This window comes from Lithobates pipiens, unplaced genomic scaffold (assembly GCF_037356315.1).
Source record: "Lithobates pipiens isolate NorthernLeopardFrog02 unplaced genomic scaffold, aLitPip1_a1.2 Scaffold_28, whole genome shotgun sequence".
Lineage (NCBI taxonomy): Eukaryota > Metazoa > Chordata > Amphibia > Anura > Ranidae > Lithobates > Lithobates pipiens.
The window spans coordinates 150229886-150518243 of NW_027507789.1; the positions used below are offsets into that span (position 1 = coordinate 150229886).

The 288358-nt window shown below is 46.0% G+C and overlaps 2 protein-coding genes across 3 annotated transcripts in view; both read left to right on the plus strand.

Moving 5' to 3' along the window:
* Window positions 1-85954: 85954 nt before the first annotated feature.
* On the plus strand, window positions 85955-213826 carry LOC143935662 (proton channel OTOP2-like). Of its 2 annotated transcripts, none has more exons than XM_077459693.1 (6): window positions 85955-86555; window positions 152021-152157; window positions 166090-166148; window positions 169356-169504; window positions 184263-185125; window positions 213121-213826. In XM_077459693.1, the coding sequence occupies exons 1-6, from the start codon at window positions 86225-86227 to the stop codon at window positions 213289-213291; spliced, it is 1710 nt and encodes a 569-aa protein (XP_077315819.1). In that variant the 5' UTR covers window positions 85955-86224; the 3' UTR covers window positions 213292-213826. The 2 variants fall into 2 exon arrangements, with proteins under 2 accessions (XP_077315819.1, XP_077315818.1); XM_077459692.1 differs by lacking the exon at window positions 85955-86555 and adding an exon at window positions 125397-126139.
* A 45629-nt stretch (window positions 213827-259455) lies between these two features.
* The window catches only part of LOC143935664 (proton channel OTOP2-like), a 112859-nt gene continuing 83956 nt past the window's right edge, over window positions 259456-288358 (plus strand). The window contains exon 1 of the mRNA XM_077459697.1: window positions 259456-259892. Coding sequence (XP_077315823.1) covers window positions 259565-259892 — 328 coding nt within the window. The 5' untranslated portion in view covers window positions 259456-259564. The remainder of the gene's footprint in view (window positions 259893-288358) is intronic.

Below are 288358 nucleotides of genomic sequence, written 5' to 3' on the forward strand. Positions count from 1 at the left end.
TGTTAGGCAGAATTTATATGGCATTATGCCTCTTGACCTAAAGAGTTGTTGTTTAACACCACAAAAATGCTGGTCAACATACAATAACACTATGTAATTGTATAACTATTGATTGAATACATAGTGTTATTGTAGAGTCAGAGTGCTGATTGAGCAGCATTTTTGTGGTGTGTTACTTTAATTGTAATGTAAAACATATCTGAGGAGGTAACATAGTTTTCAAGAAGGAGCGATATCCAACAAAAGCACTGCTGCTCTGAGTCTGAAGTCTGAACTGCTGCTCAACACTGTGTGTGCAAAAACACAAGTTCCCAAAAATAAAACGCAACTCTTTAGGGCATGAGACATGAAAATGCCATATAAATTCTGCCTAACACTTTGCAAAAGATTCATTCAGAAGGCATTGTGCTGTGTGGTAACCTTACTACTCAACCCCACATATTGCCTTCAAGTTCAGAATGCATCTTCTGCAAAGTGTTAGGCAGAATGTATATGGCATTATGCCTCTTGACCTAAAGAGTTGTTGTTTAACACCACAAAAATGCTGGTCAACATACAATAACACTATGTAATTGTAATCATTATTACTTACATAGTGTTATTGTAGAGTCGATTGAGAAGTATTTTTGTGGTGTGTAATTGTAATGTAAAACATACCTGAGGAGGTAACAGTTTTCAAGGAAGGAAGCAAAGAGGAACCACGCCCACCAAAAGCAGTGCTCAACACTGTGGCTGTCAGGGGAGGGCTGTCAGCCTTATGCCTGGGGGGCAAGTCCAGTCAAGTGGCCCATAGAGCCAGTGGTGGCAAAGTGATGGAACAGGGAAAACAGTCTAAGGTTTTACATGCAAACAAGTTTCTGTATGAACGCCTGAGATCTAAGGATGTGACCCCCCCCAATTAGTTACGGAGTACAAGTCCTAGCCTTCTAGCATGAACACCTGAGATCTAAGGATGTGACCCCCTTAGATCTCACGGATTCATGCTGTGACCTGTAATTCTTCACTAGTGGGGGGGAGGGTGACACATCCTGTGTGCTGAGGGGTTCATGCTGGTGACCTGTACTTCTTCACTAGTGGGGGGGGTGACACATTCTGTGTGCTGAGGGGTTCATGCTGGGACTTGTAGTCCTTCACTTTGGGGGTCACATCCTCAAAAGTGAAGGACTAAAACAAGTCCCAACATGAACCCCTGAGATTTAAGGATCCCACAGGTTCATGCTGTGACCTTTAGTCCTTCACTAGTTTGGGGGGGGGTGTGATCCTTCACTTTTGGGGTGTCACATGTGATGTGACCACCTCCTCTGCTGCCAACTCATGTTCCCATGACACACATGCTCCACATTACAAATATGTTCTATGGTAATTCATTCCCTGCTCCCGACCTCACCTTAGGCAGGTTGACTCTGTATAGGTGGTCCTGGCACAGTTAGTGACAGTTCCCTTCCATCAGGCAGGTGCCAAGGTGCATGCCAACGCACAGGAGAAGATGGAGGGAGGAGGTGGGTGGAGCCAAACATTAATAGGCGTGGAGGAGGCAGAAGATTCTCCTCGGCTCTAAATGCTGCGGCCTCAGCCTCGCTTTCCTCCTTTGGATCGTGACATTGCTGGTTGCTAGACGCCAGGCGATCCTAGCAACCAGTGCAGGTGATAGAGGCCAGTAGTGGAACAAATGGGTCTCGGCCGGCCGGGTCAATCTGTAAGTAAAGCTATGCCACACAGAAAGAGACACTGCTCGACATTTCCCTTGACAGAGAGTGCCTCCGCTCCCCATTTCCCTGAACAGAGAGAGACCCCACTCCATATTTCCCTACACAGAGAGAGACTGCTCCAAATTGTCTGCATAGAGAGACCACTCCTCAAGAAAACCACATGATTCCCGTATCAACATAGTAAAGCCTTGTACACACCACTAGTTTTTTTTTCTGCTCTACTCAGTGAGTTGAATGAAAAAAAAAAAACAGACAGCTCTGGTTGGAGCCGCTGCACTAATGATCCGTTGTTAGTACAGCAATCTCCCTTGCTGTTAATTTGTGTTATAACAGTTCACTCCAGTCAGTGCTTACAGCCAGCAATGATTGGAAAAAAAAGGCTGGCTTTATTGAAGTCAATTGATAGACCAACTTCAGTACAGCCAGCTTGTCCATACATGGATAGAAATTCAGTTGGTTTAGCAGAAATGGTGATCTGTCTATAGTGGCTTACGTCCATATGTCTCTGTGTTTATCATCTGTAAAGTTTGCCACTTGGGTGTAGAAATTCAATTTGAACTCCACCTTATTTCTATAGCCTCAGGCTATATAGCTCAGCCTCAGAGTATATAGCTCACACCACCCAAACACCAATCCTCCAGCCAGCGGCACGGGACTAACAACTCCCACCCCCTCGTGATGGCAGCATGTCGGAAACCTACCTGATCCAGGCCTGGGGCTGTGGTGTTCTCTCCTTCATTTGTGCAGACAGTGGCTCCGGTGTCCGCCTCCTCTCTGTTACGCTAAAGCACCAGGCATCCAATATGATCGACTGGCACTTTGGCCAATTGGGAAACCAATCTCATCACCTGCCTTCCAATTGGCGAGGAAGAACGTTAGCGTGAAAATAGCGAAAATTCACTCGCTGACGTCACACAATTGGGTGGGATCAGGGCGCACTCTATGTACCCCGAGTCCACCCTATTTTGAAACCTAATAGAGCCTCTGGCTCTAGTCAGTTGCTTTAAAAAAAATCCCCCCTATTGGAATCCATGCACTCAACATCCTGAAAGGGGTCGTGGGCATTGATGGATGGCGGCAGCAGGGATTTGGGGAGCGGTGCCTACAATACGTGGGTTGCCACATTTGTATTGTTGCCCCACACAGCAGATCAGGGGGTCAGCAACAAGTGGACCTTGTTGCTGCTTCCAGGAAAGGGTCACCAACTTGCTCAGCTGCAGTGTCTTCCCAGCAGGGAAAACGGAAATAATTCTTCCCTCTCAGGCTTCCTCCAACTCGTACTCACTGCCTCATGATCCCCTCTCATCTCCCTCGATGTTCTTTGCAGCCTCCTGGTGTTCTCTCCCCTCCCCCTGTGCATGCTGCGGGCTACAGCCAGTTCCCAGGCAATCCCAATTTTTCCACTGGTTCTCGGGACTACATGTCCCATGATCCTCTCCTGCTCTGTCTCCTCCCTCTCATTGGCTCTGGCCACGGCCAATGAGCAAAGGAAGAGAGCGGACGAAAGGCAGTGTCTGTGTGAAGAGGAGAGTGAGGGGGAGGAAATACCCCGCAGCTGAAGGCTATATCCCTTCACCTAGCCTGTCAGTGTCAGAGTCGCTGCCTTGTGGATCCTGTGGCAGCGGCGTCTGGTAGTATGTCCGCGTGGGGGCCAGACATGGACTATAAAGCTGCCACCTGATGGGGTTGTACTTGGCCAATTGCGGAACTGCACATGTGATGTTCACCACTGGCAGCACTTTGGCTTTTTTCCGGGGGAATCAGAGCAGCCCGGGGGGCAATTGCATCCCTGCCCCCTGGCCCAGCCCGCCCCTGGTGGCTGTGCAAAAATATGGCCAATACAACACTGAAGACAGCCATGAGCCATCTCAACATAAATACACTAATACAGCCCAACAAGAACACAACACAGTCATGAGTGAAAAAGGTTGGGGCCTGTGTTACTTCCTCCATTGCAATGCTATATTTTAGCATTGCAATGGAGGAAGGTTAGCATATCGACATGCTCTGAAGTTAGGCTTGCTCTTTTTTTAGTCACAATGTTGCCAGCAACTGAGAAAAGCCTTTCAGATGGGGTTGATGTTGCAGGCACAGACAAGTAACTCTTTGCCAGCATGGCCAAGATGGGAAACCTCTTTTCATTTTCCTTCCACCATTTCAGCGGATTTTCTTCCTTTAGAATAGCCTGCTCACTGAAATACATGGGCAACATCGATGTGAGGCACAACTGTCACCAGTGCAGACATGAAATTTTCTGAGAAGAGGCAAGTGTCTCTGTTGGACACTTTGCTCGGTTCTTCAGATTCAGATGACCACCACAGTAATGGCGAGGATGACATGACTGGTCACATCCAAGATCAAGAATCCCACAGTGAAATTGTGAGGAATAAGATACACACAGAGGCGGCTCTAGGCTTTGTGAGGCCTTAGGCAAAACCTAGACATGAGGCCCCACCGATGCCCTTGAACTGCGCAGCAGGCCTTCACAGATTGAGATCCTCGTGCAGTGGATGGGAAAAGTGACTTGTGTGGACGCAACGTCACTCCTCATTGGCCAGGCAGAATATCAGGTGTCTCAGGCCGCGTACACACGCGCGGACTGTTTGCCCAACCTTGTTCGTCAAACAGTTTCGGCAAACAGTCCGCTCAAAATTTGCATGAGCGGACTTGCCCACACACGAGCGGACTGTTTCAGCGAACTGTTTGCCAAACAGTTGGCTCAACTTTTGAAATGAACGGACTCGCCCACGTAAGGAAGAGGCAAATCCGCCCATTTCGAGCGCGTGTACAGGTAGGCGGGGCCCGCGAAGGAGACGTCGCGGGCTCCGCCGCCTGGAATGGGCTTAAAGGGGAACCCCAACGCCGAAAAAAATCGGCGTGGGGGTTCCCCCAAAGTCCACACCAGACCCTTGTCCGAGCACGCTACCCGGCCGGCCAGGAAAGGGGGGCGAGCGCGCCCCCCCTCCTGAGCCGTACCAGGCCGCGTGCCCTCAACATGGGGGGTGCCTTGGGGAAGGGGGGGCCGCGCGGCCCCCCCACCCCAAAGCACCTTGTCCCCATGTTGATGAGGACAAGGGCTTCTTCCCGACAACCCTGGCCGTTGGTTGTCGGGGTCTGCGGGCGGGGGGCTTATCGGAATCCGGGAGCCCCCTTTAAGAAGGGGGCCCCCGGATACCGGCCCCCCACCCTATGTGAATGAGTATGGGGTACAATGTACCCCTACCCATTCACCTGTGAAATAAAGTACAAAGAAAAACACAACACAGGGAAAAAATATTTTATTGCACAGCTCCGGGGGTCTTCCGTCTTCGGGGGTCTTCTCGCCGGACTCCTCCGCTATCTGTGTGTAGCTCTTTTACTAGCGGAGGAGTCCAGGTTTCTTCCTCCCCGCCGCCGGCCTCTTCTCCCGACTTCGGGGGTCTTGTCCCCCTCTTCGGTTCTTCTGCCGGGCCACCGCGCCTTCTTGTATCTCTTTTGCAGGCGGTGGCCCGGTCTTCTGTCGCCGCTGCCTTCCGTTCTTCTGTCGCCGCCTTCGGTTCTTCTGCCGGGCCACCGCGCCTTCTTGTAGCTCTTTTACAGGCGGTGGCCCGGTCTTCTGTCGCCGCTGTCGTCGCCGCCGCCGCCGCCTTCCGTTCTTGTTCTTCTTCTTGTTCTTCTTCTTCTTCTCCTGGAGATGTTGACTCGACGAGCTCTCCGGCCGGAATGCCAGGGACACGCTCCGCTGCCACTTATATAGTGACAATGGGGCGGTGTCACATGGTATATGTCACATGGGTTGGTCACATGGTGACCCCGCCCCCTTACGATGTCATAGTCCCCATGTGACATCAACCCATGTGACCAACCCATGTGACATATACCATGTGACACCGCCCCATTGTCACTATATAAGTGACCGCACAGCGCGGCTCTGGCATTCCGGCCGGAGAGCTCGTCGAGTCAACATCTCCAGGAGAAGAAGAAGAAGAACAAGAAGAAGAACAAGAACGGAAGGCGGCGGCGGCGGCGACGACAGCGGCGACAGAAGACCGGGCCACCGCCTGTAAAAGAGCTACAAGAAGGCGCGGTGGCCCGGCAGAAGAACCGAAGGCGGCGACAGAAGAACGGAAGGCAGCGGCGACAGAAGACCGGGCCACCGCCTGCAAAAGAGCTACAAGAAGGCGCGGTGGCCCGGCAGAAGAACCGAAGAGGGGGACAAGACCCCCGAAGTCGGGAGAAGAGGCCGGCGGCGGGGAGGAAGAAAGCCGGACTCCTCCGCTAGTAAAAGAGCTACACACAGATAGCGGAGGAGTCCGGCGAGAAGACCCCCGAAGACGGAAGACCCCCGGAGCTGTGCAATAAAATATTTTTTCCCTGTGTTGTGTTTTTTTTTTGTACTTTATTTCACAGGTGAATGGGTAGGGGTACATTGTACCCCATACTCATTCACATAGGGTGGGGGGCCGGTATCCGGGGGCCCCCTTCTTAAAGGGGGCTCCCGGATTCCGATAAGCCCCCCGCCCGCAGACCCCGACAACCAACGGCCAGGGTTGTCGGGAAGAGGCCCTTGTCCTCATCAACATGGGGACAAGGTGCTTTGGGGTGGGGGGGCCGCGCGGACCCCCCTTCCCCAAGGCACCCCCCCATGTTGAGGGCACGCGGCCTGGTACGGCTCAGGAGGGGGGGCGCGCTCGCTCGCCCCCCTTTCCTGGCCGGCCGGGTAGCGTGCTCGGACAAGGGTCTGGTGTGGACTTTGGGGGAACCCCCACGCCGATTTTTTTCGGCGTTGGGGTTCCCCTTTAAGCCCATTCCAGGCGGCGGAGCCCGCGACGTATCCTTCGCGGGCCCCGCCTACCTGTACACGCGCTCGAAATGGGCGGACTTTCCGAGCGGGAACAGTTTGCTCATTTCGAAAGTAGCCTACACACGGGCGGACTGTTCGCTCAAACACAGTTTCAGCGGACAGTTTTTCGGAATTTCCGAAAGACTTTGTCCGTCCAACTGTCCGCTGAAACTGTCCGCTGAAAGCCCACACACGGGCGGACTGTCCGCCCAAACACTGTTCAGCGGACAAGGTTGGGCGAACAGTCCGCCCGTGTGTACGCGGCCTCAGGTTACGTGAGAAGTGAGTGTAACAGGGCTCTTAACGTTGCCTGCACACAGCGGCATTAAGATGTCCTGTCACCTCTAAAATAAAGTGCTGCAGATCAGATGTTTGGCACGTTTAACGCTTCCTGAGCACAACAGTTAAGGTCCCCTGTCAATGAAAACTGGGGTAATGTGTGTCACCTGGTAATTTTGGGTTCCCTATTCTGTGCTTCAACTCCAAGAACACCCTCAGCCCCTCTGACACACCTGGTTGATTGAGTCAGAACAGACACACGTAGCATATAGTACCTTTCACCTTACTGTAGGATATAGGAAATTACACACATGCTTAGTGGTAGACACTATTTGTACAAAAAGTGCAATTCACAAAGCAGAGTAGAACTGCCCTCAGGTAATAAATCTAACGTATTTATCGGGGTATAACACGCACCGGCGTATAACACGCACCCCAAGTTTAGGAGGGCATTTTAAGGAAAAAAGTTTTAGGAGGGAAGTTTAAGGGAAAAAAAACTTACATTTAAATGCCCGTCAATGCAGCCTTATCAGTGTGCATCTGCAGCCTTGTCCATCATTGCAGAATGATCAGTGTCATTTGCAGCTTGCCCCACGCTGTTTGCAGCCTTGCATAGTGTCATTTGCAGCTTGCCAGTGTCATTTCCAGCTCGCCCAGCACCGTTTGCAGCCTTCCATGTTTAAATATCCCGCCGCCGAGACAGACCGAGCGAGTGCCGCCGAAAAAGACAGAGCGGCACCGAAAAAGACCGAGCCGTCTGCTCGGCTCCGCTCGTAGTCCCGCCTCCCTGCTGTTTCTGGAGCGAGCGCTGCCGAAAAAGACCGAGCCGACTCTACTGTGTATTCGGCTTGGCTCGGCTCGCAGTCCCGCCCAGTATGGGCGGGACTGCGAGCCAAGCCGAGTACACAGTAGAGTCGGCTCGGTCTTTTTCGGCAGCGCTCGCAGAAACAGCAGGGAGGCGGGACTACGAGCGGAGCCGAACAGACGGTATAACACACACCCACGACTTTCCCACGATTTTAAGGGGGGAAAAGTGTGTGTTATACGCCGAAAAATACGGTATCTATAAAATCAGCTCTATATCAATAGCAAAAAAATCAATACAAGACTAGGTAAATCAATATTTATCAACACAACTGTAATCTGAATGGGTCTAAAGGAATAGCAGTTTCCTAGTGGTTTTTCGAGTGCACGCGAAAAAAATAGAGAAGGTGGGGTCCCCCTTTAATTGGCAACAACTGTTATAGTGACATCATACAGGGGAGGGCTGGCAGCCTGTCCAGTCAAGTGGCCCATTGAACCACTGAATCAGCTCATCCATGCCCACCTGGTTTTTCAATGCAACCTCACCAGTGCTGCCTCATCAGTGCCCATCAAATCAACCTCATCAGTGTCCATAAATGCAGCCACATCAGTGCCCATCAATGCAGCCTCATCAATGTCCCTAAATGCAGGCTCACCAGAGTTGTAGTTTCCTCTGCCCTGCTTGGGAACTTGAGCGTGGACTACAACTCCTGGAATGCAAAAGCGGCCGTCTGGGCCGCCGGGCCCAACTTCCTACATGAGGAAAAATAAAAAGGCAGCGGCCGTTTTCAACATAGGTTAGAGTGGCCTAGGCGACAATTGCCACTCTGCCCCCCCGGCCCAGCCCACCCCTGACGTGTCATACATCACACTTCCCGGTCTGTGTACATGAGGGTGGCTGAGTGGACGAAGGTCTACTAAGCTACTGCCGCCCTTCCCAGAGCCACCCACCATGACAGCACCGGGCCCGCAGGTGGGACAGTGGTGTCCGGTAAACATGATGAAGGGGGTTGCACATCGTGTCAGTGCTGGCAGTGATAGGCGGCTTACCAGCCACTTGTAACACTTCCAGATGAAAGGCGACAGTCAGCTTTACTAAAGTACACACACTCCCAGCTGCTATAGGGGCTGGAAGTGTGTAAAAAAAAAAAAAAAATAGAGCACTGTAAAAATCTGAATCCCCAGCAAGTAGCTGGGGATTAGGATTTTACTGCCCCCCTATCCTGGCGCCCTGAGGTGGCTGCTTAAGCTGCCATATGGTAGTGACGGTGTTCTGCCGTATAGTGTCCGGCCATCAAATAGTGTCCGCTCCGTACTGCGCATGCGCAGTACGGAGCAGACGAAGCTTCGGAAAATCTCTGAAGCTGAACGGCGCCGTGAGTGGAGGTGGTAGCCCCACCATCCAAGCGGACATAGGGTTGTGAATTTTAGAGGGCCCCTCGCGGGCGAGCTTTGCTCGCCACGCTTTGGGCTCGGCCTCGCTGCGCTCGGCTCTTTTTTATTCTGACTCTATGTCCACTTGGATAGTGGGGATAGAACCTGGACTCACGGCGCAGGCGTCGTTCATCCTCGGCAATTTTCGGAATCTGTGTTGCTGTGTACTGCACATGCGCAGTACGCAGCGGACACTATCCGATGGAGGACGTTATTTGACAAGACACCGGCCATAGCCCTGGGGCCACTACAGTTATAGGGCCTTTTTTATTCTCGGTTCACATCAGTGTGCTGTGCAACCTCACATGCGATTCACACCACACTGCAGTGCAAATCACATGTGAAGTCTGTGCTATGCGATTTCTGCCATACAGATAGTATGGCTGAATTTGCATCGCATTTGGACCAAGGTCATGCAGGACCCTTTTTTGGTCTGCACCAGAATCGGATCACATAGGTGTTCACACCCATATGATGCAATCCATGTCTGAATTGACAGTTTGCACAGCAATATGTGAACTGATGTGGGGGTGTCATTAAAGAGGAGTTCCTCTTAAAAAAAAAAAAATTTAAAGTCAGCAGCTACAAATACTGCAGCTGCTGACTTTTAATAAATCGGACACTTACCTGTCCCAGGGTCTAATGATGCGGGGGAACGAAGCCCCGCTCGTTCCCCCCTCCGCTCGGCAGCGCCGGAATTCTAACTGTGGGCACCCGGCTGTGGCTTCACAGCCGGGCACCCACTGTGCATGCGAGAGCGGCGCTGCGCGCCGTGATTGGCCGTGCAGTCATCTGGGACCTGTCACATGTCCCAGATGACTGACGGGAGGGGGCAGAGCTGAGCCCTTCCTGCACCGAGGGGAAGTGATGTCACCAGTCCAGGCACTGAAGAAGGCAGACTACAAGGGACCCCCTAGCAACAGGCATTGAGAGGGAAGTTAAAAAAAAAAATCAATATTTTTTTTTTGTTAGGAATTTTCATGAATTTTTATTTTTTTTTTCTGTGCAACACTTTAACTTTGTATTGACACTTCCAGTGGTTTGCATAAGGCAGTGTGAACCACCTGCGAGTTAGGTGCGATGTGGGAACCCACAGTGGATTCGCAGGGTTCTCGCATTGCACCAGTGTGAACGGAGCCTAAGTGTTGGTTCACACTGCAGTGATGTGGGAACCCTGCAAACCCACTGTGGGTTCCCTCATCGCATGTCTCCCGGCAGCAGTTTACACTGCCCTATGCAAACTGATGGGAGTGTCAATACAAAGTTAATGACATCCCCCAAATCAGTTTGCATAATCGCAGTGTGAACTACAAATTCGGACAGGAATCAGATCGCATGGATGTGAACACCCATGCATTCCGATTCTGCTGCAGATCAGAAAAGAGGTTTGGCTGAATTCATATGGTCCGAATGCCATATGAATTCAGCCAAACAATCTGTATGGCTGAAATCACATCGCACAGAGATCGCATGTGATTTGCACTGCAGTGTGGTACAAATCACATTCGATGTTGAACATCGCTGCAATGTGAACCAGCACTAAGTCCTAAATCTTCCTCTCTAATCGCTGGTGCATGTTGCAGATGTGAATAGGACCTGTGGGCAGTATCAGGGCCAAAGAATAACAGGGTGGGCAGTTCCTATAGAAGGCAGTAGATAATGGCCGACCGGCCCTCTTACCAGACCTGGGGATGCAGCAACAATGGTTCCTCCGATCAGGGGTAAGCTCATTCTGGGTTGCCTGCAGCGACTCCGCTGGGTAGTGTCCTAATCTGTATTCTGGAAATAACCTCATGCCTTTCTTCAGAAGGGACAGTGCTAGGCTGTGTGGATTTCTCTCTGGTGGTGCAGTGGGATTCTCTCTCTGATGGAGTCCTGGGTGCACTTCCTCAAAATTCTCCCGGGCTTCTGCTTTTCTCTCCCTCCTCTTCAGCTGGGCATGCTGGGGGGGGGGGGCTGCAGTTTCTTCCCTTAGTGTTGCTATGTCCAGCCCTTGGGACTACATTTCCCACAATCCTCCTCTCTGCTTCATTTTAGTGTTTTTTTTCCCCTGTCCAATAAGAAGGAGGGGGAAGAAACACTAGTACAGTGGTGAGGAGGAGGGGGAGGAGAGAGCCCGCAGCAGCTTCTCTCTCTCTGCACACAGACACAAACACTCCGATCTTCTGATCAACTCTGACAGGAGGAAGGAGGGGAATGGGCAGGAAGCAGAGAGAGAGAAAGAGAGAGCCTTCCAGTCTTTTAGCGGCGGCTCGAGCAGGAGGTGAAGGAGGTCAACCTGGACCGCTCCTGTCATTTGCCGCCGGGGAAAGCAAGTGGGATGGGGATCCATGGCACCCGCTTACACAGCTCAGGCAAAATCGGCGATGGCGAGGCCCCTGCGATCGCGAGGCCTAAGGCGATCGCCTAATTTGCCTAATTGGAGAGCCGCCTCTGCAGCTATGTAGGTGGATTATAGCGGTATGTACTGGGTACAGAGCACGCAGACAGCACGCACTATCTCCTGACACTACTGACTGCAAGCTCTATTTTTAAAGATGGACCACTAGTTATATAGGTGAGGTGAATATCACGGTGTATACTGCGGTCAGGGCACGCAGACAATAACCAGAAAACAGCAGAGTTAAAGGGGTATATACAGATGTATACTGTGCTGTGCTGGAAGCACACACAACTTCCAATAACTCCTGCAGATGACAATTGGGCTCAAATAGAGAACAGCTATGTAGGTGGATTATAACGGTATGTACTGGGTACAGAGCACGCAGACAGCACGCACTATCTCCTGACACTACTGACTGCAAGCTCTATTGTTAAAGCTAGATCACTAGCTATATAGGTGAGGTGAATATAGTGGTGTATACTGCGGTCAGGGCACAGACAATAACCACTACACAAGAGCAAGATAGGAAATCAGCCAAAAACAATTGGTGTGTAACTGTGTTGAAGGTACACAGAACACCCACTGCTTCAGATGCCAACACACTACACGAGGCCGCCTCAAAGGCGGCCTTATATAGTGTGGGGCGTGCACTAGACAGCCTGAGCTATGATTGGCCACAGGCAGGATGCCTGTGGCCAATCATGACTCTCCTCGCTGCTGGCGCTGCGATTGGCCAAGCATGCGGGGTCACAGTGCATGCTTGGCCAATCATGAGCCAGCAATGCACTGCGCCACCGCAGTGCATTGTGGTCCGCGCGCGCCACACGAATTTTGACGCGAACGGACCAAGAGTTCGGATTTCGCCGAACGGACGAACAGCCAATGTTCGAGTCGAACATGCGTTCGACTTGAACACGAAGCTCATCCCTTCCCAGGATCAACACTGGCCAACTTCCCCAATGCAAACAAGAAAATGACAACCCAAAACAGTAAGTTCCCCCTTCCGTAATGCTAAGATAAAGGCCCGAAAGCCGCATCCTTAGACCCAAATCTGCAACGAATATGGGCGAATATAAAAAACTCAAATCCATCCCTGAGTCCCACCTGTCCATGCACTTATTTGTAACATAACTTGGAGCTGGGCCTGGCAGCCCCCGTGAGCACCCCAATTCAGAACGACTGGGAGGCATAACTTCGTGGCTCATAGCTACCGCTGTCAACCAGTCGTGAAACCCAGCTATGAAAAATGTTCCGTAAACAATGTGCTCCTCTTACCGGCCACCTATGCGTGACCCCCGAATCCGGAACCCCTCCAGACGCCTGTCTGTAGCGGTTCGATCAGTTCGACCGCCTTACCCACCTTCTGACGGAATCCCGAAAATAACCTACAAACCCACACCATCCGCCCTACTTTATGACCGTTAAGAAAGGCTGTCCATCTCGCGTATCCGTAATGTCACCCACGAGAGCCGGCGAGAAGGCCGTGCGGAACAGGGCACGTTCATGCTCTGAGTTACAACTGTCGCTCAGCCACTAAAATGGGCTGTGTAGCATGTCAACGGAAAACCGGGCGCCTCGTAGTTTGAAAGAAACTCCAAGTCCGCCAATGCCGATCGATGGCGGCAGCCGAAATACCTCTCTCCAATCCCCTGATAATACAATAGCGACCCGCGCGGGTTACCTCTCGACCCTCGGAGGTGGTACCAACCCTGTACCGAAATACTGCACATTCCTGCCTCACCTTGAAGTAGCCCCCCACAAATTGTCCTATTAACGGATCAATGAATCCCCCCATGCCGTGATCCACAAGGCAATGTCCCACCCAAGTCATGACCGGTGTTGTTCCGCATCTGGTGCTAACTCCCGGCAACCAACCAGTTGAAAACGAGACCACACATTCACCACGGTGATACCCAACCTTGGTACATATACTGCATAAAGAAAGCAGTCCCTTGGAAACAGCCCAACACCCAATGTCTCACCCCACCGGGCCCCCGCATAGACTGTGCCGACAAGCAGATGCCACCCAGACCCCCCCCCAGGTTGTCACAACAGAGACACACCTGTAGGTACGGAAGGATTCCCACCACATTTACCTCGCTACCACAGTCTGAAACCGTTCCAGATGAACCAAGTTCCTCAAGATCCGAGCCTCCCCCCTCGCTGGGGGACAAGGGCAGCGCTGCCTTTCCCGAAAAACGGGCCCCCATAGCCCACGGGGCCCTCAGCCTACGTGACAATCCCCCTAGAATATACCGATGGGCCCAGACCACATTAGAGTATGCCCATAAAACGACTCCAGGATGTCCTGCCACCCCTGCAAGTCCCCCCTGGGCTCACTGTTGAGACATTCCCGAAATCCTGAGGGACCTCGACTAACTCAGAGTCTGCCGCCAGCCGGCGGCAAAAAACCTGCCCATGGAAATTCAAGCCAGCAAATTCTCATGTATATGTTTAATTATATATGTGTCTAACCCACAACGTTCGTAGCTGATGAACAACAACTCTCGCCTAGCAATGGTCCACGCCGTCAGCCTTAAACGTTCCCCACTTGTCCCTCGATAATCGCATTCCCTTCCCATTGACTCCACGTCCATGCCCTGAAAAAACCGTGGCAGACGTGAGGCCCTCCGTCTTACCCATTGTTAGCGGGACCCCTAAATGTTCCGCCATATGTCGCACGAACCCCAACGGGACGGCGCAAATGGTTTAACCCGGTTGGCAAATGCATCTGAAGTCCACCAGATATTGAATGACCTAGTCGATCGCAGTGATATCCTGCACCACCCGTTCCCAAAAACGGAACTGAACGTTGTGAAGAAAACTCATGGGAAGGAGCATCGCATGGGGGACAATGATCTACAAAGCACACCACCTGCCACGTACAGTCTGGCAGACGGAAACTGTCCGGATGAACTGGCAAAAGCCGGAAAGCTGATTCACTATCAGCGTCCGACCCCGTGATCCCCCACCCATCACCAGCCCGTGATACCGCTGCACCCCAACAAGTACCTGAAAAACCGCATGCTCCTCCTGAGCCATCAAAGCCTTAATCAACCCACACTCTGGATGGGAAAGGTGGTGAATCCCTCCCAACATATCGGGCTCATTTCCGGGAACCACAAGCAATGGATAAACCAACCGATCAGCAACCGGAACCGTCCTAAAGAAGGGAGGGGGGCACGTGGTAATGTGACCGCTCGCGAAACCCGATTCCCACACCTGAGCCGATTACCGGTCGGGTACTGCTGGAAAAAAGGAAGCGTCAAAACCATCCACCGTCATCGTCCCTCCACATCCGAACCACCTTCCAGCGCCCGGGAACCCCCCATGGCCAGCACACGCGTCCAAAGCAACAGCTCGCCCAGCATTTACTTGTTCGCGGTCGGTTGTCCCGAGGCTGTGGGACCTCAGTCCCCTGCCTGAAACTGATTAGGAGCCCGCTCCGCTGTCATAAGCTGCATGCACTGGCAACTATCCGAGTGATCCCATCGCAGTGTCTGTCAGACACCCAATCGTTGTCAAAAAGTAACTGTCCCGCAGCCCAGCCCTACCGCCATACGTCTGACGCTACAGGCTGCCAGGTATCAGAACTGCATCGAGCCGTGTCAGGGGGGGCCTCCTTCCCGCCCCCCCCACTTGCCTAGATGGCGAACGCCTGCAACCCAGCGTAAAGAAGGGGGGTGGGTAGAAGAAAGCAGCAGATCTCTGTGATCGTCGCACCCAGGTTGAATCTCCCTATCGGCAACAATGAGAAGATCTCCACCCATTCCCCTTTCCACATGTCCCGTTACCTCAGTCTTTAGATGGTCATCCCCTCTGGTATCCCCCCGAAGCCAGCTGTGTAGCCGCCGTGGCACGCTCCTTACGTGTGCGGTGCCTGGGATGTTCTGCATGGGGCCTATCACCGCCTGCCCCCTAACAAACTACCCACCACCGGGGGGCCCTGCTGTCCACCCCGATCTACCACTAGTTATAGAAAGAGAAAACCGAAAAGGAAGAATTGCACTCACCGGGCTGTCCAGGACTAGGCCCACCAGCCGCCACTCTGGAATCCACCGCTGCCGAATGTCCCTGGTCCTCGTCCCTCTCCGACCCGGACGGTTCTCCCTCCGATCAGTTGCCGTCCTCCTCCGTCCGAAAGGCCACTGGCTGCACCCCCCAGAGGGTCCTGCTCAGGATTCTGGGGTTCGGTGATGTCGCTCCCATCCTGCTCGCCGTCCAGTCACACCGACCCGCTAGGTGCCCGCATAGCTGGGCTCCCGGTCTCAGCAACAGCAGTTCGAACTCAGACCACGCTCCCCACCAACGCTGCGCTCCTCCTGTCCTCCCTCAGGTCGCGTGGGACAGCGGGCCTACCCTGCCGCCTGACCCACCACCCGTGCCGCTGTGCAGACCTGCTCCGTCAAAACTGGCCGCGTGCACCAGGTCTCTGCGACGAGTAATGGGGACAGGGGGGGGGGGGAACGTAACAGAGCCAAGAGTCGTGTTGGGCTCCCCCCCGCACTCCTGCAACTGCGTGCGTCTATCACCCCCCCTGAAACCCCAGGGCTTCTGTTCGCCGTGGGGGAGGGGGGGAGAGGTGTGATGTACTCTCTCCCGTTCCCATCTAGCCGCACTCGCTGGCACCGAGCCCTGGTGAGGTGGCAGGCTGAAATGCTCCGGCTGTAGCGACTGCCGAGCACGTGGAGTCCCTGCTGGCCACAGAGCCCCGTTGAAGTATCTGGCTGAGGTGCTCCAGCTGGAGAGCCAGCCGAGCACGTGGAGTCACAGGTCCCCCCCCCCCCGTCTGCCATTCGTCCCATCCTCCACATACCGCCCCCCCCCCCGCCCGTGCTTGCAGCCGTGACATACCTCTGTGCCACCGCTGCAGCCGCTCGTAGCTGTGCAGGAATGACTCCTCCGCAGCCCAACACAGCCGTCCATGGATCGAGGAGGAAGAGCGGTGAGGGTGTGTGGAATCTTTTCCTCCGCCGCTCACTACTGACGTCACTCTCCTTCCTGCCTAATAGTTTTCTAGCCTGAGCGCCTCCCCTGCTCCGGCCACTCCCCTTTTCTTAAAGGAGACAAATTATTTTTCCTTACTAGCATGACTGTGCTGTCCACACCTGTCATGCCATCCCTACGCTTATCCTTTTCTCTCCTTCTGCTCCGGGACTCTCTTTAATAGCTGCAGAGGTGTCAACAGCTTAGAAAAACCCAGAAGCACAGTAATGACCCAGGGGGTGGGTAGGGTATACAGGCTTAGTTAATATTGCTAATGGTTCTAGGAAGAGGTTATAAAATGTTACAATTAATATACAGTATTGCCCAAAATTGAGTACACCCCTCACATTTTTGTAAATATTTTATTATATCTTTTCATGTGACAACACAGAAGAAATGACACTTTGCTACAATGTAAGGTAGTGAGTGTACAGCTTGTATAACAGTGCAAATTTGCTGTCCCCTCAAAATAACTCAACACACAGTCATTAATGTCTAAACTGCTGGCAACAAACGTAAGAACACCCCTAAGTGAAAATGTCCAAATTTGGCCCAATTAGCCATTTTCCCTCCCTGGTATCATGTGACTCATTAGTATTACAAGGTCTCAGGTGTGAATGGGGAGCAGGTGTGTTAAATTTGGTGTTATCGCTCTCACTCTCTCATACTGGTCACTGAAAGTTCAACATGGCACCTCATGGCAAAGAACTTTCTGAGGATCTGAAAAAAAGAATTGTTTTTCTACATAAAGATGGCCTAGGCTATAAGAAGATTGCCAAGATTAGAGATGGCCTTGCGGTTCGTCCAGCGGTCGGTTCGTGGCGAATTTTGCTCGTTCGCAATTCGCCAAACCGGCGGACCTCTGGCACTGTTCACAGCGGCCATATTTGTTTACATTGTGAAGAACTTTGGCCCATGACACATCCATCATGGGGTACAGGACAGCCAATTGAGACATTTCAGCACATGGACAATTGGACATTCCCCCTACCTTATAAATAGACCTGATCTGGTGGCCATTTTACATTCTGTCTTTTGTCAGTGTAGGGAGAGGTTGCTGTGTGGAGCAGGGACAGACTGTAGAGACACAAATCTTTAACTATTAGGTCCACAAAAGCCCTTTTAAGGACTAGTATAGGTATACCGTATATAGGGTTCTGGTGCACTGCTGCTGACTGCTGTGCTGGTGATTGCTGAGTGCACCGCTGACCGATTCTGCAGCTGTCTTTTGTCAGTGTAGGGACAGGACGCTGTGTGGAGCAGGGACAGTCAGTTTAATCACTAGCTATTACTATTAGGTCCACAAAGGTCCTTTTAAGGACTGGTATAGGTGTACAGTATATAGGGTTGTACACATATAATATACTTTCTTTCAAATATAGAAAGTATATTATGGTGCACTGCTGACTGCTGTGCTGCTGATTGCTGCCCGATTCTGCAGCTGTCTTTTATCAGTGTAGGGACTGAGGGACAGTTTGGTGTTCTGAGCAGGGACAGTCTGCAAATCACTAGCTACTAGGTCCACAAAGGTCCTTTTATAGGTGTACAGTATATATGGTTGTACACGTATACTATACTTTCTTTCAAATATAGACAGCATATTATACTTGACTGCTGTGCTGCTGAGCTGATTGTTGCCCGATTCTTCAGCTGTCTTTTATCAGTGTAGGGATTGAGGGACAGTTTGGTGTTCTGAGCAGGGACAGTCTGCAAATCACTTGCTACTAGGTCCACAAAGGTCCTTTTATAGGTGTACTTCCGCTCCAGAGGATGTCGTATGACGAAAAGCGTAGGGAGTGGCCTAGAACACACACAGACTCAAGCGACAATACCTGTATTAACTGCGGTTTTAAAATTGTACCTTTGTGAGTAGTTTCTTCACTTTTTACAAATAAATATCGGATGTTTGTTTCATTATCACACTATGGCCGATTTTTCTTTCCATATTTATTGAGAACAATACATCCCTGAGGTGACAAGCAAACTATTTGGGACCGACTGAGAGCAGGATACCAGAATCAACAAATAGCTACACAGTGGCTAATACTCTGGAGACGCTTCTACCCCTGCAGGGGCAGGGAAGTCGGTGAGTGCGAATTCTGTCTATTGCAAAAAAAATCGCACCAGGTTTTTTACCCCCCAAGGATTATTTGCACCAAGCACCTTGCACTTTTGGACTATTTTTTTTTATACTTTTATATGCTGTAGCGCTGCTAATTATAGACACTATTTAGGAGATTAGCTTTTGTATCACCGCATTTTGTACATTTAGAACTCAATTGTGACATTTGTTTTTACATTTGTTTTTACATTTTTTAGTTCAGTATTGATTATTCACTTTTGTATTGATTATTCACTATTTTTGTTGTGCACCACGAGGTATATATTTTAGTACATGGTATAATTTAATAGTACCATTATTAAGGATTTGGGTAATTATATATTGCATTTTTTTTTCCATGCACTTAACTGGATCTCACCAAATTTGCACTTTGCACTTTAGTACACACCCATTTATTTATTTTTTCCTTTTTGTATTATTTCTTGGAATATAAGATATTTATTAGAGTAGAGCGCCCTTACTACCAACATTTGTATTTCACAGTATATAGGGTTGTACACGTATAATATACTTTCTTTCAAATATAGAAAGAATATTATAGTGCACTGCATGTAGTGCTGCTGACCGATTCTGCAGCTGTAGTTTCTCAGTGTAGGGAGGAACAGTTTGGTTTTTGGAGCCGGGACAGTCTGCAATTCGCTAGCTACTAGCTAGCTACTATTAGGTCCACAAAGGTCCTTTTAAGGACTGGTATAGGTGTACTATTTGGTGAGCGGTATATAGTGGTTTAATACACGTATAAAATACTTGCACATATAGAAAGCATAGTATAGTGCATTGCCACTGTGCAGCATTGTGACTGCTGAGTGGTTCAGCAGCGATACTACAAAGAGTGACAAACGCATTTAAAAAAAAAGTATTATAACTGGTGTGATAGACCAGTGGCCCCCAAAAACAACAGATTGAAGCGGGGGGTTATATACCTTCTTCCCCATACATACTGCACTTCTCTAGAGACTTTTGTCACAGGGTCATTTAAAAAATGACAGGCAGAGGAAGAGGCAGGCCCTTCCGCAGGGGTGGTGGGGTAGGGCAGGAGCAATAGACTTAAGCCAAAGTGGCAAATTGCAGAAGGTGCATGCGATTACGTCAAAGGGCGCACCAGACTTGGTTGAGTGGCTCACTCAGCCTTACTCTTTTGCACCCTCCTCATCCTCTCGATCGGCACCCTCTTCTTCACTCTCTGCTGTGTGCACCCCCACAGACACTACCACCAACACCAGCACCACCATATACCTTCCGCTTGAGTCACAGGAATTATTTTCCGATCCATCACAAGACATTGCCGATGTGCAGCCACTCTTGGCATTGGATCAGGAAGAGGAGGTAGCAACAACCGCCACTCAGCAGTCTGACGACAGTACCCAGATCAGCCCAAGGAGGAGGTTGGTCCCCGGTGTTGCTGCCTACTCTGAGATCTCTAACTATAGCGGTGGGGAAGAAGACGTCGATGATGACGTGTCTAGTGATGTCACGTGGGTGCCCACAAGAGAGGAAGAGGAGGGGACTTCAGAGGGAGAAATGGACCAGCAGATAGGGAGGAGAAGCAGGCAGAACTTAGATTGCACAGGAGGGACAAAGCAGACTGCTAATGTATCAGGAGCGAGGCATCAACCATGTATGGTCACATCTGGCGCTCCCAGGATGCCGGCACATGGCTCTGCAGTGTGGGCTTTTTTTAACGTGTCCGCTGCTGACAATCGTGTTGCCATCTGCAGCCTTTGCAGTCAACGCATAAGTCACGGTAAGCCCAACACTCACCTAGGGACGACCGCCTTAAGAAGGCACATGAGCTGCCATCACCGAGCCCAGTGGGAGCAACGAAACCCACAAAGCCACACTCCAGGCTCTCACCAACCAGCCTCGTCTTCTACTTCTCCTTCTCCTCTCTCCTCACAATTTTCCTCCACTTCACCTTCCATCATGCCATTCCTCACGTTTTTCTGGAAAAAGGCAGGCTTCCGTGTGCCAAATGTTCGAGTGTAAAAAAATTGATGCCGCCGGATAACCCTCTTGCCCAACAGTTGACGGCTGACTTGTCAGAACTGATACCCCGCCAACTACTGCCATATAAACTGGTAGACTCGGAGGCCTTTCGAAAATTTGTGGCCATTGGAACACCACAATGGAAGGTCCCAGGAAGGAAGTATTTCTCACAGAAGGGCATCCCAGAGCTATATGGCCATGTTCAGCGGCAAGTGAATGTATATCTGGCACACAGTGTCGGTGCCAAGATACAACTGACCACAGACACCTGGTCTAGCAAACACGGGCAGGGCAGGTATATCACTTTTACTGCCCACTGGGTGAACCTTCTGACAGCCGTCAAGCATGTAACCCGTGGCACCCATGTAGATTTGGTTTTACCGCCACGGATTGCATGCAGGCCTGCCTCTTCTTCTCCTCCTCCTACTCCATCCTCCTCCCTCTCCTTCTCGGCTGACTCCTCCTTTTCCGCTGCTAGCATCTCTTCCGCTGTGCCGCCCAAGCTCCCCAGAACCTATTCAACATGCCAGGTGAGACGTTGCCATGCTGTGCTGCGTCTGTTGTGCCTGGAAGCCAAGAGCCACACTGGCTCTGCACTCCTTTCAGCTTTGCGTTCACAGGCAGATCAGTGGCTAACACCGCTCAATTTGACAGTTGGTAAAGTGGTGTGTGACAACGGTGCCAATCTGCTTAGCGCTTTGAAACAGGGCAAAATTATGCACGTGCCATGTATGGCACATGTCTTAAACTTGGTCATGCAGCGATTCGGTGTCAAATACTCTGGGGTCCAGGACATCTTGCAGCAGGCAAGGAAAATCTCGTCCCAATTCAGAAGATCTTACACGGCCATGGCTCGCCTTGCGGACATTCAGCGACGACACAATCTGACGGTCAGACGTCTTATTTGCGATTGCCCAACGCGATGGAATTCAACCTTCTATATGCTTGATAGGCTGCTCCAGCAGAAATGTGCAGTTAACAACTACCTGTACGAACTCTGCGGCAGAACAGGTTCTGGGGAGCTTGTTTTTTTTCCACTGCGCCAGTGGCTGCTCATGCGCGACGCATGCAGACTTCTGCGGCCATTTGATGAGATCACCAAACTGGTCAGTCGCAGCCATGGCGCTATCCGTGACATCGTACCTTATGCCTTTTTTATGGAGCATGCATTGCGTCGTGTCATTGATCAAGCCGTGGAGGAGCAGGAAGATGAGGAAGTCGCAGGGGGGGGGCTACTCTATCTGAGACAAGTCAACAACAGGAGTCTGAAGAGGCGTCAGAGGAGGATGGTGCTGGGCAGATGAGGAGGAGCAAGAAAAGCATGCTTTAAACCTTTCTGGGATCCCTGTTGCTGTGCGTGGTAGGAGAGAGGAGAATGAGGAGGACGACATTATCCTGGATGATGAGCAGGAGCCAGGCCACCACACTGCTTCCAGGTTAGTGCAAATGGGGGCCTTCATGCTCCAGTGTTTTAACAGGGACCCCGTATAAAAAGCATAAAGGTCAAGGACCAGTACTGGGTGGCAACGTACTTAGACCCCCAATACAAACACAAAATTGTGGAAATGTTACCACCATCACAGAGGGCTGTCAGAATGGAGCACTTACAGACCTTGCTTCGACAACTGCTGCATTCTGCTTTTGCGTGCGCTGGTAGAGGAGGAATTCCCACTCCCAGAGAAAGAGTTGTGGCTACCAATTCAACAGCGCCTGCAAGAAGAGGGTGGTTTGAAGATGTGTTGGTGACTTCTGATATGAGGTCATTCTTTCAGCCAACTCATCGACAGGTGTCATACGGATCCGGCATCAGGGAACGCCTAGAACGACAGGTGTCCGACTACATCAGGTTAACGGCCGATGTGGACGCTCTGAGGAGTGATGAACCCCTGGATAGGGATGAACCGAACACCCCCCCGGTTAGGTTCGCACCAGAACTTTCGAACGGACCGAAAATTCATATGAACTTTAGAACCCCATTGAAGTCTATGGGACTCGAACGTTCAAAATAAAAAGTGCTAATTTTAATGGCTAATATGCAAGATACTGTCCTAAAAAGGGTTTGGGGACCTGGCTCCTGCCCCAGTGGACATGGGTCAATGCCTAAAATGTTTTTAAAAATGTCCGTTTTGGCGGGAGCACTGATTTTAATGACAATTAAAGTGAAAAAAAATGTGAAATAGTCCTTTAAATATCGTGCCTGGGGGGTGTCTATAGTATGCCTGTGAAGTTCCACGTGTTTCCAGTGTTTAGAACAGTCCCTGCACAAAATGACATTTAACGGAAAAAAAGTCATTTCAAACTGCTTGCGTTTTTAATGTAATAGCTGCTTCCGGCAATATGGATGAGAATCATTGAGAAAAATGGCATGGGTAGCCCCCTTGCCAATTACCAGCCCCTTTGGGTCTTGTACGGATATTAAGGGGAACCCCGTACCCATATTAAAAAAAGGAAAGACGTGGGGCCCCCAGGCCCTATATACTCAGAACAGCAGTATACAGGCGGTGCAAACAAGACAGGGACTGTGTAGATTTGTTGTGTTAAGTAGAATCTGTTTGTAATTTTGAACTGGTACATTTTTAAAGTTTAGCTAGTTTTTTTTCCATCTCACTTGCTGTTGTCTCCTTCCGTTTGCAAGTAGGAGACGTTTGTAAGTTGGATGTTTGAAAGTAGGGGCTTGCCCTATATGCTCTGCAGAAATGGCGGAACAAGGTGTTGGTGTTGCCACAACATTGTAAGCCCTCAAAGTGACTCTTGGTGGGCGCTGGAGCACCCTGCTGTGAACGATTATATCAAGAAATGTAATTACATGCCATTGTTGAACAGTGGTAGAAAAATTGACCTTTGGTGGTTGTGGTGCTGGTGCCACAACACTATAAGTCCTCACAGTTTCTCTGGTGGGCACAGGAACGGGCCCTGCTGTGAAATATTATATCAAGAATTGTAATTACATGCCCCTGTTTAACAGGGGCTGAAAAATTGGGCCTTAGGCACTGGTGCTGGTGCCACGACACTGCAACCTCTCCCATATACTCTAGTTGTAGTGCAGGAATGAGCCCTGCTGCAAAGCATTGCATCAAAAATTGTAATTAAACACCCCTGTTAAACAGGGGCTGAAAAATTGGGCTGGTGGCATCACCCAGAACCAAAAATGTTCTTCCAACATATCAGTGGAGGAGCAAGTGGATAGACAATCAACATAACAGGACAGTCACTCAGCATCAGCATAGGCAGTCTTGAAGGGATGTGATATTTCCCAAAAAATTATTCGGTTACATCAGCTTCAGGTGCTTGGCAGCTGTGGGTGATCCAAGACTGATTCATCTTTATGAAGGTCAGTCGATCAACTGAGTCGGTGGACAGGCACACCCTGTGATCGGTAACAAAGCCACCAGCAGCACTGAAGGTGCAATTGCATACTGTGCAAGCTCTGGCCAGTGATCCATCCTCAAGACCCAGTAAGCCAGAGGATTTTCGGTGGGAAAGGTGTCGAAGTCTGACCTTGCCCCTAGGTATTCCTACACCATGTAAATCAGACGCTGGCGATGGTTGCTGGAACCGATCATACCTTGGGGCTGCAGACTAAAAAATTGTCAAACGCATCGGTCAGACGGCCACCTTCTCCACCGCTCCTTCTGACCGATGCCTCAGCAACACATTGTCCAGGACCAGGAGTTTGTAACCTCCCAGTCTCTGGGAACGCATTGCACAGACCTTTCTGCAAGGCCTCCCGGAGATGTCTTATCCTCTGCTCCCTCTGCGATGGCAAGATAAGGTCGGCAACCTTACCCTTGTACCGTGGATCAAGGAGAGTGGCCAGCAAGTAATGGTCCCTTTCCTTGATCCGAAGAATACGAGGATCCTTCCGCAGGCTTTGCAGGATCAGGGAGGCCATGCAGCGTAGGTTAGCTGAGGCATTCGGTCTGGAGTCCTCTGGGTCACTAAGGACAACATGATCCGCAGCTACCTCCTCCCAGCCATGTACAAGTTCACGGGTTTCTTGGGACTGTAAATCATCCCTACAAGACTGCTGCTGCTGCTGATACTGAGTGCCAGCCTCCACCTCCATGCTGACACAATCATCCTCCTCCTCCTCCTCCTCTTCCTGTGTGATGGGTGGGACAGCAGGAACACTGTCTGGATAAAGGGGGCCTTGAGAGGCAAGGAAGTCCTCCTCTTCCTGCCTCTGTTCTGCCTCAAGTGCCCTGTCCATTATTCCACGCAGCGTATGCTCCAACAGGTGGACAAGAGGTACAGTGTCACTGATGCATGCACTGTCACTGCTCACCATCCTTGTGGTTTTCTCAAACGGTGACAGGACAGTGCATGCATCCCTGATCATGCCCCACTGGTGTGGTGAGAAAAAACCGAGCTCCCCTGACCCTGTCCTGGTGCCATAGTCGCACAGGTACTCATTGATGGCCCTCTGCTGCGTGTGCAGCCGCTGCAGCATGGCCAACGTTGATTTCCACCTGGTGGGCATGTCACATATAAGGCGGTTCTTGGGCAGGTTCAACTCCTTTTGGAGCTCAGCCAGCCGAGCACAGGCATTAAATGATCAGCGGAAATGCACACAGACTTTCCTGGCCTGCTTCAGGACATCCTGTAAGCCTGGGTACCTGCCCTAGAACCGCTGCACCACCAGGTTAAGGACGTGAGCCACACAGGGCACATGGGTCAGTTGTCCCTGTCGAAGGGCGGAGAGGAGGTTGGTGCCATTGTCGCAAACCACCATTTCTGGCTTAAGCTGGCGTGGCGTCAACCACCTCTTGGCCTGCCCTGCAGAGCTGACAAAATATCTGCCCCAGTGTGGCTCCTGTCCCGCAAACAAACCAGCACAAGCACGGCATGGCATCGTTTTGCCTGCGTACTTGCGTAGCCCCTTGAACGCCTACGGAGCACCGCTGGTCCTGAGGACAGAGCACTGGAAGAGGCCATGGAGGAAGAAGAAGAGGAGGGGGTGGAGGAGAGAGGTGTGTCACAACCAGTAGTAGCATTTTGGAGGCGTGGTGGCGGAACAACCTCCAACACTACTGCACCTTGTCCTGCATCCGTCCCAGCTGCCAGAAGAGTGACCCAATGGGCCATGAAAGATGAAAGACAGGTAACGTCCCTGTCCATGCCTGCTGGACCATGAGTCAGCGGTAATATGCACCTTACCGCTGACCGCCCTGTCCAGCGAGGCAAGGGCATTGCCTTCCACATGCCGTTAGAGAGCCGGAATCGCCTTCCGTGAGTGTTTGGGGACCTGCCACTGAGGAACCGCACATTGTACAAACTAGCGGAAGGGGACAGAGTCTATCAACTGAAAAGGCAGCAGTTGAAGTGCTAGCAATTTAGCCAAGCTAGCATTCAACCGCTGGGCATGTGGATGGCTGGGAGTGAACTTCTTTTGACGGTCCAGCAGCTGGGGCAGGGAAATTTGCCTGCTATAATCAGACGTGGGTGTACTGCTAACAGAGTGTACGGAAGCACTTGGTTGTGACACACCTAATTCTACACCTTCATTCCTCTCAGAGCAGGTTTCAGAGAGGACTGAAGGTCTAGTGGGGTTGGAGATCCCAGCTGATGAGGAGCAAGGAGAGGTCCGCTTTGTTCTTTGGTGTGGGTCTTTGAGGTACGCTTGCCAATGAACTGCATGACAGGTCAACATATGTCTGGTCAAGCATGTGGTGCCCAAGCGGCTGATGTTTTGGCCACGCGAGATACGCTTGAGACATATGTTGCAAATAGCAGCGGTGTGATCTGATGCACTCGTCTCAAAAAAGGCCCACACCAAAGAACTTTTCGAATAACGCGCAGAGGCAGCGCCCTGCACAGGCGGAGCTCTGCTGTGTGATTCAGTCGGTGTGCTGCCCCTAAGCTGGCCCCCGGAGGGCATCCTGCCTCGTTGGACATGTGCCTCCTCCTCCTCCTCTCTCCTACCAGGCACCCACGTGGAGTCAGTGCCCTCATCATCCCCTCCCTCTTCATCGCTGGAGCAAACCGGGCAGTATGCTGCAGCTTGTGGAACATGACTGCCAGATTGCTGTCCTTCTTGAGCATCCCCTCTCTCTGCGCTCACGCTACTGCCTTCCTCTAGCTGAGTATCATCATCAGAGCCTACAAAATACTGGGCATCCTCCTGGAGCATGTACCCAACACTGTGCTCAAAGAGTTCAGGATACTCCTCAGGAGGACGTGGTGGGTCTAGGGAAGGAGTCACTGATGATGACATTGAGAGGAGAGAAGACGATGCGTTGGCAGCTGCTTTGCTAGTACCCTGAGCCTGGGTGAGAGAGGATGAGGAGGATGAAGAGGGCTTGGTCATCCACTCTACCAAGTCGTTGGCATGTTGCGGCTCAACATGTCCAGCTGCCAAAAAGAAGGACAAGCGTGTCCCATGGCCACGTGCTAATGATGACGATGCACCGCGTCCACGACCAGCACTGTTGTCTCTAGACACAGAGCCTGCTTGCCCTCTTTTATCGGCTTGCGCCTGTCTGCCTCTCCTTGCTGGCCTTCCAGACATGGTAATGGCCTGAAGGGAGATGGGAAAACCAGCAATTGGGTAGTGTATATTGTGCTGGAGGCACACAACACCCACTAACTCCTGCAGATGGCAGATGGCTCAATTAGAGAACAGCTATATAGGTGGATATAATGGTGTATAGTGCGGTCAGGGCACGCAGACAACACGCACAATCTCCTACAACTGACTGCAAGCTCTATTACAGAAGAGCAATGTAGCTAGCTATATAGGTGGATATAATTTTGTATAGTGCGCTCAGGGCACGCAGACGACACACACAATCTCCTACAACTGACTGCAAGCTCTATTAGAGAAGAGCAATATAGCTAGCTATATAGGTGGATATAATGGTGTATAGTGCGCTCAGGGCAAGCAGGCAACACGCACAATCTCCTACAACTGACTGCAAGCTCTATTACAGAAGAGCAATATAGCTAGCTATATAGGTGCATATAATGGTGTAAAGTGCGGTCAGGGCATGCAGACAACACGCACAATCTCCTACAACTGACTGAAAGCTCTATTACAGAAGAGCAATATAGCTAGCTATATAGGTGGATATAATGGTGTATAGTGCGCTCAGGGCGCACAGACAACACGCACAAACTCCTGCAGATTGCTAACAGCTCAATTACAGAAGAGCAAGAACTCAAAATCGGCTGATAAAGAACGGTGTATACTGTGTTGAAGGTACACAGAGAACACCCACTAACTCTTACAGACGCCAACACACTACACAAGGCCACCACGCTGGCAGCCTTATATAGTGTGGGGCGTGTACTACACAGCCTGAGCTATCCTGCCTGTGGCCAATCATGGTTCTCCTCGCTGCCGGCGCTGTGATTGGCCAAGCATGCGGGGTCACAGTGCATGCTCGGCCAATCATGAGCCAGCAATGCCCTGCGATGGTGCAGTGCATTGTGGGCCGTGAGCGCCACACGAATTTGGCACGAACGGCCCATAACGTTCGGTATTCGCCGAACATGCGAACAGCCGATGTTCGGACACGAAGCTCATCCCTACCCATGGACTACTGGGTGGGCAGGCTTGACCTCTGGCCAGAGCTTGCCCAATTTGCAATGGAACTGTTGGCTTGCCCCTCCTCCAGTGTCCTGTCCGAAAGGATGTTCAGTGCAGCAGGGGGGATCGTGACTGATAAGCACACTCGCCTAGCTCACGACAGTGTTGACTACCTCACATTTATAAAAATGAATGAGGCATGGATCTCGGAGGAATTCAACACATGTGACCAGTAGACCATGTATATGCATAACTCTATAAACTATTTATTTAATCGAGCACACTGACCTTTTTCCTACATTTGGCTCACTTCCTTGTACAAAAAAAGCACACCGTACTATATGCCTGTACCCTCCTGTTTGAAGAGGTTGCGCGGTGTCATATTTTTGGGTCCAGCAGCGAGTTGCTGGTATCAGTGCTGCTGCCAGTGCTCTCTATATCGGTGCTGGTGTGGTCTCAGTGCTCTCTATCACGGTGCTGGTGTCAGTGCTCTCTATCACGGTGCTGGTGTGGTGTCAGTGCTCTCTATCTCGGTGCTGGTGTGGTCTCAGTGCTCTCTATCTTGGTGCTGGTATGGTCTTAGTGCTTTCTATCTCGGTGCCGGTGTGGTCTCAGTGCCCTCTATCTCAGTGCTGGTGTGGTGTCAGTGCTCTCTATCACTGTGCTGGTGTGGCCTCAGTGCTCTCTATGATGGTGCTGGTGTGGTCTCAGTGCCCTCTATCTCGGTGCTTGTGTGGTCTCAGTGCCCTCTATCTCGGTGCTGGTGTGGTCTCAGTGCCCTCTATCTCGGTGCTGGTGTCAGTGCTCAGTCTCTATCGCGGTGCTGGTGTCAGTGTTCTATCTCAGTGCTGGTGTCAGTGAGGGAGATAGCAGCGGAGAAGCCAATCAGCAGGCAGTGCTAGCACCATGGCTGAGGATCAGCACTGGACTGGCACCTCCGGACCACCGCAGTGGTGCCCTGCATAGGTGGGGTAAGGGCCGGGCAGAGGGAGGGGCTTAAGCACAGGTTGGCACACTGGCACAGGACTGCGCTGCCCTGACTGTGGCACTGATCATCTCCTGCACCCCCTTCATAGCCTGCCCTGACCTTGCATCTCCTCCATGGCCTTCATGCGCTCCTGAATTGTCAAAATTTCACAGATAAAAAAAGAATGCTTGTCGTTGTCGATCCCAGGTTCACTTAATACTTTTGTTATGTCAGTGTCCATGTTGTGGGACTATGTGTGCACAGCTAGTAAGTATTTTGTGGCTGAAAATATGACCTGGAGGTTTTTAAGGTTCGCCTGCCATTAAAAGTCAATGGGGTCCACCGCGAACTTTGCGGTTCGCAAACTTTTGGCCGCGTTCGCGAAACATCCCGTCGGAAGTTCGTCAATCACTAGCCAAGATTGCCTGAAACTGAGCTGCAGCACGGTGGCAAGGAGCATACAGCGGTTTATCAGGACAGGTTCCACTCAGAACAGGCCTTGCCATGGTCTACCGTCATATTCAGAGGTTGTCTTTGGGAAATAGACGTGCGAGTGCTGCCAGCATTGCTTCAGAGGTTGAAGGAGTGGGGGGTCAGCCTGTCAGTGCTCAGACCATATGCAGCAAACTGCATCAAATTTGTCTGCATGGCTGTCTTCCCAGAAGGAAGCCTTTTCTAAAGATGATGCACAAGAAAGCACAAGAAGTCTTCAGTTTGCTGAAGATAAGCAGACTAAGGATATGGATTACTGGAACCATGTCCTGTGGACTGATGAGACCAAGATAAACTTATTTGGTTCATATGGTGTCAAGCGTGTGTGGCGGCAACCAGGTGAGGAGTACAAAGACAAGTGTGCCTTGCCTACAGTCAAGCATGGTGGTGGGAGTGTCATGGTCTGGGGCTGCATGAGTGCTGCCAGCACTAGGGAGCTACAGGAACCATGAATGCCAACATGTACTGAGACATATTGAAAGTGGAAGTAAACCCACTTTTTTAACTTTTACCTACAGGAAAGCTTATAATAAGGCTTACCTGTAAGTAAAAAAAATATCTCCTAAACCTGTACGGTTTAGGAGATATTCCCCTCGGTATGCGCCGCTGACTGCAGGATTTAAATCTCCCGCGCGCATGCGCGGGAGTGACGATATCGCGGCTCCGGCCACTCACAGCGCCGGAGCCGCGATACCCGGAAGAGACGCCGAGGGAGCATGTCGGCTTCCTCGGCGTGGATCGGGCGAGATGTCGGGGCCTCGTTCTAAGGTAAGTATTTCATAATGAGCTAGTATGCGGTGCATACTAGCTCATTATGCCTTTTGCTTTGCAGGTTTTTAAAAAAAAAAAAAAAAAAATGCGGGTTTACTACCGCTTGAAGCAGAGCATGATCCCCTCCCCTCCTCTCAGAGACTGGATTGCAGGGCAGTATTCCAACATAACGGCCCCAAACACACCCTAAGGGCAACCACTGCCTTGCTAAAGAAGCTGAGGGTAAAGGTGATGGACTGGCCAAGCATGTCTCCAGACCTAAACCCTATTGAACATCTTTGGAGCATCCTCAAATGGAAGGTAGAGGAGCGCAAGGTCCCTAACATTCACCAGCTCAGTGATGTTGTCATGGAGGAGTGGAAGAGGACTCCAGTGGTAACCTGTGAAGCTCTGGTGAACTCCATGCCCAAGAGGGTTAAGGCAGTGCTGAAAAATAATGGCAGCCACCCAAAATATTGACACTTTGGGCCCAATTTGGACATTTTCACTTGGGGTGTACTTACTTTTGTTGCCAGCGGTTTAGACATTAATGTCTGCGTGTTGAGTTATTTTGAGGGGACAGAAAATTTACACTGTTATACAAGCTGTACACTCACTACTTTACATTGTAGCAAAGTGTCATTTCTTCAGTGTTGTCACATGAAAGAGGAAGTAAACCCTGATGAGTTTACTTCCTCGTTTATTCCCTGCAAAGGCAAAGCATAATAGACTACTATGCATCGCATAGTAGTCCATTATGTGTCACTTATCTGACACAGGATCCAGCGAAGTCACCGCTGTCTCCTGTAGTCCGGCGCATCCATCTTCTCGGTGGGGTCTCGCAGCTCCGCTGCTGTCTTTCGGCGAAGCCGCAATGACGTCACTCCCGCGCATGCGCACGGGAGCCAACACGCGTGGCAGCTCCGTCGTTGAAAATGCTCAGTGCTCCTACGCGCCGCTGTCTACGGCGCATGCGCCGTAGACAGCGGTGCCTGTCTTCGGGCAAATATCTCCTAAACCGTATAGGTTTAGGAGATATTTCTTGGACCTACAGGTAAGCCTTAATCTAGGCTTACCTGTAGGTCAAAGTGTGTTGTAAGGGTTTACAACCACTTGAAAAGATATAATAAAATATTTACAAAAATGTGAGGGGTGTACTCAGTTTTTTGAGATACAGCACATAGAAAATTGGCAAAGTGTGTGATGGCCCCAGCAGGGCTGGTGCATGGATTTTTTGACACCCTAGGCAAAACCTAATCTTTCCGCCCCCATTGGCTCCTCCTTTGACTGCACCCCCTTTGTCCTGCCCATATGACAGAAGGCACCACTATACAGGAAGCATTGGCTCTGCTTCCTCTAGTTCTGGCTCCAGTGCTGCGCTGCACCTCTAATTACACTACCGGTCAGCCTAAGACTGAGTTAGTTACACGCTGCAGCCTGCAGACATGGAGAGAGACCAGCGGCCGGCGCCCCTAGGCAGCAGTGCGCCCTAGGTGGCTGCCTAATTTGCCTAGTGGTAGCACCGGCCCTAAGCCCCAGCAACATTGGGCTTACCTTTATTTTGAGGTAAAGACAACTGCTCCTTCCCATACTGCTCAATAGGCCCACCTAACATTTTTTTTATAGAGATAGATACGCGCAGACAAAACACCCATTCTCCAGAGACATTACCAGAAGAGAAAGGCTAGGCCAACAAAGGGACACAATTCTTGCTTCTCCCCAGAGCTTGGTCCCCTATGGTATTCTTGGCTTTATCTACTCTATTTGTTCTAGCATGTGTAATGTTCTATGTGATCTAAAAAAAAAAGAAAAGAAAACTCATAAATAACAACCATCATTTTCCATACGTAGCTCACCCCCTAAGGAACCACTTAGTGCCTTTCTACAGATAGTAGGCCTCCGCCCTTACCACTCTCACACCCCCTCTATTGAATGAACAACAGCAGGTTAGGTAAACACTGTCTGTAGTGATAGTAAACTGGTTAAATGAAGCAGGGTAGTACAAACTGTGACCAACATCAGATAACATACTCCTACACAGAGCACTTCTATATCACAGTTGTGTGCAAGAAACATTACTTGTAGTCAGAGTCTTCATTCGGAAATACGATGACCCTAACTACCAAGGCCTGAGGTGTGCCTTGGCCTGGCTGGACAGTATGCCTAAAAGAGGGCAAACCCTGAATGAATATGTATGAAATGTAAATGAAATGATGAAAGTATGGGGGAACGGGTGGGTGTGAACCCAGAAATGAGCCGAAGAAAGCTCTGATGGAGGAGGAGGGATTTAAAGCCCTCAGACTCCTCCTACAAATTCAGGCTAGCCTGCGGCCAGCCTTCCAACTTGTAGTCAGAGTCTTCATTCGGAAATACGATGACTCTAACTACCAAGGCCTGAGGTGTGCCTTGGCCTGGCTGGACAGTATGCCTAAAAGAGGGCAAAAAGACACAAAGTAGGTGTGATGTGAAAGCTACAAAGAAGGCCAGCAACAACCGTTTAGTCCGGAAAATGCGAATGCCCGGCTGACTACAGAAAAGGAGGGTTACGTATGTAGCTGCTAACATGGAGGATCTCCAGCGCCCCATGAACCTGATGTAAAGAAAGGACCCCCTGCGGGACCCACAAAAATTGCCCAGGAACCCGATGAATAAACAGAAAAGGGGTTAGGATACCAGCCTGGTTTGGCAAGTAACCTGGATGTGAGAACAAACTGTTTGTAGTGAGAGGATGGAGAAAGCGCAGACCCAAGGAATGATGCAGAGAAGGCCAACTTACTTACCCGACACCAAGGCTAAGGTACAGAAATATGACCACAAACCCCTAGCTTACCCATCTATACCAATGAAGAGGAAGTTGTAAGTGGTAAGAGAGAAACTGCCTAGAGCACTAACTGGGAACTGCCAAGGGAAGGAGACAGGAAGTCTAAAACACCACGAAAACCTGGCTGGTAACTGGTAGCCGTGCCAAAGAGAACATCCCCGACTTCCCTCCCTTGACGGTTAGAGAGGGTGAGCCGCAAAAATGGACAGATTGACAGGAGTTTGTAGGTCCTGAAAACCGGACACCTGATAGATACTTCATGGAATTGGCAGATGAGGCCAAATTGCCGATGCAATACCCAGCGAAAGCCATAAACATGAACCTATCAGACCATCCCGCCTTGTGAGAAGCCCTCTGCAAATTCTGGATAAGAACCATGGCCAGAATGATTACCCGAGACCACACTGCCCCCAGTTCTACAAGCCACTGTGAGAAATTCCAACATCACCTGAAGGCGCACTGAGAAGAACAGGAGCCACAGCTGAAACCTCAGTGCAAGCCTAATCGGCTATGAACCCCACCATCCTGACTAACAAATAAGAGCACATAGAGAAACTGGAGCATGGCGAGAGTTCCCGGGAGGTGAACTGGCTGGCAAGCGGCAAGTGGTGGGTGTAGGGTGACGCTACAACTGAAAGTTGGACAGAAACGCTATGACAGAAAACTCTGACCGAAAATGCTGGACAAAAAATGCTTACGACCGAAACCTGGACAGAACGCAGGCTGCGATCAACATATAGACCAAAGCAAATTCACAAGAGACAGCAGCAACCCTGGCAGACCTGCTGTAATAATGATTGCTCTGGGTGGTCTGACATCCTCTGTCACAGCAGCAGAGATGTCAGTGACCGTTCATCCCCAGAGCACCGTCGGCCGCCCCTCCTGGTGGAGCCAGAGGAGAGGAGCAGGAGGGGACAGAACACTGACCCCCCACCAGGTGTGTGGCATGGATGTGGGGATAGATGCCGACCCCCCCCCCCCCCAGAATCGGCGGGAGGCCGCCAGAGGCAAGCAGAGTGCATAGGGAGAGAGGAGCTGTCGGGCAGAAAATCCCCCCCACACTGGGAGAAACGGCGGGTGCTCTGCACATGCGAGGGGAGAGGGGGAGCCGGCGACGGCCGATAACCTCCCCCTCCCCCCACCAAGAGAATCGGCTGGCGCTCCGCACATGCGAGGGGAGAGGGGGAGCCGGTGGCGGCCGATCACCTCCCCCTCTCCCCCACCAAGAGGATCGGCAGGCGCTCTGCACATGCGAGGGGAGAGGGGGAGCCGGGGGCCAGCCTAAGCCCCCCCTCTCCTGGCGGAACACCGGGAGAAACAGGCGGGTGGCCCCTTGTGGAGCCTGATCTATCCTGGACAGGGGAGCTGACGGCAGCCGAAACCCCCCCACCCCTCCTCTCCCGGCGGCCCTCTCATGGAGCCAGACCCCCCCAGGACAGGGGAGCTGGCGGGCAGCCAAACCCCCCCTTCTCCCGGCGGAACAGCAGGAGAAGCGGGCGGGCGGCCCCCACGTATAGCCAGACCCCCCCAGGACAGGGGAGCTGGAGGGCAGCCGAATCCCCCCCTCTCCCGACGGAACAGCGGGAGAAGCGGGCGGACAGCGCAGCCCCCTCGTGGAGCCAGATCAGTGCGGCAGAGAGAGCTGATGGGCGGCGAACCCCTCCTCCCGGCGGAACACTGGGAGAAGCGGGCGGGCGGCCCCTCGTGGAGCCAGATTCCCCCCCCCCACAGGGGAGCTGGCCAGCAGCCGAAACCTCCCCCTCTCCTGTCGGAACAGCGGGAGAAGCGGATGGACGGCGCGGCCCCCTCGTGGAGCCAAGCTGATGGTGGCTGAATCCCCCCCCACGTGAACAACAGGCAGGAGGCCCCCTCAGAACAGGGTGATGAGGAGGATGGGCAGACTCTCCAGTGGTGCCTCAGCGAGAAACCGGCTCACAGAAATTAGCCGACGAAGGCTCTGATGAAGGAGGAGGGATTTAAAGCCCTCAGACTCCTCCTACAAATTCAGGCTAGCCTGCGGTCAGCCTTCCAACAAATAACTGGGCCCAGATTTCTACCACTTGCCGACAGTGCTATAGCCGAAAGATGGCTATAGTGTGGTTATCCAGTTCTGATAGGGTGTCTATTGATGTCCTTCCACAACCCTGCATGCCCTTGGGGCACGCTTTGTGAGATAAAGGGGTAATCACAGCGGCCTATTACCATTTGTCCAGCCACAGTTTAGCACACGTAAACAAATGCCGGTTATGCAGTTTATTGGTGCAGCCTCATCCGTGTACATCAGTGAAGAGGAAGAATTACTTATTTGCAATTTTTTTTAACAGAATCGAAGAAAACGTTTTTTAAAACATATTGGTCTTTTTTAATTTGTTAAGCAAAAAATAAAAAAGCCCAGTGGTGATCAAATACCACCAAAAGAAAGCTCTATCTGTCTCAAAATTAACTTGGGTACAGTGTTGCATAACCACGCAACTGACATTCAAAGTGTGACAGCTGAAAATTTTTACCTTACCAGAAATCCCTGTTGCTAGGCAGTCTTCCTAATCTGCCTGTTCCTACTCCTCGGTGATCTTCGGTCTTCTCTCCTCCTCGCGTTGTCTTCTGGGTAATGGGGCGCGCTGTGTTCTGGGAACTGTGTGTTTCCTAAGCCCTTGTACACACGGTCGGAGAATCCGTCGGAATGTGTCCTATCGGACTGTGTTGTCGGATAATCCGACTGTGTGTGGTAAGCATCGGACTGGTTCCGTCGGAATATCCGTCGGCCCCAATTTTCCAACTTGTTGGAAATATTTTCCGACCAACTGGTTCGATCGGACATACTCCGATCATGTGTAGAGAATTTTGATCGGACCAAGTGCCACGCATGCTCAGATCAAATTCCTACATCAAAGCTATTGGCTACTAGCCTGAACGTAGTCCCATCGTAACTAAACTACGTCATCACGTTCTGAATGATCGGATTTTTCGACAACTTAGTCCGTGTGTATGCAACAGTTTCGGACAAGATCCGACGGACAAAATCCGACGGACAAAATCCGACGGATTTGGTTGTTGAAATCTCCGACCGTGTGTACAGGGGCTAACACAGCACGTCCCATTCACAAAATGATGTGCGACTCGCGCATGCGCAGTAGGAAACAGGCAGTGAAGCCGCAAGGCTCCACTGCCTGTTTCCCTTAGTGAAGATGGTGGCACTGAAATCCGAGAGCCGAGGGACGGGTCGGCCTCGGCGGCCAACATCGCGGGCGCCCTGGAATGGTAAGTGTCATTATTAAAAGTCAGCAGCTACTTTTTTTTTTTAGTTGCTGACTTTTAAAAACAAAATTTCCCCGCTGGAATACCCCTTTAAACTGAGTCACCTTGAGTAGTAATGTAAGGGTAGCCAGAAATATAAACCCCCTCAGGTCTGTGCTGCCTTAGGCTCTGGAGTGACTCTGCTAGGTCCAAGTCTGCCTGCAAGACTTCAGTGTTCAGGAGGATGGAAAATTGCTAAAGTCTATGAAAATGCTATGAAACAATGAAGGATAGTGTTCAAAAAAAGAGAGAACGTTTTTTATGCTGACATGGTCGAGGCCCTTTCATTGCTGCACTAACAATGAAGCTAAGTGGCTTACTTATACCCCCTCAGTGTAGGGACTTGATAAAGAGCTCCAGTAGGAACAGGGCTTAAAGCGGTAGTAAACCCACAGATTTTTTTTTTTTTAAACCTGTAAGGCAAAAGGCATAATGAGCTAGTATGCACCGCATACTTACCTTAGAACGAGGCGTCGGCAGGTGATCTTGGTCCATGCCGAGGTAGCTGACATTTTCCCTCGGCGTGTCTTCCGGGTATCGCGGCTCCGGCGCTGTGGGTGGCAGGAGCCACGATGTGGACGCAGTGCATGGCTGCGAAAGACTCCGGCAAGGTCCAGCGTGTGCCGGACCTTTCGGGCAGGAAATTTAGAGCGCATGCACCACTGAAGTCAGCGGCTGCATACAAGGGGAATATCTCCTAAACCGTACAGGTTTAGGAGATATTCTTTTTACCTACAGGTAAGCCTTATTATAGGCTTACTTGTAGGTCAAAGTCAAAAAGATTACTTTACTACTGCTTTAACAGTAATGAAAAGGTCAGCAACAAGTGCAGAGAGGAGTTAAGTGGTTCTGAGCTTTTAGGTTAATCCCTGAGCAGGTGGTATGGCACTTCTCATTGGTAAGCAGCATAAGCATGGCAGTGTCTAAGGGACTGGATGGCAAACTTTGTTTTGTGGTGCAGAGTGTTTGGTAGGTTGGCAACCCTATCACCAAGCCTGCTCTTCAGCTGTGGGTACCAACAGAAGAGGGGCCGCTTGTGGATTGGTGGCTTGAGCTCTAGTGAACCCACCTTTTATTGCTGTGTCTTTATCTTATTTTCCCCAAAGGGAATTCTTGTTCCAGACTCTAGCTATACATACAGTATCTCACAAAAGTGAGTACACCCTTCACATTTTTGTGAATGTTTTATTATATCTTTTCATGTGACAACACTGAAGAAATTACACTTTGCTACAATGTAAAGTAGTGAGTGTACAGCATGTATAACAGTGAACATTTGCTGTCCCCTCAAAATAACTCAACACACAGCCATTAATGTCTACAAATGTCAACAAAAGTGAGTACACCCCTAAGTGAAAATGTCCTAAGTGGGCCCAAAGTGTCAATATTTTGTGTGGCCACCATTTTCTCCAGCATTGCCTTAACCCTCTTGAGCATGGAGTTCACCAAAGCTTCACAGGTTGCCACTAGTGTCCTCTTCCACTCCTCCATGATGACAACACAGAGCTGGCGGATGTTAGAGACCTTGCGCTCCTCCCACCTTCCATTTGAGGATGCCCCACAGATGCTCAATAGGATTTAGGTCTGGAGACAGGCTTGGCCAGTCAATCACCTTTACCCTCATCTTCTTTAGCAATGAACTGCAGCTCCCTAGTGCCGGCAGCAGTCATGCAGCCCCAGACCATGACACACCCACCACCATGCTTCACTGTAGGAAAGACGCACTTGTCTTTCTACTCCTCACCTGGTTGCCGCCACACACGCTTGACACCATCTGAACCAAATAAGTTTATCTTGATCTCATCAGACCACAGAACATGGTTCCAGTAATCCATGTTCTTAGTCTGCTTGTCTTCAGCAAACAGTTTGCGGGCATTCTTGTGCATCATCTTTAGAAGAGTTTTCCTTCTGAGACGACAACCATTTCACCAAAAAAGTGCGAAAATGATAAAAATTACATGACACAGCTTGGGGACAAGTCCTTTATTAAAAAATAAAACTGGTGGCCTGGCGATGCACTAGAGCGGACGTGTGCTCTGTGAGCTCCGGGGCCGACACCGCTAAAATTGCCTAAAATCACCAAATAATACCTTATTTTCCTGCCTTGACGATGGGCCGGCGAACGGGCAAGTCTCTGCCCAAGAAAGGTGCCTCAACGGGGTCGATCAAGCGGTTCCTCTCCGTGGAACCGGACGATGCGGAGGAGCAGGATGACTTAGGCTGCAAGCCGCGTGGTGGAGTGGACCTCGCCTCCCGCGATGGGCCGGACCGGAGGTCGCGCTCGCCCGAGTCTTCTGCGGGCTCGGGCGATGAAGTGGATCAGTATCCTTCCGCCGGAGCGGCGTCGAAGGTGAGCGGCCTACCTACGACCTCTGACCTGGCCTCTATGCTGCTAAACCTCGAGCGGGTCATTAAGAAGGAGGTCTCCGCAGTCCGATCGGATCTATCTCAAGTGTTGTTACGAGTCGAAGAATCGGAACAACGTCTAGACCGACATGCGAACGCTATTCGGTCCTTGCAGGCGACTACACGTCAACTTGCCATTGCGCATCGAACGACCGTTTACAAGCTCGAAGACCAAGAGAATCGCAACAGACGTAATAACGTTCGGATGGCCTGTGGTAAGGCCCCGGGTCCGGGCGGCCTCACGGTGACTTATTATCGAGCGTACGCTGACATACTGTTCCCTTACTTGACCAATTACGCTAACGTGACCTCGACCGGCGGAGACCTTTGCCCGGAGACCACTCATGCCCACATCACTGTTCTACCCAAGGCGGGCAAAGACCCCAGTGACTGCGCGAGCTACCGTTCTATCTCGCTCTTGAATATTGACGCAAAGATTTATGCTAAAGCTATAGCGAACAGGCTGCTCCCCTTGATACCACAATGGATCTCGCGGGATCAGACGGGGTTCGCACTGCTGCGGCTACGAGAACCGGATGTGATTCGCACCGCACTGCAGTGCAAATCACATCCGATCTCTGTGCGATGCGAGTTCAGCCATACAGATAGTATGGCTGAATTCGCATCGCACCCGCCCCAAACTCGCACAGGACCCTTTTTTTGGTCCGCAGCAGAATCGGATCGCATGGGTGTTCACACCATGCGATCCGATTCCTGTCGAGTTTGCAGATCGCACTGCGATATGCAAACTGATCTGCGCGTGTCATTAACGTTTCACTGACACTCCCAACAGTTCGCATAGGGCAGTGTGAACTGCTGCCGGGAGGCATGCGATGCAGGAACCCGCCGCGGATTTGCGGCGTTCCCGCATCGCTGCAGTGTGAACCCAGCCTAAAGCATAGCCAGGCATGAAAAAAAAAATAAAACACTATCAGCCAAGATACAAAAAACACATTGGCAGGCATGATAAAAAAAAAAAAAAAACATTGGCAGGCATGAAAAAAAAAACACATTGGCACAGGCATGATTAAAAAAAAAAAAAACACATTGGCAGGCATTGAAAAAAAAAAAAATTGGCACAGGTATGATAAAAAAAAATAAAAAAATCACATTGGCACAGGCATGATAAAAAAAAAAAAAAAAAAAACACATGGCAGGCATGGAAAAAAAAAAAAAACATTATCAGCAAAGATGCATAAAAAAATAAACATATGAGGCAGGCAATAGTGTCACTTACCTTTCTAGTTGAAGGTTCTTTTATGACACTAAGAAGAGTTCTCCTCCAACTCCTCCCCCTTCGGTCACATGACCTGTCCTCTTCACATGACATCTTCTGCAAAGGTGAAAGGCCGCGGAGGTGGCCGAGGCCGAGGAGATGGCTGTGGTGAGCGGCGCTGGCACAAGGAGCAGTCCAGCCCGCAGCCCAGCGCAACTCAGTCTCTGGCAGAAATAAATGCGGCCGTCTCCGCGGAGTCGGCCGCGGAGCTTATGGCAGATTGTCACTGGACCAGCTTCCCAGTAATATGCGGCCCGGCGGTCCGCGGCCCACCGGGCAAATGCCCGGTGTGCCCTATGGCCAGTCCGGGCCTGGTATAAGGTGCACTTGCATAGTTCTAGTGAAGGTAGGTGATTTCCAGATCCAGCGTCACAGAGGAGCCATCGGGAAGTCCCTATGGAAGAGTCTACAAACGCTGCATGTCAGAGGGAAGCTGAAGCCTCGAGGGACCTGGGGAGGATGCTGGCTGCTGATGATGTTTGTGCTGTGTTATTTGGCCCTTTGTATTACCTTAAATACTTGGCGGATCCTGCCTAGTTCTGCCCTCCTTCCTGTAAACAGACCACAGTTTACCATGGCTGCTAAGCCCTGACACTGTGGTCAGTTTACGTGCCTGTCATCCACAGTTCTCCTCTGTCCTCCTCTCTCCCCCCCCCCCCCCTCCCTTCCATGCCTATCAGCTCCTGTCTGGGCCACCCCTTCCATTCCTGCTGCTATCATAGCTTGGTTATATTGCTCCAATTGCCTCTGTTAGATAATGTTATGTGCCCACTGTATGTGCTATATAGAAAAAAGCCAATTTCTACCTGATTTCAGAGCGCCACTAGGCGCTCACCTAAACGCCCACCTCTCTCCTCCTCTGTGGCGTCAGTGGAAGGTTCTCGGTCACTCCCACTGCAGCTGTCAGACTGGGAGACTAGAGAGTAGGGATGAGCTTTGAGTTTGAGTCGAACTCATGTTCGACTCGAACACTGCCTGTTCGCCTGTTCAGCGAACAGTGAACAATTTGGGCTGTTCGCGGCAAATTCGAAAAGCCGGAACACCCTATACAAGTCTATGGGAGAAATCTAAAGTGCTAATTTTAAAGACTAATGTGCAAGTTACTGTCCTAAAAAGTGTTTGGGGACCTGGGTCCTGCCCCAGGGGACATGGATCAATGCAAAAATACGTTTTAAAAATGTGAAGGGGCGCATGTTTCCCATGCTTATAACTGTCCAAGGTTGTGGGGATGAGGCCCTTGTCCCCATCAACATGGGGACATGGTGCTTTGAGGGGTCACAGACCCCCAAAGCATCCTCCCAATGCTGAGGGCATGTGGCCTGGTATGGTTCAGGAGGGGGGGCGCTCTCTCGTCCCCCCTCTTTTCCTGCGGCCTGCCAGGTTGCATGCTCGGATAAAGGGTCTGGTATGGATTTTTAGGGGGACCCCCACGTCAAATTTTTTTTAAATTTGACGCGGGGTTCCCAATAATATCCATACCAGACTTGAAGGGCCTGGTAATTGAATTTAGGGGAACCCCATGCTTTTTTTTTTTCTTTTATCAATGAATGAATTGTTGGCTCCGTAATGCAGAGAACACTGATTGACTGTTCTTTGTATTATGGGAGCCGACAATTCAAAGTGATTTTAAAAGACTTTTTTTCCTTGCGAAATGACACTTTGTGCATGGACAGTTCTAAGCACGGGAAACATGCGCCCCTTCACAGGAATACTATAGACACCCCCCAGGTACGAATTTTAAAGGAATATTACACTTTTATTGTTTCACTTTAATTATTATTAAAATCACTGCTCCTGAAAAAAATGCAGTTTTTAAAACTTTTTTTTGCATTGATCCATGTCCCCTGGGGCAGGACCCAGGTCCCCAAACACTTTTTAGGACAGTAACCTGCATATTAGCCTTTAAAATTAGCACTTTAGATTTTGAACGTTCGAGTCCCATAGACTTTAATAGGGTTCTAAAGTTCACACGAAGTCTGAAATCAGGTAGAAATCAACTTTTTTTTTTTTAATACAGCACATACAGTGGGCACATAACATTATCTAACATATGTGATTGGAGCAAAATAACCAAGAGGCTTTACAACCACTTTAAGCCAGATTGTAATGTCACATTCTGAACAAGCACCTTTCATTTGCAATCCTTGGCAAGCTGCAGCTGCTGTAATTTAGTACAAAGCCAATGCAATCTGGCTCTTGGATGCATTGCATACCCAAAAGTTGGGACCACAGCTAGTAAGCTTCTCTCAAAGGGTTAATCCCTAAAATGACCAAGCAGCTTGTCTCAAGAGGCCTAGCTAATCTAAAATCATTAGTCACTCCCATTCAGAATCTCTATCCACATAATATAGCAAAAGGAACACACCTTTTTTTTCTCTAAGGAACAAACAATAGGAATGTTTGACTAAGTTATTTCAAAGCCCTGAAATGTGCATAGCTCTCCCAGGTTTCCTGTAGTTACTTTGTAAATCATATATTATATATTTACACACACATATACACTCACTGGCCACTCTATTAGATACACCTTGCTATTACTGGGTTGGACCCCCTTTTACCTTTAGAACTGCCTTCATTCTGCATGGCAAAGATTCAGTAAGGTGTTGGAAACGTTCCTCAGAGATTTTGGTCCATAGTGACATGATAGCATCACGCAGTTGCTGCAGATTTGTCGGCTGCACATCGATGATGATGATGATCTTCCGTTCCACCACATCCCAAAGGTGCTCTATTGGATGAGATCTGATGACTGTGGAGGCCATATGAGTACAGTGACCTCATTGTCATGTTCAAGAAACCAGTGGTGAGATGATTTGAGCTTTGTGACATGGTGCATTATCCTGCTGGAAGGAGCCATCAGAAGATGGATACACTGTAGTCGTAAAGGGATAGACAATTTGAGTTACCGTTGCATTTCATCTTGAACCAGTCTGCCCATTTTCCTCTGACCTTTGACATCAACAAGGCCATTTCCTCCACACAACTTCTGCTCACTGGATATTTTCTCTTTTTCGGACTATTCTTTGTAAACCCTAGAGATGGTTGTGTGTGAAAACCTCATTAGATCAGCAGTTTTTTTAAAATACTTATAGCAGCCTGTCTGGCAACCATGCCACATTCAAAGTCACTTAAATCCTCTATATAGTAGCCCAGGAACATCAGCCAGCCTAGTGGATAAAAGCAAGCAGTCCTTTTATTGTTATTCTGAAACAAGTTAACTCTAAGCCCTTGTACACACGGTCGGATATTCCGACAGAAAATGTCCGATCGGACCGTGTTGTCGGATAATCCGACAGTGTGTGGGCTCCATCGGACTGTTTGATAGCCGGCTATAAAATTTTCCGACAACATGATCTTATGCGCGTCAGTTCCGATCGTGTGTAGCCTAGTCCGACGGACAAGGTGCCACGCATGATCAGAATAAATTCTGAGACGGAAGTGCTCGGTCAGGTAAAACTACCGCTCGTAATCGATATAGCACATTCGTCACGCTGCAATGTTAAAAATTCTTTAATGCAGCGCATTCTCTTTTTCTTTACAATGCTACAAGAATGAAGTTGTTTTGCTGCTCATATTCACACACACTTCTCCAAAACTTATTTCTTTATGGCTTTAAATTTTGTGGTTGGTTTTTTTAATCAAGATCTCCTTTTTTGACAGTTTGCTCATCTTCAGAATTTTTTTGGTATGTTTTGTGTGTCAACTTACCACAACACCATTATTATCTTTTTATTTTATTGTTTTCTTTTTTAAACTCGAGGAGGTTGTTTGGTGTTGGTGCCCCTTGTTATTAATTTGACTTTGTATTTTTGAAATGTACCTGCCTACTCACAAATAAACTGTCCTTTTTTAAGTAAAACACAAGTAACGCAAGTATTTCTTCAACCAAAAAAATCCTTTATTTAGGTGTCAAACAAATAAACAGGAAGGCAACGCTGGAGAAACTGGTCAATTTTGTGAAGCCTTTGGCCCCCAGGGCAGACATGAAATAATTTTAAAATGCAAAATTGGTGACCTGAGGAGTACATATCTTAGGGAGAGCAGTCTGGTCCAGAAGTCCAAGAGATCAGAGCAGATGCCATCTATGTCCCCAGGCTGTGGTCCTACAAGAGGCTGCCTCTTCTGTCAGACCAGACTGAACCCAGTCCATCACTCTCTGGTCTTCCTTGGGCACTTCCCTCCAGGCTTTCTTCCAGGCTGTGGCTCGGCTCTTGTAGTTGTGGCAGGAGGAGGAAGGCGATGGTCGACCTCCCGGCTGCCACTTGCCGCAGCCTCCCCCCGGCTGAGGTCTTCCTGTGTATGAAAATGGGACATAGTTTTAATTTTTTGGTCACCAATCACACAATTTTGTGCTCATGACTGTTGCAAATTGAGTGTTAACAAATAGAACAGACGATCATTCGGAGCCCAGCATTTTTCATTATTGTCCCAATCATTTTTGGTCACTACTGTCTATTGATATGTAAACCACTTTGTTAAATCACAACTTACTGATCAATAATAAAATCTAGTTAACATCATTAAATGTACGACAAGAAATATGTTCAACAATGCTATACCTGTCTCAAGCTGGGCCCCTCCACATGTTGCTGCCTGGGAGGCCCAGGTTGGACATTGGAAGCCTCAGCTGGGGGTGAAGGAAGCCTTGAAGGAAGACGGTAGAGTGGTGGCCTTGGTTCCCCCTGGTCTGCCAGAAAATGCAGCCTCTCGTAGTACACCATCCTGGGGACATAATTGGCATCTGGATCTCCTGATCTCAGGGAATCCTGGAACTTCTTGCGCTCCCTGAGATATATACTCCTCAGGGCAAGAATTTTGGCCTTCACATAGGTCATGTCTGCCGTGGGGACCATGATCTTCACCAAACCAAGCAGTTTCTCCAGTGCTGCCATCCTCTTTCTTAGGTCCTTATAAAAGGGGTTGTTCATCTGTCACAGGCAGGGCAGCTCCCTGAGCAGATCAATGAATAGCCCCATAAAATGTGATTCCTTGAAGGGATACATCTTGTCTGCAAGACACAACACAAGACAAACCCTAATAATAATGTCAGGCTAAACTCTCCTAATCTTGTCCCAACATAGGCCTATATAGAAGCAGTATAGGCTAGTGATGTACCAAGTTAAAACTGTACCTTCGTATGAACGATTGGCGCATCAGCTCCTTCACACCCTGCTCACAGATCGTACGTACGACACACGCATGTTGCGTTTTATATACAGTGCGCATGCATGAAACTCCGCCCGCCCCTGACGTTCTTTCTAGACTATTCCCCGCCCCTTCTCTTTCAGCGCAGTGGGGAGAGCACATGGTGGAGACACAGCAGGTGCGCACTAATAATTCCACTAACGAGGAGGAGGACGAAGGGAAGCCCGGAGCCTGAAACGTCCCGTTACCGGAGGAGAAGATTTAAGGCCTCAAATATGTCTTTTGCAGAGATGTTGGAGATGGTGGACATATTGAAGAGGAACGACTATGATGGGAAGTATGGACCTTACCCAAACCCAAATGTCAGAAAGGCCAAGATCATGACTAAAGTTGTGAAGAGTCTTCAGAAGAATGTTCTGCGGTCAGAACCCCAGGAGGAGGGATTACGACGGATGTAGTAGAGATAATCCAAGTATTTATTAATTATTATAAATCTCTCTATACATCCAATAGAGGGAGGGAGAAAATTGATGATTTTCTCCAGGAAATATCAACCCCGACCTTATCAACAGAGGCTAAAAGAGAGTTAGAAGCCCCAATTTCGCTGCAGGAAATCCATTGTGCTGTAGCTGGGATGTCCAATCGGAAATCCCCAGGTCCAGATGGGCTCCCCATAGAAATTTATAAAAAATATGGGGAGGTTCTGCTCCCGGAATTACTTAAAATTGGGAAAAATACGCCTTATTGCCAGTTGATCCTTTTGGCAACCAGACCTGTGTAGACATCCCCAAATTAAAAATAGTGGGAAAATTAAAGTATCTGGGCGTCTGGATTAACAGCTGGAGCCGCCTCCCTCTGTCAGTAGCTGGGTGCTGTAACCTAATAAAGATGATTTGGTTACCTCAGATATTATACTTCTTCCACAACTCCCCAGTTTGGATAGACCATAAATGGTTTAAACGAATAGAATCTTTGTTTAGAGACCTGTTATGGAAAAAGGGTCAGCCTAGGATCAGCTTACAAACCATGCAGTTACCATTAAAAGAGGGGGGAGTGGCGGTTCCACATCCTAGGACATATTTTCTTGATGAGGTCAACGCATAACTCTCTACTTGAGGTTCTGGAGGCAGAGTCATTCTTCCATAAGTGCCCGACGTTTAAATTGATTAAAAAAGTTTGGCAGACAGCGAAGCTTTTGAGACATAGGGGCAATACCAACAGAGGATTGGGGAGAAATCCTGCAAAGAGGAAGGTTGGTCTCAATCTCTCCCTCACAGAAGGTGTCGCACCTATTTCTGCTCCATAGGGTATACTACACTCCAGCAAAAATGTTTAGTTTTGGATGGAAACAAGATGATCATTGCCCTAGATGCGGAGCATCAGGGGATTTCATCCACATGCTTTGGAGATGCCCAAAGCTATTTAAGTATTGGATTGAAGTAGTAGACAGTATAAATAAAATCTGTAATGCTGCCCTGGAACCAACGGCTAAGATCTGCTTACTGGGAAGTGTGGAGAGGGGCAGAGCTCCGAAAGAAACTCTGGAGCCAGTTTTGAGATGCCTTTTCCAGGCAAGAAAAATGATTACACAGAAATGGCAGGCACATACCCCCCAGCTGCTGCAGAGTTGATACAGTCAATTTAGTAGTGGGAAATGAGAGAGTGATGTATACTCAACAGGGTAATTATGGGAAATTTATTAGAATGTGGAAATCCTGGCTAGATGAGGGGGGGGGGGGTATCCCCCTTAAGGGGGATTGGGACATATTTATATTTTTCCCTGTTTTTCTTTCTTTTTTGTTTCTTTTTTCTTTTCTTCTTTCCTTTTTTTTTCTCTTTTTCTTCCTTCTTTTGTAAATTTTTCTTTTTTCGTATAATTAGTGGATATAAGTACACTTATATGGTGCAGGGATGGGGGGAAGTTAAGAAGAGGGTGGGAGGGTTTGGGTGGCTGAGGAAATAGTATTGTTATCTGATATATTGTAACATTTATGTTGTGAAGAAAGTATTTTTCATAATTGCTATTTTTTTATACTGTAATTTCTGTTATTGCTATGTTCTTGGTGTTAAATTATTATATAAATGAACAAAAAAATTATTAAGATAAAAAAAAAAAAAGTTGTGAAGAGTCTTTCTGCTGGCTTTGGGGTACAACAATCCAAGGATCAACTGAGGAAGCGCTGGTCAGACCTGAAACTGAGGGAGCACGATCAGTACAGAATTGATCAAGCGAGTTCTTCAAAAAAGTAAGTAGTTGTCGTGTGTTCATATTATTATTATTGCTTGCATACTGCTCCATGTGCTTTGATTTAATGTAGTACAGTTTAAAATGGCCACAAAGGGGCACAGCATATCAATTACAGCATATTGCAATCATGGTAATTAGGGAATGAGAAAATAAATCCAATACATTAGCAAACATTAAATACATAGAGTGTGATGTTAAAGGAGAAAACTTACCTTAATATAGTCCTTCTGCAGGACCTGTATGATGGCAGAACAGGTCTCTGGAATAATGATCCCCAGAGCCTGGGGGGAGATGCCTGTCGAGAACTTGAGGTCCTGAAGACTTCTCCATGTCGCCAAGTAGCGCAACATGGCGATGAGCCTCTGCTCTGGAGTGATGGCTTGCCGCATGCAGGTATCCTGCCTGCTGATATAAGGGGACAGCAAAGCCAGCAGACGGTGAAAAACGGGGTCCGTCATCTGGAGATAATTCCTGAAATCATCAGGATTATTCTCCCGGATCTCATGAAGCAAAGGCATGGGCGAGAACTGGCCCCCCTGAGCAACCAATTCTTGGTCCACAAACTCCTCCTCGCCCTGTTCATGGACCGGGCTTGTGCCAAAGCTAAAAGCCCAACACCAAGCCCCTGCACAGCATGGACTCTACGACGAGTACGTACATGAAACATGGCTTAAAACGGTCGGCTGGTCAGAATGGACAACAGAAAGCACAGATAAACAGCAAGGCCTGAAAGAACAAACTGAAAATCAGAAACGAGTGGACAATAAGCACTGAAAATCAAAGTGTACTATATACAGTGCCTTGCAAAAGTGTGTGAGCTCAGTTCAGCCTTGTGTCTCAAAATGAAAAAATTCCAGCTTTTCTACCTTTATTTTGCAGAATCCAGTGCCGTCACATGACTTCAAATCTACTTCCTGCTGAGACTAAAATCAGCCAGTGGACGTGGTTACTGAAAGCTAGTGACATACAGTGGCGGAATTATGGGGTCGCCAAGATCGCCATGGCGACCGGGTCCCTTGCTGCAGGGGGCCCTTGAGGGCCCCCTGTACTCTTCGATAGGGGGGAAGCTGAGAGGAGCTCCCCGATCATCAACCGAACTGAAATCGGCACTGTGCAGGGAGCTCCTCACATTAGGCTAAAGTGAAAGCACAGTGTGTGCTCTTTGTCTCCCCCTACAGTGCAGTACCCGGCAGGAAAAGCGAAGGTAAATGTCTGACGTTTTTTTTTTATAAGACTAGCTACTGTATTTGTCTTTATATGTGTGTGCATGCGTTTGTGTGTGAGCATGCATGTGTGTGTGTTTGAGCATGCTTGTATGCGTGTGTGTGTGTGAGCATGCTTGCATGTGTGTGTGTGTGTGTGTGTGTGAGCATGCTTGTATGTGTGTGTGAGCATGCTTGTATGTGTGTGTGTGAGCATGCATGTATGTGTGCGTGTTTGAGCATGCTTGTATATGTGTGTGTGTGAGCATGCTTGTGTGTATGTGTGAGCATGCTTGTATGTGTGTGTGTGAGCATGCTTGTATGTATGTGTGCGTGTGCATGCATGTATGTGTGTGTGTGCGTGTGAACATGCATGTATGTGTGAGCATGCATGTATGTGTGAGCATGCATGTATGTGTGTGTGCGTGTGTGAGCATGCTTGTATGTGTGTGTGTGAGCATGCTTGTATGTGTGTTCATATATGTATGTGTATGTATACATGTGTGTGTGCATGTATGTGAGTGTGCATGTATGCATATGTATGTGAATGTGCATGCGTTTATCAGTGGCGGTGCATCCAAAAGGGCACACAGGTACCACCCCCTCTAGGACCAATGGATAGATTCATGCATAGAATAGCATGAATCTATCCATGGCCACTGCTGCCACCCCCATATTTAGGTGTCCGTTCCCTTTTGGGGTGCCGGGCACCTGAATTATAGCAGTCATAGGCTCTAATAGGCTTCAAAATAGGTCAACTGCGAGCACCATGCTTGACGCTCACAGTCCACCCAGGTGTGTTAGAAAAGTGAATTAATATTCACTTTCTTAACACTGAACCGCCTCTCCACCAATCAGGTGTGCGGGTCTGTTACCCGTCACCTGATTGGCTGAAAGGATAGGCGCAGCTATTGAATGCCTATCAGGAGGAGAGGACGGGAGATGAGGATGGCAGGAGATGCATGGAGGACCCCGCTCATGGCCGTTACCCGCTGCCCCACCAAGACAGGGTACGTGGCAAGCAGACAGCGAGCGGGCGGTGGGGATTCACAGTGGCAGCATTTGATGGGCACACCAACAGCATTTGATATGCACAGTGGTGCCATTTGATGTGCACAGTGGCACCATTTGATGGCCACAGTGGCGCCAATTGATGGCCACAGTGGCGCCATTTGATGGGCACAGTGGCAGAGCTTGATGGGCACAGTGGCAGAGCTTGATGGGCACACTGGCAGCATTTGATGGGCACACTGGTGGCGTTTGATGGCACAGCGGCAGAGTTTGATGGGCACAGTGGTGACATTTGATGGCACAGTGGTAGCGTTTGATTGTACAGTGGCTGCAATTGAGGGGCACAGTGGCTGTAATTTATGTTTTTTTCTGAATTTTTCCAGATGAAACTCTGAGCGGGCTTCACATGCCCACACTAAGGATGGAAGCTCACTTGATCCAGAGGGTACAGTGAGTACAAATAAACAAATGAAAAAAGAAAAAGTCTTTATATTCAGCATATGCCGATTTAGATTGCATAAGAAACCACAGGGGTGATTTTGAAAAGAAAAAAAAAAAAGGCTCCACTTTAAAGTGGACATCCACCCTAACACTTAAATTCTCCCCTGCAATCATTAATGTGAGCTCAGTTCAGCCTTGTGTCTCAAAATGAAAAAATTCCAGCTTTTCTACCTTTATTTTGCAGAATCCAGTGCCGTCACATGACTTCAAATCTACTTCTTTCTGAGACTAAAATCAGCTAGTGGGCGTGGTTACTGAAAGCTAGTGACATACAGTGGGGAATTATGGGGTCGCCAAGATCGCCATGGCGACCGGGCCCCTTGCTGCAGGGGGCCCTTGAGGGCCCCCTGTACTCTTCGATAGGGGGGAAGCTGAGAGGAGCTCCCCGATCATCAGCCGAACTGAAATCAGCACTGTGCAGGGAGCTCCTCACATTAGGCTAAAGTGAAAGCACAGTGTGTGCTCTTTGTCTCCCCCTACAGTGCAGTACCCGGCAGGAAAAGCGAAGGTAAATGTCTGACGTTTTTTTTTTATAAGACTAGCTACTGTATTTGTCTTTATATGTGTGTGCATGCGTTTGTGTGTGAGCATGCATGTGTGTGTGTGTGAGCATGCTTGTATGCGTGTGTGTGTGTGAGCATGCTTGCATGTGTGTGTGTGTGTGAGCATGCTTGTATGTGTGTGTGTGAGCATGCATGTATGTGTGCGTGTTTGAGCATGCTTGTATATGTGTGTGTGTGAGCATGCTTGTGTGTATGTGTGAGCATGCTTGTATGTGTGTGTGTGAGCATGCTTGTATGTATGTGTGCGTGTGAGCATGCATGTATGTGTGTGTGTGTGCATGCATGTATGTGTGTGTGTGCGTGTGAACATGCATGTATGTGTGAGCATGCATGTATGTGTGTGTGCGTGTGTGAGCATGCTTGTATGTGTGTGTGTGAGCATGCTTGTATGTGTGTTCATATATGTATGTGTATGTATACATGTGTGTGTGCATGTATGTGAGTGTGCATGTATGCATATGTATGTGAATGTGCATGCGTTTATCAGTGGCGGTGCATCCAAAGGGGCACACAGGACCAATGGATAGATTCATGCATAGAATAGCATGAATCTATCCATGGCCACTGCTGCCACCCCCATATTTAGGTGTCCGTTCCCTTTTGGGGTGCCGGGCACCTGAATTATAGCAGTCATAGGCTCTAATAGGCTTCAAAATAGGTCAACTGCGAGCACCATGCTTGGAGGAGCTCCCCGATCATCAGCCGAACTGAAATCAGCACTGTGCAGGGAGCTCCTCACATTAGGCTAAAGTGAAAGCACAGTGTGTGCTCTTTGTCTCCCCCTACAGTGCAGTACCCGGCAGGAAAAGCGAAGGTAAATGTCTGACGTTTTTTTTTATAAGACTAGCTACTGTATTTGTCTTTATATGTGTGTGCATGCATTTGTGTGTAAGCATGCATGTGTTTGTGAGCATGCTTGTATGCGTGTGTGTGTGAGCATGCTTGCATGTGTGTGTGAGCATGCATGTATGTGTGTGTGAGCATGCATGTATGTGTGTGTGTTTGAGCTAGACATGTGCAGAGTAAAATATTTTGTTTCGGAATTTTGTTTTCGTCCGAAAACTTAATTTATTTAGTTACTCCCGAAATTCGTTTTTATTTATTTCGTTTTTCGTTCAAAAATTGCATTCGTCCGAAAATCCACATGAATTACGGTCGAATCTGTCTTTGAAGGCTTATGGTGTCTGTCTGTCGAATGTATAAAGAAGATTCGATGGAGCTAGTATACAGCATACTTTAGAACCCTATTAAAGTCTATGGGGAAAAATTTTTACGTGGGGTTCCCCCTAAAAATCCATACCAGACCCTTTATCCGAGCACGCAACCTGGCAGGCCGCAGGAAAAGAGGGGGGGACGAGAGAGCGGCCCCCCTCCCTCCTGAACCGTACCAGGCCACATGCCCTCAACATTGGGAGGATGCTTTGGGGGTCTGTGACCCCTCAAAGCACCTTGTCCCCATGTTGATGAGGACAAGGGCCTCATCCCCACAACCCTGGCCGGTGGTTGTGGAGGTCTGCGGGCGGGGGGCTTATCAGAATCTGGAAGCCCCCTTTAACAAGGAGACCCCCAGATCCCGCCCCCCCCCCCTGTTTGAAATGGTAAGGGGGTACAAAAGTACCCCTACCATTTCACAAAGAAAGTGTAAAAAATGGTTAAATAAAACAAACACACTTTTGAAAAATTCCTTTATTAAAAATAAAAAAATAAAAAAAAGATTCCAGCGGCGGTAATCCACTCTTGCTATCCAGCGACGGACGGTCATCTCTCCAGCGATGGCTCATCTCATCCAGCGCAGCGAATACATCCTTCTTCTGTCTCCGTGGAAGAGACACTGCAGGCATTCCGGCGGCTGACGTTTCTTATATACGGAGGGCGGGGCCACCCGTCACCTGACCCCGCCCCCCTCTGACGCAAGGGGAAACCCGGGGTTTCCCGTGACGTATGGGTGACCCCGCCCCCTCTGATGTAATGGAAACCTGCCTGTGTTACATCAGAGGGGTGCGGGGTCACCCATACGTCACAGGGAACCCCGGGTTTCCCCTTGCGTCAGAGGGGGGCGGGGTCAGGTGACGGGTGGCCCCGCCCTCCGTATATAAGAAACGTCAGCCGCCGGAATGCCTGCAGTGTCTCCTCCACGGAGACAGAAGAAGGATGTATTCGCTGCGCTGGATGAGATGAGCCATCGCTGGAGAGATGACCGTCCGTCGCTGGATAGCAAGAGTGGATTACCGCCGCTGGAATCTTTTTTTTATTTTTTTATTTTTAATAAAGGAATTTTTCAAAAGTGTGTTTGTTTTATTTAACCATTTTTTACACTTTCTTTGTGAAATGGTAGGGGTACTTTTGTACCCCCTTACCATTTCAAACAGGGGGGGGGGCGGGATCTGGGGGTCCCCTTTGTTAAAGGGGGCTTCCATATTCTGATAAGCCCCCCGCCCGCAGACCTCCACAACCACCGGCCAGGGTTGTGGGGATGAGGCCCTTGTCCTCATCAACATGGGGACAAGGTGCTTTGAGGGGTCACAGACCCCCAAAGCATCCTCCCAATGTTGAGGGCATGTGGCCTGGTACGGTTCAGGAGGGAGGGGGGGCCGCTCTCTCGTCCCCCCCTCTTTTCCTGCGGCCTGCCAGGTTGCGTGCTCGGATAAAGGGTCTGGTATGGATTTTTAGGGGGAACCCCACGTCAATTTTTTTTTTATTTGACGCGGGGTTCCCCTTAATATCCATACCAGACCTGAAGGGTCTGGTTATGGATATTTAGGGGGAACCCCACGTCAAATTTTTTCTTAAATTTGAGGCAGGGTTCCCCTTAATATCCATACCAGACCTGAAGGGCCTGGTAATTGAATTTGGGGGACCCCACGCTTTTTTATTTATTTATTTTTTTATCAATGACTTTCAATGAGTGTTCTCTGTATTACGGAGCCGACAATTCATAATAGCTGCGAGTGATTTTAAAGGACTTTTTTTCCTGCATAAATGACACTTTGTGCAGGGACAGTTCTAAGCACGGGAAACATGCGCCCCTTCACAGACATACTATAGACAACCCCCCCCCCCCCTACGAAATTTAAAGGAATATTACACTTTTATTGTTTCACTTTAATCCTTATTAAAATAACTGCTACCGAAAAAACGGCCGTTTTTAAAACTTTTTTTTGCATTGATACATGTCCCCTGGGGCAGGACCCGGGTCCCCAAACACTTTTTAGGACAGTAACTTGCAGAATCTTTTCTCTCTGTCAAATCTTTATTCTCTGTTGAATATTTTCTCTATATAATCTTGGACTAATAGAGGTAAGGTTAGGCACATTCGACCACAGGTTCTATAGACACAGATTGTTATTGTCAGAGTCATGTCGAATCTCCTATTCTATATCGAACTGTTGTAACAATGAAAACGAAAATAAAGCATTTATTTATGTCGGATCTTTCGTTTTTCGGATTTTGTGCTTTCGTTATCGTTTGTCAAAACGAAAACGAAAATAGCTGAAATTCGGACGAAAATGCATTCGGACGAAAACGAATGCACATGTCTAGTTTGAGCATGCTTGTATGTGTGGGTTTGAGCATGCTTGTATATGTGTGTGTGTGTGAGCATGCTTGTGTGTATGTGTGAGCATGCTTGTATGTGTGTGTGTGAGCATGCTTGTATGTATGTGTGCGTGTGAGCATGCATGTATGTGTGTGTGTGTGCATACATGTATGTGTGTGTGTGCGTGTGAACATGCATGTATGTGTGAGCATGCATGTATGTGTGTGTGCGTGTGTGAGCATGCTTGTATGTGTGTGTGTGTGAGCATGCTTGTATGTGTGTTCATATATGTATGTGTATGTATGCATGTGTGTGTGCATGTATGTGAGTGTGCATGTATGCATATGTATGTATGTGAATGTGCATGTGTTTATCAGTGGCGGTGCATCCAAAAGGGCACACAGGTACAACGCCCTCTCTCCAGCCACCCCCTCTAGGACCAATGGATAGATTCATGCATAGCATAGCATGAATCTATCCATGGCCATCGCTGCCATCCCCATATTTAGGTGTCCGTTCCCTTTTGGGGTGCCGGGCGCCTGAATTATAGCAGCCATAGGCTCTAATAGGCTTCAAATTAGGTAAACTGCGAGCACCATGCTTGACGCTCACAGTCCACCCAGGTGTGTTAGAAAAGTGAATTAATATTCACTTTCTTAACACTTAAACGCCTCTCCACCAATCAGGTGTGCGGGTCTGTTACCCGTCACCTGATTGTCTGAAAGGATAGGCGCAGCTATTGAATGCCTATCAGGAGGAGAGGACGGGAGATGAGGATGGCAGGAGATGTATGGAGGACCCCGCTCATGGCCGTTACCCGCTGCCCCACCAAGACAGGGTAAGTGGCAGGCAGACAGCGAGCGGGCGGTGGGGATTCACAGTGGCAGCATTTGATGGGCACACCAACAGCATTTGATGTGCACAGTGGTGCCATTTGATGTGAACAGTGGCGCCATTTGATGGCCACAGTGGCGCCATGTGATGGGCACAGTGGCGCCGTTTGATGGGCACAGTGGCAGAGCTTGATGGGCACAGTGGCAGAGCTTAATGGGCACACTTGCAGCATTTGATGGGCACACTGGTGGCGTTTGATGGCACAGCGGCAGAGTTTGATGGGAACAGTGGTGACATTTGATGGCACAGTGGTGGCGTTTGATGGTACAGTGGCTGCAATTGAGGGGCACAGTGGCTGTAATTTATGTTTTTTTCTGAATCTTTCAGTTTGCTTGCGCCCCCCTAAAAATGTTGAGCACCAGCTGCCACTGGTTTATATGTGTGTGCATATGTGCATTTATATATATGTGTGTGTTTTTATATATGTGTGTGTGTGTGTGTGTGTGTGTGTTTACATGTATGTATGCACATTTTATGTAAAATGCAGTTTCTCCAAAAAGCGATCCATGCTCAGATCGCTTTTCAGAGCCATTTGACAGCTGGTAGAGAGGAAATATGTTGCCTACTGACCACCTGTTTTAGCCCCTTAAATGCATCATCACTATGCTGCAACTGCATGCAATGCACACAGTTGCAGGGGGGTTGGAGTGCAGCCCCATTCACCTAGGGGTGTACTTCAAGGGTGCCCTGACTGGAAAAAGATTGTGAAACACCGACATAGAGGAACTGATCTCTGCATTTTCCTCCTGCAGCTGCTGAATGCCTGTGGGTGGGAGAGGAGGAGAAGCGGGGGGAAATGGAAATGGAGAAATCGGTTCCTTTATATACGGCCACCCACTTGGGACCGGGCCCTGGTGTTCCACCATCGGGCTCGGAGAAAAGAGCCCTGTCCGGAGGTCGGGGGGGGGGGGGGGGGCCTCCATGGTTTCTTGCATCGGGGCCCTGAACATTTTAGTTACGCCACTGGTGACATAACTTCCTGAGAGGGGAGCTGTCCCTGTGTAGCCAATGGATTTATAAAGGATGGGAGGAGCTGATCATAGGTTCCAGCCCAGTGTTCTCTCATTGTACATCCTAATTCATGACAAAATGAAGAAATAATAAAGTCACATCCACACCGGACACTGGGGGCTGGGAGGTGCAGTGCACATTTACAGTATAGCTGTGCAGGGCTTTGATTGAAGACTAGCACAAGAGAAGGGAGCTGGACCCGGGGGGACTGTCAGTCTAGCTGGAAGTGCTCTGGGGTCTCAGCTCACAGTCTACAATGATCACAGTACAGAGGCAACCACACTAAGGTTTCCTCAGTGCAACTTGTCATGCAACTTTGGACACATAAATTTGCATGACAAATCACAGCCCATTGATTTCAATGGCACCCATTCCCATCTATGCGACTTTGAAAAGGTACTTGCAATGCTCTGATGCAATTTTGATCCAGAGAGTGTAAAGTTGGGTCAAAGCTGTACTCAAAGTTGCATCAAAGTCACACCCCAAAGTCGCCCTCTAGCCATAGGCTACGTTTCCACTAGTACGACTCCACTGGGAGATTAGGGTGCTCTGAATCACTCTGAAACAAAGTCGCATCAAAGTAGTGCAAGCACCTTTTCAAAGTCGCTGATTTTCAAAGGTGCATAGATGGGAAAGTTTTCCATTGAAATCAATGGGCTATGACTTATCATGTGACTTTGTGTCCAAAGTTACATGACAAGTCGCATTAGTGGAAACAGAGCCTTAAACTCATTACTTACATGTAGCTCCCTCAGCTGGGCGTGTGCCACACCATGTAAACAGTGCCATCACAGTGCCACACTATGTACACAATGCCATCACAGTGCCACACCATGCACACAGTGCCACACCACGTACACAGTGGCATCACAGTGCTACACCATGTACATAGTGCCATCACAGTGCCACACCATAAACATAGTGCCATCACAGTGCTACACCATGTATACAGTGCCATTGCAGTGCCACACCATGCACACAGTGCCATCACAGTGCCACACCATGCACACAGTGCCACACCATGCACACAGTGTCATCACAGTGCCACACCATGCACACAGTGCCATCACAGTGCCCCACACCATGCACACAATGCCACATGATGCACACAGTGCCATCAAAGTGCCACACCATGCACACAGTGTCATCACAGTGCCACACCATGCACACAATGCCATCACAGTGCCACACCATGTACACAGTACCATCACAGTGCTATACCATGCACACAGTGCCATCACAGTGCCACACCATGCACACAGTGCCACACCATGTACACAGTGCCATCACATTGCCACGCCATGCACACAGTGCCATCACAGTGCCACACCATGCACACAGTGCCATCACAGTGCCACACCATGCACACAGTGGCATCACAGTGCTACACCATGCACACAGTGCAATCACAGTGCAACACCATGCACACAGTGCCATCACATTGCCACACCATGCACACAGTGCCATCACAGTGCCACACCATGTACACAGTGGCATCACAGGGCTACACCATGTACATATTGCCATCACAGTGCCACACCATGCACACAGTGCCATCACAGTACTACACCATGTACACAGTGCCATCACAGTGCCACACCATGCACACAGTGCCATCACATTGCCACACCATGCACACAGTGCCATCACAGTGCCACACCATGTACACAGTGGCATCACAGGGCTACACCATGTACATATTGCCATCACAGTGCCACACCATGCACACAGTGCCATCACAGTGCTACACCATGTACACAGTGCCATCACAGTGCCACACCATGCACACAGTGCCACACCATGTACACAGTGCCATCACACTGCTACACCATGTACACAGTGCCATCACAGTGCCACACCTTGTACACAGTGGCATCACAGTGCTACACCATGCACACAGTGCAATCACAGTGCCACACCATGCACACAGTGCCATCACATTGCCACACCATGCACACAGTGCCATCACAGTGCCACACCATGTACACAGTGGCATCACAATGCTACACCATGTACACAGTGCCATCACAGTGCCACACCATGCACACAGTGCCATCACAGTGCTACACCATGTACACAGTGCCATCACAGTGCCACACCATTCACACAGTGCCATCACAGTGCCACACCATGCACACAGTGCCACACCATGTACACAGTGCCATCACAGTGCCACGCCATGCACACAGTGCCATCACAGTGCCACACCATGCACACAGTGTTGTCACGGTGCCACACCATGCACACAGTGTCATCACAGTGCCACACCATGCACACAGTATCATCACAGTGTCACACCTTGCACACAGTGCCATCACAGTGCCCCACACCATGCACATCATGCACACAATGCCACATGATGCACACAGTGCTATCAAAGTACCACACCATGCACACAGTGCCATCACAGTGCCACACCATGTACACAGTGCCATCACAGTTCCACACCATGCACCATCTGCCTGAAAAAAACTGACAGGCGGATCTGAATGGTCCGCACATGTGAAAGGGGCCTTACAGTTTCTAACAAACATAACATACTTCCAAAGCCTGCAAACCCCCCCCCCCCCCCCCCCTCAGGAGAAACTGCTATCCAAAACAAGGCTATGAAGACAGGAGGAGATCTGAGAAGGAGAGGAGGGGTGGGCTGGGCTGGGCAGGTCTAGGCAGGTCTGTCTAAGAACGACATGACAACCTTTTCAGTAAGACTCTTTTCACACTGAGACATTTTTCAGGCACCACAGCACTACAATTAGCGCCTGCATAGCACCTGAAAAAAGTCTCAGCTGCAAACCCAGTGTGAAAGCCCGAGTGCTTTCACACTGGGGAGCTGCGCTGGCAGGGCATCACAAAAAGTCCTGCCAGCAGCTTCTTTGCAGCGGTGGAGAAGCAGTGAATACACAGCTTCTGCCCATTTAAAACAATGGAGCAGTACCAACATACCACCGTTAAAGCGCCACTGCAGCTGTGTTTTGCGGGCGGATTTAACCACTAAAGCGACGGTAATGCGGTACTACAAATAGCGCCGCTTTGCCGCTGACGCCTGGGGTGGCTCAGTGTGAAAGGGGTCGAAGTGAATGACAGCTCAGCAAATTCAGATAAAGGCAGATAGCTTTATCGGTGAAGAACAGGAAGAAGCTGATTGTCTACCTTAGATAATACTTTTTTTTGTTTACAAACGTTTTATTGAGGTATATCAGGTAAGTACAAAGTGTAAAGGCACCGAGAGGTCAGCAAGTACATTCGTGAGACAGGGTAGCGGTATATAAGTACATCTCTTGTGTTACCTTTAAACAAAGTAAAGGAATAGACAGTGAAGAAAGTAATAAGATAGAAAAAACGAAATCCAGAAATGGAAATATATAGGAATGACATGACCTGCGTAGCCCAACAGTCCCCCTCTCAATAATGTCCCATACCAGCCCTTATATATCTATAATAATGAGACCACACCTTCTCTTTGGAGTAAAATGGCCACAACAGCCTTTTATTAAACATAACCAAAATATTTTTTACTCCCTCCAAAATATGTATATAAATATATAAATATATATCTACAACTGTAAACAAAACATTGAACAACTTTATCAACTCCAGTCTGGTGATCTCTGACGGTGACCCACTTTAATTCCAAAACACCAACCTCACTGCTTTACCTTTTTACCATACCAGGCCTCACGCTGTGACTACTCAGAGACAACCAATTCCTGCAGTGAAAAACCTCCCAGTATTCCGTCCACCGTTCGGGAATACACCTGAGGGGCCCATAATACCAATGAGCCCCCCACCCTTTTATATCACCTCTGTTTACCGCCACCGTCAAAGACCACCAGAAATCTCACGCTGCAGCCCCCCAAAGGGCCGACTTCACTATTGTGACGAACAGCCCACTGCACCTGAAAGAAAGAAAACAAAAACACAACGACAACACCAGCAATCAAACCAATAACTCACACCCAAACATGCTATCCAGTAGGGAGGGAGGGTGGGAAAGCTGCCTCCTCTGATGTCTTCCCCTCGAGACTGGTCCCGTTCCGGCTCCGCCCCCTTTAAATATGGCTCCTCCCCCTTGCCCAGTTCTCTTCCTCCACCTATCCTATGTTTTGGTGTCTCTAGGTACCCGGTCATGCCCGCCCCTCCATTACCCCTCCCCTTCAGTTCGTCTCATTCCGGGGCTCCCTTGACCTGCGTAGCCCAACAGTCCCCCTCTCAATAATGTCCCATACCAGCCCTTATATATCTATAATAATGAGACCACACCTTCTCTTTGGAGTAAAATGGCCACAACAGCCTTTTATTAAACATAACCAAAATATTTTTTACTCCCTCCAAAATATATATATAAATATATAAATATATAAATATATATCTACAACTGTAAACAAAACATTGAACAACTTTATCAACTCCAGTCTGGTGATCTCTGACGGTGACCCACTTTAATTCCAAAACACCAACCTCACTGCTTTACCTTTTTACCATACCAGGCCTCACGCTGTGACCGCTCAGAGACAACCAATTCCTGCAGTGAAAAACCTCCCAGTATTCCGTCCACCTTTCGGGAATACACCTGAGGGGTCCATAATACCAATGAGCCTTTTATATCACCTCTGTTTACCGCCACCGTCAAAGACCACCAGAAATCTCACGCCACAGCCTGAAAGGGTGACCACCTTACCCTTGAGGGCAACCCCACACCCTCAAAGCTTGCTGGATCCCCCCCTGTAAACCTAAAGACCACAGGTCAATCCCGACATCCGTGAGATGAACCCCATCCCTCCTCAGGTACAGACCCACATTGGACTCCAGCTCCCTGTGCCTGATCACCAGCCCTCCATTCTGAATCACGAATCTCCCCACCACCTTATTCACCCGGATCCTCGTCTTCTGAATGCTGGCCACTGACCTCGCCCATCTCCACTGCGTCCGGGCGACAATATCCGACCACAGCAGGATCGTACTGGGAAACCTAGCACGCAGCTTAAGAAAATCCGCCTTAATGTCATTCAGTAAATCCCTGACCTTCCGGGCTCCCAGGTCATTCCCCCCAGCATGCAGAACCAACACATCCGGAGGCCCATGCAGCCACACGAACCTTTCCACCACACTCACCACCCTCTCCCACTGCATTCCTGGTATCCCCAACCAGCGCAATTCCGCTTCGGCCCTGGAAATCCCCAGTTGCCTCCCCGCAGGTCTCATGTCTCCTCTCCTGGCCCCCCAACAAACGTAGGAGTGGCCCACGATCCAAACGAGGCGTGGTGAACCTCCATCTGAAACGAGAAACCAACAACCTGCTGATCCCCGAAAACAATAACCCCAAAGAAAAAACACCAACCACTGCCCTTCCCACCCCACGGAGATCCCAACCCTACCCCCGTGGAAAAAATTCCATTAGTCCAGTAACTGTTCCCGTATCACATTCTGTTTCACCATCCAACCAGGAATACAACTAAGGGCAATCCCACTCCCTGGACCGCCCAACCGCCAACTGAGGTCGAACGTACGACCGAAACCTACGCGACTCCCAACGACCGATTCTGCGCACCGCCGCCTCTTCCAACCCGCACCGGGCCACTTCCGTGGCCGCCCCGATGCGGAAGGAGTGTGATGCATATTCCGACCCCACCAAACCACTAAGCATCAAGCATCGCCAGAAAACCGCCACGAACTGGAATCTGGATAGGAAAGACCCATCCTCGTGGACAAGGAATGGACCCGGACTCCCCGGCCTAACCTCCCGGTAACTCCGAACCGATTCTACCGGGCAAACCTGCGACCCTGCCAAACTGAACAAGCAAATTATTACACCCCTACCCCGTTGGTCCGTCTTCGAACGCCTAAGAGTAATATCCACCTCTGATCCTGTCACCCGCTGACAGGGCTGACCAACTCCCCAATCCGAAAAGCCCGGTAAAAAGCCAACGAAAAGGCTGCCGTGAACAACCGCACCTCGAACGGAGACGTGCAAACCGAGCCCAATTTACCACAAATGGCCACCAAGACCCCAAACGTCACCGGACGTCTCGTGTCCCCCCTCTTCGACTGCTTCCGAAAACCCTTCAGCATCTGACGTATCCAAAAACCCTTCGACCAATCCTCCGACCCCAACAACTTAAAAAGGAATGACAAGCCCGCCATTTTCCGATCCATCGCTGCCACCGAGCGCCCACTCTCCACGTTCCGAACCACAAAATAAAGTGCCAGCAGGCGCCAGTCCCCGGCTCCCCCAGCTCCGTCCACCTCTCGCACCAGATCCTGCCATTCCGGCCATACCTTCACGTATGCCGTCCAGGTAGCCCCACTTACAGACCTGCGTATCCAACCCGCGGCGACTCCAAGGGCAGCGCCCAAATCCACCCCGGGCACGGAGTCCCGACTGCAGCCGCGCCAGGTGCCAGTTCCCGGAACTTGTCCCACTGAAAACGAGACAGGGAGTCAGCCAAGGAATTCTCCACCCCAGGTATGTGAACAGCATACAGAAACACATTCAAACGCAGGCACCTAAGGTCCAACAGTCTGATAACAGGAGGGGATGACGCAGACATGCGATTCACCACCTGCACCACACCCATGTTGCCACAGTTGATGCGCAGCTTCAAATTCCTGCAACTCTCCCCCCACAGCTCCAAAGCCAACACAATCGGAAAGAGTTCCAGCAACACCAGGTTGCCCAGGAAACCCGCTTCCTTCCACGAGCGCGGCCAAGGTTCCGCACTCCACCTGCCCTGAAAAAACGCACCATAGCCCGTAGACCCGGCTGCGTCGGTGACCAATTCGACATCAAAGTTGCTCACCGGCCCAGACATCCAAACCGCCCTGCCGTTATAGGAGGACAAGAATTCATGCTACACCCCCAAGTCGTCCCGGTGTTCCTCCGTCAACCGAATGAAGTGCGTAGGCGCCCGCACCCCCGCCGTCGCCGCCGACAGCCGCCGGCAGAACACCCGGCCCATCGGAATAATGCGGCACGCAAAGTTCAGTTTTCCCAGCAAGGACTGCAAGGTCGCCAGCTGAACCTTCCGACGGCCCTGAATCTCCCGAATCGCCCGCTGCAAATCCGCCAACTTGTCATCCGGCAACCTGCACTCCATAGCCGCCGAATCTATCACTATACCCAAGAAACTCAACACCCCCACTGGGCCCTCCGTCTTTTCGGCCGCCAATGGCACCCCAAAAACGCCTGCGATGTGCTGCAACGTGGACAAGAGAATCGCACACACAGCGGAGGCCTGGGGGCCGATGCAGAGAAAATCGTCCAAGTAGTGAATGATTGACTCAATGCCAGAAACATCCCGCACCACCCACTCCAGGAACGAGCTAAACTGCTCGAAAACGGAGCAAGAAACGGAGCAGCCCATAGGCAAACACTTGTCCACGTAGAACTGCTCCCGCCAGTGACAAACCAACAATCGAAAACTGTCCGGGTGCACCGGCAGCAACCGGAAAGCTGACTCAATGTCCGCCTTGGCCATGAGCGCTCCCCGGCCGTAACGCCGCACCCACCGGACAGCCACGTCAAAGGACGTATACGACACCGCACAGACGTCCGGGTCTATGAAATCATTGACCGAACCCCCCTTCGGAAACGACAAGTGGTGTATAAGCCGAAATTTGCCCGGCTCCTTCTTGGGGACAACCCCCAAGGGAGACACCACCAGCGTGTCCCACGGCTTACCCGCAAACGACCCCCCCATCCGACCCATAGCCACTTCCTTCCCCAACTTTTCGTCCACCACCGTAGGGTGCTGCAAGGCTGACCTGAGGTTTCGCGCCACCGGCGGCACCACCTTCAAGTCACAGGGAATCCGGAAACCATCCCGGAACCCCTCGGCCAGCAGCCTTGCGGCCACCCTGTCCGGATACCTATTTAGGAAAGGAAGCATCCTTTCCACCCTCACTGGCGTCTTCCCTCTTGTTAGCAGTGTCGCCGGGACGCTTTCCCCTTTTAAAGCAGCGAGACAGGGCGTGAGCCCCCCCGCAGCCGGAACACTCGTGCTTGAACCGGCACGCACTTCCAAACTTGCAGGTGCCCTCGTTAAAAGACCAGCACACCCCCCATTTCTTTCCGGCCGACAGTCCTGAGGAGGGTGTACCCCCGGCCCCCCCCCTGAAAAAACGGAGGCGGGGCCCGGGCGGAGGACATCAGCCTCATCCAGAGGCTGATGTCCTTGTGATCCCACTGCAACTCCTGACGCACCGCCTTCCGCTGCCGGAACTGTTCGTCGTACCGGAGCCATGCCACCCCCCCCGTACACCCGGTGCGCCTCTCCAATGGCGTCCATATAGCAAAACAACGCCGAGCAGTGCTCGGGGTTCTTTTCGCCGATGACGCTCGCCAAAATCGCGAACGCCTGCAACCAATTCGCAAACGTCCGCGGTATCAGCCTATAACGCCTCTTCTCCTCATCGTCTTTTTTCGTGTCATTGGGCTTGACCCGATCCAAATTGAATTTCTCCAGCGGGAGCAGCGAGAATATCTCCACATACTCACCTTTAGCAATTTTTTCCCGTACCTCCGGCTTCAGGTGCGCCCCGAGCGGTCCCTCGAAGCAGACGTACACCTCACAACGCGCCGCATCCCCAATCCGTACCACATCAGTCCGGCTGGGCGTCGCGGCCGCCTCCTCCCCACCGGGCCCCCCGCTCACCACCGGAACCGCCGTTGCGGACGCCGCGGGTTCCCTACCCGCAGCCGGCGGTACCCCCGCCGCCCCAGCTACCGTACCAGCCCCCCAAGGTGCCGTCAGGGCAGGAGATCCCCCATCCCCCCCAAACCTGTCCACCAAAGCCCGCAACCCCTCCAACAAACCCTGCATGGGCGGCGCGGGCCCCGGGTCCACCCGACCCGACCCTGTCACCTTCACCCCACCCAGAGGCGCCTCCGGCGCCGCTGAACCAGCCGCCCCCTGCACCACCCCCAGCAACCCCTGCAAAACATCAGAGAAAACAGTAGGTACTGACTTACCGGGCCGACCAGGAACACGTCCCACAGCCGCGTTGCCGCTCTCCACCGCCGGGGGCACCACTTCGTCTTCAGCGGACAGTTCTCCCTCCGACCGGTCCTCCTCTTCCCTCTCCGCAGGAGCCAGAAGCCCCCTGGGCGACCCGCTCCCAGAGGCCGCAGGAAACAGGTGGCTGGGAAGATCCTTCACCACAGGGGCCTTGCTCCCAGACTGGCGTAGCGAACCAGACCTGGGGCGCCCCCCCCACACCACCCCTGGGCGTCAGTCCTCCATTCTGTCCATCAAGCAAGCCTGCCTCCGCCCGGCGCCCCCCACCCACCGCCTGTGCCCCCCTGTAGGCCGACTCCGGTCGTCTTGCAGTCCCCTCCGAACCGCTGGCTGTCCCCCTGCTCGTGCTGGGCCCCCCGCAGGGGTCCCCCGCGCGAACGGTCGCCGGGCTGGACGGCGGGGAGCCGGCGCCATCGCGGCCCGTGGCCCCACCCCCCGGGGTAGGCCGGCGGCGTGCCGACCGCCCCAGGCCCCGATTGTCCTGCTGTCTCCGTTTTGCGGGGGGGACCGACCTGTCCGTCCCCGGGCTCCGCCGATCACGAGGTGGCCGAGGGGCGGGGCCCGGCGAGAAGCGCGCCGGAGGCCGAGACCTCCGGGCCCGCAGCACCGGCTCCCCGCTACTCGTGCCTGCATCCGTCTCACCCATCCAGCGCTCCAGCTGCTCGGTTAGCCACGCCGAACCCCGCACCTCCGCCTGAGCCCGCAGCCGCTCCAACACGTGCTCCATCGCCGCCATCTTGCCTGAGAGGAGCAGCGCAGAAAAGCTGCCTCCTCTGATGTCTTCCCCTCGAGACTGGTCCCGTTCCGGCTCCGCCCCCTTTAAATATGGCTCCTCCCCCTTGCCCAGTTCTCTTCCTCCACCTATCCTATGTTTTGGTGTCTCTAGGCACCCAGTCATGCCTGCCCCTCCATTACCTCTCCCCTTCAGTTCGTCTCATTCCGGGGCTCCCTAATGTAGTTATAATACAAGTAAACCAGATTACACCAGTGAGATGCGAGAGTAGGGTAGAGGCTGGTAGTGTTCATGCCAAATAGTTTATTCCCTTTTTTATTTGTGTAGATCCCACACTAGTACTGTGTATATTGTTTCAAGTGACCTCAGTCTGTCTGGTCACCAGGAACAGGGACTGATATAGAGCGTGTACATTTATGCATGTTATTTATGATATCCTGCCAGTCCTCCTCTGAAAACTCCTGGGCTGTCTCTGACTCCCATCCCACCATGGCTACTGATTTAATTGTAGTATTGTGGTCATTAAGCTATCGGTACAGTGTTGAGATCCCTATCCCTAGAGGCTTCTCCACATTGGATCTCAAATGGCAATTTAGCCAATTCAACACCATTAGCCAGGACGGTAGAGAGAAAGTGTTGTATCTGCAAATATTGGTAAAATTCAGATCTACCGAGGGCAAAATTCTGCTGTAGGTGTGCAAATGAGCAGAAAGATGTGCCCTGTAACAGGGAATCTAAGGTTACCAGCCCTTGCGAAGTCCAGCTGTAGAACGATGAGCCTATGTTAAAGGCTGGAGAGAACAGGGGTTTGCCTATGAAAGAAGCCAATCGCGACGGGTTAGATTGTAATTTAAATTTCCCCCTGTAAAGAGACCAGAGATAGAGAGACTGCACCACAATATTGTTAAGTGAGGCAATATCTTTGGGGGATACCAAGCGTGACCAGAGGAGACATGGGAGGTAGTATGAGGCCATACTGAGTTCCGCTCAAATTGTAGCCTGGTATAGATGTAGGAGAGGTGTGCCAATTTGATAAGGGGGGATGCTGAGAAGTATTTCCATAGATCAGGGCATCCAAGGCCTCCTCTAGACCGGTCCTATACATCAGTGAGCGGCGCAGCCGAGGCCTCTTATTTTGCCATATAAATTTGAGCAGATCCGACTGGATAGTCATTATTGTGGAGTGAGGGACATACAGAGGCAGTGATCTAAAGAAAAATAATAGCTTAGGAAGGATAGACATTTTGACAGCTTGGATTTAGCCCAAAAACGAGATTTGGTACGAAGACCAATGGTTGAGAAGGCGTTTGATATTGGAGAAGGCTTGAGGGTAATTTAGTGAGTTGTCAGGAAGCATGAAACAGACAGAGACAGAAGTACAATCAAATCACACTTGTTTATTAATAAAAATAAAAAGGTAAATAGGAAAAAGCGTAGTCAAGCAAGCCAGAGTCCAGTAGCCAGATCAGGTAGTCAGCCAGTCCAAAGTTCATAAACCAGATCGGGTAATCAGCCAGTCCAGACGTCAGGGATCCAAAGAGAGCAACTGCAAGCAGGATGGAAGCCAGGAGGGATGTTAGCAAGCCAGTCTTGAAACAACAGCAGGAGATGGTTCCTAGTGATGTGACCAAATGTGAAGGCAATGGAGAAATGAGCTGGAAGACTTTAAATAGGCAGTCCAGACGAGCATCATTGGAAACAGCTGGTAACTGTGGAGAGAGAAGAGAGCTGGCAATTAGCTGAGCGGCCAGCCCAGAGGAGGAAGGGCTAAGCCAGCCCTAACATGAGTACATCAGTTTAAGCGTGGGGGCCAGTTTTATTCCTAGGTATTGCAATGTACCTTGGCTCCAGGAAAATGTAAACTTATCTTTAAGGGTAGTTAGTAAAGGTTGAGGGATATTGATGTATTGATGGGTAATGCTATACATTTGGATGGACGGTTTACACCCAGGCCTGTAAGATGGTGAAAGGAATCTAAGGAGGTTGGGAAGGGAAATTAGGGGGTCAGAAATAAACAGGAGGGCATCATCTGCATATAGACTGATTTTGAATTCTTGGTCGCACTTCATATAACCTCCAATATTAGGGTCAGTGGAGATGGATCAGGTGAGCGGTTCAATCGCCAGGGCAAACAAAAGGGGGGGAAGGGGGCAGCCCTGTCTGGTTCCACGGCCTAGGGCAAAGCATTCAGAGTTGCACCCTGGGAGTTTAATGCAGGTATGGGGGTGGTGGTAAATGGCTTTAAATCCGTTAATAAATTCACCATTGCCAGAGGACGCTGTTAAAGGCCTTGTTAATGCCTAAGCTCAGGAGTAGGGATGAGCTTCGTGTTCGAGTCGAACATACATTCGACTCGAACATCGGCTGTTCACCCGTTCGGCGAATTCCGAACGTTATGGGCCGTTCGCGCCAAATTCGTGTGTCGCTCACAGCTCACAATGCACTGCGCCATCGCAGTGCATTGCTGGCTCATGATTGGCCAAGAATGCACTGTGACCCCGCATGCTTGGCCAATCACAGCGCCGGCAGCGAGGAGAGCCATGATTGGCCACAGGCAGGATGCCTGTGGCAAATCATAGCTCAGGCTGTGTAGTACACACTATATAAGGCCGCCAGCACGGCGGTCTTGTGTAGTCTGTTGGCGTCTGTAGCAGTTAGTGGGTGTTCTGTGTACCTTCAACACAGTATACACTGATCGTTATCGGCCAATTTTTCGTTCTTGCTCTTCTGTAGTGGTTGTTGTCTGCGTGCCCTGACCGCAGTATACACCGCTATATTCACTTATATAGCTAACTATCTTGCTCATTTTAAATAGAGCTTTCAGTCAGTGTTAGGAGATTGTGCGTGCTGTCTGCGTGCTCTGAACCCAGTATACACCGCTATATCCACCTATATAGCTAACTATCTTGCTCGTTTTAAATAGAGCTTGCAGTCAGTGTTAGGAGATTGTGCGTGCTGTCTGCGTGCTCTGAACCCAGTATACACCGCTATATCCACTTATATAGCTAACAATCTTGCTCGTTTTAAATAGAGCTTGCAGTCAGTGTTAGGAGATTGTGCGTGCTGTCTGCATGCTCTGAACCCAGTATACACCGCTATATCCACCTATATCGCTAACTATCTTGCTCGTTTTAAATAGAGCTTGCAGTCAGTGGTAGGATATCCGCTGATATGTTGGAAGAACATTTTTGGTTATGGGTGATGCCATCAGCCCAATTTTTCTGCCCCTGTTTAACAGGGGCGTTTAATTACAATTTTTGATGCAATGCTTTGCAGCAGGGCTAATTCCTGCACTACAACTAGAGTATATGGGAGATGTTGCAGTGTCGTGGCACCAGCACCAGTGCCTAACTCCCAATTTTTCTGCCCCTGTTTAACAGGGACATGTAATTACATTTCTTGATATAATATTTCACAGGAGGGCCCGTTCCTGTGCCCACCCAGAGTAACTGTGAGGACTTATAGTGTTGTGGCACCAGCACCACAACCACCAAAGGTCAATTTTTCTACCACTGTTCAACAATGGCATGTAATTACAATTCTTGATATAATCGTTCACAGCAGGGCGCTCCAGCGCCCACCAAGAGTCACTTTGAGGGCTTACAATGTTGTGGCAAAACCAACACCTTGTTCCGCCATTTCTGCAGAGCATATAGGGCAGGCCCCTACTTTCAAACATCCAACTTACAAACATCTCCTACTTGCAAACGGAAGGAGATAACAGCAGGTGAGATGAAAAAAGATGGGCGGCAAAACAAATTATACAGGGGTGATAACCCTTCCCTATGTTTTCCAAAAAGCTTAAAAATCGTTTTTTTGACTGGAGCTACACTTTAACCACTTCCCGACCAGCGCATGACGATGTACGTCGACAGCATGGCACGGGCAGGCATATTGGCGTACATGTACGTCCAATATTCGATGCCGCCCTGCCATCGGGAGCGCGCTGCCGGCAGCGCGCTCCCGCGCTGGTCGGGACCCCCGTGAGTCCGGTCGCGGGACCCGCGGACTCGATCGCCGCGGGCATCCCCGCGATCGTCTCACGGAGCGGCCGAATGGAGGAAATGCTGTATAAACAACATTTTTCCATTCTGCCTAGCAACTAGTGACGCTGATCTCTGCTCCATGTGATTGGAGCAGAGATCAGTGTACACTAAATGAAAGCCCAACCCCCCCACAGTTAGTAACACACCCCTAGGAACACTTAACCCCTACACTGCCACCCACTGGTTAACCCTTTCACTGCCAGTGTCATTTACACAGGAATCACTGCATTTATATAGCAGTGATTACTGTATAAATGACAATGGTCCCAAAAATGTGTCAAAAATGTCCGATGGGTCCCCGACAATGTCGCAGTCACAATAAAAATCGCAGATCGCCGCCATTACTAGTAAAAAAATAAATAATAAAAAATTATTAATAAAAATGCTATAAAACTATCCCTATTTTGTAAACGCTATAACTTTTGCGCAAACCAATCAATAATCGCTTATTGCGATTTTTTTTACCAAAAATATGTAGAAGAATACGTATCGGCCTAAATTGAGGGAAAAAAAAGTTTTTTTTATATATTTTTGGGGGATATTTATTATAACAAAAAGTAAAAAATAATGTGTTTTTTTCAAAATTGTCGCTCTATTTTTGTTTATAGCGCAAAAAATAAAAACCGCAGGGGTGATCAAATACCACCAAAAGAAAGCTCTATTTGTGGGAAAAAAAGGACGTCAATTTTGTTTGGGAGCCACGTCGCACGACCGTGCAATTGTCAGTTAAAGCGACGCAGTGCCGAATCGCAAAAAGTGGTCTGGTCTTTGACCAGCAAATTGGTCCGGTCTGAAAGTGGTTAAAAATGTACCAGTTGAAAATTACAAACAGATTCAACTTAACACAACAAATCTAAACAGTCCCTGTCTTGTTTGCACCGCCTGTATACTGCTGTTCTGAGTATATAGGGCCTGGGGGCCACACGTATTTCATTTTTTTAATATGGGTACGGGGTTCCCCTTAATATCCGTACAAGACCCAAAGGGGCTGGTAATGGGCAGGGAGGGCTACCCATGCCATTTTTCTCAATGATTTTCAACCATATTGCAGGAACCAGATATAACATTAAATCCGCAAGCAGTTTGAAATGACGTTATTTCTGTTAAATGTCATTTTGTGCAGGGACTGTTCTAAACACGGAAAACACGTGGCACTTCACAGGCATACTATAGACACCCCCCAGGCACCATATTTAAAGGAATATTTCACTTTTTTTTCACTTTAATGGTCATTAAAAATCAGTGCTCCCGCAAAAACGGCCGTTTTTAAGACTTTTTTTTGCATTGACCCATGGCCCCTGGGGCAGGAGCCAGGTCCCCAAACCCTTTTTAGGACAGTATCTTGCAAATTAGCCGTTAAAATTAGCACTTTTAATTTCGAATGTTCGAGTCCCATAGACTTCAATGGGGTTCTAAAGTTCGTACGAATTTGGGGTCCGTTCGAAAGTTCTGGTGCAAACCGAACCGGGGGGGTGTTCGGCTCATCCCTACTCAGGAGTAATACTTTATTGGAGTGAATGTCGGTGTCTTGGATGATGTTAGCTGCTAAGTGAATATTGTCAGTGATCTGTCTGGATGGTATGAAGCATGTTTATTCAGGGGATATCAGTGTTGTGATGACAGAGGCCAAACGACCTGCTAGGATGCATCCAAAAATCTTCAAGTCATTGTTAATGACAGAGATGAGGGGAGGGTGTGATCCTTTCCTGGTTTTGTTATTAGGGAGATATTTGCCAGTAGCATTTCCTCGGGGGAAGTGTTTGCCCTTCAAGATATGGTTATAGAGTTTAGTCATTTTGGGGATAAGGGGTCTGGCAATTCTTTTTTAATAGGAGGCAGAGAATCCGTCTGGGCCTGGGGTTCTTGAGGGTTTACAGTTAAAAAAAAAAGGCATGCCGGGAATGCTAACTGCACATTGGCTGTGCTCTGCCTCTCAGCCAAACTATCAAACCATCCAATGGCTGGTGTCATAACGAATCACATGGGCAGCACCATAGCAGTTGAAGATTAAACAGAGGCAAAGATGGCAGCTTCCTTGGCTGAAAACGATAGGGGTTTACTTCCACTTTAAACACTCCAAAGTTATGCACAATCTTCCCATGTCCCTGTACACTTCTCTTCACAAATGCAGAAATTCCAAGAGGACACCACAGAGCTTGCATTATTTATGAGGCCTACAGCAGGGGCCAGGACCCAGAAAGACCAAAAAGAGTCTGGACACAAGTTACCCCTTCCCAACCTGGGCAGCCTGCTAACTACAATGCTATATAAAAGTGTAGCGCTTCTCAAAACTTCAAACACCAGACATAATTATGCCTTCCTTATATAAGCATAATAAGGGCAAAATTATACAAATGCATTCAGTGAAAAATTCCACTATGAAGTGGTGCACATAACACATAAAATCTTACGTAAGTATTGATTACTATGTAAACATATATTTGTGACTATAAAGTGAGAGAAAAGACTTTTCCAAAAAATCCAGGAGACGAAAAAAGGAAGAAAAAAGGAAAAAGAGTCCCAATAAAACAGTACAGAGTCCTTTGTGTATAGTATCCTTCTATGGTCCACAAGTGTGCAGGAAATATATTACACCTTCTTCATGAAAAACTTGTGTATTAACCAAGTGAAGTTCCCGTCACCAGGCGAATTGAACGCTTACCGGAATTATTGAATCCTCACAAATTTACATTTGGGGCATCATACAGACTTTTGCAACCATATGCAGATTCTCACAGCAACCAGTTATCCAAGGGGACCTTGAGTATAATCAATTCCTTCATATGTTGAGAGGTATTTTAACTCCAGCCAGATATATCCATAGGCATGTTTAAATACATACGAAGAAAAAACAGGGACCAAAAATAGTGTTATTCCGTTTTTATAGAAAAATAAAAGATAAAAGTACAAAACTCACATGTGTACAGTAGTTTAAGCGCTTAGCAAGATAAAACACGATTGCAGTAGAGTCCCGACGCGTTTCGTCATAGAAGACGTCAGCCTGCTAACTACAGCCTCATACACATACAACTTCTGAATAACATGCGTTTACACAAAACACTGAATTGCTCCAAAACGTAGAACACCCCAGCTCTGCCCCACTTTGTAAGTACATGCTGACACATATACCTTTTATTCTGTTTGAGGCCCAGGCAAACAGCAACTTCAGGAAAGGGATGGTTGGCACCCAGGATGACATCCAAAATAGTATTTCTTTATTAAATGCATGTACAAAGCTGTAAAACAGCCTACGCGTTACAGGCATCAGCCCTTAGTCAAGGCTAAGGACTAACATCCGAAACGCGTAGGATGTTTTCCAGCTTTGTACATGCATTTAATAAAGAAATACTATTTTGGATGTCATCCTGTGTGCCGACCATCCCTTTCCTCTATTCTGGTGCATTGGAGGTGTCAGCAGCCTCAAGGTCCGAGCACGGGGTGGAGCTTTTATGTGGGAAGGTTGCAGCGCCTATGCACCTGTTTTCCTTAACCACTTCCCGCCCGGTCTATAGCAGAATGACGTCCGGAACTGGTTCAGTTATCCTGACTGGGCGTCATATGACATCCAGCAGGATAACAAGCTGGCATGCAGTGCGATGATCGGTGGTATGTCAGTCTGACACACCGCAACTTCAATCTAGGTAAAGAGCCTCTGATGGAGACTTTTTACCACGTAATCAGCTGTGTCCAATCACAACTCATCACAGTGTAAACAGGAAAAGCCATGTATCGGCTTTTCCTCTATCGCGTCTGACAGACTGATTGATTATCAGTGCGGCTCCCCTGAGGATGCCCACCCAGGACCACCAATGACCACCAGGTATGCCCACCCATGACCATCAGGGATGCCAATCAGTTCCCAAAAATAATGCCAATCAGGGCCCATAAATGATGCCAATCTTTGCCCATCATAAGTGCCTGCCAGTGCCTCCTCATCAGTGATGCCTATCAGTGCCTCCTCATCAGTGATGCCTATCAGTGCCTCCTCATCAGTGATGCCTATCAGTGCACCCACCAGTACCTATCACTTAACTTTCTGTCTTTATTTTTATTTGTTGAGCAAAAAAAAAAAAAAAAGAAACCCTAGTGGTGATCAAATACCAGCAAAAGGAAGCTCTATCTGTGGGAACAAAATAATAAAAATTTTGTTTGGGTACAGTGTAGCATGCAATTAAAAAAGAGTGGCCAGTATTGAAGTGGTTAAACAGCAACTTCACACTTTGATTCCAGAAATCACTGTTCATAAGGATTGCATTTTTAGGCCAGGTCCTCACTGCATCACGGAGCAGCTAATAGCAGGGGTTCGGTGCGTCCCCATTCACAATTTCAGGTCCAATTTCAGCCCAAATTTTTGGCTGAATTCGAAACCTGAAATGGACCAGAAAATGTGGCGGACTCCTGTGCAATTCGCACCGGAGCCACTCCGGAGATGTGGGAACCAGCTCCATGGAGAGCTGGCCACCATCTCCTGAAATGCGAATTGGGTGCGGAGAAAACCACATCCAATTCGCAATAGTGTGAAGCCAGCCTTAAAGTTTTTTTGCAGATAGCGTTCATGGAGCTGTGGGATACTCCACATTACTAACAGAAACGTATTTTCAGACTGCACTAATATTCAGACTGCACTATTTGTAGCTGCTGACTTTTAATTTTTCATGGGGTGGGCAGACCTCCACTTTAAAACATACTCTACAATTTTCTGTCTCTAGATGTCTTCTAACCTGCATAGGTTTCATGCAATCTGTCGCTGTTCACATTGAATGCACAAAATGTCCCCTGTTTACAGCACGTTCATCTTGCCGTTAATCTATTCAGTGAGGCCGCGTACACACGCGCGGACTGTTCGCCCAACTTTGTCCGCTGAACAGTGTTTGGGCGGACAGTCCGCTCGTGTGTGGGCTTTCAGCGGACAGTTTTAGCGGACAGTTTGACGAACAAGGTTTTTCGGAAATTCCGTAAAACTGTCCGCTGAAACCTTGTTTCAGCGAACAGTCCGCTCGTGTGTAGGCTTGTTCGTCAAACAAAGTTGCGCGCATGCTCAGAAAGGATTTTCACGCCGAAAGTTATAATGCAGTGTATAGGACGTCGTATTTTTCGTCCCGTCGTACGTGCCGTTCACGTCATCGCGCACGGTTTCAGCAAACTGTTCGTTCGTCGTGTGTGGCCATGTCCGTCCATGCTAATTTTGAGCGGACTGTTTGCCGAAACTGTTTGATGGACAAAGTTGGGCGAACAGTCCGCGCGTGTGTACGCGGCCTAATATGCTGTGTCCTCCCTGTGGCATTGCAATGAAATCCCGCAAAATTACAGTACCATTGGTGCACAGAGCGCCGGGGCATGGATATGCAGTACATGGTTGCATGGTTGAAAACAAGGCTTGGCTAAAGCATTACTGTGCATGTGTGAGATTACAGCCATGAATAACAGAAAGGGCGGAAGTAAAGTGCACTATAGATTTGGTACACAGTAGCGAATATGGCACTGGCTGCTGCAAGGAAGCAAGAATTTAGACAAAGTAGGAAAAATCCAAAGGGAGGAAATAATGAAAGAAAATGTTATGCAATCTTTATCATGCTGGTTTTAAGAAGAAAGAGCATTTGAGTGCCATAGTTTACTACGACTTTAAGCAGTGGAACAATAACTAGACAGCACTGGGGCATTGATACCAATGACAGAGGCCAGGCAAACCTTGTACTTGGTACAGCAGGGGTGATAAAACACAACAGTCACTGAAATTTCTCCCCCTTCGGATCAGTAATCACAGTGTCCTTCTAGCTTGGAATGTTACTCTCTGATACCAGCGGACTGGCTTTCCTTGTGAACTCCCAAGATAGGTCTTCAATGGCACACCTCTTTAGTCCCTGAAAAGGGTGTGTGTCTGACAGGCCCTCTCAGCATGGCTGGAATGCTGATCTTCAGCAGTACAGCCAGGGAGTCATGCAGCCCTCGCTCCTGGGAACATCTCCTCCTGGACAAGAACACTGCTCTCAGAGGTTCCCAAACTATTTATGCACCCCCCAACCACATTCTGGACAACACCTCCGCAATGATTGGCTGGCATTACATAAATATTCAGACTGCTCATCTGCCTCTCCAAGGAAAGAGAAAGGTACCTCTAAGTGCAGTGGTTAAAAGATTCATTACAGGCACAATGGGATTAAAAACACTTACAAGGTAGTAGGAGGTAAAAGGGATATAATAATATGTCCTCATGTGGAGCTCTGTAATCCTCATCTGTCTGGGGGAGATAGAGAGCAGCTGTCAGAGTCCCTGGTGACGTGGATTTGCAAGGAGGTGAGGATGCGATAAAGTTGCCCGGGTTCTGGGAAATCCTTGTTTTCACGATTTTTCGCCGCCACTGCTAGAGGTCCACGGCCAGCGGAGACAATTTCTCCACCGAACGCCATTTAACGGAAGACCAAAACGCAGAGAACAAACAAGAGGCCGGGTGGCTGCCAATAGAAATTGAGCTGCAGCGCCGTCCATCCCCCCGCCCAGCTGCCGGTCTGTCTATGACCTGTTGTGGGAAAGGCTGCGGGGCGGGGGTGGGTGGCACTGCAGTCACCCAGCCATCTCCGCCTATTTTGTTTCACTCTGCCTGTTACTTCGTTCTGGTGTTCTGTAATGGCGGCGGAGAGAGTCTCCACTGCTGGGGGATACCTGATCACCTTGGGTAGCCCATGTAAGCAAAAGATCTCCCAAGATCTCCCAAGCAAAAATGGAAGGCAGTTCCTTAGAAGTGGGCAACTTCTTAAGTGGAATACAATGAGACATTTTTGAGAACCGGTCAACCACCATAAGGATAACTGTGTTGCCCTGGGAGTTGGGTAACTCCACAATGAAATCCATAGACAGGTGGGTCCAGGGCCTCTCTCCATTGGGTATGGGTTGTAGGATGCCCACTGGAAGATGTCGTGGAGTCTTACTCTGAGCACACAAAGAACAGGCAGCTACAAAGGCGAATACATCAGCACGTCGACTAGGCCACCAGAATTGTTGGGAAATGGCCCAAAAGAGTTGATACTTCCTAGGGTGGCCAGCAGGCTTGGGAGAATGGTAAGTCTGGAGCACGGCAGTACTGAAACTCTCTGAGACAAAGCAGCGGTCACAAGGTTTCCCAGAAGAGCATGGACGTCAACAGCAAGAATTTTGTCACCGAAAGGAGAAGTGAGACTGGTGCGAACCGTAGCCAGAATACGATCAGGAGGAATCACAGGAACTGGAACCGACTCCAACTTGGAAGTGGAGGAAAATTGTCATGACAAGGCGTCAGCCCTTACATTCTTAGTACCAGTTAAGAATGAGACAATGTAATTGAAATGTGACAAGAAAAGAGCCCATTGCGCCCTTCTGGGAGAGAGGTGTTTAGCCTATATATAGTAAGAATAAGAACCGGCGCAGTGGTACCTTTGGGGAGATGTCTCCATTCTTTCAGGGTTAAAATGATCGCCAACAGCTCTCTGTCACCAATCTCATAATTGCACTCCACAGGAAAAGTAGCCACAAGGATGCAAAGCACTCTCAGAGGTAGGAGGTTGAGACAAAAGGGAGCCAACTGCAGTCTCAGAAGCATCAACCTCAAAGATAAAATGTGACGTAGGATCAGGATGTGTCAACACAGGAGCAGAAACAAAGGCAGCCTTGAGACTCTCAAAGACCTTAATGGACTCCGGAGACCAACTCTGTGGGTTACCATCCTTTGAGAAGTTATGAATAAACAGATAGTTGTCAAATTCCAGGAAACGCTGTAGAGGATGTAAACTCACGGGCCACTGTAAGACTGCAGAAAATTTCTCTGGGTCCAGCGAAAAACCAGCAGTGGAAATTACATAACCCAGGAATTTAACCTGTTCATGATGGAACTCGCACTTCTCCAATTTACAGTAGAGATTGTTCTCTCTTAGTTTCTGAAGCACACGACAGACATCTGTATGTTGGCTCTCCAGGGACTTGGAAAATATTAGGATATCATCGAGACAAACCACCACACATAACTGCAACAAATCTCAGACATCGTTAATGAATTCCTTACAAAGGCCAAAAGGAATTACGAGGTACTCAAATTGGCCTGTTATGGTATTAAACGCAGTTTTCCACTCATTGCCCTCCTTAATCCTCACGAGATTGTATGCCCTCTCAAATCAAGCTTTGTGAAAACCATTGCTCCCTTGAGGTAGTCAAATAACTCTGTAATCAACGTAATTGGATAGGCATTATTGATCATGAAACGATTGAGACCCCTATGATCAATACAGGGTCTCAGTTCACCACTCTTCTTCTTCAAGAAGAAGAAACCAACACCAGTAGAGGATGAGGATTTGCAGATGAAACCTGGAGAAAGTGCGTCTGCAACCTACTCCTCCATGGCCTTATCCTCCAAGACCGACAAAGGGTAAACCCGGCCACGAGGGGGTATGGCACCAGGTTGAAGGTCAATTGTGCAATCATACAGTTGGTGTGGAGGATAACTACCCCCTTGACCTTTGTCAAAGATATCGCTAAAATCACAGTACTCCTCCAGGGGAGAGTGAAGAGATGCACAGGACCTTGGCTACCTTCTGTAAGCATGTCTTTCTGCATTGTGGCGACCAGGAGAGAACCTCAGCATGTAATAAAAAGAAGAATTGTGTAACCAAGGATAACCAATAACTGACGGAAACTCGGGTTAGGAAATAACTTGGAATTGGATTATTTCATGGTGAAGAGCCCCTACGGCAATGGATAATGGAACCGTCTCACAAGTCACATGGGCAGGCTGTAGGGGTCTCCCTTCAAGAGCCTCAATGGCAAGTGGAGTGTCAAGCAGCTGCAGCGGAATTCAAGTGCTTTGATACAAAGGCAGCATCAATGAACAGGCCTGCAGCCCCAGAGTCAATTAGAGCCTGTATCTCGACGGAAGACTCAGCCCAAGAAAGGGTGACCGAAACCAGGGGCTTATCCTTCTGGATAACTGGGGATGAAGCAATGCCACCTAAGGTCTGTCTGTGACAGGATCTCAAGGTTTAGGCATTCCCTGGATGGGTAGGATAAGACTTCAAAAAGTGACCTGCCTGGCCACAATAAAGGCACAATCTCTCCCTCCTCCTAAAGGTTCTCTCATCCGCAGAGAGACGCGTGAAGCCCAACTGCATGGGTTCATCTTCACTGACCGACTCCGTACCAGGAGGCATGGGAGGTGAGGGATGCACGGGTGGGACTGCAAAGCTCGGAGGCAAACGTACAGGAGGCTTCTGCAAGCACCCCTTAAAAGAGAGTCTTTCTCTCAGTATGGAGTCAATGAGGATGGCAAACGTGATCAAGTTCTCCAGCTCAATGGGTATATCCCGGCTGCTATCTCATCCTTGATGGAATCCGAGAGACCATGAGAAAAAGCATCCACAAGGGCCTCATTGTTCCAAGCAACCTCTGCTGCCAGAGTATGGAATTCAATGGCGTAGTCGGCAACAGTTCTCGTACTTTGTTTGATGGACATGAGGGATTTGGTAGCAGAAGCGGAGTATACGGGAATGTCAAATACCCTTTTAAAGGAGGCCACAAACTCAGGGTAACTCAAGACAACAGGTTTTTGTGTCTCCCATAGAGGGTTTGCCCAGGCCAAGGATCTTTCAGAAAACAAATATATCATGAAACCTACTTTGCTTCTGTCTGTGGGAAACGCCTGGTCACAAAGTATATCTCAACATGGTTGAGAAACCCTCTGCATTGAACTGGATCGCCCCCAAATCACTTGGGTAGAGGAGCGGAACCAGACATGCCTCTTATAGAGGTAATACTCAAGACGGGTGCCTGAACAGAGACATAGCGGCAGGGACGCCCTGCAACTCAGGTTGTACCAGAACAGCCATAGTGGGAAATTCCAGGTGAACCATGCGACTCAGAAGCATTTGTAACGTCATGGCAAACTGATCTATGCGGGGATCTTGCTCATCCAATCCGGAAAAAATATTACCAACAAGTGGATTGACTGCATCTTTTGAATTCATGGCCTTCGCCTCCATGAAATCAACCGAGACAGAAGTACAGTTAAATCACACTTGTTTAATAATAAAAGTAAATAGAACAAATGTAGTAAAAACATAGCCAGAGTTCAGGAACCGGAGCAGATAGTCAGACAAGCCAAACATCAGGGAGCCGGAGATGAGCGTAGTAAATCAGCAAGCAGGATCTGGAGCCAGAAGGGATGTCAGCCAAGCAAGTCTTTTAACAGGAATGCAGGAGAGCATCTCTGTGATGTTGACTAAGGCGAAAGAAAAGATCCTCTGGGCTAGACGGCTTAAGTAGGCAGGACTGACAAGCAGGATATCATCAACAGCCGAGTACCTGTGGAGAGATAAGAGCTGGCAATTAGCCACTGGCTGAGCGGCCAGCTCAGAGAAGGAAGGGCTGAGCCTAGCCCTTACAAGGAGCTCTATTGGCGTAGGCCTTGCAGAATCCTAAACTCTTGGCACACCGTATGAGGATGGCATCTTGCTCACTGTCCTCATTGTGCAGGTCAGAGCAAGAAGAATCCTCTCCCTCTTCAGCCTCACAGTCCCACTCTGTGCCGACTTCTGACCCCTACTCTGCGATCTCTTCCTCTAGAGATCCAAAGCGGCATTCAAAACGGGGCGACCCCACATCAATGATCCCAGGCCCCTCCTCATCTCAGGAACATGCAGACTCTGGCCTCTGGATATTCTGGGTCCCCCTGCCCCTTTAAGAGCTGTGCCCCGTCCTGCTGCGACTGCAGCCGATCCATGCTGCTGCTAATGCCCAGCCCTGACTAGCTGGGTGCTCTGTAACTATGAGATACATGTCTCCATGGTGGGGTGGGTGTAGACCACTGGTCTTGGCCCCATCGGTGCTCTCAATGCATGTCTGCCTCCCCCAGCAGTAGTAGCAACAGTAGGAGTTAGCATCTCAGAACTGAAACCTGTCTCCCAATTCACATACAGAAACCTGGGCTGACAATCACTCGGCTCTAGCTTCAGCAGCATCTCTCTGCAATGCACACACTGAACCCAGACGCACAGCCTCAGTCACACGCTGGCATCTGCCACACACCAGACTGATGTGCTCCATATCCTCCTTGCTGCACAGTGCCAGACATCCGCAGGGGGTAATACCTGGACTCCTGTTTCGGTCAGCATTCAGCTCTGCAGGTCAGTTTATAGACGGGACAGGACAGAGATGTCAGTCACTCAGGTGTGGGCAGATGCCACATTTTTGGACAGATCGTGTCAAGGTCAGGAAAGTGAAGAGCTGGACTGGAGCTGCTATGAGGGAGACATCAGAGTGAGACGGGGAGACAGCTGACAATAAAGTATGGCTATATTTTGCATTATCTACTGTCCTCAGGGACAGATCTGATCCAGAGATCCCACTGTATGGTGATCTCTGGATCGGATCTGTCCCTGGGGACAGCAGACAATGGCATCATTGGCATTTGATTCAGATTTGGGAACTGATCTGCTGACAAGGCATGTTGCTTGCTGGACCATGGATGGGATCTGATGGCGGCAGGGAAGATGCTGCTGTGACCTGCTGCTTGCTGGACAGATCTGATGGCTGCAAGATGTGGGTGTAAGTCCCCCCTTTATCAGACCAGCTCATCTACTCTATACCTGGTTTGTGAACACCACCACCCCCCCTCCCCTTACGAGGTAAGCTCACAGCTCAGCTACTATAGGTGGGTGGTGGTCACACAGCAATATACAGCACACACCTGCATTCTGCAACCTGTATACAGCACACATCTGGATTCTGCAACCTGTACATAGCACACGCCTGGATTCTGCAACCTGTACATAGCACACGCCTGGATTCTGCAACCTTTATACAGCACACGCCTGGATTCTGCAACCTGTATACAGCACGCACCTGGATTCTGCAACCTGTATACAGCACGCACCTGGATTCTGCAACCTGTATACAGCACACACCTGGATTCTGCAACATGTATACAGCACAAGCCTGGATTCTGCAACCTGTATACAGCACACGTCTTGATTCTGCAACCTGTATATACCAAATGCCTGCATTCTGCAACCTGTATATAGCAAATGCCTGCATTCTGCAACCTGTATATAGCATACGCCTGCATTCTGCATCTTGTATATAGCAAACGCCTGGATTCTGCAACCTGTATACAGCACACGTCTTGATTCTGCAACCTGTATATACCAAATGCCTGCATTCTGCAACCTGTATATAGCAAATGCCTGCATTCTGCAACCTGTATATAGCATACGCCTGCATTCTGCATCTTGTATATAGCAAACGCCTGGATTCTGCAACCTGTATATAGCAAATGCCTGCATTCTGCAACCTGTATATAGCAAACGCCTGCATTCTGCAACCTGTACATAGCACACGCCTGTATTCTGCAACCTGTACATAGCACACATCTGGAGTCTGAAACCTGTACATAGCACACACCTGTATTCTGCAACCTGTATATAGAAAACACCTGCATTCTGCAACCTGTACATAGCACACATCTGGAGTCTGCAACCTATACATAGCACACGCCTGTATTCTGCAACCTGTAGATAGCACCCGTCTGCATTCTGCAACCTGTACATAGCACACATCTGGAGTCTGCAACCTGTACATAGCACACATCTGGAGTCTGCAACCTATACATAGCACACGCCTGCATTCTGCAACCTGTACATAGCACCCGTCTGCATTCTGCAACCTGTACATAGCACACATCTGGAGTCTGCAACCTGTACATAGCACACATCTGGAGTCTGCAACCTGTACATAGCACACGCCTGCATTCTGCAACCTGTACATAGCACACTCCTGCATTCTGCAACCTATACATAGCACACGCCTGCCTTCTGCAACCTGTACATAGCAAATGCCTGCATTCTGCAACCTGTACATAGCAAACGCTTGTATTCTGCAACCTGTACATAGTACACGCCTGCATTCTGCAACCTGTACATAGCACACGCCTGTATTCTGCAACCTGTACATAGCACACATCTGGAGTCTGCAACCTATACATAGCACACGCCTGCATTCTGCAACCTGTACATAGCACCCGTCTGCATTCTGCAACCTGTACATAGCACATATCTGGAGTCTGCAACCTGTACATAGCACACATCTGGAGTCTGCAACCTGTACATAGCACACGCCTGCATTCTGCAACCTGTACATAGCACACTCCTGCATTCTGCAACCTATACATAGCACACGCCTGCCTTCTGCAACCTGTATATAGCAAACGCCTGCATTCTGCAACCTGTACATAGCAAACGCCTGTATTCTGCAACCTGTACATAACAAACGCCTGTATTCTGCAACCTGTACATAGCAAACACCTGCATTCTGCAACCTGTACATAGCAAACGCTTGTATTCTGCAACCTGTACATAGTACACGCCTGCATTCTGCAACCTGTACATAGCACACGCCTGTATTCTGCAACCTGTACATAGCACACATCTGGAGTCTGAAACCTGTACATAGCACACACCTGTATTCTGCAACCTGTATATAGAAAACACCTGCATTCTGCAACCTGTACATAGCACACATCTGGAGTCTGCAACCTATACATAGCACACGCCTGTATTCTGCAACCTGTAGATAGCACCCGTCTGCATTCTGCAACCTGTACATAGCACACATCTGGAGTCTGCAACCTGTACATAGCACACATCTGGAGTCTGCAACCTATACATAGCACACGCCTGCATTCTGCAACCTGTACATAGCACCCGTCTGCATTCTGCAACCTGTACATAGCACACATCTGGAGTCTGCAACCTGTACATAGCACACATCTGGAGTCTGCAACCTGTACATAGCACACGCCTGCATTCTGCAACCTGTACATAGCACACTCCTGCATTCTGCAACCTATACATAGCACACGCCTGCCTTCTGCAACCTGTACATAGCAAACATCTGGAGTCTGCAACCTGTAAATAGCACACGCCTGTATTCTGCAACCTGTATATAGCAAACGCCTGCATTCTTCAACCTGTACATAGCAAACGCCTGCCTTCTGCAACCTGTACATAGCACACATCTGGAGTCTGCAACCTGTACATAGCACACATCTGGAGTCTGCAATCTGTACATAGCACACGCCTGCCTTCTGCAACCTGTACAAAGCGCACATCTGGAGTCTGCAACCTGTACATAGCACACATCTGGAGTCTGTAACCTGTACATAGCACACATCTGGAGTCTGCGATCTGTTCATAGCACACAACTGCATTCTGCAGCCCCCCCCCATCAGGTCAGCTACACTATACCTGGGTGGTGGTGGACACAGCAACCTGTCCTTGCACAAGTCTCAACCATACTCCTTCTCCAGTGCACTAACTGAGCTTCTTCACTGCTACTGCTTGAAAATGTCCCGTTACTAATGTTTGTGTAGCAGACATTTTCCTCTGTAGCATATGCACTGATACAACCCCTGGCGCTCAGACTCTCGTGCCATGGGTTAACTCTTTCTTGGCCATCAGTTACTTTGGCATCAGTGAGCCATGCTGTAATACTATCTGCATTTCGGCACAACTTGTAAATGGCAGAAAAGGAAACATGCTCTCTGGTGACACTCCTGCCTCTTCCCAGGCAGCTTCTAGAGAAGCCATCATTTGGAAACGCATTTGCACTGACAACGGTGGTGCAGACGCTCCCCTCTATAGCACAACACTGTTTCTCTTCAATTGAGGCTCCGCAATCCATACAGCAAAACATAATACTTTCTTAAGACATAACACTTTAATCGGTCATTGCCGGTAGCATCCACTGCTATGATTCAGGGGATAATCCTGGACTAAGTGCCCCCACGTGTAGCGGTACCCCCACAGGAGCTGCTTGGATATGGGTTTGCCCGGGCCTCCCACTGATTAATCCACAGCCAGTTGCATTGTATTTTACCACAGCCAGATGTACACACTCTTCCGCTCATTGTCTCCAATAACCAGTCTAGGGGATTTGTATTTTTATTTTATTTGGAGAACTTAGATAGGAGAAGGGAATTAGTAGGATACTCCAAATTAACTATTCACAGGTGAGGACAACTCTCGCCATAGAACTGTGTAGCAGAATTTCTGTAGGACCATACAGCACCTGTATGGAATTAACAAGTACCTTTGTAGCTGAAGGAACTCCATTGAACATTGCCTCTTCAAGACACTAGCCAGTGTCCCCTTTAGCTTACACCCAGCAGCTGACTTCTAGCATTCAGAGGGCGATCTAATAGCACCAGTTCCCTGGATCCCCTGTTGGGGTCTGTACTCACAAGGCTCCTGTAGAACTCAAGGCAGACTTCCCCGTAGTACCAGACACAATCCACAGACATCCTCCCTCAGTCAGGTCTCACAAGAACCATGGGTTGCAGCTTCAAAGTTTTAGGCCTTCAGATCGAGCATCTGAAGCTGCATAGCAGGCTGTGCTGAGGAGGGGCGACAGCCCTCCCTCCTCACCTGGACCTCTCTGCAGAAAACCCAGAGCCCACGTGCTCCTCAGATATAAATACAGTCACCCAGCATGCCTTGGGGCACATCCCCTTCTAATTGGCCAGGGCTGTATAGACATCCATGCTCTCATCTGTCAGGTTTTCCCACTGTCCAGTATACTCCAGAGCTATTGGACCAGTGCGGAACTTTCAAGACAGCATGAGCAGCACCAGAACACACTGAGCAGATTCTATCAATTAATCGCCACTCTCTGTTATGCAGACAGCATATACAGTAAATTTGCCTAGCTGTCTCCCTGTTAAGCAGAGAAACTGGAAACAATATAGACTAACTCTAGCACCTACCTAGGAGGGTGATACACTAGGATTGATCATTCCAGTCAGTTCTAGTAAAAAGAAAGGTGGCATTCAGCTTTAACTGGAATAACTGAGTAAAAGACCCTGGGAATCCAGTGGTTAAAAAAACACAGGTGGATGGTGTAACATGAATGCACCACACCTATGCCTCATGCCCTGTCACCTGCTGGCACTGACGCTTTGAAACTTATTTTCCCTCCTCCTTTCTCTGTGGGAATTCCTATCACACTGCCTTGTCCCATTGGAAATGCTATAGAAAGCCACAGAATACTGTGATTTAAAAAACAACATACAACAGAGCAAGTTGGGACAGAGGAAAAGGGGGCCTTTATCCACCAACTAAACAGCAGCCCAAGGAATGAACTTGACATTTATATAGGAACTGAATGTGTTTTGTCTATACCTTGAATGTTGTAGAAGATGCACAGTGGGTGATTGTGCTCACACGTGAAGATTGACTCCTTTTGAAGCTATAATGGAGGATAATCTAGAGTTGGACACCACCAATGATCCACTACAGAACACAACACCGGTAATACAGGAGGAAGAAGAGAAGAGGGACTGGAAGAAAGGAAGTAGGCTACACTCTACATCAGTGGGCTTCAATGTCCTTCTCTTTAGCTGTGCTTTGCTAACCTGTGTGTTCAATGAGGACATCCCTATCTTCGAGAGAGACTTTCTTATATTCCTCACTTTCATGATAGTTATCTGTATTTTGTGGATGCTCTTCCAAATGTACTTCACCTGGAGGAACAAAAGTGCAGTTCTGTATAAGGATTGCCAGGCTGGTCCAAAATGGATGAGAGGTCAGTTAATTACTCCTGCTAGTCAACATTTGCAATTGCTAATTACTTTGCTTTCTTTGTCTTGAAATTGTTTCTAAAAGTTATTATATCTAAAGGTGTAATTAACCACTTTCGGACCGCCTGCTGTTGTTGTACGTCAGCACTTTGACATTGAATACTGTTGTTATGACAACTGATAGCTGCCATAGCCCCTGGTATCTTTAAAAACGGCAAGCGGTCCTCTTTCGGATAAAAGTGTTCTCTGTGGCGGAATCACTTTTACCGGGTTGGGAGAGGGCCCCAACCCGCCACTGCGTTGCTGTCATCTCTGTCGCTTACCGGAGCCGTTGGGGAAATTTTTTTTATTGAAAAATACTTTTTTTTTTATTGCATTTAAGTGTAAATGTGAGATCTGAGGTCGTTTTGACCCCGGATCTCACATTTAAGAGGTCCTGTCATGCTTTTTTTCTATTACAAGGGATGTTTACTTTCCTTGTAATAGGAAAAAGTGACCCAATTTTTTTTTTTAAATGGACAGTGTAAAAATAAAAAATAAGCAATAAGCAGAAGCAAACTCAAACTTAAGTCACGCCCGCATATGTAAAGGTGTTCAAACCACACATGTGAGGTATTGATCGTTAGAGCGAGAGCAATAATTCTAGCTCTAGAACTCCTCTGTAACTCAAACCTGGTAAAATGTAGACATTTTTTAAACGTAGCCTATGAAGATCTTTAAGGGTCAATGTTTGTCACCATTTCACGAGTGGGCGCAATTTTGAAGCGTGACATGCTGAGTATCAATTTACTCTGTGTACCATTATCTTTCACAATGTAAAAAAAAAATTGGGCTAACTTTACTGTTTTCTTCTTTTTTAATTAAAAAAAGTGTATTTTTTCCCAAAAATTGCATTTGTAAGAACGCTGTGCAAATACGGTGTGACATAAAGTATTGCAACAACCGCCATTTTATTCTCCAGAGTGTCTGGGGAACTAAATAAATAAATAAATACAATTTTAATATATATATATATATATATCTAAATATCTATATATACATATATATCTATCTATATATAAATATATAGACACATAGATAGACGGAGATATATCATATCATAAAACATCCAATAAAAAATAGAGGGGGCACCGAATGGAAATTTTGGCACCAGAACCAAAAATGCAGGATGCACTTGGCCGAAAACCGAAAATGACAGTTTTTAAAAAATATACTTTTATATATAATTGTATTATATATTCGACTCTTTAATTAACCACTTCAGTTCCGGACCAATAAACACCTTAAGGACCAGAGGTCTTTTTGCAATTTCGCACTGCGCTGCTTTAACTGGTAATTGCGCGGTCATGCAATATTGCACCCAAACGAAATTTGCGTCCTTTTCTTCCCACAAATAGAGCTTTCTTTTGGTGGTATTTGATTGCCTCTGCGATTTTTTTTTTTTGCGATATAAATGAAAAAAGAGCGAAAATTTTGAAAAAAAAAGATATTTTCTTCTTTTTGTTATAAGAAAAATCGAATAAACTAAATTTTAGTCATACATTGAGGGCAAAATTTATTCAGCCACATGTCTTTAGTAAAAAAAATGTCAATAAGCGTATATTTTTTGGTTTGCGCAAAAGTTATAGCGTCTACAAACTAGAGTACATTTTCTGGAATTTACACAGCTTTTAATTTATGACTGCCGATCTCATTTCTTGAGGTGCTAAAATGGCAGGGCAGTACAAATCCCCCCCAAATGACCCCATTTTGGAAAGTAGACACCCCAAGGAAATTGCTGATGGGTATGTTGAGCCCATTGAATATTTATTTTTTTTGTCCTAAGGGATTGAATAATGACAAAAAAAAAAAAAAAAAAATTTTTTTACAAAAAGTTGTCACTAAATGATATATTGCTCACACATGCCATGGTTATATGTGAAATGACACCCCAAAATACATTCTGCTGCTTCTCCCGAGTACGGGGATACCACATGTGTGGGACTTTTTGGGAGTCTAGTCGCGCACGGCACCCCGAAAACCAATCACCACCTTCAGGATTTCTAAGGGTGCAAATTTTTGATTTAACTCCTCACTACCTATCACAGTTTCGAAGGCCATAAAATGCCAAAATAGCACAAAACCCCCCCAAATGACCCCATTTTGGAAAGTAGACACCCCAAGCTATTTACTGAGAGGCATGTTGAGTCCATGGAATATTTTATATTTTGCCAAAAGTTGCGGGAATATTACAAACTTTTTTTTTTTTGCACAAAGTTGTCACTAAATGATATATTGCTCACACATGCTATGGGCAGAAGTCAAATTACACCCCAAAATAAATTCTGCTGCTTCTCCCGAGTACGGGGATACCACATGTGGGGGACTTTTTGGGAGCCTAGTTAACTAGCTACCTAGCGACACTAGCGACACTGATGCAGCGTTCAGAAAAATTATCGCTTAGTGACACTGGCAAAAGGGGGTGAAAGGGTTAACTAGCGGAAATCAGGGGGTTAAAACCATTATTGGGTAGTATATCGGGGTACCTAGCGCTATAAAAACCTGGCGGTGAACCTAAAAAAATAACTAGCTACCTAGCGACTGTAGCGACACTAATGCAGCGATCAGAAAAACGATCGCTTAGTGACACTGGCAAAAGGGGGTGAAAGGGTTAACTAGCGGCAATCAGGGGGTTAAAAACATTATTGGGTAGTATATCGGGGTACCTAGCGATATAAAAACCTGGCGGTGAACCTAAAAAAATAACTAGCTACCTAGCGACACATGCAGCGATCAGAAAAATGATCGCTTAGTGACACTGGCAAAAGGGGGTGAAAGGGTTAACTAGCGGCAATCAGGGGGTTAAAAACATTATTGGGTAGTATATCGGGGTACCTAGCGCTATAAAAACCTGGCGGTGAACCTAAAAAAATAACTAGCTACCTAGCGACTGTAGCGACACTAATGCAGCGATCAGAAAAACGATCGCTTAGTGACACTGGCAAAAGGGGGTGAAAGGGTTAACTAGCGGCAATCAGGGGGTTAAAAACATTATTGGGTAGTATATCGGGGTACCTAGCGCTATAAAAACCTGGCGGTGAACCTAAAAAAATAACTAGCTACCTAGCGACTGTAGCGACACTAATGCAGCGATCAGAAAAATGATCGCTTAGTGACACTGGCAAAAGGGGGTGAAAGGGTTAACTCTAGGGGCAATCAGGGGGTTAAATCTTTATTGGGGGGTGATAGGGGGCTACCCTGGACCTAACACTAACTGTCCTGACAGTTTTTACTGTCACAACTGACACTGAATGCATTGATCAGTAAAGAAATGATCAATGCAATCAGTGACACTGTGACTGGGGGGGGGGGGGGGCGGGGGGGGGGGATCGGGGGGGGTTTGTGTGCCTGTGTGTACCTACATGTCAGTGTAGTGTTGGTGCACACTTACTTTTACTGTTCTCCTCGTAGTCCGGTCAAAAAGACCGCCCCGAGGAGAATGACATCACTTCCTCCTTCCTGTGTAAACAATACACAGGGGAGGAAGCTTCTCATTGGCCAGGAGCGATCCAGAGGGGGTGGCCGAAAACGAACGGCCATCCCCTCATCACGGAGCGCTCCTGGACCGAATCGGACCGCCGTAACCAGCGGGAGGGGGTCCGATGGGACCCCCCACCCGCTGGAAGGCAATCACGTAGATGTACGTGATTATGCCTGCCTGTGCCATTGTGCTGACGTACAATGGCAATACGGCGGTCCTCAAGTGGTTAATAGCATCAATTTAAATGAATAAGAATTTATCGTCAGCCATTATTGGCACCTTTGGCACAAGAAAAGGTCAAGTCCCTTTAAATTGTATGTATGTCTGCACACTGGTCCCTTGGGCTTCCATTGTGATGTTAAAACCCTGCTTGCTGCATTTTTGGTCAGTTAAAAAAAAAAAACGCATCTCCCAGTTGAAATGCATTGAAAACGCAGAAATAATACATCATTAACGCAACGGTGTTACGTTTTTGATGCAGTTTTTGAGTCACATGACCTATGAAAAACACACCATAGGCAAAGTAAAATTGGGGCAAAATTGCCGCAAAATTTGCAGTGAAATTGCCATGAATTTGCTGTAAAATTGCGTGCGTTTTCGCCCATTTCCAGCCGAAATGTTTCAGTGGCCGAAATTTTCAGTGCATCTCTAATAAAAAAAAACGTTAAAAAAAAATCTGATTCCTTCATAAATGTAAGCTAATATGTATTTTTCTACATATCTTTGATAAAAAAAAAATCCCAATACACGTATATTGTATAAGCTCTACAAATTATGGTATACATACTGGATTTTTTTTTATACTAGTAATGACGCAATCAGCGACTTATAGCAGGACTGTGATAGCCTGGCAAGAAATCTGACACTAACTGACATTTGACACTTTGTGGGAACCAGCGACACTAATACAGTGATCGGTGCTAAAAATATGCACTGTCATTGTACTAATGACACTGGCTGGGAAGGGGTTCACATCTAGGGCAGTCAAAGGGTTAAATGTGTGCCTAGCCAGTGTTTATGTGTGTACAGAGAGCTGCTTTTACTAAGGGAAGTGCTGGTTTTTATTCCCAACTTTAAAGAAGAACAAAAAATGCCACACCCCGCTGACAGGACAGCGCTCTGTATTGTTTACATTCCCAGAACTCCATCCTGTCTTCCTCAGAGGGTCATTATTGGCTGTCAAGTGTTGATAAGCTTGTGCTGTGACTAATCACAGCACAGCCGGCGCCGCGGGTGCACGCACCCCCTACCCGGAAGTGCTGGATCATGTACTAGATACATGATCTGGCACAGGAGAGCTGCTTTGCCATTGTACTTCTACTTGAGGCAAGTGGTTAAACATTTTTTTTTTATTTATTATGAAAGATTCACCAGTATAGGAGAAAATGATGAATCACTTGACCTCTGGAAAGGTTTTACCCCCTTCATAACCAGGGCATATTTTGCTATTTGGCATTGCGCTATTTTAACTGACAATTGCTCGGTCATGCAACACTGTACACAAATTACATTTTTATCATTTTTTTCACACAAATAGGGCTTTCTCTTGGTGGTTTTTATGTTTTTGCAATATAAACAAAAACATTTTAAAACATTTTGACATTTTTTGAAAAAAAACCCCAATATTTTCTGCTTTTTTTGTAAAACATAGCCAATACAATCCTACTTATTCATACATTTAGGCCAAAATGTATCCTGCTACATGTCTTTGGTAAAAAAAAATCCCAATAAGTGAAAAATTTCTTCTTTTTTTTTACACCAAATTTTCACTTTAACCACTTGAGCTCCAGAAGGTTTTATCCCCTTCATGACCAGGGAGTTTTTGTTATTCAGCACTACGCAATAGCACAGTCACGTAACACTGTATGCAAATTTTAGAATTTTTTTCACACAAATAGAACATTTATTTTTGGCGGTATTTGACTTTGATTTGAAAAATGTTCCTGCTCTACTTTGGGGCAACTTGCATTGACTTCTGTTAACCACTTGCCACCCTCCCACTGTCAAATGATGGCAGGGTGGTGCGGCTCTCGTTCTGGGTGGACGTCATATGACAGCCCTCCAGAACAACCAATCGCGGCGATCGGTGGTGTGGTGTGTCAGTCTGACACATCGCTACACCGATCTCGGTAAAGAGCCTCTGATGGAGGCTCTTTACCACGTGATCAGCCGAGTCCAATCACGGCTAATCATGATGTAAACAGGAAGAGCAGTTGATCAGCTTTTCCTTACTCACGTCTGACAAATGCGAGTAGAGGAGAGCCTATCGGCTGCTCTCCTTACAAGGGGGGTATGTGCTGATTGTTTATCACCGTAGCCCCCCTCGGTGCCCACCCAGGACCACCAGGGTCCCGCCAGGACCACCAGGGATTGCCACCACACTAGACCACCAGGTATGCCACCCTGGGCCACCAGGGAAATGTCAATCAGTGCCCAGGCAGCTAACAATCAGGGCCCATTGCCAATGCCGGCCACTGCCATCAGTGATGCCTATCAATGCCATCTATCAGTGCAGCATATCAGTGCCACATATCAGTGCCCAGCAGTGCCGCCTATCAGTGACCATCAGTGCCATCCATAAGTACCCATCAGTGCAGCCCTTCACTGCCCATCAGTGTCACCTATCAGTGCCCACTAGTGCCACCCATGAGTGCCCATCAATGCCACCTATCAATGCCCATCAGTGCTGCATATCAGTGCCACCCATCAGTGCCACCTACCAGTGCCCATCAGTGCCACCTACCAGTGCCCATCATCAGTGCCCGTCAATGCCCCCTCATTGGTGCTGCCTTATCAGTGCCCATCTGTGAAGGAGAAAACGTACTTATTTACAAAATTGTATAATAGAAACAAAAGAAAAACTTTTTTTTTTTTCAAAATTGTAGGTCTTTTTTTATTTATTTTTTTCGCATAAAATAAAAAACGCAGAGGTGTTCAAATACCACCAAAAGAAAGCTCTATTTGTGGGAACAAAATGATAAAAATTCTGTTTGGGTACAGTATTTTATGACCACGCAACAGGGCTGAAAGCTGAAAATTGGCTTGGGCAGGAAGAGGGTGTAAGTGCTCTGTATTGAAGCAGTTAAAGAAGTTATATGCAAGCCGCGATAAAGTCTTGCTTCAAGGTCACGCTGGTGTGAAATGGCACTAAATCAATTTGCTTATTCTAAAGTAAATATGTATCTAAAGCCATCATATTTTTAAATTCTGTATAAAGTATGCAAGTGTTAGAAAGATTGAAATTTTGGGAAAAAAATTATATTTTCTACTTTCTGTTTTAAAAAAAATCAAATTTCTTCAAAAATTTAGGCCAAAATGTATCCTGCTACAATTTTTGGTAAAAAAAAAAAAAATTCCCAATAAGTGTATATTAACCACTTCAATACCAGGCACTTAAACACCTTCCTGTCCAGACCAATTTTGAGCTTTCAGCGCTGTCGCACTTTGAATGACAATTGTGCGGTCATGCTACGCTGTACCCACAAATAGAGCTGTCTTTTGGTGGTATTTGATTACCTCTACGGTTTTTATTTTTTACCAAACAAATAAAAAAATACCGAAAATTTTGAAAAAAAATATGTTTTTTTTGTTTCAGTTTCAAAACTTTGTAAATAAGTAGGTTTTCTCCTTCACTGATGGGGCTACACTGATGGGCACTGATAAGGCAGCACTGATGGGCACCAATGAGGTGGCAATAATGAAGTGGCACTGATAAGGTGGCATTGATGGACACTGATATGTGGCACTGATGGGCACTGATCGGCGGCACTGATGGGTGGCACTGATGGGCGTCACAGATGGGCACTGATAGGTGGCACTGATGGGTGACATGGATGGGCACTGATAGGTGGCACAAATTGGCACTGATAGCTGACACACATTGGCATGGATGGGCGGCATGGATGGGTATGGATAGGCGGTACAGATGGGCATTGATAGGCGGCAAAGATGGGCATGGATGGGCACTGATAGGTGGCACGGATGGGCACTGATAGGCAGCATAGGTGGGCACTGATAGGCGGCATTGCATTATACTGTACTAATGGATGCCAATCAGTGCCAAACAATAATGCATGCCAATCAGTGATGCCCATTGTGGGCACTGATTGGCATCCATTATGGGCACTGATTGGCATCCATTGTGGGCACTGACTGGCATCCCTGGTAGTCTAGGGAGGATTACCTTGTGCTGGGCATCCCTGGTGGTCTGGTGGCATCCCTGGGGCATCCTCGGGGGGGCTGCGCTGATAATTGATCAGCACAGACCGCCCCTGTCAGAGGAGCAGCCGATCGGCTCTCCTCTACTCGCATCTGACAGACGCGAGTGAAGAAAAGCCGATCACGGGCTTTTCCTATTTACACTGTGATCAGCCGTGATTGGACATGGCTGATCACGTGGTAAAGAGTCTCCGTCAGACTGACACCCCGCAACAATGATCGCCGCGATGTGCGCCACTGGGGGCGTGCAGCGGCTCAAAATCCTGATCACGTCATATGACATCCGGTCAGGATTTTGAAACCACTATGCCGCCGTGTATCTGCTATAGGGCAGGCGGCAAGTGGTTAATTGTTTTTATAACGTTATAACTGGAATTTATGTGGCTATGACGCTATACTGGTAAATGGTGGTGATCAGCGACTTTGAACTATTTGGACTTGTAATAGTGTGGCGGTCAATCTGACACTGGCTGGGAGATACACTAATGCCGCGTACACACGATCGGACTTTCTGAACGAGTGGACCTGCCCACACACGACCAGAGTTTTCCGGTGGGCTAGGTCCGGCGGACAACCCGCTGGACTATGGCGGGAGTCCTATGGCGGGACTTTTGAAATGAACAGACTTGCCCACACATGGACAAAAATCTGTTCATTTTGAACGTGGCTTCAGGTATCCGGGACTGAATGTCGACGCCTCCATTGGCGAGATTGACACCTCGCTAGCCCCGTTGCCTGGTATGGATTTAACCACTTTCAGACCGGACCATTTTGCTGGTCAATGACCAGAGGTCTTTTTACAATTTGGCACTGCGCTGCTTTAACTGGTAATTGCGCGGTCATGCAATGTTGTACCCAAACAAAATTTGCGTCCTTTTCTTCCCACAAATAGAGCTTTCTTTTGATGGTATTTGATTGCCTCTGCGATTTTTATTTTTTGCGATATAAACGTAAAAAGACCGCAAATTTTGAAAAAAAATGATATTTTCTACTTTTTGTTATTAGAAAAATCCAATAAACTCAATTTTAGTCATATATTTAGGCCAAAATGTATTCAGCCACATGTCTTTGGTAAAAAAAAAGTCAATAACTGTATATTTATTGGTTTGCGCAAAAGTTGTCACATCTACAAACTAAGGTACGTTTTCTGGAATTTACGCAGCTTTTAGTTTACGACTGCCTATCTAATTTCTTGAGGTGCTAAAATGACCCCATTTTGGAAAGTAGACCCCCTAAGTAGACCCCATAAGTGGCATGTTGAGCCCATTGAATATTTTATTTTTTTGCCTCAAGCGATTGAATAATGACAAAAAAAATTTTTTTTTTTTTTTTACACAAAGTTGTCACTAAATGATATATTGCTCACACATGCTATGGGCATATGTGAAATGACACCCCAAAATAAATTCTGCTGCTTCTCCTGAGTACGGGGATACCACATATGTGGGACTTTTTGGGAGCCTAGCCGCGTACGGGGCCCCGAAAACCAAGCACCGCCTTCAGGCTTTCTAAGGGCGTAAATTTTTGATTTCACTTCTCACTACCTATTACAGTTTTGAAGGCCATAAAATGCCAAGATGGCACAAAACCCCCACAAATGACCCCATTTTAGAAAGTAGACACCCCAAGCTATTTGCTGAGAGGCATGTTGAGTCCATGGAATATTTTATATTTTGCCACAAGTTGCGGGAAAATTACAAACTTAAATTTTTTTAAAAATTTTTTCACAAAGTTGTTACTAAATGATATATTGCTCACACATGCCATGGGCATATGTGAAATGACACCCCAAAATAAATTCTGCTGCTTCTCCTGAGTACGGGGATACCACATGTGTGGGATTTTTTGGGAGCCTTCAGGTTTTCTAAGGGCGTAAATATTTGACTTCACTCCTCACTACCTATTACAGTTTTGAAGGCCATAAAATGCCAAGATGGCACAAAACCCCCACAAATGACCCCATTTTAGAAAGTAGACACCCAAAGCTATTTGCTGAGAGGCATGTTGAGTCCATGGAATATTTTATATTTTGCCACAAGTTGCGGGAAAATTACAAACTTTTTTTTTATTTATTTTTTTCACAAAGTTGTCACTAAATGATATATTGCTCACGCATGCCATGGGTATATGTGAAATGACACCCCAAAATAAATTCTGCTGCTTCTCCTGAGTACGGGGATACCACATATGTGGGACTTTTTGGGAGCCTAGCCGCGTACGGGGCCCCGAAAGCCAAGAACCGCCTTCAGGTTTTCTAAGGGCGTAAATATTTGACTTCACTCCTCACTACCTATTACAGTTTTGAAGGCCATAAAATGCCAAGATGGCACAAAACCCCCACAAATGACCCCATTTTAGAAAGTAGACACCCCAAGCTATTTGCTGAGAGGCATGTTGAGTCCATGGAATATTTTATATTTTGCCACAAGTTGTGGGAAAATTACAAACTTTTTTATTTACCGTATTTTTCGGACTATAAGGCGCACCGGATTATAAGGCGCACTAGCAATGATCGGCTGCTAATGGGATATTTCCATATATAAGGCGCACCGGACTATAAGGCGCACTGGATTATAAGGCGCATTTAATGAAACAAAACTCTGATGCGGTACTGTAAGTCAAATTTTATTCAACTCTTTAGCAATAACCATAAAATGGTCTATAACAATAACTCTTAACACTGTTCAGTTAAATACAAAACCAGACACTCACTTTTTCACTTTATTCTTCAATAACTCTTAACACTGTTCAGTTACTGGTGAATACCGTACAAAACCAGACACTCACTTTTTCACTTTATTCTTCTCCCGCAAATCCATCAAATTCTTCATCTTCAGTGTCTGAGTTTAACAATTGGGCGATTTCGGCATCAAGCACGCCCGTATCCCTCTCATCATTCTCATCAGTATCCGAGTCAGGCTCGTTGCTGTCATCGGTACCGGTACTTAGCTGTTCAGTGATAATTCCGGACTTCTTGAAAGCTCGGATTACACTGGTGACTGATACCTTCGCCCAGGCATCCACGATCCACTGGCAGATAGTGGCGTAACTCGCCCGGCGTTGCCTCCCTGTGTTGGTGAATGTGTGTTCGCCTTCTGTCATCCAATGCTCCCACGCAGCTCGCAATTTAACTTTAAATGACCTGTTGACACCTATATCTAGTGGCTGCAGTTCTTTGGTTAATCCACCCGGAATGATGGCAAGCACCGAATTAGTTTTCTTCACTTGGGCTTTGACAGTATCTGTCAGATGGGCGCGCATGGAGTCACAGACCAATAGGGATGGAGATTCGTGGAAAAAGCCACCCGGTCTCTTGACGTAAACCTCTCTCAGCCACTCACTCATCTTCTCCTCGTCCATCCAGCCCTTCGGGTTAGCCTTGATGATGATGCCAACCGGAAACTTTTCTTTTGGCAGAGTCTTCCTCTTGAAAATTACCATGGGTGGTAGTTTCTGGCCATTAGCCTGGCAACCGAGAACTACAGTGAAGGATGACTTCTCGTTTCCTGTAGTGCGTATAGATACCGTACTGGTCCCTGTTCTCTCGACAGTACGGTTTACAGGGATATCAAAGGTAAGGGGGACCTCATCCATGTTGGTGATGTGCTCTGGCCGGATCTTCTGTTCATTGATCTTGTTCTTGCAGTAGGTACGGAAAATGGCCAGCTTTTCTTCGTAATCCTTTGGCAGTTGCTGTGACATAGTGGTTCTTGTGCGGATAGAGAGATTCCGCCTTTTCATGAAACGGAAGCACCAAGAGGGACCACCTCGAAAGTCGTTGATCTCCATGTCGCGTGCGAACGCTGTTGCTTTGAGTCGAATAGAGACAGTAGAGACACTTCTAACTGCGGTTCTCTGTTCAATAACCCACTGTTCAATTTTGTCCTCCAACTGTGGCCATCTTGCTTTGTTTCCTCGGAAACTCAGTTTGGTCTTCTTTACCTGGCGCAGGGCATCTTCTTGCTTCCTCCACTTCCGTACCATTGATTCATTAATGTTGAATTCTCTCGCAGCTACTCTATTTCCATGCTCTACTGCATGACTGCAATGCAATGCCCAATCCAAGCAGTGCAGCTTCCTAGCTTTGGTAATCCCACGAAGCTGCACTGCTTGGATTGGGCATTACGGCCATCTTAGTCAGGAGGTGTGCGCATTCATTTGTTCATTTTCTACGGTATACCCGCTGCCCCAAAAATGGCTCCTGTTAAGAGACATGCTTATGAAGCGGATTTCAAACTCATCGCTATCAGTCACGCAGTAGAACAACCTGAGAGAGGTTTACGGTACGTCGGTTTACGGTAAGAGACCGGGTGGCTTTTTCCACAAATCTCCATCCCTATTGATCTGTGACTCCATGCGCGCCCATCTGACAGATACTGTCAAAGCCCAAGTGAAGAAAACTAATTCGGTGCTTGCCATCATTCCGGGTGCATTAACCAAAGAACTCCAGCGATGTCAACAGGTCATATATAAGGCGCACCGCATTATAAGGCGCACGGTCGATTTTGTGAGAAAATTTAGGCTTTTAAGTGCGCCTTATAGTCCGAAAAATATGGTATTTATTTTTTTCACAAAGTTGTCACTAAATGATATATTGCTCACGCATGCCATGGGCATATGTGAAATGACACCCCAAAATAAATTCTGCTGCTTCTCCTGAGTACAGGGATACCACATATGTGGGACTTTTTGGGAGCCTAGCCGCGTACGGGGCCCCGAAAACCAAGCACCGCCTTCAGGCTTTCTAAGGGCGTTACAGTTTTGAAGGCCATAAAATGCCAAGAGGGCACAAACCCCCCCAAATGACCCCATTTTGGAAAGTAGACACCCCTAAATTTAGGGGTACACTAGTGAGACTAGGTAATAAATGGCGGGTGCCCTGAAACTATAAAAAAATAACTAACCAACCAGCGTCACCTGTAACAGTTATATGGTGATCACTGGTGAAAGGGTTAACTAGGGGGCAATCAGGGGGCTTTATGCGGTAGTATATGGGGGTCCCTGGCGCTATAAAAAGCTGCGGCGAACCTAAATACCTACCTGCCTAACTAGCGTCACCTGTGACACTAATACAGCGATCAGAAAAACGATCGCTTATTAGGCTGGGTTCACACTGGAGCGATGCAGGAACGCCACGAATCCGCGGCGGGTTCCCGCATCGCATGCCTCCCGGCGGCAGTTCACACTGCCCTATGCGAACTGCTGGGAGTGTCAGTGAAATGTTAATGACACCCCCAGATCAGTTCGCATATCGCAGTGCGATCTGCAAACTTGGATCGCATGGTGTGAACACCCATGCGATCCGATTCTGCTGCGGACCAAAAAAATTGTCCCGTGCGAGTTTGCGGCGGGTGCGGCGGGTGCGACACGAATTCAGCCATACTATCTGTATGGCTGAACTCGAATCGCACAGAGATCGGATGTGATTTGCACTGCAGTGCGGTGCGAATCACATCCGTTCTCATAAACCGCTGCAATGTGAACCCAGCCTTAGTGACACTGGCGACGGGGGGTGATCACGGGGTTAAACCTTTATTGGGGGGGTTAGGGGGGTACCTTAGAACTAAAGGGGGCTAACCCTAACTGCCCTAACAGTTATTACAGTCACAAATGACACCCGCCGGGTGATCAGGGGGTTAAACCTTTATTAGGTAATAAATGGCGGGTGCCCTGAAACTATAAAAAAATAACTAACCAACCAGCGTCACCTGTAACAGTTATATGGTGATCACTGGTAAAAAAGGGTTAACTAGGGGGCAATCAGGGGGCTTTATACGGTAGTATATGGGGGTCCCTGGAGCTATAAAAAGTTGCGGATGAACCTAAATACCTTAACTGCCTGACTAGCGTCACCTGTGACACTAATACAGCGATCAGAAAAATGATCGCTTATTAGGCTGGGTTCACACTGGAGCGATGCGGGAACGCCACGAATCCGCGGCGGGTTCCCGCATCGCATTCACACTGCCCTATGCGAACTGCTGGGAGTGTCAGTGAAATGTTAATGACACCCCCATATCAGTTCGCATATCGCAGTGCGATCTGCAAACTCGGATCGCATGGTGTGAACACCCATGCGATCCGATTCTGCTGCGGACCAAAAAAAGGGTCCCGTGCGAATTTGCGGAGGGTGCGGCGGGTGCGGCGCGAATTCAGCCATACTATCTGTATGGCTGAACTCAAATCGCACAGAGATCGGATGTGATTTGCACTGCAGTGCGGTGCAAATCACATTCGTTCTCATAAACCGCTGCAATGTGAACCCAGCCTTAGTGACACTGGCGACGGGGGGTGATCACGGGGTTAAACCTTTATTGGGGGGGTTAGGGGGGTACATTAGAACTAAAGGGGGCTAACCCTAACTGCCCTAACAGTTATTACAGTCACAAATGACACCAATGCAAAAAAAATAAAAAATGCAATTGGTGTCACTGTGACTGGGGGGGCAGGGGTAATTGGGGGGGTGATCGGGGGGTGAAGGGGGGGTGTGAGTGTGCCTGGCATGTTCTACTGTGTAGTGTCGTGTTGGTGCAACTCACCGATCCTCTCTCCTCGGTGCCGGAACGAAAAATACCGACACGGAGGAGAGATTACATCACTTCCTCTCCTGTGTTTACATTACAGGAGAGGAAGTGATGTCACGGAGCATTTCTATTCGTCGGGAGCGATCAGGAGGGGGTGGCCATGAATGAATGGCCGCCCCCTCATCCCAGATCGCTCCCGAATGAATACCGACCGCCGCAGGAACCGGGGGGGGGGCCCGATCGGGCCCCCCACCTGCGGGAAGGCAGGGACGTATATATACGCCCATATGCCTGCCCGTGCCATTCTGTCGACGTATATCGTCGTGCGGCGGTCGGCAAGTGGTTAAAGGGGAACCCCCTACGCCAAAAAAACGGCGTGGGGGTCCCCCCAAAGTCCATAGCAGACCCTTATCCGAGCACGCAGCCCGGCCGGTCTGGAAAGGGGGTGTGAACGAGCAAGCCCCCCCTCCTGAGCTGTACCAGGCCGCATGCCCTCAACATTGCGCAGTCATGCTACACTGTACCCAAATGAAATTTTTATCATTTTTTTCGCACAAATAGAGCTTTATTTTGGTGGTATTTATTCACGTATTTATTCACGACTCCATTTTTTATTTTTTACGATATAAGCGCAAAAAAAGCGGAAATTTGGAAAAAAAACAATATTTTCTTTTTTCTATTTGAAAAGAAATCCAATAAAATCAAATTTTGTCATAAATTTAAGCCAAAATGTATTCTGCTACATGTTTTTGGTAAAAAAACAATTACGTTAAGTGTATAATAATTGGTTTGTGTGATCACGGCCATATGTACGCAAATGATCACATACATATGTGTGCAGATAATCATTGGGACATGTGATTTTAGTGGGACATATGTGGGGGACATGTTTTTATTATTAGGGACATGTGTTTTTATTATTTGGGGACATGTATGTTTTGGGGACATGTGTGGGGACATTGTGTTTATACTGTGTGGTGTGTTTACACTGTGTGGTGATTTGTGTTTACACTAGACTGGTGATCAGTGAGTAAAAAGCTGTAAAAAACAGCTCATACTCACTGATCATCAGCCGGCTGCAGCGAACTGCTCTCCTCTCCTCAGCGATTACTTCTGTGTGAGGAGATTGCCTAGCAACCAGCTGTTTGTTTACATCACATGATGGGCGTGATTGGACACGGCCGTCATGTGATCAGGAGGGCCAATCACAGAGCCCTCCTGCCGATCTGAGCTGCGCCGTGTCCGGGTGACACGGGCGCATCGGGATCGCGCCGCTGCGCGGGCACGCGCGCGCGCGATCCCGCTCCTTCTGATGGACGTTCCTGAACGTCCTATCAGAAGTAGATGGCTCCCACCTGGCCGTATATGTGCATTGGCCGGGTGGGAAGTGGTTAATAATCTTTAATAATTTTCAAAATGAACGGACTTTTCTCCGTGTGGGCAAGTCTGTTCATTTCAAAAGTCCGGTGGACTAGCACACAGAAGGGCGGATTGTTTTTTTGAGTCAAAACTTCTTTCTAAGTCCGCCGGACTTTTGGAAAGAAAAAGTCCGCCAGAGCCCACACACGGGCGGATTATCCGACGGACTCTGGTCCGCCGTATAGTCCGATCATGTGTATACGGCATAACTGAACAACTGACACAAACATCCACAGGGATACTTATTCTGACTCCGATTGTTGTGAAGCGATCTATCCCTTGTGAGACCTCTATGCCTGGCCTGTATAAGCAGATATAATCACTGAGGACAATCCTCATCAGATAGCTTGAACTCACCAATACCGATTTCCGTCCATAGATGCTTTTATTCTGAACATCAGATTACAGCAGATGACAAGATACAAACAGATAAACAGGTTGTGGTATTGTGCGGTCAAAATATGATATTGTCTATAGCTTACAATGTAGAATACATGTGCTCTGCTACATGAGGCTTGTTACTCCATTGATGACACAGGAAGTACAAAACACAGGGAGAAGGGTGGAGCATTACATGGAAAATAAGTATGTCATAACATAAGGGGAAATAACTTGAGAACACAAATTCATTACCACAAAAGGTCACTAGATGGCAGCGTGTGAAATAAATTCAAACATCCATAGAAAAATGGTTAGGAAAACAATATATATATATATATACACTGTCACTGTACAAATGACAATGGCTGAGGTTATCATTTAGGGGCAATCAAAGGGTTAATTGTGTCGCTTTTACTTTACTACCTGTCTGTGTGATTGGTCAAAGCCGATCAGCTGACTTCAGTCAAAATGTGAATGGAGGAATCTGTTATGGTCTTTTTTTCATTCAGCCCATGAGCTGAATGAAAAAAATAGAACATTACATATATGCCCAATAATTAGAAGTGGGTGGATGCAGGGCGGTATATTCTAATAGTGGGCATACCACACACCTTTTCTGGCAGACATTTCTTCATCCACATCAATCCATGTGAATGGAGGAATCTGTTAAAAAATAAAAAAATAAAAGTGTCCCACGAAGTCCATTCATCTTCTTCTTCTCTCACTCTGACGGACCAAAAAAAAAAAAAAGCAGCACGCCACCACCGATCTGCCTCCATGCAAGGCTCCTGCCGTAATGACCGGTCTCTCAGGTGACAGTTCTCTTATAACTGAGGGTGGGGCCACGCGACAGTGTCGCCGGTTGACCCCGCCCCCTCTGATACTACTGGAAAGCCATGGGGATGTCCCTGTGTGTCAGAGGGGGCGGGGTCACCCGGCAACATCATCGTGTGGCCCTGCCCTCAGTTATAAAAGAACTGTCACCTGGGAGGCCGGTCATTACAGCGGGTGCCTCCCATGGAGGCGGATCTTTGGCGGCGTGCAGCTTTTTTTTTTCGTTCCGTCAGAGCGAGAGAAGAAGAAGATGAATGCACTTCGTGGGACACTTATTTTTTTATTGTCTAATAAAGGACTTGTCCCAATGGTCTTTTACCATTTTCACACTTTTTTTGTGAAATGGTGAGGGTAGAATTATGTCCCATTACCATTTCACACGGGGGCCGGGATCTGGGGGTCCCTTGCCCGCAGACCCTCACAACCATCAGGCAAGGGTTTACTACCTATCACAATTTTTTTTTTTAATTTTGGTTCACGGTTCCCCTATTGACTGTGGGGGAATCCCATGCCGTTTTTTTCAATTTTTTGTGTATTGCTGGGGCCGACAATTCATTATAGCCTTGAGTACTTTTAAATTACTTTTTTTTCCTTTAGAAATGTCATTTTACTCTCGGACTGGCATACTATAGACACCCCTCAGGTGCGAAATGTAAAGGAATGTTTCACTTTAAGCATTATTAAAATCACTGCTCCCGAATAAACGGCCGTTTTTAAACCTTTTTCTTTGCATTGATACATGTCCCCTGGGGCAGGATCCAGGTCCCCAAACACTTTTTATGACAATACCATGCATATAAGCCTTTAAAATTAGCACTTTTGAGTTCTCCCATAGACAATTCATTATAGCCACGAGTACTTTTAAATTACTTTCTATAGAAATGTCATTTTGCTGTCAGACTGTTCTAAACACGGGAAACATGCGCCCCTTTACAGGCATACTATTGACACCCCCCAGGTATGACATTTAAAGGAATATTTCACTTTTATTGTTTCACTTTAAGCATTATTAAAATCACTGCTGCTATAAAATTGTACGTAGTTTCCCGCAGTTGCACGGGTATTCGCAATTTTAAAGTATATCATGTTTGATATCCATTTACTCGGCGTAAGATCATCTTTTATATGTTACCAAACAATTAGGTTATGTATTGTATTTTTGTGCATTAAAATTTAAAAAAGTATGTTTTTTCCAAGAAATTTGAATTTGCTAAATACTGTGGTACATAAAAAAGAAAAAACACCCACCATTCCCTAGGGCCTTTGCTTTAAAAATATATATATAATGTTTGGGGATTCAAAGTAATTTTCTAGCAAAAAAAAAAAATAAGAAGATTTTTTTCATGTAAACAAAATGTGTCAGAAAGATTCTTGGTCTTTAAGTGGTTACAAGAGTGGGTGATATGTGGCATAAACTCAAATGTTGGGTATAAAATGGCAGGACAATTTAAATGCCCCCCAAATGACCCCTCATTTCACTTTCTTTACTACCTATCACAGTTTCAGAGGCCCTAAAATGCCAAGATAGAACAACACCCCTCCCCTTCCAAATGATCCCATTTTGGAAAGTAGACACCCCAAGCTATTCGCTGAGAGGCATGTTGAGTCCATGGAGGATTTTATTTTTGACACAAATTTTTGGAAAATGACAAAAAATAAAAATAAAATGTACTCAAATTTGTAATTTTAATAAGAAATTGATCACACATGCCATGGGTAGATGTAGAATTACAACCCAAAACACTGCTACTTCTCCTGAGTAGGAAGATACTAGGCTTGTGCAATTAGTTTCGTAACTAATCGAAATTCGGCCGAATTTTGCATCTTTCGGACATTCGGATGCATCCGAATGTCCAAATAAAAAAATAACGAATTACAACGAATACGAAAGAAATATAACGAATGAATTCAAATGAATTCGACATGATTCGGTAATTCTTTAAAGATCTAATGAAACAAAAGGTCAGCTCAAAGTAAATCTTATAGGCCAATCGGCTAATTAATTTTGTGCCGGAGGTTGGATTACTGGCAAAGTGCATTCCTGAGAACTGAGTTAGAAGGGTGTTGTATTGTATTTGAGCCGAGAAGAAGAGACGTTGTCATTGTGTGTGTTAAAAGATTCAATAAACAAACGACTTTCCAAACTACGAATCATTATCATGAATGTCTATACATACATAAATAGCGAATTTCAACGAATACGAACGAATGAATTTGACACTCTACGAATAATAACGAATTATCCGAAAATGTATTAACGTAATATAACGAATATAACAGAACAAAATGATGTATTTTACGAATGACAACGAACCGAAACTAAACAAAATTTTCTGTTGTGCACAAGTCTAGAAGATACCACATGAGAGACCTTTTGGCAGTCTAGCCACATACAGGACACCAAAATCCAATGAGCACCTTCAGGCTTTTAAAGGGCTTGAAGTAACCGATAAATAATAATTAATATTATTTATATCATCTATGTATTAATTTGTCTAGTCCCTATAGATTAGTTAGTCTATTAACACACTGAGCGCATGCTACTGTTAATATCACAATACTACAAAGTTAGCTATGAAACCAAACACATGGTTTAAGATCAATCAAATCTCATTTATTTCCCAAGGAAATAAGAAAGCTTATATAAGCTATTATTAGAAATTATAAGAGTACATAGCATACAATCAGAGTACAATGCAAGCAGTAAGCTTAGCATGTCCTCTGGCTGTCCTCATGATGGAGAAAGAGGAAGCTCTCTTTCAAACATTTCTTTTTAACAAACACACCTCACCCATACTGCATTCCATTGCCCAACCCCTTTTTCTTGTGGACGAATCAGTGTCTCTGGGGCGTCTCCTCCCCAGGCTAAATATCTCTGACCGTCCTGCCATAATTGGCCTCTGGGAGGCAGTGTCTGTCCATGAATTGCAACTACTCCGACTGGGGTCACATCTTGGGTATCGATCTCCGGTGCTCCGCCTGCCCGTTAGGCTCGTCTTTGATCCTCACAGACAGATCGGAGTCAGCATTGTCATGCAGAGTAGCTCTCATAGATAGATGGGAGCCTCTAATCTGAAATCACAATAGAGGTTTAACTGGTTACATTCCCACTGGGGGAGGGCATCTTGATCTCCAGGATAGTGCACCATTGGGACTGGGAATCAATGAGTTCATACTGAATCCAACAGGGCTTTATTTCCTTATTACACTTCCTGACCACCTATCACAGTTTCGGAGGCCCTGAAATGCCAGGATAGTACAAAACATCCCATGTTTTGCGCATTAGTGCTTAATCATATCCTTCAACTCCAGCAGGTGTCTGAGATGTTGCAGTATTGACTGACCTGGAACAGTGGTATTTCTTGTTGTTGTACCCAAAAATATAATGTCGGGGTTACCCATACAATCCATACCAGACTCTTGCAAGATTCTAAAGGGGAACACGTGCCAACAAATGTTTACTAAAAAGGCATGGGGTCCCCCAAATCCTAGACCAGACAATTATCCCAGCATGCAGGCCAGAAAAGGGGGATAAGCATGTGGCTCCACCCTTTAACCATATTAAGCCACATTATTATTATTATTTTACAGAATTTATATAGCACCAACAGTTTACGCAGCACTTTACAATATAAAACGGGAGACAACACAGTTACAATACAATAAATTACAAGATGGTTAAGAGGGCCCTGCTCAGAAGAGCTTACAATCTAATATGATGGGGCAAGTGGTACAAAAGGTTGTAACTGGGGAATGAGCTGATGCAAGTGATCAAAGATTAGTTGGAGGCGTGAGAGGCTTCCCAGAAGAGATGAGTTTTCAGGGATCACCTGAAGGCAGCCAGATTAGGAGATAGCCGGACAGATTGAGGCAGAGGGTTTCAGAGGATGGGAGAGGCTCTGGAGAAGTCCTGGAGATGAGCATGAGAGGAGTGGACAAGGGAGCTTGAGAGCAGGAGGCATTAGGAGGAGCAGAGCAGGTGGTTTGGGTGATATTTGGAGACAAGATTGGTGATGTAGCTCGGGGCACAGTTGTAAATGGCTTTGTATGTTGTACTTAGTATTTTTGGAAGCCAGTGTAAGGATTGGGGGAGAAAAGTGGCAGATTGGGCAGTTGGTAATATAGATGAGTGTAGCAGCAGCATTCATGGAGACTGATGAGGAGCCCATGGAGGGGTAGGCCTATGACAAGGAGTTGCAATAGTCAAGGTGAGAGATAACGAGGGAGTGAATGAGTAGCTTGGTGGTTTCATTAGTTAAAAAGGGGCGAATTTTAGAGATGTTACGGAGGTAAATTCTACAAGCTTTTGAAAACGATTGGATTTGGGGCTGAAAGAACAGGTTAGAGACTAGGATTACACCAACAGTGAGGGAAAAAAGTATTTGATCCCCTGCTGATTTTGTACATTTGCCCACTGATAAAAAAATGGTCAGTCTATAATTTTAATGGTAGGTTTATTTTAACAGTGAGAGACAGAAAAACAACAAAAATATCCAGAAAAACACATTTCAAAAAAGTTATAAATTGATTTGGATTTAAATGAGTGAAATATGTATTTGATCCCCTATAAATCAGCAAGATTTCTGGCTCCCAGGTGTCTTCTATACAGGTAATAAGCTGAGATTAGGAGCACTCTCTTAAAGGGAGTACTCCTAATCTTAGCTTGTTACCTGTATAAAAGACACCTGTCCACAGAAACAATCAATCAGATTCCAATCGCTCCACCATGGTCAAGACCAAAGAGATGTCCAAGGATGTCAGGGACAAGATTGTAGGCCTACACAAGGTTGGGATGGCCTATAAGACCATCGTCAAGTAGCTTGGTGAGAGGGTGACAACAGTTGGTGCTATTAGTCACAAATGGAAGAAACACAAATTAACTATCAATCTCCCGTGGTCTTTGGCTCCATGCAAGATCTCATCTCATGGAGTTTCAATGATCATGAGAATGGAACTACACGGGAGTAGGGATGAGCCAAACACCCTCCTGTTTGGTTCAAAGCAGAACATGCGAACAGCCAAATAATTCCACAGAACACATAAAGTCTATGGGACAAGAACATGAATAATCAAAAGTGTTAATTTTAACCACTTGCTTACTGGGCACTTAAACCCCCCTCCTGTCCAGATAAATTTTCAGCTTTCAGCGATGATGCACTTTGAATGACAATTGTGCAGCCATACTACACTGTACCCAAATGAAATATTTTTCAATTTGTTCCCATAAATAGATCTTTCTTATGGTGATATTTGATAACCTCTGCGGTTTGTATTTTTTGTTAAAAAAATAAAAAAAAACCGAATGTTTTTAAAAATGTTTAATTAAAAAAAAAAAATGTTGTTATAAAATTTTTCAAACAGGTAATTTTTCTCCTTGATTGATTTACGCTGATGAGGTGGCACTGATAAGTGGCAGTGATGGGCACTGATGGGTGGCAGTGATGGGCACTGATGGTGTCAATAATGGGCACTGATCAGCACTGGTTGTTTACACTGATAGGCAGCACTGCTAGGTGGCACTGATAGGTGGCACTTGTGAGCTTGTGCGAGGGGCGCGTGTAAAAGGGAGGCCGTCATATGATGGCCTCCCGGAAATTCAGGCCGGTGCTGTGGCCATCATTCGCTCCCCACCCCGTCCGTTAGCAGGCCCTATGGGTCTGGTATGAATATAAAAAAAAAATTGCGTGGGGGTCCCCCTAAAATCCATACCAGGCCCTTCGGGTCTGATATGGAAATTAAGGGGAACCCTGCGCCAATTTTTTTTACAAAATGGAGCAAGGGTCCCCCCAAAAATCCATACCAGACTCTTCAGCCCCCCCCCCCCGTTTAAAAATGTACCCTTACCATTTCACAAAAAAAGTATCAAAACATTAAAAATGACAAAACAAAGATTGGGGCAAGTTCTTTATTAAATAATAAAAAAATAAAAATGTCCCACGATGATCAAAAAAAAAATAATCCACAACCGACCTGCCTCTATGGGAGGATCCCGCCGTCTGACGCTTCTTCGCTTCCCCATGGGGAAGCCATGGGAAAGTCCCCATGCATCAGAGGGGGGGTGGGGTCACCCGTTTCCATCACCGGGTGGCCCTGCCCTCAGTTATATAAGAACTGTCACAAGCAAAGAAGCGTCAGGCAGCGGGAGCTTCCCACGGAGGCGGGGATTTTTTTTCTTTTTTCGGTCCAGGTTCGATAGAAGAAGATGAATGGACATCGTGGGACATTTTCATTTTTTTCTTTTTTTAATAAAGGACTTGTCCTGAGCTGTGTTTTGTCGTTTTTAACATTTTGACACTTTTTTGTGAAATGGTAGGGGTACATTTGTACCCCGTTACCATTTCCCATGGGGGGGAGGCCGGGATCTGGGGTCCCCTTGTAAAAGGGGGCTTCCAGATTCCGATAAGCCCCCCACTTGCAGACCCTCACAACCACCGGGAAAGGGTTGTGGGGATGAGGCCCTTGTCCCCATCAACATGGGCACAAGGTGCTTTGGGGGGGTTCAGGAGGGGTGGCACTCTCTCTTGGCCCCCCTCTTTTCCTGCGGCCTGCCAGGTTGCTCGGATAAGGGTCTGGTGTGGATTTTGGGGGTGTCCGATAGACTTTAACAGTGTTCTGGCGGCTTTCAAATTTGCCCCGAATACTGCATATTGTTCGCAGAACATCCAAACAACCAACGAACAATATGCGGAAGCTGCCGGAACCCTATTAAAGTCAATGGGACACTAACATGAAAAATCAAAAGTGCTCATTTTAAAGGCTTAGATGCAATGTATTGTCATAAAAAGTGTTTGGGGACCTGGGTCCTGCCCCAGGAGACATGTATCAATGCAACATTTTTTCTTAAAAACTGAAGTTTTTTCAGGAAAAATTATCATTCAAAACTGATCGCGGCTGTACGGAAGTGTCAGGTCTCGGCAATATAGATAAAATGCATTGAAAAAAATGGCATGGTGTGACCCCCCCCCCAATCCATTATCAGGCCCTTTGGGTCTGGTATGAATATTAAGGGGAACCCCGAACCAAATAAAAAAAAAAAATTATGTGGGGGTCCCCCTAAAATCCGTACCAGGCCCTTCAGGTCTGGTATGGATTTTAAGGGGAACCCTGCGCCAAAATAAAAAAATGGCGTAGGGGTCCCCCCAAAATTCACACCAGACCCTTTTCCGAGCATGCAGGCCGCTAAAAAAAAGATGTAACGATAGAGCCCCTTCTTCCTGAACCGTACCAAGCCACATGCCCTTAACATGGGGACAAGGGCCTCATCCCCACAACTCTTGCCCGGTGGTTGTGGGGGTATGTGGGCGGGGGGCTTAGCGGAATCTGGAAGCCCCCTTTACCAAGGGGACCCCCAGATCCTGGCCTCCTCCCCTGTGTGAATTGGTAATGGGGTACATAGTACATCTACCATTTCACAAAAAAAGTGTCAAAAATTGTAAAAAAAACACAAGAAACAGCTTGGAACCAATCATCTTCTTCTATCACGCCTCTGACGAGCCGAAAAAGAAAAAAAATGCAACCGATCCGCCTCCATGGGAGGCTCCCGCCGACTGATGCATCTTCTCTGTGACAGTTTTTATATAACTGAGGGCAGGGAAACCCGGTGATGTAAATGGGTGACACTGCCCCCTCTGACACCACGGGTTCTTCCCCGTGGCGTCAGAGAGGGGCAGGGAAGCCCCGTGGCGTCAGAGGGGGCGGGGCCACCAGTTTACATCAGTCGGTGGCACTGATGCACTGATTACTATGTAAATGTGACTTGCAGGGAAGGGGTTAACACTAGGGGGCGATCGAGGGGCTTATTATGTTTCCTAGGGAGTGATTCTAACTGTAGGGGGCGGGAAATCACAAAGGGAGGAGACCGGTCGGTGTTCCTCTGTACTGGGAACACACCATCGATCTCCTCTCCTCTGACAGGACATGTATATGTGTGTGTACACACACACAATCCACGGTCCTGCTGTGTTCACTGGCAATCGGAGGTGCCCGGCAGACATTGCGGCCCCCGGGCATGTGCATCGGGTGCCCAGTGACGTGGCGGGCGTATGTGTGGGCCCCCCCTAGAGGCTCTGAAAGTAAAAGACGTCATATGACAGCAGTCCGCAGGGACAAAGGGTTCCTGCTGCCGTCATATGACTATGCTCGGTAGGGAAGTGGTTAAAGGAATATTTCATTTTTATTGTTTCCCTTTAAGCATTATAAAATTCACTGCTCCTGAAAAAACTGACGTTTTTAAAAATAATGTTTGCAATGATACATGTCCCCTGGGGCAGGATCCGGGTCCCCAAACACTTCTTATGACAATAACTTGCATATAAGCCTTTAAAATTAGCACTTTATTCATGTTCCATAGACTTTAATGGTGTTCATGTGTTCTGCCAATTTCTTGGCCTGTTCTGCTGCAAACCGATTGGGGGGGTGTTTGGCTCATCCTTAGTTGTGATGGACCCCCGTACTCAAGATGTACAGTGGTGTGAAAAAGTGTTTGCCCCCTTCCTCATTTCCTGTTCCTTTGCATGTTTGTCACACTTAAGTGTTTCGGAACATCAAACCAATTTAAACAATAGTCAATGACAACACAAGTAAACACAAAATGCAATTTGTAAATGAAGGTGTTTATTATTAAAGGTGAAAAAAAATCCAAACCATCATGGCCCTGTGTGAAAAAGTGATTGCCCCCCTTGTTAAAACATACTATAACTGTGGTTGTCCACACCTGAGTTCAATTTCTCTAGCCACACCCAGGCCTGATTATTGCCAAACCTGTTCACAATCAAGGCATCACTTAAATAGGAGCTGCTTGACAAAGTAAGGTCCACCAGAAGATCCTTAAAAGCTACACATCATGCCGAGACCCAAAGAAATTCAGGAACAATTGAGAAAGAAAGTAATTGAGATCTATCAGTCTGGAAAGGGTTATAAAGCCATTTCCAAAGCTTTGGGAATCCAGCGAACCACAGTGAGAGCCATTATCCACAAATGGCGAAGACATGGAACAGTGGTGAACCTTCCCAGGAGTGGCCGGCCGCCCAAAATTACCCCAAGAGCGCAGCGACGACTCATCCAAGAGGTCACAAAAGACCCCACAACAACGTCCAAGGAACTGCAGGCCTCACTTGCCTCAGTTAAGGTCAGCGTTCATGCCTCCACCATCAGGAAAAGACTGGGCAAAAATGGCCTGCATGGCAGAGTTCCAAGGAGAAAACCACTGCTGAGCAAAAAGAACATCAAAGCTCGTCTCAATTTCTCCACAACACATCTTGATGATCCCCAAGACTTTGGGACAACATTCTGTGGACCGATGAGACAAAAGTGGAACTCTTTGGAAGGTGTGTATCCAATTATATCTGGCGTAGAAGGAACACTGCATTTCATAAAAAGAACATTATACCAACAGTAAAATATGGTGGTGGTAGTGTGATGGTCTGGGGCTGTTTTGCTGCTTCAGGACCTGGAAGACTTGCCGTGATAAAAGGAACTATGAATTCTGCTGTCTACCAAGAGATCCTGAAGGAGAATGTCCGACCATCTGTTCGTGTACTCAAGCTGAAACGAACTTGGGTTCTGCAGCAGGACAATGATCCTAAACACAGCAGCAAGTCCACCACCGAATGGCTGAAGAAAAACAAAATGAAGACTTTGGAGTGGCCTAGCCAAAGTCCTGACCTGAATCCTATTGAGATGTTGTGGTATGACCTTAAAAAGGCCGTTCATGCTCGAAAACCCTCTAATGTAACTGAATTAGGACAATTCTGCAAAGATGAGTGGGCCAAAATTCCTCCAGGACGCTGTAAAAGCCTCATTGCACGTTATCGCAAACGCTTGGTTGCAGTTGTTGCTGCTAAGGGTGGCCCAACCAGTTAATAGGTTTAGGGGGCAATCACTTTTTCACACAGGGCCATGGTGGTTTGGATTTTTTTTCACCTTTAATAATAAACACCTTCATTTACAAATTGCATTTTGTGTTTACTTGTGTTGTCCTTGACTATTGTTTAAATTGGTTTGATGTTCCGAAACACTTAAGTGTGACAAACATGCAAAGGAACAGGAAATGAGGAAGGGGGCAAACACTTTTTCACACCACTGTATCTGCCTGATGTAAATGCTTCCTCTGTCCAGTACAACATGATCCAAGATCCCTCAGAGCAAACAGATATACAACTCAGGGGTAATGCCCCCTCCCTTATATTCAGGGTGGGGTAAACTGTCCAATCAGCAGTAAGGAACAAACAGGCATTGAAATATTTGAACAATAGAGCACTTTATCAGCAGGCAAGGCTGTTGGAGGGATTTCCCCCTCCCCTCTCTGCCCTGTCCCCAGTTTACATGCCAGGAACACCAATACAAACATCCATCCCATAATACAATTCTCCTAAAGCAGACAGGCACAACAGAACAATGGGACTGGGTTCCACAAGCCCCCCGCCCAAAGTGACTCCCATCACACATCTCCCATTTCTGCAGGGGACTAACACAGGAGGAGACCCCAGATTGGCTGACACCGAAGTTAGTCAGTAGTTCCAGTCCCTCAATGCTGGTATCCACACAGTACCCCAAATATATTGTCTCAAACAGCACATCACTTACCCAACCAACCTCTGCCTCTCTCAGAGAACATACCCACCACTGGGGAGAAGTGTGGACTGGCCCTTCTCCCTAGAGTCTTTTTAGCCACTGGAGAGAAAACAGGGTGACTGGGCTCACTCCGTCATGCTGTTGGGGATTTTTTCCTTCAAATGCCACTCCAGATCACTCACAAAGTCAGGGTCCTTGGACAGCCTCCAGGACAACAGTCCCAGGCCACCGTAGTCAAAGTCTTCTGTGGGGCTGTCATCCGTTGTCCATGGCACACTTGGGCTACATACCACTGGAGGGCTCTGTAGCTCTTGTCCAACTGCATCTCTACCTGGATCAGCCTGCTCAACTCAGCTGTCCATTCCTGGTTCGGCTGTTCCCCCAATAACAGCATTCACACTTCATACTGCGACCAGTACCTTACATGTACGGAAAGGATACTTTTTCCCTGGGGGAGCTGCTCACGAGTTAGCGCTTTCTTTCAGAGTTGTAGGTGGATAGAATCACACCATCCCAGCAGGACCTGCACTGATACTGGTCCCCTGTGCTGTATCCGCATCTCTCGCAACCTGCTATCCGGACCTTGGATCCAGGTGGTGGTTTGGATGTGTTCACAGCAAGGAAGCATAATCCCACCACTGCCAACTAATTGTGATGGACCTCATACTCAAGATGAGTCTGCCCGTCATAAATGCTTCCACTGTCCGGTACTACACGATCCAAGATCCCTCAGAGCATCCAGTCATTAGCCGTAACTGAATGTATGGTGATAACAACAGACTCTTTATTGAAACACAGGTGCAAGCAGATATACAACTCAGGGGCAATGCCCCCTCCCTTGGATTCAGGGCAGGGTAAACTGTCCAATCGGCAATAAGAAACACACAGGCATTGAAACATTTAAACAATAGAGCACCTTATTAGCAGGGAAGGCTGTTGGAGGGATTCCCCCCCCCCCCTTCTGCCCTGCCCCCCCCCCCAGTTTACATGCCAGGAACACCAATACAAACATCCATCCCATAATACACTTCTCCTAAAGCAGACAGACACAACAGAACAATGGGACACAGCCACACCCCAAACGATCTTAGCAAATAGTCCAACAGACACAACAGAATAATGGGACACAGCCACTCCCCAAACTATCTCAGCAAATAGTCCAACAGCATGAAACAACACACAATATATACAAATATACACAGGGCCAGTGCTATTATTGGCACTGCTGCCTAGGGTGCCCAGCCACTGGTGTTCCTATTCTCTCCTCTCTGCAGCAAGCAACTAAGTCTCAACATCAACAGGCAGAGGTGGAGGATTGTGTCTGCGAGCTGATTCTCGAATGAATGGAAGAAAACCATGATGGGCATTGGTAGGCTGCATTTGACAGGCGCTGGTGAGACTGCATTTGATGGGCACTGGTGAAGCTGCATTTTCATTAAAAAGATGGGTTATACAGGGCAAAGGGGGTGGAGTCAGGGATGGGGCGGCAAAATTAGGTTTTGCCTAGGGTGTGAAAAATCCTTGCACTAGCCCTGTATATACAACATTCCAGTGTGGCTGTACAGTGAATCCGACTAGCACAGATCAGGCTGGGGTTTCTAGGTCATCCTGTGCCCCTAATGGACATAGGGTTATTTACACATAGGAGGGGATGGGGGAGCTGGACCTTGGGGTTTCCAGAGCTCTCCAAGGAAATCTGGGTTCCACAAGCCCCCCACCCAAAGTGACTCACAAGTGATTCACAATAGTCACCAAGAAAACAATTGGTAACACACTATACTGTAGACATGAGCGTCGTCAATAAATTTGTTTCGTTCCGTTCCGTTCCAGTTCATGTTAGAATTAATTCGTACTTCGTATTTCGTGTCCGAAATTCAATTTCAATTCGTACGAAAAATACGAATTGTCGTTAGGTTCGTTAACTTGTACGAACGTTCTTTACGATGAATTTAAAGGAAAAAATATATAGCTCAATATGACAATATGTCCAAATTTCATTACTACGGAAACAACACGTGACTTGGTTGACCAATCAGAGGTTTTCTTCTGCTGCTGAGGCCTACAGGGCAGGCCCGATCATGTGACTTCCCTTTGTGGGTTAGTTAGTGTAGTGGAGCAGATCACACAATTATTTCTCTGTGCATCTGAGCGAATATCTTTGCAATCCTTAGCTTTTCATTGTTCATTTTAGCTTATATCAGTTGTAGTTTGCAAGTGTATCATCTCTTAGTGTTTAGTTTCTAGTTTTATTAGTTTTTTGGTTGGTTTTGAGAGATCATTTTTATTTTTTTATTTCTTGTTTCATTTAGTTAATATTTTGTTATTTTCTGTTGGTATAATATTTTTTTTGTACATTTGGTGATTTTGGTGTTAGTTTGCTGCAATCAAAATTATATTTTTTTTGTCTAAATTTTTCTAACTTTTAAAGGAAAAATGAGCAGCAAACAAGGCCAAAAAAGCAGTAAGAGTGCTGCTGGGAGAGGGAGAGCTATGAGCCGTGTACATGAGCAGCAGGTGGGACGTTCTGTCTCTGCGCCCTCTGAGCTCAGCTCACCTCCCATAAAGCTGAGGCGACTGGGAGTGAAGACTGCTGGTGGTAAAGAGCCTGGTAAACAGCAGACATTTGCATGTCGCCAGCTGTTCCAGGATTTACCTCCTAGAACCAGCAGCACAATTCATAGCAAAAGTGGCGCTACCACCTCTGCCACTGCTGCTGGTAACATGCTGCCCATTGGTACCTTTTATGGAAGAGGGCAGGCCAAAGGGGTTCCCAGTGCACATACATTTGTGCAGCCAAAGCTGGAGATCCAGGCCATGCAGCAGGAAACATGTCAGGAGGCCGAGGCTCATGATGATGTCACCACCACCATTGCTGCCAGTGCCATCACCATCAGCACTACAGGGAGCTTGGCAGTGGTCAGCAAGGAGACAGAGTTTACTGCTTCTAATGATCACTGTTCCCTTGGCAATGTGAAAGAGGTGGAAGCAGGCTTTCCTGACATTGTTGTAGACAAATGTAATTTCCAGCCCTCTACCCATGTTGGCACCACCGACAGCCCAGAAAGTATCTCCCCTCAGTCCCCACTACTTTTTTCTCCTGAAAAGACCCCTGCCCAAGTGCTTTCTAAGCCTCCAGCATCAGAATGGGCCAATGCAACCATTAGACCTCAATCCATCACAGCACCCAATATACCTGGGATGTTCAGGTCTCTTCCTCCCGCTCCTGCCAAACCTCAGAAAGAGAGTGTGACCACTGCAGTGGAAGGTATTCCATCAGGCAGTGTCCGAGGTGATGGCTGCCGTTCCAGCATTTGGCAGCATTTTCAAGGATTTGGTGTCGGTCAGAAGGCCAAATGCAATCACTGTGGCAGGGAGGTCAGCCGGGGCCGAGATATAGGGCATCTCAGTAACAGTGGCATGAACCAGCACATGCGTGTGCACCATCATGCAGTGCTGTTAGGGGAGAAAAGTATCATGGCCACTCCTCCAAACACCAAAAGGGGAGCCAATAGTGGCACCGCCACAGCCACCATCCCGCATCCAATCCATACCAGCCAGGCCACCCTGGAAGATTTTGGTGGCTTTCAGAGTAAGGGTATGTCTCGGGCGCAGGTGCATAAAATAACACGCCTGATTGGCCAGCTCATTGCAGTTGGAGGAGCACCTTTCAACATGGTGGAAGGTGAGCCCTTCAAGCAATTGATGCAAGCTGTTGCACCATAGTACCATGTGCCATCACGTAAGACCTTCAGCCAAACTGTGGTGCCAGCCTTATACAGGTCATGTGTCGGGGTGCTCAAGGAGGAGATTGGAAGGGCAGGTGGACAGGCAGTGCACATGACCACTGACCTGTGGAGTGCGTGTAGTGCCCAGCATGCCTTCCTGTCCCTGACGGCACATTGGTGGCAGGCCAAGGTGTCCCATGATGTAGTTCAAACATCTGGATCCTCGTCAGTAGTTGACAAACATGGGTACCGTTCCTTCCTCCTGTACGCTGAGGTGCTTGATGAAAAGCACATAGCGCGAAACATCCTGCAAACCCTGCAGAAAATGTTGTTGCAGTGTTTTGGACAGGCAGACAGCAACTACAGGATTGGCTATGTTATCACTGATGGAGGCAGCAACATGGTCAAGGCTGTAAGGGATGGCAGCTTTGTGGGTGTGCGCTGCTCAGCCCACCTTCTCCACCAGGTGGTAACTGACAGTTTTCGGTTGGTGGAGACCATTTCTGGTGGCGATGGAAGGCTGTCCAAAGTGGTTGACTCTTGTCGGAAGATGGCTGGCCACTTCCATCGGAGTGTGAGGGACAGCCACCTCCTCAGGGGGGAACAGAGGAAGGCAGGCTTTCCAGAACACTGTCTAAAACAGGATGTGGGGACTAGGTGGAATTCAACCCTAGCAATGCTGGAACGCATCCTTGAGCAGCAGAAGGCTCTCCATGCCATGGCCTGTGATCATAACATTGGCATAGAGAGACCTTTAGGCAGGGAGGACTGGGCCATAATCGGGCAGATTGTGGCAGTCCTCAAGCCTTTCCTCTCTGTCACAGAACACCTAAGCCACGAGGATGCCAGCATTGGTCATGTGCTCCCACTCTTCAACCACTTTCAGAGCAAATTGGAGCAGTTCAAGTCGGCTGAGGAACCTTTGCCTGGTGGTGGCCCTCAACCTGATGTGTTGGCTCTGCTAAACACATTTCTGATGGAGTTGGGCAGGCGCACGCAGGAGTTGACCGCCTCTTGCCCAGAACTGATGCTGGCTGCCATGTGTGACCCTCACATCAAGGGCAAAATGGCTGTGCAGTGTAGTGCTCTGACAAAATGGCGGGACAGACTAATCGACAGGGTGCGTCAGAGGGAAAGGCAGATGGTAAGTCTGGGAGAAGAGGAAGAGGAGGAAGAAGATATTGAAGACCCCCTCTCCCATGCATCATCTACATCTAGTGAAGTGAGCAGAGCTCCTGCCAGCAGAGCATCTTCTGTCTTGGCTGAGGCACTTGACACCCTAATGGGAACCTCCAACATAGTGCACCCCAAGAAACCCATATCAGCAAAGGAGGTTGTCATGTCCTATTTGTCAGCCCCAGCAGTGCACCCCACCACAGATCCAATGTTTTTTTGGCAGGGGAAGAGCGAGGAGTGGCCTGCCCTCGCAGATATTGCCAAGGAGCTACTGTCCTGCCCTCCGACAAGTGTCCAGAGTTAGCGGGTGTTTTCTGTGACGGGAAACATCCTGTCACCCCAAAGATCCCAGTTGTCCCCCCAGCTAATGGAGCAGTTAGCATTTTTGAAAATCAATTTGCCAAAGCTGGGGTACCCCTCCCTCACTCTGAACATTCCTTGAACTGACTGTCTGCAGCAGAGATGGCCATTTGGTCTTAATAGTTGGTCCCTGTCCCTCCTCCACACAATCCCTCCCCTCGCTTCTCATCTACCCCTATTTGCTTGTGACATCATCTGGGATGGACGAGAAGAGAGTGCCCTGATGTGCCCCAATGTGCCCTGATGTTCCCCAATGTGCTCCAATATGCCCTGATGTGCCCCAATGTGCTCCAATATGCCCTGATGTGCCCCAATGTGCTCCAATGTGCCCTGATGTGCCCTGATGTGCCCCAATGTGCTCTAATATGCCCTGATGTGCTCCAATGTGCCCTGATGTGCTCCAATGTGCCCTGATGTGCCCCAATGTGCCCTGATGTGCCCCATAGTGCCCTGATGTTCCCCAATGTGTCCCAATGTGCTCCAATATGCCCTGATGTGCCCCAATGTGCTCCAATATACCCTGATGTGCTACAATGTGCCCTGATGTGCCCCAATGTGCTCCAATATGCCCTGATGTGCCTCGTTGTGCCCTGATGTGCCCCAATGTGCTCCAATATGCCCTGATGTGCCCCAATGTGCCCTGATGTGCTCCAATGTGCCCTGATGTGCTCCAATGGGCCCTGATGTGCCCCCACCATTCTTCTCATTTACACATATGACTGCTAGAACAGATAAAAAGACATTTAGGGAAATTGATCAAGCTTGAAGCGAACAGAATCTGGAGCAGTTGCCCATGGCAACCAATCAGCTTCTCTTCAGTTTGTTTCGTTAAGCTTTGAAAATACAAGAGAGAAGCGGATTGTGTGCCATGCATCGCTGGTCCAGTTTTCGCCTGATCACCCCACACTGTTTGGGGTCACCGGGGATGTGCGGAGAGCACATGCTTGGTAACACCAAACAATTTTCAGTGACCCCGCATATCCCCGCTGACCCCGTACAGTGCGGGGTATAAAAACAAAAGCAGCTGTGCATGGCAGCCATGTGCTCATTATGAGGGGCTCCCACCATCCCTGTGCTGTGCTGACTTCCTCCTGGGGCTGTACCCCTGCTATGCTCATTATGTCAGCACAGGAATGGTGGAAACCCCTCATAATGAGCACAGCAGAGGTACAGCCCCAGGAGGAAGTCAGCATAGCACAAGGATGATGGGAGCCCCTTATAATAAGCAAAATGACTGAGTCGTCAATGCGACGACAACTGATCCAAAATTCGTAAACAAAAGTTCTTATTGCGTACAAAATTCAGACGCATGGCAATTCGTATTTCGGATCCCCCCGAACGTACGAATTTGCGATTCGTACGAAACTAATCGCACATGTCTACTATACTGTGAAGGACCAAAATCCTGCAGCGCCCGCAAGGTCCCTCTGTGCAAGAAAGCACATGTACAGGCCCGTCTGAAGTTTTCTAATGAACATCTAAATGATTCAGAGGAGAACTGGGTGAAAGTGTTCTGGTCAGATGAGACCAAAATCAAGCTCAACTTGCCGTGTTTGGAGGAGGAGGATTGCTGCTTATGACCCCAAGAACACCATCCCCACCGTCAAACATGGAGATGGACACATTATGCTTTGGGGATGTTTTTCTGCTAAGGGGAAAGGACAACTTCACTGCATCAAAGGGACGATGGACGGGCCCAAGTACCGTCAAATCTTGGATGAGAACCTCCTTCCCTCAGCCAGTCCATTGAAAATGGGTGGTGGATGGGTGTTTCAGCATGACAATGACCCAAAACACACAGCCAAGGCAACAAAGGAGTGGCTCAAAACAGAAGCACATTAAGGTCCTGGAGTGGCCTAGCCAGTCTCCAGATCTTAATCCCATAGAAAATATGTGGAGGGAGCTGAAGGTTACAGATACCAAACGTCAGCCTCAAAACCTTAATGACTTGGAAAGGATCTGCAAATTAGTAATAGGAGTTTAGTTTAAAAGAGAAGTAAAGGAATTTCTTTTGCACATTCATACTTGCCTAGATGGATGCAGCATAGGTCTGATGATGCATCTGTCCCCCGGCGCCTCTGCACTGAGAACCGACCAATCGAACACTGCCGATCACTCAGTTTTTAGAGCTCCATGAGCAGAGAACTGGATGCTGTCAGTCACAGCTCTCTGCTCTTCTCCCTCCTCACTCATTGGAGCACTGGGCTGTGGAGGGGGCAGAGCGGCCTTCTCAGGCTCTCAGTGGCTCGCTGAGAGACTGAGATGGGTGTCAGTCCAGGCACCTGGCGGATCCAGACACCGTGTTTGGGGTAACAAGGTGCCTGGACTGACATTGGTGACGTCAAAGGAGAGCGAACTTCAGTTCGCTTTCTGCTGAAAATGGGTAACAGGAGTGCAAAACTAACTGCACTCATGTGATCCATAGGAGAAGTACATCCAAACAAGTTTTGGCTATTCTTCTCCTTTAAGGAAGTGGTGCAACATTATTGCTGATATGTCAGTTATTAATGCGAGAGGAGACTGTGGAGTGAGGTATGGTGTAGAGAGATAGATTTGGTTGTCACTGGCATAGAGATGGTATTAGAAGCTGTGGGAGGTATATTGAGACTGGTACATAATTCTGCAGTAGATACAAACGCAGCCAAAATGAATTACAAATCTCTGACAAGGTGGTATACTGTATAGCACCAGATAAAGCAAGCAAATAACAATCAGGGAAATCCCTGGAGTGTTGGTGAGGTTGAAAGGAAGTAGGAACTTTGGCCCACATTTGGTGGGACTGCCCTCTTATAAAAGAGATTACCAACAGAGTAATACCGGAAGAACCGTGGACGTGTTTGTTTCATGGGGTGGAAAGTTCAACAAAGCAATATAGAGAATCAGTGATACCTCATATGATGAATGCTACTAAAAGCTTCATACCAAAAAGGTGGCAAGCAACAGAAAGCTCTCAAATAAAGGACTGGATTAGTAGAGTAGAAAAGACATATAACATGGAATACCTGAGATATTGTGGGGAGGAAGAAACTGAGGGGTTGGCAAATAAATGGAAAGAGTGGAAGACGTTTAAGAAGATGAGGAGATATGCTGAGGTGATGAGTTGCTAGGCAAGGGGGAAACGGGTAAAACGGAATATAAAAGACAAAGGTTATAGTGACCCCCAGCCATATTTTTTACGGGTGCCCATAACAAGCATTTATGGGCAGCCCAAAAATGGGCTGAAATGTATGGACTACTCGTAAATTAACAGGCGGTTGGCAACACTGCTATTGGCACCATCCACTGCCCTACTGACAAAATCCACTGCCTTGCTAACATTGTCCACACACCGTCCACTGCTCTACTGACTGACACAATCCAATTTTAAGGTGGCCTAAGTGCCTACATACTTTTGCTAATAGATGTCCCTTGTTCCCATCTCAAAGTTGGGAGGCATGATATATGTAGTGCTAACCTTTACTGGGGCCACCGATTTAAAGCCACAGGTTCTATTTGTGCTAGTTCATCAGCCAGGCAACCAGAAACTTCACATATTGATTCCAGAAACCACAGTCCATAAGGGTTGCCTTTTTAAAGTTTATTGCAGTAATAACTTGGATAGAGTTCAGAGAGCTGTGGTATACTCCACATTACTAACAGGATCAATGAGAACACTCTTGTAGTAATTCTGTTAAGAATGCCTTAAGCAGTGGAACAATAACTAGACAGCACTGGAGCACCGATACCAATAATCCAGGCCAGGCAAGCCTTGTACTTGGTGCAGCAGGGGTGATAAAACACAACAGTCACTGAAGATCCTCCCCTTTTTTGGTCAGTACTAACAGTGTCCTTCTAGCTTGGAATGTTACTCTTTGATACCAGCCGACAGGCTTGCCTGTGAACCCCTAAGGAAGGTCTTCAGTGGCACCCTTCTTTAGTCCCTGAAAATGATTTGTGGCTGAGCAGGCCCTCTCAGCATGGCTTGGATCCTAAAGAGGAGGATGGACCTTCAGCAGGACAGCCAGGGAGGCAGGCAGGAACGTCTCCTTCTGAACAAGACCGCTGCTCTCAGAGGCTCTATTATTGTTATTACTATTTATGCACTCCCCAACCACCATCTGGGAAAAACCTCCCCAGGGATTTTCTGGGGTTTCATAAATATTCAGGCTGCTCATCTGCCTTCTCCCACCCACTATGTTCTGGAAAGCTCTAGTAATCAGGAGGAAGCAGCCAGACTTGCAGCCTGCAGAGCCCAGAGGAGCCTAAAGCAATCACACAAGCAATCTGCTAGTCACAGAAGAGCAAAACTAAATTTGCCTAATCAAAGACCTAGCAGCCTAACAAGGTGCTACATGTATGTGTGTATGTATATGTGTCTGTAGGGACTTCACGTGACGTCAGAGCTCCACGGTGTAGCTCTGACGTCATGACGCTCTAACGATTGATATCCATGACAGATGGTAGCTTCTGGCATGCCTGCTTTTATCTAATGAAATGTGAGTACCCTGGTTGTTTTTTTATGAAATAAATTCACCCTGGTTTTAAATACTACACCATGAGGAGCTGCCTTTTTGTATTTCATACATGTACCTATGAATTTCCATTTGATGAGACTACAAGATCCAGCCATCTATGATCCAATTGAAGTGGTTCTGTGGCACTGTGGATATATCATGCTTGTTTGACCACCTGTAACTCAGTGTTTCATTTTCTTTGGTCAGAGGCCCGGTGTGTTGATGTTCGGTGGAGGATAATTTCATGCTCACCTTATTGTGTCTCTGTCTACACCGTGGGTGATTCCAGCTGTTTCCCTGAACAAGGACTCTTAACACCATGGACTCTTACTTTATAATTTTATGTTTTTAGCGCTGCATACATTCATCCTTTATGTTTTTTATTGATACAATTTATGCCAGCTGCTTTATTAATGTTAGTCCAGTGATTATTCTTGAATTGAAAGTAATAATGTTGTTCATGATTCCAGTGAATCCTTTACTAGGGTTTTATTACATGTATGGACTCCGTAAATATGGATTTTTTAAATTTTATTGATGAGGTTGTTTAATAAAAACTCTTAACGTTATTACTTTGTATATGTACTGCTGTATGACTCTATCTTTTATACTTATGATTTATCTATGTGCCCTTACACTTTCTATTTACCTACTGCTTTTCACGCACCTCATTTAAAGTCCCAACCTCCTCTCTCCTTCTTAACCAATTAGGGATGGAGAGACTGAGCCTATTGTGCCATGTGCCTCATTTAAAGTCCCTAAAACCCTTTCCTTTTTTTCACTGGAACTAAAGGGTTATTCTCAACCCCTGAAAAACAACCCCACACCATAATTCCCCCTCCACCAAATGACTTGTACCAGTGCACAAAGCAAGGTCCATAAAGACATGGATGAGCTAGTTTGGGGTGGAGGAACTTGACTGGCCTGCCCTGCAACCCGATAGAACACCTTTGGGGTGAGCCAGGCCTTCTTGTCCACATCAGTGCCTGACCTCACAAATATGATTCTGGAAGAATGGTCAAACATTCCCATAGTCACACTTTTAAACCTTATGAACAGTCTTCCTAGAAGACTTGAAGCTGTTATGGCTGCAAAGGGTAGGCCAACTCAATATTGAACCCTATGGACTAAGACTGGGATGCCATTAGTGTTCATGTGCATGTAAAGGCAGACGTCCCAATACTTTTGGTAATATAATGTATGTATACATTTATATGCAGTATATATGCTAAATATCTGAAATTGAAAAATTTGAAAACAAAATACATTTCCTAACATATTTCCAAAAAATAGTAAAAAATATATGCATACAACTTCTCAACCAAATTAAAGTTGTATATGTACCCTATAAATATAAATAGATTACTATGGATTATAAATTCCAAATGGTAAATGGTGAGGAACCAAGATATCTCGAAATTGCAAAAAATCCTCTGGGACTTAACTGGATTACGGGAGTAAAAGACCCTGGGAATCCAGTGGTTAAAAAAAGCACATATACGTCAAGTGGATGGTGTAACATGAATGCACCACACCTATGCCTCATGCCCTGTCACCTGGTAGCACAAACGCTTTGAAACATTTTGCCTCCTCCTTTCTTTGTGGGAATTCCTGTCCCACTGCCTCGTGCCATTGAAAAGATACTGTGATTAAAAAAAAAAACATACAACAGAGCGAGCTGGGACAGAGGAACGGGGCCTTTATCCGCTAACTAAACAGCAGCCCAAGGAAAGGATTTGACATAGCTGTAGGAACTGAATGTGTTTAGTCTATACCTTGAATGTTGTAGAAGATGCACAGTGGTTGGTTGTGCTCACACATGAAGATTGACTTCTTTTGAAGCTATAATGAAGCATAATCTAGAGTTGAACACCACCAATGATCCACCACAGAACACAACACTGGTAATACAGGAGGAAGAAGAGAAGAGTTTTGAAGCTATAATGAAGCATAATCTAGAGTTGAACACCACCGATGATCCACCACAGAACACAACACCGGTAATACAGGAGGAAGAGAAGAGTTTTGAAGCTATAATGAAGCATAATCTAGAGTTGGACACCACCGATGATCCAACACAGAACACAACACCGGTAATACAGGAGGAAGAAGAGAAGAGGGACTGGAAAAAAGGAAGTAGGCTACACTCTACATTAGTGGGATGCAATGTCCTTCTCTTCAGCTGTGCTTTGTTAACCTGTGTGTTCACTGAGGACACCCCTATCTTTGAGAGAGACTTTCTTATATTCCTCACTTTCATGATGGTCATCTGTATTTCGTGGATGCTTTTCCAAATGTTCTTCACCTGGAGGAACAAAAGTGCAGTGCTGTATAAGGATTGCCAGGCTGGTCCAATATGGATGAGAGGTCAGTTAATTACTTGACTAATTACTAGTCAACATTTGCAAATTGCTGTTAAAGTTATATCTTGTATCCAGAGGTGTAATTCATAGAATTATGAACATTTTGAGTTGCTAACACCATTTTATCCATGTTCATTAAATTAATTTGCTTATTCTAAAGCAAATTTGCATCCAAAGCAATCATATTTCTCAATTTTGGATAAAATATGGAAGCGTTAGAATCTCTGTCAGGGTTTTTTTTTAACATTTTTTTATTTATTATGAAAGATTCACAAGTACAGGAGAAGATAATCATTAACCACTTGACCTCAGGACGATTTGACCCCCTTCATGACCAGTGTGTTTTGTGCTATTCAGCACTGCGCTATTTTAACTGGCAATTGTGCAGTCATACTGTACGCAAATTACATTTTTATGATTTTTTCCACATAAAAAGAGTTTTGTTTTGGTGGTATTTGATCACCACTGGGTTTTTTTATTATATAAATGAAAAAAAAGACCAACATTTTTGAAAAAATTATATTTTTCCACTTTTGTTATAAAACAAAATATCCAATAAAAAAAAAATTGAATTTCTTTATATATTTAGGCCAAAATATATTATGCTACCTCTCTTTGGTAAAAAAAAAAAAAATCCCAATAAGTGTTTTATGAGTTGGTCTGTGCAAAAGTATTTATTGTCTACAAATTATGGTATACACTGTACTGGCACTAGCTGACGCTGGCTGGGAGGTACGCTAACTGACACTGACATTATTAGTGACACAAATACAGTGATCAGTGCTAATACTGTACAGGACAGTTAAGACCCCCCCCCCCCCTTTTGGAAAGGTATTTGATAAGAGGTGAGTATGGTGAGTATTTTGCCACAAGGTTTTGAAAAATAAAATAAGAAATACATCCAAAAACTTGTGGCAACAAATGCAATCTGCAAAGTACTTGCCATGCATTAATAAATACCTTGGTGTGTCTCTTTTCCAAAAAAGGGGTAATTTGGGGGCTGTTTGTACTATCCTGGCATTTTAGCCTCCAAAACTGTGATAGGTAGTCAGGAAATAAAATGTGCAAGTTACTCCCTTTTGAAAGTCTGAAGGTGATGATTGGATTTTGGGCTCCCATACAGGGCTAGGTTCCCAAAAAGTTCCACACATGTGGTATCCCTATATTTGGGAGAAGTAGCAGAATGTGTTTGGGGTGTAATTCCATATACAGTGCCTAGAAAAAGTATTCATACCCCTTAACATTTTACACATTTTGTCATGTTACACCTAAAAACTTAAATGCATTTTATTGGGATTTTATGTAATAGACCAATACAAAGTGGCACATAATTGTGAAGAGGAAGGAAAATGAAAAATGGTTTTCAACATTTTTTACAAATAAATATTTGAAAAGTGTGGTGCGCATTTGTATTCAGCCCCCTTTACTCTGATACCCCTAACTAAAATGGAGTGGAACCACCTGCCTTCAGAAGTCATCTAATCAGTAGAGTCCATCTGTGTGTAATTTAACCTTAGTATAAATACAGCTGTTCTGTGAAGCCCTCAGAGGTTTGTTAGAAAACCTCAGTGAACAAACAGCATCATGAAGGACAAGGAACACACCAGACATATCAGGGATAAAGTTGTGGAGAAGTTTAAAGCAGGTTTATGCTATAAAAATATCCCAAGCTTAGAACAGCTCATGGAGCACTGTTCAATCCTTCCTCTGAAAATGGAAAGAGTATGGCACAACTGAAAATCTACCAAGACATGGCTGTCCTCCTAAACTGACAGGCTGGGCAAGGAGAGTAGGGATGAGCCGAACACCCCCCTGTTCGGTTCGCACCAGAACCTGCGAACAGACCTAAACTTCGTGTGAACTTTAGAACCCTATTAAAGTCTATGGGACTCGAACGTTCACAATCTAAAGTGCTCATTTTAAAGGGTAATATGAAAGTTACTGTCCTAAAAAGTGTTTGGGGACCTGGGTCCTGCCCCAGGAGACATGGATCAATGCAAAAAAAAGTTTTAAAAACGGCCGTTTTTTCAGGAGCAGTGATTTTAATAATGATTAAAGTGAAACAATAAAAGTGTAATATTCCTTTAAATTTCGTAGCTGGGGGGTATCTATAGTCTGCCTGTGAAGGGGCGCATGTTTCTGGTGCTTAGAACTGTCGCTGCACAAAGTGTCATTTGTGCAGGAAAAAAAGTCTTTTAAAATCACTTGCGGCTAAATTGTCGGGTCTCCGTAATACAGAGAACACTCAATGAGTGTTCTCTGTATTAGCCGACAATTCATTCATTCATTGATTAAAAAAAAAAAAAAAAGCGTGGGGGTTCCCCTAAATTCAATCAAAAGGCCCTTCAGGTGTGACATGGATATTAAGGGGAACCCCGTGTCAAATTAAAAAAAAAAAATGACGTGGTGGTCCCCCCAAATATCCATACCAGACCCTTCAGGTCTGATATGGATATTAAGGGGAACCCCGCATCAAATTAAAAAAAAAATTGACGTGGGGGTCCCCCTAAATATCCATACCAGACCCTTTATCCGAGCACGCAACCTGGCAGGCCGCAGGAAAAGAGGGGGGGACGAGAGAGCGGCCCCCCCTCCCTCCTGAACCATACCAGGCCACATACCCTCAACATTGGGAGGATGCTTTGGGGGTCTGTGACCCCTCAAAGCACCTTGTCCCCATGTTGATAAGGACAAGGGCCTCATCCTCACAACCCTGGCCGTTGGTTGTGAGGGTCTGCGGGCGGGGGGCTTATCAGAATCTGGAAGCCCCCTTTAACAAGGGGACCCCCAGATCCCGGCCCCCCCCCTGTTTGAAATGGTAAGGGGGTACAAAAGTACCCCTACCATTTCACAAAGAAAGTGTCAAAATGGTTAAATAAGACAAACACACTTTTGAAAAATTCCTTTATTAAAAATAAAAAAAATAAAAAAAATATTCCAGCGGTGCTAATCCACTCTTGCTATCCAGCGACGGGTCTCCGGGGTCCAGCGATGGATGATCATATCCAGCGACGGGGGATCTCTCAGTCCAGCGCTGTCCATACCTCCTTCTTCTGTCTCCACTGCGGAGACACTGCAGAGAGCCGAGCGCTGACATTTCTTATATTGGGAGGGCGGGGCCACCCGTCACCTGACCCCGCCCCTCTGACGCAGGAGAGGGAAGCCAGGGGTTCCCCAGTGACGTGTGGGTGACCCCGCCCCCTCTGATGTAACGCAGGTTTCCGTTACATCAGAGGGGGCGGGGTCACCCACACGTCACTGGGGAACCCCTGGCTTCCCTCTCCTGCGTCAGAGGGGCGGGGTCAGGTGACGGGTGGCCCCGCCCTCCCAATATAAGAAATGTCAGCGCTCGGCTCTCTGCAGTGTCTCCGCAGTGGAGACAGAAGAAACCTGTAACGCAGGTTTCCGTTACATCAGAGGGGGCGGGGTCACCCACACGTCACTGGGGAACCCCTGGCTTCCCTCTCCTGCGTCAGAGGGGCGGGGTCAGGTGACGGGTGGCCCCGCCCTCCCAATATAAGAAATGTCAGCGCTCGGCTCTCTGCAGTGTCTCCGCAGTGGAGACAGAAGAAGGAGGTATGGACAGCGCTGGACTGAGAGATCCCCCGTCGCTGGATATGATCATCCATCGCTGGACCCCGGAGACCCGTCGCTGGATAGCAAGAGTGGATTAGCACCGCTGGAATATTTTTTTTATTTTTTTTATTTTTAATAAAGGAATTTTTCAAAAGTGTGTTTGTCTTATTTAACCATTTTGACACTTTCTTTGTGAAATGGTAGGGGTACTTTTGTACCCCCTTACCATTTCAAACAGGGGGGGGCCGGGATCTGGGGGTCCCCTTGTTAAAGGGGGCTTCCAGATTCTGATAAGCCCCCCGCCCGCAGACCCTCACAACCAACGGCCAGGGTTGTGAGGATGAGGCCCTTGTCCTTATCAACATGGGGACAAGGTGCTTTGAGGGGTCACAGACCCCCAAAGCATCCTCCCAATGTTGAGGGTATGTGGCCTGGTACGGTTCAGGAGGGAGGGGGGGGCGCTCTCTCGTCCCCCCCTCTTTTCCTGCGGCCTGCCAGGTTGCGTGCTCGGATAAAGGGTCTGGTATGGATATTTAGGGGGACCCCCACGTCAATTTTTTTTTTTAATTTGATGCGGGGTTCCCCTTAATATCCATATCAGACCTGAAGGGTCTGGTATGGATATTTGGGGGGACCCCCACGTCAATTTTTTTTTTAAATTTGACACGGGGTTCCCCTTAATATCCATGTCAGACCTGAAGGGCCTTTTGATTGAATTTAGGGGAACCCCCACGCTTTTTTTTTTTTTTTTTTTTTTTTTTTAATCAATGAATGAATGAATTGTCGGCTAATACAGAGAACACTCATTGAGTGTTCTCTGTATTACGGAGACCCGACAATTTAGCCGCAAGTGATTTTAAAAGACTTTTTTTCCTGCACAAATGACACTTTGTGCAGCGACAGTTCTAAGCACCAGAAACATGCGCCCCTTCACAGGCATACTATAGATACCCCCCAGCTACGAAATTTAAAGGAATATTACACTTTTATTGTTTCACTTTAATCATTATTAAAATCACTGCTCCTGAAAAAACGGCCGTTTTTAAAACTTTTTTTTGCATTGATCCATGTCCCCTGGGGCAGGACCCGGGTCCCCAAACACTTTTTAGGACAGTAACCTGCATATTACCCTTTAAAATGAGCACTTTAGATTTCTCCCATAGACTTGTATAGGGTGTTCCGGCTTTTCGAATTTGCTGCGAACAGCCCAAATTGTTCACTGTTCGCTGAACAGGCGAACAGGCAATGTTCGAGTAGAACATGAGTTCGACTCGAACTCGAAGCTCATCCCTAAAGGAGAGCATTAATCAGAGAAACAGCCAAAGGGCCCCTGGTTACTCTAGAGGAGCTGCAGAGATCCACAGCTCAGGTGGGAGAATCTGTCCACAGGACAACTATTAGTCGTGTACTCCACAAATCCGGCCTTTATGGTAGAGTGTCAAAAAGAAAGCCATTGTGGAAGAAATCCATAAGAAGTCCAATTTGCAGTTTGCAAAAAGCCATATGGAGGACACAGCAAACATGTGGAAGAAGGTGCTCTACTCAGATGTGACCAATTGTGAACTTTTTGGGCTAAAAGCAAAACACTATGTATGGCGTAAAACTAACACTGCACATCACCCTGAACAAACAATGGTGGTGGAAGCATCATGTTGTGGGGTTGTTTTTCTTCAGCAAGCACAGGGAAGCTGGTCAGAGTTGATGGGAAGATGGATGGAGCCAAATACAGGGCAATCTTAGAAGAAAATCTGTTAAAGTCTGCAAAAGACTTGAGACTGGGGCGGTTCTTCACCTTCCAGCAGGACAACGACTCTAAACAAACAACCAGATCTACAATGGAATGGTTTTGATCAAAGCATATTCATGTGATAGAATGGTCCAGTCAAAGTCCAGACCTAAATCCAATTGAGAATCTGTGGCAAGACTTGAAAATTTCTGTTCACAGACGCTCTCCATCCAATCTGACAGAGCTTGAACTGTTTTGCAAAGAAGAATGGGCAAAAAAGTCACTCTCTAGAAAGAAAGGGGTTCTACAAAGTATTGACTTAGGGAGGCTTAATACAAATGCACCCCATACTTTTCACATATTTATTTGTAACAAATTTGGAAAACTGTGTAAAAAAACAAAACAAAAAAAAACATTTGTTTTCATTTTCCAAAAACTTGTGGCAAACAAGAAGATCTTAGCATGCTTCTCAGCAAATACCTTGGGGTGTCTACTTTCCAAAAAGGGGTCATTTAGATGGTGTTTGAACTGTCTTGGCTTTTTAGGGCCTTCAAAATCATTACATGAATGGCCAGCATTAGGCGTTTCTGCCACACTCCTAATGTTGGGCAAATAAGTAATGTTCTTTTGTTAAGTTCGTGGGCGGAATGAAAAAAAGAACAGATTCCTCCATTCACGTGGATCAATCTGTAATTACTATCTTACAATCAGCGCAGCCTACACTATCTCCTATATACCATACAAACATCAATAGGGAATATAAATGTGTTGCTAGCTATAACAATGTGACGTGATTCCACAACACCATCTTCTAAAGAAATAAATTAACTAAATTTAGTGAAGCCCTGGCTGATTCAGGATGAAGAGTGGTGGGAGGCTCCGTTAATTTTATAATTTACCGGCCCCTTCCTTTTTTGAATAAACATAGTGAACCGATCACTCACTGTGTTCATTCATTCTAGCATAGTAAACTGTGTTTGCTATGCTTCAGTTTGTGAATGAACAAGAAGCCACTCACCACAGAGCACATCCTATTCATTCACTGTCCAGTGCAGCTGAGGCTGCAGAGAAAGGGACTGGGGAACTTCTGTCCTTGGGCCCTTTCTTTATCTCAAATGTAAAACCTTAGAGGTCTGTCTAGACCCCTGATATGTCACCAAAGCCCCCCAATATGGCTCCTAAAAAAATTGTAAAACATACAAACAAATTACATTTTTAAAAAATAGATAAATAATATAAATAAAAACCTACTGACACCATCCAATGCCCTACTGACATCAACTTCTGCTTTACTGACAAAGTTCATTGCCCTACTGACCCCATTCTCTGCTCTACTGAAAAGCTAACTTCTCTATTGATACCGTCTGTGACAGTAGTCACTTTGGGCGGAGAGATTGTGGAATCCAGTTTACCTTAGAAAGATCTTCGATCCTGTTCCTGTTGTTCAGGTAGATCTCCAACTCTTAAAGATTGCCTATCTCTGTTTTATACTGGGGACATGTGCTTGCTGCATCACCTTACGGAGGTAATTCAGTAAACTGAGTTTCCAGTTTCACCTACACAGAGTGATGGGGCAAGTGTGCAGTGAAAGCAGCGGGTGGTGGTGGTGTGGCCCAAGTGAACTTTTGCATCAGGTTACACTTCTGCCCCTAATTATGGGTGCAACATGGTTTTAAAGATGGATTTAGCCATACATTTTTACAGACTGTATTTCGAAAATCTGAACACCTGGCTGTACGGTTCACTGAATTTGGATTCCTGTAATCCTAAATGATTAGGTTGAATACTGTAATGCTATGACAAAGTGATATCAGAGAAACTCATGTGAATCCGTTTTAAAAAACAGCTGCACATATAATGAGTCCCAATTTGTCACAGAATAGGGCCACTGGATCAATGTAATCCTGAGTAAATACCATATACGCTATATTGCCAAAAGTATTGGGACACCTGCCTTTACATGCACATGAACTTCAACATACCAAGACATTTTGGACAATTTCATGCTCCCAACTTTGTGGGAACAGTTTGGGGATGACCCCTTCCTGTTCCAACATGACTGCACACCAGTGCACAAAGCAAGGTCCATAAAGACATGGATGAGCGAGTTTGGGGTGGAGGAACTTGACTGGCCTGCGCAGAGTCCTGACCTCAACCCAATAGAACACCTTTGGGATGAGTTAGAGTGGACACTGTGAGCCAGGCCTTCTCATCCAACATCAGTACCTGACCTCACAAATGCAGTTCTGGAAGAATGGTCAAACATTCCTATAGACACCCTCCTAAACCTTGTGGACAGCCTTCCCAGAAGAGTTGAAGCTGTTATAGCTGCAAAGGGTGGGGAAACTAAATATTGAACCCTATGGACTAAGCCCTTGTACACACGGTCGGAGAATCTGTCGGAATGTGTCCTATCGGACCGTGTCGTCAGATAATCCGACTGTGTGTGGTATACATCGGACTGATTCCGTCCGAATCTCCGTCCGACCCAATTTTCCAACATGTTGGAAATATTTCCCGACCAACTGGGCCGGACGGACCTAATCCGATCATGTGTAGAGCATTTTCATCGGACCAAGTGCCACGCATGCTCAGATCAAATTCCTACATCAAAGCTATTGGCTACTAGCCTGAATGTAGTCCCATCGTAACGAAATTACATCATCACGTTCTGAAAGATCGGATTTTTCGGCAACTTGGCCCGACCGTGTGTATACAACAGTTTCGGACACAATCCGTCGGACTAAATCCGACGGGCAAAATCCGACGGATTTGGTTGGCAAAATCTCCGACCGTGTGTACGTGGGCTAAGACTGGGATGCCATTAAAGGCCATGTAAAGTCCAGTGTCCCAATACTTTTGGTAAAATAGCGGACCTTCAATGAAACCATGTTAATATACAGTACCATGTCCCCTGTATGGGAGAGACTTATGTAAGCCAAATTATTATAGTGAAACACCCAGTGATCCTCATTTCATTACATGTGTAAATATGGATGACCCCTATACATATATTTTCTGTGGAATAATCACAATTTACATCATGGACTATATTTATTGATTGCACTTTACAATAATGTCTATATATATAATCGTGATTTAGCACTGTCCATGCAGCTTGGTAGATTGATTCGCTGTTCTTTTGTGACTCTAAGGATAACCTTAGCCCCACTGACCCACCAGGTTAAGCAAATGGATACTGCACTGCGGCTGGGAGCACAAATATAGATACTCTGCACACAACAAAGGTTCTGTATCAAAAAGCAAATATTACACTGGTTAGTGATAAATGAACACAATATATTGTCATGGGTTGCAGTAAATGGCATTATTCACATAAATGAGTAAGTAAAAGATTAGGTCAATCACGGTTCACTGACAATAGGCTCTATTCACAAAAGCAGCTCGCATGTGGCATTTAGGTGTCTAGACACACTTTTCCTAAATATCGCATGCGATCCTGAAACTGTCAATTCACTATACTGTTTTGCAGTTGTAGCGGGTGCCCCGCTTTTCCCGTGGCCCTGTCAAGCTGGCTGCCACGAGTGCATAGGCTCTCCTGAGGAAGAGAGAGAGAGACTTCAGTGTCTGCGGGGATTCCCCCCTCCCTTTTTTTCTTCACTGACTTGCACAGGCATTTGCCTGTTCTGATCCCTCCCCTGTGTCCCATTTGGCAGGAGAGCCAATTACCAGAGCCAATCAAAAGGACTTTAGCAGAAGCAGCAGCTGCAAGAGATCCTGGGATATGTAGTCTCCATACCAAACACCCCCATAGCCTTGTATGGGGCCAGGAACTACAAGAACCAGCATGCTCTGTGGGTAGAGGAAAACAGTACTTTTTCTTGCTTATCTGAGGGAATTCAGATACCACGAGGCAAGAGAAAAGATTTGACGCAGGGTAGAGGTGCTGCCTCCCAAGTCAGTCCACCACGTCATTTCAGCCATCCTCAGCAGGTTGGGACATCCAGCCTGAGAGAGGGTGTTCTCAGGTGCATACCTAGGCGCACCTACACCGACAGTGTGAAGGGTTCCAGTGTGAGGTGACCAGACAGGTCACCAGAAGAGCCTGCCTGTTCCAGGACAATCGTTGGGCCTGACTGCAGGATTGGTGAGAGGGCACTTGCCCATCTGCAGGAAACAAGGATACTGCACACAGACAGATTAGCCTCACTTTTACCTACACTTACCAAAACGTGGGTCTTTTTAATGGCCTGTTAAGTAGTCGCAGTGTCCACCTTACATAGTTACATAGTAGATGAGATTGAAAAATGACACAAGTCCATCAAGTCCAACCTTGTTATCCGGATACTGTCAGTATGCCACAGATACACTGATACACTTTGCTAAGCTGGAATTTAAGTGCACCAACTAAAGTGGCTAGCCGAAGATCAAAGGTCTCATCCTTCTTCCAAGGCGTAGATCCTAACTGTCCCTAATTTGGAGGAACTGTCCATGATTTGGAGCAATGTCCCTCTGCCCCTCATTCCACCTCATTTTGGTCTGATCTATATACCGTATATACTCGAGTATAGGCCGACCCGAATATAAGCCGAGGCCCCCAATTTACCCCCAAAAAAACTGGCAAACTTATTGACTCGTGTATAAGCCGAGGGTGAGACATGCCTGTCCATCCCTGTGTGTGTGTCCGTCCATCCCTGTGTGTCCGTCCATCCCTGTGTGTCCGTCCATCCCTGTGTGTCCGTCCATCCATCCCTGTGTGTGTGTGTCCATCCATCCATCCATCCCTGTGTGTGTGTGTCTCCATCCATCCATCCATCCATCCCTGTGTGTGTGTGTCTCCATCCATCCATCCATCCATCCCTGTGTGTGTGTGTCTCCATCCATCCATCCATCCCTGTGTGTGTGTGTATCCATCCATCCCTGTGTGTGTGTGTGTCTCCATCCATCCATCCATCCGTGTGTGTGTGTCTCCATCCGTGTGTGTGTGTGTGTGTGTGTGTGTGTGTGTGTGTGTGTGTGTGTGTGTGTGTCCAGCCTACCTGTGTCCCGAGCCTTTGTCCCGAGCCTCCGTCCCGTGTCGTGCCTTGCCTTCGTCCCGTCCCGTCCCGTCCCGTGCCGTGCCTTGCCTTGCCTCCGTCCCGTGCCCTCTTCGTCGGCGGCCATTGTAAAATTCAAAAGCCGCGCCTCCTCCTTCGCCTGTGATAGGCGGAACACTGAATTTCCCAGCAGCCTGTGTTCCGCCTATCACGGACGTCGTATCATCCTCGTCCGTAGTACGAGGATGAGACGATGCCCGTGATAGGCGGAACACAGGCTGCTGGGAAATTCAGTGTTCCGCCTATCACAGGCGAAGGCGGAGCCGGAGGCGCGGCTTTTGAATCATAGAATGGCCGCTGTCTGTCTGCTCGACACGCTGATCGAGCGGGCAGACAGCGATGACTCGAGTATAAGCCGAGGGAGGCACTTTCAGCCTCAAAAAAGAGGCTGAAAATCTCGGCTTATACTCGAATATATACGGTAGTTGTATATAAAATGCACTTTTTATCTTTCAAAAAGTGTTTCTCAGTGCTAAACCTTTCATCCAATTTTTAAATTGCTGCATTTGTACATTTTATAAGCCAATATAAAGGAATAGTAGTGGTAAAAAAAAAGTCCTTGTGGATTTAAGTAACCTTTTTTTTGGTAATTCTCCTTTAAGGGGTGTGGCAGGGGGTGTGTCCTATGCCTAAATACATTTGTTAGTAGGTGTCCCTCATTCCCATCTCAAAATGTTGGGAGGTATGCCAAGGGACTGAAGTTACTGGTGCCATACGGGCACACACACACACATACTCAGGGCTCTGCATTGGGTAGTAGGTGTGTGGGATTGCTTACCCTGGGGGCTGATCCATTAAATGTTGATTTAAATACAGTGTTTGTAGTTAGGCCTGTGGTTGCAGGGGATAGAAGAGAGAGGTCTGACATAAGAGAGAGTCATTCCTCTAGTTTCCTCCTGCCTGGACTCATAGAGCCAATTTATGTAGAGGTACATTTACAGAATTATGTAGAGGTTCTGATACAGAATTGCCACTGCTGAAGTGTTTGGGGTTATTCTCAGGTTTGGAGTGCCTAGAAAGCAGACTGAACATAGTATTGAGCTATATTGCTCTTGATCTCAGTTGGATTACTTAAATATATACTGTATTGTTTGTTACCCTTTTCCACAGAAATATTGCAGTAAAGGCAGTTTCTGTGTTTTATCATCAACACGTGTTTCTCATTGGTCCTTGCACTTACATACTTGCCAACTGTCCCGAATTTCCTGGGACACTCCCAGGATTTAGACCTTTGCCCGGTCTTACCGATTACCGAGGAATGTCCTAAGAAATTGTTTTTTTCGCCATTTTATTTTTCGCGGCACTGAGGTCCACGGCACTGGTCAATTCTGTCTCCATCACCATTTTACAGAAGACGAGCTTGTAAGAAATAAACAAGTGGCGGAGCCCAGGTGGCAATGAAAGCTGAGCGCCATTTCTATTGGCCGCTTTCTTGCCACCCAGGCTCCACCTCTTGGTTCTGTAAATGGCGCGGAGTATCAGGGCTGGGCTCAGCCCTTCCTTTTCTGAGCTGGCCGCTCATCTGTCGGCTAATTGCCAGCTCCCATCTCTCTCCACAATTACCCAGCTGTTTAAAGACTGGCTTTGCTGACATGCCTTCTGGCTCCAGATCCTGCTTGCTGTTCCACTACTTTGATACCTGACTTCTGCTTGGCTGACTATCCGTTCCGGTTAGGGCCGGTTCACACAGCGAGGCGATGCGAGGCGACACGGCTCGCCTCGCCTCGCTCCCGCAAGTCGCCCCCGTTCTGTACAATGGAACCGTTCTGAGAGGAGCGACTCGAGTCGCTCCGACTCAGAAAAAAGGTTCCTGTACTACTTCTGGGCGACTTCGGGGGCGACTTGCATTGACTTCTATACAGAAGTCCTCTGCAAGTCGCCGCTGAGGTCCCCGCAGGTCGCGGCGAGGCAAGTCGGAGACGCCTCGCCGCGCCTCGCTGTGTGAACCGGCCCTTACTGAACTTTGGCTATGTTTTGACTATGTTTGTTCTTTTTACTTTTATTATTAAACAAGTGTGATTTAACTGTACTTCTGTCTCGGTCTGATTTCATGGTTTCCGCCAGTAGGCGAAAGCCATGAATTCAGGAGATACACTTGTTGGTAATATTTTTTCCAGATTGGATGAGCAAGATCACCACATGGATCAGATTGCCATAGCGTTACAAATGCTCCTGAATCGTACGACTCATCTGGAATCTCCTGTGGCTGCTCCGGTACAACCTGAGTTGCAGGCCACCCCTGCTGCTGCGCCAGTCTCTGTGAAGGCACCCACCTCGAGTATTACCTCTGTAAGAGGTATGTCTGGTTCTACTCCACTTCCCCAGCGAAGTTTGGGGGGCAATCCAGTTTAATGCAGAGGGTTTCTCAACCAGGTTGAGATATACTTTGAGATGCTGCCCCAGGCGTTTACCACGGACAGAAGCAAAGTAGGTTTCATGATATCTTTGCTTTCTGAGAGAGCCTTGGTCTGGGCAAACCCTCTATGGGAGACGCAAAAAACTGTTGTCTTGAGTTACCCTGAGTTTGTGGCCTCTTTCAAAAGGGTATTTGATGTTCCCACATGCTCCGCTTCTGCTGCCAAGTGCCTCATGTCCATCAGAGTACGAGAACTGTTGCCAACTACGCCATTGAATTCCGTACTCTGGCAGCAGAGGTCATTTGGAACAATAAGGCCCTCGTGGCTGCTTTTTCTCATGGTCTATCGGATTCCATCAAGGATGAGATAGCAACCCGAAATAAACCCACTGAGCTGGAGAGCTTGATCTCGTTTGCCATCCTCATTGACTCCAGACTCAGAGAAAGACTCTTTTAAGGAGCGCTTGCAGAAGCCTCCTGTACATTTGCCTCTGAGCTTCACAGTCTCACCCATGCCTCCCTCACCTCCCATTCCTCCTGGTACCGAGTCGGACAGTGAAGATGAACCCATGCACTTGGGCTTCACATGTCTCTCTGCGGATGAGAGAACCTTTTTAATAGGAGGGAGAGATTGTGCCTTTATTGTGGCCAGGCAGGTCACTTTTTGAAGTCTTGTGCTACCCATACAGGGAACGCCCAAACCTTAAGGTCCTGTCACGGAGAGATCTTAGGTGACGTTGTTTCATCCCCAGTTATCCTCTGGTTTCAGTCACCCTTTCTTGGGCTGAGTCGTCCATCGAGATACAGGCTCTAATTGACTTTCATTGATGCTGCCTTTGTATCAAAGCACTCAATTCCGCTGCAGCTGCGTGACACTCCACTTGCCATTGAGGCTCTTGGTGGGAGACCTCTACAGCCTGCCCATGTGACTCATGAGACGGTTCCTTTATCCATGGCCATAGGGGCTCTTCACCATGAGATAATCCAATTCCAAGTTATTTCCTCACGTAAGTTTCTGCTGGTTATTCGTTATCCTTGGTTACAGAGACACAACCCCTCTTTTGATTTGCACCATGCTGAGGTTCTCTCCTGGTCACCACAATGCAATGAGAAATGCTTCCAGAAGGTAGCCAACGGCCTGTGCACCTCATCACTCTCCTCCCTGCCAGAGGAGTACTGCAATTTTAGCGATGTCTTTGACAAAGGTCAAGCCAGTAGTTTGCTTCCACAACAGCCGTATGATTGTGCAATTGACCCTCAACCTAGTGCCATATCCGCTCGTGGCCAGGTTTACCCTTTGTCGGTCTTGGAGGATAAGGCCATGGAGGAGTATGTTACTGATGCACTTTCTCGAGGTTTCATCCTCAAATCCTTGTTTCCTGCTGGTGCTGGTTTCTTCTTTGTGAAGAAGAAGAGTGGTGAACTGAGACCTTTTATTGATTATAAGGGTCTCAATCATTTCATGATTAAGAATGCCTGCTACCTTGTTTTTGGGGCGTGACCGGATGTCAGGGTGAGAGGTCGCGGCGGGCTCAGACCTACCGCTCGCTCCAGAGACTAATGCTGCCAAGGTAGTGTGGAGGAGGAGGAGGGAAGGAGAAGCCGAGCGTTGTGGAGCCGAAAACGAGGGGACGCTGTGAAGCCGTGACACCACGAAAGCGAGATCAACGGTGCACTCGGTTGTTCGAACGGCGCGACAGTGGAGATATGTGGAGGTCGCCATAGGAAGCTCTCCCATAGAGGAACATCGATCCCCACATAAGAAACCCTGTGAGAGAGGGACGCAAAGCGAAGGGAGGGATTGAGCGATACCTCCCCCCCGGTGAAAGAGACGTAAGACCCGAAGGTATGACTAGGAAAAGGGGGGTGGAGGAGGCGACCACACATAATGGATCACAAACATTACGTAGTTCCAAAGATAAGGCTGGCCACTCGACCGGGCGGACAGGCGTTGCTGCTGCTGCCGCCGCTTCTAAACTGGAGCAATATGCCCATACGCCTAATCAGACCCCAAACCAAACACCTAGAAAGAACGTGCAAGTCGGAGAGGGGCGGCCGCAGAGTACTGCAGCCGTGCAAACGGTCGGAAGGAAAAGCCAGGGTTTGACGACCGAAATAGAGCCGACAAGTTTAAACAAAGTAATATGTGTGGCAGTCCGGTCGGACACTACGGGTGTAATGGGTGGAATATCGGAAGCACAAGCGTCCGTGAGTAATCTCTCCTTGGAGAGGGGGACTGGATGGGACACTGAGATAAGTACAGAAGGAGAAATTTGGGCAAAAGGTAAAGAACCATCACTAAAAGAAATTCTTTCTGCGGTGAATACATGTAAATTATCATTGGACGATGTATCAGACCAATTAAAGCAGATAAGAGAAGATGGGATAAATCTTAAAAATGAAGTACAGAAAACTGCGGCCCGTATATCAGATATGGAGGAGAGAGTCAGCCAGGTGGAGGATGAAGTACTCCCGTTGAAACAGGAGACGCAAATGATGAAGGGCCAGTTAAATTTGTGTATGGCTAAAATGGATAATATGGAAAATATTATACGCAGGAAAAATATCAGAGTTTTAGGTGTCCCGGAGAAAAGTGAAGGCAATAATCTTGCTGAATTCATGGAAATATGGATAAAGGATATGGGAGTGAGAAGCTATCAAGATTTTTTGCAATTGAAAGGGCGTATAGAATTCCGTTTAGGATGGTGGAAGGAAGAAGTCATCCTAGACCCATAATCATCCAATTGTTGTCCTATAGAGATAAAGTTGCTATCCTTCAAAGAGCAAGAGAACTGCGTAATCTTGAATATAATGGGATGAAGATTTCATTGTATCCGGATTTTTCCCCAGAGTTGCAAGGACAGAGAGCTAAGTTCATAGAGTGCAAAAAGAAATTGCAGAGTCTTAAAGTGAACTATGCATTGCTTTATCCGGCAAAGTTGAGGGTATCAGCATTTGGGGAAAACATATTTTTTAATAGTCCAGAAGAAGTTAAGTCGTGGTTGGAGGAAAATAAATGTCTGCTGCAACAGAGGGAAACGCTGTAGTATGAAAACAGAAAGAAAATGGACAATTTTTTCTTTTTTTCTGGACTAAGAGGGAACGTCCCCATACTGCTCTGTTTGTCTCCCTCCCTCTCTCCTTCCCCCCTTCCCCCTTTTTTTTTTTTTGGTTGTCTTGGCAGTAATTTGGACTATTGTTTGTTATAGAAATAAGAGTTATGGGAGTGGGTGGATAGGGTGAGCAGGTGGGGAGGATATATCACCCTGGGAGGTAAAAATGGTCATGTTGGAAGCCCCTTAGAAGGGCCCCAAGTGGGGCATGGGAGGGTTGGGGAGGGGAAAGAAAAAAGGGATGGGGAGTATGAATGGATGAATGATAGTGAGAGAAAGGAGGTTGAAAGGATACGAAAGGATATAGGTAGGCATGGTAAAGGATTATTAATTGCACAAGAAAAAAAATATATCTATTTAAGTATAGAGTTGATGGGTGAAATTGTATTGAATATGATGGTCAGGTAAAAGGGCACAAGAAAATGAAATTAAGAGAGGCACAAGGAAATAATATTGCTCAATTTATATAAAATGTGTGTAAAATGTGTATAAGAAATATGGTAAATATGAGATACAAAATATGTGTGGGATTAAAATTTTGGAGCACTGGGAAAAAAGAAATAAGCGAGGGGGAGAGCACGTGTGAAAACACAGAGAAAGCACGTAGAATGGAGAATAAAAGTATGATATTGTGATTTAGGTCTTAAATATGGGAGTAAGTAGTAAGGTTCACTAAAGAGGTTAAAATTTGTTCTTGGAATATACGGGGGGTGAAGGAACAGTTGAAGAGACGTGCGTTATTTTCCATGGGGAATATGGGTAATTATGGGATGCTCTGTTTACAGGAGACCCACCTGGACCGTGATACAATCAGTGTGCTAAGACACAGAAAATATAGGATACAATATCACTCTACATACACTTCCTACTCAAGGGGAGTGAGTGTCTTAATAGACCCTGGGTCGGGTCTAACTTGCAGGCAGAGCATCGTAGATGTTAAAGGGAGATATGTGTTCCTTTTTTGTGGTATAGAAGATAGAGTATGTGTGATTGCAACTGTGTATATCCCACCACCATTTAATGCAGAAATATTACATGAACTGCTGAAGTTTATAAAGGATAAGCCCGGAACCCCAGTCATAATAGCAGGGGACTTCAATATGATAATGGATCAAAAAATAGATAGGTTCCCACAGAAGGGCGGTAGTAGGGAGGGACCTAATGGGTTGTTATTTCAATTCTGTGAAGAAACGGGTTTTGTGGATATATGGAGAAAGTGGAACCCCTTAAAAAAACAGTATTCTTGTCACTCTAAGACGTACTCCACCTTGTCCAGGATCGATATGGTGCTGTGTAATGAAGAGGCGCTGGGGATGGTGGAGAAAGTGGAGTACGAGCCAAGGGGAATCTCGGACCATTCACCAGTAATGTTTTTAATGACAATAGGGAGAGGATGTAGTAGAAGGGAATGGAAGATAAACCCATTTTGGTTAGAACTAATGGATAATATGGAAGAGGTAAAAGAAAACTTAAAAGAATTTTTGAGCATAAATGTGGGATCTACGTCCCTGGGAATAATGTGGGATACCTTGAAAGCCTTCTTAAGGGGGGAATTAATAAAAAAGATATCGCAGATTAAGAAGAATGGGGCAGCAAAGGAAACAGAAGTAAAAGAAAGGATAAGGAGGTCAGAAGAGAGGTATATAAGGGCCCCCTCAGAAGAAAGTTCCAAGGAATGGGAGAAAAATCAGGTAGAATATAAAAGACTTATATGGGAGAAAGAAGAGAGGAAAAGGCAGTTTCAGAGGCAGTCCTTCTTTTGCGAAGGGGAACAAGTGGGGAGGGTATTGTCAATGATTGCTAAATCAAATAGCTCGTCCCCAATAATACCGGCGATATTGGACAGGGAGGGAGGTATGAGGAAGTCAACACCTGAAATAGTGGAAGAGTTTAGAAAATATTATGAGGAACTATATAAAGTTTCAAACTCTGAAGTAGAGGGGGAGATGCAGGAATTTTTTGGGAAAATAACATTACCCAGGCTGTCGGAGGAAGATAGGGAGGGCTTGGAAGCACCATTGACCCTGGAGGAGCTGCAAAAAGTAACAGCAGAAATGACAAATAAGAAAGCACCAGGTCCGGATGGACTGCCGATAGAGATTTATAAAAAATTTGGGGAAATACTTTTACCGGCTCTCCTACAGGTGTTCAATGGCGCTTTTGAAGCGGGACAGCTGCCGCAATCAATGATGGAGGCCACAGTGGTGGTCCTAGCAAAAGAAGGGAAAAACCAATTGGAGACCGCATCATATAGACCTATATCGTTATTGTGTTCAGATGTTAAAATTTTGGCAAAAGTACTTGCAACAAGGGTAAAAAACATAATACCAAAACTAATACACCAGGACCAAACTGGGTTCATCCCAGGGCGGTCTACAAATATGAATGTGAGACGCACTTATTTAAACATTCAGATTCCTTCAGAAAATAAAGGGAATAGAGCAGTTATGTCCTTAGATGCAAAAAAAGCCTTCGATAGTGTGGAGTGGCATTATTTGAGGAGGGTGTTGGCGGAATTTCAATTTGGCCCGAGATTTATGCAATGGATAAGAGTACTGTATACAGGCCCTAGGGCGAAAGTGAGAATAAATGGGGAATGTTCAGAGGGGTTCCATTTGGAGAGGGGGACAAGACAGGGGTGCCCTTTGTCGCCCCTGCTTTTCGCCCTCTCGATGGAGCCTCTGGCTATAGCCTTGAGAGAGGCGAAGGATATTCGGGGGTTTAAAAGAGGGAACGAGGAGGAAAAGGTTGCCTTGTATGCAGACGATGTATTGCTGTTATTAGGGGACACGGGGCCCTCATTAGTGGCAGCAATGACCCTGATAAAAGAATTTGGGTATTTCTCCGGACTTGAAATTAACTGGGAAAAATCTGCCCTCCTACCAGTGGATCCCCTCGATACCCCACTGCCAGTACAGGTATCCCAAATAGAAATAGTTAAACAAATGAAGTACTTGGGAGTGAATATGACGGCAGACCCAAGGCAGTATATAGCAGGGAACTTAGTCCCACTTATGTCAAAATTAAAACGTAAAATTAGAATATGGAAGAACCTCCCCTTGTCAGTAGCTGGTAGGTGCAACTTAATTAAGATGGTGTGGATGCCTCAAATATTATATGTTATACAAAACTCACCGGTTTGGATTCCAAAATATTGGTTTAAAAAAATGGAAAGTTTGTTTAGAGAGGTGATATGGAAGAACAGAGTGGCAAGAATTAGCTTACAAGTACTACAGAGACCAAGGGAAATGGGTGGGATGGCCCTACCTAATATGAGATACTACTTTCTGGCTGCCCAATTACAGTATATGAGGGGAGGTAACCTGGTGGCAGTGACAGGAAGGGGGGTTGGACCCCTGGGGAGGGATACTCCACATAATACGGTCGCGGAAGCCGTGGAAGCCGACTCATTTAGGACCAGCTGCCCCACAGTCCAACTGATGGTAAAGTGTTGGGAGGAGGTAAAAGTAATATTGGGGTATAGAGGATATACAGAATTCTCACCAATATGGGAAAATAAAAATTTAGGGGAAATTAAGAAAATGGGGAGATTAGTAGAATGGGATCGGAGCGGCATACACTTCTTAGTACAACTATATAAGGACGGGAGACTGAAAACATTTCAGGAACTAAGGGATGAATATGGGTTACCGGCTTATTACCTCCTTAATTATATACAAATTAAACATGCGCTAGAGGCACAATTTAGAAACAGGAAGTTGGAATGGAGTAAAATGCCCGCACTCAGGAGAATTATAAGTCATAATATATCGAAAGGAGGCATTTCAGAGATCTATAGGTACCTAAAGGGAACAGAACAAGAAGGGGTAATAGAGGAGGAAAAAAAGCAAAATGGGAAAGAGAGGTGGGCCCAATATCGGTAGAACAGTGGGAAAAGGCTCTGGCATTAGGGGCGAAAGTTTCCTTATCTCCATCAAATAGTATATCTCAAATATATTTAATCCATAGGGTATATTACACTCCTCTTAAATTGTATAGATTTGGGTGTAGACAGGATGCAGAATGCCAAAGATGTGGGGACCGAAGAGGAGATTTAATACATATGATTTGGCGATGCCCAAGATTATATAGATATTGGGTAGGAATAATAGGGGAAATTAATAAAGTGTTTGGGTTATCACTAGAAGTAGAAGCTAAAATATGTATAATGGGATTGATAGAAGAAGAGGAGGTACGAAGGGATATCCATACAGCAGTCACTAGATGCCTTTTTCAGGGGAGGAAATTAATTGCGTGTAAATGGCAGAGGAGGGAAGCGCCTACAGTAAAGGAATGGATGGAAAGGGTGAAAGATAACATAAAAAAGGAGGAATACATATATAGGAAAAGAGGTAATTATGGGAAGTTTGTTAAAATATGGGGAAAGTGGGGTGTGTAAAGGGTGAGTAAGTTACAAGAGTGATGGATGAAGGAGGGTATGAATGAGAGGTGGGGAGGGGGATGGGAGAAGGGAATGAGTAATTTGTTTAAGTTTGATGTTATTTAAAATTTTCTTTTGTATAAATTGTGAATGGAATATTATTGGCGGAGGGAATGGGAGGGGGAGAGGGTTGATAGGGGGAGGGAGGATGGGATGGGGGGATAAGGGTAATTTGTTTGTAAGGGGAATTATTGTATGTGATTACTCTGTGGCAATATTTGTAAACTTGAATATAAAGCAAATAAAATAAAAAAGTTTAAATTTAAAAAAAAAAAAAAAAAAAAGAATGCCTATCTGATTCCATTGATTACAGAGTTATCTGACTGCCTCAAGGGAGCAACGGTTTTCACAAAGCTTGATTTGAGAGGGGCAGCGCATACAGTTCCTGGTGCATTGAAAAGGGTACGGTCCGGAGGAACGCTCTTGGGTTTCAACCTCGGATGTACATGCTGCTGTCCTCCTCCGTAATTTTCATAGACGTTTTCCTCTCAAGCCCGGTGGTCCTCCGAGGGGGAGGGGTCATTGAGGAGGATGTACTGTCAGGGCTATGCTCAGCCCTATCCTTCCCGATTTAATTATTTTTCCCCCGCCGCCGCTAGAGGTACGCAGCACTGGTCAATTCTGTCTCCGTCACCATTTTACAGAAGACAGGCTTGTAAGAAAGAAACAAATGGTGAAGCCCGGATGGCAATGAAAGCGAAGCTCCAGTTCTATTAGCCGCTTTCTTGCCACCCAGGCTACACTTCTTGGTTCTGTAAATGGTGCAGAGTGTAAGGGCTGGGCACAGCCCTTCCTTCTCTGAGATGACCGCTCAGCTGTCGACTAATTGCCAGCTCCCATCTCTCCACAGTTACCCAGCTGTTAATGATCTTGCTCATCAGTCCTGCTCGCCTTCGCCTTGGTCTATCTCCTGAGTTCTTGTTTAAAGACTGGCTTTGCTGAATCACTTCTGGCTTGTTTACATCCCTGTTCTGCCTCTCTTCACCACAATCAAGGGTGGTCAACAGACATCGAGTACAGGTACGTTGGTTTGAGCAGCCGAGCCGCCTTGCTGCCTTGCCGCAGTATATATGCGGAAGGCGGTCGATATGTGGGAATGTGTATGATTTTTAACTGGTTGTTGTGGGTGACCACTGCATCCACCGGTGTGAACCAGGGCTTTTATTTATAACAGCGTTTAAATCACTTCCATACTACAGACCGTCATGTGACACCCTGGACTTTCAATGGAGATATTATTCGCATCATTCAGATACATATATCTGAATACATACGATCATAGTGCCTCTTAAGCCGTTTGATTGTTTTTACAGGTGGCGGGAGGGGACGCCTCAAACCCCCCCTCCTGCTGCCCTTCGGGGTTTCTACCGGCTTGACTATGCGATCAGTGAGCCAGAGAATGAATCATCCCACAGGGAGCATTTACCATAGAGCTGACCAATAACCAGATGGTTGCAGCTCATCTCTATGGCCTTCTGAGGCCAGGCACGGCATTCGTGATGTTGCTTCCGGCTCCAGCAGATGTAAACACCGGCCACAGCCTAGAGGCGAGATGTGGGGACTTAGAGACCCCAGATCTCACTGTAAAGAGGACCTGTCATGCCATTTTCCTGTTGCAAGGGATGTTTACATTTCTTGTGATAGAAATAAAAGTGATTAAAGAAGAAAAATTTAAAGTGTAAAAATTGGTAACCTGTAAAACATTTTAAAGTGTAGCCTATGGAGATTTTTAAGTACCGAAGTTTGGTGCCATTCCATGAGTGTTTGCAATATATAAGCATGGCGCGTTAGGTATCTATTTTTTCGGTGTAACATAATTTTTCAAAGTATACAAAAAATTGGGCTATTTTTACTGGGTTTTTTTCACACAAAAAAAAAATCACATTTGAAAAATTGCTGCGCAAATACCGTGTGACATAAAAAGTTGCAGTGACCGCCATTTTATTCCCTAGGGTTTCTGCTAAAAAATATATATAATGGTTGGGTAATTTTATAGCAAAAAATATGATTTTCACACATAGGAGAAGAATGCCAGAATTGGCTCGGTATGGAAGAGGAGATTTTTGATACAGTGATTACTGCATTACTTTGGTAGAAAAAATTATATTTATATATATATATATATATATATATATATATGAAGCACCCTCCTATGTACAGTAGGTGCTAGAAGAGAGTATAGTTTTTGATCTTTCTGCTTACCAGGAAGATGGTCAGGTAAAACTTAGCGTGCTCTCTACCTACCGGGGAGCAGGATCTATTGGTTAGGTCTGCTCTTTGTGCTCAGGTGCAGCTCAGCTTGTTTGCCTGTCCCTCTCTGGTCCAATAGGGAGGCATGTTGGACAGCAGGAGGGGACCTGATAAGTGAGTGCACAGGCTTTATTACAGTCCAATTGGCAGAGGAAAAGTGCTGCATTGCATTTTAGGTTACTGTATATAAAGCAAAAGCACATGTGCTCAGAGTGAGTTGAGCCGGGGAACAGAGTCCAGGAGGGAGGGGGCGGCTGCCCTCTTCTTCGCGGAGGCGGTCATGCGGCCCTGGGTGGTCGACCCAGGGCCCTAAAGAGAGAGAGACACTGAACCCATAGGTCCTGCAAAGCTGACTGGATGGGAGATATCAGGAAGGATCTCATTCTGCCTACTGTGAGTACAGATCTGTGTTTTTGTGGCCTGTCAAGTGAGGGCCCTTCAGCTAGAAGAGTCAGTGGACAGGTGTCAGTAAAAGGGTTGCTACTAGAGTGTCCTGAAGATAGTGTAGTGCATCAAGTTTGCTGCTAGTGAGAGCATGAAGACGTAATTCCTCCATACATGTAGCTGTATGGTTAACCGCTTCAGCCCCAGAAGATTTAGCCCCCTTCCTGACCAGAGCACTTTTTGTGATTCGGCACTGTGTCGCTTTAACTGACAATTGCGCGGTCGTGCAACGTGTCTCCCAAACAAAATCGACGTCTTTTTTCCCACAAACAGAGCTTTCTTTTGGTGGTATTTGATCACCCCTGCGTTTTTTATTTTTTGCGCTATAAACAAAAAAAGTAGCAATTTTGAAAAAAAAAACACTTTTTTTACATTTGGTATAATAAATATCCCCCCAAAATATATAAAAAATGATTTTTCCTCAGTTTAGGCAGATACGTATTCTTCTACATATTTTTGTTAAAAAAAAATCGCAATAAGCGTTTATTGATTGATTTGCGCAAAAATTATGGCGTTTATAAAATAGGGGATAGCTTTATGGCATTTTTATGAAATTTTTTTTTTACTAGTAATGGCAGCGATCTGTGATTTTTATTGTGACTGCGACATTATGGGGGACACATCGAACATTTTTGACACATTTTTGGGAACATTGTCATTTATGCAGCAATCAGTGCTATACAAATGCACTGATTCCTGTGTAAATGACACTGGCAGTGAAGGGGTTAACCACTAGGGGGCAGGGTAAGGGTTAAGTGTGTCCTGGGCATGTTTCTAACTGTGGGGGGGGCGTGGCTACATGTGACATGTCACTGATCTCTGCTCCCAATCACAGTGGCACTGTTTACATTAGCATCTCCCCGTTCTTCCTCCCCGTGAGACGATCCGACTCACGGAGGTCCCGGGCGGCACACATGTCATCTGTGCCCAGTCTTGCCACAAAGAGTTAACCCAGCTCCGAGCAGTCCTCTTATCTTTTTTCAGTTAGATAAAAACAGACACACAGAAAAATAGGAGTCAGTTCTTCTCCCTTGCTGTGAGTGACAGGTGATTTACATATCTCATGCATGAGCCTGTATACTTCAGATCCCCTTCTCCTTTCTTCGCCAGCTCTCCCAGGATTGGCTGCTCCACACCCCAGCACGATTGGGCATGCTGAATTCATGTGGTGACTTTTCTGGGTTTTGACTGGATATTAGTGATCATAGCAGAAGTTCAGTGTAAGAAATACACAAGAGAAAATGTATTATTATATTGACAAGGGGAGAGTAGAGGTCAATGTGGAGTCTACCGACATCACGACTCCACCCACCGAGCTCCGGAGAACAGACCCACTCACAGAATTTGCAGTTTTTCGGGTCTACAGACAGAGGGGAGAAATTTAACAGGTAAGGATGAATGCAGGAGGCATATATATCCTTATAGGTGGCAATAGATTAGAAAGTGAGAGTTGTCCTTATCCTTTGTGAATAGTTCCAGTTGGAGTATCCCACTCATCCCTTCTGCCATCCAAGTTCTAAAATAAAATACAAAAACCCAAATACCCTGGACTGATCATTCAGTAACAACCAAGTGGGAAAAGAGTGGGACAAGTAGGAACCCCCCTAGCAACCAAGTGGGAACTATTAGCACCCAGCTGCTGGTAACCAGAGAGAAGCCTTATTCCGCGTACACACGACCAGACTTTCTGTCGGAATGAACTCTGACGGCGTTCCGCTGAAACGGACTTGCCTACACATGATCACACCAAAGTCCGATCGTTTAACTCGATGACGTACGACGGGACTAGAAAAAGGAAGTTCAATAGACAGTAGCCAATAGTTGCCCTTGCGTCTTTGTTGGCCCGTTGGACCTGCATACAGACGAGCGGTTTTCTCAATAGGAACTGGTTCCGGTGGAAAGATTTGAAACAGGTTCTATTTCTAAAGTCCGTCAGATTTTTCGACAGAAAAGGTCCGATGAAGCCCACACAGGATCAAATTGTCTGACGGATTGGTTCCATCGGAACTTTGCTGTCAAAGTCCGGTCATGTGTACACGGCATAAGAGGTCAACATTCAGCAAGCCCTATGAAGACAGTACTACATATAATTGCAAATCATACATTGAAACAAGGTTTCAAAAATATATACATTGATAATATCATTTGTAATAAGATGACTACATTCACACATTAAGAATAACGTTTCCCTTTAAGTCAGGCCCATATCTTTCATCTTTTGTCCCTTTTATTCATCCTTTTTGAATGTGTGTTCTAGCAGATTTTCACGCATTTACATTATTCTATCGGGGATTGTGGTACATAAAAATGCACTGAAAAACAGCAACAGAACAGAATAGCATTGCTTCTTATAACTCATGTGTTGTTTGGCCTTACGACGCATGCGTTAAAGTATGAATGGGGCTTTGGGCAATATCTTCCTGCCAGAAAAATACTGCTTCTGGTGTCTTATGCCACATACACACAATCAGAAATTTTGCCAGCAAAAGTCCGATGTGAGCTTTTGGTCAGAAATTCTAACCGTGTGTATGCTCCATCAGACTTTTGCTGGCAGAATTCCAGTCAGACGGACCAAGTTTTCCAGCTGGGTTATAAAATTTTCCGACAACATGATCCGATCTGACTTTGTCCGATCATGTGTAGAGAATTCCGATTGGACAAAGTGAGATTGTGTCCAAACAGTACAGTATGTCCTTTGAAATACAGGTCCTTTGAAATACAGCCCTGAGGTTCTTCAGTCATGTAGATCTGTAGGTATATTTAACTTTACCAAGATAATATTGTCTGTTTGCAGATTTTTCCTGTGGAAAGAAATGAAATGTGTGCACCAACTATACATGCAGGTATCTGACAAAATGTAAAAATTATTTTGTACATAAAATTTGCATATTAATTATTCCTCATTATTTATTATCCTTGCAGCGGGAATCATTCTCTTTGGTATCGGTTCACTTATTATGACCTTTTTAAAGATTACATACACAGCTGAGTACACGGATTGCACAACGCCCACGAAGATAATGCAGCCTGTCATGCAGGCTCTCTTCATCATTGTTCAGGTATGAGAAATTCATAAACTATCAGTTTTCACTTTGCACTACCAGCCCAATTTAAAAAAAAAGCATGGCGTATGCTGTATCATTGCCCAACATTTAATTTTTTTTTCAATTATCAAAAATACATATAGAAAAACATTAGAGTATCTATCGTCCAAACTATTTTTTTATTTTTTTTGGATAAAATAAGCAATTGTCAGAATCCGTGTTTTTTCCTGTCTCTATCAATTTTCATTCAGTTCCAATCTTGATAGCACAATGGGCCATCTTTGGAAAGCTCTTCAACATTTGCTGATATCACTTCATAGACAGTTGTCACCAGATAAATGTCCCCACTGGAAGATTAGAGCTGTAAAATTTTGGATAATGAGCAGTGAAATTTGATTGCAAGGCGTTTTGCCTAATGGTACAAATATAATTTGAAAAAATGTTCAGTAAATTGTATAAGGGACAATAGGAAAGTAAATTGTGGTGAAATTTTGTAACTCGTTACTATTGGTTACAGATGAGGTTCAAGTTCAGTGGCACTGCTGTAATGGGTTTGCAGCAGATCTTGTAGACCTAATTCTTTGTAAACATAATGCACTATATGGCCTTTGAACTTAGGTCAACTGGCTTAGAAGGGTCAATAAGGGGTTTTTTAGATAAGCCAGCCTCATATAAAAAGAGTGCGGCCACAGCAGCCATATGACAATGTGCGTTATCTGTGATAGATAATGCTGATAACAAATAGGCAGAGATTATTGTAGACCTTGTACACACTGGAAGGTCTCCGAAAGTAGATGTAAAACCTTACAAAATGTCATGTAGATAGTGTAGTGTGTAGTGCTTACTCCTGAAAGAGCTACATGGTATGACGGGGTCTCCATTCTCTGCCATTTTTGCCCAAAAAAAAAAAAAAAAAGGGAGCACTGTTCTTCTTTTCCTGCCTTCCTGGCCATCCTGCTAAAGGTCCCGTCTGCTCATCAGAATCCCAGCCATGCATAACCACTAGGCGCCCGCGCTATAGCCGAAGGACGGCTACAGCGCGGACGCCAATTGCCGGGAGGCCTTCCCTGTATGTCCTCCTGTTTACTACCGCAATGCGCGCTCCCTTGGACACAGCCAGTCACAGATCGCTGTAAATGTCCAATCACAGCAGCCGTTTACAGCACGATCTGAGTGTCCAATGAGAGATGATCTCTCCTTCATCACACAGAGACAGCGTGTGAGGAGGGAGAGATCAACGGCTGCAGCGGTTAGTGAAAAAAAAAGACTGTAGACTCTCTAACGTTCACAAAGACCAAATGGTATCCACTAATTTGGGTTATGTTTACCAAATATATGTAGCAGGCATATTAATAATTTGCTAAATTTTAACACAGAAACAAAGAAAAATGCGGTCTTTATTCATTTGTAGTGCAAAAAATAAAAAACCCAGAGGTGATCAAATATCACCAAAAGAAAGCTCTATTTGTATGAAAAAAAGGACAAAACATTCATTTGGGTACAGGGTTACATGACTGAGTAATTGTCATTCAAAATGTGAGAGTACCGAAAGCTGAAAATTGGTCTGGTCACGAGGGGGGTTTAAGTGCCCAGTTGTCAAGTGGTTAAAGGGCCTGCTCAGCCACAAACCCTATTAGGGATCAAAGAGGGGTGGCACTGAAGACCTGCCTGCTGGAGTCTGAGAGTGACATTCCAAGCTTGAGGGACACTGTAAGCACTGACCCAAAGGGGAAGGATTTCACTGAATATTGCTTCTACTACCCCTGTTTCACAGGGCACAAGGCTTGTCTGGCTTGGGTTATTGCTATAGGTGCCCCATTGCCGTCTACTTATTATCCCACTGCTTAAGGGACTGTTCTGCAGAGCTACTACAATTAAGAGTGTCGTCATTGTTCCTGTCAGAAATTTGGAGTATCAAACAACTCCAGGGACCCTATCCAAGTTATTGCTGCAATAAACTTTAAAAAGGCAAGCCTTCTAGACTATGTTCTTGGAATCAGAAGTGTGGAGGTTGCTGTTTGGCTGGCTCCTGCAGTAGCAAGAATAGAACCCGGGACACTAATTAGCAGCCCTAGTATAGGGTAGTGCTACACATGTCTCACAGAAGGGCAAAAATCTTTTGGGGCTAATAACAAAACATATAATATTCCATGTTTTCAAATCTGCTCCCTGCAGTATGTTGTATATTGCTTCATATGCCCTTGTGGATTGTTGTATGTCAGAAGGAGTATCTGTACCCTATGTACTTGTGTTGGTAAAAACCGTAGGTTTGTAGAAGAGAATAATAGCACCCAGGCTCAAACTCTGGGTGATTGAGTCTATAATTTTGGATATATAATCTCAACCCCCCTCTCTCCTGGTGGCCTCAATGAGAAAATCAAAGTTAACACTGTTATTTAAATTTTACGAGTGTAGCCCCCTTCTAGATAGGTGCTAGGACTAGGTAATTGCGGACTAGGTAAAAGGGGTCAGTAGGGCAGTGCTTAGGTGTCAGTAGGGCAGTGGATGGTGTCAGTAGGGCAGTGGATAATATCAGTAGGGTGGTTCTTAGGTGTCAGTAGGGCAGTGGATGGAGTCAGTAGGGCAGTGCTTAGGTGTCAGTAGGGCAGTGGATGGGGTCAGTAGGGCAGTGAATAATGTCAGTAGGGCGGTGCTTAGGTGTCAGTAGGGCAGTGCTTAGGTGTCAGTAGGGCAGTGCTTAGGTGTCAGTTGGGCAGTGGATGGGGTCAGTAGGGCAGTGGATAATGTCAGTAGGGCGGTGCTTAGGTGTCAGTAATGCAGTGGACGGGGTCAGTAGGGCAGTGCTTAGGTGTCAGTAGGGCAGTGCTTAGGTGTCAGTAGGGCAGTGCTTAGTTGTCAGTTGGGCAGTGGATGGGGTCAGTAGGGCAGTGGATAATGTCAGTAGGGCGGTGCTTAGGTGTCAGTAATGCAGTGGACAGGGTCAGTAGAGCAGTGCTTAGGTGTCACTAGGGCAGTGGATGGGGTCAGTAGGGCAGTTGATGGGGTCAGTAGAGCATTGGATAGGGTCAGTATTGGCAAAGGATGGGGTCAGTAGGGTAGTGGACAGTGTCAGTATTTTTTAATTTTTGCTATTTTATTTTTAGTACTTTTTACCATTTTATTTCTTTTACCACAATTTAATATTTTTATTATTTTTTACAATTGTATTAGGAACCCCATTTGGGGGCTTTGGTGAGATATCAGGGGTCTAAACAGACTTCTGATGATTCACCTTTTAGACAGAGAAAGCAGATTGAGGACACAGTCCTCCATCTTCATCTCTGCAGCCTGGGCCGCACAGAATGAATGGACAGGCATAGCACCATACAGAGCTTCACACAGTTTACTATGCTTCAGTTACGAATGGACACAGAAATGATCAGTACTGATCACTGATTGTCTTTATTCAGAAAAGGAATGGGCCAGTAAATTACATATTTACTGGCCCCTTCCCCCGATCTCCATCCTAAAACATCCTCCACAGCTGGCAATGCTGCGTGGAACAACGGGGGGATGCAGGGGAATGTACGGGGGGGTGGGGTTGAGCCCATAGGGGCAGCAGGAAACAAGTAACCTGGATAGGAGCCATGGCGAGGGCTGCATATGGAGGAACTGATGCCCTCCATTTTCCTCCTGCAGCCGCTAAATGTTGGGAGGAGGGAGAAACTGGCTTCAAGCGGTTGCAGGGGGAAAATTAAGGGCATTGGTTCCTCTATATGCACCATAATCCCCCCGCCACCCCTCCTCCTCTCCAGGTATAGAACCAAATGTGACAGGGAAACTGCACAGGCTCCCTAGAATATGGGGCTGGGTGGCAATTGTGACCCCTATAGCTACACCAGTGGGACAAAGTTTTCAGTGTCCTGAAGAGCTCAGTTTATTTTATTCTTAGTGAAAGGTTTTTGCTTGGACTGTTTAGAGAGGAAGAGTAATCTCCTCATTTTGCTTCTACAACACAGTCGATTTCTGCACTTGTGCAAGGACTTGATTTATAATTGTACAGAAGCGAAAGTGTCCTCCTGTTGTAAATAGTTTTGGAGTATCCCACTCAGTTCCCTAATCCCATCCAAGTTACCCAAAAATAAATACACCAAAAAGAATAGCCCTGGACTGTTCTTTGAGCCAAAGAGCGACTGTGACTGTGTGCCTGACTGCAGGTCCTGGCAAAAGACACCTGGGCATACGGGCAGGGCCGGGTTTACATACGGGCTATTGGAGCTGCAGCTCCAGGCCCCTTTCTCAAGATAGGCCCATATGCCCAAAAAAAAAAATAAGATCGACTTCGAGGATTGTAGCTCGGCGATCAGGAGTCACAGAGACCCCATATTTTGGGGGTATGTAGCTAAATACCCACTCCAACACTGGTTAAAATATGGGGCTGCTATCATCTATGGTTCCGGAGATACGGGGCTCCTTGCGCTGCCTGTCAGAAGCTACATACAGAGCGGCAGTATAAATACAAGCTGGAACACTCTGCAGCAGACTGAGAGGATGAACTCACAGTGCTTATAATAATTACTTCTATATTACTTATGATAATTAACCCCTTCCCACCCAGGCCCATTCTGAGACTTCTCTCCTACATGTAAAAGTCATAATTTTTTTATGCTAGAAAACTACTCAGAACCCCCAAACATTATATATTGTTTTAGCAGACACCCTATGGAATAAAATGGTGGTCTTTGCAACTTTTTATGTTACACGATATTTGCGCAGCAATTTTTCAAACTTTTTTTTGGAAAGAAACTGTTTCATTCATAAAAAAAACACTAAAGTTAGCATGATTTTTTGTTGTGTACTAAGCGATGCTTTACATTTTTTTACAGGTTACATGTTTAGAGTTACAGAGGAGGTCTAGTGCTAGAATTATTGCTCTCGCTCTAACGATCATAGCGTATGTAACCTGTGTGTATCTGGCTCTGATACTAACCAGTGCCTACCCAGGGACTGACTAGTATCTCTCCCCAGCCTGTCCCCACACACCCTCTCACCTGCTGACCTGTGAATGGGGCAATCACTTCCGCAGTGTTATTGTGTTCTGCCAGTGAATACAATGATTAGTGTTGCTAACTATAGCTGGCAGCACTGATTGTTTTGGGGAAAACCTGACAGGCTGGTTGTACTCAAGTCGGTTAATAGGTTGACTTGTGTAAAACCAGCTAGCCCATACATAGATCGACTATGGCTGGTCTCTTCTTAATTGTTGTAATTTCAATCCATGTCTGGCCCGCTTAACCACTACGCAGTCCCTAAACATCCTTCCACAAACCTTTACATTTTTCCTTCCCAGATTACTTCATCCTCCTCTCCTATACATAGTGCCCACTGTAATACTCTCCACACATCTCTCCTGTACATACTGCTCACTGTCATACTCTCCACACTTCTCTCCTACACATAGTGCCCACTGTCATACTCTCCACACTTCTCTCCTATACATAGTGCCCACTGTCATACTCTCCACACTTCTCTCCTACACATAGTGCCCACTGTCATACCTCCAACACTTCTCTCCTATACATAGTGCCCACTGTCATACCCTCCACACTCCTCTCCTGTACATACTACTCACTGTCATACCCTCCAAACTCCTCTCCTATACATAGTGCCCACTGTCATACCTCCAACACTCCTCTCCTGTACATACTACTCACTGTCATACCCTCCACACTCCTCTCCTATACATAGTGCCCAATGTCATACCCTCTACACTCCTCTGCTGTGCATACTGCCCACTGTCATACCCCTCACACTCCTCTCCTGTACATAGTGCCTTCTGCCATACCCTCCACACTCCTCTCCTGTACATAGTGCCCACTGTTAGACCCTCCACATTCCTCTCCCTCACCTGCACATACTTCCCACTTTTATACCATCCATACTCCTCCCCTATGCCTCTTACCCACAAAAACTGTTCTTTAAAATTATGCTGAATATCCTCAATGTTACCAGCTCTAGAATGGGCACACTTTTGTCAGTTCAACTAAAGGAAATATCACAGTCCTCATATTTGTTCTGCCCCATTATTAGTACTTATTTAATTTTGTAATTACTATTGTGATATATAGAGGAACACGGGGGATGTCAGCTACTCTAAATATAGCACCTGTAGAAAAAAGTGTCCCTGAAATTATTTTTCAAATGTTGACAACTATGCACTTAGGCACTGCCCAAGGGCCACAGGGTAAGTAGGGGCCCCATGAGAGGCTCCTGTGATATTAAAGCAGTAGTAAACTTTTCTAAAATTACTACTTTTTAGAGGCCCTGGGGTAGGTTATGGCATGATGTACAAGTATGCCCAGCATATTAGCACATTAGGGCACACTTAAATTGTCAGATTGAGCCCTCCAGTGCTGTGCTGTGATCAATCCAGCGGCACTTCCATCTTCACCCGGTCTTCCTTCTGGGTTCTGTGCCTTCCGTCACTTGCCTTGGCCAGGCTGTGTTGATGTCACTCCCACACATGCTCATGTGCATCCTCTTTCTCTCATCCCCCCTTTCTCTCTCATCCTCCCTACCCCTCACACCTCTTTCATCCCCTTTCTCTCTCTCTGTCTTTCTCTCGCTCTCTCATCCTCCCTCTCTCTCTTTAATTGAATTTGTTATAACAAAAAATAGTTAGCATTTTTATTTATTTATTGTTTATAAAAGGCCCCACCAAAATCCTCAGCACCAGGCCCATGATGTTCTTAATCTGGCACTGCATACGGGGCTGGCAAAATATGTGCATGCTATTGGTATAATTCATGTGTACATACATTCATCCTATATCCATTTACTTACTCCATTATTTATTCACTTATTTTTAACCACTTCCCTTCAACCAATTAAAGCTCCCCTGTACCTATGTGCTCGCGCACCGAACGCGAACTCACATGTAAGTCCCACCCACATATGTAAATGCCATTCAAACCACACATATGAGGTATCACCGCGTGCGTTAGATCGAGAGCAACAATTCTAGCTCTAGACCTCCTCTGTAACTTGAAACTGGTAACCTGTAAAAAAAATTAAAAGGTCGCCTATGGAGATTTTTAAGTACTGAAGTTTGGCGCCATCGCACGGGTGTGCACAATTTTAAGGCCTGACATGTTGGGTATCTATTCAGTGTAGCATCATCTTTCAAATTATAGAAAAAAATTGGGCTAACTTTAATGTTTTTTATTTTTTAATTCATTAAACTAATTTTTCCCCCCCAAAAAAAGTGTTTGAAAAATTGTTGCGCAAATACCGTGCAACATAAAAAGTTGCTATGACCACCATTTTATTCCCCAGGGTGTCTGCTAAAAAAAAAAACATATGTTTGGGGGTTCTGAGCAATTTTCTAGCAAAAAATATGATGATTTTTGTAGGAGAGGAGTGCCAAAAAAGACCCGGGTGGCAAGTGGTTAAAGAAAACACTTTTCATATATTTCTCATAATGATTTTTATTGCATAATTATTCATTTGGTTTTTTCATTCATACTACATATTAACTTTTTTCGCCACTTAGACCCATCTAGTGTCTATTTTTGAGTATTGTCTCCACATTTTATTCAGCCATTGTCTATTAGCTCATTTAATTATTTTTAAATACCATTACTTGAATGAATTCCTATTGTTATTTTTAGATTTATTTTTTATTTGTATTCTTGTTTTTATTCATTTTTAATTTCATTTATTCTTTTATGTAAAAAATAATGTAATTTCTTTTATTAATCAATGTAAATTTTGTCCATGTATGTATTTTATCCTTCTTTTCCCCAAACCTGCTTACCAAAAGTGGATCAATTATGCCCCATATAATCCTTTACTGGTTCTAATACGTTGGGCATTGCTGGGCTTTGTAGTCCTCTATGCAATAAAGAGTGCCATTCACAGCTTCCCTCCAGGCTTGACAAAGGTGCTGGGCAGCCCCAAAACACGTAGCCATGCCCCTTCTGGAATCTGGCGCTGCCATCACTTCCAGTCGGCTCATTGCTGCATTTTACAGCCTGTTCTGCTTCCTGGTTGTTGATGTCCCATCTGGTATAGCAGATGTCCAATCTGGCTAAGCAATGATGCCCCACAACCCCCGAACCTACCGAACATCGCTGTGTTTGGATAACATATATAAGTTGTTTGTGCATTAGATATGTGCGATTCGTTTCGTATGAATCAAAAATTCATACAAATTTCCGGAATTTCGTACATTCGTACAAATCCGAAATGCTAATTTTTATGCATACGAATTCTGTACCATATACGAAATTTCGTTTACAAATTTCAGATCCAAATTCATAATGAAAATTCGTAATTGTTACGAAAAGTTAACAAACCTAAAAGTTAAAAACCCAGGAAAACAGCACAGGACAGGGATGGTGGGAACTCCTCATAATGATAAATTCATAGTAACGAAAATTCGTAATTGTTCCAAAAAGTTTACAAATCTAACAAAAATTCGTATTTCGTACGAACTTGAATTGAATTTCATATAGAATTACGAAATACAAATTGTTTTTCGTACGAAACAAATTTTTGGACGGTGCCCATGTCTATTGTGCATTGCTACACTCAGATTGGCGCCCTCTGGTGTTTATTTATATATCTACAGAGAATTATTCAGAGACTTCTTCAAGGAGCTGCAATGAGTGTGTTAGCCCTTTATGGACACCATTGGACTATGTTTTCCCTGCTTTTATTATACCATATAGTGATCATTTATTTACTTGTGCGCCAATTTGTATCACTCTTATTACTCTACAATCACAGTACAGCTGCTCTGTCACTGCTCACAGTTGTGGGGGGCAGGGGCGTAACTATAGGGGGTGCAGCAGTCGCGACCGCAACCGGGCCTTGTGATGCAGGGGGCCCATGCAGCCCCCTCTACATATGGCAGGCAGCAGCATAGGCAGCTAGGGGTACCAGTGCACCATGCACATGGGTGGCTGGAGGTAGAGGGTGACTAGCAGAGCTCCATGCTCAACTATCGCACTGGCTGCTCATTTAGTTGTGCATTCCCCGCATGACCTGTGTCCTCAGCCGGCTCCTCAGAGTACCCCTCTCCTGCTCCATGCATTGCCACTCAGTCCAATGTCTGTTCTCCCCAGCCAGAGTCCCGCCCCCCCCCCCCGAGTCCGGCCCACACTGCACTGCATACTTCTCCCGGGTAAACAAACTTTAAGCACACAGATGCAGTGCAGCCCTATGAGAGCCGGCTCCCCGGAGGACACTGCAGGCTTGTCTGCCATCCCCCCTCCTCCCCCGTCATACACAGATGATGAAAGGTCTTTCTGGGAGATTTGCTGATCGCCCGTCCAGCACACTGGATGGAGCCCAGGCCAACATGGATGAGTGCGCGGCCTACAGCTTGGTCATGGTGAGTGAGAGGACCCCATCCCCCACACACCATTACATACCCCCTCCATCTCCCCCTGGGGACAGGGGCCCCCACCTCCCCTGGGGACAGGGACCCCTTCTCACCTGGGGGCAGTAACTTCATCTGCCCTGGAGAAAAGGACCTCATCTCTTCTGGGGACGGGGGCCCCATCCTGCCTAGGGACAATCACCAATGGGGCACCTAAAAAAAAAAAAAAAAAAAAAACTACTGATACCAGTGGTGGAACTACAGGGCTCACAAAGGTCATACCTGTGACCACGCCCTGGAGTTCCACCGCCGGCTCGGAGGGAAGGGCCCTGGCTGGGGTTCAGGAGGGCCCTTCATGGTTTCTTGCATCGGGGCCCTGAAGGTTCTAGTTACGCCACTGGTGGGGGGCATAGAAGAGGTTGGGTGCAGAAGCCTGGGAGTCCTGATGCTCCATCCAGTCTCCTACCAAGTACTTGGCTACAATAGCAAAATGCAGTCTCTAAGAGAAGTGGGGAGTGGGAATTAATCCCTTTTTATAGTATATCTGCTGATCTTTGGTGGCCTCTTTACAGCTTGTCTATATGTAGGCAGCATGCATGTGTTTTTTTTTTTTTTGCTCATGGGGCATATGTCCTAATTGTTGCTGGCTGCAATTATTTTTTCACAGGCCTTTTTTTAATGGTGACAATAGTGTAATGTGTCTGGGGAATATGCATCTGCACAGCAGCTTATAGTTTCCTTTGGGAGGGCATATGGCAGGGTGATATACAGGCAGGAAATTGCAGGAGACAGGGCAGAACTTTGTCAATGCATAACACAAAGTGCCCACACAAAGACCTTTATATCAGCACCACCAGCTGTTATTTTGATGAGCATTAGGATCAGAAAAAATTCAGTTGACTAAAATATTTTCGTAGACTAAATTAATACTATTTTAGTCGACCAAAATACGACTATAACTAAAACAATTCAGATGACTAAAATACGGCTAAAACCAAAATTCCATTTTAGTCGAAAGGCTATGACTAAAACAAAATTGAAATTTGACATTAAAATTAACACTGCAATACCACATAAGAATAAGTAGGGGGCATCTACTAAGCTGCTAAAAGTAAAAAAAAAAATAGTAAAAAGACTTTTCTATTTTTTTTTTCTTAATTTTAAAATATTTGTAATATATTCAGGTAATATGTGCATAGGCATTACAGCCAATAGAGTTTACATTTTTATTTATTTATTTTGTTAATGTTTTCAAGTTGTACTTCTGTTTGTTAAAAAGCAATATATTTGTTTGTTTTATGGTTTTATTTCTAAAGACGTTCTATATCACGTCTAAATCTGTGTCTGTAGTGTATGTTAAAACCCTAATACCATAAATAATAACATAATTCGATTTTTACTCCAGGAGTATATAATGTTTGGCAATTCTAAAGAAATAATGTTTTTTCACCTTAATGCAGGGGTGCCCAACCTTTTTAAGAGCGAGGGCCACTTAAGCAACTTGGTAACCAGTCGCGGGCCACAATGAGCGGAGCGGGTGGATAACAGGTCACAGCTACTCTAAACCCCCTTTGATCCAATCCACCCAGATGGAAGGGGACGAATTCCCTTTTTTTAAATTGGATTTTTAGGATCAGATTGGAGGCAGACGGGCGTAAACGGACAAGAGTCTGTTTACATCTGCCGCTCTGTAGAGGTAAATCGAGGGTCCAATTGGGTAGGGGCGATCGTGTGAAAAGGGCCTAAACTGCTTTCACACTGATGTACTGTGGTTTACCCACACTGCAGTCTTGCAGTCCAGCGGACAATCCGGCCGTGCGTGTGCTAGTCCACCGTACTTTTGAAATGAACAGACTTTTCCGCACAGAGGTGACGGACCAGCTAATGAAGCGTCGCTGGACCCGTCACCTGGTATGGAATTAAAGGGGAAGCCCTACGCCGAAAAAACGGCATGGGGGTCCCCCCCAGGTCCATATCATGCTCTTATCCGAGCAAGCAACCCGACCAGTCAGGAAAGGGGGTGGGGACGAGCGAGCAGCCCCCCCACCCCAAAGCATCTTGTCCCCATGTTAATGAGGACAAGGGCCTCTTCCCGACAACCCTGGCCGTTGGTTATCGTGGTCTGCGGGAGGGGGGCTTATCAGAATCTGTGAGCCCCCTCTAATAAGGGGGCCCCCGGATCCCGCCCCACACCCTATGTGAATGAGTATGGGGTACAATGTACCCCTACCCATTCACCTGTGAAAAAATAAATAAAAAACACAACACACAAGGGTTAAAAATAGTTTATTGCACAGCTCCGGGGGTCTTCTTCCGGGGTCTTCTTGCCGGACTCCTCTGCTATCTTCTGCTAGCTCTTTTACTAGCGGAGGAGCCCGGCTTTCTTCTTCGTCACCGCCCTCGGCTTTTCCGGCGTAGGGCTTCCCCTTTAAGTCCATACCAGGTGACGTGTCCAGCAACGCTTCATTCGCTGGTCCCGGCTACCTGGAGCCGCGCTCAAAATAAACGGACTTTCGTCCGTGTGTGTGTGTGGGAAAGTCCGTTCATTTCAATAGTCCCGTGTGTGGGCAGGTCCGCTCGTTCGGACAGTCCAGCGGACTTTACGGCGGTTTGTTCGCCAGATTAAGTCCACTGGATAGTCTGATCGTGTGTACGCGGCATTACAATCACTTTAAGATTTTACTAAACCCATTCAATTTTAGTTGACTAAAATACGACTAAAACTCAAACAATTCAGATGACTAAAATACGACTAAAACTAAAATTTCATTTGAGTCAAAAGACAAACATACAACACAGGGCCAGTTATTATATTATTATTATACACGATTTATATAGCGCCAACAATTTACGCAGCACTTTACAATGTATGGGGGGGGGGGGGACATAATTACAGTACAGCTCAATACAGAAGGTACAGGAGGGCCCTGCTCGTAGAGCTTACATTCTAAAGGGAGGGGGTGGTGGTACAAAAGGTAATAGATGCAGAGAATGATTTGATGGGGGTGGCTCGGGGACAGTTGTTAGGTGGGTGTGGGATAGGCTTCCCTGTATAAATGAGTTTTCAGGGATCTCCTAAAGGTGGACAGGTTAGGGGCTGATCGGACAGACTGGGGCAGGGAGTTCCAGAGGATGGGAGAGGCTCTGGAGAAGTCTTGAAGACGAGCATGGGAGGAGGTAACAAGGGATCTAGAAAGCAAGAGGTCCTGGGAGGAGCGGAGGATTTGGGCGAAATCTGCAGAAGAGGTTGGTGATGTAGATGGAGACGATGTTGTGGATGGCTTTGTATGTATGCACTTCCGGAAGTGCATCTGGTGTGAACTGGCCCTAAAACTAAAATAGCATGATAGTCAATAGTCTACAAATAAAACTAAATCAAAATGAACAATGATTAGGGTGCAGTTCCACTTGGCGTAAGTGCTATCCAGTTTTCAAGGGTTTTAAGGTCAGGAGGTGGTGCATAAGCAAAACAAGTTTTTTTGCCTGACCAAAAAAATGTGCAGGAGTTTAGGGCTACTACTTCTGAACATGAAAATCTTTATATTTATTGTTTTACTGATATCAATTAAATAAAAGTAGGTTGGGGGTATTTATAAGAAGGGCTTTGTGGGTGGCTGGTTTTGGCACCAATGCACAAGTCCCTACCCCCACCTCCAGCCATGCTAGACCACTGTCCCTTCTGCTGAGGTCGAACCCTCCACCATCTTGTGCCTTGCTCCTTACCATAGGCCTCCACATGAAATTCCCAGCTGTAGACCCCCCCCCCCCCCCCCCCCCCCAGATATCAGTGAGATTCATTCCTAAATCCACTTTCAAAAATTTCAAACTTAACTCCCTACAAATTGAACCTGGACAGATTTTCTAATCCCTACTACTGGTGACAGTCATTATCAGTAGGAATAGAGAGGACTTTTTAACTGGCATATAGCCAGCAATAAAAACTCAGCAGAGGTTCCAACCCTTCCACATTATCCAAAAACGTAAAGTTTGAGCTTTAGGTACACTTCAATTTGCACAATTTAACTTGCATGTATTTTTTTTTATAAGGGAACAAGGTAGCATGGCCATTACTTGACACAAATGAGGACTCCAGCAGCCTTCAACTCTGCCAGAGACCCTCCGTTGTCATCCTCACGCGTTTTCATTATACCAGTATAATTTATGATGCATTTCCCTTTTCTGGACATTATTTATTTTTATTAGATAATCATTTCTGGTGATAAAGGTTATCTTTTTGTGCCTTTTCTCCTGACCTAAAGTACCCGTTCCCTAGATGCATTGCTCTGAACCTATACTGAGCTTCCCATAGATTTTACAAGGCTGTCTTCCCAGGTCATCTTCTGAGCAATGCCGACCACAGGAGACAGTCCCATAGAAGTCTATAGAAAACTACCAAGCAGCTGCAGCCAGCTCAAAGAAAGTTTTGCATAAAGGGTGTAAGCACTGTTGAAGGCTGAATGAGAATGAGAGTGGTTTGGGTCAGGAGGAAGGAGAAAAAAGGATTAGTACACTTTGAATGTATACTTAATTCTTTACGTAGAAATTATTCTCTTTTTTACACTTCTAAAATGTTTTGAATTGATGATACAATGCTCATTAAGTAAATTGTGCTTTTCTTGCAGACATGTTTTCTTTGGATCTCCTGCAAACATTGTGTCCAGATCCATTTAATTATGACCAGGTAAGTTATTACAAAACTGTAATTTAAAGAATGAGATGTGTGACAAGTCCTTTAATAACTCCTTTCAAGGCTAATTCTTTAATTCTACGGTGACAGGATAATTTACACAAGTTTCTGACTCCTTCCAATAATTTCTTTGACTTTCACTACACTGATCCCTCTAAATTCAGATGGAATTTCTGCTGAAGTGCTGAGAGATGGCTGTGTGTGATAATAGCATAATGTAAAATGAATGCTTAACATTTTCCAAATGTTAAAGTAGATCTGAACCCCAGTCGCGGCTGGTGAGTTTTTTTGTTAAGGGGTGGCAGTATACAACCACACCCCCCGGTGGCATGGCACTAACAACCACCCACACATGTCTACCGGCACTTAGCTGGATAGATAAATCCAGATAGATGCGGGGTGTCAACCAGCGTGGCAGAGTGCAGGCAGCAGTTCCAGGATGGTGAGTGTGGTGTCCGGGCAACAGCTCCAGGCTAACGGTTGCGGGGTCCGGGCAGCAGCTCCAGGCTAGTGGGTGCAGGGTCTGGGCAGTGGCTCCAGGTTAGTGGGTGTGGGGTCCGGGCAGCAGCTCCAGGCTAGCGGCTTTTGGCAGCGGCTCCAGGTTAGCGAGTGTGGAGTCTGGGCAGTGGCTCCAGACTAGCGGGGGTCCAAGCAACGGCTCCAGGGTAGCGGGTGCAGGGTTCAGGCAGCGGCTCCGGGCTAGTGCATGTGGGCAGCGGCTCCAGGCTGGCGAGTGTGGGGTCCGGGCAGCTTTTCCAGGTGAGCAGGTATGGGGTCTGGGCAGTGGTTGCAGGCTAGCAGGTGTGGGGTCCAGGCAGCGGCTCCAGGCTAGCAGGGTCCGGGCAGCGGCTTCAGGCTATCGGGTATAGGGTCTGGGCAGCGGTTCCAGCCTAGCGGGTGCAGGGTCTTGGCAGCCGCTCCAGGCTAGCATGTGCGGGGTCCTGGCAGCGTCTCTAGGCTAGCGAGTGCATGGTCCGGCAGTGGCTCCAGGCTAGTGGGTATAGGGTCCAGGCAGCAGCTCCAGGCTAGTGGGTACAGGGTCCGGGCAGCAGTTTCAGGCTATCCAAATAAAACATAACAACGATGTCTGGGGAATGCCCAGGAAAAAACCAAAGCCTACTTAGCACCAGCTCACAGACAACCAAATTAACCTGTCTAACAGTATGTGTTAAAAACAGGGGTTTAGTCCGCACGCATTTGCAAACGCATGCGTGAGCCACAGAGCCACGTCAAGGCACCCTGGTATCTGTGGTTCTAACACTAACATATAAGTGTCCCCGCAGTGGAGGTACATGCATTCTGATGGTTAGATGAGAGCAGGTGGACTGAAGGGGTGCCCACCCCTCCTTAAAGGTACAGGAGCACATCAAACACCCAGCGAGAGCACAATGGCAGCAAAGGTGTTGGTGCACTGCTGGACCAATACAAACACTACCTTGATAACAAAAACTTGCCACCGCCCTCATCTATAGCTGGCTATCGCAGTAAGCGGCTTTGGAAGGCTAAACAACAGGCAACAACAATGTCTGGGGAATGCCCAGGAAAAAATAAAATAAAATAAAAGAACTCGCTGCTCCAGGTGAGACAGGAAGCCTAAAAATATAACAGGTGCCTGCCTCGGCTCGCCTCCGCATACGATCAACACTGAAGAAATGGCTGCACTCCAAGATCCATCAAAATTCTTATTTATTAACAAACATCCCAAGTGTTACAGTGTGGACGCGTTTCACACACTAAGAGGTGTGCTTATTCATGATGAATTGTTTGCCTGTTTGCAAGTTCGGTTCACACCAGAACTTGCAAACAGGCAAACAATTCGTACGAACACCTGAACACCGTTAATGTCTATGGGACACAAACATGAAAAATCAAAAGTGATAATTTGAAAGGCTTATATGCATAGTATTGTCATAAAAAGTGTTTGGGGACCCGGGTCCTGCCCCAGGGGACATGTATCAATGCAAAAATAAGTTTTAAAAAGGGCAGTTTTTTCAGGAGCAGTGATTTTAATAATGTTTAAAGAGGAAGTAAACCCTCTCTAAAAAAAACAAAAAACACCCTGCAGGACAAAGGCATAATGAGCTAGTATGCTATGCATACTAGCTCATTATGAATTACTTACCTGAGATCGAAGGCCCCAAAGCGACCCTCGTTCACCTCTTTCGTCGCTGCCATGATACCCGAAGTGATCTCTGAGGGCTTTCACACTGGAGCGGTGCACTTGCAGGATGGTCAAAAAAGTCCTGCAAGCCGCATCTTCGGAGCGCTGTAAGAGCAGTGTATTTACCGCTCCTAAAGCGCCCCTTCCCATTGAAAACAATGCTATTGAACTCTACAAACAGGTTTTTTTTTTTTCAACTGATCATCTAATGCCCTGTACACACGATCGGACAACACGTACAACGAACCAAGAAAATGAAGTTCAATAGCCAGTGCAGCTCTTCTGCTTGATTCCGAGCATGCGTGGAACTTTGTCCTTCGGAATTGTGTACACACAATCGGAATTTCCGACAACGAATATTGTTGTGGGAAAATTTAAAGAGCCAGATCTCAACTTTTGTCCAATTACACATGTGGTAAAATCCAAGATATCATATATTAGGTTACAGAAATTAATTCAAAATGCTTCTGTCAGCCATTAATTTTTATATTCTGTATATAGATAACATATTCAAAGCTCCAGCATTGCCATCTAGAGAGGGAGAGGAAAGCACACTCTCATGGCGCAGTATTTCAAATCATTTATTTAACCACTTCAAGTTGGGAGGCATGGATTTGGAGACTGTCTACAACAAAAACTGGACACTGAGTTTGAGATTTCTTCCCTCCCAGGACACTTTGAAATCTCCAAACTTGGTATTCCTGGCTCCAAACAAGCCAGGAATACCAAAAGAACCGAAGATAGCTGACAAACTCTTTTCTCTGCTCATAATCAGTAAGATAAAAGTTGTAGACCATGATATATCAAAGTTCTCATAAACAAACATGAAAAAACCTGTAAAAAAATTGTATTCTTGTATATTGTACACAGTAGATGTTCCAATATATCACGTAAATACCTCCAATAATACCCTCAACATCAGGTACTTCACCCAAGTACGGGCAAAAAATGTTATCGTGGTTCTGCCTGTAAAACGTTCTTTGAGCTTTTATGATTTTTAAAGTTACCCCTCTATATCATCGTACTTTTTATCTTCTCAGGTGCTTTCTGATGGTCATTTTGATGGTAAATATGACTATATGGATTATCACAGTTACTGAAGAATCCAAACATCACACAACTGAATTGGAGTTGTTCTTTAGAAGAAAGGCTTTAAGAATGAATAGCACTAAAGATCATGAAGATGACGGTACAAGCATTTTTTAATGTAACATTACTTTCTTTTCATGAGAACTTGCCCTAGAGCTGCAACAATGTTCACATCTAAGAGTTTCTCTGAATCTAAACTAGTGGCAACACACAGTGAAGGGTTAGAACCTCTGACGGACAGAATTTGTGTTTTTTTTACTTCACTGGTAAAATTCACGCTTTCTCTTTCCCCTAATGAGGTAAAATCTACTAATTAAATTACCAGAGTAGGAATAAGTGAGAAATCTCTCAATGAGGACAATTGTTTCAGTGACAACTGTCCAAGAAAGGATTTCCTCACTTTTGAGCAATTTCATTTCACTTCCTGTTTCTATGGGACGAGAATTGAAGGGAAATTTCTGCTATGGAACAAGGACAGAAAAAATAAAATAAAATGAAAGGGGTTTAATTCTTTCCCTACTCTATCCAAAACAAAATAAAGTTTAAACTGTAGATGAACGTTGGATACAACTTTTTCTTGTGCAATTATCAGCCTCTAGGGACGAATAGGAAATTTTGTCAAACCTGATTTTGTGGCAAAATGATGGAATTTTTTCATTCACTGAAATATGATTAACCACTTGACTTCCAGAAGGTTTTACCCCTTTAAAGACCACAGCATTTTTTGCTATTCAGCACTGTGCTACTTTAACTGGCAATTGCTCGGTCATGCAACGCTGTACCCAAATTCAGTTTATATAATATTTTTCACACAAATGGATATGGTATTTATCACCACTGGGTTCTTCATTTTATATAACTGAAAGTTTTGAAAAAAAAATATATTTTCTACTTTCTATTATAAAACCTATCTAATAAAATCTAATTTCTTCATAAATTTAATCCAAAATGTATTCTGCTACATATCTTTAGTAAAAAACAAAAAACAAAAGAGACCCAAAGAATGTATATTAACCACTTCAGCCCCAGAAGATTTTACCCCCTTCCTGAGTACTTTTTGCGAGACGGCACCGCGTCTCTTTAATAAAATATTTTTTGCGCTATAAACAAAAAAAACGACAATTTTGAAAAAAGCAACATTTTTTTTACTTTTTGCTATAATAAATATCCCCCAAAAATGTAAAAGGACGCAATACTTTTATTTGCGAAATGCGGTGTGGCTGCTTGGATCCCCGTCGATCGGGTTCGGTGGAGGAGGGAGAAGGATTGGGACATATGCTCAGGAAACACGGATCATCACTGAGGTCTTCTGACTATACCAAGAGGTAGATCCCATCCATACTCTCACGTGCATTGCTGGACATGCTTAGTGCCAGCTCTGGCACAGGCATATGTGAGTGAGCATTTAGCTGTTGTTTTTAATTTTATTTTTTAATAAACCTGTTTTGATTTACTGCACCATGATGGTCCCGTATATATATTTTTTGTGAGCCAAATAGCATAGAAGGTTTCTATCTTCCTACTTGGAGAGGCTGTTGATGAGACTCTTAAAGGAGTGGTTATCCTTAACCAGTTGCCGACCGCCGCACGCCGATGTACGTCGGTACAATGGCACGGGCAGGCATAAGGACATACATGTACGTCCCTTGCCTCCCGCGGGTCGGGGGCCCGATCGGGCCCCCGCCCGGTGCCTGCGGCGGTCGGTATTCGTGCGGGAGCGATCCCGGACGAGGGGACGGCCATTCATTCATGGCCACCCCCTCGCGATCGCTCCCGACGAATAGAAATCCCCGGTGACATCACTTCCTCTCCTGTAATGTAAACACAGGAGAGGAAGTGATGTATTCTCTCCTCCGTGTCGGTATTTTTCGTTCCGACACGGAGGAGAGCGGATCAGTAAGTTGCACCAACACTCACACACACAGTAGAACATGCCAGGCACACTCACACCCCCCCTTTACCCCCCGATCACCCCCCCAATTACCCCTGCCCCCCAGTCACAGTGACACCAATGTCATTTTTTTTTTTTTTGCATTGGTGTCATTTGTGACTGTAATAACTGTTAGGGCAGTTAGAGTTAGCCCCCTTTAGTTCTAATGTACCCCCCTAACCCCCCCAATAAAGGTTTAACCCCGTGATCACCCCCCGTCGCCAGTGTCACTAAGGCTGGGTTCACATTGCAGCGGTTTATGAGAACGAATGTGATTCGCACCGCACTGCAGTGCAAATCACATCCGATCTCTGTGCGATTCGAGTTCAGCCATTCGCCGCACCCGCCACACCCGCCGCACCCGCCGCAAATTCGCACGGGACCCTTTTTTTGGCCCGCAGCAGAATCGGATCGCATGGGTGTTCACACCATGCGATCCGAGTTTGCAGATCGCACTGCGATATGCGAACTGATCTGGGGGTGTCAGTAACATTTCACTGACACTCCCAGCAGTTCGCATAGGGCAGTGTGAACTGCCGCCGGGAGGCATGCGATGCGGGAACCCGCCGCGCATTCGCGGCGTTTCCGCATCGCTCCAGTGTGAACCCAGCCTAATAAGCGATCATTTTTCTGATCGCCGTATTAGTGTCACAGGTGACGCTAGTTAGGCAGGTAGGTATTTAGGTTCGCCGCAGCTTTTTATAGCGCCAGGGACCCCCATATACTACCGCATAAAGCCCCCTGATTGCCCCCTAGTTAACCCTTTCACCAGTGATCACCATATAACTGTTACAGGTGACGCTGGTTGGTTAGTTATTTTTTTATAGTTTCAGGGCACCCGCCATTTATTACCTAATAAAGGTTTAACCCCCTGATCACCCGGCGGGTGTCATTTGTGACTAATAACTGTTAGGGCAGTTAGGGTTAGCCCCCTTTAGTTCTAAGGTACCCCCCTAACCCCCCCAATAAAGGTTTAACCCCGTGATCACCCCCCGTCGCCAGTGTCACTAAGGCTGGGTTCACATTGCAGCGGTTTATGAGAACGGATGTGATTCGCACCGCACTGCAGTGCAAATCACATCCGATCTCTGTGCGATTCGAGTTCAGCCATTCGCCGCACCCGCCGCACCCCCCGCAAATTCGCACGGGACCCTTTTTTTGGCCCGCAGCAGAATCGGATCGCATGGGTGTTCACACCATGCGATCCGAGTTTGCAGATCGCACTGCGATATGCGAACTGATCTGGGGGTGTCAGTAACATTTCACTGACACTCCCAGCAGTTCGCATAGGGCAGTGTGAACTGCCGCCGGGAGGCATGCGATGCGGGAACCCGCCGCGCATTCGTGGCGTTCCCGCATCGCTCCAGTGTGAACCCAGCCTAATAAGCGATCGTTTTTCTGATCGCTGTATTAGTGTCACAGGTGACGCTAGTTAGGCAGGTAGGTATTTAGGTTCGCTGCAGCTTTTTATAGCGCCAGGGACCCCCATATACTACCGCATAAAGCCCCCTAATTGCCCCCTAGTTAACCCTTTCACCAGTGATCACCATATAACTGTTACAGGTGACGCTGGTTGGTTAGTTATTTTTTTATAGTTTCAGGGCACCCGCCATTTATTACCTAGTCTCACTAGTGTACCCCTAAATTTAGGGGTGTCTACTTTCCAAAATGGGGTCATTTGGGGGGGGGTTTGTGCCATCTTGGCATTTTATGGCCTTCAAAACTGTAACGCCCTTAGAAAGCCTGAAGGCGGTGCTTGGTTTTCGGGGCCCCGTACGCGGCTAGGCTCCCAAAAAGTCCCACATATGTGGTATCCCCATACTCGGGAGAAGCAGCAGAATTTATTTTGGGGTGTCATTTCACATATGCCCATGGCATGCGTGAGCAATATATCATTTAGTGACAACTTTGTGAAAAAAAAAAAAAAAAAAAAAAAAGTTTGTAATTTTCCCGCAACTTGTGGCAAAATATAAAATATTCCATGGACTCAACATGCCTCTCAGCAAATAGCTTGGGGTGTCTACTTTCTAAAATGGGGTCATTTGTGGGGGTTTTGTGCCATCTTGGCATTTTATGGCCTTCAAAACTGTAATAGGTAGTGAGGAGTGAAATCAAAAAATTACGCCCTTAGAAAGCCTGAAGGCGGTGCTTGGTTTTCGGGGCCCCGTACGCGGCTAGGCTCCCAAAAAGTCCCACATATGTGGTATCCCCGTACTCAGGAGAAGCAGCAGAATTTATTTTGGGGTGTCATTTCACATATGCCCATGGCATGCATGAGCAATATATCATTTAGTGACAACTTTGTTAAAAAAAAAAAAAAAAAAAAAAGTTTGTAATTTTCCCGCAACTTGTGGCAAAATATAAAATATTCCATGAACTCAACATGCCTCTCAGCAAATAGCTTGGGGTGTCTACTTTCTAAAATGGGGTCATTTGTGGGGGTTTTGTGCCATCTTGGCATTTTATGGCCTTCAAAACTGTAATAGGTAGTGAGAAGTGAACTCAAAAATTTACGCCCTTAGAAAGCCTGAAGGCGGTGCTTGGTTTTCGGGGCCCCGTACGCGGCTAGGCTCCCAAAAAGTCCCACATATGTGGTATCCCCATACTCAGGAGAAGCAGCAGAATTTATTTTGGGGTGTCATTTCACATACGCCCATAGCATGTGTGAGCAATATATCATTTAGTGACAACTTTGTGTAAAAAAAAAAAAAAATTTTTTTTTTTGTCATTATTCAATCGCTTGAGGCAAAAAAATAAAATATTCAATGGGCTCAACATGCCTCTTATCAATTTCCTTAGGGTGTCTACTTTCCAAAATGGGGTCATTTGGGGGGGGTTTTGTACTGCCCTGCCATTTTAGCACCTCAAGAAATGAGATAGGCAGTCGTAAACTAAAAGCTGCGTAAATTCCAGAAAACGTACCTTAGTTTGTAGATGTGACAACTTTTGCGCAAACCAATAAATATACAATTATTGACTTTTTTTTTACCAAAGACATGTGGCTGAATACATTTTGGCCTAAATGTATGACTAAAATTGAGTTTATTGGATTTTTCTAATAACAAAAAGTAGAAAATATCATTTTTTTTCAAAATTTGCGGTCTTTTTACGTTTATATCGCAAAAAATAAAAATCGCAGAGGCAATCAAATACCATCAAAAGAAAGCTCTATTTGTGGGAAGAAAAGGACGCAAATTTTGTTTGGGTACAACATTGCATGACCGCGCAATTACCAGTTAAAGCAGCGCAGTGCCAAAGTGTAAAAAGACCTCTGGTCATTTACCAGCAAAATGGTCCGGTCTGAAAGTGGTTAATGAACTAAAGGCGCAGATACAGACTAGGTCTGGTGAGTGACCATTTTATCTGGTGGTGGTGGTGCACTTTCTTCACAGGAGGCAAGTAGGTGTTTTAGTCTAGCGCTTGAGTCTGGCACCTTAGGTCAAATAAAAAGTAGAGTTAGCGCAACCCATACTACACATATATTTTTTTTCCTCAGTTTAGGCCGATATGTATTCTTCTACATATTTTTGGTACTAGTAATGGCGGTGATCAGCGATTTTTATCGTGACTACGACATTATGGCGGACACATTTTTTATAGGCAAAGAAAACACAGAGTTCTGATTTAAGTGCCGCCCCCCCCCCTTTTTTTGTTTGCTGTCCATACTTGCAGTATTAGCTTGATTTGGCTCTAATTTATTTGTCTTTTATTTAACCCCTTCCCGCCTATAGCAGAATGATGGCCGGGCGGTGGTTTAGTTATCCTGCCTGGGCGTCATATGACGTCCAGCAGGATAAAATGCCTGCACGGCAATCGGTGGTGTGGTATGTCACGCTGACATACTACATTTCTGATCATAGTAAGGAGCCTCTGATGGAGGCTCCTTACCACGTGATCAGCTGTGACCAATCACAGCTTATCACAGCATGAACCAGGAAGTGCTGGTAAATGGCTTTCCACGGTTTGCCCTGACAGGGAGAGCCGATCGGTGGCTCTCCCTGTCAGAGGGCTTTCACACTGGAGCAGTGCACTTGCAGTACTGTAAAAAAACGTCCTGCAAGCCGCATCTTTGCAGCGCATCTTTGCTCCTAAAGCGCCCCTGCCCATTGGAAACTAGCCACAAACGTAAAAACTCCCACAAGCTGCCGAATAGCGTGGCTAAAATGACAGTAAAGCGGCACTAAAAATTTCTTGGATGGTTTTTCTGACGGAATTCCGCTCAAGCTTGGCTTGTATACACAGGGTCACACAAAAGTTCGCTGAACTTTCGACGGTCAAGAACACAGTGACGTACAACACCACGACAAGCCAAGAAAATTAAGTTCAATGCTTCTGAGCATGCGTCAAATTGTTTCTGAGCATGCGTAGGAATTTTGCGTGTCGGAATTGGTACAGACGATTCGGACCAAAAAATTGAGAACCTGCTCTCAATCTTTTGCTGGCGGGAATTCGGCCAGCAAAAGTCCGATGCAGCATACACACGATCGCATTTTCTGACCAAAAGCTCTCATCTGAGTTTTTCCCAGAAGTCTGCACTAAGTCATATTTTAGGCATTTTCTGCAACAAAAGTTTCAGTTTGTGAGATACTCCCAAAGGGTTTGTCATGTTTAAACGATTCATTGAGTCTCTATAAATCATTTAATCAATCACTGTATAACAGTACCTCCAATATTAAAAGAAATGATTACAAATAATTACGCTGACCAATTAAAGGAGAAGTATGGGAAAGAAAAAATAAATAGTACATATTATACCCCAATGCTTTCATTACCTTTCTTCCTTCCCTCAGTCCTTTAATGTGTGCAGTACAGGCACTTGAAGTGTCAGGAAGGAGGCAGTAACGGTCCCTTCTCTGTTTGAACATTTAGAGAGATCGGATACAACTCCAGCAATCTGCCCCACTTTCAGTTCCTCCTTCTCTTGGACATATGGTCACGCTTGGCGAATGGACACTCACCTAAGCAGCAAGCAAGAGTGAATACGCTTTTCATGTGCCTCCATTTCCATAGCAACATACATACCTCCCAACTGTCCCTGATTTTGAAGGACTGTCCCTGATTTGGAACAATGTCCCTCTGTCCCTCATCCCTCCTCATTTGTCCCTCATTTTGGTCTGATCTATATAGTTGTATATAAAATGCACTATTTACCTTTCAAAAAGTGTTTCCCAGTGCTAAACCTTTCATCTAATTTCTACATGGTTTGTGAACTTCAAAAGCCAAAATAAAGGAATAGTAGTGGTAAAAAAAAAATCACTTGTGGGTTTAACTAATTTTTTTGTATAATTCTCCTTTAAGGGAGCATGGTAGGGGGAGTGTCCTATGCCTAAATACATTTGATAATAGGTTTCCCTCGTTCCCATCTCAAAAAGTTGTGAGGTATGTATATATCATCAGTGTTGGTCATCTTACTTTAAAAAAGTAATTAGTTAAGTTACAAATTACTTCCCCCAAAAAGTAACTGCGTTAGTAATTCAATTACTACATTGGAAAAGTAATTAGTTACTCAGCAAAGTAACTGACTTTTTTAATATTCTATAATGCAATTACGTTCTATAACATCTTTAATATCAAAGATGTTCATATTAACTGATTAAAGAATAAAAACACTATATACAGTATTTTAGAAAATTTGTTGAGGGGGGTGGCAGCAGTGGTACTTGAGGGGGTGGCAGTGGTGGTGGTGTACTTGGGGGAGTGGCAGCGGTGGTACTTGGGGGGGGGGGGGGTGGCAGCGGTGGTACTTGAGGGGGTGGCAGTGGTGGTGGTATACTTGGGGGGGTGGCAACGGTGGTATTTGGGGGAGTGGCAGTGGTGGTGGTGTACTTGGGGGGGGGGGGCGACAGGCAGCGTGGTTCTTCAGGGGGTGGGGAGGTGCCATCCTCTCCCACCACCTTTGCCTCTTACTGATCCCACCCCCCACCACTGATCTCATCCCTACTAGGGATGAGCTTGGTGTTCGAGCCGAACGCATGCGAGGAGAGCCATAATTGGCCACAGGGAGGATGCCTGTGGCCAATTATAGCTAGGGGGTTTAGTACACGCCCCACACTATATAAGGCCACCAGCGTGGCGGCCTTGTGTAGTGTGTTCCGGCGTGCAGGGAAAGCGCTAGATAGGCAGGGACAGTGTGTTCTATTCTCAGGCATCTGCAGGAGTTAGTGGGTGCTGTGTGCCTCCAGCACAGCACAATATACACCCGTATCTACCCTTTATTGCTGTTGTTCTCTAATACAGCCATCTGCAGTAGTTATTGGGTGTTGTGTGCCTCCAGCACAGCACAATATACACCTGTATCTACCCTTTACTGCTAGTCTTCTCTAATACAGCCATCTACAGGAGTTAGTGGGTGTCGTGTGCCTCCAGCACAGCATACACCTGTATCTGCCCTTTATTGCTGGTGTTCTCTAATACAGCCATATGCAGGAGTTAGTGGGTGTTGTGTGCCTCCAGCACAGCACAGTATACACCTGTATCTACCCTTTATTGCTGGTGTTCTCTAATACAGCCATATGCAGGAGTTAGTGGGTGTTGTGTGCCTCCAGCACAGCACAGTATACACCTGTATCTACCCTTTATTGCTGGTGTTCTCTAATACAGCCATCTGCAGGAGTTAGTGGGTGTTGTGTGCCTCCAGCACAGTATACACCTGTATCTACCCTTTATTGCTGGTGTTCTATAATAAAGACATCTGCAGGAGTTAGTGGGTGTTGTGTGCCTCCAGCACAGCACAGTATACACCTGTATCTACCCTTTATTGCTGGTGTTCTCTAATACAGCCATCTGCAGGAGTTAGTGGGTGTTGTGTGCCTCCAGCACAGTATACACCTGTATCTACCTTTATTGCTGGTGTTCTCTAATACAGCCATCTGCAGGAGTTAGTGGGTGTTGTGTGCCTCCAACACAGCACAGTTTATACCTGTATATACCCTTTATTGCTGGTGTTCTCTAATACAGCCATCTGCAGGAGTTAGTGGGTGTTGTGTGCCTCCAGCACAGCACAGTATACACCTGTATCTATCCTTTATTGCTGGTGTTCTATAATAAAGGCATCTGCAGGAGTTAGTGGGTGTTGTGTGCCTCCAGCACAGCACAGTATACACCTGTATCTACCCTTTATTGCTGGTGTTCTATCATACAGGCATCTGCAGGAGTTAGTGGATGTTGTGTGCCTCCAGCACAATATATACTACCCAATTGCTGGTTTTCCCATCTCCCTGCAGGCCATTACTATGTCTGGAAGGCCAACAAGGAGAGGCAGACAGTCACAAGCCAATAAAAGAGGGCAAGCAGGCTCTGTGTCTAGAGACATCAGTGTTGGTCATGGACGCGGTGCATCATCATCAGCACGTGGCCATGGGACATGCTTGTCCTTCATTTCGGCAGCTGGACATGTTGAACCGCAACATGCCAACGACTTGGTAGAGTGGATGACCAAGCCCTCTTCATCCTCCTCATCCTCTCTCACCTAGGCTCAGGGTACTAGCAAAGCAGCTGCCAACACATCGTCTTCCCTCCTCTCAATGTCATCATCAGTGACTCCTTCCCTAGACCCACCACGTCCTCCTGAGGAGTCTCCTGAACCCTTTGAGCACAGTGTTGGGTACATGCTCCAGGAGGATGCCCAGTGTTTTGTGGGCTTTGATGATGACACTCAGCTAGAGGAAGGCAGTAGCGTGAGCGCAGAGAGAGGGGATGCTCAAGAAGGACAGCAATCTGGCAGTCATTTTCCACAAGCTGCAGCATACTGCCAGGTTTGCTACAGCGATGAAGAGGGAGGGGATGATGAGGGCACTGACTCCACGTGGGTGCCTGGTAGGAGAGAGGAGGAGGAGGAGAAGGAGGAGGCACATGTCCAACGAGGCAGGATGCCCTCCGGGGGCCAGCTTAGGGGCAGCACACCGACTGAATCACACCGCAGAGCTCCGCCTGTGCAGGGTGCTGCCTCTGTGCGTTATTCTAAAAGTTCTTTGGTGTGGGCCTTTTTTGAGACGAGTGCATCAGATCGCACCACTGCTATTTGCAACATATGTCTCAAGCGTATCTCGCGTGGCCAAAACATCTGCCGCTTGGGCACCACATGCTTGACCAGACATATGTTGACCTGCCATGCAGCTCGTTGGCAAGCGTACCTCAAAGACCCACACCAAAGAACAAAGCGGACCTCTCCTTGCTCCTCATCAGCTGGCATCTCCAACCCCACTAGACCTTCAGTCCTCTCTGAAACCTGCTCTGAGAGGAATGAAGGTGTAGAATTAGGTGTGTCACAGCCAAGTGCTTCCGGGAACTCTGCTAGCGGTACACCCACGTCCGATTATAGCAGGCAAATGTCCCTGCCCCAGCTGCTGGACCGGTGAAAGAAGTTCACTCCCAGCCATCCACATGCCCAGCGGTTGAATGCTAGCTTGGCTAAATTGCTAGCACTTCAACTGCTGCCTTTTCAGTTGGTAGACTCGGCCCCCTTCCGTGAGTTTGTACAATGTGCAGTTCCTCAGTGGCAGGTCCCCAAACGCCACTTTTTCTCACGGAAGGCGATTCCGGTTCTCTACCGGCATGTGGAAGGCAATGTCTTTGCCTCGCTGGACAGGGCTGTCAGCGATAAGGTGCATATTACCGCTGACTCATGGTCCAGCAGGCATGGGCAGGGACGTTACCTGTCTTTCACGGCCCATTGGGTCACTCTTCTGGCAGCTGGGAAGGATGCAGGACAAGGTGCAGTAGTGTTGGAGGTTGTTCCGCCACCACGCCTCCAAAATGCTACTATTGGTTGTGACACACCTCTCTCCTCCACCCCCTCCTCTTCTTCTTCCTCCATGGCCTCTTCCAGTGCTCTGTCCTCAGAACCAGCGGTGCTCCGTAGGCGTTCCAGGGGCTACGCAAGTACGCAGGCAAAACGATGCCATGCCGTGCTTGTGCTGGTTTGTTTGGGGGACAGGAGCCACACTGGGGCGGATGTTTTGTCAGCTCTGCAGGGGCAGGCTGAGAGGTGGTTGACGCCACGCCAGCTTAAGCCAGGAATGGTGGTTTGCGACAATGGCACCAACCTCCTCTCCGCCCTCCGACAGGGACAACTGACCCATGTGCCCTGTGTAGCTCACGTCCTTAACCTGGTGGTGCAGTGGTTCTTGGGCAGGTACCCCGGCTTACAGGATTTACTGAAGCAGGCCAGGAAAGTCTGTGTGCATTTCCACCGATCATTTAATGCCTGTGCTCGGCTGGCTGAGCTCCAAAAGGAGTTGAACCTACCCAAGAACTGCCTTATATATGACATGCCCACCAGGTTGAACTCAACGTTGGCCATGCTGCAGTGGCTGCACACACAGCAGAGGGCCATCAATGAGTACCTGTGTGACTACGGCACCAGGACAGGGTCAGGGGAGCTCGTTTTTTCTCACCACGCCAGTGGGGCATGATCAGGGATCAAGGACTTCGGACCGAATGCCTCAGCTAACTTACGCTGCATGGCCTCCCTGATCCTGCAAAGCCTGCGGAAGGATTCTCGTATTCTTCGGATCAAGGAGAGGGACCATTACTGGCTGGCCACTCTCCTTGATCCACGGTACAAGGGTAAGGTTGCGGAGCTTATCTTGTCTTCGCAGAGGGAGCAGAGGATGAGACATCTCCGGGAGGCCTTGCAGAAAGGTCTGTGCAACGCGTTCCCAGAGACTGGGAGGTAACAAACTGCTGGTCCTGGACAACGTGTTGCTGAGGCTTTGGTCAGTCCCAGAAGGAGCGGTGGAGAAGGTGGCCGTCTGCCGATGTGTTCAGACAATTTTTTAGTCCGCAACCCCAAGGTATGATAGGTTCCAGCAACCATCGCCAGCGTCTGATTTACATGTTGCAGGAATACCTAGGGGCAAGGTCAGACTTGGACACCTTTCCCACCGAAAATCCTCTGGCTTACTGGGTCTTGAGGATGGATCACTGGCCAGAGCTTGCACAGTATGCAATTGAGCTACTGGCCTGCCCTGCATCCAGCGTTCTTTCGGAACGCACCTTCAGTGCTGCTGGTGGCTTTGTAAACGATCACAGGGTGCGCCTGTCCACCGACTCAGTTGATCGACTGACCTTCATAAAGATGAATCAGTCTTGGATCACCACCAGCTACTAAGCACCTGAAGCTGATGTAACCGAATAATTTTTTTGGAAATGTCACATCCCTTCAAGACTGCCTATGCTGATGCTGAGTGACTGTCCTGTTAGGTTGACTGACTATCCTCTTCCTCCTCAATGATCCTGCTGATATCTTGGAAGAGCATTTTTGGTTCTGGGTGATGCCACCAGCCCAATTTTTCAGTCCCTGTTTAACATTTAAAATTTTTTGATGCAATGCTTTGCAGCAGGGCTCATTCCTGCACTCCAACTAGAGTATTGGAGAGGTTGCAGTGTCGTGGCACCAGCACCAGTGCCTAAGGCCCAATTTTTCAGCCCCTGTTTAACAGGGGCATTTAATTACAATTCTTGATATAATATTTCACAGCAGGGCCCGTTCCTGCACGCACCAAGAGTAACTGTGAGGACTTATAGTGTTGTGGCACCAGCACCACCACCACAACCACCAAAGGCCCAATTTTTCTACCACTGTTCAACAATGGCATGTAATTACAATTCTTGATATAATCATTCACAGCAGGGCGCTCCAGCGCCCACCAAGAGTCGCTTTCAGGGCTTACAGTGTTGTGGCAACACCAACACCTTAGGCCCCCATTTCTGCAGAGCATATAGCGCAGACCCCTACTTTCAAACATCCAACTTACAAACGTATCCTACTTGCAAATGGAAGGAGACAACAGGAAGTGAGATGAAAAAAGACGGATGGCAAAAAATATTACAGGGGTGATAACCCTTCCCAATGTTTTCCAAAAATATTAAAAATAGATTTTTTGACTGGAGCTACACTTTAAAAATGTACCAGTTCCAAATTACAAACAGATTCTACTTAACACAACAAACCTACACAGTCCCTGTCTTGTTTGCACCGCCTGTATACTGCTGTTCTGAGTATATAAGGCCTGGGGGCCCCACGCCTTTCCTTTTTTTTAATATGGGTACGGGGTTCCCCTTAATATCCGTACAAGACCCAAAGGGGCTGGTAATGGGCAGGGGGGGCTACCCATGCCATTTTTCTTAATGATTTTCATCCATATTGCCGGAACCAGATATTACATTAAAACCGCAAGCAGTTTTAAATTTCTTTTTTTCCGTTAAATGTCAATTTGTGCAGGGACTGTTCTAAACACGGGAAACAGGTGCCACTTCACAGGCATACTATAGACACCCCCCAGGCACGACATTTAAAGGAATATTTCACTTTTTTTTCACTTTAATCGTCATTAAAATCAGTGCTCCCGAAAAAACGTTGGCATTGACCCATGTCCCCTGGGGCAGGAGTTAGTTCCCCAAACCCTTTTTAGGACAATATCTTTCATATTAGCCATTAAACTTAGCACTTTTTATTTTGAACGTTCGAGTCCCACAGACTTCAATGGGGTTCTAAAGTTTGCAGAAATTTTTGGTCTGTTCGAAAGTTCTGGTGCAAACTGAACCAGGGGTGTTTGGCTCATCCCTAATCGCTACCCTATCCCCCCATCACTTCTGTTGTAGAAGTGATGGTGGGTGGGTAGGGATGGATCGATTGCACTGCAATTTGAATCATCAGTCACTTACTTGAATGCCTCCAGGGAAGTCTTTCCTCATGGGGAGAGAGACCCTCCCCTTCACTTGATTGGTGTCAGCTGGTCCGCTGAATTCATTTTTCAGTGTCCGCGCCGCCTCCCTACATTCTCTCTCTGGATAGGCGGGGCAGGATGGGGCGGTCCAGACAGTCTTTCTGAGTCCCAGCCTCTTCTCAGCTCAGCGGGCGAAAGCCCCCCTCCCCACGGCGTAATGAACGGCATGGTAGCGCGGCCACGGCAGGGCCTCCTGGGCGGTAGATGTAATTGAGGTAATGCTGCCCAATCAATATACGCTTATTGGGATTTTTTTTCTTAAAAATATGTAGCAGAATACATATTGGCCTAAACTTATGAAGAAATTCGATTTTTTTTTGATTTTTTTATTAGAAATGTTTTACAGCAGAAATTAAAAAATATTGTTTTTTTTTTCAAAATTGTTGTTTTTTTGGTTTATAGTTCAAAAAATAAAAAGGTGAGGTGCAGAGGTGGTCAAATACCACCAATAGAAAGCTCTTTGTGGGGGAAAAAAGGACATCAATTTTATTTCGGTACAACGATGCATGACCGCGCAATTGTCAGTTAGGCTGCATTCACACTTGAGCATAGCGTTTTCAAGCGTTTTTTGCAGCGTTTTTTACCGCGATTTGCGGCATTTTTTACCACGATTCGCTGCATTTTTACCGCGATTTGCCGCGAATTTGTGCAGGGCAAAAGGCCACCAATGTTAAAAGAAGAAAAACGCCCAAATCAGCCCGATTCGCGCAACAAAAAAGGGTCTGGAACTTGTTTGAGCTTCAGGCGTAGGGCTTCAGGCGACTTGGACTGGAGATGTGAACCATCTCCATTGAGAATAATGGATTTTTTTCCCCTCCAGTGTTTTGTAGCTTCAGGCGTCAAGCTACAAAATGCTCAGGTGTGAATGGGGTCTTAAAGTAATGCAGTGCTCGTATTAGTTTGAAATATTTATTTAAAAAATAAAAGCAATACTGTTTTTGCTATTTGATTTGCAAACTATTCTGATCTTTCTAACAGAAAATCCATCAGGGGCTGCATTCTTGTTAACTGACTAATCCTGATAAATCAGGAAGCGTCCATTTTTGAAGTCATTCATCAGCAGTGTATGGTGTGTGTGTGTGTGTATAATCTGATCTATATTTCTATTCAGTTGTTCACAGCATAGCAGTAAATCTAAAACAGTTTTCAATGTAAAAATGGACTATTGTCTATAAATTCCATATTACATTTCTCAACAGATGGCGATGAAGATTTGAACAGATGTGGATGCTCATATAAATGTGCCATTAACAAAAGAGTTTATAGTTACTTGTACCCTTTTAATATTGAGTACAACCTCTTTGCTGCAGCAATGATCTATATCATGTGGAAGAATGTCGGACGCAAGATTGACGAAAATGCTTTATTCCACCATGGACTGGGGCCAGGGGTTCGTCAACACATTCCACTTCTGGGCCTTTTTTCGGGTTTGGCCATTCTGATTACAGGCCTAGTAATGTTTGTCTTGTATGAAGTGGGTAGAGGGAATCCTCAAAAACTTTGGGTATCTTTGACTGCATTTTACTTCTTTCATTTGATAAGTCTTTTTCTTATGTGTCTGGCCAACGTGGTGGGAATTGTCATTTTCAAGCTGGATAAGAGAAACATGTGCAATCAGAAGAACCCAAGTCGGACCTTAGATACTGTTCTACTTGTGTTGGCAACATTAGGTCAATATGAAATTTCTTATTTTTCTCTTATAGCCATGGTATCCATAGTTCCCTTTGGCCTCATGTGTGGTTTAACTTTTTCCTATTCTGTACTGATGATTATTCAACACTTCTTTCAAAATGCTTTTATAATCCAAGGCCTGCATCGTCTTCCCCCCACCAACTTACTCAATGCTCATTCAGGAACAAGTTTCCCCGTGCCTATAGAACAGCATGATTCTATAAGACGTAGAAGTGTGCACGAGAAAGAGAAAAGATTGTCCCTAACAAGCCTTCCAGGAAATCTGAGAATGCCAAGAAGATCGACTCTGGTGGGAAGCATTAAGAGCCATCTGAAGAAAAGGAAAACTATGAAGGACGTTTACTTGTTTCTCTTCCTCTGTAACATTACAGTAAGTCATTCATGTCTTTGTATGCTAGCCATAAATAGGTACATTTTGTTCAATTGTACAATATTATTTGAAATTATTTCCTGCTTATTTACTAAAGGAATAGAGAACTTCAGCTTTGCAAAGAAAATAAGTTGGTGATTACGTTTCATTCATCCAATCATGCGTAATGCAATAATGCCATTTTCCTTGTATGATTGGGTTTTCAGTGTCAACTTTACTAAGTGAACATCCTCTATTGTTTTAGGAATGACCAGATGTATACTTTCTGCACCCCCAAGTCAAATGTCTTTTGCTGCCACTCTTACCCATGTTCCCTAATTAGTCTTATCACACTAACAAGAAGTCATGCCTGCACAAACCAGGTCAAAGGCCATAAAAGAAACACTCTATATCACTACACCCACATATAAAAAGAAGGGCAAGCTGCAACTTATTTGTAGCAAGGTCCCAGGCCTCCTTCGGTCTAATGAGAACATTCAGAGACTGCTGACATCCTCCTGTATGTAGTGGGTTGCAAGGCATAGTGGGTGCAATGATGGTGAAAGTCATTGGGCGCCAGACATTTCGAATGCAAAAGAAAGTTTATTTCTCTTAACAAACTTTTCTGGGGGAAAGAGGGTTAGGGCCAGGACATCCTTAGGTATTTGCAAGTTCAATTGGCAGACTACGAGACTTCAACAGAAGGACAGCCATACAGGCAAAGGCATCCAGCAAAACGCCACATCTGCACGTGCAGGAATGCTGTTTCCTCTGGCAACAGTCTTTAACAGTTCCTAACTTGAAGTTTAACACTTCCTTTATCTTCCACTACAATCTCTCCTTGTAGTTCTTCAGTACACTGAGCTCCCAGCCTCTCACTAGAACCACTGATTCACTGTCACTGAATCCCTTGAGCTCCTCCAATCTTCACAGTGGCATCTTCCTCAAGCGTCACCCCCGCTTCTCTGCTAGGTCCCTAGCTTGGCACTCTAGATACCTCTCAAGCTTCACCCATGCTGGCCTGCTCGGTCCCTGGCTTGACAAACAAGGCTGCTCTGCAAGCGTCACCTCCTGGGCTTTATTCCCACTGAAGTTTCTCAATTCTTCACCGTCCCCGGTTGGTGAGAATACTGCTCCGGTACTTGCTTCAGTTACTCATTGTGGTCCATGGTACTAAGGTGGATAGTCCCTTAGTGGCGACAGCTTCCCCTCTACCTCCTACCACGACAGGTTTTCCGGCTGGCAGAACCGTCACTTCTGGTTGGACTGCAAGCCGCAGTCCCAACCCTGCGCTGCTCTCTTGCTTCTGGATAGGCCCTCAGACAGCCTAGCACCCAGATGTGCCCAGGAAAGGCCCAATCTCTGGCCTAGCAGCCCAGGCATTATGACATACGTCCACCTAGACAGCCATCCAGGTGGCACAGAACATAGATTACCTGACTCCACCCAAATATATAGGCTATCCCAGCAGGCCAAGGGATCCAAGAAAACCCTTGCCCATTGGCTGAGGTACCACATACACCCATAACCTGACCTTGGGTTGCCCTTCTCATATCTAGTACCACCAAGTACCTGAGCACCTAGTGGTAGAAGAGAAAAGTTCAACAAGGTCAAAAGGGAGAAATCAACAGATTTCTAACAATCAACCAGCATAACTACTCCTGGAAAGTACATTTGTGAGGAGCAACTCTGCCTAAACTCCAGGGTGCTACATATTCTTCTAGCAGTTTGGACCCAGAGTGGATGAACTTTGCATATGGTACAGAATGCAGGAATAAAATATCATACATCAGCCCCATAGAAAGTACTTGTGACAATCTGTAACCAATGTAACAACCATAGCCATAACAGACAATAGGATTGAAATGGGGGCAACTGTCTGGCTACACAGTGATCTCTGTACAAAAAGGATTTTGCAATTATGTTTAGATGAAATTAATGTATTTACATTTTGTGAACATTCATTTAATTGCAGTTTAGACAATATGTATGTTGTACCAGTGTATCAGTAGAGAAATTGCCTTTTAAGATGGAAAACCTGAAGGTTTTACTACTGTACCTCATTACACAAGATTCTAGTTTTGTCTTTAACACTGCTATTCAGAAAAACTACTCTAATATTCCTGATCTACGCTGATCAGCCATAACATTATTGCCACCCACCTAATATTCAGTAAGTCCCCTTTTTGCACCCTGCCTTTTGCTCACAAAAACAGCCCTGACCCCTTGAGGCATGGACAACACTAGACTTCTGAAGATATGCTGTGGTATCTGGCACCAAGTCATCAATAGCAGATCCTTTAAAGCAGAACTAAAGCTATAAATTTAATGATTTCAAAAAAGAGCTACATTCCCGGAATGCCAGGAACGTTAACTGTCACATATACTTGTACTTTCTAACAAACTATCAGACCATCAAATGGCTGGTGTCAGCTGGTTTCCTTGGATAAAAAGAATAGAAGGGTTTTGTTCCGCTTCAAGTTCTGTAAGTTGCAAGGTGTTGTTTTTGCAGAACATTCCACAGATGCTTGATTGAATGGAGAATTTGGAGGGCAAGTCAACACCTTAAACTTGCTGTTGTGTTCCTCAATCCATTCTTACACAATTTTTGCGATGTGGCAAGGTGCATTATCTTGCTGTAAAAGGCCACTGCCATCAGGTAATATTGTTTCTATGAAGGGGTGTACTTGGAAAGTAGCATTGTTTAGGTAGGGGGTACGTGTCAAAAGAACATACACATCCAATGTCCAAAGGCTTGTCTTCTCCCCATACTACATCCTGGTGCCATCGCTTTCTCAGTTAAGCAACACACAAGCTACTTATTGTGAGAAGTTATGGACAATCACAAACATTGATGTAAGTGATATATAAAAAGTGTTTAAGAAAAAACTGTGAAAAAAAAAAAAGATTTTATAAATGAAAAAAATATAAGTTCACATGAATATAGACACTGGGGGGTTCCTTAAAAGACAGTTCATAAAGTGTTCCACCACCAGACACTTGATCAGGGATGGCCTGTCCATTAAGGGCGCACAGGCACCGCTCCCCCTGTCCATCACCGCCTCCCCTACCCATGCATTCGGCCCCTTTCAGGACACCGGCGCATTGATTCCAATTGTATTAGATGCCTAAGAATAGGAGGGGAGGAGCTGGAAGCCGCCATTGGAGGAGAGGACACTTGGAACCAAGCCGCTACATCACGCTGCCTGCTACCCGCCACAATGGGGCAAGTGCAGGACCGATTGACTAACAGCAGGAGGGGGATGGTTGGTTGTTTGCCACCCCCCCCCCAAAAAAAAAACACCAGCCGACACTGCGTCAAGAATTCCTCTGTGGCACCCACTACCTTATTAATAGGGGCGCTTACCAGATGATGTGTACCCTTTATTGCTATAGAGGTAAAAAAATCTTGATAGTAACCCTCTAAGGGGTGGTATGGGTGGAGGGGTCCTCCTGCAGTTCCAAGTTCCCACTGATGGTGGGGGGGTCTTCCTATATTTCGAAATTCGCTATATCACCAGGACAACCATGACAACAGAAGTGCATTACAAGCTTTTTAGAGCTTCAGGTGATTTTGTTTAGCCAATAGAAAGCAAGTCATTCTGAATCTTCTTTTTGCTTCTTGTCTAGGCTCAGATACGAATGACCCCACACCTGAAGCCATCAAAAACAGCGCTCCAGTCTTCTACCACCTGCACCTACAAAAACCTGCCAACATTTTTTTTTGTTTTTGTAGGTGCAGGTGGTAGAAGGCTGGAGAGGTGTTTTTGATGGCTTCAGGTATGGGGTCATTTCTATCTGAGCCCAAACAAGAAGCAAAAAGGAGATTCAGAATGACTTGCTTTCTATTGGCTAAACAAAAATACCTGAAGCTGCAAAACACTTGCGATACACTTCTGTTGTCACGGTTGTCCTGGAGATAATTACGGGAGTTTGGAAATATAGGAAGACCCCCACCATCAGTGGTAACTTGGAACTGCAGGAGGACCCCTCCATCCATACCACTCTTTAGAGGTTTACTATCAAGCTTGTTTGGCCTCTCTAGCGATAGAGGGTCCACATCATCTGGTAAGCGCCCCTATTAATAAGGTAGTGGGTGCAACAGAGGGATTCTTCACTCAAGGTCTGGTGGTGGAACACTTTATGAACTGTCGTTTAAGGAACCCCCAGTGTCTATATTCACGTGAACTTATATTATTTTTAATTATAAAATATTTTTTTCTCTCCATTTTTTCTTCATCACTTTTTTATATATTACTTACAAAGTGTTTATGTGATTGTCCATAACTTTTGTTCAGTTTCTGAAGACTGTAAGCAACACACAAGCACCTGACCATCCACATGTTGTAAAAGAAAACATGATTCATCAGACCAGGCCGCCTTCTTCCATTGCTCTGTGGTCCAGTTCTGATGCTCACGTGCCCATTGTAGGTACTTGTGGCTGTGGATTTGGATCAGCAGGGGCCTCCTGACTAGTCTGCACTATTAACTTTTCCAGCAATTTGAGCTAAAGTAGCTCTTCTATTGGATTGGACTATGTAGACCAGCCTTCACTCCCCTTGTTAATCAATGAGCTTTAGCTGCCTATAACCCTGTTGCTGATTCACCATTTTTCTTTTGTTTAACCACTTTTGATGGTCCTGACTACTGCAGACCAGGAACATCCTACAAGATCTGCAGTTTTGGAGTTGCTCTGATTCATAGAAGGTGAGGTTGAAAAAAGACACAAGTCCATCAAGTCCAACCTATGTGTGTGATTATATGTCAGTATTACACCACCTGTGGAAGGGAATTCCACATCCTTGATCCTCTTACAGTAAAGAACCCTCTACGGTTCAGATTCAGTCAGCTAACCACAATTTAAACCTTGTCAAAATCTCTCAAATCCTTATGCCTACCCATTTTTTTCTGCTTTGAACACATCAACTTCAGGAACAACATGTTTACTTGCTGCTTAATATATTTCACCCACTTTCAGAGACAATTGTAACAAGATGATAAATGTTGCCCACTTTACTGTCAGCGGTCATATTGTTATGGCTGTGTATGTTGATATATAACATAAAAGCTGTTAGAATTGTAAGGAAATACACATACATGCATGGAGTCTTTAAATCTCCAGAGGGTGTCCAAAACTCAGCATGATGATATATATTTGTATATTGCCAATGTCAGGGTATTTTGCATATGAATGAGCAGGGCTGTAAGCAGGGCCATCTTTAAGGCAGGGCAAAAGGGGCAGCTGCCCTGGGCCCTGTCATTGTTGTGGGGCCCAAAGCAGCTGCCTCATACTTGCGAACTATCCCAGTGTAAATTCCCTTGTCCCTTGAAGTTTTAGTCCTTTACTGTGTCCTGATATCAAGTGATGACACTAATGCTGCCCAGTTCTGCCTTATTGTTGTGTACAGATGACTCACCTGCAGACCCTGTGTTTACATGTAAATAACTGGCATTCATATGTAAATATTGGCAGCATTACTACGTAAATAGATGCGGCTGGCAGCATTGATATGTAAATAAAGGTGGCATTCATATGTGTATCATGCTCCCTTGCAGTGAAGAGATGATGTACTGTAACCTCTAGAAACCAATCAGTGAGCAGTATTACTTAACAGTAATATCTAGCAACCAATTAACAAGCAGAAATCATTTGCTCTAACCTCTAGCAACTAATCAGTGAGCCGTAATGTGTGCTGTAACCTCTAGCAACCAGTCATTAAGCAGTAATGATATGCTGTAACCACTAGCAACCAATCGCAATTGCTGCCTGATCTGATACAGTGAACTGATTTTAAGGCTAGCTGCTATTTATTGTATGTCTCAGAGCAGCTGGAGAGCAACATTGCATGGGGGGGGGGGATCCAATCTATATTAAAGACAGCCCTGGCTGTAAGTAGAATATGTAATACTAATAGATCCCTTAATTTATATTCCTCTTAATTGCTGCGGCGATCCGAGTGGAAGTTCAGCTTCCCCCGTACAGGTACCAGAAGACTGCGGCACCATTCACAAAACGCAGCGTGGCCCGTGCATGCAGAGTGGGAAGCCACCTGTGAAGCTGTAAGGATTCACTGCCAGTTTCCCTTAGTTAAAGTGATTATAAAGTCTTGTTGTTTTTCCTATAAAACTAGCAAACATGTTATACTTACCTGCTCTATGTAGTGGATTTGCACAGGGCAGTCCAAATCCTCCTCTTCTCGGGTCCTTCTTTGGCGCTCCTGGCCCCTCCCTCATTTTGAGTGCCCCTACAGCAAGCAGCTTGCTATTGGGGCACTCAATCTGAGTTAAAGCTCCATGTGTCCATTCAGAAATGGAGCTGCGGTTCGGCCTCGCCCCCTCTCTCTCCTAAATGGCTAACTGACTTGGATTGACAGCAGTGGGAGCCAACGGTGCTGCTGCTGTGTCTCAGCCAATCAGGAGGGAGAGTCCCGGATGGCCGAGACACTCATGGACATCGCTGGACAGAGATGGGCTCAGGTAAGTATTAGGGGGCCGTTGCACACAGAAGGCTTTTTTATCTTAATGCATAGAATGCAATAAAGTGGTTGTATACTGCTGGACATTTTTATTTCCCCCTGCAAGGTAAAGTCATAATGTGCTAGAATGCATTGCAAAATAGCACATTGTGTGAAATTTTTCTTAAAATTAAGCTGTTCTAGCATCACGATGTCAGAACTGCAGTCGCTTCCATCTTCACCCGTCGGGTTCACAGGCTCCTGCTTTCTATCTATCTATCTATCTATCTATCTATCTATCTATCTATCTATCTATCTATCTATCTATCTATCTATATATATATATATATATATATATATATATATATACTGACTGTTATGTGTGAGGTTCATGAATGAAGATATTCTATCACATCGGCTGTACCACCACTACTTCTGCATCCTGGCCCCTAGCCACGATCCCACCAGCTCAGGGACAACTATTGCCAACTTCTTGCCCAATACAGCCTGATGACCGAAAGCCCATGATTACCATATAGAGAAGGTACCCATACCAAGATAGGCCCAACCCGTTCCACACCATATACTGTATACCTTCCACCATTCCGATATTCACGAACCGGAGACCCCTCCCACAGGTGCCCAATAGTGACACCTTACACATGGGTGGCCTGCCACAGTGGCAAGGCCTGTTGGGGACCTCACTAGAGCCCCAGGAACCATATATCTATGGGGACCTCACTAGAGCCCCAGGAACCACATATCTATGCTCACAGCTGACAAGTAAACCCTGTCTCCCCTTAAATACAGACCAAAATCTCCTAACTCACAATGACGAACCACCAGCACCCATTGTGGACGTCAAAGTTTGCCACTGCTTTTTTTACCTTGATCCTAGCCTTATTTATCCTTTCCACTAACCTAGCCCCCCTCCAAGGTGCTCTGCCAATGATGTCGGACCATATTAAGGCAGTATCTGGAAAGGCTGTACGCAACTGAAGGAAATCCCGCTTTATTTCTATAATGAGGTTCCTGGATATCCTGATACTAAGGTCATTGCCCCCAACATGCAGAAGCAGCACATCAAGAGACCTATCCATACTGGCATACCGCTGTATCTCCGGCACTGCTCAGGACCACAGAATGCCAGATCTACTGATCCAACAGACCGTGGCCTCCACCCTGAAAAAATCCAGCTGCCTACCTTTCGGTCTAACCAGAGCCCTCCTGCCCCACAGTGAACATAGGAGTGACCCAGGATCCACATCAGGCACACCGGGCCTGAAAAACAGAAACACAAAAAAGAACATAGGCAACAAGACCCAAGACACCACACGCACAGACCACATTGCACTACCATCCCCAGACCAGAAAGGCCACATACAATCAACACCACACAACAAGACCAAAAAGGACATAGAGCCCCCAACCCCTTGAGTTGAGGGCTCCACATCCCCCTCTCCCTTTTTCACCTGCTTCAAGGGAGATGAGGGAGTACATATAACCAAAATTGGTGAGATTCCCAAGGGCCGCTTCAATCCTGAATGAATGAGAAGAATAGTTCCTCAAAGAGAGACCACCCGCCTCCATGCATTTTTGGAACACACTCATGAACTGATACCGAGACAACGCCAAACCGTCCCTGCCAAAAAGGGGCCAAGCCCAGCAGGCACTTTCAACTCCACCAACATTCCCAAAGACACTGGTCGCTGGGTATCCAGCCTAACGTGTCCTTTTTGTAACATCCTCCACACCACACAATTTATACAAAAAAGCCAGGCCTGCCATCTTACTGTTAACCCGAGCAACAGACACCCCATCCTCGCAATTTTTACCCAGAAAGTACAACAACGTGTGTAGCCGGTCTTCATCGTTGGAACAACCCCGGACCCTACATACCAGCTTGTGCCTTTCTCTCCACACCCACTCATAAGCCCACCAAGTAGCCTCTGCCACTGACTTACAAACTAACGACATCACGGTATCAATATGAGATCCCACAAAGGACCGGGGCACGGGATTCCAAGCTGCTCTGCCTCCGGAGCCAACTGCCAGAATCTGTCCCACTGTAATCAAGAAAGTGCATCAGCCACCTCGTTCTCTATCCCCAGAATATGAACAGCACACACAAAAATGTTCAACTGTAAACACAACACCAAGTGACAAAGCAAACGGACCACAGGCAGGGAAGATGCTGACATGGAATTGATTGCCTTCACCACCCCCAGATTATCCCAATGAAAGTGAACCCGCTGGTTCCGGAAAACTGACCCCCAAAGCTCCACAGCCAGTACGATAGGAAAAAGTTCTGAATGAGCTCAGACCCCAACAACACCTCCAGCCACTGACCCGCACACCATCAACCATTGAAATAAGCTGCATAACCCACCGACCCTGCTGCGTCAGTAAAGAGATCCAGCTCCGCTGCCTGCACCACTGGCCCTTGCCAAAAAAAAAGGCAGCTGAACTCTTCCAAGAACACGTCCCACACCCACAAATCTTCCCAATGTTTCCAACTAATCCAGACAAAGTGATGTGGGGCTTTCTCCCCCCGCCGTGGCAGCCGCCAAGCATCTACAAAACACATGTCCCATTGGCATGATACGGCAAGCAAAGTTGAGCTTTCCCAACTATGATTGCAACTCCCTAAAGTGCACTTTTGAACGGCGGATCACCTCGGCCACCATCCGCCGGAGAACCTCCAGCTTGTTGCTTGGCAAGTGGCACTCCATCAAATTGGTATCGATAACGAGGCCAACAAGATGAGTCATGAACGATCACCCAGGGAGCCTATCATGAAAAAATAATCCAGAAAAAATAGCACTGAGGAGCGGACAAGTCCTTGATGACTCATTCCAGAAAGGAACTGAACATCTCGAAATAAGAACAAGAAATGGCGCAACCCATTGGTAAGCAACGGTCCACAAAATACTTCCCCTCCCAATGACAACCCAACACTATTTGGGTGTACCGGCAACAAATGAAAGGCGGACTCTATGTCTGTCTTAGCCATAAGACTTCCTTTCCTGAACTTCTTCACCCACCGTACCGTTTGGTCAAATGAGGCGTAAGATACCGTACAAAGAGAAGGATCGATCGCATCTTTCACCGACCCACCCCTAGGTGGTGAATGAGCCTAAATTGATTTGGTTCCCGCTTGGGTACGACAGCCAACGGTGAAACCACTAAGTCCCCCACCAGCGGCAACACAAATGGGCTGGCCATCCTTCCCAATGTCAATTCCTTCAGCAGCTTACTAGAAACGACATCAGGATGTTCATAAGAAGACTTAAGGTTAGCCGAAACAGGGTGGACCTGGTCCAACGTACTTGGAATCGGGAAGCCCTCCTTAAAGCCCAACCACAGCGTCCGTGCAGCTACCCTGTTTGGATACCTACTTAGATACTGCGTCATTTTTTCCACCCTCACCGATGTCATCCCTCTTTCCAGCGTCGGCCGATTTCTTTCCTTTTCTGAAGCATTTTGACAAGGCGTGAGCTCCTCTGCAGCCCGAACACTCGTGCCGGAAACAGCGAGGGCCTCCAAATTTTCAGGTGCCCTTGTTAAACTGCCAACAGAACCCCTTGCGCTTTGTGGCTGATGGTGAAATGGCTTAGGCACCCCCGGCCCTCTCCAAGAAAGGAAGGCAGCATGACCCATCGTAACAATGATCTCACAGCCTTCCTCTGCCGGAACTGCTCATCATAGCGCAGACACGCCACGCCCCCATACACCCTCTGGGCTTCACTGATGGAATCCAAGTAACAAAACAACTCCGAACAGTTCTTTGGCACCTTCTCCCGTATAACACTCACTAGTATATTAAATGCCTGAAGCCAGTTGGGAAACGACTGTGGAATAAGTCTATAGCGCCGTTTCTCTTCTTCCTCCTTTTGGCTCTCATTAGGCTTAACCTTATCCAGGATAAATTCTTCCAGTGATAGCAACAAAAAAACCTCCACATAGTCCCCTTTTCAAATCTTCTCCCTCACCTCCCCTTTTAAATGAGAACCCAAGGGGCTTTTGTAACAGACATACACTTCGCATTGCACAGCATCCACCAGCCGTATGCTATCTGAAGACGAACCCCTGGGGCGGGCCACCCGACCGTACTTACCTGGGAAGATTCCCCACTGCCAGGGAGCACCGAAGCCAACCTGGGAGCCTCGGCAGGTGGTTGTGGCACCTCCTACACCACCGGCGGAACAATAGGCGGTGACACGGCTGGAGTTGACCCATCGCCCCAGCTGTCCTGCCCACCATATCCCTGTAGACCCCCACCAGAGCCAACAACAGGTGCTGCAGCAATGCATCCCCTGTTCCCGGGAAATCCCACTACTCAGGGCTGCCCCCCAACCCCAGATGCCATGACTGCGTCCAGACCAGCCCACCCCCTAATGGCACCCCAGGAGACCCGCTAATGGGGGGGAAGACACAGACAGCAAGTTTCACAGTGTTAGACACAGACATGGGGACTCTAGTTTTTTTTTTTTTACTTGCACGCCTGTAGTGGTGGTGGGTTTATCAGAAAGTTCTTCTGCACAACTCATTGAGAAGATATATTATCATCACAACACATTTTATAATTTCAAATCAGAGAAACCCTGACAATATTTCAGCAGAATTAAATTACAGCTACAGGCACTAAAGACCAACCTGTAGGGAGTCATCCACTCAGTACCAGGGCAGATCACCTATAATGTGACCTATTTGGGTGCCTGGGGACTAGAGACTGTTTGGAGGCCTGCACACATGGAAAATAATATTTTATCAGCCGAAAATTCTATGTCTAGCAGTAGTAGTTTGGGCAGCTTTACAGCCACCTCATCATGTCTGCCTGCTTCCAACGCTTTTTAGGGCTCCTCTGTGTGTCTCTGAGCACTGCCAGTGATGGCTGGGATGGAGAGCAGGAGTTTAGAGATGAGAACTACTTAATGTGATTGTAGCCGTATTAGTGCAATTGTGACAGAGAAAATTGAGTACTGTCCATGATACTTTTTTTATTTGCACTAACATACAATTTTTCAGAACAAGCTTTCGGGGGAAGGTCCCCTTCTTCAAGGTCCAAGCAGTACAAAGAGATGAGAACTGAAATTCTTAAATCCTCTCCATTCTGCACTGAGCACAGAAGTCCAGCTCTGTACATGTCTGGGTCAGACCTGTCAGAGTCTTGGCTTAGGAGCTGAGCTGCCTGCAGAGCAGAGTGCTGTGTCTCGATGTGAATGCAGTGCAGTCCATTACCAGGCCCTTTGGGTCTGGTATTAATATTAAGGGGGAACCCGAACCAAAAAAATTGCGTGGGGGTCCCCCCAAAATCCATACCAGGCTGTTCAGGTCTGGCATGCAAATTAAAGGGAACCCTGTGCCAATTTTTTTTTTTAAATGGTGAAGGGCCCCCCAAAAATCCTTCAGGTCTGGAATGGATTTTAAGGGGAACCCTGCAACAACATTTAAAAAAAATGGCGTAGGGGTCCCCCCAAAATCCATACCAGACCCTTATCCGAGCACGCAACCTGGCAGGATGCAGGAAAAGTGCCCCCCCTCCTGAACCATACCAGGCCACATACCCTGAACATGGGGAAGGTGCTTTGGGGTCTGACCCCTTAGCACCTTGTCCCCATGTTGATGGGGACAAGGGCCTCATCCCCACAACCCTTACCCGGTGGTTGTGGGGGTCTGCAGGTGGGGGGCTTATCAGAATCTGGAAGCCCCCTTTAACAAGGGGACCCCCAGATCCCCCCCATGTGAATTGGTAACTGGGTGCATTGTACCCCTACCAATTCACAAAAAAAATAATCGGGGGAGAAGTGTTTGAACATGTTCTCCCGCCGATGATCTCCGCACACAGAGAATCCTCATTGACTGAGACAATAACAGCCAGTTTATGAAGCTGCGATATTAGCTCATCACTGGCGATCTGTGTCAGAATTCCGACTCCCCGATTCACCAGCTCATTGGTGGAGAATCGGGGAGTGAAGAGGGAATCCCGGAAGATCTGTGGGGGAAGGAGATTTTTAACTTCCTTCTACCTCGTTCAGACCCCCCAACACTGTAACCATGTCCCCCCTGTCATATTTATGTGTATACATATATAGACTTTAACAGTGTTCGGGTGTTCAAATGAATTTTTTGCCTGTTCACATGTTCTGCTGAGAACCGAACTGGGGGGTTCTCGGCTCATCCCTATTTAGTAGGGCCACACATGTTCCTGTGGAGACCGTCTTGAATAGGGTCCTATGGCAACCATCTATGGTTATGTAAACGGTGGCGCCACCCCCCTTTGATGCCCCGGGGAATCCATTAGGAAGTCCCCGTGCGTCAGAGGGAGGCGGGGTCACCCGGGAACATCACGGTGTGGCCCCGCCCTCAGTTAGAAAAGAACTGTCAAATTTTTACCATTTTCACACTTTTTTTGTGAAATGGGTAAAAATGACATGACACGGTACATAAGGGCATTGGGGTACATTTGTACCCCATTACCATTTCCCAAGGGGGGAGGCTTGGATCTGGGAGCCCCCTTGTTAATGGGGGCTTCCAGATTCCGATAAGCCCCTGTTCGCAGACCCCCACAACCACGAGGGTTGTGGGGATGAGGCCCTTGTCCCCATCAACATTGGGACACGGTGCTGTGGGGGTGTACCCCAAAGCACCCTCCCCATGTTGAGGGCATGTGGCCTGGTACGATTCAGGAGGGGGGCAGCTCTCTCGTCCCCCCCTCTTTTCCTGCGGTCTGCCAGGTTGCATGCTTGGATAAGGGTCTGGTATGGAATTTTGGGTGGACCCCCATGCCATATTTTTTTTACATTTTGGTTTGGGGTTCCCCTTAATATTCATACCAGACCAAAATGGCCTGGTAATTGACTGTGGGGAAATCCCATGCCATTTTTTTCAATGACTTTTATGTATATTCCCGGGACCTAAAATTCATTATAGCCGCGAGTACTTTTAAATTACTTTTTTCCTTTAGACACTTTTTATGACAATGCCATGCATATAAGCCTTAAAAATAAGAACTTTTGATTTCTCCCATAGACTTTTAAAGGGTGTTCCGCAGCTTTCGAATTTGCCACGAACACCCCAAATTGTTTGCTATTCGGCGAACAGGCGAACACCTGATGTTCGAGTCAAACTTACGTTCGACTTGAACATCGGAGCTCATCCCTAGTCTTGAAGGTCCAGTAGTCCAAGGGCACCCAGACTACTGTCTGTCGTTCACTGGACGCCTGGCTTTTAGCAGACTTTTGGAAGGATGTCTGACCTCTGCTCCAATTCCTTCTGATATCTTGGCCAGGCCTGTAAGAGCGTGCTTCCCTTGAACGCTCAGTACTACGTCTTCTGCACTGAGGCTTCTTTTGACCAAACAGAAGCAAAACATATGTGCATTGTTTGTAGGTTCAAAGAGGAAGGCAAAAAAGGAATGCAGTTTCTAGTGGTGAGCTTAAATTTATGGCAGTGGGGTCCTATAGCATTGAAGAGGAAGCGGGGTTAACCCTCACATAGTCTGCCATGCAGTCTGTCAGGGAAAAATACATTTTCCCTGCAAGCCTTCTTTATTTTGCTCAGCAACAGCTGAGGAGCCAGTGTGTATGGTGAGGCCACAATGTAGTGCACTGGGAATAAGATTAGAGATTTTTTGGATACAGTGCCTTGCAAAAGTGTTCACCTGCCTGCATTTTTCGTGTTTTGTTGCCTCACAACCTGGAATTAACATGGATTGTTTGAGAATTTGCATCATTTAATTTACAGAACATGCCCACAACTTTGAAGATGTTTTTTTTTTTTTATTATTATTGTGAAGCAAACAACAAATAGCACAAAATAACTGAAAAAGTCAATGTGCATAACTATTCACCCCCCAAAGTCAATACTTTGTAGAGCCCCCTTTTGCAGCTATCACAGCTACAAGTCGCTTTGGATAAGTCTCTATGAGCTTGCCACATCTTACCACTGAGATTTTTACCCATTCCACCTTGCAAAACTGCTCTAGCTCCTTCAAGTTGGATGGTTTGTGCTTGTGAACAGCAATCTTTAAGTCTGACCAGTTATTTTCTATTGGATTGAGGTCTGAGCTTTGACCAGGCCATTCCAACACATTTACATATTTTCTCTTAAACCACTCAAGTGTTGTTTTAGCAATGTGTTTGGGGTCATTGTCCTGCTGGAGGGTGAACCTCCATCCTAGCCTCAAATCACACACAGAGTGGTACAGGTTTTGCTCAAGAATATCCCTGTATTTAGCACCATCCATCTTTCCCTCAACTTTGACCAGTTTCCCAGTCTCGAATGCTGAAAAACATCCCCACAGCATGATGCTACCACCACCATGTTTGTGGGGATGGTGTTCTTTGGGTGATGGGATGTGTTGGATTTGCGCCAGACATAGTGTTTTTTTTGATGGCCAAAAAGTTAAATTTTAGTCTCATCAGACCAGAGCACCTTCCTCCATACATTTTTTGGAGTCTCCCACATGCCTTTTCTTCTGGCCACTTTGCCATAAAGCTCAACTCTATGGAGCGTACGACTTATTGCCGTCCTATGTACAGATACTCCAGTCTCTACTGTGGAGCTCTGCAGTTCCTCCAGGGTCACTCACCTTAGGTCTCTGTGCTGCCTCTCTGATTAATGCCCTCCTTGCCCGGTCCGTGAATTTTGGCAGGTTTGCTGTTGTGCCATGATCTTTCCATTTGGTTATGATAGATTTGATGGTGCTCCTAGGGATCATCAAAGATTTGGATATTTTTTTATAACATAACCCTGATTTGTACTTCCCAAAAGCATTGTTCCTTACTTGTTTGGAGAGTTCCTTGGTCTTCATGGCAGTGTTTGGTTAGTGGTGCCTCTTGCTTAGGTGTTTCAGCCTCTGGGGCCTTTCAAAAAGGTGTGTATATGACAGATCATGTGACACTTAGATTGCACACAGGTGGACATCATTTCACAAATTATGTAACTTCTGAAGTTAATTGGTTGCACCGGAGCTTTTTATGGGCTTCATAACAAAGGGAGTGAATACACACATATGCACATGTCAATTATCAGTTTTTATTTCTGAAAAATAGGTTTTTTATATATATTTTTCTAATTTTACTTCACCAACTTACAGTAATGTGTTCTGATTTATCACATATAATTCAGATTAAAAAAACATTGAACTAAAGACTGTAATGTAACAAAATAGGTAAAAACTCAAGGGGGTGAATACTTTTGCAAGGCACTGTACATTCTGGTGTCACTTTGACTTTGACTTTGACTTTGATCTGTGTCAGAATTCCGACTCCCCGATTCACCAGCTCATTGGTGGAGAATCGGGGAGTGAAGAGGGAATCCCGGAAGATCTGTGGGGGAAGGAGATTTTTAACTTCCTTCTACCTCGTTCAGACCCCCCAACACTGTAACCATGTCCCCCCTGTCATATTTATGTGTATACATATATAGACTTTAACAGTGTTCGGGTGTTCAAATGAATTTTTTGCCTGTTCACATGTTCTGCTGAGAACCGAACTGGGGGGTTCTCGGCTCATCCCTATTTAGTAGGGCCACACATGTTCCTGTGGAGACCGTCTTGAATAGGGTCCTATGGCAACCATCTATGGTTATGTAAACGGTGGCGCCACCCCCCTTTGATGCCCCGGGGAATCCATTAGGAAGTCCCCGTGCGTCAGAGGGAGGCGGGGTCACCCGGGAACATCACGGTGTGGCCCCGCCCTCAGTTAGAAAAGAACTGTCAAATTTTTACCATTTTCACACTTTTTTTGTGAAATGGGTAAAAATGACATGACACGGTACATAAGGGCATTGGGGTACATTTGTACCCCATTACCATTTCCCAAGGGGGGAGGCTTGGATCTGGGAGCCCCCTTGTTAATGGGGGCTTCCAGATTCCGATAAGCCCCTGTTCGCAGACCCCCACAACCACGAGGGTTGTGGGGATGAGGCCCTTGTCCCCATCAACATTGGGACACGGTGCTGTGGGGGTGTACCCCAAAGCACCCTCCCCATGTTGAGGGCATGTGGCCTGGTACGATTCAGGAGGGGGGCAGCTCTCTCGTCCCCCCCTCTTTTCCTGCGGTCTGCCAGGTTGCATGCTTGGATAAGGGTCTGGTATGGAATTTTGGGTGGACCCCCATGCCATATTTTTTTTACATTTTGGTTTGGGGTTCCCCTTAATATTCATACCAGACCAAAATGGCCTGGTAATTGACTGTGGGGAAATCCCATGCCATTTTTTTCAATGACTTTTATGTATATTCCCGGGACCTAAAATTCATTATAGCCGCGAGTACTTTTAAATTACTTTTTTCCTTTAGACACTTTTTATGACAATGCCATGCATATAAGCCTTAAAAATAAGAACTTTTGATTTCTCCCATAGACTTTTAAAGGGTGTTCCGCAGCTTTCGAATTTGCCACGAACACCCCAAATTGTTTGCTATTCGGCGAACAGGCGAACACCTGATGTTCGAGTCAAACTTACGTTCGACTTGAACATCGGAGCTCATCCCTAGTCTTGAAGGTCCAGTAGTCCAAGGGCACCCAGACTACTGTCTGTCGTTCACTGGACGCCTGGCTTTTAGCAGACTTTTGGAAGGATGTCTGACCTCTGCTCCAATTCCTTCTGATATCTTGGCCAGGCCTGTAAGAGCGTGCTTCCCTTGAACGCTCAGTACTACGTCTTCTGCACTGAGGCTTCTTTTGACCAAACAGAAGCAAAACATATGTGCATTGTTTGTAGGTTCAAAGAGGAAGGCAAAAAAGGAATGCAGTTTCTAGTGGTGAGCTTAAATTTATGGCAGTGGGGTCCTATAGCATTGAAGAGGAAGCGGGGTTAACCCTCACATAGTCTGCCATGCAGTCTGTCAGGGAAAAATACATTTTCCCTGCAAGCCTTCTTTATTTTGCTCAGCAACAGCTGAGGAGCCAGTGTGTATGGTGAGGCCACAATGTAGTGCACTGGGAATAAGATTAGAGATTTTTTGGATACAGTGCCTTGCAAAAGTGTTCACCTGCCTGCATTTTTCGTGTTTTGTTGCCTCACAACCTGGAATTAACATGGATTGTTTGAGAATTTGCATCATTTAATTTACAGAACATGCCCACAACTTTGAAGATGTTTTTTTTTTTTTATTATTATTGTGAAGCAAACAACAAATAGCACAAAATAACTGAAAAAGTCAATGTGCATAACTATTCACCCCCCAAAGTCAATACTTTGTAGAGCCCCCTTTTGCAGCTATCACAGCTACAAGTCGCTTTGGATAAGTCTCTATGAGCTTGCCACATCTTACCACTGAGATTTTTACCCATTCCACCTTGCAAAACTGCTCTAGCTCCTTCAAGTTGGATGGTTTGTGCTTGTGAACAGCAATCTTTAAGTCTGACCAGTTATTTTCTATTGGATTGAGGTCTGAGCTTTGACCAGGCCATTCCAACACATTTACATATTTTCTCTTAAACCACTCAAGTGTTGTTTTAGCAATGTGTTTGGGGTCATTGTCCTGCTGGAGGGTGAACCTCCATCCTAGCCTCAAATCACACACAGAGTGGTACAGGTTTTGCTCAAGAATATCCCTGTATTTAGCACCATCCATCTTTCCCTCAACTTTGACCAGTTTCCCAGTCTCGAATGCTGAAAAACATCCCCACAGCATGATGCTACCACCACCATGTTTGTGGGGATGGTGTTCTTTGGGTGATGGGATGTGTTGGATTTGCGCCAGACATAGTGTTTTTTTTGATGGCCAAAAAGTTAAATTTTAGTCTCATCAGACCAGAGCACCTTCCTCCATACATTTTTTGGAGTCTCCCACATGCCTTTTCTTCTGGCCACTTTGCCATAAAGCTCAACTCTATGGAGCGTACGACTTATTGCCGTCCTATGTACAGATACTCCAGTCTCTACTGTGGAGCTCTGCAGTTCCTCCAGGGTCACTCACCTTAGGTCTCTGTGCTGCCTCTCTGATTAATGCCCTCCTTGCCCGGTCCGTGAATTTTGGCAGGTTTGCTGTTGTGCCATGATCTTTCCATTTGGTTATGATAGATTTGATGGTGCTCCTAGGGATCATCAAAGATTTGGATATTTTTTTATAACATAACCCTGATTTGTACTTCCCAAAAGCATTGTTCCTTACTTGTTTGGAGAGTTCCTTGGTCTTCATGGCAGTGTTTGGTTAGTGGTGCCTCTTGCTTAGGTGTTTCAGCCTCTGGGGCCTTTCAAAAAGGTGTGTATATGACAGATCATGTGACACTTAGATTGCACACAGGTGGACATCATTTCACAAATTATGTAACTTCTGAAGTTAATTGGTTGCACCGGAGCTTTTTATGGGCTTCATAACAAAGGGAGTGAATACACACATATGCACATGTCAATTATCAGTTTTTATTTCTGAAAAATAGGTTTTTTATATATATTTTTCTAATTTTACTTCACCAACTTACAGTAATGTGTTCTGATTTATCACATATAATTCAGATTAAAAAAACATTGAACTAAAGACTGTAATGTAACAAAATAGGTAAAAACTCAAGGGGGTGAATACTTTTGCAAGGCACTGTACATTCTGGTGTCACTTTGACTTTGACTTTGACTTTGATCTGTGTCAGAATTCCGACTCCCCGATTCACCAGCTCATTGGTGGAGAATCGGGGAGTGAAGAGGGAATCCCGGAAGATCTGTGGGGGAAGGAGATTTTTAACTTCCTTCTACCTCGTTCAGACCCCCCAACACTGTAACCATGTCCCCCCTGTCATATTTATGTGTATACATATATAGACTTTAACAGTGTTCGGGTGTTCAAATGAATTTTTTGCCTGTTCACATGTTCTGCTGAGAACCGAACTGGGGGGTTCTCGGCTCATCCCTATTTAGTAGGGCCACACATGTTCCTGTGGAGACCGTCTTGAATAGGGTCCTATGGCAACCATCTATGGTTATGTAAACGGTGGCGCCACCCCCCTTTGATGCCCCGGGGAATCCATTAGGAAGTCCCCGTGCGTCAGAGGGAGGCGGGGTCACCCGGGAACATCACGGTGTGGCCCCGCCCTCAGTTAGAAAAGAACTGTCAAATTTTTACCATTTTCACACTTTTTTTGTGAAATGGGTAAAAATGACATGACACGGTACATAAGGGCATTGGGGTACATTTGTACCCCATTACCATTTCCCAAGGGGGGAGGCTTGGATCTGGGAGCCCCCTTGTTAATGGGGGCTTCCAGATTCCGATAAGCCCCTGTTCGCAGACCCCCACAACCACGAGGGTTGTGGGGATGAGGCCCTTGTCCCCATCAACATTGGGACACGGTGCTGTGGGGGTGTACCCCAAAGCACCCTCCCCATGTTGAGGGCATGTGGCCTGGTACGATTCAGGAGGGGGGCAGCTCTCTCGTCCCCCCCTCTTTTCCTGCGGTCTGCCAGGTTGCATGCTTGGATAAGGGTCTGGTATGGAATTTTGGGTGGACCCCCATGCCATATTTTTTTTACATTTTGGTTTGGGGTTCCCCTTAATATTCATACCAGACCAAAATGGCCTGGTAATTGACTGTGGGGAAATCCCATGCCATTTTTTTCAATGACTTTTATGTATATTCCCGGGACCTAAAATTCATTATAGCCGCGAGTACTTTTAAATTACTTTTTTCCTTTAGACACTTTTTATGACAATGCCATGCATATAAGCCTTAAAAATAAGAACTTTTGATTTCTCCCATAGACTTTTAAAGGGTGTTCCGCAGCTTTCGAATTTGCCACGAACACCCCAAATTGTTTGCTATTCGGCGAACAGGCGAACACCTGATGTTCGAGTCAAACTTACGTTCGACTTGAACATCGGAGCTCATCCCTAGTCTTGAAGGTCCAGTAGTCCAAGGGCACCCAGACTACTGTCTGTCGTTCACTGGACGCCTGGCTTTTAGCAGACTTTTGGAAGGATGTCTGACCTCTGCTCCAATTCCTTCTGATATCTTGGCCAGGCCTGTAAGAGCGTGCTTCCCTTGAACGCTCAGTACTACGTCTTCTGCACTGAGGCTTCTTTTGACCAAACAGAAGCAAAACATATGTGCATTGTTTGTAGGTTCAAAGAGGAAGGCAAAAAAGGAATGCAGTTTCTAGTGGTGAGCTTAAATTTATGGCAGTGGGGTCCTATAGCATTGAAGAGGAAGCGGGGTTAACCCTCACATAGTCTGCCATGCAGTCTGTCAGGGAAAAATACATTTTCCCTGCAAGCCTTCTTTATTTTGCTCAGCAACAGCTGAGGAGCCAGTGTGTATGGTGAGGCCACAATGTAGTGCACTGGGAATAAGATTAGAGATTTTTTGGATACAGTGCCTTGCAAAAGTGTTCACCTGCCTGCATTTTTCGTGTTTTGTTGCCTCACAACCTGGAATTAACATGGATTGTTTGAGAATTTGCATCATTTAATTTACAGAACATGCCCACAACTTTGAAGATGTTTTTTTTTTTTATTATTATTGTGAAGCAAACAACAAATAGCACAAAATAACTGAAAAAGTCAATGTGCATAACTATTCACCCCCCAAAGTCAATACTTTGTAGAGCCCCCTTTTGCAGCTATCACAGCTACAAGTCGCTTTGGATAAGTCTCTATGAGCTTGCCACATCTTACCACTGAGATTTTTACCCATTCCACCTTGCAAAACTGCTCTAGCTCCTTCAAGTTGGATGGTTTGTGCTTGTGAACAGCAATCTTTAAGTCTGACCAGTTATTTTCTATTGGATTGAGGTCTGAGCTTTGACCAGGCCATTCCAACACATTTACATATTTTCTCTTAAACCACTCAAGTGTTGTTTTAGCAATGTGTTTGGGGTCATTGTCCTGCTGGAGGGTGAACCTCCATCCTAGCCTCAAATCACACACAGAGTGGTACAGGTTTTGCTCAAGAATATCCCTGTATTTAGCACCATCCATCTTTCCCTCAACTTTGACCAGTTTCCCAGTCTCGAATGCTGAAAAACATCCCCACAGCATGATGCTACCACCACCATGTTTGTGGGGATGGTGTTCTTTGGGTGATGGGATGTGTTGGATTTGCGCCAGACATAGTGTTTTTTTTGATGGCCAAAAAGTTAAATTTTAGTCTCATCAGACCAGAGCACCTTCCTCCATACATTTTTTGGAGTCTCCCACATCCCTTTTCTTCTGGCCACTTTGCCATAAAGCTCAACTCTATGGAGCGTACGACTTATTGCCGTCCTATGTACAGATACTCCAGTCTCTACTGTGGAGCTCTGCAGTTCCTCCAGGGTCACTCACCTTAGGTCTCTGTGCTGCCTCTCTGATTAATGCCCTCCTTGCCCGGTCCGTGAATTTTGGCAGGTTTGCTGTTGTGCCATGATCTTTCCATTTGGTTATGATAGATTTGATGGTGCTCCTAGGGATCATCAAAGATTTGGATATTTTTTTATAACATAACCCTGATTTGTACTTCCCAAAAGCATTGTTCCTTACTTGTTTGGAGAGTTCCTTGGTCTTCATGGCAGTGTTTGGTTAGTGGTGCCTCTTGCTTAGGTGTTTCAGCCTCTGGGGCCTTTCAAAAAGGTGTGTATATGACAGATCATGTGACACTTAGATTGCACACAGGTGGACATCATTTCACAAATTATGTAACTTCTGAAGTTAATTGGTTGCACCGGAGCTTTTTATGGGCTTCATAACAAAGGGAGTGAATACACACATATGCACATGTCAATTATCAGTTTTTATTTCTGAAAAATAGGTTTTTTATATATATTTTTCTAATTTTACTTCACCAACTTACAGTAATGTGTTCTGATTTATCACATATAATTCAGATTAAAAAAACATTGAACTAAAGACTGTAATGTAACAAAATAGGTAAAAACTCAAGGGGGTGAATACTTTTGCAAGGCACTGTACATTCTGGTGTCACTTTGACTTTGGCTGGAGGTTTTGGTGGCACCTTCCCACCATAACCTTATAGAGGTAATCTTGATGACAGCAAGAATTGGCCTTGCTGTAAAAAATTGCAATGATATGCACCTGTCAAACAGGTGCATAAATATTACTCTTTGTGTGTCGGGGGCGCCTTCCCACCATAACACTATAGAGGAACTCTTGATGAAAGCAAGAATTGGCCTTGCTGTAAAAAATTGCAATGATATGCACCTATTAAACAGGTGCTGAAAATTGGTCTTTGGGTGTTAATTGTACCCATGAAACCTATACCTATACCAAAAACATTCTTTCAGATGAAATGATTGAATACCCTCAAAGCTAGGCAGCCTCAAAGTCCTGCAGAGATTCCACATCCCAAAAAGTCTTAATCAGTGACATCGGCATCAGGGGCATCATAGCTGGTAATCCAGGACTGATTCATTTTTATAAAAGTCAAACAATCCACGGAGTCTGTGGACAGATGTGTTCTATGATCAATAACAAAACCTCCTGCAGCACTGAATGCCCGTTCCGAAAGCACGCCTGATGCAGTGCAGCTGAACAACTCAGTAGCATACTGGGCAAGTTCTGGCCAGTGGTTTATTCTCATGACCCAGTATGTCAGTGGATCGTCAGCTGGAAAGCTCTCCATCTCTGTTTCGGCCTGAGGTAATCATCCACCATTTGATGCAGATGCTGCTAATGGGATGTGGAAGCTGACAGCCCTGGGCGGTGAGGACAAAAAAAATCCGAAATGCCTCACCTAGGTGGACGCCTTCTCCAATGCTCCTCTCTTGGCCAACAGAAGACTCAAAACTACATTTTCCACGACACTGTAACTTACTGGAGTCAGGAAAAAATGTTCAATAAAATCCTCTTTAACCACTTTCAGACCGGACCATTTTGCTGGCTTAAGACCAAACCACTTTTTGGGATTCGGCACTGCGTTGTTTTAACTGATAATTGCGCGGTCGTGCGACGTGGCTCCCAAACAAAATTGACGTCCTTTTTTTCCCACAAATAGAGCTTTCTTTTGGTGGTATTTGATCACCCCTACGTTTTTTATTTTTTGCACTATAAACAAATAGTAGAGCGACAATTTTGAAAAAAACACATAATTTTTTACTTTTTGTTATAGTAAATATCCCCCAAAAATATATAAAAAAAACATTTTTTCCCTCAATACGTATTCTTCTGCATATTTTTGGTAAAAAAATCGCAATAAGCGATTATTGATTGGTTTGCGCAAAAGTTATAGCGTTTACAAAATAGGGGATAGTTTTATGGCATTTTTATTAATATTTTTTTTTTACTAGTAATGGCGGTAATCAGCGATTTTTATTGTAAATGCGACATTATGGCGGACACATCGGACATTTTTGACACATTTTTGGGACCATTGTCATTTATACAGCAATCGCTGCTATTCAAATGCAGTGATTCATGTGTAAATGACACTGGCAGTGAAGGGGTTAACCAGCGGCTGGCAGTGTAGGGGTTAAGTGTTCCTAGGGGCATGTTACTAACTGTAAGGGGCTGGGCTTTGTTTTAGTGAACACTGATCTCTGCTCCAATCACATGGAGCAGAGATCAGCGTCACTTGTTGCTAGGCAGAACGGGGAGATGCTGTTTACAACTGCATCTCCTCGTTCAGCCGCCCCGTGACACGATCGCGGGTATGCCCGCGGCGATCGAGTCCGCGGGACCCGCAACTGGACTCACGTGGGTACTGACCGACACGCTGGAATGCTTAGGGGGTACCTGATTTTCATAGGACAATTCTGCAGAGGAGAGCATGGAAGGGGTATAGCTCACAGGTCTGGCATCATCACCACCAGCTTTATGGAGACGTGGGGGCACAACAAGTTGCAGCACCGAGCCCTGTCCTGCATCCTTTCAAGTTGCAAGCAGCCTTACCCAGTGTGCTGTGAACAAAATATATATTCCTGCCCATGCTTACGTGTTAGCAGTAAGGTGGATTTTACGGCTGACTGCCTTGCCCAATGATGCCAGAAAATTCCCTTCCATGTGATGGTGGAGAGATGGAACAGCCTTACGTGAAAAGTAGTAATGACTAGGAACCTGCCACTGTGGCACAGCACTTTGTGCGAATTCACGGAAGGGGCCAGAATGCACCAGGCTGAAAAGCAGAAGTTGGAGAGCCAACAGCTTTGACAAGCTTGCATTTAGACACTGGGCATGTGGGTGGCAGGGACTGTATTTTTTTTCCGATGCAGCAAATTTTCCAGCTACATTCTACAGCTGGTGGTGTGCTGCTGGCAGATGTGCTGCTAAGACCTGGGACACCCTGTGCTATACCATCATCCCTGTCAGTGGAGGTTGCTGAAAGGTAATGATTCGGTATCACAGGGGCAGACTGAAGTGGGTAAGGAGGAGGAGGAGGGACAGATTTGTGCACCTTTTGTGTGGCATTTAGGTGCCCTTGCCAACGGGCTGAGTGGTTGGACGTTAAATGCCTTGATAAGCATGTGGTACCCAAATGGTTGGTGTTTCTGCCACGTTTGATGTGCCTGAGACACAGTTTGCAGATAACAACAGTGCGATCTGCTGCAGATGTGCTGAAAAAGGCCCAGACAGCTGAGCTTTGGGGAGTGGGCCGGGAGATAACAGCTGTAGAATGTGATGTAATAGGGTGGCTGCTCTCTACTATTTCTTGATTTCAGCCTCCTTGGGGTTGTGCCGCCTTACCTTCAGTTTCCTCCTCTGCTCTATCTGGCACCCAAGCTGCATCAGTGACTTCATCATCATAATCTCCATCTCCTCTATCTTCATCATTACCATTGAAGACAACTTGGCAATACGCTGCGGCTTGGGGAACATGAATGCCAATTTGTCTACCAGTGTTCCTCCCTCTCTCTAGGCTCATGTTCCTGTCATCCTTAACCTCAGAACCAACATCTGAATCCAGTAATTGCTGGGCATCATCAAGGAGCAAGTGGCTGATGCTGTGGTCAAATAACTCAGCTGGCTCCTCAATGGCGGATGTTGGGGCTATGGCAGGAATAGATGTGGACAAGGAGGCAGGTTCATCCACTCTGGCAACTGTGGGGGACTGCACACTTGTCTCTGCTTGCGTGACAGAGAATGAGGAGGATGAGGAAGGTTTAGTAAGCCAGTCCACCACCTCCTCTGCATGCTGTGGCTGGATAGCATGGGCAAACTCACTAAACAGAGGAAATGATGCCCTGCCTGAGGACTGACCACCACGTTCCATCTTTGCCTGTGGACACATTTGTTGCTGGCCCCCTTAAACTGGCAGTAACGCACACAAAACTATATGGCATTAAGCTGGCAGTAACGCACACAGAACTATATGGCGTTAAACTGGCAGGAATGCTCACAGAACTATATGGCATTAAACTGGCAGTAAAGCACGTAAAACGATATAGCGTTAAACTGGCAGTAACACACACAAAATTATATGGCGTTAAACTGGCAGTAATGCACACAGAACTATATGGCATTAAACTGGCAGTAACGCATGCAAAACTATATGGCGTTAAACTGCCAGTAATGCATACAAAACGATATGGCGTTAAACTGCCAGTAACGCACACAGAAGTAAATGGCGTTAAACTTGCAGTAACGCACAAAACTATATGGCATTAAACTGGCAGTAATGCTCACAAAACGATATGGCGTTAAACTGGCAGTAAGGCTCACAGAACTATATGGAATTAAACTGGCAGTAACGCACACAAAACGATATGGTGTTAAACTGGCAGTAACACACACAAAACTATATGGCGTTAAACTGGCAGGAACGCACACAAAACAATATAGCGTTAAACTGGCAGTAACACACACAGAAGTAAATAGTGTTAAACTGGCAGTAACGCACAAAACTATATGGCGTTAAACTGGCAGTAACGGACACAGAACTATATGACATTAAACTGGCAGTAACGTGTGCAAAACTATATGGCGTTAAACTCGCAGTAACGCACACAGAACTATATGGCGTTAAACTGCACACAAAATGATATGGCATCAAACTGGCAGTAACACACACACAAGTAAATGGCATTAAACTGGCAGTAACGCAATCAAATAGACGGTGTTCAACCGTCACTACACTGACGCTATCTGAACTGTCCCTACTCTAGCTATACACTAATGGCAAGATTACTGACACAGTCTCACTACACTACACTGAAACTCTATGAGCTGTCCCTACTCCACACTAATGCATGTATGAATGACACGGTCTCACTACACTACAGTGAAACTATCTGAGCTGTCCCTACTCTAGCTGCACACTATGCAAAACTGAATGATGGTCCTCTTCACTAAACTCACACTATCCCTAGACTGACATTAAACTAAAATTCTACACTGACAATTGAAGCAAAATAGCACAGTATAGAACACTAACTAATAGCACTGAACAGAGCCCTGTTCTCTCTCTCCCCACACTGAAATCACATTGAAAATGGCTACCATTGAAAGAAAACTTTTATATTGTAGGACAGGAACGAGCCATGATTGGATAAAGTCATTATGACAGTGTCCAATCATGATTCTGACAGTGCACTGTGCCCTGATTGGCTGAAGCTTTCACTGCTTCAGCCAATCAGGGCTTGCAATGCACTGTTCAGCACCACAATGGGGGCCGAACAAACGGTTGAACGACCTGTTTGTTTGGCTGTTCTCTGAACAACCAAACAACGAATGTTCGACTCAATTTTATACTCAGGCCAAACCCTTCGCCCATCCCTAATTCTGAGCATAATACACTCCTTAACCCTGCATTTTGAGCTCAGCGCACACTTATGATCCCTGCATTCTGAGCATAATGCACTAGTGAACCCTCCATTCTCTGCATAACACACTCCTAAACCCTGCACTCTCTTGTAATACTTTTATTTTTGTTCTGAGTAAAAATATTTTATCAAAAAAAAAGGTCGGTCTTACTGTCTTTTTGTTTTGGGGGAGGGGATAACTGTACCCATTGATCTTTGACTTCATCAGTGTGGCTCAAGTAGATCTTAATCTCTCAAAGGTTGCCTACCCCTATTTTTAGAGAGCTATTTCCTCATGTTCTATCAGAGAAAAATGTTATGGAAATACCCTATTAGTACAGTGGAAAGAGATCAGAGCTTCTGATAATGTTTTATTGCTGTCTGCGCCTTTCTGTCCTTGTGTTGTCACATTTCTTGAACTGGTGTGATGGAAGCAAGGGAAAAAATCCCCAGCAGGGTTACAAAAAATGAAATATAAACCTGGAAAAAAAAAATGTTTCCCTACTCTAGTTAAAAAACATTTTTGGCCTAAGTTGAGCTCTACATCCATATTACAGTGAAGAAAAAAAAAAAAACACTGATGAAAGTATTCTAGGAAAGTTTTCTTACACAATCCTACTAACTTCTCCACTATCATCTTCAACATCTCAAAAGACGAAAGACCATGCCCTTCAAGAGAGGAATGTTAATGGGACAAGAAGGATACATTTATTAGTAATACATACATTTTGTATTTATCTAGTTTACATGAAATGTGTAAATGTATAAAATTCTTTGACAACAAACTCTCAGACCTCCCCTCATGCTAATATTACTATATATGACTTTTTATACTGGTCATTGCTTATAGAGCTGAATTATTTATTGACCTGCCTGTCTTATTCCCACAGTTCTGGATTTTACCAGCCTTTGGAGCTCGAGTCATGTTTGACACAGGACTGGAGGTGAATTTTTATGGATTTTCTATGTGGGCTATAATTACCAATATTTGCCTTCCCTTTGGAATTTTTTACCGGATGCACTCTGCTGCCAGTCTGCTGGAACTATATAGCACGGCCTAGAAGGTCTACAATATTTCCTGCTGTCTGGAATACAAGTCTTCTCTGTACCAACAACAACGTGAATAGCCAACGTGTCAAAAGACCTTGAAATTTCAAAGGAGAAGAACCCGCTCAGATGAAAAGGACTTGTGAAAATATGAACCTTGTTTGATGTTTTTTAGAGCCAATTAAGTTGTCACCAGTCTAGAGAAAATCCTTATTTTTAAGAAAATATCTCTTTCCTTTTTTCTTTCTGCAAGACAGTTTTTTTTTCAATTGGCTATTCTTATAATGGGCCTTACTGGTCAATTCTTTCAGTAGGATTGGTCTAAAGCAGAGGAACACTGCTAAGATATTTAGAGTAATCCCACTAAATTAAGACTTTTTGTTGTAATGTATTAGTAGATCAATGAATAATAGCTAGAAGAGGGTTAGATTTCTGATATTTCCCATAACACCTACTCAAATGTTAAGTGTAACATCAACTTCAGTGCCTAGAATGTTTAGCACACTGTGGATTATTGGGAAAACTATTAAAATATTTTAGCATACTTTATGCAACTCACATAATTTAATTAGGATTTTAATATTAATAAAATAAAAAATGTGTACTAAAGTTATGAAAAGTTTATACAAAATAATTAGCCAAAACTTTTTGCATTTAGGAATGTTTGAAGGAGGGTTAGAAGTAGACATGTGCAATTCATTTTGTTACGAATTTGTTTTTTAAAGAATTTTGACAAATTAGTTCATTTGTGAATACCCAAATTAACGAAAACCCGTTTAACAAATTTTTCCGGATATTCTTAAATTCGAATGTTCATAAATTTGATTATTAGAAAATTTGAAACTTCATAAAATCGAAATGAGAAAATCTAGAAGTTTGGAAATTCAAAAATACGGAAATTTAGAAAATTGGAAATTCGAAATCCGAAAATCCATAATAAGAGCAAAAATGTGTAAATTCGAAAACCTGAAAATTCTGAAATCTGATATAACTAATAATAACAACAATTACTAACTATAAAATTATAGGTATTGGAATTTCCTTTCAAATTTGGCTGTTAGTGAACATAACGAATACGAATTTATCCGAAGTTACGAATGATCTGAAATAACGAATGCCATATCTAAACAAACGGAATGTAACAAATTAACAATAATAATAAATAACAATAATAATAAAAACGTATTATTATTATTATTATTATTTTTAATTTGTTCCGTTCTATTTGTTTAGATGCGGAATTTGTTATTTTGGATAATTCGTTACTTTGGATAAATTCCTTACGTTGACTAACAACCAAATTTGAAAGGAAATTCCAATACCTATAATTTAATAGTTGGTTATTATTAGTTAGTTAGGTAGCTATTATTTTCAATTTTCAGATTTTCGTTCTTTCTAATTTTTGGATTTTCTTTCTTATTTCCAGATTTGCAAATTTCTGTATTCCGGATTTACGAATTTCCATCATAACCAATGACCTGAAAAACCCCCCAAAAAAATGAATAAAATTAAAACAAACACATTTTTCCCATGTCTAGTTAGAATCTGATAAGCACATAAATATGGGGAAGGAAGAAACTGCAGGAGATTAGCAACTATTAAAAAAGTAAAGCAGTTTTAAGAAAAAAATAACAGAACACTTGTTTATGATACACACATTTTAGAAAACTAAATGTCATTCAGTTAAGGTTTACATATACTCACTGGCCACTTTATTAGGCACACCTGTTCAATTGCTTGGTAACACAAATTACTAATCAGCCAGTCACATGGCAGCAACTCAATGCATTTAGACATCTAGACTTGGTGAAGACGACTTGCTGAAGTTAAAATTGAGCATCAGAATGGGGAAAAAAATGAGATTTAAGTGGCATGGTTGCTGGTGCCAGACGTGGATGAAAATGTCTTGATGTCAGAGGTCAGATGAGAATGGGCAGACTGGTTTAAGATGATAGAAAGGCAACAGTAACTCAAATAACCACTCGTTACAACCAAGGTATGCAGAATAACATCTCTGAATGCACAACACATCAAACCTTGAAGCAGATGGGCTACAGCAGCAGAAGACCACATCGGGTGCCACTCCTGTCAGCTAAGAACAGGAAACTGAGGCTACAATTCACACAGGGCCCCAAAATTGGACAATAGAAGATTGAAAAAATGTTGCCTGGACTGATGAGTCTCCATTTCAGCTTCGACATTCAGATGGTAGGGTCAGAATTTGGTGTAAACAACATAAAAGCATGGATCCATCCTGCCTTGTATCAGTTCAGGCTGGTGGTGTAATGGTTTGGGGGATATTTTCTTGGCACGCTTTGGGCCCCTTATTACTAATTGAGTATAGTTTAAACACCATGGCCTACCTGAGTATTGTTGCTGACCATGTGCATCCCTTTATGACTACAGTGTACCCATCTTCTGATGGCTCCTTCCAGCAGGGTAATGCACCATGTCACACAGCTCTAATCATCTCACCACTGGCTTCTTGAAAATGACAATGAGGTCACTGTACTCCAATGGCCTCCACAGTCATCAGATCTCAATCCAATAGAGCAACCAGCCGACAAATCGTGATGCTATCATGTCACTATGGACCAAAATCTCTGAGGAATGTTTCCAACACCTTGTTGAATCTATGCCACCATGCAAGGTATACCTAAAAGTGGCCAGTGAGTGTATATTAGAGGACAAAAATACATGCATTTTTATCTGCTATCAATATAAATCCCTGCCTAACTTCATAAAGCCATTTGAAGTGGAAACAAGAAATACAAAGATCCATTTTAAGAAACATAGGTATATATAAAAACGTCTTTATACGGTAGTGCAGTGCAATAAAGTATAAATGACAGGAAATTGGATGTAGAAATCCAATTGTAGAAATTGGGTAGACATTTCTTAAAATTATGTTCATTGCCAATCCCATGTTGCCTATAAAAACTTATGTATATTCAAAGTTATTTATTAAATACAGGTGGCTGAAAACAATAAATTGTGTTCCCACAACCTGTATATAAAGATAAGACACTGCTGCGCCTACCTCATTACCAAGGAATGTCTTCAAATACAATATATACCACCAATATGTGTACCTAAGCTACAGTCAGAAAATGTGTACTCCAACTCTGTATCATAGGCAATACAAAACAAAATAAACCATGAATATTGTGTCTATATATAAAATGTCACAATGAAAATTAAGTGAACCATAAATATTGTGTCAATATACAAATATCACAATATACACTTGTACCAATGCATAGCTGTGTTTAAATGTATAACATCCTCATATACATACAAGTAATTCCCATAGAGATGCATCACTGTTCTACATGAATCAGAACATGTTAAAACCAAGTGCCTTTACCCCTGGCCTGCATGTACCACCCAGCTATGCCAACCTTACAATACGATACTGGGAAAAGAATAATATTTGGAATAACGACCCTTATGCCTCACATCTAATATATTAAGGGGGCTATATCGATTATATAATCATGTTATGGAAGGGCCCGCCGCCCGAGTAAGACCATAGCCCCCTCCTTACAACATTGTAAAACATAAACTTTGGTCTTACATACTTGCATGTAATAGCTCCACAAGCATGAATATTTCTAGAGCATCACTAAAAATCTTTTTGAGTCTGCTGGAGACAACTCCTACTTATATTTTAAAAGCTGTCACCACCTGCTGTTGAAAAATAAAGGTCAATTTTGCAAAACAAAAAAAATAAAATAATAAAAAGGGGGATGACAGTATCTCACAAAAGTGAGTACACCCCTCACATTTTTTTGAATATTTTATTATATCTTTTTATGTGACAACACTGAAGAAATGACACTTTGCTACAATATAAAGTAGTGAGTATACAGCTTGTATAACAGTGTAAATTTGCTATCCCCTCAAAATAACTCAACACCCAACCATTAATGTCTAAACCACTGGCAACAAAAGTGAGTACAAAAGTGAGTAATGTCCAAATTGGGACCAAAGTTTCAAGATTTTGTGTGGCCACTAGGGATGAGCCCATTGTTCAAGTCAAGCACAAGTTCGACTCGAACATCGGGTGTTCGCCTGTTCACCGAATAGCGAACAATTTGGGGTGTTCGCAGCCAATTCGAAAAGCCCCGGAACACCCTTTTAAAGTCTATGGGAGAAATCAAAACTGATCATTTTTAAGGCTTATATGCATGGTATTGTCATAAAAAGTGTTTGGGGACCTGGGTCCTGCCCCAGGGGACATGTATCAATGCAAAAAGAAGTTTTAAAAACTGACGTTTTTTCAGGAGCAGTGATTTTAATAATACTTAAAGTGAAACAGTAAAAGTGAAATATTCCTTTAAATTTCGTACCTGGGGGGTGTCTATAGTATGCCTGTAAAGGGGCGCATGTTTCCCATGTTTAGAACAGACTGAAAGCAAAATGACATTCCTAAAGGATAAAAAGTCATTTAAAAGTACTCGCAGCTATAATGAATTGTCGGTCCCGGCAATACACATAAAAGTTCATTGATAAAAATGGCATGGGATTCCCCCACAGGTGAACCCCAAACTAAAATATAAAAAAAATGCATGGGATCCCCCCAAATTCCATACCAGGCCCTTCAGGTCTGGTATGGATATTAAAGGGAACCCCACACCAAAATAAAAAAAATGGTGGGGTGGTCCCCCCTCAAAATCCATACCAGACCCTGCAGGTCTGGTATGGATTTTAAGGGGAACCCCATGCCAAAATTAAAAAAAAAATTGTGTGGGGTCCCCCCAAAAATTCATACCAGACCCTTATCAGAGCACACAACCTGTCAGGCTGCAGGAGAAGAGGGGGGCGAGAGAGTGTCCCCCTCCTGAGCCCTACCAGGCCACATGCCTTCAACATGGGGAGGGTGCTTTGGGGTAGCCCCCCCAAAGCACCTTGTCCCCATGTTGATGAGGAGAAGGGCCTCATCCCCACAACCCTTCCCCATTGGTTGTGGGGGTCTGCGGGTGGGGGGCTCGAAATCTTGAAGCCTCCTTTAACAAGGGGATCCCCAGCTCCCTTATGGCTTCCCCGTAGCGTCAGAGGGGGGCAGGGCCACCCGATTACGTAACCGAGTGACCCCGCCCCCTCTGACACTATGGGAAAGCCATAGGGATGCATCAGAGGGGGGTCACCCGGCAACGTTATCATGTGGCCCCACCCTCAGTTATAAAAGAGCTGTCACCTAAGAGGCCAGTCATTACGGTGGGTGCCTCCCATGGAGGCAGATCGTAGACGGCGTGTGGCTTTTTTTTTCTTTTTCTGTCCGTCGAATCGAGATAAGAAGAAGACTTCGTGGGACATTTTTATTTTTTTAACTTTTTTTAATAATGTGTTTTTTTTACCATTTTCAAACATGTTTTGTGAAATGGCAGGGGTACATTTGTACCCCATTACCTTTTCACATGGGGGAGTGGGATCTGGGGATCCCCTTGTTAAAGGGGGCTTCCAGATCCTGATAAGCCCCCCCCGCCCACAGACCCCCACAACCACCGGGCAAGGGCTGTGGGGATGAGGCCCTTCTCCCCATCAACACGAGGACAAGTTGCTTTGGGGGGGCTACCCCAAAGCACCCTCCCCCCATACCAGGGCATGTGGCCTGGTACAGTTCAGGGGAGGTGCTCCCTTGTCCCCCCTCTTTTCCTGCAGCCTGCCAGGTTGCGTGCTTGGATAACGGGTCTGGTATGGATTTTTGGGGGGACCCATGCCATTTTTTTTATTTTGGCGCGGGGTTTCCCTTAACCACTTCCCGACCAGCGCACGAAGATGTACGTCGACTGAATGGCACGGGCAGGCATATTGGCGTACAGGTACGTCCAATATTCGATGCCGCCCTGCCATCGGGAGCGCGCCGCCGGCGGCGCGCTCCCGCGTTGGTCGGGACCCCCGCGATCGTCTCACGGAGCGGCCGAATGGAGGAAATGCTGTGTAAACAACATTTTTCCATTCTGCCTAGCAACTAGTGATGCTGATCTCTGCTCCATGTGATTGGAGTAGAGATCAGTGTACACTAAATGAAAGCCCAACCCCCCCACAGTTAGTAACACACCCCTAGGAACACTTAACCCCTACACTGCCACCTGCTGGTTAACCCTTTCACTGCCAGTGTCATTTACACAGGAATCACTGCATTTATATAGCAGTGATTACTGTATAAATGACAATGGTCCCAAAAATGTGTCAAAAATGTCTGATGGGTCCCCGACAATGTCGCAGTCACAATAAAAATCGCAGATCGCCGCCATTACTAGTAAAAAAAAAAATAATAAAAAATTATTAATAAAAATGCTATAAAACTATCCCTATTTTGTAAACGCTATAACTTTTGCGCAAACCAATCAATAATCGCTTATTGCGATTTTTTTTACCAAAAATATGTAGAAGAATACGTATCGGCCTAAACTGAGGGAAAAAAATGTTTTTTTATATATTTTTGGGGGATATTTATTATAACAAAAAGTAAAAAATAATGCGTTTTTTTCAAAATTGACGCTCTATTTTGGTCTATAGCGCAAAAAATAAAAACCGCAGAGGTGATCAAATACCACCAAAAGAAAGCTCTATTTGTGGGAAAAAAAGGACGCCAATTTTGTTTGGGAGCCATGTCGCACGACCGCGCAATTGTCAGTTAAAGCGACGCATTGCCGAATCGCAAAAAGTGGTCTGGTCTTTGACCAGCAAATTGGTCCGGTCTGAAAGTGGTTAATATCCATACCAGTCCAGAAGGGCCTGGTATGGAATTTGGGGGGACAACCATGTTTTTTTTTTAAACTTTGGTTCAGGGTTCCCCTGTGGGGAAATCCCATGCCATTTTTATCAATGAACTTGTATGTGTATTGCCGGGACCGGCGATTCATTATAGCCGCGAGTACTGTTAAATTACTTTTTTTCCCTTTGAAATGTAATTTTGCTCTCGGACTGTTCTAAACACGGGAAACATGTGCTCCTTTACAGGCATACTATAGACACCCCCAGGTATGAAATTTAAAGGAATATTAAACTTTTATTGTTTCACTTTAAGCATTATTAAAATCACTGCTCCCGAAAAAACTGCCCTTTTGTAAAACTTTTGTTTGCATTGATACATTTCTCCTGGGGCAGGACCCAGGTCCCCAAACACTTTTTATGACAATAACTTGCATTTAACCCTTTAAAATTGGCACTTTTGATTTTCCATGTTTGTGTCCCATAGACTTTAGACGTGTGGGTGATCCCACCCCCCTCTGATGTAATGCAGGTTTCCGTTACCACAGGAACAGTTCTAAGCACGGGAAACATTTGCCCCTTTACAGGCATACTATAGACACCCCCAGGTACGAAATTTAAAGGAATATTACACTTTTATTGTTTCTTACTTTAAGCATTATTAAAATCACTGCTCCGGAAAAAACTGAAGTTTTTTAAACTTTTTTTTTGCATTGATACATGTCCCCTGGGGCAGGACCCAGGTCTCCAAACACTTTTTAGGACAATAACTTGCATATTAGCCTTTAAAATTATCACTTTCGATTTTAAACGTTCGAGTCCCATAGACTTTAATAGGGTTCTAAAGTTCACACGAAGTTTAGGTCTGTTCACAGGTTCTGGTGCGAACCGAACCGAGGGGTGTTCGGCTCATCCTTATTAGTGAGTAAAAAGTTGTAAAAAACAGCTCATACTCACTGATCACCAGAGTCCAGATGACACAAGCGCATCGGGATCGTGCCGCTGCGTGGGAACGCACGTGTGTGATCCCACTCTTTCTGAGGGACGTTCCTGAACTCCAGTCAGAAGGAGAGAGCGCCCACCCGGCCATACATATGCAGTGCATAACCCTCTTGGGCATGGAGTTCACCAAAGCTTCATAGGATGCCACTGGAGTCCTCTTCCATTCCTCCATGATGACATCACGGAGCTTGTGGATGTTAGAGACCTTTCATGCCTCCACCTTCCGTTTGAGGATGCCCCACAGCCCCATAGATTCTCAATGGGGTTTAGGTCTGGAGACATGCTTGGCAATTCATCACTTTTAGCCTCACCTTCTTTAGCAAGGCAGCGGTCATCTTGGAGGTGTGTTTGGGGTCGTTATGTTGGAATACTGCCCTTCGGCCCAGTCTCTGAAGGGAGGAGGTCATGCTCTGCTTCAGTATGTCACAGTACATGTTGGCATTCATGGTTCCCTCAATAAACTGTAGCTCCCCAGTGCTTGCAGCACTCATACATTATGAGTCTTTTGAACGGTTCATTTTTTTCAAAAGTCTTTGAAAAATATGGAAAGAAAATGAAAACTTTTTTTTTTTTAACACAACGTGGTCAATTTATATGATATTTCTAACACACAGCATGCACATAGCAAAAATGACACCCCAAAATACATTCTTCTACTTCTAGTATGGCGATACAACATGTGTGAGAGTTTCACACAGCCTGGCCACATGCAGAGGCCAAACATTTATTGAGCACAGTCAGGCATTCTAGGAGCATAAATTACACATAAAAATTTCCTAACAACCTATTACATTTTGAAGGCCCTGAAGCACCAAGGCAATGGAATTACCCCAAAAATAACCCAATTTTGGAAATCAAACACCCAGAATTATATTCTATGAGGCATAATGAGTCTTTTGAATGGTTCATTTTTTTCCACAAGTCTTCGGAAACCGTGGAAAGAAAATTAAAACTTTTTTTAGTTGTCAATTTATATAATATTTCTAACACATAGCATGTACATAGCAAAAATTACACCCCAAAATACATTCTGCTACTCCTCCTAAATATGGGGATATCACATGTGTGAGACTTTTACACAGCCTAGCCACCTAGAGAGGTCCAACATTGAAGTAGTATCTTCAGGCGTTCTAGGAGTTGGCTAAATAATTCTAAAATAAATGAAATAAACTAAAAAACTGTGAATGGTGATGTTAGTAAGGGTTAGAGCTGCCTATGCCTAGATCCCCCACCCCTTGTAAGTAGGGGGGGGGGGGGGGTGAAATGTAAAGAATTAAATAGTGGGCTATGGCGCTAAAACCCAATGTATGTGCAAACTGTGCATAAAGGTATATGTGAATTTAATTTGTATAACAGTGCTACCAAAATTCTTTTAATATATATATAGTATGTGCATATATGTACTAGTACTGCTGTGGCCCATACATATAATTTGCTTATACTAATAATAACAAATTCATAAAAATTCCTAAGAAATTCATGAAAAACATCCAAAAAAATCCAAAAAAATTTGCAAATTAATTAATTTCAACAAACATGCAAAAATTGTGCAAAATATTTAGTCCCAAAGAGCGTCTTTATACATGAAAAAAAACTTTTCAAAATCGCATTCTAAAATCGCTGGAAAGTCACATGCAGTAATATTCCAGGTGGTGGTAGTAGAATAAAGTGACTAGTGCAAAAAAAGGTGCCAATCATCAATGTAGAGAAAACACTCTTCCCCGGTGCGCCACTCAGTGTTGTGGTAATGTGAATGCTCTGACCAGATCAAATACCCCTGTGGGGTTGGACGGGCTTTCACAGTATAAGCCACTGTGCTGCTAACTGGATGCTGCTGCTGGTGCGCTGGGGGAATGTTCGCTCTTCACTTTATATGTACTCCTGGTCAGACATGCTGCCTCGTATCCCCCGCGGTGTATCTGGCGCCTCCGGCCGCTCTCCTCTTTTCCTCCTCCGGGCACAATAACAGCACTACACACTCAAACAACGATGGTGTCCCTGTCCTGGGGGTGACGTCACTTCCTGTCATACCGGGCCGGATATGTCCCTGTCCCAGGACAGGGACATAGTCTTAAACTATGCCCCCCGAATATTTATCGGGAGAACTTGGAAAGTGTACAGAGCTTTTGGGAGGGTCACCATTTTAATTACATTTTATCCTGCCCAACCAAGACAACTTAAAGGGGGGCTTCACCCTAAAAAAAAAAAATGCATAAAAAGGCTCCAAAAAAAAAAAATGTTTTTCACTTACCAGAAATGGCTGTTGCTAAGCAGATCATCCTAATCTGCCTCTTCTTATTCCACGGTGATCTTCGGTCTCCTCCTCCTTGCTTCTGGTGAATGGGGCACGGTGTGTTGTGGGAACTGTGTGTGTCCCACAACACAGCGTGCCCCATTTATAAAGCGTGACTCGCGCATGCGCCTGTTTCCCTTACTTTGAATGACGGCTTATTTAAAATCAGCAGCTACAGTGTTTTTAGCTGCTGACTTTTACAATTTTTTTTTTTTTAGCTGGCCCACCACTTGACAGGATATCCATTCAGTTATTGTTTATTGAGCAGAAGTAGGTAATTAATCTTGTTATAAATCTGTTACTGACACAGATGGAAATATGCCCAAGTATTTCAGACCAGTAATGGAACTACCAGGGTCGCAGTAGTTGCACTTGCGACTGGGCCCTGGACTGCCACCACTGTTCGGGGCCCGCCTGCCCATTCTGCCTCTGTGAGGAGCCCGCCCGCCGCCCGTTCTGCCACTGTGGTGGGCACCGCCACCTGCTTGCCACTGAGGGGAACCTGAACACTGTCACTGTGGACCACCCAACAGCCATGTAGGGAGGGTACACTGAATGAGAAAGTCAGCTGACCAGCTGTGGCAGAGGTGATGGGGGGGGGATAGGGAGGAGATCAGTGGCAGTGGTGATAAGGTTGAGATTGGTGATGCTGGGGGGTGGAATCAGTAAGAGGCAGTGGTGGGTGTAGGGGAGGATGGCACCACCACTGCCACTGATCTCACCTCTATCCCCCCACCACCATTGTCCCTAATCCCACCCCATCACCACCTCCGCTGCCACTGATCCCACCACCACTGCTGCCACTGATCTCACCTCCCTCACCACCACCATTGTCACTGATTCCATCACCACCACTGCCACTGATCCCACCCCCTTCACCACCATCGCTGCCACTGATACCACCTCCCTCACCACCACCGCTGCCACTGATCCCACCTCCCTCACCACCACTGCTGCCACTGATCCCACCTCCCTCACCACCACCCCTGTCACTGATCCCTCCACCACCGCTGCCACTGATCCCACCTCCCTCACCACCACCGCTGTCACTGGTCCCACCACCACTGCCACTGATTCCACCCCCCACCACCACCACTGATCCCACCGCTGCCACTGATCCCATCCCCTCACCACTACCATTGTCACTGATCCCACCACCACTGCTGCCACTGATCCCACCCCCCCCACCACCACTGTGACTGATCCCATCCACTGCTGCCACTGATCCCATCCCCCTCGCCACCACTGCTGCCACTGATCCCACAACCACTGCTGCCACTGATCCCACCCCCCTCACCATCACCACTGTCACTGATCCCACCACCACCGCTGCCACTGATAACACTACTGATACCGCCGCTGTCACTAATCCCACCACCAATGCTGCCACTGATCCTGAGCCCCCACCACCACCACTGATCCCATCACTGTCACTGATCTCACCCCCTCACCACCACCGCTGTCACTGATCCCATCCTCCGCTGCCACTGATCCCACCCCCTCCCCACCAGTGCTGCCACTGATCCCACTCCCCTCACCACCACTGCTGCCACTGATCCCACCCCCCTCATCACCGCCCCTGTCACTGATCCCACCACCCTCACCACCATCGCTGTCACTGATCCCATCCACTGCTCCCAGTGATCCCACCCCCCTCACCACCACCACTGCCACTGATCCCACCACCACCATCAACATAACCACAGCTGCCACTGATCCAGTGGTGGAGCTACCAGGGTCGCAAAGGTCGCACTTCTGACTGGGCCCTTGCATTCTGCCACTGTGGGGAGGAGGAGGAGGGTAGGAATGGCGGCTGATCTGTGCTGTAAAAACCGAGCTCTGTTCTCCTGTCCATATGTCCATGAGTGCTATGAATGTGCTGTAGTGTATCGGAACTGCTGCTATTACTCAGGCAGCAGGGGCGGGTCTGGCGGTGGAAGTGTGAAAGCCCTGAGTGCCCCTTTTACATCCTCCAGAGAGCCCCTTTTACATCCTTCAGATTCCCCCATTAGTACCTTCAGAGTGCCTCCAGAGTGCCGCCGTACATCCTCTACCAGAGTGCCCTCTTAGTACCTCCAAAGTGCCCTTTTACATTCTCCAAAGTGCCCCTTTATAAGAGCGCATTCTGGAGGTACTAAGGGGGCACTCTGGAGGAGGATGTAAGGGGACACTCTGGAGGATGTAAAGGGGCACTGTGGAGGTAGTGTCACATACCTGGTAGGAAGAGCCTGATATGCAGAGGAAGGCCTCTCTTACACCTCTGACTCTGGGCCCCTGATAGAGCAGACAGTTGGTGCAGGAGTACCGAGTCGCACGAGTGCCAAGAGTCGGGCTAGCAGCTGGGCTTCCAGTTGAGTGGTATGCCAGATGACAGCGGATATCCTGAGGACTGGAACAAGCTGGTACTTGGGCAGAGTCAGCGGAAGAGCAGGTCCCAATGGCAGATGAACAAATGCTTGCAGCTAGATAGCTCCGTATGGACTGGAACATAAAAAGAGCTAGACCATCCAGGTCATACATACTACAATTAGATATGATACAGATGCGGAGACTGGAGAATGGTCAAGGTACAAGCTGGGGTCGGTGCAGGTGGAAAGCAGAAGTAGTCAGAGCAAGTCGGGTGGGTAACTGGAATCAGATGCAGATAAACAGGGAACAGGAAAATCACTGGAAAGCTGTAAACAAGAATGCACTGATCCTGGGTACTGACCCAGTTTGGTGGACTCATCTGTCATTGCACTGCGCACATCAATGGGGGCAACAGAAGTTATCCTGCAGGAACCAGCTCATCTTCTGGCAAGCCTTTCCTGACGGGTACTAAGTGAGTCCCACCAGAGTGACCCCTTAGATCCTCCAGAGTGGCCCCTTTAATCCTCCAAGTGCCACCTTAGGAGGCAAAGATGTAAGGAAGTAAGGAGGCACTTTGGAGACACTGATGTAAGGGGGCACTGATGTAGGGGGGCACTCTGGGGGCACTGATGTAGGAGGGCAGTAAAAAATGTGCTCCATGAAAAAGAGTCATCTGGGGTTGGCAACATCTCATAGGAGAAAAGCACCCTGGGATCAGTGGAAAGGGCCCTGGGCTCGGAGTAGGGGGAGCTCTTCATGTTTTTTTTTTGCACCGGGGCACTGAAGGTTCTAGTTACGCCTCTGTTTCAGACCCTTCTGCTTCCATCCAAAAGGATACAGAGGCCTGAGGGCCCTATGCTCTACTGGGGGGATGGAGATATTCAGTATTAAGATTTATCTACATTGACCTTTAAGTTTGAAATTTCCGTATCTTTTCAGTTCAGCTAGAATATTAGGGAGCGTCTGTAAATGCAGATACCTTATATTGCTGTCCAGCTATTTCCATTGGATCAATGCTGTATCCACCTATGATTTAAAAATCAAACAAATCCATACTTCTCTTTTAAACAAAAATCTTCATCTTACTTGTTGAAATGAATACAAATTAATGCAAACAAGCACCATACAAAGAGATGTGTTATTTAAAGATACAAAAGGGCCTATAAAACGTCACTTAAGCAAGACATGAAAAAGCATCATTTGAATATTGCATAAAAAATTTTATTTTTTTCTCCCAAGTACCTACTCAACTACCAGCTGTAATTTCATCGACTGACATCACAGAGTCTGTCCCGGCTGGGGAAAGATCATGACCATATGGTCGGGATCCACTTATATGCCTGGAGCCCCTGAGAGCCTGAGCCAGCCACTCCCGCCCCCTCCACAGCCCAGCACTCCAGTGAGTGTGGAGGGGGCAGAGCAGAAAGCCGCCGTCCCAGTCACCAGCTCTCTGCTCACTGAGAACTGAGCGATCAGCGGTCTTTGATCGCTCTGTTCTTAGTCTTACAGTAGATACTCTCTTACTGTTATGGGGGGCTATAAGGGTCACTGGATGATACATATATACAAAATCAAATTAAAAGAATTACTTTATTATGCAAAAATTATAAAAACAAGCACGGCTAAAGTATAGCGGTTTGCACATCTAGTAAATTCCAATATTGCATATCAATAATGTATTATACAGTAGCACCTTGAGCTTTGGCTGTACTTCTACTTTAAAGGCATAGTTCATCTTTATTATCTTACAAAATAAAATAAATGTAGCACTGTCAAAAAATAATAGATAACTCATATATCATAACACACAATGAAATCAGTGAAACTCCCAGGTGTAAACTATTAAGAATCCACCGTGAATCAATTTTGATACAGTTTTCACGTCAGCCACCAGGTGTGAAAACAAAGCTGCTCACCAGAAGCCTAGACCTCACATTCAGTAAGCCCTGGTTCACACCATTGTGGCTTTCAAATCACGCTACTTTAGTGTGATTTCAAAGCCGTACATCAGTGCAATTTATATCTTCAATGTAGTAAAAGCAAACAGGAAAGATACTCACATACATATGAGAGTCAGAGCATTAAAACCTCACCGCCAGCACTCTGGGCAAGCGTAGTGCCTGATATTCTCTGACTGACATACGTTTCGTCCAACCAAACTTCTTTTGGGACATCAGTGTAGCACTGAATGAAACAGCACTTCTTTATAGAACACAGACTTAGCAACCAACAGAGGGCGCTCATCCACCTCCTTCTTAGTGGATGAATCTTAGCCGATTATTCTTTACAAGAATCCAAATATGAAATAAAAAAATCTGGGATACGTTTGTTTGGTTTCCACATTTGCATAGCTCCCAACTGTCCCTGATTTGGAACAATGTCCCTCTGTCCCTCATGTGTCCCTCATTTTGGTCTGATCTGTATAGATGTATATAAAATGCACCTTTTATCTATCAAAAAGTGTTTTCCAGTTCTAAACCTTTCATCTGATTTCTAAATTGCTGCATTTGTAAATTCCAAAAGCCAATATAAAGGAATAGTAGTGGTAAAAAGCACTTGTGTGTTTATCCAATCTTGTTTTTTTGTAAAATTCTCCTTTATACTGTGGCAGAAGGGCACATAAAGACAGAATCATTTACCTGTACGTTGCCCTTTAAGAGACGGATTGCGGGAGCACATGCGGGTCCCGCGGACTTAATGTACTCGATGGATACCCGTGATCGTTTCACGGAAAGGAAGAACGGGGAAATGCTAATGTAAACAAGAATATCCCCGTTCTGCCTAGTGACACTGTCACTGATCACAGCTCCCTGTATTAGGGAGTGGTGATCAGTGTTGTGCCACACGTAGCCCCTCCCCCCCACAGTTAGAATAACTCCCTAGGACACACTTAACCCCTACAGCACCACCTAGTGGTTAACCTCTTCACTGCCAGTCACATTTACACAGTAATTAATGCATTTTTTAATTGCACTGATCGCTGTATAAATGTGAATGGTCCGAAAATAACGCCAAAAGTGTCCGATCTGCCCGCCATAATGTCGCAGTCATGATAAAAATAGCTGATCGGTGCCATTACTAATAAAAAAATGAATAAAAATGCTATAAAATTATCCCCTATTTTGTAAATGCTATAACTTTTGCACAAACCAATCAATACATTTTACCAAAAATATGCAGAAGAATACATATCGGCCTAAACTGAGGAAAACATTTTTTTTATATATATATTTTTTGCGGATATTTAGTATAGCAAAAAGTAAAAAATAATTATTTTTTTTCAAAATTGTCGCTATTTTTTGGCAAAAAATAAAAACCGCAGAGGTGATCAAATACCACCAAAAGAGAGCTCTATTTGTGGGAAAAAGGATGCATGGGACACCCATCACCCATAGCACCCTCTGCTGATCAACGTTTACAGACACCAAGCACTTTTGGATATTGGACACTTATTTATAAATGCACTTTGCACTTTGAATATGTTCTAAGCTGCTTTTGAATATTTCATTAATTTTATGAATTAAATTTACTATTGACTATTGATTTTAATGTGTATTCACTCTACTTATGCACCATTGACACTGCAATTTTCACCTTATATAATTAGAAATTTTCCAGCACGCAGGATTAAAAATATTTCTCTCTTTTTTTCTGGAATTCTTCTTTCTGGTTTATTTGCCAACCAGTTTTCACACTTCACTAGCTATCTATACATTGTAATTAGCCGTGCTTGCTTCTATAAAATGTTTATACTTTATTGCTCTGTTTAAGATTTCTTTTGCACATTATTGCAGCTACTATTTGTAGGTCTAGCTCAGCGCACCACTATCCTGTTTTATAATTTGTTATTGTGGGTTTAGATATTTCCCTTCAGTGTGTGCAGCTGTATATAAGTTAGGGATCTTCCTTTTGGCGCAGGAATACCTCCCTTTTTAAATTTCTATATTATACACCTGTAGATACCCTTTATTGCTCGTGTTCTCTAATACAGGCATCTGCAAGAGTTAAAGGGGTGTTCTGTGCCTCCAGCATAGTATACACCTGTAGCTACACTTTATTGCTGGTGTTCTCTAATACAGGCATCTTCAGGAGTTAAAGTGGGTGTTGTGTGCCTCCAGCATACTATACACCTATAGCTACCCCTTATTGCTGGTGTTCTGTAATACAGGCATCTGCAGGAGTTAAAGTGGGTGTTGTGTGCCTCCAGCACAGTATACACCTGTAGCTACCCTTTATTGCTGGTGTTCTGTAATACAGGCATCTGAGGGAGTTAAAGTGGGTGTTGTGTGCCTCCAGCACACTATACACCTGTAGCTACCCTTTATTGCTGGTGTTCTCTAATACAGGCATCTACAGGAGTTAAAGTGGGTGTTGTGTACCTCCAGCAGAGTATACACCTGTGGCTACCACTTATTGCTGGTGTTCTGTAATACAGGCATCTGCAGGAGTTAAAGTGGGTGTTGTGTGCCTCTAGCACAGTATACACCTGTAGCTACCCTTTATTGCTGGTGTTCTGTTATACAGGTATCTGAGGGAGTTAAAGTGGGTGTTGTGTGCCTCCAGCACACTATACACCTGTAGCTACACTTTATTACTGGTGTTCTGTAATACAGGCATCTGCAGGAGTTAAAGTGCGTGTTGTGTACCTCCAGCAAAGTATACACCTCTGGCTACCCCTTATTGCTGGTGTTCTGTAATACAGGCATCTGCAGGAGTTAAAGTGGGTGTTGTGTGCCTCCAGCACAGTATACACTTGTAGCTACCCTTTATTGCTGGTGTTCTGTAATACAGGCATCTGAGGGAGTTAAAGTGGGTGTTGTGTGCCTCCAGTACAGTATACATCTGACAATACCCCTTATTGCTGGTGTTCTGTAATACAGACATCTGCAGGAGTTAAAATTGGTGTTGTGTGCCTCCAGCACAGTATACACCTGTAGCTACCCTTTATTGCTGGTGTTCTCTAATAAAGGCATTTGCAGCAATTAAACTGGGTGTTGTGTGCCTCCAGCACAATATACATGTGAAGCTCCCCTTTATCACTGGTGTTTTGTAATACAGGCACCTGCAGGAGTTAAAGTGGATGTTGTGTGCCTCCAGCACCGTATACACCTGTAGCTACCCTTTATTGCAGGTGTTCTCTAATACAGGCATCTGCAGGAGTTAAAGTGGGTGTTGTGTGCCTCCAGCACAGTATACACCTGTAGCTACCCTTTATTGCTGGTGTTCTCTAATACAGGCATCTGCAGGAGTTAAAGTGGGTGTTGTGTGCCTCCAGCACAGTATACACCTGAAGATACCCCTTATTGCTGGTGTTCTCTAATACAGGCATCTGCAGGAGTTAAAGTGGGTGTTGTGTGCCCCCAGCACAGTATTCATCTGCAGCTACCCTTTATTGCTGGTGTTCTCTAATACAGGCATCTGCAGGAGTTAAAGTGTGTGTTGTGTGCCTCCAGCACAGTATACACCTGTAGCTACCCTTTATTGCTGGTGTTCTCTAATACAGGCATCTGCAGGAGTTAAAGTGGGTGTTGTGTGCCTCCAGCACAGTATACACCTGAAGATACCCCTTATTGCTGGTGTTCTCTAATACAGGCATCTGCAGAAATTAAATTGGGTGTTGTGTGCCTCCAGCACAATATACACCTGAAGCTACCCTCTATGATTGGTGTTCTGTAATACAGGAATCTGCAGCATTTACAGTGGGTGTTGTGTGCCTCCAGCACAATATACACCTGAAGCTACCCTTTATTACTGGTGTTCTGTAATATAGGCATCTGCAGCATTTATAGTGGGTGTTGTGTGCCTCCAGCACAATATACACCTGAAGATACCCTTTATTACTGGTGTTCTGTAATACAGGTATCTGCAGGAGTTATAGTGGGTGTTGTGTGCCTCCAGTACAATATACACTTGAAGCTACCCTTTATTACTGGTGTTCTGTAATACAGGCATCTGCAGAAGTTAAAGTGGGTGTTGTGTGCCTCCAGCACAGTATACACCTGAAGATACCCCCTATTGCTGGTGTTGTTTAATACAGGCATCTGCAGCATTTACAGTGGGTGTTGTGTGCCTCCAGCACAGTATATAGCTGAAGCTACCCCTTATTGCTGGTGTTGTTCTGTTTCTGTAACACGGGCAGGCAGCTGCAGTAATTGCAGTCGGTTTCCTTTGTCATCTGCTCAGTGTGCACCTAAAGCTACCCAATTGCTGGTTTTCCCATCTCCCTGCAGGCCATTACTATGTCTGGAAGGCCAACAAAGAGAGGCAGACAGTCACAAGCCAATAAAAGAGTGCAAGCAGGCTCCTTGTCTAGAGACAGCAGTGCTGGTCGTGGACGCGGTGCATTGTCATCAGCACGTGGCGATGGGACATGCTTGTCCTTATTTTCGGCAGCTGGACGCGTTGAGCCGCATCATGCCGAAGACTTGGTAGAGTGGATGACCAAACCCTCCTCATCCTCTCTCATCCAGGCTCAGGGTACTAGCAAAGCATCTGCCAATGCTTCCTCTTCCCTCGTCTCAATGTCATTAGTCACTCCTTCCCTAGACCCACCACGTCCCCAGAGGAGTCCCCTGAACTGTTTGAGCAAAGTGTTGGGTACATGCTCCAGGAGGATGCCCAGCGTTTTGAAGGCTCTGATGATGATACCCAGCTAGAGGAAGGCAGTAGCGTGAGCGCAGAGAGAGGGGAAGCTCAAGAAGGACAGCAATCTGGCAGTCATGTTCCACCAGCTGCAGCATACTGCCAGGTTTGTTCCAGTAATGAAGAGGGAGGGGATGATGAGGTCACTGACTCCACGTGGGTGCCTGATAGGAAAGAGGAGGAGGCACATCTCCAATGAGGCAGGATGCTCTCTGGGGGCCAGCTTAGGGGCAGCACACCGACTAAATCACACTGCAGAGCTCCACCTGTGCAGGGCGCTGCCTCTGCGCGTTATTCCAAAAGTTCTTTGGTGTGGGCCTTTTTTTGAGACAAGTGCATCAGATCGCACCACTGCTATCTGCAACATATGTCTCAAGCGTATCTCTGGTTCAGCAGGCATGGACAGGGATGTTACCTATCCTTCACGGCCCATTGGGTCACTCTTCTGGCAGCTGGGAAGGATGCAGGACAAGGTGCAGTAGTGTTGGAGGTTGTTCCGCCACCACGCCTCCAAAATGCTACTACTGGTTGTGACACACCTCTCTCCTCCACCCCCTCCTCTTCTTCTTCCTCCATGGCCTCTTCCAGTGCTTTGTCCTTGGAACCAGCGGTGCTCCATAGGCGTTCAAGGGGCTACACAAGTACGCAGGCAATAAGATGCCATGCCGTGCTTTCGCTGGTTTGTTTGGGGGACAAAAGCCACACTGGGGCAGATATTTTGTCAGCTCTGCAGGGGCAGGCCGAGAGGTGGATCACGTCCTTAACCTGGTGGTAAAGTGGTTCTTGGGCAGGTACCCGGGCTTACAGGAAAGTCTGTGGGCATTTCCGCCAATCATTTAATGCCAGTGCTTGGCTGGCGGAGCTCCAAAAGGAGTTGAACCTGCCCAAGAACCACCTTATATTTGACATGCCCACTAGGTGGAACTCATCGTATGCCAAGCTGAAGCGGCTGCACTCGCAGCAGAGGGCTATCAATGAGTACCTGTGCGACTACGGCAGCAGGACAGGGTCAGGGGAGCTTGGTTTTTTTTCACCACACCAGTGGGGCATGATCAGGGATGCATGCACTGTTCTGTCACCATTTGAAGAGGCCACGAGGATTGTGAGCAGTGACAGTGCATGCATCAGTGACACTGTACCTCTTGTCCACCTGTTGGAGCATACGCTGCGTGGAATAATGGACAGGGCACTTGAGGCAGAACAGAGGCAGGAAGAGGACTTCCTTGCCTCTCAAGGCCCCCTTTATCCAGACAGTGTTCCTGCTGTCCCACCCATCACACAGGAAGAGGAGGAGGAGGAGGAGGCTTGTGTCAGCATGGAGGTGGAGCCTGGCACTCAGCATCAGCAGCAGCAGTCTTTTAGGGATGATTTACAGTCCCAAGAAACCCGTGGACTTGTACGTGGCTGGGAGGAGGTGGCTGCAGATCATGTTGTCCTTAGTGACCCAGAGGACTCCGGACCGAATGCCTCAGCTAATCTATGCTGCATGGCCTCCCTGATCCTGCAAAGCCTGCGGAAGGATCTTCGTATTCTTTGGATCAAGGAGAGGGACCATTACTGGCTGGCCACTCTCCTTGATCCACGGTGCAAGGGTAAGGTTGGGGACTTTATCTTGCCATCGCAGAGGGTGCAGAGGATAAGACATCTCCGGGAGGCCTTGCAGAAAGGTCTGTGCAACGCGTTCCCAGAGACTGGGAGGTTAAAAACTCCTGGTCCTGGACAACGTGTGGAAAAGGTGGCCGTCTGACCGATGCGTTCAGACAATTTTTTAGTCCGCAGCCCCAAGGTATGATTGGTTTCAGCAACCATCGCAGGAATACCTAGGGGCAAGGTCAGACTTGGATACCTTTCCCACCGAAAATCCTCTGGCTTACTGGGTCTTGAGGATGGATCACTGGCCAGGGCTTGCACAGTGTCACGTACCTGGTGGCTGAGCCCACGGATGCTGGGAGCGGCTTCTCCTATTCCTCTGGCTCAAGAACTCTTGGTAGAGCAGACAGATGTTCAGGAGCACAGAAGGGGCACAAGTGCCTGGCAGGTCACAGATACAAGGGCTGGTCCGGAATCTAAGAAGCAGAGGGGTACTGGATGCAGGCTGGAACAGAGGTCAGTGGGGAGCAGGAGCAGCAGGAACACTCAGACCGGATCAGAGAGGAAGGTGTCTCGTAGTTCAGGACACTCAGCGGATCTTCAAGCAGGTCGGGTAGGACACTGGTAGGCAGGAACACACCAAGGTGGCAGGCAAGGCGTAGTTGTAGTCAAGCCGGGTCACACACGGGCGGGCAGGTATGGCACCAAGACAGCAGACAGAAGAATAGTCAGACAAGCCGGGGTCGGTGGCAGGCAGCAAACAGGGAGTATCAGGTAACAACAAGGTAGAAACAAGGGGTCTCTCAGGAACGCTGTAGACCGGACAGCAGGGAGGCAAGATGACAGGTCCCTTTAAATAACCCCTTTGGCACCAAGATCTGTCATACTGCATGTCCACGCGCGTTCACACGCATCTGTGCACTCTCGTGCACACACGCGCACACATTAACTTTACTGCACAACCCGCATGCACCTGGAAGCGTTAGCGTGCACCCGCGTGCGCCCAACAGCGTTAATGCGCACCCGCGTGCTCCCATCAGCGTTAACGTGCACCCACGTGCGCCCATCAGTGTTAGCGCGCACCCGCGTGCGCCGGTTGACTCCTCTGCAGGAAATTCCGCAGGTAAAACTTCCGGGGACAGCCGGGTGATCAGAACGTCCTTCTTGACACACAGTATGCAATTGGGCTACTGGCCTGTCCTGCATCCAGTGTTCTTTCGGAACACACCTTCAGTGCTTCTGGAGGCTTTGTAACTGATCACAGGGTTCGCCTGTCCACCGACTCGGTTGATCGACTGACCTTCATAAAGATGAATCAGTCTTGGATCACCACCAGCTACCAAGCACCTGAAGCTGATGTAACCAAATCATTTTTTTTAAATGTCACACCCCTTCAAGACTGCCTATGCTGATGCTGAGTGACTGTCCTGTTATGTTGACTGACTATCCTCTTCCTCCTCAATGATCCTGCTGATAGCTTGGAAGAACATTTTTGGTTCTGGGTAATGCCACCAGCCCAATTTTTCAGCCCCTGTTGAACAGGGGCGTGTAATTACAATTTTGGATGCAATGCTTTGCAGCAGGGCTCATTCCTGCACTCCAACTAGAGTATATGGGAAAGGTTGCAGTGTCATGGCACCAGCACCAGTGCCTAAGGCCCAATTTTTCAGCCCCTGTTTAACAGGGGCATGTAATACAATTTTTGATGCAATGCTTTGCAGCAGGGCTCATTCCTGCACTCCAACTAGAGTATCTGGGAGAGGTTGCAGTGTCGTGGTACCAGAAAACAGTGCCTAAGGCCCAATTTTTCAGCCCCTGTTTAACAGGGGCATATAATTACAATTCTTGATATAATATTTCACAGCAGGGCTCGTTCCTGCGCCCGTCGAGAGTAACTGTGAGGACTTATAGTGTTGTGGCACTAGAACCACCACCACAACCACCAAAGGCCCAATTTTTCTACCACTGTTCAACAATGGCATGTAATTACAATTCTTGATATAATCGTTCACACCAGGGCGCTCCAGCGCCCACCAAAAGTCACTTTGAGGGCTTACAGTGTTGTGGCAACACCAACACCTTAGGCCCCCATTTCTGCAGAGCATATAGGGCAGGCCCATTCTTTCAAACATCCAACTTACAAACGTCTCCTACTTGCAAACGGAAGGAGACAACAGGAAGTGAGATGAAAAAAAACGGACAGCCCAAAATCATACAGGGGTGATAACCCTTCCCTATGTTTTTAAAAAAAAAGCTTAAAAATAGATTTTTTGACTGGAGCTACACTTTAAAAATATACCAGTTAAAAATTACAAACAGATTCTACTTAATACAACAAACCTACACAGTATCTGTCTTGTTTGCACAGCCTGTATACTGCTGTTCTGAGTATATAGGGCTTGGGTGGCCCCACGCCTTTCCTTTTTTTTTTATTTGGGTACGGGGTTCCCCTTAATATCTGTACAATACCCAAAGGGGCTGGTAATGGACAGGGGGCTATCTATGCCATTTTTTTCTCAATGATTTTCATCCGTATTGCCGGAACCAGACATGACATTAAAACCGCAAGCAGTTTTAAATGACTTTTTTTCCGTTAAATGTCATTTTGTGCAGGGACTGTTCTAAACATGGGAAACACGTGCCACTTCACAGGCATATTATAGACACCCCCCAGGCACGATATTTAAAGGAATACTTCACTTTTTTTTCAGTTTAATCGTCATTAAAATCAGTGCTCCCGAAAAAAGATTTGCCATTTGACAATGTCCCCAAACCCTTTTTAGGACAATATCTTGCATATTAGCCATTAAAATGAGTACTTTTTATTTTGAACGTTCGAGTCCCATAGACTTTAATGGTATTCTAAAGTTTGCATGAATTTTCGGTCCATTCGAAAGTTCTGGTGTAAACCGAACTGGGGGGTGTTCGGCTCATCCCTAGAGGTGACATGTTTAAAAACAATCCACTCACTCTCCGTGTCAAAGTTGTAGGCATGTCAGTCTGCGAAGTTTGCTGCCCCATTCTCCAGATCTACGCTGCTGTTTCACTGAATTGCTGGAGGAAACCAAAGATACAGAGCTGCGGGGAAACTGCAGTGAGCCGTCAGATAGCCTGGGACACTGTGACCAATCAGAGCATTCCAGAGGCTTAACCACACCTCCATTATCAGAGGCTGACAGCTCACATGAGTTTCCCGCGGCTCTCTGTTTCCTCCAGAAATTAAGTGATAACAGCAGCGTGGATCTGGAGAATGGGGCAGCAGACTTCACAGACTGACATGCCTACAGCGCTGACATGGAGAATGAGTGGATTGTTTTTAAACATTTATTTTATTAAAACCACTGCACCAGCAGCTGCCTGTCGCCTGCCTCTCTCCCTTATGTTTTGACTCCTCTGTAATTGCCCCCCTTCTCTATAATTGCCCCCCCGCCCACCACTCTGATCCCCCTGCTGTACTGGTGTCCACCAGCGGGGGTCTAACGGCAATTTGGAGCCCTCATCTCCTGCAATCAGGCGTCATCTGATATACCCTCATATACTACCTAATAAAGGTTTAATCCTTTGTGTGTATGGGGCTTTATTGTGGTGCCTATAATGTCCATCATCCAATTTTTCTTTCAATGTCCAGACCTAAATTGAGAATTTGTGGCAACCCTTAAAAATTGCTGTTCACAGATACTATCCATCCAATCTGACAGAGCTTGAGCTATTTTGCAAAGAAGAATGGGCAAACATTTCACTCTCTAGATGTGCAAAGCTGGTGGAGACATCCCCAAAAAGACTTGCAGCTGTAATTGCAGAGAAAGGTAGTTCTACAAAGTATTGACTCGGGGGGGGGGGGGGGGGGGGGGCTGAATACAAATGTCTACCACACTTTTCACATATTTATTTGTAAAAAAAATTGAAAACCATTTATCATTTTCCTTCTACTTCACAATTATGTGCCACTCTGTGTTGGTCTATCACATAAAATCCCAATAAATACATTTACGTTTTGGGTTGTAACATGACAAAATGTGGACAATTTCAAGGGGTGTGAATACTTTTCCAAGACACTGTATATAGCAAAAAAAAAAATCTCAGTGGTGATTAAATACCACTAAAAGAAAGCTCTATCTGTATGAAAAAGATGACAACATTTTAATTTGAGTACAGTTTTGAATGTCTGAGTAATTGCCATTTAAATTGTGACAGTGTTAATAGCTGAAAATTGGCCTCGACTGGAAGGATGTGAAAGTGTCGGAGCTTGAAGTGGTTAAGGAGATTAAATGTAAATTGCTTATATAAATAAAATGTTTACACACAGAAGTTCTTTTACCAGTCATTATATTGCCCAAATGGTCATTCAACCTCTCTTAATCTCCTGGTAGTGCAACCTATATACCGAATATTGCATTCCTTACACATTATCAGACATACAATATAATGTTTACTACAATTAGTAAAATATTTATTCAGGAATTACCTATTTAGTGATGCAGACATACATTCTTTACTCACTTGTACATGTACACAAGGACAATGATTATTGTCACATTTATACAGTATGTGCCCTTAAAACTTAACTAGATGCAATTTCTCCTTTTTTTCTACAGAACATACAAGGGGATAAATAGTTTCCAATAGCGGGAGATCTTTTTGCTACCACTTTTAAATCATTCTTTAAGAGGGCTTTCACATGAGTCGCCCCGGGCGTCGGCGGTAAAGCGGCACTATTTTTAGCGCTGCTTTACCGTCGTTTTAGCAGTGCTATTCGGCAGTTTTAACCCCCCACAGGTGGCCGAAAAGGGTTTAAATCCGCCCACAAAATGCTGCCGGAGTAGTGTTTTGCTGCCGGTATCGCAGCACTGCCCCATTGATTTCAATGGGGAGCAGTGGTGGAGCAGTGGAGTTCTCCGCTCCTTCACCACTCCAAAGAAGCTGCTGGCAGGACTTTTTCTGACTTCCTGCCAGCGCACCGGTACAGTGTGAAAGCCCTGGAGTGAATGGAGCCGCTTTTGAAAAATGCTGGCAGTGTGAAAGGGGTCTAACATTTCAGAAGTTTAAATTTAAATCATTGTCATTAAAATACCTTATAAAGTATAAAATCTAGTTAAAGTATATGTGCTTTGAGCGGATTGCTATCTGCATAGATGTGGATTCTCTTCTATTCCCTCATATAGGGATTGGCAACTAAAGGTGAAAATCTAGCGCCCATCAAGGGCACAATCTCGCAGATAGCAATTAGAATCAAAACAGTTGTGCGTCAATAAATAAGCCAATGCTTATTAACATGGTAAAAGTGCAGAGGAACTCAAAGTGTTTGCCAGAGACCATTTCCTTTTGAATGACACCTGAACTGTAAACAAAAGGACAGGGATGATGGATGATATGATTGACCAAATATGGCCATGACCTTCACTGCAGCAGATGATTTTGAGACAGAAAGACAAATCTGCCTGTCCCCTTAGGCCGCGTACACACGCGGGGACTGTTCGCCCAACTTTGTCCGCTGAACAGTGTTTCGGCAAACAGTCCGCTCGTGTGTGGGCTTTCAGCGGACAGTTTCAGCGAACAGTCCGCTGAACAAGGTTTTTAGGAAATTCCGAAAAACTGTCCGCTGAAACTTTGTTTCAGCGAACAGTCCCCTCGTGTGTAGGCTTGTTCATCAAACTAAGTTCCGCGCATGCTCAGAAGGGATTTACACGCCGAAAGTTATAATGCAGTGTATAGGACGTCGTATTTTTCGTCCCGTCGTACGTGCCGTTCACGTCATCGCGCACGGTTTCAGCAAACTGTTCGTCCGTCGTGTGTGGCCATGTCCGTCCATGCTAATTTTGAGCGGACTGTTTGCCGAAACTGTTTGCCGGACAAAGTTGGGCGAACAGTCCCCGCGTGTGTACGCGGCCTGACACAGTGGATTGCCTCACTTTCGTGAAAATGAACCAATCCTAGATGACAGGATTACAAAACCTTTGCAACTGATGATACTGATTACGTTTTAATTTTTTATCTATGTCTAAAACACTGCACCTTACACCATGTTACCAGCTCCTGCAACTGCTGCTGGTGTGTCACCATTACCAGCTCCTGCGACTGCTGCTGGTGTGCCACCATTACTAGCTCCTGCCACCTTTCCCTAACTGCTACTATTACCTGACGTGAATCTGCAGTAATGTTTTCTGCTCTATCTGCTTACCTCTCAGGTCTGTGTCTCAGCTTTAGAGAGCGTGTCCCCACACCTGGGAGTTTAAGTATGAGCTCTCAGCACCCCAGCCTCTCAACAGGAAACACTATTTAACCCCGGGCACTGCAAGCCAGCTTTGCCGAGCAAAGTTGTGATTAGGCTTCTGGTGTGGAATCCTGCTGTATGTTTATCTCTGACTTCCATGACCTTAGCGTGTCCTTCTGACCATTCCTGTCTGCTAGTGACCCTGACCTTGGCGTGTTTTCCTGACCATCCCTATTTGCTAGTTGCCCGACCTTGGCTTGTTCTCCTGACTATACTGTGTTTGACCCTGAACTGTTGCTTCTGCTCTGTCCACCAGAGCCAGTCCATGAGCATGAGCTGAGAGACCTCGGGGGCCGTGACCTGACCATCAGAGGCTCTGGTGAAAACCTGCTTGCTCTTAGATTCAGAACCCTGGGGAATCTTAGGCTCTAGCTTCCTGTTTGGTGTGTGATGGTGTTCAGGTGGAGCTGCTTTCCTGACCCACCCAGAGCTCCATCCGCAGCAGTCAGCCGAAGGGTCTACAGCCTTAGCGGTGTGCTCTTAACCTCGGTGGTGTGCATCTTTCACCTGGCCTCAGTTGACCTAACATTACCCTCTCCCATTACCCTCTCCTGCCACCTCTGCTGGACTGTCACCATTGGCAGCTTCTGCATCCCCTATTATGATCCCCAACACTGTAGAGTTGTCACACACGTAATGTTTCAGCAGCTGGGTCTTAAAATTTAAATACCCGGGCAGTGAATCTGCAAAATATTTCTGGCTATTGTATATGAGATCATACACTGTGAATTGCATTTCTTACACATTAATTTTCTTAATTTTGGTAAAAGAATATCAGGGTGGTTACAACAGTATGATAAATGGATGATATTTAACCGGTTCCCTACTGGCGCATGCGGATGTACGTTGGCAGAATGGCCCGGCTGGGCAAATGGGCGTATCTGTACGTCCCTTTAAATTCGCTGCCGTGCCATCGAATGCACACCACCGCAGGCAGGTGCACGCACCGGCCAGGACATCCGTGAGTTGGGTCGCGGGTCCCGCTGACTCGATCGCTGTGGGGATACCCACGATAGCCTCATGGAGAGGAAGAACTGTCACTAGGCAGAATGGGGAGATGCTTGTTTACATTAGCATCTCCCCGTTCTGCCTAGTGACAGTGTCACTGATCTCTTCTCCCTCTGATCAGGAGCAGAGATCAGTGACCTGTCACACGTAACCACAGTGATGTAAGTAACTCAGTTAAAATAAACTGAGTTACTTAACGCAGTTACTTTAGAGGGTAACGAGTAATCTGATTACTCTTCCCCTCATGGTAACGCCGTTCCCATTACTTGGGCGCCGTTACCACAATTACATCCTGTCTGGATAGCCCCATCCCGTCCCGCCTATCCAGAGAGAGAGAATGTAGGGAGGCGGAGCGGACACTGAAAAATGAAGTCAGCTGACCAGCTTCATTTTGAACGGACTCCAGGTAGACGGGACTAGCGAAGGAAGTGAATGTCGCCGCCTCCATCGGCGAGATTGACACCTTGCGAGCCCCGTCACCTGGTATGGATTTAAAGGGGAACCCTTACACTGAAAAAATGGCGTGGGTCCCCCAAAGTCCATAGCAGACCCTTATCCGAGCACGCAGCCCGGCTGGTCAGGAAAGGGGGTGGGGATGAGCGAGCGCCCCCCTCCTGAACCGTACAAGGTCAGGTGCCCTCAATATGGGGGGGTGCTTTGGGGAAGGAGGCCCTGCGGCCTCCCCCCCAAAGCACCTTGTCCCCATGTTGATGAGGACAAGGGCCTCTTCCCGACAACCCTGGCCATTGGTTGTCGGGTCTGTGGGTGGGGGACTTTTCAGAATCCGAGAGCCCCCTTTAATAAGGGGGCCCCCAGATTCCAGCCCCCTACGATGTACCCCTACCCATTCACCTGGGGAAAAAAGGGTTAATAAAAAAGCACAACACAGGTTTTCAAAGTACTTTATTAGACAGCTCCGGGGGTCTTCTTCTGACTTCTCGCCGAGCTCCTCCACTATCTTCTGCTCTTTTACTAGCGGAGGAGCCTGGCTTTCTCCTTCGTCGCAGCCGTCCGGGGTCTTCTTCTGCCAGGGGCTCCGCTATCTTCTTACAGCTCTTTTACTAGCATTGGCCCGGTCTTCTTCTTCCGATGTTCACACAACGCTCTCTCCGGCCATAAAGGGAGGGACCCGTTGTGCGGTGACTTATATAGTCACCGCACAACGGGTGACCCCGCCCCTTATGATGTCACAGTCCCAGCATCCCCCGAGATTCCCCTTTAAATCCATACCAGGCGTCGGGGCCCACGAGGTGTCAATGTCGCCAATGGAGGCGGCGACATTCACTTCCCTCGTCCCGTCTATAGAATATTAAAAAAAAAGTCACAGTTACTTTGCTGAGTAACTAATTACTTTTCCAATGTAGTAACCGAGTTACTAATGCAATTACTTTTTGGGAGAAGTAATTTGTAACTTAACTAATTACTTTTTTAAAGTAAGATGACCAACACTATGTAGGCATGCCCCCACAGTTAGAAACACTCCCCAGGACACACTTAACCCTTACACTGCCAGTGTCATTTACACAGGAATCAGTGCATTTGTATAGCACCGATTGCTGTATAAAAGACAATGGTCCCAAAAATGTGTAAAAAAAAGTCAGATGTGTACACCATAATGTCACAGTCACGATAAACGCTGATTGCCACCATTACTAGTGTAAAAAAAATTATTAATAAAAATGCCATAAAACTATCCCCTATTTTGTAAACGCTATAACTTTTGAGCAAACCAATCAATAATCGCTTATTACGATTTTTTTACCAACAATATGTAGAAGAATACGTATTAGCCTAAACTGAGGAAAAAAACTTTTTTTTATATATATATATTTTTGGGTGATATTTATTATAACAAAATGTAAAAAAGAATATGTTTTTTTTTTTTTTCAAAATTGTCGCTCTTTAGGGGCGTGGCTTGACCTTAGCCAAGGTGGCAGCATAGGCTCAGAGCTCTGGTGCAGTGCGGGATTACGGAGCGGCTCACGGAGCACAGAGGCAACAGCTTGCAGCCCTATAGCAGCAGTTTGATCCGGGCACAGCCTGCCGACATGTCCAGGAGGAAAAGAGCGGAGAGGAAACCCCGCAAACTGACTGCATACTTCATGCAGCCGCCGAGACAGCATGGCCAAGATGGTGCCGGCACGTCCTCCACTTTGCTCTCCACATCTAGCAGCCTGGAGCGGTCCGAGGGAAAAGCACATACCAGTGGTGAACATTCCCCGGGGGACTCACAAGCATCTACCCCGCTGAGCAGAAGTCCAGCCAAGACCAGGAGCAGAAGAGACAGCTCCGGTCCACTGCAGCAGCATGAGGTGAGATCCCCCTCTGATTCCCAGGAAGACACTAGAGAACTCCCTGACTCCATTACTACCTTTCCCACATCAAATCAGCCTGTTCTTGACCACCCTTAAAGACATGCTTATCTCTTTGCGCAGCACTATCCATACAGACATGATGTCATGTATGAGAAGCTTTAGCACAGACCTTAAGGAGGTGGGTGACAGGGTGAGCCATGTTGAAACCAAAATGGGGGAATACGCCACCACCATAAACGATCTCATAGATGCCCATGACTCAGTAGAGGAAGATCAAAATTGGATTAAAGCTAAGCTGGCAGACCTGGAAGACAGGGCCAGGAGGAACAATGTGAAGCTAAGGAGTATCCCCGAGTCGGTAACCCCAGCAGACCTGCGTCCCTATGTTACCAATCTGTTAACCACTCTTATGCCAGATCTTTCGCCAATAGAAGTATCTATAGACAGAATACACCGCATCCCTAAACCCACATTTATCCCTGAAAATATCCCTAGGGATGTTCTATTTCATATGCACTTCTACCAGACTAAGGACCGTCTAATGGAAATCACCAGGAGAGGGGAACACCGCAATACAGAGTTTTCTAATATTCAGTTCTATGCAGACCTCTCACAGCACACTTTGCAGCTCCGCAAGAATCTGAATAACATTACCAAGGTTCTGAGGAACCACAGCATCAATTACAAATGGGGATTTCCTACTAAGTTGGTTGTGAGCAGGGAAGAGTCTAACTATGTGATTTCTTCACCTGACAAAGGCCTTCAGCTTCTAAAGAAATGGAAGATCCTCACCGACGATTCTCCTTCACCTCCTGACGCACGCAGCCCAAAAGGTCGGTCACTGGTTGAATAGTTGCGCCATGTCACTGGAGATTAGATCGGCTGCTTGTTGGCGGCCACTGTGCTATATTACCCAGCCTTTTCTGGGCCCCGCCTGATGGAGCCGTGCTCTGTTGGTCAATACAGACCCCACTTACCTAAGCAGACATGATCTGCACACGGGTTATGATAACCCTCCTTTTACCCAGTTTTTGTTTTGGTTGTTTTTCCCCTTCTCTGTTTTTCCCACAGGAGCTGTCAATACTATCCCTAAATCCAAGTCTTACCAACTCCAGGATTCCAGAACTCTCGCTACATGATGAATCCGTGGCAGGGACATCCTACTCACCGTATTTTCACCACTACTATTCCAAGCTATACCGGGATGAGTTCAGCAGTGAGTACAAATGTCTCCCAGTGATTAGCGCCCCTTCCAATAGATGTAATGCCTCTTAACATTATGTCAGTCAATGCCCACGGACTGAACCACCCGGCCAAGAGATTTTCTTTGTGGAAAGAGGCCCAATTATCGCACTGCGATATACTTTGTGTTCAGGAGACGCACTTCCATAAAGATTCCCCTCCCAAATGCACGTCGAGAGGTTTCCAACACTATTTTTTATCTAGCGCACAGAAGAAGAAGAGAGGTACTATGATAGCTATTAGAGACACCGTCTCCTTTCTACTGCATCAGGTCGATTCACTATATTGGTGTGCGATGTTAACAATACCCGTTATACACTAGTAAATGTCTATGTACCTAATGTTCGCCAGATCCGCTTCCTGTACAGACTTATGAAGAAAATTAGTAAAGTTAGACAAGGGGCTTTGCTGTTGTGCGGTGACTTTAATATTGTACCGGATCCCAAAATGGATTCAACCTGTGCCTCTGTTAGGAAATCTCAATCTCTGTGCAACTTTTTAAGAAATAATGATATCTTTGATGTATGGTGTTGCAGACATGCTGATGAGAGAGATTATTCCTTTTACTCTCATCAGCATCGCTCTTATAGTAGGATTGATCTCTTCCTCTCAGACAGGTGGCTCCTCCAGAATATTATGCATACTAAAATTAACTCAATCACATGGTCGGACCATGCATCAGTGCTGGTCACCATCGCAGACAAAAGTCCCCCTAAGGCCGCATACACACGGGCGGACTGTTCGCCCAACTTTGTCCGCTGAACAGTGTTTCAGCGGACAGTCCGCTCGTGTGTGGGCTTCAGCGGACAGTTTCAGCGGACAGTCTGACGAACAAAGTTTTTCGGAATTTCCGTAAGACAGTCCGCTGAAACTTGGTTTCAGCGGACAGTCCGCTCCTGTGTAGGCTTGTTCGACAAACTAAGTTTCGCGCATGCTCAGAAAGGATTTACACGGCGAAGGTTGCATTGCAGTGTATTGGACGTCGTATTTCTCGTCCCGTCGTACGTGCCGTTCACGTCATCGCGCACGCTTTCAGCGGACTGTTCGTTCATCGTGTGTGGTCAAGTCCGTTCATGCAAATTTTGAGCGGACTGTTTGTCGGATTGTTTGACGAACAAAGTTGGGCAAACAGTCCGCCGGTGTGTACGCGGCCTAACGCCGCCTATTTGTGGAGATCTAATTCCCAATTACTGCAAGAACCCACTACCAAACGCATATTGGAGGACCACCTCTCTGAGTTTTTTCAGATTAACTCTACCCCTGAGATCTCTCCTACTACAGTATGGAATGCCCATAAGGCGTTTATTCGCGGAATCTTTATTCAGCAAGGGGCGCGGTTGAAGAGGCAGAGGCAAAAGCAGACAGACGACCTTCTCAACCAAATTACAACTTTAGAGAATCTGAATAAATCCAACCCCACTCCTTCTTACCACGCGGCTTTAGGACATTTGAGGCATGAACTAAGGCCGCGTACACACGGGCGGACTGTTCGCCCAACTTTGTCCGCTGAACAGTGTTTGGGCGGACAGTCCGCTCGTGTGTGGGCTTTCAGCGGACAGTTTCAGCGGACAGTTGGACGGACAAGGTTTTTCGGAAATTCCGAAAAACTGTCCGCTGAAACCTTGTTTGAGCGAACAGTCCGCCCGTGTGTAGGCTTGTTCGTCAAACAAAGTTGCGCGCATGCTCAGAAAGGATTTTCACGCCGAAAGCTATAATGCAGTGTATAGGACGTCGTATTTTTCGTCCCGTCGTACGTGCCGTTCACGTCATCGCGTACGGTTTCAGCAAACTGTTCGTCCGTCGTGTGTGGCCATGTCCGTCCATGCTAAGTTTGAGCGGACTGTTTGCCGAAACTGTTGGACGGACAAAGTTGGGCGAACAGTCCGCGCGTGTGTACGCGGCCTTAGACTTGTGTTACTGCACAAGTTTGAACAAATGGAGCAGAGGCTAAAATTGTCCTTTTATTCCACGGGCAATAAGGCTGGGAAAGCCTTGGCGCGTAGACTACAGGGACAACGTTTTAAATCGAAAATTCCTCATCTGTTCAATCCCAAGACTAATATCAAAGAATACGATCCGCAAAGGATTGCTGACTCCTTTAGTGACTATTACGAATCCCTTTACAATTTAAGTAAAGATAGCTCTACCCCACAGCCTTCTAGGGGTGACATAGTGAATTTCTTAGCGAAAGCGAATATACCTACTCTTACCTCTGACCAGCTGGAGGACCCAAATCTGCCTTTCACGCTCGCTGAGATGTATAGGGCTATAGACATATTACCAAGCAACAAATCCCCAGGTCCTGACGGGCTGACTGGAGAATATTATAAGATCTTTAAGTCTGTCCTGGGCCCCCACCTGCCTAAGGTCTATGAGAATGCTGCTGCCTATGCCCTCTTTCCGCCAGAAATGTTGGAAGCAATTATTGTGACTCTCCCTAAGCCTGGCAAAGCCCCGGAGGTGCCTCAAAATTTTAGGCCTATATCCTTGTTGAACAATGACCTAAAGATATATGCTAAAATGCTGGCACTACGCCTGATGTCGATGCTACCTACTATCATAAATGTCGACCAATCGGGATTCACTAAGGGGAGACAGACCTCGGACGCCGCGAGGCGTGTCATAAATATAATCGGTTTGGCACGGGCTCGGCGAACGCCTTCTCTGCTCCTTGCTTTGGACGCGGAGAAGGCGTTCGACCGGGTCCATTGGGGGTATCTGTCTGGGGTGTTGGGATCATTTGGTTTTACAGGCCATATCCTATCGGCCATACTGGCTCTCTATACCTCTCCTTCGGCTAGGGTATACTCCTCTGGAATGTTGTCAAAACCCTTTCAAATCACGAATGGCACCCGACAGGGATGTCCATTATCCCCTTTGATCTTTAATATGCTAATTGAGCCGTTGGCTGCGTGCATCAGACAAGACCCTAATGTATATGGGTTCGAAGTGAATAGTCGCAAGCACGTGGTTGGCCTTTTCGCTGACGACGTGATTCTAATGCTTACTAGACCAATAACTTCTCTGATGCATGTCGCCAAGATTTTGGAACATTATAGCAAAGTCTCCTATTATAAAGTGAACTCATCCAAGTCCTATGTTCTTGATCTGGGAATTCCCATACATGAAAGGAAACTCTTGCAGAATACTAAAGCCCCGTACACACGAGAGGACTTATGTCCGACAGACCTCCAAAGGAGTTCCGCCGGAGTTCCAACGGAGTTCTGGCGGAGTTCTGGCGGACTTTTCGACCGAACGGACTTGGACACACACCATCACACCAAACTCCGACGGATTCGAACGTGATGACGTACGACTGGATTCGAATAAGGAAGTTCATAGCCAGTAGCCAATAGCTGCCCTAGCGTCGGTTTTAGTCCGTCGGAGTAGCATACACACGAGCGGATTTTTCGAAGGGGACCGGGTCCGGCGGAGTTCCGTCGGGAAAATTTGAAGCATGCTTCATTTCTAAAGTCCGTCAGACTTTTGCGAAGCTAAAGTCCGTTGCAGCCCACACACGATCGGATAGTCTGACGGACTCGGTCTGACGGACTTTGGATGTTGAAAAGTCCGCTCGTGTGTACGGGGCTTTACCCTTTCCTATGGCAAGACTTGGGGATATCTTATCTAGGGATCACACTAACCCCCCACCCTGACCAACTCTTTAAAGCTAATTATATTCCCCTGGTAGACAAATTAAGGTCCGGTCTCCAAACCCCCAGCAAGCATATTCTCTCATGGTCAGGACGCCTTGCGGCGTTCAAAATGCAACTACTACCTCAGTTGCTTTATATCTTTCGCACGGTCCCTGTCCCGGTCACAAACCAGTTTTTCAGTAAACTACAGACTATGCTCTCAGGATTTCTTTGGGAAGGTAGGCGAGCTAGAAGTGCATTTAAAAAATTGAGTAAATCTAGACAAGCTGGTGGCCTAGGCTTGCCTTTACTGGCGGATTACTACAGAGCAGCTATCCTAGCACAGCTGAGAGAGACTGGTTTGCTAAAAAAACCTGTCAGGGAAATAGGCGCAACCTCACGAGGTACATTCGTGTTAACGCGCGTCAGCGCACACGGAGGCGCAATGTGTTTCCAAGACGAACGCCCGACGCTATGTCTGTTCGAGCGCGCGTACGCGGTAGTGATACGAACGCATAATGTACACGAAGTAGGCGTACGAACGCTATGGCGCGCACACGACGTGACCTAGGCACCTTGCCTCTTTAAACATTCGCCTGACAGTGCTGCATCGCTGGATTATCGTCAGCTTCTCCTGTGTACCTGTGTCCGTGATTCCTGCTGTCTGATCTCCTGTGTACCGACCCGGCTTGTTTGACCTGCTCCTGTTGTTCCCCTGGCTCTTACCACTGGCTTGTACCCGACGTCCCTTGTCTGCTCCCTGCACCCGATCTCGGCTTGGCTTAGACTCCTGCTCTCCGGTCTTCAGCTCAGGGCCCGTTGCTCCGATCCCAGGACTGATCCTCTGTGTTTGACCCTCGGCTTGGCCTTGACTCTTCTATTGGACTTCTGTTATCCCTCTCTTGGACTTCCTAGCACGGTTGCCCCCGGAGACTTGTTTACTCAGCTCTTGTCATCTGCTGCTGCTACCCGGCAACCTGTGCTACTGTGGGCACTGCATCCCTGTGTCATCTTCAGGGTTGTGCTGCACTCGGCCGCAAGGGGAGCCCTCTCAGCATCTCGGCCTCCCTCCAGATCGTGACAGTATAATCCAGCCATGTCAGAGGCCGACAGAGGTGACTCCCCAATGGAGGCCATTCTACAAGAAATCATGGCCCTTACCCCAGCTATTCAGGAACTCCAAGAAAGATACCTCTGGCTGAAGGAACATCTGCAGCACTCTCCTGAGCCGCCCATCTCCTCCGGCCAAGTTTCTGCTACCGTAATTACGACCTCTCCAGAACCACGAGTTCCAGCCCCAGAGCGCTTTTATGGGGACCGAAGAAAATTCAGATCCTTCAAGAACTCATGTTATTTATACTTCTCCCTGCAACCTCAGACTTTTTCTTCTGAAGTGACCAAAGTGGGTTTTACCATTTCACTATTAAGGGACGATCCCCAGACGTGGGCCCATGGCCTACTGGAGCAATGCAGCCCTTTCATGAATACTTTGGACCAGTTCTTCAAAGCCATGGCACGTCTATATGATGACCCCTTACGGACAGCAACAGCTGAAGCAACTTTGTACGCCCTTCGCCAGGGTGAGCGGCCTGCAGAGGACTATACAGTGGAATTCCGCACATGGTGTACCGATTCCGGCTGGAATGAAGCAGCACTAAAATATCAATATCGGGTGGGGTTGTCTGAAGTCCTCAAGGATGAGCTAGCCAGATTAGAGGTCCCCCCAACTCTTGAGGATCTTATCCAACCTACTATCCAGCTTGACAGGCGTCTACGGGAACGCCAGTCTGAACGCGCTCGGATTCCTTGCCCTATCCAGGCTCCACCTTCGGTCTGCCCAGCGGCAACTTCTGTTCTGAATGGCATGTTCTGTCCCGCCTTAACCTCTGAAGAGAGACTTCGTCGCCGACAGGCACACCTTTGTTTCTATTGTGGGGAATCAGGACATTTCATAAACAACTGCCCCACAAGACCAAGTAAACCAATCCTCTGTACTCCATTTCACCTTCAAGTAACGAAGTCGGCTTCAGCCCATATCACCCTTCCTGTCACGTTGATGGTGGCAGGCAAAGGAGTTCTTCTACAGGCAATACTTGACTCCGGGGCCTGTAGTTGTTTTCTGGATTTAACCCTAGCTAAGAGTCTTGCTCTTCCACTCAATCTCAAGAAACAGAGATTGACTGTCCATCTGGCTCCTTACCTAGCTCTGGCCATGTCACCAGAGAAACAATACCCATCCTGACGATCACCGATTCAGGTCATCGGGAATTCCTTAAGTTCGATGTCCTGAGTTCTCCGATGTTCCCTGTCATCCTAGGAATTCCATGGCTGCAGGCACACAACCCCCGGATTGATTGGCTCAAGAAGGAGATATCCTTCACATCCGCCTATTACCAGCAACATTGTCTGGACTCCGAATCAAGAGACTTGTCAAGTTGTGTGACCTTACAACCCGTACCCAGTCCAGTTCCTAACATACCAGCAGTTTACCAGGAATTTAAAGATGTGTTCGACAAGAAGAAAGCAGATACCTTACCTCCACACCGCCCCTATGATTGCCTCATCGAGTTATTACCTGGGGCTCCCATTCCCTTTGGCCGGATATTTCCCCTTTCTGAGACTGAACTTGAGGCCCTGAGACAATATATAGATGAGAACCTGGCCAGGGGATTCATTCGTCCCTCTTCATCCCCTGCCGGTGCAGGCATCTTCTTCGTGGAAAAAAAGGACAAGACTTTAAGACCATGTGTGGACTACAGGGAATTAAATAATATCACCCTTAAAAACCGCTACCCACTTCCGCTCATCCCCGAACTCTTCCAAAGATTCCACACCTCACGTATCTTCACCAAACTTGATTTACGTGGAGCTTACAACCTTGTCTGTATCCGGGAGGGGGACGAGTGGAAGACGGCATTCAGAACGAGATTTGGGCATTTCGAATATTTAGTCATGCCATTCGGATTGTGTAATGCCCCGGCAACCTTTCAGCATTTCATTAACGACATCTTCCGGGAGCATTTAGACCACTTTGTTGTCGCTTATCTTGACGACATTCTTATTTTTTCAACCACTCTGGAACTTCACAGAGTGCACGTTAGGAAAGTACTATGTATCCTTAGAACACATGGATTATTTGTTAAGGCCGAGAAGTGCGATTTTGAAAAGGAATCCATTAAATTCTTGGGACTCATCATCACCACAGGTGGAATTGCCATGGACCCCCAAAAGGTGAAGTCTATCCTGGACTGGCCCGCTCCTTCTGACAAGAAGGGTGTTCAGAGATTCATTGGGTTTGCAAACTTTTACCGAAGATTCATAAGGAACTTCTCCACCATTGTAGCACCCATTACTCAGACCACTCGTCAACATACCAAGTTCCATTGGTCCACAACAGCGCAGTCCGCCTTTGATCAGCTCAAGACCCTCTTCACTACCGCACCAATCCTGCAGCATCCAGATCCCGCCTTGCCCTACGTGCTGGAAGTTGACGCCTCAGAGGTGGCCACAGGGGCGATTCTATCCCAACGTCAAGGCTCCAAGGCATTACTGCATCCCGTAGCTTTTTTCTCACAAAAAATGAGTTCTCCAGAGAAAAACTACAATGTGGGGGATCAGGAACTTCTAGCGATTAAAACCGCTCTAGAAGAATGGAGGTATCTCCTGGAAGGTGCCGCTCACCCCATCCTAATTTTTACCGATCATAAGAACTTAGAATACCTCCGCACGGCCAAACGTCTGAGACCCCTGACAGGCCCGATGGGCTTTATTCTTTTCGAGGTTTAATTTCCACATAACCTATCGCCCAGGATCAAAGAATAGCAAAGCAGATGCTTTGTCCCGAATGTTCCCAGATACCCCGGAAGGAATCCCACCCAGTACAATTTTGTCCCCCCAAAATTTCCTACTAATTCAACCGGATCTAAGATCTTCTATCGAGCAGGCCTCTAGCCAGTGTACGGAAACTGAAGTTTCTTCCCTGAGAAGCCAAGAAGGGCTTCTATGGCATCAGGATAAGATTTTTGCTCCCCAGCAAGCCAGGTTACTTGTATTAAGAACTTTTCACAACCATCAACTAGCGGGCCACTTTGGAGTCCGGAAGACGATTGACCTTGTGCAGCGGTCCTTATGGTGGCCTACCCTAAGATCAGACTGTAAAAAATACGTTGACTCCTGTACAACCTGCCAACGTAACAAGGGGTCTAACGCCAGACCCTGGGGCCTGTTAAGGCCGCTGCCAGTCCCGGAAAAACCTTGGAAAGAAATCTCCATGGATTTTATTGTAGAGTTACTTCTCTCAGAAAGGTTTATGACCATCTTGGTGGTGGTAGACCGTCTATCCAAAATGGCGCATTTTTTGCCGATGAAAGGGACCCCCTCTGCCTTGGATACAGCAAAAACTTTTATAAAAGAAATTGTTCGATTACATGGGGTACCTGACAGCATTGAGGGGTACAATTTACCTCCAAGTTTTGGAAAGAGCTCTGTAAATTACTTTCAATTGGAATATGTTTATCCTCGGCCTATCATCCACAGAGTCAAACTGAAAGAACTAACCAGACGCTGGAACAATATCTACGATGCTTCTGTTCTTTTTCCCAGGATGATTGGGTTTCCTTGCTACCTTGTGCAGAATTTGCATATAACAACTCAGTGCACGCCTCTACCAACCAATCACCTTTCTGGGCAAATTACGGATTCCATCCCTCGTTTCTGCCTAATACCATCCCTGAATCCTCCGTCCCGGCAGTTCAATATAGAGTAAACCTCATTCAAGCAAACTACCAAATGCTTCAGGATACCATGAAGAAGGCTCAGGAAGAGTACAAAAGACATTACGACAAAAGGAAGAGAGTTAACCCTACCTTTAAGATAGGGGACAAGGTGTGACTCTCAGCAGCGAATCTTAAACTGCCATGTCCATCCCGGAAATTGGGACCTAAATTCCTGGGCCCTTTCGAGATTAAACGGGAAATTAAACCCGTAGCATTTGAACTAGTTTTGCCTGAATCTTTCAGAATCCATCCAGTGTTTCATGTTTCTCTTCTTAAACGTGTTATCTTCAGTCCTTTTTCAGGGAGAGAAGAAGTGCCCCCGCCTCCGGTTCAGGTTGGTGATTAAACTGAATTCGAAGTTGAGTCTATCCTTGACTGTCATCGGAGAGGTAGGACAATCCAGTTTCTAATTAAGTGGAAGGGGTATTCTGCTGAAGAGAATTCTTGAGAACCTGCAAGTTATGTACATGCTCCTAGGCTTATACACAGGTTTCGCAGCCGTTATCCCGAAAAATGGTCTCGTTTAGGCATCCGGAGGCTGCCCCTTGGGGGGAGGCACTGTCAGGGAAATAGGCGCAACCTCGCGAGGTACGTTCGTGTTAACGCGCGTCAGTGCACACGGAGGCGCAATGTGTTTCCAAGACGAACGCCCGACGCTACGTCTGATCGAGCGCGCGTACACGGTGGTGATACGAACGCGTAACGTACACGACGTAGGCGTACAAACGCTATGGCGCGCACGCGACGTGACCTAGGCACCTTGACTATTTAAACGTTCGCCTGCAGTGCTGCATCGCTGGATTATCGTCAGCTTCTCCTGTGTACCTGTGTCCGTGATTCCTGCTGTCTGATCTCCTGTGTACCGACCCGGCTTGTTTGACCTGCTCCTGTTGTTCCCCTGGCTCTTACCACTGGCTTGTACCCGACGTCCCTTGTCTGCTCCCTACACCAGATCTCGGCTTGGCTTAGACTCCTGCTCTCCGGTCTTCAGCTCAGGACCCGTTGCTCCGATCCCAGGACTGATCCTCTGTGTTTGACCCTCGACTTGGCCTTGACTCTTCTATTGGACTTCTGTTATCCCTCTCTTGGACTTCCTAGCACGGTTGCCCCCGGAGACTTGTTTACTCAGCTCTTGTCATCTGCTGCTGCTACCCGGCAACCTGTGCTACTGTGGGCACTGCATCCCTGTGTCATCTTCAGGGTTGTGCTGCACTCGGCCGCAAGGGGAGCCCTCTCAGCATCTCGGCCTCCCTCCAGATCGTGACAGAACCATCCTCGTTATGGGGGAAAATAGAACAGCAAAGTGTCCCGGGCAATAATTTGAGAAATTTCGCCCTGGCATTCCCTCACCTGGCGCGGATGCCGACAGGTCTTTCGCTCCCGATGTTGGCATCCTTACACTCTTGGAAGCTATTGGTTTCTACACATCCACAGAGTGGCCCATCCTCTACGATTCCATTACCTATATCAATATTAACGAGCTTTCCCTGCACAATTGGTACAACTCGGGAATCCATTGGGTTCATGACCTGTTTAGTGGATCTCAGCTTAAACCCTTTGGAAAAATGCAAGAGGAGTACGGCCTATCGCACGCAGAATACTTTAACTACTACCGAGTTCAGTCTTATATTACTAGTAAACACATTACCCCTTATAAAGTTAATTGGCGAATCAACCAGTACCTTGGCATCGGGAGTGAGAAGAAGGGTGGAATCTCCTTATTTTATAACACTCTCAATGACAAATCATTATTAGAAAAGACTGGGCCTATGCTGGCTTGGGAGCAGGGGCGTAACTATAGGGGGTGCAGCAGTCGCGACCGCAACCGGGCCCTGTGATGCAGGGGGCCCATGCAGCCCCCTCTACATATGGCCGGCAGCAGCATAGGCAGCTAGGGGTACCAGTGCACCATGCACACGGGTGGCTGGAGGTGGAGGGTGACTAGCAGAGCTCCATGCTCTACTAATCGCACTGGCTGCTCTTCAGTTGTGCATTCCCCGCATGACCTGTGTCCTCGGCCGGCTCCTCAGAGTACCCCTCTCCTGCTCCATGCATTGCCGCTCAGTCTGATGTCTGTTTTCCCCAACCAGTGGTGGAACTACAGGGCTCACAAAGGTCATACCTGTGACCATGCCCTGGAGTTCTACCGCCGGACTCGGAGGGAAGGGCCCTGGCTGGGGTTCAGGGGGGCCCTTCATGGTTTCTTGCATCGGGGCCCTGAAGGTTCTAGTTACGCCACTGCTTGGGAGAGAGATCTTGGTGTCTCTATCTCCGAAGAGCAATGGAGCATAGCTATCCACCGCACATATTCTGCCACAAAATGCACCTCCCTTTGGGAATTAGCGCATAAAACTACGCAAAGATGGTATCTAACTCCATATAGTTTAGCCAAATTTAACCCTTCAATTTCTCCACTTTGTTGGAGGAATTGTTCTCAAGTGGGCACTATTTTTCATGTACTGTGGTCGTGCAGCAAACTAGCTAGTTACTGGACGAGAATTTTCGCAATATTCAGGCAGGTAACAGGCATCACGATGCCCCCATCCCCTGCCTTGGCATTGCTTAACGCAGGGATAGAAGATATACCACCATCACTTAGACAGTTTGTGACTCATTTATTTTTAGCAGCTAGATTGGTACTTCTTAGGATTTGGAAATCCTCTCATCCTCCGGAGGTCCCAGAGGTCATTCTGTCTCTTGCTATTCACTATAACTATGAACTTCGCTTGGCATCGGCATCAGGCAAACATACTACTTTTCTAAATAACTGGCAACCGTGGTGCGACTGTTACAAGGCTAATGTACCATAGTTAAATGACGAGATTGACACAGTAGTCGAGGTGAACAACTTAGAGGAACTGGAATCACACCTTTCTCTTTTAAAAATTCTTGTTGTACGACAGTCTCCTGCCCTGGAACCTAGCAATAGATTCCTACCCGTCCTCCCCCCCCCCCCTTCCCCCTACCTGATTATGGTTTTAGTTATTGTTTTTCCTCTTTTTTCTGACTTTCTTTAAGACATATAGTAGATATTATGGAGAGTCAGCATTGTTACATTCTGAGCATCTGCTATACTTTATGAGTAACTAAAGCGCATCTGATTGATTTTTGTACACCACAGGATCATACAAAGGATCTGTCCGGGTTCTCCCTCTGAGGTGCAGTTAGATCCCAGAAGGGGCACCTGCGTTGGGAGGGTACTACGGTCATAGATAATGGCGATAATGCCTGAATAGAAATGTGTTGTGTTAATTTATCGCATTCTCTCGTATATTTGTTCCTACATTGTTAATGGGACTTGTCTAGAATGCCTCCTAATGGTGCGGACTGTAAGACTCTTATGCACAAAAGTCAATTTGTTTATTTTCTGTCCTGTAAATCTGAAAACTTGAATAAAAATTATTGTTTAAAAAAAAAAAATGTTTTTTGTTTATAGTGGGGTGATCAAATACCACCAAAAGAAAGCTCTATTTGTGGGAAAAAAGGCATGCCAATTATGTTTGGGAGCTACATCACACAACCACGCAATTGTCAGTTAAAGCAACGCAGTGCAGAATCTCAAAAAGTGCTCTGGTCAGAAAGGGGGTAAAATCTTCCGGGGCTGAATCGGTTAAAATATTTGGTACAGTTGTAACACAGTAGGACATAAAAACACTGATTTGGTTAAAAGAGGGTAGCATGTGCTTTGCTAATATCCTGGAGTTGGGTTCTAAATTACATTTCAAGGCTAGCTTTGTTCTGTTTGTTAAAGGAATGTGGCCAGGGCTGATAAGCTACATGATGTAGAAGATTGTCTACTCCAAAATAACTTGCAGTTTTAATTTTTCATATAGGTGCAAAGGGCAGGAATGCCTAGCTTACTTCTACTTTTGGTGCCACAACCTTCTCCTCCTCACTGTTCGCCACTGAGCGGGCGCACAGGGTGCCATTACACCCATTACCACCAGAGACACCACCTAGACACCTTCTTATTAAAGTGTTTTGTGACAAGGAAACTATACTCCGACTGGCTAGAGAAAAAGGTACACTGGAATATAATGGTAATTCTATTGCAATATTTCAAGATTTTTCTTCAACCACGAAAAAGCAACAAGCTACATTCTTGTCTATTAAAAAGAGGAACAGGGACAGCAGATCTCCTAGATAATGTTGTAAAATTGAGGAGAGTCTACCAGGGGAAAATCACTTTTTCGTTGATCCTAAGGAAGCAACACAATAGGCAGATACTAGTCAATCTCCCTGAATGTTGCTATGGTTTTACTTGCCTGTTTTACTCCCCTGTGTTTTGGAGCAACCTTGGGGTGTATTGCAACTTCTTGGAGCCTATCTCACTGTTACCAGCTGATATCTTTCCTCTGCTACTGAGGATCATGATTTGATTGCTTCTGTCTCACGTGGATGGAGACAGCCTTAGCCCCTGTACACACGGTCGGAGATTTCCACAACCAAATCCGTCGGATTTTGCCCGTCGGATTTTGTCCGTCGGATCTTGTCCGAAACTGTTGCATACACACGGTCGGACAAAGTTGGTGAAAAATCCGATCTTTCAGAAAGTGATGACGTAATTTTGTTACGATGGGACTACATTCAGGCTAGTAGCCAATAGCTTTGATGTAGGAATTTGATCTGAGCATGCTGAACATGTTGGAAAATTGGGTCCGACGGATATTCCGACGGAATCAGTCCGATGCATACCACACACAGTCGGATTATCCGACCACGCGGTCCGATAGGACACATTCCGACGGATTCTCTGACTGTGTGTACAAGGGCTAAGACTTCTGCAGGTTTAAGACAGGACCCTTGGTGGGAGACTACGTTCACCTCTCACCCCCACATAAATCACAGCATTCTGGACCCCAACGACGCATGCAAGCTGCAGCTCCCCTATACAACTTTGGAGACAGGTACATCTGACAGACTCACACCAAAAGAGAAATATTTCTCTCTGTATCTCATAGAGCACGGTGCTGTGGACTGGTATAGAGCTGAGGAGAATTAAACAGTCATTACATGATATATCTCCCAACTAGCCACTCCTCTCCATGTTTAATTTAATTTAATTTTGTTGGTCTACCTGTCTGCACAGATTTTGTCCCTGTTCTCAAGGCTCCGATGAAGAGGTTTACCTCAAAACGCGTCGGCCCATTTGAAATACTTGTCCTCACATGGGCATGTCCCACTTTTAACCTTTTAAGTGTTTGTTTTGTAACCCACCTTATACGCTATGTTTTATATGTATATATATATATATATATATATATATATATATATATATATATATATATATATATATATATATATATAATTTTATATGTATGTAATCTATTACATCTGAATAAACTGTATGACTTTGATGTAAGCAGTTGATCACGCGCCTTCCACCCACCCTTCCCACACTGAGGATCATGATACTGTCTAATTTTGACCCTGATGTCTTCTAATTTCATGAATTCTCAGGTGGATGCTCAGGTGGGTGCTCAGGTGGATGCTGTTCCTTGTTTGTTTATACTGTGTTCATATGCCTACATGGAACTATTGCAACTCTATTCAGCTTGTCCAAAGAAGCTTTTGCAAGAACACTCTACGCAGCATATTTGAATGTGGACTCGGGCCAAACAGTATTTTTTTTTTAGGTACTGAACATGCTTTATAGCTTGTCAGTTACTGCACCTCCTGTCCATCAGTTAACTACTTTCAGCTCTAATAGACTAGGCCTTATTCTCCTCATGCAAAGTTCATGTTTCAGGGATGATGGTTCTGATGGTTGGGGTTTGGGGGGCCTAGTGGGTATGGGTGAGGGGTTTAAGTTGGTTTAGGTTGTTTAAATTTACAGTTATTTTCTGTTTCTGTCCACTTACCACATACTTATGCTTTACCTATATCTCAATTGTTGTAAATATTCTCTTAGCTCACACCATGCGTATCTGTTGCTGGTATCACCTCCTTATGCTATGCTATTTCTTTCCTGACTATTCTCCTTCTTCCCCCCCCCCATTTTTTCATTCCACCCCCCCCCCCTCTTTTTTTGTCCCTGGTGGGGCTTTGGTTAGTTTGGTACTGATATATCTGCCTTATTTGATTGCCGGTTTGGGATTATAGATATGGGGGTTCCAACATTGTCTATGGACTGTCTATCTATTGCTCCTGATCATGATTGCATGGTTAAGTTATTTATAAAACCAGTAATAATCAAATGCAGAATTTGACATTCATGATCTACGGATTCTCATCCACATAATATGGTGATTTAATATAAGGAAATAACAGCACGCTAGGATAGGGGAGGAGAGCTTTATCCACCCACTGAACAGCAATCCAAGAAAAGGACTTGATATTCCTGCTTTGCAGGAATTAAAAGCATTCAGCCCATACTATAAATGTTGTAGGAGATACAACATGGTCATTTGTGCTGAATCAAATTGTACTTACACACGAAGCTACAATGGAGGATAATTTAGATTTGAACACTACTGATGATCCACTACAGAATAACACACCGATCAAAAAAGAGAAAAATCATAATGACTGGAAAAAAGGAAGTAGGCTACTCTCTGGATTGGTGGGCTCCAATGTCTTGCTCTTTAGCTGTGCTTTGCTAACCTGTGTGTTCGTTGAGAACATTGATATCTTTGAAAAAGACTTTCTCATATTTCTAACTACCATGATGTCCATCTGTATTTTGTGGATGCTTTTCCAAATGTACTTCACATGGAGGAACAAAAATGCAGTTCTGTATAAGGATTGCCAGGCAGGTCCAATATGGATGAGAGGTCAGTTGCTAGTCAACGTTGTTTAATTGCTTTTACTATTTCTTTGCATTATTTGTTATTAATTTTTAATGCTTCAAAAGTTTTCACTTTTGTGTATGAATACTGTATCTATAAAGTAAAATTTTCTTTATTTGAATGTATGTATTTCATCTTATGTGCTAAGGTTAAAAGATCTTATTGATGTAGAGGTGTAATTCATAGAAGTTTAGTAATGTAATATGCAAACACCACTTAATCCATGTTCATTAACCACTTAACAACCGCCCATTCCCGATTAACGGCTTCAGGGCGGTTGTTTAACTCTAGGAGGCCGTTAATTAACGGCCTCCCAGAATTCTGCTCTCGCGCGCCCCCTGGGGCGCGCACACGAGAGCATCCGTGACCGCTGGGTCCAGTGGACCCGGCGCATCACGAATCACGGTAAACGGCCGCTCATCGCGGCCGTTTACCACGTGATCGCTCCGTCAAATGACGGAGTGATCACTTGTAAACAAGCCGGCGTCATGTTATGACGCCGGTTCCTCCCTCCCCTCTCTGTACCGATCGGTACAGCGGAGGGGGAAGAGATCGGTGTCAGCAGCGATGTGGGCTGCATCTGCAGTGCCCACATCGCTGCTCACCGAAAATTAACCCCTCAATTCCCTGCAAATACTCTGCATTACTCTGCAATTCCCTGCAAATACTCTGCATTACTCTGCAATTCCCTGCAAATACTCTGCATTACTCTGCAATTCCCTGCAAATACTCTGCATTACTCTGCAATTCCCTGCAAATACTCTGCATTACTCTGCAATTCCCTGCAAATACTCTGCATTACTCTGCAATTCCCTGCAAACACTCTGCAATGCCCTGCAACACTCTGCAATGCCCTGCAACACTCTGCAATGCCCTGCAACACTCTGCATTGCCCTGCAACACTCTGCATTGCCCTGCAACACTCCGCATTGCCCTGCAACACTCCGCAATGCCCTGCAACACTCCGCAATGCCCTGCAACACTCCGCAACGCTCTGCAATACCTTGCAACACTCTGCAACACTCTGCAACACCCGCCAATACCCTGCAACACTCTGCAATGCTCTGCAACCCCCGCCGATACCCTGCAACACTCTGCAATGCTCTGCAACCCCCGCCGATACCCTGCAACACTCTGCAATGCTCTGCAACCCCCGCCGATACCCTGCAACACTCTGCAATGCTCTGCAACCCCCGCCGATACCCTGCAACACTCTGCAATGCTCTGCAACACCCGCCAATACCCTGCAACACTCTGCAATGCTCTGCAACACCCGCCAATACCCTGCAATGCTCTGCAACGCAGTACTCTGCAACACCATGCTCTGAGATACCCAGCCATAGTCGGTGATACCCTGCAATACCCAGCCATAGACATCTCCCGCCGCCCTCCGCCCTCCGGTGCTTCTACCGAATCGCTAATACGATCAAAGCCAGAATCTTTTTTTTTTTCAGGCTTCCCAGCTTAGAGGTGAGATGTGGGTATTATTGACCCCATATCTCACTGTAAAGAGGACCTGTCATGCCATATTCCTATTACAAGGGATGTTTACATTCCTTGTAATAGGAATAAAAGTGATCAAAAAAATTATTTTTGGGGAAAAAAATGTCAAACTAAAATAAATAAAGTAAAATGAACAATAAAAAAAAATGTTTTTTTAAAAGCGCCCCTGTCCCCATGTGCTCGCATGCAGAAGCGAACGCATGCGTAAGTCCCGCCCACATATGAAAACGGTGTTCAAACCACACATGTGAGGTATCGCTGCGAACGTTAGAGCGAGAGAAATAATTCTAGCCCTAGACCTCCTCTGTAACTCAAAACATATAACCAGTAAAAAAAATGTAAATCGTCGCCTATGGGGATTTTTAAGTAGCGACGTTTGCCGCCATTCCACGAGCGTGTGCAATTTTGAAGAGTGACATATTAGGTATCTATTTACTCAGCGTAACTTCATCTTTCACATTATGCAAAAATTGGGCTAACTTTACTGTGTTTTTTTTTTTTTTTAAGCACAAAACTGTTTTTTTTCCAAAAAAAAGCATTCGAAAAATTACTGCGCAAATACCGTGCGAGATAAAAAGTTGCAAAGACCACCATTGTATTCTCCAGGGTGTTTGCTAAAAAAACATATATAATGTTTTGGAGTTCTATGTAATTTTCTAGCAAATAAATGATGATTTTTACATGTAGGAGAGAAATGTCAGAATTGTCCTGGGTGCTCCAGAACACCTGATGGCGCTCCATGCATGTTGGGCCTCTGTATGTGGCCACGCTGTGTAAAAGTCTCACACATGTGGTATCACCATACTCGGGAGTAATAGCAGAATGTGTTTTGGGGTGTAATTTGTGGTATGCATATGCTGTGTGTGAGAAATAACCTGATAATATGACAATTTTGTGAAAAAAAAAAAAAAGTAAAAAGAATCTTGATTTTGCAAAGAATTGTGGGAAAAAATGACAACTTCAAAAAACTCATCATGCCTCTTACTAAATACCTTGGAATGTCTTCTTTCCAAAAAGGGGTCATTTGGGGGGTATTTGTACTTTTCTGGCATGTTGGGGTCTCAAGAATTGAAATAGGCCGTCAGTACTTCAGGTGTGATCAATTTTCAGATATTGGCACTATAGCTTGTGGACTCTATAACTTTCACAAAGACCAAATAATATCCACCAATTTGTACTTATTTTTACCAAAGATATGTAGTAGTATAAATTTTGGCCAAAATTTATGAAGAAAAAATTACTAATCTGCTAAATTTTCTAACAGAAACAAAGAAAAATTCGTTTTTTTACAGAATTTTCGGTATTTTTTCTTTTATAGCACAAAAAATAAAAAACCCAGCGGTGATTAAATACCACCAAAAGAAAGCTCTATTTGTGTGAAAAAAAGGACAAAAATTTCATATAGGTCCAGTGTTGCATGACTGAGTAATTGTCATTCAAAATGCGAGAGCACCGAAAGCTGAAAATTGGTCTGGTTATTAAGGGTGTTTAAGTGCCCAGTGGTCAAGTGGTTAAATTATTTCAATTATTCTAAAGTAAACATTCATATATGGGACTTACAGATGGGTAATGACATCATGTCCTGAAAATACTAAGGCAACCACTTTGAGTGGCAATTACTCAGACATGCAACACTGTACCCATATGAAAATTTTATCATTTTTTGAGACAGATACAGCTTTCTTTTGGTGATATTTAATCACAACTGTTTTTGTTGTTTTGTTTTTACTATATAAACAAAAATATTTAAAAAAAAACAGATTTTTTACTTAGTTTTTGTTATATAGTTTTGCAAATAAATAATCTTTCTTCATACATTTAGGTCATAATGTGTTCTGCTACATTTTTTTGGTAAAAATAACCCAAAAAAGCAAATATTATTTCTGTAGAAAAAAACAAAAAGAGGGCACACCCACCTTGCGCATTACCCAAGTGGTGTTTATTGGTATGTAGAAAGAAAGGAAATATACTCACAAACAAGTAGATCATAAAAACATATCAATGGAACACAATGGACACAAAGCAACCAGGTCACTGGGACCTTGTCCAGCAACCTAGAGAACCTTCCAGATGGCTGATGCATTTAGAGGGGAGATCACATGGGGCTCTGGGGAAGAGGGGATCTCCCCTTGAAACGCATCAGCCATCTGGAAGGTTCTTAGCCATTCTGGACGCGGTCCTGGTGACCTGATCACTTTGTATCCATTGTGGAGTTTAATTTGTTTTTATGATCTACTTTTTTGTGAGTATATTTCCTTTCTTTCTATATACCATCAAACACCACTTGGGTAATGTGCAACGTTGGTGCGCCCTCTTTTCTTTTCTACAGTGATTCCATTGGGTGTCCCATGACCCTTGAAGGACAGCAAGGTCTGTGCATCTACTGGGAGCTATAGAGATTCTAGGCAATATCTATTGCCTACACATCACTTGAGTGCAGGAAATTTTGTTAGTGAATATTATTTAGTCTGTCTGATTGTTATAGAGTCTACAAACTATGGAATAATGTATATTCGAAAATCCATCCCGAGGTACTGACTGCCTCATCTCAATTTTTGAGACCCTAAAATGCCAGGACAGTATAAATAATCTCCAAATGATCCCTTTTTGAAAAGCACACAGTCCAAAGTATTTAGTAAAAGGCATGGTGAGTTTTTGAGGTTGTAATTTTTTTGTCACAGTTTTTTTGAAAATTAAGAAATTCATCTTTTTTTCACAACGTTGTAATTTTAACAAGTTATTTTTCACACACAGCATAGGCATTCTTGCAATTACACCCCAAAACACATTCTGGTATGACGCCTGAGTATGGGGCAACAACATGTGTGAGACTTTTTCACAGCCTAGATGCATAGAAGGGCCCAAAATCCAAGGAGTACCTTCAAGAGTTCCAGATGCATATATTATGCATCTAATTTCCTGACTACCTATCACAATTTTGAAGGCCCTGGAGCACCAGGACAATGGAAACTCATACAAAATTACCCCATTTTGGAAATAAAACACTCCAAAGTATTTTCTGAAAAACATAATGAGTCTGTTGAAAATTTTATGTTTTCACAAGAAAATTAACATTTATTTTTTTACACACAGTTGTCAATAAAGATATTTATAAAAAAACAGCATAGATATACTTAAAAATACACCAAAAAAACACATTCTGCTACTTCTTCAGAGCAAGGCAATACCACGTGTGAGATTTTTTTCACAGCCTAGGAACACAGAGTGTTACGAAATCCAACCTTCAGACTTTCTAGGGGCATAAATTAGTTCCTAACTACCTATCTCATTTTTGGAGGCCCTGGAGCACCAGGACAGTAGAAACACCCACTGCACTGTGAGTGTACGTACAGTGTGACAGGCTGCTGTATACTCATAGGCTCTTTGTGAGAGCAGAGAGACCCAAAGTTTACTTTTGGTTTCTCTTATTTACCATGTGATTGCTGTAATTGGACACAACAATCAGATGGTACAAGACTATGTGATCACCCGGATACAGCGGTAATGTGATCCGCTGTGTCTAGGGGACACACAGATCACCGGGCTCCTGGGTTTGTGCTCTGTGAGCCAGGCAGGAGCCTCTGATGCGTGAGGATTTTCAGGAACATCCACCCCCATTGGCATGTATCCCATCCAGCCTTTATGGGCTGGATGGTTAAGGTGCTATACAATCAATTCACGTTACTAAAAGATGTACACATTTTATTTCATAATACAAATTGAACAACTAGGTATAAAAGAATCATTATGCATAAGAAAGGACAAACTTTTAACACTATACATTTAATATCATGGGCATTGTGCAAAAAACAACTTTTCCTATGTAGCCCATTCCCTTAGTACATGTTACATCATCATGATAACAGTGCGCATCTGCCGATCCTTCACTAATCAATTAATTTAGGAACATAATGGGAGTTGTCTTTTATACCATTGTGTTTCACACTTTAATTTCTTCAGGAGGATAGAAGGAGGTTAATCTATATTGTCAATAACAATACCCTTAACTCTTATTACCATGACATTGGAACAAAGTCCAGAACAACATACTGTCAGAAACCAAAATGAAATCATGAAATCAAACCGAGACTGAAGTACAGTTAAATCACACTTGTTTAATAATAAAAGTAAAAAGAACAAACGTAGTCAAACATAGCCAAAGTTCAGTAACCGGAACAGAAAGTCAGCCAAGCCAGAAGTCAGGGATCAAAGTAGTGGAACAGCAGGGTCTGGAGCCAGAAGGGATGTTAGCAAAGCCAGTTTTTAAAAAGGAACGCAGGAGATAGTTTCTTGTGATGTGACCAAGGCAAAGGCTCCTCTGGACTGGACGGCTTAAGTAGGCAGAACTGACGAGCAGGAAATCATCAACAACTGAGTAACTGTGGAGAGAGATAGGAGCTGGCAATTAGCCGACAGCTGAGCGGCCAGCTCAGAGAAGGAAGGGCTGAGCCCTGACACATACTCAAAGAGGTGCTGGGAACTTTTAATCCTGCACATGAAGTTCTATAAAGGAACACTAAAAACAATCTCAATAGTTCTGGTGAGGCAGCTCCCACACAGCAAGGTATTCCTCAATGTGCATCCAAAAGTAGCTCAAACTAAAGAAATATAGAAAGGTGAACCAGACCAAAGCTGGATGAAAGTGTCCAAGATGATTTTAATTGTTGGTGAATGAGTCAAATAAAAACCTCCAATGTGTTTTGGGGGTGACAACACTCTCCCTTTATCAGGACTCAACGCAGGATAAAACTTGGATTGACTCAGAGAACAAAGTGACTTCACAGACACAGATCTTTAGTAAATCCAGTACTGAACTTTCCACATGGAGGAAAAACTTGAAAGCTGTTTTTGAGCAGCAGGAACTCAGTAACTGCTGTGAAGTAGGCAGGTTGAAGCATGTTTGTACTTAGTTATCCAGCAGCTGTCCCAGGCAGGGGAAAAGGTTAACCATTATTGGCTTGGAAAAGCTAAGATGAAGGGCTGGAGAACGGGACGTGGGTATAGGTGGAACGCAGACTCACCTGCGAGCGTAAGAGTAGCACTGAAGAGATCTGAAATCAAGGACAACTTCCAAGCCACTCTTTCATCATGCAGTTATGCCTGGGTCACTATGTTACATTAGTTAGGATCGGGGACAGGATGTTATTTGTTTTGTATTGCCATGCTGCATTCCAAAAGTAAAAGTTGCATTAGCCACTCTAAGCCTGGTCTGAAGTTATTCAAGGTCATGAGTGAGTGAGTGACTTGTATAGCGCTACCTATGCGAACTGAATTGCCTCAGGGCGCTTTCTTGCCACCAGAGTCCATCTGTGGCTTTGCGTGGTCCTTTTACCCTGTAAGGTCCTGACATGCTTACAAACACATACAACATTGACATACACATACACATATTAAGGCCAATTTTTCCCGGAGGAAACCCACACAGGCACAGGGAGAACATGCAAACTCCAGGCAGATGGTGTCATGGTCAGGATATGAACCAGTGACCCTATTGCTGCTAGGTGAAAGTGCTAACCCCTACACCACTGTGCTGCCCTTTAATCAATATTTTTACATTGCACATTTGCCGTTCTAAACATCACAAACAGGATTTGATGATCAGTAACTGCATCTAATGGGGGCAATGGAAACATCTGTTATACTTTTGCAGAATCTCAAGGTAAGTGAGCACGAGCACCTAAAAAATCATGTGTCAAATGCTGGGCTACAGCAACATGGAGAAGGAGACAAAGCCATCTGTTGCTTTATTTTCTACTGTTCGGCTGATATTTTTCTTCGTTATCCCTTATCCTTTATTATTTCCTTCTCCCCAACCAGCAAGGGGAGAGCAAATCCAAGCTAGCCCATAGACTTCTATGCAGAGATCTGTGAATTGTAGGAGTTGTAGTGCAAGACAGCAGCCATGCAATGGGGCCAGTGAACATTTTATTCTACAGTTCCCAAAACTCAGTTAGGAGTGAAGTGGAGTGGGGTGGGGCTGGGGGTTTTGGGGCAAAATGGCTTTTACTGGTCTGCCAGTGTAAGCTTTGAACTATTGGTGCCAGGGACTGTAGCCAGGGATGGTGGCTGCCAGGCTGGAAGAAATCAGGCAGGTCAATAGGCTCAGAAAGAGAGAAAAAAAGATGTCTTTATTGCACAATGCCTTAGCTGCAGAGGGACTGGACAGACATCCCACCATTAGCTTGCCACAGCAAGTCTTCGTAGGCACCTCAGTGAGTAAGAGAGAGAGTGAGGTGCCCAATTTTTACTGCAATCATCCATAGGGATGGCCGAACGGTTCGCCCGGCGGTCGGTTCAAGGCGAATTTCGGCTGTTCGCTGTCTATTGCCGCTGTTCGCCCGGCGGACTTGCGTGTTTACTGTGTAAAACAACTTTGACCTATGATGACACATCCATCATGTGGTACAGGACAGCCAATTGAGACTTTACAGCACATAGACACTTGGACATTCCCCCTAACTTATAAATAGACCCGATCCGGCGGCCATTTTACATTCTTTCTACTGTCACTATAGGGAGAGGTTGCTGTGTGGAGCAGGGAGAGACTGCAGTGACCCAAATCGCTAGCTATTAGGACCACAAAAGTCCTTTTAAGGACTGGTATGGTGTAGATGTAGTTCAGGATATATGTTTGAGGCACTGCTATTCAAGTCATTGTTGCAGCAGATTGTCTTTTGGCAATGCTGAGAGAGGGACAGACAGGACACTGTGTGTTGCAGAGAGGGACAGTCAGTTTAATCATTAGCTGTTACTATTAGGTCCAGAAAAGTCCTTTTCAGGACTGGTATGGTGTAGTAGTACAGGATATAGTTTTGAGTGCAGTGCTATTCAAGTTATTGTTGCAGCAGCCTGTGTTTTGTCAGTGTAAATAGGGACAGACAGGAAGCTGTGTGTAGCAGTGAGGGACAGTCAGTTTAATCATTAGCTGTTACTATTAGGTCCACAAAGGTCCTTTTCAGGACTGGTATGGTAATAGGGTTGTACACGTATAATATTCTTTCTTCCAAATATAGAAAGAATATTATACTTGACTGCTGCCCTTCTGCTGCAGTAGTCCTTTATCAGTATAGGGACTGAGGTACAGTCTTGTAATCACAACCTACTAGTTCCACAAAGGTCCTTATAAGGACTGGTAAGGTATAGTGTACTACAGTATATAGGGTTGAGTGAGGTACAGTCTGCTAATCACAACCTACTAGTTCCATAAAGGTCCTTCTAAGGACTGGTAAGGTATAGCATACTACAGTATATAGGGTTGAGTGAGGTACAGTCTGCTAATCCTTAAGGACTGGTATAGGTCCACAATATATAGGGTTGAGGTGCACTACTGCTGACTGCTGCCCTATTCTGCAGCAGTCCTTTATTAGTATAGGGACTGAGGTACAGTCTGCTAATCACAACCTACTAGTTCCACAAAGGTCCTTCTAAGGACTGGTAAGGTATAGTGTACTACAGTACAGTGGTGTGGAAAAGTGTTTGCCCCTTCCTCATTTCCTGTTCCTTTGCATGTTTGTCACACTTAAAGTGGGGTACCCCCTAAAAAAAAAAAATTTAAAGTCAGCAGCTACAAATACTGCAGCTGCTGGCTTTTAATAATCGGACACTTACCTGTCCCGGGTTCCAGCGATGCGGGGGAACGAAGCCCCCCCCTCGCTCCCCGCTCCGCTCGCGGCGCCGTCATGCATACTGTGGGCACCCGGCTGTGGCTTCACAGCCGGGCACCCACTGCGCATGCGCGAGCGGCGCAGGGCGCCGTGATACGCCGTACAGTCACCTGGGACACGTGACAGGTCCCAGGTGAATGTGCGGCGCGAGGGGAAGTGATGTCACCAGCCCGGGCAATGAAGAAGGCAGACTACGAGGGACCCCCTAGCAACCGGTATTTAGAGGTGAGTAAAAATTTTTTTTTTTGCCAATTATTTTTTTTGGATTTTTTTTAAGAATTTTAAGTAGTTTTATTTTTTGGGGGGCAACTCCACTTTAAGTGTTTCGGAACATCAAACCAATTTAAACAATAGTCAAGGACAACACAAGTAAACACAAAATGCAATTTGTAAATGAAGGTGTTTATTATTAAAGGTGAAAAAAAATCCAAACCATCATGGCCCTGTGTGAAAAAGTGATTGCCCCCCTTGTTAAAACATACTATAACTGTGGTTGTCCACACCTGAGTTCAATTTCTCTAGCCACACCCAGGCCTGATTATTGCCACACCTGTTCACAATCAAGGCATCACTTAAATAGGAGCTGCTTGACACAGTAAGGTCCACCAGAAGATCCTTAAAAGCTACACATCATGCCGAGACCCAAAGAAATTCAGGAACAATTGAGAAAGAAAGTAATTGAGATCTATCAGTCTGGAAAGGGTTATAAACCCATTTCCAAAGCTTTGGGAATCCAGCGAACCACAGTGAGAGCCATTATCCACAAATGGCGAAGACATGGAACAGTGGTGAACCTTACCAGGAGTGGCCGGCTGCCCAAAATTACCCCAAGAGCGCAGCGACGACTCATCCAAGAGGTCACAAAAGACCCTACAACAACGTCCAAGGAACTGCAGGCCTCACTTGCCTCAGTTAAGGTCAGCGTTCATGCCTCCACCATCAGGAAAAGACTGGGCAAAAATGGCCTGCATGGCAGAGTTCCAAGGAGAAAACCACTGCTGAGCAAAAAGAACATCAAAGCTCGTCTCAATTTCTCCACAACACATCTTGATGATCCCCAAGACTTTTGGGACAACATTCTGTGGACCGATGAGACAAAAGTGGAACTCTTTGGAAGGTGTGTGTCCAAGTATATCTGGCGTAGAAGGAACACTGCATTTCATAAAAAGAACATTATACCAACAGTAAAATATGGTGGTGGTAGTGTGATGGTCTGGGGCTGTTTTGCTGCTTCAGGACCTGGAAGACTTGCCGTGATAAAAGGAACTATGAATTCTGCTGTCTACCAAGAGATCCTGAAGGAGAATGTCCGACCATCTGTTCGTGTACTCAAGATCCTAAACACACCAGCAAGTCCACCACCGAATGGCTGAAGAAAAACAAAATGAAGACTTTGGAGTGGCCTAGCCAAAGTCCTGACCTGAATCCTATTGAGATGTTGTGGTATGACCTTAAAAAGGCCGTTCATGCTCGAAAACCCTCTAATGTAACTGAATTGGGACAATTCTGCAAAGATGAGTGGGCCAAAATTCCTCCAGGACGCTGTAAAAGCCTCATTGCACGTTATCGCAAACGCTTGGTTGCAGTTGTTGCTGCTAAGGGTGGCCCAACCAGTTATTAGGTTTAGGGGGCAATCACTTTTTCACACAGGGTCATGATGGTTTGGATTTTTTTTCACCTTTAATAATAAACACCTTCATTTACAAATTGCATTTTGTGTTTACTTGTGTTGTCCTTGACTATTGTTTAAATTGGTTTGATGTTCCGAAACAATTAAGTGTGACAAACATGCAAAGGAACAGGAAATGAGGAAGGGGGCAAACACTTTTTCACACCACTATATATAGGGTTGAGTGAGGTACAGTCTGCTAATCACAACCTACTAGTTCCATAAAGGTCCTTCTAAGGACTGGTAAGGTATAGCGTACTACAGTATATAGGGTTGAGTGAGGTACAGTCTGCTAATCACAACCTACTTGTTCCACAAAGGTCCTTCTAAGGACTGGTAAGGTATAGCGTACTACAGTATATAGGGTTGAGTGAGGTACAGTCTGCTAATCCTTAAGGACTGGTATAGGTCCACAATATATAGGGTTGAGGTGCACTACTGCTGACTGCTGCCCTATTCTGCAGCAGTCCTTTATCAGTATAGGGACTGAGGTACAGTCTGCTAATCATAACCTACTAGTTCCACAAAGGTCCTTATAAGGACTGGTAAGGTATAGTGTACTACAGTATATAGGGTTGAGTGAGGTACAGTCTGCTAATCACAACCTACTAGTTCCACAAAGGCCCTTCTAAGGACTGGTAAGGTATAGCGTACTACAGTATATAGGGTTGAGTGAGGTACAGTCTGCTAATCACAACCTACTAGTTCCACAAAGGTCCTTCTAAGGACTGGTAAGGTATAGTGTACTACAGTATATAGGGTTGAGTGAGGTACAGTCTGCTAATCCTTAAGGACTGGTATAGGTCCACAATATATAGGGTTGAGGTGAACTACTGCTGACTGCTGCCCTATTCTGCAGCAGTCCTTTATCAGTATAGGGACTGAGGTACAGTCTGTTAATCACAACCTACTTGTTCCATAAAGGTCCTTCTAAGGACTGGTAAGGTATAGTGTACTACAGTATATAGGGTTGAGTGAGGTACAGTTTGCTAATCACAACCTACTAGTTCTACAAAAGTCCTTAAGGACTGGTATAGGTGTACTATTTGGTGTGCAGTATATAGTTGTGTAATAAACGTATAAAATACTTGCACATATAGAAAGCATAGTATAGTACATTTCCACTGTGCAGCATTGTGACTGCTGAGCGGTTCTGCAGCGATACTACAAAGAGTGACAAACGCAATCCAAAAAAAAAGTATTGTAACTGGTGTAATAGACCAGTGGCCCCCAAAAACAACAGATTGAAGCGGGGTGTTATATACCTTCTTCCACATACATACTGCACTTCTGTAGAGAGTTTGTCACAGGGTCATTTAAAAAATGACAGGCAGAGGAAGAGGCAGGCCCTTCCGCAGGGGTGGTAGGGGTAGGGTAGGAGCAACAGGCTTGAGCCAAAGTGGGAAATTGCAGAAGGTGCGTGCGATTACGTCAAAGGAAGCACCAGAATTGGTTGAGTGGCTCACTCAGCCTTACTCTTCTGCACCATCTGCTGTGCATATTATGAGGGGCTCCCACCATCCCTGTGCTATGCTCATTATGAGGGGCTCCCACCAACCCTGTGCTATGCTGACTTCCTCCTGGGGCTGCTTACGGTGCAGGTGTCAGTGCTGTATATCACGGTGCTGGTGTCAGTGCTTTATGTCACGCTGCTGATGTCAGTGCTCTCTATCACGGTGCTGGTGTCAGATCACTCTATCACAGTGCAGGTGTCAGTGCTCTATATCACGGTGCTGGTGATCATCTCCTGCACCCTCTTCTTTGCCTACCCTGACCTTCCCTCGCCTCCATTGTCTCAAGAGTCCTGAATTTTCTGAATTTCACATATAAAAAAAGAATGCTTGTAGTTGTCGATCCCAGATTCACCTCATACATGTGTTATGTCATTGGCCATGTGGTGGGACTATGTGTGCACCGCTAGTAATTATTTTGTGGCTTCAAATATGACCTGTAGGTTTGTAAAGTTCACCATCCCTGTGCTGTGCTGACTTCCTCCTGGGGCTGCTTATTATGAGGGGCTCCCACCATCCGTGTGCTATGCTGACTTCCTCCTGGGGCTGCTTATTATGAGGGGCTCCCACCATCTCTGTGCTGTGCTGACTTCCTCCTGGGGCTGCTTACGGTGCAGGTGTCAGTGCTGTATATCACGGTGCTGGTGTCAGTGCTTTATGTCACGCTGCTGATGTCAGTGCTCTCTATCACGGTGCTGGTGTCAGATCACTCTATCACGGTGCAGGTGTCAGTGCTCTATATCACGGTGCTGGTGATCATCTCCTGCACCCTCTTCTTTGCCTACCCTGACCTTCCCTCGCCTCCATTGTCTCAAGAGTCCTGAATTTTCAGAATTTCACATATAAAAAAAGAATGCTTGTAGTTGTTGATCCCAGATTCACCTCATACATGTGTTATGTCATTGGCCATGTGGTGGGACTATGTGTGCACAGCTAGTAATTATTTTGTGGCTGCAAATATGACCTGTAGGTTTGTAAAGTTCACCATCCCTGTGCTGTGCTGACTTCCTCCTGGGGCTGCTTATTATGAGGGGCTCCCACCATCCCTGTGCTGTGCTGACTTCCTCCTGGGGCTGTACCTCTGCTGTGCATATTATGAGGGGCTCCCACCATCCCTGTGCTATGCTCATTATGAGGGGCTCCCACCATCCCTGTGCTATGCTCATTATGAGGGGCTCCCACCATCCCTGTGCTATGCTGACTTCCTCCTGGGGCTGCTTATTATGAGGGGCTCCCACCATCCCTGTGCTGTGCTGACTTCCTCCTGGGGCTGTACCTCTGCTGTGCATATTATGAGGGGCTCCCACCATCCCTGTGCTATGATCATTATGAGGGGCTCCCACCATCCCTGTGCTATGCTCATTATGAGGGGCTCCCACCATCCCTGTGCTATGCTGACTTTCTCCTGGGGCTGTACCTCTGCTGTGCATATTATGAGGGGCTCCCACCATCCCTGTGCTATGCTCATTATGAGGGGCTCCCACCATCCCTGTGCTATGCTGACTTCCTCCTGGGGCTGCTTACGGTGCAGGTGTCAGTGCTGTATATCACGGTGCTGGTGTCAGTGCTTTATGTCACGCTGCTGATGTCAGTGCTCTCTATCACGGTGCTGGTGTCAGATCACTCTATCACAGTGCAGGTGTCAGTGCTGTATATCATGGTGCTGGTGTCAGTGCTTTATGTCACGCTGCTGATGTCAGTGCTCTCTATCATGGTGCTGGTGTCAGATCACTCTATCACGGTGAAGGTGTCAGTGCTCTATATCACAGTGCTGATGTCAGTGTTTTATGTCACGGTGCTGATGTCAGTGCTCTCTCTCTATCACGGTGCTGGTGTCAGATCACTCTATCACGGTGCAGGTGTCAGTGCTCTATATCATGGTGCTGGTGATCATCTCCTGCACCCTCTTCTTTGCCTACCCTGACCTTCCCTCGCCTCCATTGCCTCATGAGTCCTGAATTGTCAGAATTTCACATATAAAAAAACGAATGCTTGTATTTGTCGATCCCAGATTCACCTCATACATGTGTTATGTCATTGGCCATGTGGTGGGACTATGTGTGCACAGCTAGTAATTATTTTGTGGCTGCAAATTTGACCAGTAGGTTTGTAAAGTTCGCCTCCCATTGAAGTCAATGGGGCCCGCCGCGAACGTTACGGTTCGCGAACTATCGGCCGCAACAAAACGTCCCGTCGAGAGTTCGTCCATCACTAATCATCCAGCTGAATCAAAGGGAATGGTGAGAAGGCTCATCACCCAATATATGCCCTGTTAGCAGGGCCTGAGGCCTGAGTTATTTGAGGCAGGACATTAAGCACTCCACATTGCATATGTGCCTTACCTACTCTGCAGTTATATCCCCCTTACCTTTTGGATACTGTTTCCCTTTCCATTACTACTATTTTCTCAGATGTGAATGCTATCTAATTGATAATGACACCCCAATCATGGTTAGCAGACACATGTTTTGCCACAAGTTACTATTATATAAACAGTGCAGGGGTCAGGAATATAATATACAGCCGAGTATAGAGTTCTGGGTCAGGAGTATAATTTAGAACATAGTTAATGCAGTGCAGGAGTCAGGCATATAATGTACAACATGGCATATAGAGTTTAGGGGTCAGCAATCCAGTTAGAGAGAATTTGCCCCAAAGTTGGTGTAAGTAGTAACATAATACACAGCCCCACCTCCATCTTGAAAATGGCTAACCCCTCTTCCCTAACCCCTCAGAGGGGACTTAAGTGTCTGTGTGGTTTCACAGTGTGGATAGTGTGGGTGAGCAGTATCTCATTGCTCTCCACCTCACCTTCTCTTTCCTTCTGCTACATCAGGATGTGGTTTCAACCTCTAAAGAGGCACTGTCCTTCCCCTTACTGAGCAATGAATTGCCTAGTAGTCAGGGGAGGTTTGCCTATAAATGAGCCTCTGTGGAATTGGCATATGAATGAGCCTCTGTGACATTTGCATGTGAATGACTTGTGGGTGCAACATAACAGGGCAGGGCTGCTGGGTTAGGCAGCAACAGAGAATTTCAGTGAGTTTCACTTGTGACACAGCCTTCGAGGGACAGCTTGTGGTTGAATGTAAACAAAGGGGCAGAGTTTCCCTGGGTTAAACAATTGACCAAATATGGAAATCACTGTATTTGGACAGTAACATCACTGGGTATACGGAATAATGTCATTGCTCAAATATGGTCATGTCATGTCTATAATATATGGACATAGATTAAGTGTGTTTGCATCAATATAGGGTGGTACTGTGGATACAAAAACAATAGCAGAGTGCCGCGTCCTAAATTGGCTTACATGAAATACTTGAAAGATTGTGGACTTTAAAGGCACCAGAGTACACCAGATTCTTCAAAATTCATAATTTTATTACAAGGTTTCTAAAACATAAACACGCATTAAAATATCACAATATGAGTACTGCCTAAACTGCACTAATGATTAGTAAACTTTAGGCAGTACTCATATTGTGATATTTTAATGCGTGCTTATTTTTTTGAAACCTTGTAATAAAATGATGAATTTTGAAGAATCTGGTGCCTATAAAGTCCATGGTCTTTCAAGTATTTCCTATATTTATTATTCTTATTATTATTCGTATTATTATTATTATTATTATTATACAGGATTTTATATATCTTATAAAGTTTGTGCAGCACTTTACAACAGTAGGGCAGACAGTATAGTTACAACACAAATCAATACAGGAGGGATCAGGGCCCTGCTCGTTAGAGCTTACAATCTAGAAGGGAGGGTCATATACTGTATATGAACATGCCCTTACATTCAGCTAAGGGGCTGGGGCTGTCATTTTTAGCAATCAGTAATCAGGTAGAGGGTGTTGTTGATTGTGATTGACATGAATCTACAATGTTGGACTATGTGATTGACTATAAATATAAATTGTTGGCCCCTCTAGGTTAGCGAAAAAGTCTCACATGTCGTATTACCATATTCAGGAAGAGTGGCAGAAGGTCATTGGGGTATAATTTTAAATATACCTGTGCTGTGTGTGAGAAATATCCTAATACAAAGTTACTTACAAAATTAATTTTCCTTTTCCATTTAAAAAATTGGGCAAAAAAATGAAAACTGGAAAAGACTCACCATGTTTCTTCGCAAATACCTTGTATACTATGCTTTTCAAAATGTGGACATTTTTTGACTGTTTCTACCTTCCTGGCATTTCAGAGCCTCAAGGATATTCAGGCAATAAAAAGCCTAATTTATGCTCTTGAAACTCTGAAGGTGCTCCTTGGATTTTGGGTCCCCATATGCGACTAGGCAGTTTAACTACTTCAATACAGGGCATTTATACACCCTTCCTTCCCAGACCAATTTTTAGCTTTTAGTGCTCTCACACTTTGAATGCCAATTACTCTGTCATGCAACACTGTAGCCAAACAATTTTTTTAGCATTTTTTTCATACAAATAGAGCTTTCTTTTGGTGGTATTTAATCACCACTGGGTTTTTTATTTTTTGCAACATAAGTCAAAAAATAGCGAAAATTTTGAAAAAAAACACATTTTTTTTAGTTTCTGTGATACATTTTTGTCATTTTTGTTCATACATTTGGGCCAAAAATTATACTGCTACATCTCTTTGGTAAAAAATAACCCAAATTAGTGGATATTATTTAGTATCTGTGAAAGTTATAGAGTCTACAAGCTATGGTGCAAATCATTGAAAATTGATCACATCTGATCACACCTGATGATGGCCTATCTTATTTCTTGAGGCTCTGAAATGTCAGGATAGTACAAATACCCCCTAAATTACCTATTTTTGAAAAGTAGACAGTCAAAGGTATTTAGTAAGAGGCATGGGGAGTTTTTTGAAGTTGTAATTTTTTCCCACAATTCTTGGGAAAATTATGTTTTTTTTCACAAAATTGTCATAAGTTATTTCTCACACACAGCATATGCATACTTCCAATTACACCCCAAAATACATTCTGGTACTCCTCCCAAGTATGGCGATACCACATGTGTGTGACTTTTACACAGCCTGGCCACACAGAGAGGTCCAACATTCAGAGAGCACCATCAGGGGTTCTAGGCGCATAAATTACACCTCTAATTTGCTAACAATCTATTACATTTGTGAAGGCCCCGGAGCACCAGGACAGTGGAATTACCCACAAAATGACCCCATGTCTTCAGAATATGTGGAAAGAAAATGAAAATCTTTTCTTTTTTTTTTCAAAGTTGTCCATTTATAAGATATTTCTAACACATAGCATGTATGTAGCAAAAATTACATCCCAAAACACATTCTGCTACTCCTTCTGAGTATGGCGATACCACATGTATGGGACTTTTACACAGCCTGGCCACACATAGAGGCCCAACATCAAAGTAGTACCTTCAGGCCTTCTAGGAGCATAAATTACACATCTCATTTCATTCCTACCTATCACACTTTTGAAGATCCTGGACCACCAGCCCAGTGGAATTAGCCTCAAAGTGACCCCATTTTGGAAAGCAAACCCCCCAACATATATTTATGAGGCATGTGGTGCAGACAGGTACTCGGTTACTCTGATGGGCTGGTGACAGGTACTAGGTTACTTCAATGGGCTGGTGGCAGGTACTTGGATACTCTGATGGCCTAGTGACAGGTACTTGGGTACTCTGATGGCCTGGTGACAGGTACTCAGGTACTTTGATGGCCTGGTGACAGGTACTCGGGTACTCTGATGGCCTGGTGACAGGTACTCGGGTACTCTGATGGCCTGGTGACAGGTACTCGGGTACTCTGATGGGCTACAGATAGGTACTCGGTACTCTGATGGGCTGTGATAGGTACTCAGGTACTCAGATGGACTGTGACAGGTACTCAAATGAACTGTGACAGGTACTCAAATGAACTGTGACAGATACTCAGATGGGCTGTGACAGGTGCTCAGGTACTCATGTACTCAGATGAACTGTCACAGGCACTCGGTACTTAGAGGAACTGTGACAGGTACTCAGATACTCAGATGGACTGTGACGGGTACTCAGGTACTCGGTACTTAGAGGAACTGTGACAGGTACTCAGGTAATCAGATGGACTGTGACAGGTACTTGGGTACTCGGGTACTCAGATGAACTGTGACAGGTACTCAGGCACTCAGATGGACTGTGACAGGTACTCAGGTACTTGGATACTCAGATGAACTGTGACAGGTACTTGGATACTCAGATGAACTGTGACAGGTACTCGGGTACTCAGATGGAGTGTGACAGGTACTCAGGTACTCGGGTACTCAGATGGGCTGTGACAAGCACTCAGGTCCTCAGATGGGCTGTGACAGGTACTTGGGTACTCAGATGGACTGTGACAGGTACTCGGGTACTCAGATGGGCTGTGACAGGTACTCGGGTACTCAGATAGACTGTCATGCCCCGTACACACGAGCGGACTTTTCGACATCCAAACTCCGACGGACTGAGTCCGGCGGACTATCCGATCGTGTGTGGGCTGCAACGGACTTTAGCAAAGCTAAAGTCTGACGGACTTTAGAAATGAAGCATGCTTTAAATTTTCCCGACGGAACTCCGCCGGACCCGGTCCCCTTTGAAAAATCCGCTCGTGTGTGTGCTACTCCGACGGACTAAAACCGACGCTAGGGCAGCTATTGGCTACTGTCTAGGAACTTCCTACGTCGAATCCAGTCGTACGTCATCACGTTCGACTCCGTCGGAGTTTGGTGTGATGGTGTGTGGTCAAGTCCGTTCGGTCGAAAAGTCCGCCAGAACTCCGTCGGAACTCCTTTGGAGGTCTGTCAGACTTAATTCCTCTCGTGTGTACGGGGCATTACAGGTATTCGGGTACTCAGATGGACTATGAGAGGTACTTTGATGGGTGATGACAGGTACTTTGATGGCTGGTGTGTGAGGAGGAGAACCCGGTAACATCTTGTTACCGTGGTTTGACATTCTGTGACCGGCTGTGATTCGACACACAGCCGGTCACGTGGTAAAGAGCCAATTTCATTGGCTCTTTACTGCGATCGGGGTTGGGCTGTGTCAGGTTGACAAGCCTCATCCCCAATCGCCGCTCTGCACATGCCCTAGGGGCGTGCACGAGCGCCATGCATGTAGAGAGTACATGTGACTGGCTGTGATTGGACAGAGCTGGTCATGTGGTAAAGAGCCTTTTTTTGGCTCTTTATATGGATCTGGGATGAGCTGTGTCTGAGGGACACACCTCATCCACGATCACCGTGCTGTGGGCCCCTGAGGACGTCATATGACGTCTGCCCAGAATGAGAGATCCCATCTGCGGACATCATATGACTATAGTCAGGTATTGAAGTGGTTAAAAGTCCAACATAGGTATGCGTATCTCTATACTCAAGAAGAGTAAAATTGTAAGTTTTCTTATGTTATATTTGAAAAAAAATATTTGGGGATGTTTATACTGTCCTAGCATTTTAGGACCTCAAGAAATGTGATAGGTGGTCAGAATAATGGAGCTCATGAATTTCAAATATATATGCCATGCTTTGTAGACCCTATAACTTTCACACACACTAAATAATATACTGTACATTTGTTTTGTTTTTTTACTATATGTAGCAGAATACATTCTGGCCTAAATCTGTGGACACAGATTATTTATTTTATGTGTTTTTTTAAACAAAGTTTTAATAAAGTGAACAATCTTAAAAAACAAACAAAAAAAAACTCTCTTTCATGAAAAAAGCACCACTAATTACAAAAATGAAATACAATCTTGTTGTACAAATTAAAGAGGAACTGCAGTGTGCTCACATAATTTGTGCTAAAACATCTTTGTCATTCTGAAGCTTCCCTCCAACCACTTTGCATATTAGTTTATATATACTGTGATCCTGTACCTGCCAAATATGCTGCAGAAATCTCCCATCACTGAGTCTGGCTGCAGCCATTTTAACTGTGGGCAGTGGAAGCTGCTGCCTGTTCACTTCCTGGATTTACACAGACACGCAGAGGCACACCTCCAGCTCTGCAGCCCTGCAGATTTCATTGGCCCTCTTATGACTCACCCCCCCTCCCTTCCTCACGAGAGTGAGAGAGAGAGCTGTGCATGATGTCATAAGCCTAGGCTTATTACCAGACAAGAAACAGGAAGTGGGCTGTAAAATGTATTTACTGGCAGAAAAAAAAATCTAAAATTAAAACAACAAGGGCAGAACATTTAATAGATGGAAAGTTGAAAAAAAATGACTGAAGATCCGCTTTAAACAAAAGTATTTTATCTATTACTACTACTACTACTACAACAACAACTAGAGAATGAGAATTAGTGCTTGCTTGTATGGAGAATGATGATACAAATGTAAATGGTAAACATGGGCCAACAACAAATCAAGAGATTTTTAGTAGTTAACGCTGTAAGCAGTGGCAGGGTGCATTTTCTTTAATTTCCTTCAGTGGGAAACCATTGATTGGGATGGGGAGGGGCTGTATAGTGAATGAAAATTATTTATTGTTTTTACCTGACCTGACCCTCACAAAGCCCCTGTTTTAGATCATTTGTCACAGAATTGATTAATGTCCCCTAGCGTCTTCCTTGAATAACTGGAGAAATACAGTGAGGGACAATTATCAATTTCGTTGCACAGCAAGGCAAGGCTAAACAGAAGCAATGAGATTGTGCAACAGATTTCTTACAGGGTAAAGCTTGAGCCATAAATTCCTCCCCTGTAAAAGACCACATAGGAGGGCACACATGCTTAGTGCATCACCAAAGTTTTTTTTTGTATACAACCAAACGTACAGCCAAATAGATAATCACAAAAATAAATGTATATGGGCATTGTATAAAACTAAATCTCAACCCAGTGCGGGAATAGCGTGGCCAAACACATCATAATGCTGCGCTGGTAAGTTGACATGTTTCGGGGGACACACGCTCTTCTTCACAGCTATCCTTTTAGCTGTATGTTTTGTTCTATACAATAAAACTTTGGTAATGTATTAGGTGTGTGCACCCTCTTTTACAGTTGTCTACTAGATTTCCCGATCCGAGGAGGGCTGCATACCAGGGGCGGATCGGGGGGGGGGGGGCAACGGGGGAATTTCCACCCCCGAGAAATGTGTTGCCGGGCAGAGGAAAGAGCGGACAGCTCAGCGAGTCCACGATTGGAGGAGAGAGCGGGTGGCTCCGTGAGTGGAGGAGAGAGCGAGCAACTCCGTGGGGCAGATGACAGAGAGGGCGGACTGGGCAGCTTGGTTTGTTTACGCATGTGGCTCAGTGTGTGAGTGGGTGAGAGCAGGCTAGGTGTGAGTGGGCAGCTGGCCAAACAACGCCCTTACTGTGCCGGCAGCTGGACAGCAGAGAGATTACATTATATCTCTGCTGCCTGACTCTGGGACAAATAAGCAAGAGACAAGCAAAACCCCACATTAGCCGGCACATGACAATCCGCAAGGTGCGGCAGGTTACCTGGCAAGTGACAATCCGCAAAGGTGTGGCAGGTGACGTGGGAAGTGACAATCTGCAAGGTGTGGCAGGTGATGTGGCAATTGACAATCCGTATATCTGGTGGTAGGTGACGTGGCAAGTGACAATCCACATCTGGTGGCCGGTGACGTGGCAAGAGACAATCCACAAAGATGTGGCAACTGACATTCCACAAGATGTGGCAGGTGATATGGCAAGTGACAATCCGCAATGTGTGGCAGGTGACGTGGCAAGTGACAATCCACATCTGGTGGCAGGTGACATGGCAAGTGACAATCCACATCTGGTGGTAGGTGACGTGGCAAGTGACAATCTGCATCTGGTGGCAGGTGACGTGGAAAGTGACAATCCGCATCTGGTGGCAGGTGACGTGGCAAGTGATAATCCGCAAAGGTGTGGCAGGTGACGTGGCAAGTGACATTCCGCAAGGTGTGGCAGGTGACGTGGCAAATGACAATCCGCAACGTGTGGTAGGCAACAGTGGCAAGTGACACACTCATGGATCCCACTGATTCTGCATTATGGTGAGTTGAACAATTTCATTTTATATTACAATGTATTAATAGAAATAATGCGCTTCAATAATCCTGACACCATAACAGCCATGGTGCCGGGATGGCTGAAGCACCAACACCAGCCATTTCCCCGATAAATTACCTGCAAAAAAACATATTTTCTGGCAGTGCCCCTCCCGAGACTAGACTCTGGATCTGCCCCTGCTGCATACCTGAAGGGTGTTATTCCATTGCTTTTGAGGATCCACTGCACAAGTAGACTCTGAGGCAGAACTCTATTTGCTGGAAGTGTTTATGTATTTTGAATAAATTCCCCTTCTGGCTGCTCTAAAGTAAGGATGAGCCGAACACCCCCCTGGTTTGGTTCGCACCAGAACTTGCGAACAGGCAAGAAATTCTGACAGACACACAAACACTGTTAAAGTCTATGGGACACGAACATAAAAAAAAATATCAAAAGTGCTAATTTTAAAGGCTTATATGCAAAAAGTGTTTGGGGACCCGGGTCTTGCCTCAGGGGACATGTATCAATGCAAAAAAAAGTTTTAAAAACGTCAGTTTTTTCAATAGCAATGATTTTAATAATGCTTAAAGTGAAACAGTAAAAAGGAAATATTCCTTTAAATATTGTGTGGGGGGTGTCTATAGTATGCCTGTAAAGTGGCGCAGTTTTTTTTCCAAAAATTAAATTTCTAAAGGATAAAAGTCATTTAAAACTAATAGCGCCTGTAATGAATTATCGGGTCTCGGCAATATAGATAAAATTCATTGAAAAAAATGGCATGGGTCCCCCCCCCCCCAGTCCATTACCAGGCCCTTTGGGTCTGGTATGAATATAAAGGGGAACCCCAAACCAAAATTTAAAATCCATACCAGGCTTATCAGAATCTGGAAGCCCCTTTTATCAAGGGGACCCCCAAATTCCAGCCTTCCCCCATGTGAATTGGCAACGGTACATTGTACCCCTACCATTTCACAAAAAAAGTGTAAAAAATAGTAAAAAAAAGACAGGAGACACTTTGGGACAAGTCCTTTATTAAAAAAATAAAAATGTTGATCCATCTCACGCCGCCCGATGGACCAAAACATTTTTAAAAAAAGCAGCAACAGCTCTGCCTCCATGGGAGGCTCTCACCAAGTGACGCTTATTCTCGGTGTCAGCTGTTATATAGCTTAGGGCGGGGCCATTCGGTGACGTAAACGGGTGACCCCACCCCCCTCACGCCATGTGATGTCAGAGGAAGATGGGGTTGCCCTTTTAAAAGGAATTGGCGCAGGATTCCACTTAATATCCATATCAGACCTGAAGGGACTGGTATGGATTTTGGGGGGACCCCATGCAATTAAAAAAAAAATTAGGTTCAGGGTTCCCCAGAATATTCATACCAGACCCAAAGGGCCTTGTAATGGACTGGGGGGGACCCATGCAGTTTTTTTCAATGCATTTTATCTATATTGCTGATACCTGACAATTCATTACAGCTGCGATCAGTTTTAAATGACTTTTTCATTTAGAAATGTCATTTTGCTGTGGTACTGTTCTAAACACGGGAAACATGCGCCACTTTACAAGCATACTATGCCCACAGGCACGATATTTAAAGGAATATTTCATTTTTATTGTTTCACTTTAAGCATTATCAAAATCACTGCTGTTTTTAAAACTTTTTTTGCACTGATACATGTCCCCTGAAGCAGGACCCGGGTCCCCAAACACTTTTTATGACAATAGCTTGTATATTAGCCTTTAAAATTAGCACTTTTGGTTTTTCATGTTAGTGTCCCATAGATTTTAACTGGGTTCTGGGGCTTTTGAATTTGCCGTGAACACCGCATAATGTTGTTCACCGAATGTCCGAACAACCAAAGTTCGGCCCGAACTTATGCTTGGGCCGAATCGTTCACCCATCCCTCTAAACTCATACAGCGAATTAAGTAAACCTGATTCTAATCACCTTCTTTATGTGTCTGTTTAGAGTGAAAATGTATCTTATCTTAAGTAATAAATCTGTTGCACAACTTGCAAATCTGTCACAGTTGGTTGCCCGGGAATTCAGATACAGGGGTCACATATATTATATAACTACAGTATATTGTCAAAAGTATTGGTATGCCTGCCTTTACCTGCAAATTAACTTTAATGGCATCACAGTCTAATGCCACGTACACACGATTGGAATAATGGTCGGAAAAAGGTCTGATGGTTTTCCCCACGGAATTCTGACGGAATTTCCACTCAAGCTGTCTTGACTACACACGGTCGCACCAAATTCCGACCGTCAAGAACACGGTGACGTACAACACGTACGACGGGACTAGAAAAAGGAAGTTCAATAGCCAGTAGCCAATAGCTTCCATCTCATAGTTGAATTTGAGCATGCGTGAGATTTTGCGTGTCGGAATTGCTTACACACGTTCGGAATTTCCGAAAAAAAAAATTTTTCGCCTGGAAAATTAAGAACATGCTCTCAAATTTTTGCTGGCAGGAATTCGGTCAGCTAAATTCCAATGGAGCATACAAACGGTCGCATTTTCCAATGAAAAGCTGTCATTGGTCTTTTGCTGGCCAAAATTCCGATCGTGTGTACGCCGGCATTAGTCTGTAGGGTTCAATATTGAGTTGGCCCACCCTTTGCAGCTACAGTGGGGATCGAAAGTTTGGGCACCCCAGGTAAAAATGTGTATTAATGTGCATAACGAAGCCAAGGAAAGATGGAAAAATCTCCAAATGGCATCAAATTACAGATTAGACATTCTTATAATATGTCAAAAAAGTTAGATTTTATTTCCATCATTTACACTTTCAAAATTACAGAAAACAAAAAAATGGTGTCTGCAAAAGTTTGGGCACCCTGCAGAATTTATAGCATGCACTGCCCCCTTTGCAAAGCTGAGACCTGGCAGCAGGGCCGCTGATAGAAATCATTGGGCCCCCTACAGCCCACCTGACGGGGCCCCCTTTAGCCCCACCCCTGGTCCCTCCTTCAGCCCCACCTCTGGTCCTGCCCCTGGTCCCTCCTTCAGCCCCAGCCCTGGCTGCTTCCCAGTGAGTTAGGACACACAGGGGTCTCAATATAAGGAGTTAAATCTCCCCCATCCACATGACATGACAGGGGGTCGCCCATTATGAGCACACTGTTCGCAGGACACACAGGGGGCCCCCCATTATATGAAGTACAGTACACCTCTTCATACATGTTCTATCACTGTACACCTATTCACACATGTGCTGTCACTGTACACCTCTTCATACATGTTCTATCACTGTACACCTCTGCACACATGTTCTATCACTGTACACCTCTTCACACATGTTCTGTCACTGTACACCTCTTCATACATGTTCTATCACTGTATACCTTATCATACATGTTCTATCACTGTACACCTCTGCACACATCTTCTGTCACTGTACACCTCTTCACATATGTTCTATCACTGTACACCTCTTCACATATGTTCTATCACTGTACACCTCTTCATACATGTTCTATCACTGTATACCTTATACATGTTCTATCACTGTACACCTCTTCACATATTTTCTATCACTGTACACCTCTTCACATATGTTCTATCACTGTACACCTCTTCACATATGTTCTATCACTGTACACCTCTTCATACATGTTCTATCACTGTACACCTCTTCATACATGTTCTATCACTGTATACCTTATCATACATGTTCTATCACTGTACACCTCTTCACACATGTTCTATCACTGTACACCTCTTCACACATGTTCTATCACTGTACACCTCTTCACACATGTTCTATCACTGTACACCTCTTCACACATGTTCTATCACTGTACACCTCTTCACACATGTTCTATCACTGTACACCTCTTCATACATGTTCTATCATTGTACACCTCTGCACACATGTTCTGTCACTGTACACATGTTCCATTGCTTTCCCCTCATGTCATGTGTCATCGCTACACATGTGTTCCCTCAGTGCACCCCTCTGCCCACATGTTCCATCACAGTACACCATTGATGGTAAACAGGGTTGAGTGTACAGCTGTAACAAGTGAGACCACTGGCTCTTACCACTCTTGCTTCAGCAGACATTTAAATCTCCAGGCTGCACATTGTATTTCCTGCACAGACTGGAGGTCAGGAGGAGGCGGTGCAGCTCTGAATGACAGAGCAGCAGACCAATTGGTTTGACATCCTGCTGGGAGGCAAAAATCTGTAGATAGCAGTGTAGGAGAGGCTTCCATGGTGCTGTTCTCCTCACTGACACAAGGGACATGAGCAGAGATGTGAGTGGAATGTGAGCAAGTCACACATGCAGGCTACCTGCCGTCGGTGCTGTTAAACTGAAGTCAACCCCTGCCTTGAGTTTACTCACTGTCTGGAAAGTGTTCTCCTCCTCCTCTCCAGCCTCTGAGTGGCGCCTGCCGCTCCTCACCTCTCCGGTGGTCAGACTCATCTCGTGCTGGCTGGAGAAATATATATATATTTTTTTCTTTCATTCTCTGCTCAGATTGCCCGGGCCCCCCCTGCTGGCTGGGCCCGGTACAACAGGGCCAATTGTACTGGCTTATCAGCGGCCCTGCCTGGCAGTGTCATAGATTGTTCTCAATCATCGTCTGCGAAGACAAGGTGATGTCAATCTCAAAGGTTTTAAATGGCCAGACTCATCTGACCTTGCCCCAACAATCAGCACCATGGGTTCTTCTAAGCAGTTGTCTAGAAAACTGAAACTGAAAATAGTTGACGCTCACAAAGCTGGAGAAGGCTATAAGAAGATAGCAAAGCGTTTTCAGATGTCAATATCCTCTGTTCGGAATGTAATTAAGAAATGGCAGTCATCAGGAACAGTGGAAGTTAAAGCTAAATCTGGAAGACCAAGAAAAATATCAGACAGAACAGCTCGCAGGATTGTGAGAAAAGCAATTCAAAACCCACGTTTGACTGCACGATCCCTCCAGAAAGATCTGGCAGACACTGGAGTTGTGGTACACTATTCCACTATAAGGAGATACTTGTACAAATATGGTCTTCATGGAAGAGTCATCAGAAGAAAACCTCTTCTACATTCTCACCACAAAAATCAGCATTTGAACTTTGCAAATGAACATATAGACAAGCCTGAGGTATTTTGGAAACAAGTTCTGTGGACCGATGAGGTTAAAATAGAACTTTTTGGCCGGAATGAGCAAAGGTACGTTTGGAGAAGAAAGGGCACAGAATTTAATGAAAAGAACCTCTGTCCAACTGTTAAGCATGGGAGTGGATCAATCATGCTTTGGGGTTGTATTGCAGCCAGTGGCACAGGGAACATTTTACGAGTAGAAGAAAAAATGGATTCAATAAAATTTCAGCAAATTTTGGATGGTAACTTGATGCCATCTGTGAAAAAGCTGAAGTTAAAGAGAGGATGGCTTCTACAAATGGATAATGATCCTAAACACACCTCAAAATCCACAGGGGATTACATCAAGAGGTGTAAACTGAAGGTTTTGCCATGGCCTTCACAATCTCCTGACCTCAACATTATTGAAAATCTATGGATAGACCTTAAAAGAGCAATGCGTGACAGACAGCCCAGAAATCTCAAAGAACTGGAACACTTTTGTAAGAAAGAATGGGCAAAGATACCTCAAACAAGAATTGAAAGACTCTTGGCTGGCTACAAAAAGTGTTTACAAGCTGTGATACTTGCCAAAGGAGGCAGTACAAGATATTAACTCTGCAGGGTGCCCAAACTTTTGCAGATGACATTTTTTTGTGTAGATGATGGAAATAAAATCTAACTTTTTTTTTACATATTATAAGAATGTCTAATCTGTAATTTGATGCCATTTGGAGATTTTTCCATCTTTCCTTGGCTTCGTTATGCACATTAATACACATTTTTACCTGGGGTGCCCAAACTTTCGATCCCCACTGTATACCAGCTTCAACTCTTCTGCTAAGGCTGTCCACATGGTTTAGGAGGGTGTCTATGGGTGTTTGACCATTCTTCCAGAAGCGCATTTGTGAGGTCAGGCGCTGATGTGGATGAGAATCAGGCACATACTGCTAATGTTCTTCCTAGTTTCGTACTGTCCTGGCCATCTGTCTACTGCTCACCCATGGTTTTTCCCAAAAGCATGAAACAAAGGGACAGAGCAACTGA

Bases quoted from the DNA above. Each gene is read 5' to 3' on its own strand.
- LOC143935662 (XM_077459692.1), top strand. From the start codon at position 125,620: ATGAAGCATAATCTAGAGTTGAACACCACCAATGATCCACCACAGAAC. The intron at 126,140-152,020 runs GTCAGTTAATTA...TTATCCTTGCAG, and splicing joins TGGTCCAATATGGATGAGAG to CGGGAATCATTCTCTTTGGT. The intron at 166,149-169,355 runs GTAAGTTATTAC...TTATCTTCTCAG, and splicing joins ATCCATTTAATTATGACCAG to GTGCTTTCTGATGGTCATTT.